A 288,358-nucleotide genomic window follows, 5' to 3' on the forward strand; every position below is an offset into this window, starting at 1 on the left:
GAGTGAATGATGGTCGTAAGATGAAGTAAAGTAACTGAAATACATTGCTAACAGGTGACATCTATTCGTGTTAGGAGACAGCTCCAGTGAGCAAGATGTAAACTCTGTATCAGCTTCCTGTGCTTGAAAGAAAACTGCATTTTAGAGAAGAAGGGGATGAATTTCAAATTTACTTTTCTTCAGTTTTAGTTTCTTTTGACGAATACTTTCTCCTGACAGACAGGCCTTGCAGACTTCAGGAAAAGAAAGCACCTAGTACTGGTCTTGCTTTTAATACCTACTAATATTATGTAAGAACTCTGTATAATTAAGGTTGAAATTTGTTCTTTATTTTTACATTTGGCTTTATTCTGCTAAGAAGAGAGTAACACAAGGAATCCATACTCTCAGCTGAGAACCATCACAACTCATCCATCGTGCTGTGCTGGCCAACACAAAATGAGTTACTCAACATCCTGTTTGCAGCATACAAGCAAGTAGAAGTTAAAAAAAAAACAAAGGTAGTACCTTAACAAATGTTTGTTTGTATAAACATCCAAACCAAACACTGAATTGTCTTTTGCATTTTTCAGACATTGCACTCTCCAGTAACCTCAGGACAGCTGAATGTGTGAACTTATAAGCAAATGTTGGGCAAAGCACATGTTGCAACTCCTACGCAGTACTTCCCTTGCAAAGTTGTTCATAAGCAAATAGTTCACACTTTCAAATCAGAGCAGACAAAAAAAACCCCAGACCCACAATCCAAACAAAAATCCCCCATGCACACCCAGGAACCAACTGGTTTCAAGTACATTACTGCATTCTACACATCAGACTACTCCTAAACAAGATAGCGATTGATCATACTCGTTGGAAAATCATTTCAAGTGATAAATACACAGGTGATCGTTGCAAACTATTAATAGATAATTCAACAAGAAGCTGACTTCTAATTTCCTGAGTTTGTGAATAACTACAGCAAAGAAATCTTTGGTCTGTGATCACAGAAAGATCTTCAGCAAGACGATTCAATATATTGCCTACCATAAGCATTTGAAAAAACCGCAGGGAATGGATCAATGCGTGACTGTAATCAGATTATTTTTGACCTTCTGCCCACTAGATGGTGTCCGGTTACATGAGTTGTAACCACACCTGCATTAATCGAAAAATAACATTCAGAATTGCTGAATGCTCACTCTTACAGCTCTTGCTGATATTTTGGGTAAGCTATTGTCCAGAGAGATTTGGCTTTTCAAGTTTTACTTTTGATCTCTGTATGATCTTTTAAACAGGGAATTATGAAGTCTTCGATGTGGATTCTTGCATAAACAGAAGCAATGAACTACAGAGCACCTAACTGAAACCAAGGAAATGTGAGCCAGGGTTGAAGTAATGCAAAATACCCTTTCTAAAAGTAGGGGGGCAACGGAAAGGAGAAATGCAAAGGGGCATCCAGAGAGCAACCACCACCACCACTGTCCAACCGAGCAAGCAACAAAGATTATAAAAGCTCATCTGGAAAACATGAAACACTTCCTGTGTGCTGTGGAGCTTGGGACGTGGTCTTTTACCTCTCATTTGAGAGCTACTGCAGAGCCATGCTGTTGTGAGGAAAACTGCCAGAAAATGAAGGGGTACAAGAGCAGTGAAGAAACATGGGATCCAGGCATGAATGTGCACTGAAAAAGAGCGTCTTCTCCTTCGCCTTTACTCCTCCTTTTCCCGTGTAATTAAACACAAGGACAAACGGAAAACTCGGTTACTGCAATGCTTCACTGTTCCCAGCTCTGCTAATAAATAAGGCACCAGGGGACGTCAGTCATTCACTAGCCAGAAAACCGGGGCACATTAACTCTTTACTTGCTGAATCAATACACTTTAAAGTCGTCATTTAGCAAGAGTAAAAACCATGTCTGCAAGGAAAAAGAGGAAGGAGCAATGGAAAAGGAGCATTAAAGCTCATTTATGCAGAAATTTGCTGTAAAATGACTAGAAAATGTGACTTGAACTCAGTTTTACTGTTTGCATGGCAAGTCTAAAAGCATGCTTTAATGGTGGGAAAACAAACCCCCCTTCCTTACCAGTGTCACAAGGGGGAAAGGAGTAATTAAAACTGAATTTAAAAAAATAGTCCTTTTGAGACCTTTTGATCAGCTCTAGTGATAGCTAATGAGAGGTATTTAGAGCTACCTACGCTGTTTGTGAAGGAAGTCCAAGTCAGAGACAAAACTCATGACTTCAGGGTTGTTTAGCTGTAATTTATGAGAGTTCTCTCTCTCAGGTTTTTGTCAGTGATGCCTGAACATACAAGCACAAATCAGACTCTTATTCTGCACAAGTATAACAAATCAGCGTGCCCACCACAAGTAGACTTTGCTGATGTCAGTAGTCTTTCTCCTGCAGACCCTGGGCTTGTAACTGCTAGCATACTCTAAACCATTCAACAGCTGCCTGACAGATCAATTCAAAGTAATTTGTAACTCACATTTTCTACCGACTTGCCTTGCTTTTACTTTTTTCCCCTCTAAAACACTAGGATTACAGCCATGTGAGTTGCTGTAAGGGGACTGCACAGCAAAGTGACTGGGCTGTGGGATCCAGACAATTACAAGGAGCCTTAAAAAACCTCCTCTGATGTCTGATCTGTTTTCCATTTCAGGCAGCTGCAGCTGGATGCATCTTGGGGCTGCAGGCAGCACACCGATCCAAAATACAAAGAACAAAAGATTATTCTCTTGCACAACTCTGGAAAGCCTCTCAAACCATGAAAATGGACAAGCACCTAAGGAAACTGTACTTGAAGCCTCTCCCTTTAGAATTAGTGATTTACCTATCCACCTGAAACACCGAATCAGAAATTACTGTAACCTAAGTGATATGAGGCAACTTTGCGTTAAGAAAATGATACCTGAACCGTATACGACACTATGGCTAACTTGAGGATGATGAACTGTGTAGTTAGGTGGCTATTTAACTTAATGACACTAATACAGTAGTTTAAGACACTGCTTGTGTTACGCAACTTGATGATAAACTTTGACAGCAAGGATTAAATTCTGTGACTTGCCTGAAGGCATATTGCACACAGCTGTATTTTGCAGCTGAATGTTTTGATATCCTGTGACTGGACTGATTGTGTTTTAAACAACTCATGAGCTGATGAGACCAATGGCAACTCAGTGGAACAAATACAGAATCTGAAATACAGACAGATACAGAAAATAAGAAATCTCATTTCTGACATAGCCTTCTGCAACACATGACTATTTCCACGTTCTCCAAACCCATTATTATATTTCCGATTGCTATATTAGAATAACTATTTTGTTTGTATTATGCCTTGTTAGTATCTGAAGTGACAGAATCTTTAATTTAAATGTATTTCACAAGGCTCCCTTTCCTGTGACAGCACTAATCCTGACTTCACTTTAATGTAATACAAATTGGTTAGATGAAGGTCCTCTTGCCCTACTGATCTTTTGAGAAAACGCTTGGCCCACCCCGCTGCCATCTGCAGCATGTATACCTTTGCAGGAAAGCCTGAGGGCTGGGCTCCTGAACTTCACACTTTAAGACTACCTGACAGGTAGCAGAGCTGCTGACCTGATTCCTACATTAATAATCTTCCTTTTAACCACCTAAAGTTTCAAAATTTTCACATCCTGCTAGTGAGCTTGAAGCTGCTGATATCACTTGATACCAAATATTTATAAGCAGATAGTAATTGGGCACAGAACATCCCTTGACACTGAACGGTACCAGTAGCCGTCATTGCTCAGTGAATCAGGTGAAAGGAATGAGGAGCAGACCCTGCCCAATGCCTAGGCCCCAGCAGAACTTTAGATGAGACATTTCTTTGCCTGTCTCACAGCACCCTTCCCAGTGAAGGTCCCTCCAAGCGCTGTGCTCTTTCATATCTAAAAGCCTTTCAGCTGCATTTTGACAGTAAGAAGCCTCCTGTGTTCACGCCAGTGTTTCTAAAGTTGCAGTATGGTGGATTAATTTACCTCACACACGGAGAATGAGTACAGCTCTGATTTTCCAGGACTTCCATCAGTCCCAGGGCTTTCAGTGAAGAGGAGTAGTGGTGCAGCCCCTCCACGTTAGCTCTAAGAACTGAAAACAGGACCAACAAATGGATAAATACCTACTTTGTGTGCTGGAATAAGGGCTCATATAAAACAGAAATGCAGACCCATGAAGAAAAACATGCTTTCAGAATGACCAGGAGAAAAACCAACACCAACCTTCCCCCATTCCCCTCCCCAAAGGTAACCTTAGTGTAAGAAACCAAACAGTCTCTATAGACAGTTCTTCTTAAGAACCCCAAGCATTAAAGTCAAAGCCCTGGTCAGGTACCAAGACAATTACATTCATCTACTCCGGACTCATAAGACCACATTTGGAGTCCATCTGGGTCATTTGGGGCCCTCAGGGCAAGAAAGATATTCACAAACTGGAGAAGGTCCACTGAAGACCACTAAGATGGTTAGAGAGCACATGAGGAAAGGGTGAAGCAACTGTTGTCTTCTGCTACCTGGAGAAAGGACCTTGAGCCAAACCCTTTGCACAGATGCACAGGAAAAGGAGAAGAAGCAATGGTCACTAGTTGCATCAAAGGACATTCCCATTGGGCTTGAGGACTTCAATACCAAAGGGGTTTGCTACTGATATATGTTGTCCAGGGAGGCTGTAGCATCTCCATCTTCGGAGATTTCAGGAGTTGACTGGACAAGTTCCTGAGCAATCTGCTCTTACATGGAAGTTGTCCCAGCTTTGAGCAGGGCCTGGGACTTGACAGACTCCAGAGGTTCCTTCCAATCTAAATTTCTGTATGAAATTTCTAATGAGGCAAATAGTTAACATAAATTTGGGAGAAATTAGTATCATGTGTGTTGGTATTTTATTTTTTTGCCTTTTGGAGTCAAGGTTATTGGGGGTCATGTGTGTAAGAGCTGAGCCTTTAGGAGAAAACATTATTCTTGATAAAAATCTGTGAACAAACTCTTATTGTGTGTCCCTTAACTGTTGTACATTTGTTGCTCATTAAAACAACGTCTTAAGGAGTTTTTATATAAAAACATGCTCATCCCCTCTTTGTGATTCTTCATTCAAGTGAAAATCAAGCTGAAAATGAGAAAAATTGAAGTTGCGTAATTGCAGGAACATAAATTTGTCCCAGCGCTGGAGAACTAAAATGAAGCTAAATTTTTATGCTCTACTAGTAATAAAATACCGTATCAGAACAAATGTATAATTTACAGGTTTTCAGATCCTAATGTCATTTCTCACAGGAAGCCAATCTAGCAGACAAAGAAACGATCAGACAAATAGGAGTACTGCCAACTTGTACTTGAAAAGTTTGGATTCCAGGGAACACCCAGTGAGGACTGAGCTTTCACAGGGAGCACACAAATCTGTGGCAGCCCCTCCGCTGAGAGAAACAATTTCCTCCTCTCTGTCTTAATCAATGGCTAATATTAAAAACATCTTTACTGGCAAAGTCCAGACTCTCAAGTTCATAAAATTAATCAGGAAAGTCTACCAGATAGAGGACTGTGTGTAAGTCACCAACCACAAGGGTAAAGCACATGAAGACCGCAGCCATCTGTCATTGCTGAAGGTTGCTCCTGCCAGGACAGAGCACAGACACGTCTATCTGGAGAAGGTACATCATGCCAAGTTCTTTTTTCCCAGGACGAAATGCATTTTACTTAATTGATACAGAGACCATATCAGACTTCATACTCTGCCTTATTAACTGGGTGTAACACAGTGCAGGATTAGCAGACATGCCAGGATTCAGGCTGAAACAACTGTAAAGCAAAACCCATTGGTTCTGCAGGTTAAGGTCAGCTAAAAACGTCAGCGTGGCCTGTCAGCATGACGGCTGAGTTACAAGGCATACAAGCACAGAAACCGATTGCGGTGCACCAGTCTTTCACTGTTTTGAAGAAATCAGTGTCACGGTTGCACTGCCACTTGGGAGCCAAGAGCCTAGAAGGATATTCTGACTGAAAGAGAAAGAAATTAGCTGTGTAGTTTGCTATTTCCCCAGACATGTATGCCTGAAAGGACAACAGGCCGCTAAGATAAATGATTAATTACAGTGCAATCACTTAAAAATGCATGAGATATATCTGCTCAAAGGTTAATAACCAATAAGACAGCCTGTAATATAATGCAAAGGAATAAAATCTCATGCTTACAGATGTCAACAGGGACACTTGGATTCAAGCTGCCGGATAGGTTTAGCAGCTTGTTAGCAGACTAGTGCTTTGTTGTTGTTCTTTATTAAAGAGACCCCTGTGACACACTTGGTGTACAGTTAATGTGCACAGCAAGTCATAGCTAGACAATCTAGTCCTGGAAGAGGTGGTACAGGTGGGGATTAGAAACCGTTTTGGGAGTACTAACTTGGGAGAGCAGCTGTGCCATGAAATGCCAGCAGTGGCTCACCAGGGTATCTGGGGCTGTCTCAGGAATGAGGGAAGTTGTGCTCGGCAGCATGCTCTCCCTCTGGTAGGAAGCTGGATGGCCGGCACTATTACTCTCTTCTGGCTTATCTGCTTAGCTTTCTTATCTGCATAAAGCAGAGAAGAGAGGTGGGAAGAACAAAACCTCATGCTCTTGGGTTTTGTCCTCAAACAGAATTGGATCTGGGATCCCAGTTTATCCCATAGTGCCTGAAAAGAGTGCTTTAGTCGGTGGGATATTCTGGTTCTAGTGGGAAAGGAAGAGACTGGAAGGGTTTCCAAAATCCACTGTAACTCAGCAACTCTGCATCTTAGTCTCCCTTGCCCTATTCCCAGCAGCATACTGCTGAACTAATTGAAGACCACAAAATCACAGTACAACCACCGTCATGCTAATTGCTCCCCCCACCTCCCAAACTTCACACACATTTGCGTCCACCCCCTTAGAATCTTCCTCTTCAGTCCCCTTCCACCACATTTCCCCTTTCTCCATAGCCCTACACTCAGTTTCTGGAAAGATTTCCACCGTCATCCCCAACGCTGCTGTGCAAGTTACTGGGACAGATCCACAGCTGCCACTTGGCAGACCCCACCAACATCTGTACAGCAGGCCATTTTCCTCATGTTGAACGCACCGCACCACGCAGCTCCTCTGTGTGCTTCCTGGGTGTTCTAGGCACCCCATCAGCTGGGAAACACTGCCTGCCCAGGGCGAGCAACACCACCACAAACTGAATGGGCTCTGGTGAATACTTAAGACAAAGAAGCCAAAGGGTCAAATATACCACCCTGGCTATTTGAGGGAATGGCAGTCAGTCCCCATTCATCAACTCCAGAATCCTTCTGGAAAATAAACAGAAGACCGTTAAGATCCTGCAGCCCCATCTGCTTTGCCATAAAGCAGCAGGGAAGCCCACTCACTGTGTTCCACTGGCTGCTAAGCCTTTTGTTAGTCCAGCAAAGCTCGAGTCATCAATACGTACATTAGTAGGATACAACATACTGAGCTTTCACCTATTCCATTGACATGCTGTCTTAAAGTTATTTATAAGATAAAGGAAAGATTTCAAGTGGAATAGAATTTAAACAAAGGAGGTGATTCAATCAATGAACAAACTGCTGCCAGATCCCCAGCTGGGGACTCAGGTTCTGGAGGTAATATTTAGTTCTTACAGACTGGCCAAGCAGGGCACTTCTCACAACTGTATTCTCTATAGCCATACACTTTTCACATCCTGTGTTTTTTGGTTTTTTGTTTTGTTTTTTTTTTTTTTTAAAGAGAGCTCTCCAAGCAATAGGCTATAAAATACTACACAAAAACCAGTTTGCATTTAACCATAGGTTAAACTGATGCATTGCGACACTGCCATTAAGGGGCCATTATCCTCTAGTAATCGTCTGTCATCCTTAATTATATGCCTGCAAGTTAAAAATCTAATATGTTGTGACACAACTGTGCAATTGGAGAACTGCAGAGTAAGCAGTTTGCCAGCTTGGAACAACACTGGACAGGACGCTGGGTTTCAGAAAGCCACACTGGATTTTAACTATGAGAAGGGAAAAATTTACAGGTTAAAAAGTGAGTAAAGTTGGGGTTTTCAAACACTGTTCAAATGGAAAGGTGGCTGAACCACCCTACTAAGTCATCAGGAAGCCAGTAGTACTTTCAGTAGATTCACTGTTTTGCAACTTATTACTTTGTTGATAAACATCACTAATGGTCTTACCATTAAATATTTTTGTCTGCTGGAAGATCTGAATGGAAGCATTTAAAAAAACATTTAACTTACCTCTGGAATAAATCTAAGGAGTAAGGAGTATTTTGTCTTTTGTTTAACCATTGAAGCAATTGTTCTCCTTTCCTGGAAAACCTGAGAATCTGCCATTTTTAATAGCAAAAAAGGTGAACTGTAGTTAGTTGTCCTGGTTTCAGCTGGGATAGAGTTAATTTGCTTGACAGTATGGGGCAATGTTTTGGATTTGTGCTGGAAACAGTGTTAATAATGCAGAGATGTTTTAGTTGTTGGAATTACTGCTTACGCTAGTCAAGGACTTTTCCATCCTCCCATGCTCTGCCGGGTGCACAAGAAGCTGGGAGGGGGCACAGCCAAGACAGCTGATCCAAACTGGCCAAAGGGATATCCCACACCATATGATGTCATGCTCAGCGTATAAAGCTGGGGGAAGAAGAAGGAAGAGGGGGATGTTCTGAGTGATGATGGCGTTTGTCTTCCCAAGTAACCATTACACGTGATGGAGCCCTGCTCTCCTGGAGACGGCTGAGCACCTGCCTGCCCATGGGAAGGAGTGAATGACTCCCCTGGTTTGCTTTGCTTGTGTGCGTGGCTTTTGCTTTACCTATTAAACTGCCTTTATCTCTACCTATGGGTTTTCTCACTTTTACGCTTCTGGTTCTCTCCCACAACCTGCCAGAGGGGAGCGAGTGAGTGGCTGCGTGGTGCTTGGTTGCTGACTGGGGCTAAGCCACAACACACTGAATCTTTTCTTCAACAAGAGACTGACATGATTACCAGTCCTAGCCTATTATAATAATACAAAATTAATGTTAATAATGAAACAAAACATACCTTGTTTTCCTTTACCTTTTTAACCCAAAACACAATGTAAAAATATATCTGAAATTTACTTGCTCCTGAGCAAGACTACAACAGTCAGACGCTACTAGCAACAGTCAGAAAAAGGATAGGGTAGATGAATTAGACCCAGGTCAGCAAAAGAAAAACCCTCTGTTATTTAAAAAAGATGCCATTGGCACTCTAGGCCTTGAAGAACGAAACAGAAAATTCACATTTTTATCATTCAAAATACTTGTGAACATTGAACTGAAAAAATATGATAGGCACTGGGCAGATATGCTAGACTGGCTAATGGCAAATCTCATCAAAGGATGAGATTCCTGCCCAGAATGTGATGAAAATAAGGAACTCAACACCACAGATGATTTCAGAGGCCAAAGATTTAGCAAGGTTCAATGAGAAAGCAAACGTGTACAGGAATAGAGGACCCAGAGCACCCTCCAACCACTAGCAGCTTAGCTGCCTGTTCAAGGCCAGCCAGTTGACAGAAGATATGAAGAGAACTTGAAGGAACTTCAGCAGAGGCTCATCCCCAAACAGCTCTGTTGGGAGGCCTCAGCAAGGGCAACCCTCTTTCCCTTCAAGGCTGCTTTAAAGCCGAGGCTCTCACCCTGGTTGTTGGCTGAGCTGTGCCACAGCTGTGCACCCCATTGATCCAGGTCCTGGCCAACTTCCCAGATTGACTGCAGGCCTGCCTCACTACCATGGACTTGCCTGGCAATCATTGATCCTGGTCACTATGTCCAGACATGATCGTGATCCTGACTTGATCTCCCAACTTGACTTCAGACCTACCCTGTCACTACAAATTTGCTTGGTGGTCTGGCCTCTAGGCTGAACCTAACAACCCTCATCAGCACTGTCTGCCTCGCTTTGGGTACAGTGGGACTGGTCCCTTGCTGGTGAAGCCACTGATTCTGCTGGCTTTTCCCTGAGGGAACATCTTTGTCCTTGCTGCGCTCTGACATAGAGATACAACAGCTGAAGCTAGCAACAAGTATTTGCCAAGAAACAAAACCTGATGTTTGAGCTCATTGTCCTCATTTTTAGGGACTGGAATGCTGAAGTTGTGCTTCGAAGTTGTGCAGACTCCCACATCTACCCTGCTGGCCCAGATCTGCTGAAGCTTCCCCTAACCTAGTGCTAGCTACTGTTAGATATGATACCAGAGTTACTCAGCCTAAAAACTCAGTCTATAGTAATATCATTTCTCTCTTTGCCCTACAGACTACGAAGGAGCTCACACATTAACACTAGAAGTTCTGCTGAGGTGTATTTTCCTTGACATCTTTGTCATTGCTCATTACTTAGCACAGAATTAGCTGACTGGGGTCTAGTAAATTAGTAAATGTCATAATGCACAAAGAGGAATATTGTGTTGGTCAAAATACAAAGCAGGCAATGATCAACTTCAAAGGATCAAAATAAAAAAAAGAAAAAAATCAAAGCATACAGTAAAGAACGAACTAAAGGCCCAATTCCTTCCAATTCCATGTGTAGTCCCCAGCATAGATCAACATCAATCTCCTGTAACTCCACCCACCACCCTTTAGATCCCAGTAGCTCTCTTTGCTGCCTCACTGTCCACCCTTCCAGTTGCTCACTTGGCAGACACACTGTTCTCCAGCTGTCTATCTACACAGTACTACAGAGCCTTTTGCCATCCCCCCTGAGGCACCGTAGCCGTTAAAGGTGAGTTTAAATCTTAGCATCACCACCTTCAACAGGCCACACTTCACTTCGCTTGCAACTTGCCCTGCAGCCACACAGAGAGCCTGTGAGCTGTGGCACCAGGCAGCAAAAAACCCTGTCACCTAGAAACTCAGCACCAGGGCATCTTCAAACAGAGGGATAAGTTCTGTCCCCCATGTAATCTAGTCCTTGCCCTATATTTCCACTAATGTAGAAGTGTGAAGTATGGTATAACTGAATTATAACCTGACAAAGTCAAACAAGAGCTAACAACGAGTAAAAAGTCTGTGTCAAATAGAGGAAGCTGTATATTCTTTAAGTGCTCTCCCATATTTGTTTTGATTAAAAGTATCTTACTGGTTCCAAAATACAAAAGTCCCGACAGCAGATTTTTCCCCTGTAGTGTTGCATCTTAGAAGAGAAGTATCATCACTAGATATGAGAGTTAGTGAAAACCCAGAACGCAACAGGAAGAGATTTGAGACACCACATATCACTTCCTTCTGCAGGCATGACTTTTTTTTTTTTAGAGAAAATAAAAACCAAAACATTTTATTGACTGTACTGTAGATACCTGTACAGAGTGTAAACTTTAATATTTCACCAGATATGTGAACAATTCTGGAGAGTTATCAAGCACCTTCATTTCAACACATTTTTTTGATATTTACAGTAAGACATACCTGATTAAGTGTAAGAATAAAATCAATTGGAAGTTATAAAAAGTTATTTTTAAAAAAATCTTTAAAATGTTTATATGGTTTGTTATCTTATGATAAATATACAGTTAAGGAGGAAGATGTTACAGTTAAGACTCAGAATTGGCTCTGTTTAAAACTGTTACTGTAGTGTCTGAAGAGGGAGTGGAGGAAATGGGGATGTTAGCTTACTGCTCTGATCATGACATTGTGAAATGTGTTCTGGCAGAAGGCTCACTAGCCCTGATTTTAGTGCTGCTGCAGGTTGGCTTGTGGGTAAGCTTCCTTCTCAATACACAGTGTGGAAGCCAAACTTCACTCCCAGATTTATACTGCTAATTTGACATAAGAATATGCATTTTGATTTTGCCTCCCCACTCCAATGTTACTGTATTGATTTTCAGCACACCTTTTTGATGTTACTGAACATTGACACACAAATGGGGCATCAGCATCTTTTTTCTTTTAAGCACCAAGACATAGGTGACCTTCCTGGAAATCAGATTTTTGACTGCCACGGTTTCTCATGGTCTAAGAAAAGGCATGGCATTGTTTTCTAAAGAAGAAAGATGACTAGGATAGAATTCAAAAGACCGGTTTCAGGCTTACAGAATCAGATCCAGAAGTAGTATTTTAAAAGCTCTCAAGAAACAAATGTGACTGTGTGTCTCTCTAAAACCAGACACCTCCAAATGAATCAATATCCATTCTTCAATGAACTATCAGCAATTGATGTCTATACCTAAAGTTTGTTTAGTGGATTTTAGGAAACTACTCAGGAATCCACCTCAGACAGAAGAAAAAGGAATCTCTTAAAATCCAACAGAAACTTCAAATACATCCACTAAGCAGAGCTGATTATCTATAAAGAATCACATGCTGTGGGAAAGGATCACATAAGCCAGGGTGAGAGCTACCCTCACAGCACATGGACAACGTATTTCCATAATACAAGAGTCAAAAGTTGAGATTCAAGTTTTGGAAGTGGAAAGACTGGTAGTGAGAAGGAATGCAGTTAGGCATTAAATCTGTGATATTACTGGGTGTTCCCACCCACATCTATTAATCCTTGGGCCCCCCTGGTTGCTTCTCAGCTAGAGGTATGGTCCAGGCACATATATTCTGGGCTAAGAATGCCACTGTGCAGATAACTGCTGCATGATCTGAGGTACAACCCAGTCTCAGGATTTGAGTCACACCATCCTCTTTACTCTGTTCAGTATTTGTTACTGTAATTTTGCCAAGAGACACTTCCTCCTAGCCCAGCACAGGTGCAACTAAGGCCTCCATATTTACCTTAAAAGCAAAGAGATATTACAAGGAACAAGATGCAGTTGGATCCAACCTGGGCAGCTCTGTCTTGCCTAACTGCTACAAAGCAGTCATTGCCTCTGTGTGTGTGCGCGTGTCTGCATATGCGCGTTGTGACTTGCTGTCAGCAGCATGGAGCACTTATCTTTAGGGCCTGATTGTGTTGATAGGAGTGAACTGTTTACAGCACATTTCCAAAAGGTGTATGCTGCTCTAAAGCTTATTTTAATGCTCAGTTTCTTTCTATACAATCCACTCCAACTGTGTTGTCAGGACAGCGGCAAGAGCGGCCTCCTGGGATGGCAAGGCAGAGGTGAGTACAACCACCATTATTCACTGTACAGTAGTTATGTCCTGGAAAAGAACAGAGATGTAAAATGTTAAAGAAGAACAAAAGCAAAACCACAATAAAATCCAAAACACATACAAATAAAAAAAGTGCAGATTTCATTACTACACTAGAGAAACAAGCTATCAGAGATTGAAACAAAATCATGCTTTGGGGAGATGAGAGTCATCATATCCCTTGTGTCAGCTTCTGATCAAGATATCCGGACAGAGCAGGAGAGGCAACACGAAAACACTGGGCTGTTCCTGAAATACCCTTCATAAATTGGCCAAGTGATCACAGATATTAGACTACAGAGACAGTGAGTGAGGAAATACCGAAAGCGCAACACATGAGGACAAAGTCCAAAACACTACAGGACATCACCCTTGGATACCATCCACTACAATAACATGGAGGAATGACCCATGAAAACAAAAAAAATCAGGTGGGTGGAGAGGAGCACATTAATGTTGAAGGGTAAAATGAAAGAGAATACAGCACCAGAAGCAGTTGATCTGAGGGGAAAGGCATCCATCCAATAAAAACACTTGACATAGACATACGATGAGAAAGAAATGATACCAAGGTTCTGAATGTTCTAAACATAAGCATTTACTCAGAGCACACAATGTTGTTTTGTTTTACACTGCCTACCACAATGGAACTGTGAATTAACTAATAATAACAATGTAACTGAATTCTTAATCAAGACATTTATATGCATTTTTTAAGCTCTGAACCAAGCTTTCAATTAAATTAAATTGTGGGTTTTTTTACTATACATATTGAATAATTTAAAAAGAAACTATCTTACAGGTTTTTTAGGCCTAAAGCAAAACCACTACAACTCCTGTAATTCCTGCCCCACTGTAATAATAAAAAGTGAACTCTTCTCCTTATCTGTGATTTGCTAAGAACAACATAACTGAACAGTGATATTGCTTCCCAAAGAACAATTTGTTATTTCAAGGGTATAACTTCCTCTCTTCTAAGCTTCACAAGGCCCTTTTCAATAATGTATCTGAAAAACTTCATGTTCAACAGAGCAGAAAGACTAGCCCACCCACTCTACCACCTGCTGTTTTCTGAACATTTCCTTTTTAAAAACACTGGATCTCATTAAGGACATCTGGAAGATCATGATATTTCTGCAGTTTAAACTTAAGTAAGACCCTAGCCATGAATATAGCGTTCAATTTAGACAATGACAATATAGCAGCTTTTGCCATGTCAGATGCTCATCTTGCTCACATATTTCTCCTTTCATAAAGGATAGAACAGGCCCCTTCTTCCCTCCCTACTCTGGTTTCATCTGGGAACCACAACAACTGCTTTTATGAAAAAAAAAATTTAGGTGGCTGTTAATTTATCAGTAAATGGAAATCTAAGCAATAACCAGTTCTTCACGAACTACCTAGACCACCTGGCAGCCTGTCAATGGGAGCTGCTAAATTCATTTATATGCTAAGGTGTCGCACAGCTGTAAAAACTTGAGGATCATCTTATTTACCTCCTGGGCACTGAGCAAAGGCTGTAGTGATTCCATAGAGACGAGAGCGCTTCTGAGGCTGGAAGTTATCCTTTTCTATTGAAATTGTGCGATCCACTGCTACAACAGCATCCCTGTCGTATGCAGAAAAGAACATACAGAAGTGAGACAAAAGTGGAAGTACAGGTGAAAACAAAACAAAACAAGGGAAGAAATTTGAAGTGCTTCTTTTTTTACAATTAGCAAGTGATGCCAGACGCAAAATCCTCCAAGACCTCATCTTTCCTGGGCAACCCAAACATGCAATAACCCTCACTCTAGGCAGCTAAAAAGTTTAACAGGGAGCCACCTTACTAATTTTGAAGGTACTTCCATCACAGGACAACATCCCTCTTCAGGAATGCATCTGTTAGTAGTTTTGACACATTCTCCATATTCTGCCCCTTTGACATTTTCTGTGGTATAGCTGACATTGCAGCTGTTATGCGTAATGATTATGGACAATGTTGTATTTTGTGTAAAGTAATGTATGATATCCAGAAAGAACACAGCTAGTCATAAGCAATCATTTCTTCCTAAAAGGGCAGCCAATTGACGGACCTGTAACACATTGTTTCCCGTTTATAGAAGCCTATTCTGGAACAGCATTTCCCAGCTGTTAGGTTCTAGCTTGGAAATCCTTACATACATCAATAGCTCTTCCTGCTTCAATTGATGGAGTCATTTGTGTAAGAGTTCACACATTGAGCCCACACAACCATTTGCCTCAAGCAAAAATAAATATTTAAAAATGCATGGACTGGATTTTTTTCCAGAAAATATAGTAAACTCTAAAGTCTTGATCATACATCAATGTTTTAGATAATTTGCAACAATGAAAGCATCATCAAGACAGCAAAAAATTGGGTTTTTTTCTTATTTGTGGTTGAAAAATTCAGATAATACAGGGCATAGAAGGCCTCAAGTGACTAATTTCCACCCTCTACAGCACAGCAAGTACAGCCATCAGGAAAACATGTTAGCTCCCACTCCTTTCCCAAAAATGTTCAGTGTTAAAATCATTTTCTTAGAGGACAAATCACTGTGCTGAAAACGAAAGCTCAGTTAACTGGCAACATCAACAGGTCAACTCTACAGATCCACTTCGTCCTGCATCAGCTATTGCCAGGAAAGCAAAAAACAGGAATCTGTGAGAGGTCAGGCATGAGAAATGCAGTATATACTTCAGTTCCTACCAGGGAGGAGAACAGATTAAAGCACTCCATAATTTCTTTAGGAGACAACATACCTTCTCCAGTCTGTGTAGTATAAATTCGTCCCGTAGCTTGTAACACTAAAAGGATACTGAATTCCTTCAACAATCTTTCGTCGCCCGAGCTGATTAGGGTTCATGCATTCCAGCCTCTTCGTACCTGGGTGTAATGAAACAATGAAACCTTTGAACCAGAGCAAGAGAGCTCTCATGAGGGACGAAGGACAAGCATAAGCATGTAAGCATGAACAGAGTAAAACTTCCTGGAAGTCTCTGAGTATGCTGTTTAGCCAAAGCTCTCCCCATGTCATATCTCTGCGTGTGCTAAAGATTGGATGGGAAAGTACTTAGGTGCTAATGCTGATCAGCGCACCACCTAACTTAGAGGAACACATATGTCCAGTGCAACCATGGCCATTGCTTACCAGCTGAGACTCCTGGTACAGATACCAGCCTCCTCGGCTGGGCTGCAAGCTGACAGAAGGTCTCCTCCATTCTGGAGGAATACTTCAACCACTAACCAGTTCCACCTCCTCCAGAAGGCGTTTTTGCAAGGTTAGTTTGGTGACCATGCTCCCAAAACGCTTGCTGGGTTGGGCCATGAAGGTAAGACTACAGAAACAACATCTAACTTGTTGATGCAAATAGGGTGTAAAAAGGTCTACCAGTAAAGCTACCACACATAATCAGGAACACTGCTAGTGAATGTAAACACCTGTAGGTTTCTCTTAAGTAGTGGGTTCCAAAATTAGGGGAAAAGGAAAAGAGACAAATGTGAGAACAAGAGAGGAAGAGAGAAAAAGAAAATAAAGAGCACAAGGAGATATATTTGAAAGTTGGAGAAAGTGCCTAACAGTGAAAGAGAGCTCAATCTTTTTAGTTTATCAAAAACTTGAAAGGTGACTTGAAGTGTAAAAGCACCTCCACAGGATGTCTCTGGCAGAGTCTACAGTGAGAAAGACAGCAGGATGAGGAAAAAGAAAACTTCAAATGAGAATTAAATGCACCCTTTTTTTTACTGGTAAGACAATGGCACAAAACTAACAATGGATCGGTGGCAGAACCTTCATCTCTTGATCCTTAAATCTAGTGTGAATTGCTTTTTCAAGGCTTGCTTCAGTCAAATATAAGCCAGGCTTTGCCTAAAGAGAGGTTACAGGGCTTAGAACAATAGTGAAAGGATGAAATTCTGTAGGGCCAGATTAGATGAATCAGTGTTTTTCCTCTGGTCTTAAACTCACAACTTCTTCTACAAAGGCCTAAGCACTACCTAGAAAAATAGCCACATACCAGACACACAGATATAAACCTGTTGCATTCCAAAAAGTTTTCTGATCAGAATTGAAATCTTTCAGCTTGTGCCACAGTCTCATGTGAATGCTACAGTGGTAGTAACAAAAAATGGAGCAAGAGATTATTGAAGCCAAAAAGAAACATATGAAGACTAAGATGCAGCCCGAAGAGCTATAAACATTAGTTGGCTGTGCATCATTTCAGACTTGAACATACTTATTCTACTACTGTTATGAAAACAGATTTTAGCACCTCTTTACCTGCATCTACCCAGCACAGCATTGAGGAATAAGGATCAAATGTCAGCCCATTTGGTAACCCAAGATCATCTTTAACAAGTATTCTTCTGTTTGTCCCATCCATGTATGAAGTTTCAATTTTAGGGGCTTCTCTGTTCCAGTCAGTCCAGTACAAGTTTCTTAAGAGGAAAAAAAAAAAAGGCAAGAATTAAGGCAGTGACTGATCTCAAAAGACTGTTGTAAATAAGGAAGATGCTAAGGACACAAAACTAACACGCACACACCCGAAGTCATTTAAATAAGTAAGAAGGACCACATTGCATTTGGATATAGAAGTAACAAAAGTATAGTAAAGATGTAGCAAATGTTATACTTCCATTAAAAACGAAAAAGAGCAAGCACACACTTGAGAAGAAATGCTTTCCCTGCACTGTTTAGGTTATGTGCAAGATGCCAGGGAAAAAGACCTCTATTTCAACAGTTCTGAGGACCATTCAAAAACTACGTCTACAGTTCTCCTCCCCACCACCCATCATGTCTGCTCAGGCTAAGCAGCAGCAGCATTTGGCATACATTTATGGGACTTGTTCAAAATTACATTTTTCTCTTCAGTGCACCAAGTAAGCAACATATAATGGAGTCATTCAGGTTAGTTTGTAGTCAGGGACAACCCCAAAGAGGGCCATTAATTCACTGGTGCTTTATTATGAGTGGCTACTTGTTAGTGGTGGTTTTTTCCCAGAATGCACTTTCTGTGGCTGAGAATCTACATGGCCCCTCAATGCAAGCACTTTTGTTGTTTATTCCTTAACCCTCACACAAACACACACATGAAATCTACTGGGAGAGAGAAGTCTGTGCTGCTTGACCTGAACCCAGAGCCCTACTCCGTCAGTGGCGTTCTGCACAGAAGAGGTCTTTCCTTCAGTCTGATTACACTTATGCCTCTCCCCGTGTCTCACACCATGAAGTGCGTTTGTTTTTTCCTTATTATGCTGTCAATTGAGGTACATCCACAGATGTTTTCATCCTGCTATTATGTGACTATTATGTAAAAGTTTAACGTAAAATAAAGGAATGAGAGAAGCTAATACCATTACTTTTTAATTTAGTTTTTTAAGCACTCAAATTTTCATGGATCACATGCATTCTTTTCTCACTAGAAACTTCATTTGCAAACATCTGGAATGAGGATATATCTTCCAAAAAATTTTCCCTGAGCATATAGTAGTTTTGTTCATAAATGAATTCTCACCTAAGTGCATTTCAGATGCCTATTGTATCAGTTAAGCAATCATTTAGTAGAGCTTCCCAGCAATTGAGGACTGAAATGAAAGACACTTTGCATCTGTGCTTCTGAGTATTTTGACTGAAATGTCTCTTCTCAGCAACAGCCATGCTACAGAAAGTTGTGCCAGGACCATAGCAGGCAAGTTCAGACGTTAATGAACAGACATGCAGCACTACCTGGGCTCTGTAGTAGTTTTAATTTTCCCTGCACTTCTTCCAATATTCAGGCACAAAAAATGTCAACAAATCAAAGACACATAAAAGTATGTATATACTTCTGGTTTTGCAGGCTGGAACCATAACTTGAAAACATTTACACTTTCCTTCTGACATTCTGCTTGGCTATTTCTGTGACTGCAGCTTACAGGCTCAGTTTTTGAAATATGTCGTTATCTGCATCTTCAAATACAAGCCTAGAAGGACCTTCTCAGGCATCTGAATGACTGAAGTGAAAATGGTAACAAAAGCGACACCATGCTTTCAAAGAAGGAACACTGTACAGGAAGAAAGGCTGTCACGATGGAAATGAAAATATCAAATAGCTTAATCAAGTATTTTAGTCCAGTAATCTTGCAAAGAAATTTTTTTAGGTAAGTGCAATGCTTGTCATCCTGCAAACAATCTACTCAAAGCAAGGTACAAACAAGTATTTGACAAACCTCTCAACAAAGTAGCAAGGTATTACCTAGCGGGCATTTTGGAAGTTTTATTTCCAGTGTACCACTCAGACACAGGACACAACTAGGTTGTTCTGTTTTTGTCTTTTAGTTGTTTTATTAAAAGATAGTCCTGTTATTGTCTACAGACAGCCTAAAAACATGGACACAGAGTATATGCTCATGTTAAATACATAAATAAAAATCAAGCTTTGTAAATATATCTTGAGAACATATCCGTACCCTCTCACAGGATCTGCAACAATTGCTCTGGGGTTCACCAGGCCAGTGTCAAAAAGGATGCGACGCTGGCGCCCATCCAGCCTAGCCACTTCTATTCTATCCAGTTGAGAGTCAGTCCAGAAGATGTTGCGACCTAGATGATCTACAGCTATCCCTTCAGGGCTTCCCAAGTCTGCAAGAGAACAGAGGAAAAATATGCCTAGACATATTTATTCCCAATACAAAATGTCAGCCTCATAAGCATTCTCAACTCTTAACTAAGTTTTCTTTCAGTTTTCTGGCTGTGGCCCAACAAAAACTACTTCATGTCAGTTGGAAGAGGAATAGGCATTTTGGCTTATGAAGTGTAAATACACTGAACTTTCACAAATACATGGAATGATAAATTTAGGAACCAACTCAACACACATCCCAAATCTGCACATAAACTTGCCTTGTGGGTGGACATGGAAAAACAGTTGATAGAGAAATAAACAGTAGAGATTATCAGAATCTTATTCTACCCTCCTTAGCAGGCCAGATGTAGAATGGGTTTTATAATCCTAATATTCCCCCTTTTCTGGTACTGGCTAATGCAGCACCCCTCTGAAAACTGGATTTATGCTAAATTTAGCCAACGCAATACTTAAGGATCAAACTCCAAAGCACTAGAGATAATTATATTAGCTAACTGATAGAATTTAGATCCAGTTCTTTGTTTTTGCAAAGCAGTCCTTCTTGGAACATGTTTTAGTACTGTATGTGCACAGTTTTTCTTGGACAGTTAGTTGTTCCAAAAGCAACAGGAAATAGGAGATAATGACCTTACTGCTTTAGCCTTAGTAATTTCTAACTCTGATGAAGGATGCAGAACAAATATATATCACTCCAAGGTTTAATTCAGCCACTGTGAAAAACAGCTCTATACTTTTCAAGGTTCATACATCCATTGAAAAAGAGCAGGCAGGCTCTGTGGGGTGTAATGAAGCCAAAGATGGGTACAAATCAATTTCAGCCCAATTTCAGTTCCAAAAGAAACAGAAATAATTGCATGTGGTCACTCCCAAAAAGATGTGAAGTGACCCTTCATATCAGCCAGATGTTGAAAAAAAACCACCTTTCAAATGCAGATCCACACATCACGTGAATGTCCAAGAATGACAGAATGTGGCCCATTAAGTCTTCTATTAATTCTCAAGTTTATTCACTGATAGCCATTAAAACAAACAATATGTGACACAAACAGCCTTTCTGGAGAAAAGGCATTTGGTCCAGAGCATTGGCTAGAGCTGCCTAAAATTTGCTACTGTGACTTTGCTGTAACAGTGGCACAACAGCCTAAACAGCCTCTGCTCTTTCACGTGGGTGGATTACACATACTGCAGTTAGCCTGGACACATGGCATTTTGGATGTATGTTTTTTTCTGAAGAGGCAGAAAAGAACAAATAAGATGTATCTCACCACTTCTGACTCAGCTCATACACAGCGGGGGACCAAGAAAGTACATGTGAATCCGTTACCTCTTCACTCCTCCCAGGGGCACTTGGGCATACTTTAACTTAGTCATACTCATGTCACATTACTAATTCTATTTCTCCAAGTGCCTCTGGGGAACTAAACCTGCCATCTGCAAGAAACCACCTCACATATACTTCAGACCCTCAGATGTTCCTACTTTTCTTGCTAATGGCAGAAGCTGCTGAAGGTGGCCTCATTCTGAGGTAATGGTGGCGACAATTCCCAGGGAGTCTCTGGGATCAGAATATCATTGACTAAATGGTGGTGGAGGAGCTCCCAGCCTCTTTTAGGAAAAAGAAGGCAGCAGGCAAAAGATCTGCTGCCACTGATTCCCAGCAGCACCTATTCCCTGACCAGTTTCCTCCCTTCAGCTATATGCCAGGAGACTTAAAGAAGTCTAAAATAAATGTCTTTCCTGTCTGGTTGACAACAAGTCAGAAAAAAACTATCCCCCATGCAGGGGTAAGGGAATATGTAGGCTTCGTGTATCACCAGTCTCTCCAGAGGAAAAAATGCATTCCCGCTATATTGTCATCAGGCCTGATACAGTCATAGGCTCTGTCCTTGGGGAAAGGCTTGTACAGACATGTACAGCTGATATGACTCAAGCACCTACAACAAAGGGGAAAGCTCTCCTTCCCGACCTGCATCCACAGCTGCAGAGCTCAGAAAGCCTCCACAGGCTATACAGCTGCAGGGATAGATGAGAGCTGGATGGGGCTCCACAACAAAACATGTTTCTGCAGAGCAACCCAACTTGGATCACAAGAGCTTTATCAAACAAACAAAAAAGTGCATTCCACAAAAATACATGTGAACTGAAGAAAGCAGCTGCAGCTCACGGAAGGAAATGCAAAACAAGGATTTCTCATTAGTCTTCTGAGAGAGAGGCATTTTCCTATTTCCTGAAATTTTAAAGTTTCAGTTTTGGCCAGCATAGAAGACACCCATTCAAACACTGAATGTTCAACCTTATTTTGTTTTGACTTCTTATTGAAGGGCCAATTAACATAAAGAGAGTGCAACATCGCTCAACATCTCTTCAGGAATGGCATTCACCTCCTATGCAAACAACAGAACAACAGAAATCATGAGATGTCTTCACATGTACAATGTTTTTTGTAGCAGATAAAAACCATGAGGCTTCCATGTGGCATTAAAGCATTTTAAATTACCTAAAATAATAAAATTTAGTAGAAAGCCTTCACAAATATTTTAAAAATATTTTATACACTGCAAGATCTTTAATGTGTGCACACACGCTCTCATTAGACTAATTCATATCCATATAAAATTTTTAGCAATAGTAATTTCCCTCATTTTCTAAAGTGCAAAATCTGAGAAAGCACTTTAATAGTGGAAATCAGAAATCCTTTTCCCACAGAATTTGTAGATGTACAGGCACATACTTGCACTACACGTTAGAGACCCTTTCAGATTAAATGTCAGGATGAAAAGGAAGTCTTACAAATATCTCAGCCATCAAAGTGTACAGAAATACAAAGCTCCATAATTGCTGGAATGGTTAGGGTTGGCCTTAATCTCTCCCTTTTCCCTTCCCAGGACAATGGTAGGATCCAAGCCACTCCCATCTCTCCACTGCCCCTAAGAGCCTGAAGAGGGTCCCAGCAAACTGCCTATTCCGAAACACAAACTCCCAGCAGAAATACTCAACATATCCAAAGAAAACTAAATCAAGTTTACTGTAGAGTTTTGAAACTGGTGGATCATTTTGCTGAAATAATTTCCTAAATTTTTGTGACAATAGCTGCAAAAGATCCAAAGCAAGTCTGTCCTCCTCAAGTAGCTTGACTTCACAGGTGTTCTAGGATCCTGAGGACACTAGTGTTCAAAAAGTGCCTCCAGCTATTTTGGTGGTTGTTTTTTTCATGCCCCACATTGACTCTGTTCTCCAACCCTGTCCTTTCCCTTAACCCTTTCATTTAAAAAAGGTTTTCATATTTAACATGCATGGGCTTACACCTACCCTTGTAATGAAAATGAACATGGACTGCAGTGAACAGCAGTCTTCAGGGAAAGAGCATAAGAACAGGACATAAACGGTAAGAGCACTAACCCCACAACAGCCTCCTTGAGCAAATCCAAGGTCTAAACCCAAGCAAGGTGGATTTACTCACTTTTCTTTTACAACTTGAGTGGGAGACATGAAAAGTCACAGCTGAAACAGTTTCTAACCACCTTTCAGCTGTTTGGCCCCAAGCCCAGGAACAGAGAGCAGGGGTTTTCTTCTTCAATCTCCCTGCTCACCAGTCCCTTCTCAGCAGGGCAGGCAGCTGAGAGGCAGAGAACAGGAGAGAAAAGGACTACACATAACCAAACCTCAGCTAACCAGTGGATTACCTGCCTTGCTTGGCAGAACAAAAATCAAAGAATGACACCCACAGAACCGTGAACCACATGAACATAAATGCAATCCTTAGTCAGCTTTAGTTTTGATTGTGTTCAATACCTGTTCAACAGCAAACTGACAACCCATCACCCCCTTTTCAGATCATAAATACATTGAACAATGATGGGTCTATCCCAGCGCATAACGTAGGTTTTAATGATAACCTTCCTTCTTCGTATATTTACATCTTGTAGCCATTGCATCATCATAAGCATGAATAACACCTATCTACAGTAGTCTGAGCTTAGCCTAGCTATATGTTCCATTCCTCATGACCAGGGACATGGGACCTTTTCAGGAAGGATGCTGGACCACCCTTTCTGATCAGTATGGTTGACAAGATGTGACTATAAAGGAGGTGGGCTACATAAAGGCTGCCAGGCTGGGCACAACATAGCACAGTTGATCCTCAACACAGGAAAGTGAGGTCTTGATTGCACTTTAAAAATCTGGGATGTCATTACCTGAGCCCTGAGAGCACCGGCTGTGCTGTCCCACTACAGTGGCAGCCCTAAGGATGCCATCACAGCTAAAGAGCAGTAAAGGCCTCAAGCCTACCTCAGGATTCCTCCCCAGAAGTGACAAAGCATCCAAAGGAGGTTTTGGGGGTTTTTTTGCTTTGTTAAACCCAGCAAGACTATAAGCACAGCCTAGGACTGTAATTGGGTACAGAAATCCTCTAAACATTTCTGTGAGGAGCTGAGACACTGTCCGAAGCCCAGACTGTGAGGCTCTGAACCATGGACCCATTAGTGAGATAGGCTTTAAAACCACCACAGCAGCTTGATTTCAAATCCCTCAGCCTTCAATTACACAGTGTCATAAGACATTTGATGGTTAGACAGATACACTATCCTGCAACTGCAAGTAAGGCAGAAACATCTCACTGACGTGCTGCTCCCAATTCTGGCTTGAAACTTAGTTTATTTAAAAAGAACCGATTTCTTGCCTATCTTAGCTTGGAAAGGCAGCGAAGGGCTATTGCACAGGGAACAGATCTTTTTTCATTTTACATTATCCAGACTTTTTGGTTATTCTTTATCCAAATAACACGACTTGTAATGTTATAGCTCAGGCAACACCTGGGAAGTATATATCACTACATTCAAGTCTCTAATGCTGTTCCTCGGGAGTAGCAAGAAGTTTGTGCTGTCACCTGTTTTGATGATGGTTGTTGGCTCCCCACCATGCAGGCTAGCCCTGCTGATTGAAGGACCGCTGATGTCTGTCCAATAAACCATCTTGTCCGTGCAATCATAAGCAACTCCAATGATGACTTTGTCCTGTTGGTCAACAAGGAAATTACATCAGCTTACGTTAAACAACAATTATTTGCCGGCAGCCCTAGCTTATGGATCTAAGTCTCAAGCCTGAAAAAACAAAATTCTTGGGAGATGGGGAAGACAGGCAGAGAAAATGATTGGGTGCCAGTCTCTGTAGAATAGTTTAGAAGAATACTTTCAGTTATAAGTCCCCTTTAACTGGCAGACACTATTTACAGTTATCTTATTTAAAAAATGCACTGTAGATATTAGTACTGAACATCTGGTCTTGCTTCTACAACTTCACCTGCATATCCATTTAAAGAAAGTTCATGCTGTTATTTTACTGTGTTATTCCTCACGTGCTTTTTTTCCTCTCATTCTTTCCCTTCAAGGAGGAATAATTAATTCTATCAAATCTGACTTGTATTCTGCAAATTCATCAATCCATGCATGATGGCTGCATTCCAGCAGTGCAACCTACGTAGCATCATATGACTCAAGAAAGTTCTAGAAAAGTAAGATTTTTAAATAAACAATAGCTCAAACAAATAATCCATAAATCATTCTGCTGGAAAGAATATGCTCAGGGACAAGGAACGTATACATGCTATTCTTCAGGCAGAAGAAGATAGAACTAGAGTCTGAGTTTTAATTTAGAGCTGAAACACTTTCCTCCAGGCAAATGAAAGAGACACTCACAGTAAAACAATAATTACACATGGGTTCCCAGGTCTGCCACCTTTACTACTTCTGTAACTTGTAACTTCTTAGAAAGGTGGTCCAAACCCATGCATTAAAACAAGTGCGCTTATTCATCAGCGTATATTAATGCTGTAGGTTACAAAACAATCTGAACACCTCTACACTGCTAAACACTGTCACTTCACAAATACACAACACTGGGACTACATAAACAGAGACAACACTGTTAGCAGAGACTGCAAATTTCATTTTCATTTAAAGTTTTAATGAAGAGTTGCATCTTACCTCTTGGAAGCTCTTTCCTGAAGATACTTCTAATTAATTCATTTAAGCTAGATCAAGTAAATAATTAGACTAGCTGTCAAGGATTCAGCATCATGTCTCTATATCAGCCTAACTACTCCATTTTGCACACAGTATTTTACTTTATTTTACATTATTGCAGCAGCACTTTAGACAAGAGACAAAAGCTAGATTTTGCCCTTACATCACAGCACAATTTGTGGTACTATTTACTGAACTGAATCTGTGTATTTTAGTCAGTATTTGGTCTACTAAATATTCACAGTAATGTAAAAAAAAAAGGCCAGCATGCTACCTGGTATTGCTATCTATTATAAGTACAGTAATACTGGAATGAAAACAGAAATCCAAGGCTTTGGGCAAAACAAATGAATTTGATGAAACTGGAAGTGAGAAGAATTGGCATGTGTCACAGGTGATGGAAAAGATATGTCCTCAGCATCAGAGATTCATTTTCAAGGAAAAAAAAGATTCTCAGAACAGTAGAGAGAAGTGTGGGAAAAAGATTTACCACCCACTGGGCCTGCACATGGAGAAGCAAGCAAAGAAAAAGAAGAAGGAAAAGAAAAGTCTATATATATATCTGTAGCCAAGAAGTGCAGAGAATTGACTGAAAAACAGGAAGAGATTAAGATTTAGGAAAAAACTGAGGGAATAAGAGAGAAGAAAAGGGCCTCTCCACATACTGCTCTTATAGGTCCCCTAGACTTTTACACCAGAGTCAGAAAGCCAATGGAAATGTGAGTGCAGAAGTGTTTCTATGATGAGCTGTTGGAGGCATGTTAGATCACAAATATTAGATTAAGCTATTCTTTAAAGGCAAATTATTATTTTCTATAGCTTGGTTTTAGGCTTTTTGACTAGTCAAAATTTTCAGTGACAAAGTGATGGGATACTGAAATCTTAATTGAGAGTAAAAATTGAGTTTGGAACTTAAATTATCAAATTACATAGACAAACGCTCTCACTTTCATCTTTGTTGCAAGTCTTCTAAAACACATGGACTTAGTATAGTAAGTTACTTACTGGAATATGCAAGAGTGCTTTTGTACCATTTTTCTTCATTTTGTTTCCCTCTAGTGGAACATGCTCAATTTTACCACTTTGGGCAAAAAGCAAGTGTGTTCCTGGTGGCAGAGGTACTGTGTCTGGTCGGACAGAGGGCCCGATAACAACAGGAGGAGCAGCTGTGCTCAGACCTTTTTAAGAGAGAAGGAAACAGATGGGGAAAAAATTAGCCTGTAGAGCATAACAAGGCTCTTGTTATTTGCAGAGACACAATTACAGCCAGACTTCTCTAGAAGGAAACAGCCCTATAAGCAGACACTAATAATGATAATCAGATGCAGAAAGCTTCCAATTTTTTCCCCTTCGCTGACAGAGAAGGAGCAATTGACATAATAGGTCGTTTCATGTTCAGGTCTGTAACTGCTCTTTCCTTCAAATGTTTAGAAAAGCCTATCTTATTTTGCAGCTGAGGTGAGGAAGATGTAAGGAAGGGACATCCTTCATTTCCTGAGGCAACAGTCAGTTACCACATGTTCAGATTTGCCACAGCTCCTAGAAGGCAGAAACTATAGAGGCCCCTCACAGTTTCAATGGAGGGGAGAAGTTAGAAAATTATCTTATTCAGAGGCTCACCACAGTTGTTCAGACCCCCTGGCTGAAGGAAAAGTATATGTTGGAGTTACTGAAGGGCTGCAGCATGAGGCATATCATCACTGGGACGGCAAAGAACTGCATTGCTCGAAGTCAGTGCTGTATCTCAGGGACTAAGCCCTACATTTGGGAGACAGTGCACTTGGATGGGGAGACACCCACAAGAAACAAGTGCTTCAGCCACTTACATGGTGGTCGAACTCCTGGGCCGCTTCTAGTGCCATCAATCTCGTTTCCGTCCCTATCCACACACCAACAATATCCACTGCTAGAATGGCACTGAGTGGGTAGGTAATTCCCATGCTCATCACACTGGGGAATGAAGTGACCAACTCTTATGGCCCTTGGGAAGAAAGTGCCTCCACTTCCAAGAGCTACTTCTCGTTCACGCTGGCATTTGGTCTTTTCAACTTCTGTGAGGAAAAAAAACAAAAATGGACCAGTGAATATTTCTGTTTTAACTAGTAACTATGTTCCATTAACAGTTAATGTATGCTGACCACTTACAACACAAGTATTCTTTCTGCTGGAGGAACACAGCACTGTTACAAACCTTGAAGGCATATGCCTTCAGTGCACCTTCAGGAACAGTCTGCCCTATGTAAACATGAGGCATTTGCCTTAAACTTACGTCATTTTATCTTTCACTGTCTAGTTTAAAACAGAACAAACAGCCCTCCTGCAGCGTCCTGCATTGAAGGGTCATAAAGAGAAGCTGGAAAACATTGTCTTTCTCCTTGAGGCACATTAGCAAGAACATTCTGTCCAACTTGTGAACCCCATGTCTACTTATTTGGCTATTACCCATGGGCTTTAAAATGTGACTAATTATCGAGGCCATACAGTGGATGAAGGTTTTTGTGCAATGCTAAAAGTCGAGTTTCCCTTCAGAGCCATGAGAGAAAACCACAGCATGAGGCAGATACTGAGCTGTCTGCAGAACTTAGGAAGTGAAACAACTCATTGCTTTGACGCTTATTAGGTTTTTGGAGTGCGGTTATAAAGTCTGAGCACTCATTTGATATTTTTGGACCTAAGAAAGAAATTGCAGGGACAGGTTGTCCAGTTCCTGGTAAAGAGCATATGTAAGGCTATACAGAAAACAGGAATACTACTACATACACAGAGAAACATATGATGCACAATGGCTACACCGCATGCATAGGTGTTACCGTAAAGATTACAGAGGAAAGACTAACTTTCCAGATTATCAGGAGATTGAAGGATTTCGTTCTTTTGGTTTCAATTTTGCAAAACAGTCTGGACTAAAATACACATCATCTTATGGTATTATCTGTCATGCAATAGCAAATGGATCAATATATCCTTCCAGATGACAAACAACATAATTAAATTATAAGAATACAAAAAAAGTGATCATCTTCCTTTTCTACACAAAGAAATCTGGCTTAGTTTTACCTTACACTTGAGACCCCTGAAGGGAGCATGCATCGGGAGAGAAAGAGCTATAATTACGGGGAGTATCTTTTTCTGTCAATGATTTCCACAGACAGCTAGAAATACTTACCACAAACTGCCTGCTGAAGAGGCTAGAACATTACACATCCATTTATTCCTTCCTTGACTTTACAGTGCTTGGTGGACAGCATCAGCTACGTATGGCTCAGACTAGACCCAGCCCAGCCCAGCCCAGCCAGAAGCTAATCCCATGGCCCATAGACTACTGTGGTGTAAATCACACAAATACAAAAGAGAAGGGTAGTTTTTATTATTATTTAAACCAGTTATGCAAGCAAAAGCTTTGGACAAGTTTCATGCACCTGGACACAATTAGAGAAACATAAATGTCTGGAGAACAACTCACTCTAAACAACTGAAATATTTGGCATCAGCTTTAATGTGGGTGGTGGAGAGCCTTGAATCAACCTACAAAACCAGACCCTGAAGGAAAGCCTCCATTACCTATCACAAATTTTGTTTGCATGTATTCGATGCACTATGCAGTTAAAAGAAATTATTCCAGTAACCAGCTATTTTTGCCACATTTTTAAAAAAAGCTGTAATTATATGCACTTCTCACAAGAGAAAGCAGGGGGAATACAGAGTATTGGTAAACAGACCCACCCTGCTTTCGTTCATTGCAGAACAAGATCTTCATTGCATTCATGTCATCTTTGAGACATGCTATTAGCTCCGCCTCAGTGGGATATAAAAACGAATGTAGAAGCTGGTCATTTTCCCTTCCCATCTGAAACTCCCAGAATTAGAGAATATCCAAGAACTTACAATTTTATTAATTAATAGACTAGATCAACTTTACAAAAATGAGTTAGCAAATATGAATTATACAAAGCAGTGCGTATATACTCCCAGATGGGACCTAGCTGTTACAGATAAAATATATTAGTATTATTGGTAACTTGATACACCAATGTCTGTTCTAATTTCAAGACAATGTTCTCATTTATATCTGCAGATTTTATACAGGAACACTGATGGAATTTTTGAAGAGTACTTTTATTGAAATGATCAAGACCAATCTCACAAATGGCCTGCTTATGCAATTAGCTCCACTAAAGTCAAGAGGCTAGTCAAACAAATTAGTTTTCAAAATTAGTACTCAGTTTCTAGAAGGCAGAGAATGAAAGTTGTTCTTTCTAAACAATCCCATCAAGAGTGATTTTTCAGTTGCTCAAAAAGATGTAAAATACCCTACTGTCACTCACTTTTAGGAATAACTATGTATTTTACTGCTTCTGCACTCATGAAAGTCTCATATTTGTGATAAACTTTTTAAAAGTATCAAACGCAATAAGTAATCTATGTTAAAGAAACAATCTGAAAAGAAGTAAAACCAGTGTTACCATGTTCATCTGTGCTGACTCAATCATTTTAACATGTGTTTCAACATTAAACACATTCCAACTCACTAACATGAATTTAGCCAATATTAAAATTAAAACTAGTTATGACAGTCCAAACCAGGCACTTGGAATCCATACTGTATTTTTTCTCTCCTTATCTCTGAATCATGAACAGGAAAGTGAGATGAATCCCATCCCAGTGTTATAGCCTGTGCACTGGAGGCACAATAATCTTAGACACAGATGACAGCTGGTTGGGATGAATAGTCTGCCTATACTGCTTATACAACCATACATTTTACTTAGTGTACTTAAGAGAAGATGCTCTGATTTTGCAAGCTTTAAATTGCATTAATTAACTGTCTGAAAAGAGGTTAGCTATGACAGAGTTTGAAAGATGAGATTGACACAGTAAATAAAGCACATTCCCTGCCTTGATGAGCTAACAGCACAAGTTAGATAAAACATATAACAAGAATTGGCCCGTATTTAGGTAGGACAAGGGCTACTTCGTAAGCCAGCTTCCAGACACAAACCTTATGGCTAGTAACTTTCCTTTCCTTCAGTACAGCAGCCTAAATGAGGTTTCTGAGTCCTCTTCCTTTAATATAAATACAGTAGTAGTCCATCCAGTCAAGACTCTTCAAAGATACAGAACAATTAATATTAGGAGAGTTCTCTGATCTCAGTTGGCATGAAGAAACCTTCCATTAACTACAACAGGTAGAGCTGAAAATAAATAACGTTTACCTGGTGTAACAGTGCTGTTACATCTACTACTACACCTGATCGTAGCGAATGGAGAACAAGTCATGCCTACTTCAAGGCTCCCTAACCAGGGGTTACCAGCCTGCATTTTCAGAGGTTCTTACCACTCTTGAAACCCACATTTGAAAGCCAAGCCAGATGATTGTGTCAACGATGAGAAAAATGGTATGCACTAGAGCTAGTTCATACTGCCAGAGATTAAATAAACAGTAAGAGCCAGACCTGGGTAATCTTTAGTGATGCAGGAGAAGGGGGGTGGCAACAGCCTTTTATTAACAGCAGGACCAAGTTTCAATATTTTTTAGTATCTATGTTTAAGAATTACTGATTAGCATTTGTTATAAAATTGAGTAAAAATCCATTCTCACTGCTTTTTGATGCAGTTAATGCTTGGCTGATGAAGGTAACACACTGACCTGATAGCTTTGCCACTCTACTTATGCCCACAGGACAGTACCATTTTTGAAACAAAGCATCATACTGTGGGTTACCTTAATTTGATAAATGATTAAAAACTGTAGAGTCACCTGAGTCAGTGGACAAATTCATGAAGTAGTGGTATTTCTAGTAAGTCCCTGTATTACTTTAGTCTTGATTTTAAATTTTCGTATTAAGAAATTTAATTCCTTCATTAGGATGCCAGAGGAAAATACACAGCCATAGGTTGCATCATTTGTGGAAGAGAAATAGGCCACAAAACATGAGAAGGAAAGGACCTCATCACTAGGTAAACTGAGCTCATTAAGATCAACAAGTAGATTCACACAGTCAAATGGAAAGTTACAGTTCTTGGGATAAAAAAAAAAATAAATAAAAGCTATCAAGTAAGTCACAGCTATCAGCAGATAAGTACAAGCAGATAAGCTGCCAGCACCCAGCTCAGTGCTGTAAGGGTTGTGACACGGTATAAATAAGAACTAGGCATATACACAAGGAACACTGCACAGGTACAGAGAAGCAATGTGGGATCAGAGGGATGTTTCAAGGAATACTGGGTCCACAGTTCAAAAGGATAGTGAAAAGTTGAACCAGTGTAGAGAAAAGAGCTCCTAAGAAAAATGCTGTGGTGCAGAACAGAGATCAAAGGCCTGATAAAGAACTTATGTTCCATGGACCAAAGTACACACAAGTCAGACTAGATACACAGAATGGTGCATCCTGAACTGAAGCTAAATCTATACCCTTCCTCAGAAAAATCAATTTGTATTTAATGTTTTAAACATATTTTTTCCAGTTGTTTCATAAACTACCAGTAGCAATCTGGAATTTAAAAGTCACTGAAATATATAATGGAACTTGAAAAAAATGAAATGGAAATAGCCTTGATATGGCAAGTTGGCCAGATGAAAAACACACATACACATTTCCCACATGAGTGAAGAAACAAACAGAATGGGGAACAGAATGGGTGGGGGGGGGGGAACCTCTAAAGCCATATACAAACATTCAAAGTCTTTTTTGGTCATAAAGGAAAGCTCTTGCAGCAGCACTGCAGAAAATGATTTATGGACTTTTCCGAAAAAAGACAGAGGCTGAGAAAACAGGGTGAGAAACAGAGATGCACGGGACCTCTTCCTTCCATTTGGCAGGGGGGATTACAGTCTAATACACTAAACCAAATTCAATTAGTTCTACAACAGCATTAAAAATTTTTTAAAGATCTGATATAACTACTCAAACAGGTTTTCATTCACAAGCTAAAGACAGAAGTGATTTAAAACTGTGTCCAGAATCAGTATGTAATCAAAGAGTACTTTTCAATTTCCTATGTAGATCACTTTATTCCCCATATGTCACAAGGAGTTATATTGACATTTTTATTTGCTGAGCTCAGACTTTGCCAGAAAAATGAGGAAAAACCCAAACCAAACTAACACACTTCCCATTATCCCTTCATTTTCCTGTGTAATCCTTCACTTAGAGCATTGCCCTGTTAACATGCATTTCTCATGTGAAACAGCTTGTATACTGAGGACCAGCAAAGGGTTCTTAACAGTCAGACCCCTCGTTCCAAGAATCTAGATTTGTTTCTGTTTAGTAAACAGTGTCTAGGGTCTGCAGGGGTAGAAACACTCAGACATCTGGTTTTTTGAAATGGAAAAATGAAGCGTGAGGAAATAATGAAGTACAGGCTTTCTTAATAGCTGTGAGCAGTGGGACATTCCAGCATCATTAACTCTTTCATTAACCTGCTGGTTCACTTCTACAGACATTCTCTTGTGTGTGACTCAAATCCATTTTACTTGCTAGTCTAATTGTTTCAAGAGTTCCAGTTCAGCTGTAAGTTTCATATAATAGTAAAGACACCAAACAAGCAAGCAATTGTACACATGGACTGGGAAAAGAATGGAGTATTCAGATGAATTAAACTTTCCATGCTACTAACAACCAGGAAAGACTTCAGTGACTTGACTGAGGCTAATTAGATCTAAGCCTTAGTGGCTAAAAAGGGGAAGAAATTGTCTTTAATTACAGCTGAATACAATACAGCCTCATCTGGAATCTCCATTCTGAAGCAACTTTACAAATTGGGTGCTAAAGTAAACTAAGCTGATTTTTGCTAGGCTTCAGAAAGTATATTTTGATTCTATCTCCTGACAATGATTAACTGTTGTTATATCTATTTTAAAAGTACTAAAGCTTTAGCAACAGATGACATCCAAAGGGCAGCTATTGTTCTATTAACTCTCTAAGAAGGGAGGAGTAGCTAAGTCTGTTGTAAACACTGCCATTGCTGCAGACTAGCAGAGCAATACAGATACTCTGTACTTCAGTTAGCATTCAGTAAAATTAAGACTACTTATCTACACAGATTTTTTTTCTGCCCAGAGCATTTCATGAGCAGAGACAACTGATACAAGTGTTTCTAAATCATATCTTCCACTGGTACTATAAAAGAGCATAAAAAAACCCTGGCAGAATCCCAACCAACTAAAACAGTAGATACAACAAAACTCTCCAAAATATTTTGTTACTACCATTAAAGCTGTGACATGGAAAGGCCGTCATTCAAGATACAATTGTGTTGAGTGTGACAGTCAAGAAGCATACAGGATAAACAGCAAAAAAATAACACAAAGCTACTACAAAATAGTACACTATGCTTAGCAGTTTCATAGAGCACTGCATGTGAAAAGGTGTTGTTCTCAAAAACAAAAAAAAACCCCACCTAAATGTGCTATCATATATACCCAGAAGAAATTAATTGTGTCCTGGTAATGAAGTTAATTGGTTGAATTCAGGTACTAGTCTACCAAACCACCTGTTTCAGCTACAAAGGGGATGTGCCAGACACCAAAGTAATATTTCCACCTTTACATTTCTGCCTGAAGAACTGGAAGCTTTAAGGTTCAATGTTGCTTCAAGTTATTCACATCAAGTTTCTCCTCTAGGAGGAATAATGCTGGTTTTATCAGCTGGTTGGTTGGCTAAATATTTTGACACAGGTCAGAAATACTATGTAGTTCTTCATTCATCTGGCATTAAAATGAAAATACACATGGGCATTCATGTATGAAAAGTTAGTTAAAAATAATCTTGAAAGACTGACAAAGCGGCAAAAGCAAGAGCTTCAGAATTAAACAGTGCAAAGCCTCCTACAATTTACCTATGATAGAAAAGTCTGCAAGCACTGGGTGATTTGATGAAACACGTGTTACTGAGTGCATGATGAAGAGTCATATAAATATGATCTAAAACCAGAAACAACCTTGTGATTTTTTATGCCTTTCCTATAAAATCCTTTGCCTTTTTGTTTTAAGACATGAGTATCCAGTTATGAAGTCAGAACTTCAGAATTAGGGAAAATAGCAGCAAAAGAAAAATATTAAGTTTTAGCAACACATCAGGTAGTAATATTGTGCCATGCAGACAATCACTCTTAAGCCAGCACATTAAAAAACCCTCTCAATTTTGAATCATCAAATACTTTGGAAATCATTAAGACCACAGTGCAGAAGCTGAATTATAAAGACAGCCTCCCTCCTCCGTCATACTGCTTCTTGCTTTCTTTCCCTTTGGCTCTGTGCTTGTCTTACTCTTGGCTGCACAGTTTGAGTTTCAGTCTGTTGAGAGGGGCAGGTCTTTTGCCCAACAGCAAGAATCTTAGAAGCAGGAGAATTGGGATTGAATATACTCAGAAGTTAGGCATTATTTCCTGGATGCAAGCATTCACCATTCTGAAAACCTTAGTGCTGTCCCTTCTGAATTAAAGTAACCATAACAATGCTACTTTGTGCTTCAGTGTTCCCTCCTTTCCTTTTTTAAGCATACCCTCTAGATCAGGAGTTTTATACTTCAAGGCCCAAACTACAATGCAAGAACAGTGTGGGAGGGTAAAGAACTTTCTGCTAAATAGAGAACAAGCTAGATAAATACAGAAACAACTACTGGTATTTAGAAACTGCAGTTAAGACTAACTGGACTCTTGCTGGCTATACGTGGCACGTAGGCATCTAGATACCACTGAAGACAATAGTGCGGGTACTTTGGTCTCATCCTTCACTTCTCTCCTGTAATTGTTGCATTTCATTTACATCGCCAACAGTTTCAGATGTTTTATGGTAAGTGACTACTGTGTATGCAAAACAAATCAATCTGTGGTCAAACCTTTACATAGGCAACTTCTAAAGATAGTATCAGATTGGGACTGAGAACTGCTGAGGACAGATCAGACAAAACATAAACCAGGACATTGAACAGGATATCATGGAAAAGTGATAATAGTCAAGATACAGATTTTGACACAAGCTGGTGAAGTTCAAACCTCGAAAGGCCTGAGAAAGAATAAAGACCCCAATAAGACAAGATCTAATTTGTTCCAGAGAGGAACCAAATTAACATATATCCTCCAATTTCCAAATTGTATTTCTGGTCCAACTTTCAAGAACTATGAAATTTTACCTCCTAACACACACCGGAAACCATCCCCACGATAACCTGCTTTACACTGGCAGCTGAAGGACCCAGGAGTGTTGTAGCAGAAAGCATCTGGATGACAGTGGCCCTGTTGACATTCATCCACATCTGTAAAAGAGAAGATCTATCTCAGATAACTGTTCCTCCTGATGGACAAATTGGGGTGATGAATTAAAATGCAAACCTACCATATTATTTTCAGGCTCCTATTCTAGAATATCTGATTAGAATTATAGACCTTTGGAAGAATATCTACACAGAAATACAAAGCAGGGAAGAAGAAAAAAAAAGCATGCATGTATTTTAGGTTCTGGCTCTCAGCAAATCCCTGCACTCTGCTATTCTGATGGTAACTAGCATTGTTAATTCACACGGTATTTTAGAAATACACGCCCCTGTTTCTCAAGGAAAAACCACAGCAAGAGAAATAGGATTTGGCCAGCAAGGTTTCCAACATTAGCTAAAGCTGCTCCTCCACTGCACTTTAATTAACATGAAACAGAATATAACTCTCTTACATAGTCTGAGCATCATGTGTCACCAGCTTAGCAATATAAACCTATATAATGCAAACAGTTGCAGCAGGTGATGATCTGGCCTGCTAGCTGCAACCGCTGCAATTTTTGCATTTACCTCATATCTTGGACATTCCGTAGCTCAAATATTGAGGGAAGAATTCAAAAGTGAGGGGAGGAAAGGACAAAAGCTTAATGCAATGCCTGCCTGAGAGACTTAAACTATGAAATCTCCTACTTTAAATCACAAGTAAGGATGGGACATTGCAATGACCAGCTAAGTTGTGCAATAAAGAGTATAAAAACTGCAAAACAAATGGTGTTACCCACCCTCACAGGCACGCCCATCTCCTGAGAAGCCAGGGAGGCATGTGCAGATGTAGGCAGATCCTCCGGTGTACACACACTGAGCGCGCTGAGGAATGTCACAATTGTGTGTGCCTGTCTGGCAATGGTTTACGACGTATTCAACAGCTGCAGGTTAGAGGTACAAGAAAGGAGACGAAAATTTGAATTTTTGTCCACTCATAGTAAGTTTATAGGGAGAGAAGAACAGCTGTGAAAGCATACAGAACAGAAAGGGAACAAGGAAACAATTTTTTGTTTTGGGGGTTGGGATTTTTTTGCCAAGATCTCCCCTTTCACTAGTGTTAGGTCTTCTTATTAATGTTTTATAAGGAACGGATTGTCCTCAGCACCTCATAGATGTTTCTAGTATAGAACAGGGCTGAAAGGCTGCCACAGTGACAGGTCCTAATATCCATTACAGTTTTGTTTATAAAAAGGAGTCCTGGATGAAGAAATGTAAGGCATCTCGCAGAGGTACCTCACATGTTAGCTAAGTGACCAGCTCACTGCACTGGGAATTATTAGATATCCTGCTACACTAACCTCGCACTGACCCAGGGCTGTCATCACTTGGCAACAGATCGGAGCTGTGACTCACTCAATAGGAGACAAACACATTTGTCAACTATTGGAGAGATTTTTGACCAACAGTGGAAGCTGGGAATTGTCCTGCAGCTTTTCATAACTTTGTCATCGTTGACAGCAGGGACTCTGAAGGCATTGCACTGCTTTACACGCAAATTATTTCAGGTAGTCACTGGAGCCCTGTCTAAGCTTACCTGTTATGTCAGTGAAGAGAAAAGGAAATCATGGTATTTAAACTAGGAAGAGGCAAAATACTACAAAAAATTTGGACTCAGAAATACATGAGTTTGCAGTGTGCACATCTAGGAACTGACTTCCAGCTGCTGTAGCAGAGAGTCCACTGAGGCTTTCTTTACACACTTCTTATGAGAAGTTGGCAGGGGACCAAGACGAGACTCTACAATGCTCCTTTCATCACAGTACACAGATGGAAACTACCACAGCATCGGCAGGGAAATAACAAAAATCTGCCATCAGATCCAGATCTGAAAACAGTCGTTTTTCTCCATTTCTCTGGAGGAGATGACATCATTGTGAGAATCATTTATATCTGTTTTGTTTGACAAAGTTTTAGATTAAAAAATAATCTATTCAGAACTGCATTATAAATCCATAAGATTCTCAAAGGGAGTCCCAAGTTCTCCTGTTCCTCAGCCTACAAATAGGAGAACAGGATTTATTTACAACTCTCTTCTAAAGCTATCCGGTGAGTCACACAGCTGCCATGAAAAAGCTGCAGTTCCAGAAAAGCTGAGTCAAAGCTGGTATCCCAGAGCAAGCTGCAAAAGCACAAAGAGGGTAGCCGTTGCCCCTTTTGGGATTCAAGTTGTCTGTGGGTTATAAAACCCTCCCCTGTGGAAAGGGGAACAAAATTACCATGACATTTATTTCCAATCTGTTGGGAAACTAGAGTTCATCTTCCCTTTCCTCAGTCTTACAGATGCAAAGTTTGGTTTTGATTGAAGAAAGGGATCAAAGTTGTTCAAGCTGGGCAAGGAATTACTTAGCACTTGTTAGAAGTGTGACACATCAGCTTCATGGGAAAGTGGTAGAATGAAGCCAGTAAGGTCATGGCTGGAGGGAAGAATGTCTACTACTAAATTTGAAGTTTTAATGGTCCATTAAAAAAGCAGCCATATTTCCTCCAAATCTCAAAGATTTTAACAGTCAAATGATCTGTAGCTATAATTCCTTTTCAGCACGATTATCACTTCAGAATAAACCTGCAATAGGCAAGACTCACTGGTTTAGACCTGTGCATTGCCTGTCCAAGGGATGAATCTGTGACTAAAATCTAATCCATTAAATGTAATTCTGGATTAGATATAAGAAAGAAACAAAACCCAAAACTCCTAAAAGCCAAAGCGCACGACTACAGAAAATGCAGGAAAAGCCCTGCCTCACCCTGAAAGTAAGATGCTGTGAAATACCAACAAATTAATAACTGCACACTTTTATTTTTCTTCTTTTACAAATTTGAATTTTACTTACATGTGAAATCTACAGCTAAATAATGGTACAGGAAGGACAGAAGCATTCAGTAATCGCTTCCACTTTCTATTTGGAAACATTCTGAATGGCAGTTTTTATGAGATGAAAACAAAGTACTTCAGGCACCTACTTTGGTTACCTAATGGATTGTAATCACTAACTGCAGCATGAACTCACGTTAGAAGTCAGCACAGATCCTAGAAGCTCTGTCTTCTGTCTCAGTGAGATGAATCACAGCCTGAAAGCTGGTGGGCAGTGCTTTTAAGAAATACGAAACTCACCAACACAAGTTTGTCCATCTGCTGCGAATTGGTATCCTTCAACACACTCACAGCGGTAGGTTCCTGGCTGGTTATTGCAGTCTGCATTGCTGCCACAGAGAGCTGGTTGCTCTGAACATTCATCAACATCTAGATTACAAGGATTCCAGTTATTACAAAGATGCCTTTAATACAGATGCCAGAAAAACAGAAACTGTGCAACTGTTGAATAATAGCAGGCTTGCATATTTAAACCACATCTTGGCGAGGCCATACCTCTTAAGAGACATTAGTAACCTGAAAGTAGGTTTTTAGGTAACTATGTCCTCAGCTATCCTGCATCAAAAAAACCCAGAAGAGGTTCTATAATGGAGTAATAAAGGGAAAGGACAGGAAATCAGAGAGGAAGGAGGAGCCACTGAGGAAGAAAATGCAGCCTACAAGGTGATTGGAAGCAGTGATGACTACTGGGGGAGCGTGAACTTTAAGAAAGACTTCCCCTCCCGTTATCCATATACATGTCTAATCCACTGCTGCCCAACTCACAGCACCAGAGGACTGGGAGGGACAGTGTGATGATGATGTTCTCATTTGCAATTAAGGGTTGGAGTAGGGGGGAGGGTTGTGGCTTGGGTTTTTTATTAGAAAAAAAAACTCAGTTAACTAATAGGGATGATGCATATTTGATTAATACACACTTTCTCCTCCTGAAAACAAGTATTTTTGCTGTGATTTGATTATAAAACAAAACACATACATTAAGAATACAGAGCTGTACAGAGCTGGGAAATAAGTCTCCTTGAACAGGAAAGATTTTCAAAGCAGATCTTAAAAAAGATTTCGCTGCTCTGTATGCATGCTTATATGCCATTCCTCATCTCCTTCAAGAACTTTTAACCTAGTTGACTCATTTTAACCAGAACTTGCATTACAGTAAATTTCTCACAGCTGAGTTCCCACAGATTTTATGAAAAGATGAACTGGGTAGGAAAGGTGCTTTGCAAGCTAGCAAAACATACCCAAGTTTGTCCCTTCAAGACAGCCAAACTTGCTTGCTTTGATGTTTGAAATACGTCAGCCACCCCAGCATCCCTTTAGCTTATCTTTCCCCAAACCAGCTTCTCAGGACAGTTCATTTTGCTGGAACGGCTAGTCCTGAGAGTCAATACATTCCAAGCAAAACAAATTCTACAATAGAGGTCATTTTGTAATGGAAGTTGTCTGATACCATAACAAACATTTCCATCTCCACGGAAGCCAATCGAACATTCGCAGAAGAAACGGTTTCCAGTTCCTGGACGACATACCGCATTGGTGTCACAGTTATGGGTACCAGTGTAGCAAGGATTCCGATTAATATCAGCAGAACCATCTGACAAGAGAGACCACATATAGCCATGATGACTCTATCCAAGTAATACCACTCAAATAAGGCCCAGAAGGAGGTTGCTTGTAGTGCATATGAAACAAGGAAAGAGAATACTTTTTGCACCAGGAAGAAGGGGACTTGCAGGTGATATGCAGGGCACGAATCTCAGACACAGCAATAGCACCTGTATTTCTTGTTACTGGTGCAAAGGACTGCGAGTTAAAAAATAGAAAAGCCACAAAAACCTCTCTAAAGAGCAAAACTGACAAAGATAATGCATCTTCCAGCCACTGACACTAGACCTATGTGATTTTTAACAGCTTGGTCCGCTCATTTTTAGTTAGTAGAACTTCATCTTTGTAACAAACATAAGCGAGCACAGCCTTTTCTTGTAATCATCTGGGGTGCATTTTTAAATTGCTCTTTTGCCTTTTTTTTTCTGATTTTAGTGCAAACAGACAAACTTGGACAGCTCATCCAAAACAAAAATACACTTCATAGGCTGAATACCTTCCAACCATAAAATGCCATGTTTCAAGATAAATTATAGAAACTAGCTGTTTCAACAGCAAATCTTATTCCCCTCTTTTGCCCTTTGCTCTGACAATACAAAAAAAAACTAATAGAGGAACTATAAATTAGGTAAAGATAAACAATACACTCCATGTATCTGAACAAGGTTGTATGTGGAGAGAGTATTTCAAGGAATTAGACACAAAGTCCACTGAATTTCAAGAGGAGATAATCGCTTTAGTACTCTTCCCCAAGTGAAAATACAAGCTTTCAACAATCCCATTTCTCTTCTTAACTAATGGAACTGGACTTCTACTGACTAATGCAATGAATTAATATAATCATTACTTTAACCCAGCTAAGGCAGGCTAAAAATGTAGAACCCTACTCTTAATTACTCACAAAAGAGAAAAAGAACGATTTCCAATTCATACATACCACTGATTGGGCCGATGGAATTACTCATCGCATATCGCAGAATCTGCTCATCTCGATTATACAGGACAAACACACTGTCCACTGTGAGCTGCTGAGTAGCAGAAGCAGCATGGTGAGAGTCATCATGAATGCATTCATCAAACGAGATGGTCTGTCGCCACTGATAGGCACCTGTGTATGTGGAAGCAACCCCATCCCTTTCTGGTTCTGTCACTGCATATTCCCTGGTGGACGATGAAGTGATCACTGCAACACACAAACAAACATGCTGATTAGAACAGAGAGCAAAAATACTCTGCTAAATAGTATCTGTAGACCTGGGATACAGGCTGAATAGTGTAAATAGATATTTCAAAGGCAAGAAGCTATGAAACTGGATGTATTTCCATGCAAACAATAGGCACTTGACTAGGCTTACTCTGTTCTCAGATATCACAGCCTTGAGGAATGAGTCGTATAGTTTACCTTGACATATTTTAAAAATGTAACTTTACTTCGTGGGTTACCAGGTAAAGGAAGGAAAATTCAACTCAGGAAACTCAGAGGTTTCTTTAGATGAATTTACACAATGCATCTATAAGCTAAGAAGAACAAGAGTCCACCTCGCCAGCACCAAACTACACCCGCTTTTAGTTCATTGTGATCTATTGGCCCTGGATTTTGACAGTGTCCTGAAGAAAATACATGTCTGAGAGCTTTTGTATGCTTCACAAGAATATTCTATATTGCAGAAAAATTGTGAGCAAAACTCTTCAAAGGAGATCTGGGCTTGTGGATCCTCCCACCAACAGAAAGGTGCTCAGAACTCCACACTTCTTCATGTGGACACCAAAACACACTTGTAGCAATCCACTTGCAAGAGTTGGCAAAAGTTGGACTTCTGCTAAATAATGGTCTATCAGATATGCCATAGGACAGCAGAAGAATAACTATTTGAGTACTGGTAAATCAAATCCAGCCTGAAGGATGCCTTCTTGCAGCCCCTGACTTCTCCTCCATGGGGACAGCATTTCTGCCAAGGCAGGTGTTCTACAGAGCACATGCTGCCCAAACAAATCCTCCAAAATTCTGAAGTTGTTCAGCACAAAGCAGAAGCTTCCTGCTGCTTCCAGCTCCTCCTCCTCACAGTCCGTAACAACAGGCAAAGCAGCAAGAGGGATTAATCACTGGCTACCAAAGCCAGACATTAAGGGATATAAGGCAGTGCTACTGCAGCTACACCATTTTCATCTATCTCTAGCAATTGCAGTGCACCCTTGGAACAAAGTGTACTCTCTCCAGTATTCATGTGCACCTGGGTGCACCACAGGCTTCTTCCTCTTTATTGCTTTTTGACAGCTGGGCTGGATAGTCAGCAGCAACACTCCAACCTCACTTTGTTCTTGCTGTGTTGAAACACCCATAATTTTATCCAGGAAGAAGAAAGCAGAAGAAAGGAGATTACCCTGTAAATAGTGAAACGAAGAATGGCTCTTTTACCAAATCTCAGAGTCCGAGATAAGGAAGAGAGAAGAAAGAAGTAGAGAAGTACTGAAGAGACAACGAAGGAAACTGATAAGGGAATTAAGAGGCTTCTGATTTTCTGGCCAGTTGTTCAAACCCAGCTCAAATAATACTGACAAATGCTTGTTACTAACACAAGGCACAGCCATTGCAATGCAGTTTACATGACACATACTGGTAAATAACTAGTTTGCACAGTCTCATCAGACAAGACCAAAGCCCATTTAATGACATTACCACAAAAAGGTGTACACCAGTATAGCCCCTACTGAAGAGCTGTGGACCCTACAAAAAGCTTTGCAACTTTTACGACTGCCATCAGCAGTGTAAAAACAAGGCCAATGGAAAGGGAAATCAAGAGTATTTTGCAAACATCAGTTCAGAGAATCATAGAATCATAGAATGTCCTGAGCTGGAAGGGACCCACAAGGATCATCAAGTCCAACCCCTGTCCCTGCACAGGACAACCCCAAAACTCAAACTCACCTGCTTGTTTTGGTTTTTTTTTTTTCAATAAAAAGATTAGAAATATTTGCATTGTCCCACTTGCAATCCACCTTCTTTTGGGACCTGTTCCTAAGAAGCAAAAAGCAACTTTCTATAAATTGAAGGGTCCTAAGTACAGTCGTTAAGAAGGGAGTAAAATAATGTTTTTCAGATTGTCTTACTCTCTGCTCTGAGAAATATGCACTTTCTTCCCGTTTCATTCCTAGGCAACCTTACCAGAACTAGAAGTGTGATACAGTTCAGTGTATGGTTCTATATGGACTGATGAGCCAGATGGGATCTCAGGTATTCTGCCCTCCATTTCTGTGCTGATGGTAAGGTGACCATGCTCATCAATTCCACTGAATTTCTGCTTTATAACCAGCTTCTCATTGTTGCCAAGGAAAGTTACTTCAGTTTGCCGTGTAAACTCTCCACCTAAAGAAACAGTATTAGTTAAAACCACTTAACAGAGGCTTCTGAATCCTTCTATTCAAAGTATTGCTTCTAGTAGATAAAATATAAATTACTATTTTCTGCAAACTTTGATGCAGCATAATTGCTAAAGTTTTGGGTTTCTACAGAAAGATCATTCAGAGGTATACTGATAACATCCCTGGATACTGCAAGGAAACTATCTTTTCTTAAGTACTGAAGGCGCTAAATTGTAAATAAGCCTGAAGAAGCAGGTTTTTCCTAAATTAAAAAAAAAAGTTACAACAAATAGTACCAGTTAAAATGGCAAAGTCATCATACATTTTAGAGAAAACCTCCATTAGGAATTCAATGAGTTAATAAAACAAACAAACCAAAAAATCCAGTATATCTGTTTTCAAATCAAAACCAAGTGAAATGTATCTCCAGTTGTAAATTCCAGAACAAACTTCAAACACACCAAATCCAAGAAAGCCCCAAAACAAAAAGTTATGTTCAACTAAGTTCATAGTACAGGGCTGTAAAGGATAAATTTTTAAAAAGAAACACATGTTCTCCTAGAACAGATTGGATCTACAGCTTTAATTCCTGTGCACCACCAACCAGATTCGGCCTCAGGCTCTCATGAAAAGCTGTAACTGTGAACTAGGGGTCCCCTCAAATAAGTTACCAGAATAATTTTACACCTCATGCAGGAATTGCTTCTGTTAATAATTTCAGACCTTCATGAGGTCAGATTTTCTTCTTTTTTTTTTCCTCTCCATTGGTACAACCAGGCAACTAACATGTTAGACCTCTTGCAGCTGTAGGGACAGCTTTTTTCAGTAGCTCTGTACACTCTAGCACCAAAAATCACATCCTTTTCAATAATTTCTTTCTTGCACAGGAATGAGCCAAGCCATCCTTCCTTCTAACAAGACTTACATGCTTGTGCATCGACGGTAAATTAAAAAGCCAAATATCTATACATTGTAAGCAGGAAAAATGGAAAAATTGGTGGGAAGTTTGATTACAAAGCAATCCATTTGCAGCTCAGAATAAACATGTTTTCATCCTACATTGCTTCTAAATGTACATTTCTTTTCTCCCAAGGCAGAGGAAAGCATAGCACAGTTTTTGAACATTATTTTAATTTAAAAGTTACCAGTAACACTGAATCCATTTTTATATCCTTGCTGTTCCACAGCAAACATCCATCCTATGATACCTCCAATAGAGGCAAGAGGCAGTAATGAATACCCCAAAGTCTCTGGGATTGTGCTGATAGCAGTGTAGGCACGCCCTTGGTTCATCACAACATAGGAGTGGAGATCAGTGTTCTCAAATATAACTGGAACAGGGTTATTGCCTACAAAGATTCTTCCTTTGACCTTCCCGTTGACTCTCTGAGGAGAACCTGGCAAATCAATATAATGCATCAGAACAAAATAACAGTTCTCAAATACTCTCCAAGGAATGTGTTCAGAGCAGCTCACTATGTTCAAAGATATTAGTGTTGAAATAAATGGCAAACAAATGCTCACAGAATTCAACAGACAGGAAATTGCCTATGAACAGTGTGTTAATTTGCTTAAGTACATATGTTTGTACGTAAGTGCATACATAAGTGCGTGTGTGTTGTCATTACACAGGTGACCAAGTAGCCAAAATCGCCTGAAGAGATGCGCTTTACCCCAATTAACAATTTTGTCTGCAAGGATAACTCCATAAACAGACTAAGCTGTTACAGTCTCATACTAAGTATGACTTAACATGCCACTCATGTTAAGTGGCATACAGAAACTTCTTTTGAAGATCACACTTCATATCAATACCTACTGAATGTAAATTTGTTCATTCCCTATTAGAAGGCTAACACCATTAGGTGGTAGAATAATTGACCTGTTATTCTAACCTATTCTATTTCTTCACTCCAAACTATTGACCATTTTAAGACTGTTTTACAGAAGTAGCTACTTTGGATTGCTGGTTTTCTTCTGTATATAATTTCCTACCTGCAAATTCAGACTCCATTATCATCAGATCTTTCTTTTCTTTCTCTGGAAAACTCAGTTTTATGAACTGAAAGCTAAGTAGTAGCTTTTGCTTTCCTGCCTCATAAAACACGAAGTCCGCAGTCAGCTATTTTAGTTGTTGAAATGCATCTATACTCTTGAGTCAAGTCACTATGAGGATTACAAGTGTATACATAAGAAATTCCTTTATGGATTTTACACAGGAACAAAGTTTAAATGGGCATCTAACAAAAATCTAGTAGATTAGCCCTTTAGTAAAGAAGCTTAAGAGTCAGACATAGAGGAGCCACACTCTTTACTTTGATGATCAAAGTTAATTTGTCCATTCCCTTTGAACTGTCCATTTCTAGAGTGGGGACCAAATCAGGTTATAACACGTTGGAACTTCATGACTAATTCTAGCAATAAACACTGAATGTTACGCTATCTATTAAATTATGTCAGTTATGTGTTTATTTTTCCTAGAAAGTCATGTTAGAATGCATAATGCATACAACTGACCACCGAAAATAATTTGCTTCATTCAAAACACCACGCCATTTCAGAAAGCACAGCTCACTTCTTAAAATACCTTTCAATACATCTCAGTGGTAAGTCTTTCAAGAAGTGTTTAACCACATGTCTTTTTTAGTATTGAAAGCAGGTTGCTTCATTCAAAAATGCTATGTGCAATTGCTGCATATGCACCTAATTTTCAAGAGAGTTACCTTCTGCTACACATTGTCTGCCATTTCCTTTGTAACCAGCAATACAACTGCAACAAAATCCATTGGGATAATCTTTGCAAATAGCATGAACAGAGCACTGGTGGCGGTTGTTAGCACAGGTCTGTTGGACATCTGTGTGGTAGCGAAACACTGTAGAAAATAAGACAAAGACACTTCTTGTAATTACTATAATATTCACGTATCCCTGGTTTAGCTTTAAAACATCTCTAGACTAACTTGATTAGTTTCTTTCATTTTCTTTTTAAGGAAAACAAAAAACTGGAATTCATTTTTGCTGAACTTGCAATATGCAAGTGACAGTCCACTATTTTGCAGGAAACATCAGGGCTTCAGATGTTAGAAAACTGTAGAAATCTGTCAGAAAGCATATCTATATTAATACAGATCAGTTAAACTGTCTTGGTGAAACTCAATACACAATAATTTTACCCTCTCCTTGTTTCCACACTAAAGCAAAAAGGACCCTTTCCAACCTCAGAACAAAACACTTTGGTATGGTACCCAGGACCATGCACCAACCGATGCACCCTGTAATCCTAATTGGTTTATGCTATTATTTCATGGAGATACCAATTCTCACATCTGCTCAAGAAACAATTGACATCTGGGTAGTCAGTCACACTGTTCTGAATTTTCTACAAACACTTGCTCAGAAGTTAGAATTGCTAATCCCACCCTTGTAAAACTTAAGGTCATGAAACCCTAGCCAACATTTTTTACAACAGTTACTATTACCAACCTTGGTTAAATCACCTGTATTCAGTAACACATCTATGAAAGGAAATAAACTAGGTTTCAGCAGAACTGATCATAAAATCCTTACCAGGAAAAGCCACTTAATGCAGCTATTAAACTTAAGATCATACCTTTAACAACAGTCCTGGGCAAAAGAAAGGGGGCAATCAGTTGCCCCTAAGGATGCATCAGCATTCCTATAGGAATTTTCCCTTGGGAAAGATTCAGGTTCCACAGACACAGTGTAAATGTGCTCTCCTGTGAGCCTGAAAGGAGCACTTGTTTTCTAGACTGGCGAGACCTGAACCTGAGGTGACATCCAAGTTAACTACCTCAATGAATAACACGAACTTACTAAATGTGTCCAGATTTTCAGATACAAAGTAGTGAGAAGGAAACAGATTATTTCGTCAGTAGTTCATTTGTTGCACACCTCTGTTTTTTCCAGCCTATCGGTTTTAGAAGTACCCAAGCTGCATGAAAGACCTTACCTACACCAGCTTCATCAAATTCTTCCACATCTATGACTTGGGGTTGCTGTGGGGGGAACTGCTGGACCTGGAACTGGCGGGGTGGAGCTTTTGCTGTTGGGAAATCTTGATGACTGTAAAAAGACTCAGTTGAAGGTGTTTCTGTTACGTCTTGGTATGAAGTCAGAAAGTCTTCTGCAGCTAGCTGAGGAACACTATATGTAACGTGGTGCTGATCCTCTTCTGTGCTGTCTGTACTACTGGTGACATACTGCTGTCTTATTTCAGTGGAGCCATAGTCTGACATGAATGGTTTTGAAGTAATCTCCTGGTCTTGTTCATTGGACTCCAGGATCTTCAAAACGTTGCTGATCTTGGCAGGCACAATACTGTCAGATGAGCTACCAATCTCGAACACCCAGACACCTTGTTTCCCAGCATTGCTGCTTCTATCAAAGAGAAGCATATGCCAAATCAAAATGATCAAGCACAAGTTGTGTGGTATTTGCAGACTACACAAAATGTTATCCCTTACTGAGAAATACGAGGACAAAACTGTCGCATTATCTTACCTACATACTTATCTACAAGTACATTTTATTCAGCTGTAAAACACCCCTGACAGTTTGGGTAGCATTTTTTTCTCCACACCCAGAGCTCTCTTCTTGAGATTTTGTAGCCTTCTTGTCTCCAAAGTGATGGGACCAGAAGGAGATATTTGGGCCATGGAGAACTTGCTAACACTTACTAGAACCTTCTAACTCATTCCATTTCCTTCTTGCTCACTTTTTCTTTCAGAAAAAGACTGCCCAGGATAGACTATAAAGAGTTAAGTCTTAAATGGTCCTATTTTTAGAAGGGCTAAGTATATAGCAGCTCCTACCAGTGACAATGGAACTATGGCCTTTTGACAAATTAGACCAAAGTCCTTGTATTCCTCAAATGGGTGGATATTTATCTGTGAGAGACTTTGCGATTTCCTGTGTAATGGCTAATGGGGTCTTATTACTTATCATTGACTCATGCTACAATTAAGAAAAACAGGGAATTCCTTGATGTTTTCTTGATGAGTTTAAACAAACAAAAAAGCATACTTGTGCAGGTTTCTAATGCTGTCTTCATCATTAGCAATGACATTGTAGGATCCTGGCTTCTCCCAAAAGTAGTAGTTTGTAGAGGCTTGACTAAAGCCAACCATAGCAGGAATCTTTCCATCATTATTCTTGGAGTATGTACTATAGAACTGCAAACTATCTTCTGGATAAAGGAAAATAGCATAGGAACTGGAGTCAGAAGAGGCTAAAACAGCCTGGAATGTGTTTCTCTGTGGAAAAAATTTAACATCCACTTACTCATGGAAAAATAATCAAGATAGACAACAGACTAACATTTTTTTTAAAACACAAGTCAAAATCAGAATTTCCATCAAACATAACATATCGTGTAGTTCCTAGGAAAAATCAGTGTTACTCAAGCTTATATTTTGCTAAGGCAGTTTTAGCTTTAGCATGCATAAGCACTAAAAAGAAAGCATTATCAAAGGTAAGTTCATCTGTTAGTAAATAGCCACACAGGCTGCGTAAAACGTAACAGTTCTAAATTCTGTAACATGCATAGTGTGATATATCTTCTCCTTAAAATAAAAAGACTGATGTGCTAGACTAAATAGAAAAATTCTGTAAACAGAATATTTAAAGAAGAGTTCAAGTTTCATGTTGCTGCAAGTGTCTTTTCCTGTAGGACCACTCCTACATACTGTAGGAACCATCAAGACAGTACCTCAGACATCAGCTATTTGTTGCTATCAGGCTGCAGAATCATTACTGTCAACACAATGGTTGTCTCAAGTTAGGCACAAGAAATTAATCTTTGATAAAATAAAATTTGATAAGTTGTGGCAATGTTCTCATCTTTATACATCGTGACCAGGCTTATCAGCTGGGATAATTATGGTGCATAAAGTTAGGTATCTTTGCAGGACAGCACCTAACATGGTTTAAAAAGGGAAAACAGTTTGCAAGTAATAAAAAAATAACCTCTAACTGCTTCTTCATTCAATACTAGGTACAAAGCATGATCTTTTTGTGAATGCAGTGTCACCTGTCCAAAAGTGATTCACAGTCTGAAGTTCCTATTAGTCCATATACCTACCAGATTTAGATAGTTTGATGTCAAAATTACTTAAGAGCATGTTGAAAAATGCAAGCCAACTGGATCATATTGCAGATGGAGGGTAGGATATCCTACTGTTTCAGTTATTAAAACATCACACTTAACATTCAAAGTAAAAGTTGTCAGGGAATACAAAGAAATCAGCTATGTAGATTCAAGCATTTTCTTTTGAATGAATAAAATACTGCAAAATAAAAATAAAGTAAAAAATCTGGAAACTCCTATCTTGCTACAGCCTTTTCAACAACAAAATACATTCTTAACTGTACAGGATTCATTTAAACACAAGGGAATTCAAGCCTTCAAAACAACAGGTTACAGTATTACACTTCAGCTGAACATTTGTTCAACATGTCTTAAAGCTCTGATTAACATTCACCTTTTCTTCCAAAGCATGATCTTCTCCCGGTGTCTGGTAAGGAGCCACGAGCTTCCAGGTAACAATGACAACACTGCTGGGATCAAAAGTAGTCTCAGGAAAACCTCTTTTGATATAGTCTGATGCAAGTTGCAAGACATCTGAGGATGAATCTTCTCTATAATACACATTTCCACGTCCACCTGTTGTGTCCAGGTCTGCCATAAAAGGAGCAATAGCTCCAAAACTGACTGGGAATTGACCAAGATACTTTTCTTCACTTGAAGGTTCATTCACTGCAATAATCCCATTAGTGGCAACCTAATAAAAAGGTGGAAATTATAAGATAGATTCTGTTCACGTGGCTGACTCCCACACCTATGTGCTCTAGATCAAAATATTTCTATTGCATTTCCAAAAGAAACTGAGTAAATAGTCAGTCTTGTAATTGTAAAGTAACTGATTTTTTTCAAGTTTGTTTTGTATCCCATGTCAGGAGTCCTGGGACTTCAGTTGCCCAAAACCAGAAGTCTACTTCATGGATAGACCAACCTTTTCTCTCTAGATAAGGATTTTGGCTATTTACATTTCAGACACTTGGGACCTCTTCTAACAAAGATATACGTAACCACCACATTTCACAAGTCTCCAAGGCTTTATCAGACCAAGATCCAGCACAACCCCTCTATGAGTCTGTCAAGAATTGTGCATGGACCCTCCCAGATGACCAAAAGCTCTTCTCACTTTTAGCTGTTACTGAAACTGAAGGGCAGGTTTACAACAGCATGACGGGGTATGGTAAGGATGAAGCAAGTATTTGAAAGAGTTACTTTTTCAGTTAACCAGTGAGCTAGATTCTTACCTGGTGTAAAGCAGAGTGGACTACAGAGAAGCTGTATCAAAATCATAACATACCCCTTGGGAATGTGGACTTCTACCATCAAGGCCAAGGAAGATGTTTAATCTGGACAGGCTAGAAAGCTGCCCATTCCTAATAGTCTGCTGTTGATGGGGGGGGGGGGCTAGTTGGCCACAGAAAGGAGAAACTGAACAGCTCTGCCTTGTCCCACACACACGTAAGTCATGACGCAACAGGCTATGGCATTCCCATGAAAAGCTGGTTAGGGAGTCAGGATGCACGTGGGTCAGTTGAGGTTTCCTTGCTACTACAGGTCTACCTCAGAAACTAATAGAACTGATCAAAGAAGTAATGTACACATAGATTCCCACCAAAAAAACTGCTCCATGCTTTAATATTGTAATAGCTTGGGTGAAAGTTTTCTTGGAAGATGTACAGATTTCTCTTTGCCTGGCCAGGACTGCTGTAATCTTCACTTCACTACAACCATCCTCCTAGGAACTCCTCTGGTACTGTGCAAGGTTGACTGCAACAGCTGATGTTTACTCTTAAGATATGATGTGAGCACAGCTCCTATACCAACAGCTATAGAGGCTAGAGGACAGAATTTCTATAGCAGATACAGGCCATCCGGTAAATTCCCTTACAGCTGAGTCCCCTGACACAGTCCTATGGAAAAATTGCTCTATTACTTGGGGGGGAGAAAAAAAAGGTGTTAACATATATAACTGAAACTCTTAGTCTGAAAATGCATTGGGTTCAGTGAGATTTAACTGGTCAGTGAGATGATGACTCACAGACAACCACCTCTGACTAAAAATTAAATACATACATACAGGTAGATGTTAGAGCATGTCCAAGCATGACAGCCAAACTCCCTTGGCAAACCAGGGCTGACTCACACACACAGCAGACACAAGCAAGACTACAGGTGTCAGGCCTTGAGGCAGCGCATAAACTGCTCACACACAGTTTTTTTGTCCCATGCCCTTCTTCCAGATGTGTACAGCACTGTATGAATCAGACACATACAAATGTATTCCCAAGTCTTTGACTATCTGATAACAGGATGCATCGGACTACCTGCAGGCAGCCAGGCTCTTGCCACTCTAGAGCCGGTGCCACACATGCAGGTAACTCAGGAAGGGACAGAGGTCCCAAAACTGGCACTACAAGCCATGAAACTAAAACTACAGTCTCCCACAGATTTATCTTACTCACAGGGATTCTTGTGAGTCCAAGAAGAACAAACTGCTGCTGGATCTTTTCACATGGTCAAGAGGTTCACAACATCACACAACCTTTATGAATGCTTGAAAGACGGTCAGAATGGCCACCAGTTGCCTCTCCCCAGCCATACCTGGGAGCTTACAGATTCAGCAGAACAAGAGAAGGACATGCACGTACTCCTCCAGCCAGCCTATGACCACATTCAGCTCAAGGGATTCCCTGTGGTTTGACTGTTTATTCATTCTCAGTGGATCTCCTTCGTGTATTCGTTAAGTCTTCCCTTCAACACATATAAACTTTATACATCCACAAAATCCCTTAAAATGGAAATCCACAGCTCTGTGACTCATACCATGAGATCTCTCATACTTTTCTTTGCTTTCAGTCTGGCTCCCAGCTTCACCTGATAGCCCTTAGTTTTTGTATTGGGACATACAGTCAAATCCTGCCCAGTCTCTCCCACTATGTTATTTCTTCTCCAGAATGAAGACCCCCAGCCTATTCACACACTCTCTGTATAAGAGCTGTTCCCTTTCTCTGATCAGTCTCATTGTCTCCAAATTTTTCTTTCCCTTTTCTACTATATACATTTGGAAACAAGGAGTCCAGTACTACATATATTCTTTAAGACACAGAGAAACTGTGGGCTGTGTAAGGCTGTCAGGGATGTTGGCTACATATGTCTTGGCAACATCCTTTAAAGTCTGGACCACCATTACTACCACTACCTATAGCGAATCAGAAAAAGTGTAGTACAGGAACTCCTGCTACAAATCACCCCTTCATATACAGTACACACCTATACCTTGAACCCTCCTTTGGCTACCCAGGGAGTCAGAGCATGCTTCCCTGCCACAGGATAGTGGTCAGTCAGCTTGGTATATAACTGGATAATGGTTAGCATGAACCATTAGGTAAACTCAGCAGAGAGTTCACACAGTATACCAGAATTTACTTTAAAAATGGGGTAACCCATGCTGTCTTTTTAGTTCTGTATTCCTAAAATTCATACTTCACCTTAAGATCTGTGGCCACTGTTAAGTCACAAACGATTAGAGGAAAAATTATCACAATATTCAGCTTCTCCTCCCGCTTTCTAACATGACCCATATTCCCATCATGCTTGTACAGATTATATACCACTTATCTATTTTAGATATACTGTTCATGCATAAAGCCAAATTCCTGGTTTTTACATGACCTTAACTTCTTTAGTATTTTTCACTGTAGCAGCTAATGAAATTATACATCTATAGACAATACAGTCAGCATATGTCAAACCATTTTTGAAGGAAATTCTGGTGTACTGTGTGAACTATTTGCAGGCAGACATGCAACAGAGATCTAGTCCAGAAAGGTTCCCAGAAATTCTATAACATCTGTATGCTAGAAAAAATGCCTCCTATCCCTGTAAAGCAAAGCTAAAACTTACCCTAAAAATGAAAAGCCACCAATTATACTATACAACTGGATCACTGCAGGGAAGATGGTGGGCATTAAGACATTTTAACAAGGAGGTGCACTCCACCTTTAAAGTAATACATTTAGAGTAAATTAAAAGGTTTTTTCCTTCCTTCTCCTTGCGTACACTTTTTGTACATAACCACCCCTACTCCCCCTCTAAATCCTCTTGTGAGAGATGACTGGTGTTTGAAGTATTTTAAACAAATTCCATGCTCTTCATCAGATTTGGTGTGTGCAGACATCGCGGCTGCATGGTGCCCCATTTACGGCAGAGATTAAAATAACATTAAGAGAAAATACAAGCAGGACTAGTTAACACTACAGAACAAAGTGGAGATCAGAAGAAATGACCTAACATTTGGCCTTCCCCTTTTCATCTGTCAGGGGGGATGCTTCTGACTATTAGCTTCCTATCTTGCAAAAATTTAATTGCAACAAGTAATTTATTAAGGGGGTGCAAAAATGCCAACCTCATTTTCATCTGTTTGCAGTTAGTAAATGAGACAGTTCAGTTTTAAATTTTAAGGGAATGATTGGTTACAAGTACTCTATCACCCAGACAACATTTGCATGCCATTAAATGAAAATAAATACACAGACTGCTCACTTTGTGAAGAGATTTTTAGTGTTAAAAAAGAACATTCATCATTACTGAGAAAATGTCTTTAGTTTATCAATTTAATAATACATTTATATTGACAAAGACAGTGAAGAGTATGATTTAACTCTACCCTGTTCATTTTAAGGTCGCACAGAGAGGTTAAAGTGTGAGCCCCAAAATACAAAGAAGTAATTCAGGGTAAATACTGGGTTTCATTAAAGTATCATTCCTGTCAAAAGGGAAAGGAGTGGGGAAAAAAAAGGCCTCAGGTGGGCGTTGTCTAAAGACAGACCAGCTGTACTGTACATCTTTCCTTTTAGGGTATAATACTATTTAACTTGATAGGAACTAACACAGATATATTTTTAGCATGTTAAACTTCTGAATTACACACATAGTTAACATACATTCGTAGTTTGAAGCAGAACAAATCACACACACTCTATTATAGGTCCGCCCTGAAAAACCAAATGAGAAGAAGGAAGTATAAAGTAACAAAGTACTTCTGTTGAAAGAAAAAGTGTATCCGTGGGTGTATAACAAAAATTAAAGTTTCAAACAAATGAGGTATTTTCTCTTTTAAGTTACTAGCATTTTGAGGACTTGAATATTTGTGTAAGACAGTTTAGAAAAAAATACTTTATTTGTATAATGTAGTGCCAGTTGACTTAAAGCAGCAAAATTTTCTAATATAAACATGACCAACTATTAATTTAGGAACTTAATATAAGTAATGGTTAAGAAATTGATCCATGCTTGCCTAAAAGGACTCTTGAGTCTTCCCCTAAAGAAGTAATTCCTAATCCTTTAGCTTTTCCACATCAGTGAGCCCTAGTGTAAACTGAAGAAGCCTTATTAAAAGTGTGCTATTAAAACAAATAGATCAGTATGGGTTAGTGATAGGATTTGATGTTATAAACATTGCATAGGAGATCACCATATTGAAGATTACAGTATGCAAAAGTCTGTTTCTACTTATAGTAAATAAAAGTTCTCTCTTCTGTCTATGAAAAGAAAAAAAGTTCTGCTGCCAGGGATTTTAGGACAAGCTGATACTAAACAATTGTTCCTCAGAACTCCTTGCTGTTTTATTCATGTGCAGAGCTAAGTCAAACAACTCAGCTTCTCCACTGTTGGAAAAAATAGAGAACCCACATAAGTTTTCAACTGATTGAAGGCAAAACTTGCAAAAATCAAGCAACTCAAAAATGGAGATAAGGTTATCACATTATCCTGATGAACTGTACAGAAAGATGTATTTCATCACAACTCAAAATCTGATCCAGGAATTCCTGTAAGTATTACGATGTATTTCTGCCTATACCACATGATATCAGCTTGATAATATTTACTATCAACTGGCAATGCTTTGATAAATTCTGCTTACTGAATAACATCATAGAACTTAATAAATACTCACTGCTTATATACAATGATACTGCATATTGTGAAGGTATATTTAAGACTGCTCTATACCTTTCCTCAACAAGTATACTTCTTTCCCTACTCCCACAGTTTGTGCTGTGCTTCTCTTTTGCAATACTTTTGACAGATTAAATGCAAGTTAAAAGCCTCTGCATATTATGTAGACTGATACTGAAATACCGTTCATTATCAGACTTTGCCTACATTAAAATCACCCATCCTTAGTACTGAGTAATCATGCTGCAAGAGCTCTAAAAGGGATCCTGGAATAGACTTTATCCGGATATTCTTAGGGACAAAAACTAACTAGAACCTTTCCTGTTTTACAGCATGGGCAAGTAACAAGACCATTAAACTAAAGAAATCTAGTGTTCTTAACAAATTTACTGCTCTTTGAAAACACTCTCCCCTTTCTGTCACTTATCTGACACGTTACTTGTTATCTTTGCTTCTCAGTGACTGGATACACAGCCCACTATCTTTCAAGAATACATCTGTGCTTTAAAAAAAAGTGTATTTTTTACTTGGGTTGGCTAATCAGTGCCCAAACATAGTATGGAAGACAAGACAATGAACTACGGGTCAAACTAAAGTCTGAACTCCACTTAATATTTGTGAATTACTTCGTCTTTACTGCCAGCCTCAGTTAAAAACACTCATTTTCCATGCAGGCATAACTTGAATCCCTCAAAATTTTGGACTTCAGATGTGATTTCAGGATTTATCTATGTAAGGGCAATGTGGAAACCAACTGAAGTGGCAGCACTAGTATAATTCAGTGTATTGCAAGCACGTTAAATTTTCAGTGATTACCCATAAAACAGACTCAATACATGGGAACTACATCAGATTTTGAATGACTGTGGCCACACAGAGGTCCAGTTTCCCAAGTGTCTCCATGTAGAATAGTCCCCAAAGTTGCATTCTAGATCCATGGTGCTAAAGCACACTGGTTTATCTGGACAGGGAGGTGGGTGTTAACTTGATCAGATTAATGCACTAAACACACTGGGTCTTCCCAATACTACCTTTCTAAATATGCTAGTTAGCATCTTCAGCTGCCAGCCTAGATGAGGCTTCAGGGGAAAAGAGGCGACGATAAAACACACAGTGCTCTTGCAGCATTCTGAAGACATGCTGCCATTTTTAACATTTTTTCCCGGCTATTTTTGAGCCGCTCTGCTCCAGACAATCTGTTTTCAATCCCACCTCCATACACCAAACGTATTCCACTAGCTGTAAACATGCACACACAACTCTGGGATGCTGATTCTGCTATGAGGCACCCACACGTGGCTGAGGTCTGCCTGCAGCCCAAAGCCTGTCATTACTCTGGGTGTGTATTTCCCAAGAGAAACTCTCTACCCAAGAGAAAGAGTTTCTCTTCCCAAGAGAAACCCTCTACCTAAGAGACCCTTGAGCAATGAACATCTGAGAATGCCCAAGACATTAAGGTGCAGGACAGCACTCTCAGTGCCAAGAGGTGCAAGTCTGGCACAAGTCAGGCTGCTGGCTAGATACTCCTAGTTTCAGTTCTGTGACTTTGGCACACTGAAGCACGCAAAAACATAGACCATGACAAGGATGGACATACACCCTATGCAGGAGCAGAGAAAACGCCTGGGGATGGATGGTGTTCACTCTGGATAACCGATTACGTCCTCTTTACCCTCCTGCTGGCTGTTGCATTGCCTCCACAGACTGTGTGCATCGCAAGGAATCAGCAACAAGGAAGCAGCACCAGCGAGAAGGGAATTAACACGGCCTGATACCTGACGGAACACGACTGCCACATTTCAGCTCCTCGGACCGACCTCTGACCACGGCGCTCACACAACGCCGTGAAGCCCAGCAAGGGAAACGCCAGCCGAGGCACCATCCCAAAGCCAGGCAGCGCGGCGGCAAGGGGCGACAGGCCCCGCGGGGAGCCCCCGACAGCCCTTCCGACCCCCGGGGCAGCCGGAGGGGGACCCGGCGCCCCCCCGGCCCCGCACTCACGTAGAGGGATCGGACGGCGGCGCCGTAGAAGCGCAGCGCCGTGCTCAGCTCCAGCGCCGCCGAGCGCGCATCGTCCCCGGGCTCCAGCGCCGCGTCGCCGCGCCCCTCGCCGTGCGGCAGCAGCAGCCGCTCGGCCGGCGGCAGCCCCAGGGCCGGCGGCAGCCCCAGGGCCAGGGCCAGGGCCAGCAGCTGCCAGGGCCGGCAGCTCGGCGCGACGCCCATCCCGACGGCTCCCGGCGCGGCCCCGCCGCCCCGCCGATATAAGCTGAGCCGGGCCGGCGGGCGGGGCTGCGGCGGGCAGTGGCTGGGCGGGGGGCGAGGGGGCGGGATCCCACCATGTCGCCTGTGGGGTGAGGAACTCGGGAAGCTGGACGGGTGCGGGGTGGTACGCGTCCGGCGGATGCTTTCAAAGCTATGCCTCTCCGCTGGGGCTCCCGCCTTGGCTTGGGAAAGGCGGGCTCCGAGTTATTCCAGCAACCGCATTACCTTCCACCAGCGTGCCCAGCGGCTAACGCCCTGGAACAGAGGCCCAAAATCAACGTGAAACACAAATATGAATCCCTGTACATCATTTTGACACCAGGTGCTTACTATCGGGGGGGGGGGGGGGGGAGGGAATCACAGAATGGTAGAGGTTGGAAGAGACCTCTGGAGATCATCGTGTCCAACCCCCCTGCTTGAGCAGGCACACCCAGAGCAGGGGGCACAGGAACATGTCCGGGGGGGTTTGAATGTCTCCAGGGAAGGGACTCCACAACCTCCCTGGGCAGCCTGTGCCCCTGCTCTGGCACCCGCACAGGAAAGCAGTTTTTTCTCATATTGAGGTGGAACTTTCTGTGTTCCACCTTGTGCCCATTGCCCCTGTCCTGTCACTGGGCACTACTGAAAAGAGCCTAGTCCCATCATCCTGACACCCTCCCTTCAGATATTTAGAAGTATTGATGAGATCCCCCCTCAGTCTTCTCTTCTCCAGGCTGAACAAACCCAAGTCTTTCAGCCTTTCCTCATATGGGAGATGCTCCAGTCCCCTGATCATCCTGGTAGCTCTCTGCTGGGCTTGCTCAAGCAGTTCCATGCCCTTCTTAAAGTGTGGGGCCCAAAACTGGACACAGCACTCCAAATGTGGTCTCACTAGGGCAGAGTAGAGGGGGAGGATAACATCCCTCGCCCTGCTGGCCACACTCCTTTTAATGCACCCCAAGATACCCTTGGCCTTCTTGGCCACAAGGGCACAGTGCTGGCTCATGGTCACCTTGTTGTCCACCAGCACTCCCAGGTCCTTCTCAACAGAGCTGCTTTGCAGTAGGTCAGCCCCCAGCCTGTACTGGCGCATGGGGTTGTTCCTCCCCAGGGGCAGGACCTTGCACTTGCTCTTGTTGAATTTCTTATGTTCCCCTCGGCCCAGCTCTCCAGCCTGTCCAGGTCTTGCTGGATGCCAACATAGCCTTCTGGTGTATCAGCCACTCCTCCCAGCTTGGTATCATCACCTTGCTGAGGTTACACTCTGTCCCTCCGTCCAGGTCACTGATGAATATGTTGAACAGGACTGGATGCAGCACAGACCTCTGGGGAACACCGCTAGTGACAGGCCTCCATCCAGACTCTGCTCCATTGTTCATGACCCTCTGAGTTCTGTTGTTGAGCCAGTTCTCTATCCGCTCATCCAACCCACACTTCCTTAGCTTGCCTGTGAGGATGCTATAGGAGATAGTATCAAATGTCTTAAATGAAACACATTCCAGTGATTCTTCTTCATAAATTAATGCCATCCATGTCAGAGCTCCGTTTGATTGTAAAATAAAACTACACAAAAAAAATCCGCAAATGAAAACTCACTGATGATATGAGACACATAGAAAAGAAATATGGGATACTTAAACACATTCTTTCTGTCTATGTCTTCTTTTTTTTATATCCTAGTCCTGCTCCCAAGAAACACACAGAAGTAACTGAAGAATGGATATATTTCTACATTTTTCCTAAAGCTTCCAAGTGAAGACAGCAGTGTTCAAGGATTAAATCTTGTCCAATAAAGTGTATGCTGTGATACTTCCACAGAACATTTATAGCAGAAAATCTCTGGAGGGAAGGCAGCTGAAACATTGCCCACATGCTTTCTACACAGCTCTTTACTTTTCTTCAAACACCTGCTCAATTTTTTGGTACACAACCATAATTTTGCATTTGGCAAATTGCAAGAGCGCAAGACATTCCAGGGTAGAGCTATAACCATGCCTACCCTGAAAGAGAGAAACACATCTGTATATCTAGTCACCGTTACTATCACTAGCATCTATTTACAATCAACTTCTACATTTCAGTGAAAACAGCTCCTGAGATGAGTAGCGCGGTGGTCTGGGAGGAAGACAAGTCTTCTCTCCACACAACTCAGTTCTCTCTCTACTTTCATCGGCAACTTCCTGCTGTATTTTCAGAGCCCGTAAGACTGACTGGTGGATTCAGGGATATGTGGCTAACTACTGCTACTGAAGTAGTCTATTGGCTGGATCACCACCATATCTGAGCACAGGCACGTCCACAAAGATACGTGAGGTTTCTTTCTCCGCATTTGACAAAAGGATACTTAAACTACAAGCAGTTAGGCAAACTGTAACTTCTTTCCAATGTTAAATGTGTATGCTGGAATACTGCCAGACGCCTTCACCACAACATCATCCTCCCATTACCACCTCCCCTCTCCAGCATAAGCCTGTTTCCAAACCTGCAGAACCTAAAGGCAGACATGCATGTGCGACACAGCTCCATAGCAAAGAGAAAGCCTTAGTTAAACCCCATAACACCTCCAGAACCCCATATACACATTCACAACATTAAAAAGTAATTTATGTTAGGCTTGAAGTTTTCCATAGCCACATTTTCCCTCAATACGAAAGTCTACCTCAACAAGAGGAAGATATAAACACAAGAAGAAAACCACCCTGAGAGGGTAACATTTTTCTGTCCGATCCACATGACTCCTTAGTATTATGTCCAGAATTTGGAGGATGAGGACCACTGGGAAGCCAAATGGATTTGAAGGCTGAAGAGTTAATTATCTACATCTGCATGTTTAAAACATGGAGCAATAGCCATGTTATGGTAAATCCTTCCTCCATTAGTCAGTATTTTCTGATTGTTTAGTCTATTGTTACTTTAAGAAGATTGCAGTGTTTCTGTTGTGGCTGAATAAGTTTACCCTGTATGCATCTCCCACTTCGAGGAGTAATCAGAATTGTTAGTTCCAAGACTACAGAAATTCTTTTCAATTCTCTTTTCTAGCTTCTTCAGTAATGACCTGAAAAAGGGATGGAAAAGCATGCTTACATACAATGTAATTAATTGGGAGATATTAATTACTAACACCAACCAGAATGGAGAACACGAACGACTTCAGCGAGACTTAAGAAGGGAAGAAATGTATTCAGATGCAAACTGGAATATCATCAGCTCACAAGCCATCGAGAAAAATCTTCCAGAGCATAGCTAGTAAATGCCAAGAACATCACATTTCAATGGATCAGCAGTTTACAAAGCAACCTCATCCCCAGAGCAGCCACTGAGATCCTGTACAACAAGGGAGTAGGTTTTATTGCGTTACAAGGAGGTGACATTTTCTGAAGGGATATAATGACACTGCTTTTCCAGAGATTGCTTGTGAGATCACAGATCTCAGAAAATTTACCACTGTATGGAATTCAGAGTGAAACAATAAAAAAGATAAGAGGACCGGGGGGGTGACATACAAGGAATTGTTAAAGAACTGAACATGTGTACTTGGCTAAATGATAACGGGGAGGAGATCTGATTAACATCTACCATCAAAGATATGGAGTATCTTCAATTCAAATACCTGAAGAGTGCTACCAAACAGATGGAGAAATTATATGGATGAGGTTGAGGTGTACAGATAACTTAGGAGATCAAAGTAACTAAAAGAAGCCATGAAACTAAGTATCAGAAAATGCTGCGTTACTTTGGGGTCTATTTTCAGAAAAATCATAGATTAGGCAGAGCGGAAGCAGAATGACAAAAAGTTTTGAGTAGTTCAATACTAGTTTGGTCAGATTACCAAACAGACCTTAAGAAATAATTCTATATTTGACCATGGGATGAGAGAGCCCAATAGATTTTGACCCAAGTTTCTAAGTTCACACAGTACTAAAATAGCTCAGAGGTATCCATGCACACGTATCTGAAAACTTCCACTGCCTACATGTGAGGAGATTTGGAAAAGGGGGTGCAGATATTGTGATTCTCCTGACCTTCTCAAGCTCCTCCCCAGTTTCTATAAAGAGAGAAAAGGGAGTTAGTGTCCCTTTTGCTGGCATGACTGGAGGAAGGGAAATAATGCCCTGGGCTCCTCATGATGATCTTCTGCTGTCCAAAGATGACAAAGCATTCTAGTGGATGGATCATCAAAGGACAGAGTAACCACGTGGTAATAAACTGGAGAGAATTGAGCATTTGGGATAATGACAGGAAAGAATAGGACCGAGGTCTGCTGAGAAGGGGCATTTTTCAGAGAGATAAGGTCATGGGAATCAGAGAGTCACAAGCAAAGGAAAGGCTTGCAGGAAGATCATGGAGTGAGTGTCATAAATTTAAATCACTCTGTCTTGGAACTTTATTTTCATTGTTCATTAGAGTGGAACATGATTAGATTCCCTCTGTAACTCTACATGAGCGTCTCTGTCACTATGGAGGTTACGAGACTCAGGAACAACTTCATAAAAAGGCATATTTTGCAGAACTCTACAGAAAGAGACTAATTTTGAAGTGCTGTTAGATGCTCTTGAGAAGAGATGCACAAGAACAACAATATTATATCTCACCCCCTGCATTAGTGCAGGGTACATAAGATTGTGGAATCCCTTCTTTTTCTCTCACGCAGAGATCTTACAGGGCAACAAAAGGACAAGGTCCCTGCGAGGTCACATCCTGTTCTGGAGAACAGCTGGGCAAGAATGGGGATGTGTTAACACTTGGCCAACGACCTGGTCAGTACAGAAGAGAGACACTGCTGCGATATAATGGTACATAGCAGTAACAAATTAGTAACTGCTTGGAGTAGGGCAAGATGCACGGGACAAACAGTATCTTTCAGCCCCTTCTAGGTCTGGTGTTGGGAGAGAATGTTTACATTACCTTCATCTATTTCCTATATATCATTATTAGAAATTATAACTATATTAATAAGGCGTGAAAAAAAATTATCATGAAGTTATGCAGTGAAGTTATGCTTATACAGAAGCATGAACAATTTTCTTCATCCCAGTTCATAATTTCAGAAAAATGAGATGGAAAATGGAACAGGAAAATATCAGCATCATGGAAAACAGCTAGATAAAATAAGCAGCCTTACAATCCTCCCATCTGCCATGTAGCCACATGAAAAATACGACACTTTTTGTCTTTTTTTTTTTTTTTTATATTTTATCAAAATATCCTCATTATATCCTAATGCTTGTTGTCTTTCAAGAATGGAGTCTTTAATCCAGTAAGAATACTAGGACTTCTCTGTAATAAGAGAGAGTTGTATTAGGGCAAGAAGGTATATAATTAGTCTTCTATTTAAATATTCAGCACAACACTAGCTACAACACCTACTCCAAGTCAACTACCAGACCTATTCCAAGTCTTACTGTTTTGTTATTATCTAAAAGTTTTAGCTTTGTGCAACAAAAGACTCCAAACAGACAATAACTGACTTCAGACTTTTTTAAAAACGTGCAGGAGACAGGAAGACAAAATGTATGACCAGTTTCTCACATATGCAAAAAACAATTACAATATGAAGGAACATTGTTCTTTAAACAATGGGATCAGCATGTGGAAAAGCAATTTCAATGGGACAGGAAGACTGATATGGAAAAGGTATCCTTTACCTCCTATCTACTCCAACACTAAAGAAATAACTACTCTGACCCACTGATACTTTACTCTGTCAGATTTCAGAACAGAGATAATACACGCAGGGAAAATACATCTCCTCATAGTCTGGAGGAACAGGAATGGATAAGGGAAGAAATATTTAATAAAGATAACACCTATTCTTATTAACTCTATGGTCTTGAAATTAGATTGTGGTTCATCTTTACACGTAGAGATAGTTGTGAAAGCCCTGCACAGAGGGAGAAAAAAGTTCCCTGTATAAGTCCATGCTTGGCCAGATTGAACACTAGGTATTACTATTTCCTTTAATGAGGCTGCTTGTACATGTTTTCTTTGTTGGACAATGTCTACTAAGGAAGAAAACTCCTTCATCCCAAATAACAAGATGTAAGTGTTTCCTGACATCTCCTGGCCGACTGTTCAAAGTTAGCTACACCAACAGCTTTCTGCCTTCAGGAATCTACTCAGCACACACCAAAGTTTCCTACAAGTTACTGAAATTTATTTGTGAGCTTAAGATAATTTGCTGTGCAGGGTGGATGTAAGTGTGTGCTCAACGACTAAAATGTTTCTTCTCTAAAGCTTGCCTGAGGATGGCTGAATTATAACCTTAGACTTCAAGAACGTTATCAACAGGCAAAATTTTGGAGTGACAATTCTGATGATCATTCCACACAAAATGCTAGTAAAAACTGGTGGGTAACAATTCAGGATTTTCACCAGTTTTTAAATTTCTTTTTCGCTGTTTCTTCATAAGATTTCTAGTAGCTTGAGTTGAAATTGTAGCTATGAGGTGGTATAAATAAAATAATTTATTCTTAGATTAGATGTGCATAAGTTCAAGAACCTACTGTACATTTTTAATCTGAAGACCTATTTTGTGAGCTTGGAGATAAATTATGTTTAAAATTAGTTGGACATAATGCATATTGTTGGCTGTAACACACCATGCATCTATAATGCTGAAAGATTTGTCTCTCCTCTTTTTTTAAAAACTGTGTAAAGACTCTGAACTTTTCCCTGGCCTGAAACAGTCCAGATCCAAAAAACCAGGAGTAATTCCATGAATTACAGCTATTTATTCTTCCTGACCCAAGGACTTATATTGCTGTTCACTTGGAATCTGCAGACTAATATAAACAGTGGCCCACTCATTTCTTCGCAAAGACAGTTCAGTGTTTTAGCCTAGGATGTAACACTGCAGTTTTGTCACAGAGCAACAATAAAACATGAGGACCTGCACTAAAGCAACCCTACACAGAAACAATCATGTTGCCCCTGGGAAAAAGGGCATTATTTGCAAACACTAGGATTGATGCAATAACTTATTCATTGGAGAAATGACAGGGTGGGAGCAAGAAAAGCAGGAACTCTCTCTTTTTTTTTTTTTCTACAAGAGGCTGCTGAGACAAACTCTGTGTGTAATCTACACTCCCAATTAAAAAAGGGACAGGGTATGATGCCTGAGGCCAAGTAGCAAGGGCTGCATTCTGTCCAAACTGCTAACCTTCACATCTCACTGGCTGTGTCCCCACTACATAACATTTAGCCCATCATCTCTGCTGGGTTACTGTAGCCCCAGGACACAATTTCTGACCACCCTCCCCTCAGTTCACAGTGTCTGAAATAAAGTGAACCATAATGCAAGCCGGCAGTGGTTTAGTTACAGCACAAGACTAAGGGTACATGCCACACGCCACGGCCTGTGACACGAGGGAATTGTGCAGGTATCTGCCATCGCAAAGCCGTTGGGCTAGCTTTGGAAGATTAGATAGGGCCAAGAATGAAGTCTGGTCCTGGCTTGTGATTGCCTTTTGAGCATGGTCCTTGGAACAAATTGTCCCCAGACCGCTCCCTTGCTTTGTCTTGGAAAGAGCCGTTTGGAGCAGGCAGGAAATCAGCCAGCACTTAAGCAGTTTGGATATTCAGGGGTCCAGTGCAGGAGAGAGATCCCTGGCCCTCTCTCATTCAGCAATACAGATGTACCTGTGTATCTGCAGTCAGATGCATATTTGTAAGTTTATCAAGGGGGAGAGACAGCAAGACTGTTACAATCAAAAAAGTTACACTTGCAAATGAAAGGTTACCAAAACCCTTTTCAAATAATTATTTGTTCTTGCTCTGCAGTCACTGTTGGACTTCTATCTAAATGATTTTTCTTGTCATGTCTCCTCTCCCTTGAGCTCTCTGAACCCACCATTGACATCCTCCTCTTTTAGCTTTTCCCTGCAAGGGCCTTTAACTCTGTACCAGTTATGTTCCTCCTAGTTTCCTTCCTTGCCTTTTTCCAGAAGAGGATTTTTATTAACCTTTTGGGATCTTAGGGCTGACCCACTTTATGGCTCATTGACCAGTTCTCATTCCTTGAGTTCTTTCTCAGAGAAACTCACGTCTGTTTTCCTTTAATTGCAAATCTTTTATGATTCTCAAACTTCCTGCATGAAAAAATTTGAATGTTTTCCAGCAGCACAGATCCTTCAAAGCACAGCTCTGCCAGCATGGGTTATTCTTATTTACAAGTAAGGCCACTAAACTTAAGGAAATTACTTAAGAAAGAAAAAGTATTATCCAAAATAAGACCATCTAAAGCTCATCCTGAATTCTCTAATTTTTTTTCTGGAAATATAGTAATTCTTGTTTATGCATTACGCATTTAATGCTTTTGTCCCCTAAAACAATGTCCCGATCCAGCAATCCCACCCATCTTTAGAGACATTAAATGCAATATGAACTTGCCATTTAGAGACCCCTATTCAGCACGTGTACACAGTTTACATAGTCTGAAAATATTTAGAGGTATAATTATTGAAAACAAACAATGGGGAAATGTTCATTACATAGGACCTAAGTCTTAACAAAATGATTGATTTTTGTGGATGGACTGATATTTACATTTTTATCATCCGAGGAGGGAATCTAACTTCAGAAGAATGAGCCACAGCGTCTGAACAAACAAGAGCATTGTGTTTTCCTGAGGAAAATGTACTGCCCTCTGCGTCTTCCCTATTAGTAAATACAATTCAGTTATTTAGGGACTCAGCACAGGACTTTGCCTCATCCAAAAAATAATTTTTTTCTGCAGCTTATTCCCTGCAGCAGTGCTAAAGCATAAAGCAGATTTTCATACAGCAATCATGGTATAATAGCCTCAATGGCACTTTCCATTACTACTCTGTCAAATCTCAAGACCTTTCCTGGAGATTTAAGAAACATTTATTATTATTCCACTTCACAAATAGAAAAATCAAGGTGCCACAGAAATGCAGCTTATCCACCTGGAAAATCAGAAGACATGCAGGAAACTCAGTGGAGATTTCCTGACAACCAGAAGTAGCTTTCTGAAGCAGAGCAGATCGTGCTTCTTCCTGAGACAAACGCCAGTTTCAACTAATAACTGCCTCTGTGGTTATCCAGAGTGTGAAGCTGTGCAGTTGTTCTTAATGCTCACAAGCCTCAGGAAAGCTCACCAGCTTCAGATACTCAGGGGGCTACCACGTGGCACAAAATAATTAAAAAAAAATCACAAGGACAAATGAAGAGTCAGGTTTTTAAGGTGAATATGTAACAAAGAATTCTGTTGCTGGCTGCCAAATTCAGCCTTATTGAGGGGGGCATATGACTGACAAGTTACAATTCAGTAAGCAGAGAAGGACACAAAATTTTTGCAACAATTTTCATTCTGTGTGAGGGAGGAACTAAAAGGTTGCTCTTAAATATCTGCAGGCTGTTTCTGATCTCCATAAACTGTGCCATCACTTTGAAAACAGGATGTATGCTTCAGAGTAAAGTAAAACAAACAGACTGATTTACCATAATGACAGCAGCAAATCACCCTTGACAGTGCAGGATTTTTCAAATAACCCTCTATCCAAAGACAACAAAGTACAAAGATAGGAGAATTAGAGAGGAACTTCTGCTTGGAGTGATTCTTGCCTGAATAACACCTTACCTTTAAAATTTCCACAGCATCACATCCATTTTATACAGCAAACTATGACCAAGACTAACTTCATTTTCTTGCTTGCCAATGCTCATTTCCACATGCTCACCAGCATGCCCTGCATGTTTCATGCATCTAAGCATTCTCCAAAACTTGGAAGCATTTCTGCCTGAGCATTTGCAGCCTTGGGGCTTACATTTAGTGTCATATGTATTATACGTACAGAAGAACTTAGAAGTATCTTACCCTTATTATTTCCCTGTCAGTAACTGACAAATTTTTCTAGTTTTTAGGATTTCTGAACATTCCCTACAGTGTACTACAGTTTTCTCAGGGTTTTCAGACTGACTTAAACAGAAGTCTGCCCAGCCTTGCCTAAGGACAAAACTTTTGTCATCTCCAAAGAGCCCAACTTCACCAAACATGCTTTATCCCTCTTTGTACCAAATACAAACATTTGTTGCATGTGTTGCTTCAGCAGAGTAACACCTCGGTTACTGTCCCAGCATCCGAAGCAGCTGCTTTCAGCTGCTCCTGGCTGTGCCGGAGCCAGACCCAGAACGGAGAAGCCTGCTAGACTTCCACTGGCCTCAGTAACCTCGCTCCTTACTTTGAGGATGTTGGGTTTTGGTTTTTTTTTTTTCAATTGAGAAGGAATAAACCAGGGAGGGGAAAAACCAGATTTCAAAAAGAAGCCAGATGAGAGAAGGCTGGTGGGAAAGAGAGAAAAAAACCTTTTAAGTCAGATGATACAAAATTAAGCCCTGACATTGCCAGCAGCTGTGCAGGTGAATTGTCCCTTTCACTTTAAGGGGCTGATCACATAGTAATGGCAACCAGAAGAGAACATCGTGGGCTATCCAATCCTGCAGGCAAAGAAGCAAGAGGTAGACTGCTGCCTAAGCATGTGTACACTCCCAGCCCTACCAAACGAAACCCAGGCTCTGCTGATCCTGCTGATCTTGGCACCCTGCATGAAAAAAATAAAGGATCTTTTCTTTGACTGAAGATCTCCCTTATCTTCAGTAATGCTCAGCTGAGTAAATTCTTTAAATGAGTGCCTGCTGTGTTTGAATAAAGGAGAAATGCTGCCACTCAGTAATAAGGAAGGATGCCTAGAGAACAGAAAGGAAGAGACACACCTGACTCACTAGGCTCTAGGTACTGGTACTGGTTCAAAGAGCAAAAAGTGGGTGAAGTTAGTGCCAACAAGACACAAAGCAGCACACAGGAGGCACCAAGAAGCTTCAACTGTATATTTAGAAGTTATTTCTTGCTGAGATTGACTACTGTTTCCTATGTCTAATAGTTTATTTCTGTCTTCAGACTCTGCTCAGCGAGTGTTAAAGACTTCTTGGCATTGCAGGTTTTCTCTGTAGGATATCTGGCAAACTGCAGATATAACGAAGATGAAGCTAAGGGCTCCAGCAGGTCTTCCCCTGTCAGAGGTCCCATGCCTGTAAAGTCAACCAGCAAAGATCCAAGCATATGGTATTCAACATGCATGGGTTACAACATGTGATACTTTTAATACTGCATACCTTGTGATCACTAAAAGGTGACTTTTCAAAGTTGGCATCAGGATTGCTTGAAAACAGCCAAGAAGCTAAAATATCAAAAGGGAAGCAAAAGCTCACCACAAAGGATGTATTTATGCAGCCAAAGCTTATGCTAAAGGAGGTAAACCCTGTGCAGCCCCACAGGGGTATTTCAGAACAGCAACAGAGCTCAAACTCGAACACCTCATACCAGAGACTGAGTCTGGTGACCGATAAGAACATCTCGCCTGCCAAGGTGTCAAGCCTTGCACATTGAAAGTGAGACAAACAAGTGACTCCTATCACACAGCAATTCGCAGCACTCTGCGGCAGACTCTTTCTCAAAGAAAGCTGTTCCGGCCCTGCTCCCCCACCTCTCCCCGCCACACTGCAGCTAACACACCCTGTCTTTCAGGCTGGAGATGGTGCTCGCTGTCAACCATTATTAATCACGTCGTAGATTTTCGAGGCTGCGGTGGGTGGGAGTTTGCACAGGCCACGCTGGGGGGGACCCGCAGGACCCCACGCTGGCACGCTGGGCTTCTCCCAGTACAACGTTACTCTCCAGTTTTTTTCAACCATGCTCTGGTACAGAAAAGTACCAACAGCACCCTCCGCTGGCCCCTGCCACGAAGACTGGTTGGTGCTGCTGCTGGATCTGTTGTGTTAAATCCATAGAACTACACCTTTTTACTAAACACAGTAATAGGTCATGTTCTCTGTTAAGTGGCCTCCAGCTGCCTCCAGTCACTATACACCTAGGTATCTTAAAAGCAGGGGCAGTGACTTCAAAGCTTGTGCACAGAAAGAGCACTTAATTTTAGTGTTAATAACAAGATTCATGCATTATGTTACCATATATGAAAAGATATATTTCCCAAACAGACTAGCACTTCAGTTATAGTACCCACCTTATTTGGGAGCTTATAATGAAAAGTTAAATTGGCTATCATCATCATAATCTTTTTTCCTCCAAGATTCCTGGCCATTGGATATGTGCAAAATTCAAATGAAAAAAGGACAATGTAGGCCACTGCGCATGAGGAAGACAGGGTGTCTGTGTGCATGAGAGCTCGCAAAAAAGTGTCTTTCATTTGATCCAGAAGTAGTAAACAGTGACTCTCTGTGATTAAGCACATTCAGAACATTTTCATTTGGGTTTTTTTTTTCCTTTGGAGACTGCCTATAAATTATTGATCTAAAAAACTTTATTTTGTGTAGTTACAGAAATTCTTTAGCCATAACAAGGTATCCAATAATAAAAACACATGCAGATATAGAAAAAACAGATCAGGAAGCCTTTGTTGCTCTGTGTATTCTTGGAAGAGCTGTGTAATAGTAAATACCTACCCAAGCCTACATATGTCCCCCAAGTTTGGGAAAAGATTATTGTAAGGATGTGAAAAGATATAACTAGGTTCTTCTTTCACACATCTCCCTCCACAGCCTGGGCATCTTTTAGAAATAAAGGCATTCGTTTTTCCTGGAAGATGCTTCCCAGAAGGGGCCAAACAAAAGTCCATACTGAAAATAATGGTCTACCTAAACCAGTTCATGATCTCATTATGGATTTATTTTTGGGGGGATATTTTATTTCTTTTTAGTATATGTATATTCATGCAAGTTAATAGTTTATTTTTATTTTAGTGGCTGCTCCTGCACAGAGTAGTGGTGATTCCAAGAGCTGGCTGATATGTATATTTGATTACTCTTGTCTACACAGGTACCTATCCCAAAATGTGATAGACCCACTTGTATCTTCTCCTTGTTAATCTCTGTATTTCACAGTGAATGAGAAAAGGCTGAGGATTTTCCAGGGTCTCTGTCAATCACTGTGTTTTTAATAGAAACACAGAAGGAGAGGTAGTTGCTTTGCTTTTTAATGAAAAAGGTATATTTTGGGAAAAAAGAATAAATTTCTTCTAACATTAAATTAACTTCTGACCCACACTGTTAGTCACCTTTGATATACCACTATAAGGATTTTACAAAGAGGATATATTGCACAAATAAGTAGCTTTCACGTCTTCACATTTTCTTAATAAAAATCACTTCCTTGTTACAAAGTCCCACAAACTGAACAAATGAAAATAATTCACATTTAGTGTGTCTCAATGAAAACATTTGGAAGACTGAATTTTTCTTGTGCAAGACATTTTTACAGAGCTCTATGGGGGAAACTGACCCCCCCACACCTCCCAACTGACTTCTGACTACCAGATCACACTGTCTTCTTTATTGCAAACTTTCTCCGACATGACTGTTTTGCTTCCCTTAAAAGTTATTGATAGACATAAACACAATAAATAAGTAGGCCATTAGAACAGATTTGATTAGATCCTAAATAAATTATAACCAAAGCTGTCTGAAGATAAAGACAGAGGCTTGCATATCCTACCTTTGCAGATACAGTCCTGCAAATTGTTTCTTCTTTGTACCTTAACATTTCTTTATACTCTTGCCATGTCTTTGAACATGGGACACCCTTTTAGCAAGATGCAATACATGGCCTAGTAAGACTACCACTGTATACTTGTGGTTCTCTAGAATTTGTATTCCCAAAAAGCCCAATACTTAACATGACATATGTAATGGACACCCGATAAAAACAACCTGAGAAACAATCCGGACAAGCAGTCCCAACATACCACAATCCCAACAAGCATCGTCAATTAGTTAAAATCACTTTTGATTTTAGCTTTGTCATTGATGCCACTGACTGAGGTCTCTTTAATATACCTCTCACATTTAAACTGACTAATTAGGTTACGCATATCTCAAAACATTTCATACTGATTAATCAGACTCAAATTCAGCTGCTTTCTTTCATTAAGGTAGTTTGAAATTCTGTATATTTCTTGTATTCATTAATCAAGTGGCTGTACCACCTTTGCCTAGCTGCAATTCAGATATTCATTATTATTTAAGAAATCTGGGTCAACAAAATGTGAAAAATAAAACAAAAGACAGCAGTTTCTGATGAAACATTCTCTGCAATGGCATAGTTAATATGAAGCAAATGCAGCTGCACGTGGAACACACCTCTTAAAATGTTTTAATAGCAAAAATTATTGAAGTCCTTTTACTGCAATGTTGTCTGTTCTATAAGAGGATTGGAAATCTGCCATTGTATTATACTGGATTTTGCTCCAAAATAAACTACAGCCAGCACAGCTGGATATGACAGAAGTATGTCCAGGGTAAACACCCCCTCCCTCCCCTCCATCCCAGCTGTTAAATCATTGTATCCTTCCTTTCACAGCATGTAGCACTGGACAATTTCTACCCCCTCTTCCCTGCAAAGCTCCTCGGCCCTCCTCATCCTGTAGCTGTCAAGACCTGATATGCCCTTACACAAACCCTTACTTTACCAAACCCCAGTTCACACGTATGTTGCACCCTGCAAACAACTGTATCACTTCCTTGCAACTCCGGTTCCTCCTAAACCACTTGTTGTATTACCACCCTGTCCTCAGAATGAAGTAAGAATCCTGCGGGAAAAACAACTGCTAAAGGTAACACCAAAAAGCACCTGCAAAGATGTTCAAACAAAACTTGCACTGACAACCTTAATTTCACCATTTCCTAATCTTTAAATAGTTACTATCTTATTACTTAATAATCATACAGTATAATTAATTTTGTAGTTATAATTTAAATTATATTTAATTTAATATAATGTGTAATATTAATATGGCTAATCTTACCTATTTATTTTTATAATTAGGATTTATTATCATTGTATTATCAAATATTATTATTAAGGAATTATAATTGTAGCTAAGAAGCTTATTTAATGTAACAAACATACATAGACACAGGTTTATGAGGAGAAATGAGAAAGACAAAATTTTCACTAGCCACATGATGATATCATCAAAAAACTTGCTTGTGAGAATTTTAGAAAAATCCCCCCAAAGGTTGAGATCTGCGTAGTACTTACTTTCTCCAAGCAGTTTTTCTTTAATGTAGTTCCTGTAATAACATCTGCAGCTCTGTTTCTTCAAACTTTTTCCTTTCCTCTTTTTTTCACAATTTTCTATTTTCACACTTTTACAGCTCTCTGCTCTGCTCCACTCACTAGGGTAATTTATTCAGCTGGGCCATTATGAAGCCTAATGCATTTAATGTTCTGTCATGGTATAAACAAATGTAAATACTTTGCATGATTATTAAATTCATGAAATGATCATCTTCTATTTTACAGTGTTAGAAGCAAAAGCCATTCCCTTTACAAACATACAACATATTCTTGGCACTTTTCCACAGATAAAACCAGTATTTTGTTAAGCCAGCTACTGTTAACCTTGTTTTTCACATAAGTATGTTTTAATGACATTAGGGAGGAGGAGATAAAGTTCAATCGATTTCTCCCACTGAGCCACAGCTCAGGAACAAATACGAACCTGCAGAAGCCATCAGGACGAAGAGCAGGACGGTGCTGGTTACTGCTTTGCAACAGGGGCAGATGGGAGAAGCTGCTGGTTGGGACAGGAAACTGCCCGGCTAAACAGAGCTGGCTAAAGGACATGAGCCTGTATAGCAACTGCGCTTCCTTGTCCAGGGGAGTTTTATTCAGAAAACAGGCATCTGCACAGGCGGGCGTTACAGAAAAGCAGATGCCCTCAGAGCACACCGTGCTGGAGGAGAAAGCAACGAGCTGCCATCTCCTCGTGATGTGCCCTTGTCAGGCCGTGGGCAGAGAAGGGTCAACTGCCCCCCTGGCCCCTATATACCTCTGAATGCTGTATATACACGCGTGGCAGCCGTTAACAAGTAATTAAACAAACGACCCTCAACACACGGGCTGGATCCCTCGGACCCTCCGAAGGATTTAAAAAAAAACAAACCAAAAACCAAAAAGACGGGATTTAAGCCCATCATAAGCAGCTGGTAAAACCTCTCTCATTTCTCATTTTCTCCTCACAGAGCCGCGCCCAAGTCTCACCACACGAAGGCGCTACGCCTAGGCCGGCGGGCCCGCCGCCGCCGCAGCACACCCGCCCGCCGCCGGTTCCAGCCGGTCCGGGCCGGAGCTGCGGCCGCGGCGCCGTGCCGCTAGGGGGCGCCGCGGTGCCGAAGGGAGAGCGCCTGGCGGGGCAGCCGCTGCGGGGCGGGGCGGTGCTGACGCGCCCCTCTGCCCGCCTCGTTTGAGGGGAGGGGGTGCTGCGGAGCCGCCTCTCCTCTGGCTCTCGCCCGCCTCAGGGGTGCCGTCGTGTCCCCACTTTTCCCATCGCCCCGGGTCTGAGGGGTGTGGGCGCTGCAGGAGCAGGGCGGTGAGGGGAGGCTATGACAAGCCCTACCTGTCCCTTGGTGTAGGTGGGCAGGTGGCTCGAGGTGGGGAGTCTCTAACTGTGTTTGCCTCCTTTCTGGAGACAGAGGGGCACCTCGGAGAGGGTGAGGGCACAGCTCAGCCCGGGGCTGTAGATGACGCCCTCCTGCCCTGCCAGGTAAGGTACCAGCTCTCCCCCATTCCTCTACTTGAACCTGGAGGAGCTACCAGAGTCCTTCCCTCACAGGTGTAGGCTGACAGCTTGTACAGGTCATACGGCACCAGGAAAGTAACAGCACAAATACACACATAAAAATGTAGGATACAATATACAAGAGATACACACATACAGAGCAAGGAAGGGTGCTGTTGCCTGCATCATGTGTGTTAAATGTTGAATGCAAATTTGCTCTAAAGGTTTGTTTACTCTTTGGTTTTACCCCAGGAGTTATATTTGTCTCACAGGTCTTTGCAGATATCTTAAGCAGAGATTTACTAATGATCAAAGAAACCTCATCCTATGGGAATTCCTCCCTGAGCTGTAGGTTTGACACATAGCTCAGGAATTTGCTGTGCCTCTGTACAGCTACATCACCTCGCAGTCCCAGACTCAATCCTTTGCTTCCAGCCATACCAGCTACCCCTTTCCACCCCGTTTTTATATCCCAGAAAGGCCAGACTGGAGTTCTGTAGGCCCCTCGCCAACAAAAACATCATCACTACTCCAAGGACAGCCTTACAGCTGAAAAGTCTCTGCAGCAACCATTCAGAGGACAGCCTTGCCAAACACAGCTTAGGAAAGTGAGGAAACTTCATGCTGCTCAGACCATCTCTGTGAGCCTGATTCCTAACACCGCACCCTCCTCTGAGCTACTATGGATGTCAGCACTGGCTGGAGTAGATTTATGATACTGGAGTTAAAAACCCTCTCCAGGCATTAACCTGAGAAGGATTCGGCAAGATTCAGGACTTTTTTGCTTCTACAGCTGAATTCTCAGCTGCTTGAACAAGCAGATAATCAGGGCAGAAGCAGATGATTTCTAATATGTGGGGCTTTATTAGCTGTGAGCCAGATGCTTCATATTGTTCAAGTATCAGAAGCCAAGGGAAGAAAAATAATTTGCTCCCTTTACTGGATGTGGCTAAAATCATCCCTGTTTAAATGGGCTTTATTCTTTATTTGTGAAGGTTCTTGTGAAGAGAAGACACATTCTCTATGAGGATGCACCACAGATGGTATGAAACCCCAAGCGCTGGGCCAAGTGATCTTCAGCACTCAAATACACCTCCCTCTGTTGTCAGTCCACATCTGGTGCACCTCCCTTTTCCCGTCAGCTCATACCCAGCTGACTGATATATCTAAGGGAAACCCCACTGAAGGGAAATACCTAACTGCTTTAGTTCTTCTTTTATGGGTTTTTCTAGTGGGGGGTAGGGAGGGGTGCAAAGAAGGGGGTAAATCCTAAGTCAAAGAAAGCAGAGAAGGCTAGCAAAGGAGACAATATATTCTACTTGAGCTAGCATGGATTTAAAGTATCCTTCTGGGTTATGGAGGCATCCAGGAAACTGAAGGCTGCAAAGAGTGATTTAAGCAGTGAAAAACAACAATCCTTTCCAGTGCTTTTTAATCTTAGATCTAGAGATTGCCGAGTCTTGTTTTAAACCCCAAGGAACGTGCAGCATGGACAGAAATTTCAGGGTGTTCAAGACTTTTTTAGCAGTCTGGAATGCAGACAGCATCTCCAAGCTTGAGTCTGCTCCTATTGCGTGTTGTGCAATGGGGAAGTCTGCAGGAGAACATGAAATCTATGTATAACCACCCTGCTAATAGAGACAAAACTCTAAAATGAAACAAAGGCACTGATGTTCTGATGCTACTGTTTCACAGAATCTGTCTCTTTCCTTCTCCTATTCACTGAGTAACATATTTAATTCTTCTAGAAAATTTTCTTCCTGTCAAGTATTGGCTGAAATTATGAAACCACAGTTTTCTTGGTTTAAAGCTACTTGCATTACCCTGATTAGTTTGTGCGGGTGGGTTCCTGCCCTTGACGCATTACTTTATTTGAAGCCAATGGAAGCTTTGGCTGCCTTAAGGATTATGGGTTAAGGCCCTACATTTGTACTCTTGTATGCCACTGTGTGACCTGAATGAGATTAGAATAACAAATACTGATTTATTATGAGGGCTTTATTTAGACATGTTTTGAGTATGAGGTCTGTGTCAGGATTAATAGTGAAATCTAACATGCCCAGGCACAGAGAAAGCCCAACAATGAAAGGACATTTTTTCCCTTGAGAAAACTGGTTCCCAGCCCTCTGTTTGGCTTTTTCCAGAGTTGCTAAACATTGAATGGCACAGAGACGCTGGATCCCAAAGAGGGTGACGTAGTCCATGACTTGGAGACGAGCCCACACCGAATGAAGGACAGAAGTATGCCATCAGCAGTATTTTCTATGGCTAAGTACTCATGCTCTGCAATGCACTAGCATTCAAAAAGCTTCAAATATAAGGTTTTTGGAATCCAAAGACAAGTGAGAAACTGCAGTTTCAGTATTTACTGGTTAATTCATCCATCATGTTGAGCAGGCACTCATTTAGGTGCCTGCCCTGTAGTTAAATCAGATTCCTGAACCTGTTCCAAGGGAATGTCCATTCTTTTCAGTATCCTGACTACCATCTCTCATCAGCAAACCTGACATCTTGTCATGTAATGCACCAAGTCGCAATGGCCTAAGTATTAGATGCAGAAGGTGTATGCTTACGCCGCATAGTTAAACTTTTCTATTCTAATTGCCACATTACTAAAAGCTTCAGAAGAATTTGCCTTTCAAAAAATTGTTTAAATTGAAATGAGTGGACTGCAAGGATGTGAGCTGGTATTTCTGTGGGACACAAAATGAAGAAAGAGGAGGCGTAAGTGTTGTGACAAATTCAAGTTAATTAAGTCATCGTGAATTCCACAGTATCTCTACCTTTTGTCTAATTCAAAGGGTCTTAATACTCCCTCTCTCCACCAGCTAGTTGATGGGTCTTGTTCAACAGCAGATCTCAGTCCCACTTGTTTTTTTAGTAGAAGTAGCAAGAATTATTTCCTTCAAAATGTTGCTGTTGGGTTTTGTAATCATAGGCCTCATGGAGTGCAGAGCAAAAGAAAATGTTGAACCAGAATACCATTTTCTTCTTTGGTTTGGCAAGAGGCCTACCTATCTGGTAACCTTTCCTCGCATGTCTCAGCTGGGGTGGAACTGGACGAACTGGCCTCTCACAATTTTTCAGACAACTTTAGAGTAAAGCAGCTTTTGAAGAAGGACAAGCTTTAAGGTCCAGCTGTGATACTTTGCTCAGTACTTGAGGTTTAAACCATGAAAGCCAGGTATTTGTAAGAAACACAATCCAAGAAAACATGAAACCTCAAAAGAATTAAAAACCTGCCAGTGTAACTGAGGACAAACTCTCTGGGTTACCACCGTATAAAATCAAAGATGAAGATGGTTTGGTATCTAACAAAATCTTTAATTACTTTATTTTCTCCCCTTTCTAGAAGTGCTTCTTTCTACAAAACTCTTTCTAAAAGACTTTTTGAACAACATGCTAGTGAGAGTCATTAGGTGTAGAGTGCTTTAGCACACAGTGGTTCACTAACAGTCTTGCCAGCAAATTCATTAACTGCAAGTGACATCAAAGATGAGAACTCTAGACCTCTGCTCAGGAGCAGGGCAGCAGTTCAATTTGTAGATTCCAGATACTTTATTTTATCTACTTTTGTTCGTTTCAAGTCAAATAGCAGTGAGACAGCCTGGCTAAGAAACTTTTTGAACTCTCGAGCTCCACTCAAGTTTATTCCTTTGGACAATGACCCTGAGAAAGAAACAGTAACACAAATAAGTCTCCTGGAATTGCCCAACATCCCTAGACAGCAGCAGGAGAGTGCTGAAGACCAAGCGGTGGCTGAACTTCTTGAGCATTGGAGAGCTGCACGGGAAGTTTGGCTTTTTAAGAAGTTTCTTGTAATGCTGCAATGCAGAGTTTCCCAGCCAACCATTGCTCACTTACGGGCAAGGACACACATCTGTGACACAGACTGTGTGACCACTGTTCTTTGCTGTCCCTTGGCAACACCTAACCAAGGAAGCAGTAGGTTTCTCTGGCTATTTACAACATGCAGCACCACAAAGTGTGAGTTGGCAATCACATCCACAGGGGCACTGAGGGAAAACAGCAGTTTGTTGAGTGGAAAGGGGTTCTTGCTTCTCTGTACATTTTGTAGTATATTTCAGGCATGTGGCAGTCTTAAAATCCTGGTGGTTTTGCTGATGGCATGCCATGGAAGGCTTTACCCTCATTTAGCAGGTTAATGTCTTATAGCACAAGCTGTGAGGAGTTGTTATAGGTCACTGATAAAAAGCAATAGAGTGCTTATGACCACAGTGGGTTAATGTTAGCCATAAGCATAACCAGAAAGTTTGTGCTGAGAGCAGAGAGGTCGTGTGTAACCCACTGAATTTATTATCACTGTACTCTGTACTCTGGCCTCTAGATAGTGCATGTGTGCACTCGGGTTGTGGAGACCAAGGGATGTATAAGGCGGGCCTATTCGTGGAGCTGGGAAAGGCTAGGTTTTCCTTGTCTGCTAGAAGGGAGTATGTATCAGTCTAGGGGAGATGTTTTCCTGAGCTGAGAGATGGAGCCTTCTGTAGTACGTATTGAAATATGTTTTGTTGTATCTATTCTATTTGTTATACATATTGCCTAAACTCCTGTCCAGGCTCTTTATCTTCCCCATCTTTGCCTAATGGATGGGGTGGCCTGAGTACAGACAGCTTCTCTGATAAGCTTGCTTCAGTAATGGTTCAGTTTTCCATGTTCTACACTGGTATCAAGTCAATTTTACTTTTTTCCAGGAAATACTCAGGGTCTAGGAGTGGGTGCTAATTTAAAACTAAGTCCAAGTTTATTTATGTTGAAGCCATAAAATTAACTTTTTGTGCAAGCTATAACATACCTCTGTATATGTACCTGATTTTTAGTACTTGGACGTTTCTTATCCCCTCTCCTCTTTCCCATCATCCACTGTATGTTCTGTGTTTTTCTATACGTAGTCGAATCGACACAGTCACTCAATGCCGTGTACCTGCCTGCTTCTGTGAGCTGTTTATCCAGGATTTCCAAAGCTGACTGCTCCTGGTAAGGCTCTTAAAATCATATCTAAACACCTTAATAGAAGTGACCTGATTTTTCAGAAACATTGAGAACCCACAGATCCCTTTGCAGTCAGTGGGAGCTGAGTTTGCTTAGCACCTTTAAAATCAAACTGCTTATGTTTCAGTACTTAAACATGGATTTTTGGAACATAGCTTTAAGTGTAAGGAGTCACATGGAGAGGACAAGGGGGAATGGACACAAGTTGTTCTTGGGGAGATTCTGATTGGACACCAGAGGAAAATTTTTCACAGTGAGTACAGTCACCATTGGAATAACCTCCCCAGGGAAGGGGTTGACTCGGCCACGTTGGACACCTTTAAGGGTCATCTGGACAGGGTGCCGGGCCATCTTGTCTAGGCTGTGCTCCTCCTAGAAAGGTTGGACTAGATGGTCCCTGAGGTCCCTTCCAACCTGGGATTCTGTGATTCTGTGTTTGGGGGGAGGTACTTTTAGGGCAGGATGGGCTTCACCTAGAGATCTTTTGAAAGAACTATCTAAACTTATATATATTGCATCTATATTAATAAATACTATTATAATAATTGTCTTTTTCAACAAAATAGTAGTTCTGAACTCCTCTTGGGGTGAGGCATTAATAATGGAAATCATTATTTTAGTTAGTACTCAGTATCAGTATCTGCATGCCCTGAGCACTGTGTTAATTCACTGCATGGACTCCTTCACTAAAGGAATCTTTTTTCACATGTGGGGTCCTCCCTGGGGATTATTCCAGGTAACAATCACTTCTTATAATCGGCTTATTAAAAATTATAGAATATAACATGGCAGTGCTCCAGCCATAACCAAGGTATCTTTTAAAAACCTTGTTATTTGATGGTATATGACGCTATACATGACCTAGAGATATATGAAGCATTTCCACCACGCTATGAGTGTCTAAACCACTCAGTTTCAGTTCTCACTTCTCACCCCCTTGAGTCAAACCCAGCAGCCTGCCATAGCGCCTATTAACTTATAGATTTAATCCCAAGGGCATATCTGCACACTTATGAGAAGGTGTGTCTGGTCAGCTGTTGCCACAGCAATGGCACAAATAGACAACAACCAGGAAGAAAAGAACTTGTAGCTCCATGTATGCTTTGATGAATTTGGGTATTCAAGGTTTTTTTTGTTCCTGTATACACCACGTTTGAAAGCCTTGATGTGCCTTTTCTCCCACCCTAATGAAATGTCTTGTGATAGAAGAAAAAAAAGGTACTGAATATGTTATATTTGCTGTGCAGATTGTGTATTTCCTCATAAACACAAAGGTTTCTGCAATGCAGAGCTGAACTATTACAGCTTATTACAGTGGTTTGAATTTCATGAGTACTTTAAGGTACTTAAAATTATTCCTAATGAAATTCAGCTAAATAAAATACTTGCTAAATGGGTAAGAAGACAAAAATATCCTACAAAGATATGATGTGGCTGCCACTGGGAAAATGTCAGGTACCTGCTTCTTGTAGAAAATAGAACATTACTTAACTAATTTAAAATCCAGATACCTTTCCCTAGGAAAAAAAAATCAGCAGTAAACCATTCAGGGGCTGGTGGATTTCTTTGTTTCTTAAGGATGGTAAAGATCCATGCACAAACATCAGTGAAGGGCAGCTTTCTGAGCTGTTCCCTGCCAATTGCTGACAAAGGCAGTCCTAATGAATCATTCTGAATTGTGATCATGTGCTACCAGCCCACAGTGAGCTGCCAAAGAGGAAGTGCAGCTTGTTTTCTTTCATTTTCTTGATTCCTATGCTGTAGGAAGATGAAAGGAGAAGGAGGAGGAGGCAACAGCGGCAGCCAAACTTAATAAATAATTCTGAGGATTCCTGATATCAAATGGAGGCCCCTGAGTGGGACCCACTGAAAAATGACACCCTTCCGCCGACCCTGACGCCAGCTGTCCCTCCGTATGTGAAGTTGGGCCTGACCATTGTATATACTGTTTTTTATTCACTGCTTTTTGTGTTCATCTACGTCCAGCTCTGGCTGGTCCTTCACTACAGGCACAAGAGATTCAGTTACCAAACTGTCTTTCTGTTTCTGTGCTTGTTTTGGGCCTCTCTTAGGACTGTGCTCTTTTCATTTTACTTCAAAGACTTTGTCACAGCAAATTCTCTCAGCCCCTTCATCTTCTGGCTTCTCTATTGCTTCCCAGTCTGCCTCCAGTTTTTCACCCTGACCCTGATGAATCTTTACTTCACACAGGTAAGCAACAGATATTTGGTTGATTAAATCTGATGGAATGGTAAAGCATTATTTTGTAAGAATCGTGAGAAAAATGTAATTTCCTAAAGTACCTTGCAATGCAAAAAGCAAATTTCAGTTATTTAGTTAGGAATTTTAACTTTTGGTCTATATGCAAGTGATCAGTGTTTCAATGAAACTGGAGCCTGAAGTGATTGTTTCAGGGATGGCAAATAATATACCTACTGTTTATTAAGGGGCTGTCATTTAATTTAGATGTTCAGGGAAAAAATGTATAGGAGAGCTTGAAAGCTGGACATCCAAAATGCTGCTCTATTATTTATTATTGTTGTTGTTGTTACTAGACTTCATAAACCACCTGGCTTAGCAGATCTGATCTCTGTGTGCAGTCAGAACTGTAATTTCTAATTTTGCTGGCAATGCCTCACCCCAGTTTTTCATAAGCCGGCTAACATATTTCTGAGTCCAATTTCTATTCTGTGTCTCACAGTCAAAACTGTTGATGGAGTCCTACTGTGGACCCAAATTGCTATAATGATCTGTATTACAAGTAGCAGTTACTCTGGACCCCAGTAAGTGCAAAGTGCTATACAGAGATACACCCTCTATTTCAAGGATGCTGTGATGTAAAGGTAAATTAGCTGTATAGAGCTAATGGAAATAGTATCTCCATGTCCAAAAGAGGTCTTGATAGTGTATCTGTGCTATGGACAGCTAAGAAGCCAGATGAGTTAGGCTGCACAGTGTTCCAGGTTGTTGCAGTCAGACTTGCTTGGAAGTATTTATGGTGAGCTTGGGTATCTTGGCACTGGGCTGCAGGATGGGATATTGGCATGCTGAGGCAAAGAAAGGTTGCCAGGCTTGCCTAAGATCTCACAAGAAGCTTGCGGGAGGGCAGGGAGTGGATTCTCTATCTCCTCAATCCCACTATGGTGCCTGGGGCAGGAATCCAGGCCTGCACTCAGATGACCTTTGACAAAGTCTGTTTTCCAAGTGCAGGGGTAGCTGGCCAGAGGAGCACCAGCCAGTGCTGGAGCACCCCCGGCAGTGCTCAGGATGCTTTGGGTGTTGCTGTGTGCCCCACTTGGAACCAGCTCGGTGTCTGGGTGCTTCTGTAGTGCCTACAGTGTTTAACAGTACTCTGTAGTGATTACAGGCCTGTCAATTCTGAACAGCCTGGTTGGAGAGATCAGGCTGCTTGTGAGAGCTGCCATCCCAGAGCTGAAAAAGCAGCAACGGTAAGCATGACAGCTGTAAAAAGATCACTTGAGTTGTGGAGGGTATTAAATACTTAGAACCACATACACAGTTTAGTGCTTAGGTTTACTTTTCTGGATTCAGTGTCTGAAACAACTGATAACTCACCTGCTCCACTCCTTGAGTGGGCTTGAGATATATTAAGGGGTTACGGGAACCTTTCATCTACATGCTACTCAAATCCAGCTCAGGCATATGGTGACCTATACTTCATCCCACAGCTATTGTGAGACTCATTTGATAGTGGTGCAGTTCCCCAGGGGCAAGTGTCCATCATCACACAGTCCATCCCCATCACAGTGGCTGGGACCAAGTCATAGCCCTAGGTCAGATTCTTACCTCAGACACACACGTAGCGCTGCTGTGGAAGTCTGGAGGTAGAATGCAGCATCCTCGCTCTTTGCCAAGAGAAGCTGAGGCTAGCATGAGCACTGAGGGGGCACAGCAGCCTGCACTCTGTGCATTAGAGTGCCATCATTCGGGGGCTTAGCGCTGCAGGTAACTGATTCCTTTCATCTAAGGAAGATCTAAAAAGAAAGCATACAGAATACACACATATGCCCTTTTAACTTATTTTTGGCATTGCTGTATGATATCATTCAGGAAGTACAAGTCAGTGGTTGGAAACAGAAAAAATCCTAAGGCTATTGGTTCTGCCTTTGAGACAATTTCTGCTTTGTCACCATGAGTCCTCATGATTTTCCTCTGAGCCCCTCTGTAAAAGAGTGTAATAGTTACCTGTCTTGAAGAGCCATTGTGAGGCTTTTGAAACAGTATTTGTGAGGGACTTGCAGAGCCTGTGATGTGCGTCATAATCTTTAAAGCTCGTGGGCCACTGTAGGCGGGCATATTATTAGTATTGTTGTTTGCTTTAATGCTGGTTGCTCCCAGTGAAATCTCATCTCAAATATCTCCCCAGCCAAAACAAAGCCTTAAGAAATACAAGCACAGCCATTGTTGGAATATAATGTAAGACACAGAATAAGTGCCCCTATTTTTAATTCACTGTTATTAATTCTTTACTTCTAACCATTAAAAGGTGGTTTGGCTTGAAATTCAGCATCTTCTTGAGACTCCGTATTTAATGTGCATCTAGCTTTCCACAGAAGGCAAGCAAGAACTAGTGTGAAAGGGGTGGGGAGAATTTTTTTTTCAGTAATGGCTTATAACTTCACAGACAGAAACAACTTTTATCCTTCTTTCTCTAGAAGGAAGGCAAGAACTGTCTGCAGCTGTGTCTCATTGCATGAAAACCATGCTATTTAACTGGTGCTTAGCTAGAGAGAAAGAAGTGATCTATGTATAGTATAGGGACAGAGGACTGAAACAGACTTCGTGGGTCTCTGGAATTTGCAGGTGTTTGTTATCTGCTGTACAGCACCCAGACATGTGGCACTGCTAGGAAAGCTTGTAGACACAGATGTGAGAAGAAAAAGTGGTTCCAAAAATATTGCAAATCCTCCTGGCCAAGCAAAAAAACTCACTCAGCAAGTACCCGAGGGCATTTTTCAGAATAATAAGCACCTTTGAACTTGACAGAAAGTTAGCCACAACTATTCTCTTTCCAACAGGTATCCCAAAGCAATGGGGATGCAAATTTAGACTCTATTTTGTGTGTACAAGACTAGTAAACCATGATGGTGTCAGCACAGCAGGGGTTGTTCCCAGGCTTGAGCATCACCATCAGCACATACAGCAGAAAGAGCTGTAACACGTTAGGGCAGGTTGCTAAAGTGGGGGACCAGCGGACGAAAGAGAAGTTACAGTCAAACTAGTTTTGACTCAGAACAACTTCTTAATGATCTTTGGATTAAGAGCCAAATTCAGGGTCCTTCGCTATGGTCTTGATGCCATACTAATGTCAGAATAGAAGATAAGGCTGCTGCAGGTAAGGCTTATGTAATACTAGCTCCTCTCAGAAATCACATACTGCAGAAAATACGTATGACTTCTAATGAGAGCACTAAATTTATTAGAATTTATTAATCCTGTGTCTCTATTCATCCTTTTCTAAATAAAAAACAAATGAGATGACCTACCCTTTCAGGATAAGCCTTTGCCTACTTAGAAATCATTAAAATAAATCTCAGGTGAGGATGAGATCCAGTGGCACTTTCAAACGGTAGCCCAACACTGGCACATAAGTGCATTGTACCAAGCCAGAGCAGCTCCCTGATCCTGATCCATCAGATAGGGAGCTAAAGTGTGTGTTTCCACCTACAAAGACCGAAAAGCCCATATATGTTTGCTTCACACCTGCAGCTCCCACGGGTTTATGTTGCTACTTGATAAAGCTAAGACTGTAAATTGGCAAATAACATATTTTCCACTTTAAGTGACTCCAGACAGTGAGGATCCCAGGACTCAGACACAATTTTATTTGTGTCCTGCCTAGCCAAATCTTCCCTGCCCGTGCCAAGGGGAGACTCAAATGAGTCTCCAGGCACTACAGTCAGTGCTGTGGGCAAAAGTTTAAAGAGGTCAGGGAAATAAAATAAGAAGTTGCCTTTTTTGGTGTGTGTGAGGGGTGGGCAGAGGAGGACCTGTTGCACTTTGTCCTGTTTGCTTCAAAATTTACATATCCCTGGAGAACAGGATACAAATGAAGCAGGAGGGAGGCTATGATGGAGGGTTACAGACTCAAAAAACAAGGTCAGGGCCAAAGACTGTGAGTGGATGCTGGAAATCCCAAGCCTCCCCTGTGACCAGGCACAGCAAATCATTTGGTGCATTCTAGGTTTAATCATCAGGTTGGGAACTTCTCTAGTACCTACGGAATGTGGTGCTGAGCTAAATAACTGAGGCTGTATGGGTGGAGAAGGGCTGGTGGGCAGATTTACCTCTCTTTCCTCCTCCCTAACCATCTTCCCTTTTCTCTGGCATCCAGATTGAGAAGCTTACCCTGCCTCCCAGGCAGGGCTGATAAAATCAGGGACTTTCAAATGAAGAGAAATTGTGCAGAGTAAGACAGCTTAGAGTTGAGCTGGCCATGCTGGAAGTGCCTGGCAGGGCGGGGTAAAACCAGCACAAGGCTTTTGGAGATGTTACATGTATCTCAGTGGAACTGGGGTATGTGTTAGCTCTGGGAAGAAAATTAAGAGAAGTTCTCATCCTCTATTTACTGGGGTAGCATTTAAAAAGTAATACCTCCAGTGAGGGAACCGAGAGGGCTTTTTGTTTAGGAGAAATATTTATTTTTTAGTAGAAATGAATAAACCATATTTTACAAAGCTTGTTATTAATTTAAAGCATGCCTTAGATGTACCTAGAACTACACAGGAGTCTAACTATGGATGGTAAAGCATCAGCAAATATGTTTGGCATAAAACATTGTCCTCAGTGTTGGATCTATAGGAGGCAAATTGCAGATTGGCTGGCTGTCAGCCTCTGATGTGAAGAATGAGGTCATTTGACTTAGAAAATAATTTGATAGGAAAGGCACACATGCAAGTTTACTGTGGCTGCCAGCCCCACAATGGTCCCTGTCCATTCAGGACTATTTTTACCAATTTACACAAGGCTGAATATAGCAGTGAGTCATGTTGCTCATGTCTGTAGGCCCTGCAAACTGTGTAGAGTTTAGAGAGTTGAGGGAAAGCTTGCATATTTTGGGGAATCCGATCCCAATGAAAGCATGAGCATGGGAGAAAAAGTGAAAGGGGAAGGTGGGCCTGGGAGTGGAAGATACACAGCAGAGGAAAGGTGTACGTGCTGATGGGGAGGGACTCTGGGCCTGAAAGAAGTTGTGGCATATTTTCAGGTTGCAAAGAGAAGTTTGCATGAGGTGTGACAGAGGAAGAGAGGGGCCGTGATGAAAGGAACTGGGAAGGAAAAGTACACACTATGCTCCTTATAGAGTTTTTGAAATGAGAACTGGTAAATAAAGCTGAACTTCATTCCTGTGCAGAGAGCCAGCTTGAGACACATGCAAGCACTTAACACATACCTGAGGCTTTTTGGTAAGCTGAGCTGCGGCTCCTGTAAAAGTTAATTGATCTACTAGCACTAGAGGTACAGTGTAGGTTTGTGCCAGCCATCATGTCAGTTCAGCTAAATGAGAGCATGGACTGAAAATTGCTCTGGTGAGATTTTCTTTTTCTTTTGCCATGGGAATACGTGACTTGGCTTTGACACCTGTTTCATCGATACTTACAGGGTCAGAGTGGCTTCTGATTTAACTTTCATAACTGTAGCTGGAACCCCCTTAAGCTACCACAGCCTGGCCCTCTCTGCCTTCTCTGCTGCCCAGCAGCTGTGCAGAGCTCTCTGCGGCCAAGCTGCTGATGGACTCCCATGCCATCCCCACTGCTCCTCTGCTAAAGCATGGTAAAATGTCTTTATGGTCAGCTGTTTACATCAGTTCCTGCAACAGAAATTTTCCCTGGCTGTATGAAGGGCTTTTTGGAGTCCTTTTGTACTGCTGCAGTTTTATAAGCCAGACAAATACCTCAGGGGAGTGGAGGAGGGAGTGTGAGAATCTCATTTGACATTTCCACTCCTTCAGCAAAAACAAGAAGTCAAAACAGGATATTTCTCCTTTAAAGAACAAGCAAATATGGGAACACTTTTAAGAAGAAAAAGTAACCCGTTAGACATTAGAAAATTAGCAAGGAATTTCAGTGAGTATTCTGTGTTGCTGTTCATCTTGGGGCTCTCTGAAAGGTCTTTTTTTAAAAGTCTGCCTTCTGCTTGCTGTTTAGTCTATTCTTAGGAATAGCCTGGTTTGCTCTGGTTTGCTGGAAAACTTGGTTAGATGACTCAGATATTGACTGGAAGCTTTCTCAACAACACTGTTGCGGGGAGGGGCCATTGAGCAACACATCTCTTGAGCTAAATGACTGTTAAAAGCAAAAAGCTGCACCCACGCATGTAATGTATATTATCAGCTTCTGACATCCTTACTCCCACTGAACAGCCCTTTATTCTGTGACAATCACATTGCTTCCAGCAAGGCTACTCATGAAATAAGGCCCCATCAGTGTTTAACTAAGGTGGCAGAACTTGGCCACCTGTGTTCCTGTCTAGCAGTGAATTTGTAAGAGTGTCCATGCCTTATACTGTAGCTTTCATTCTATGTAGCATCCATTTTCTATGCAGTGTTCATTTTCTTTCTTAACAGTCATTTTGCTCTGATAAAATTCAGAAGCATTTATCAGCTGGGACAGGTCCACAAAATGTGGAATCACAGTAACAGCTATTTTGGTGGTCTCACATTTGGATATCCTGCTGAATCTGAGGCAGGAACATCATGTTTGGTTTTAGCTAAGTTATCCATTGAGCTTTTGCTGGGTAGGGCAGTCTTGGACTGGTATACGTGACAAGATTGCTCTGTGACAATATAGGGATAAGTGGATCATTTTGGGGGAACCACAGGAGATGGTATTCAGGAACTTGTGAATTTTCTAGGTTTTGTGGATCCAACACAACTCAATGCCCACTGCAAATTGCTTGTCTTGTGGAGCTCTTTGCACAGGCTCTAAACACTTCTGTCCAGTCTACTCCTGAAAGCTGTCAAAATTAACGGTACAATATGTGTGAGTAAGTGCAACTCAGAACAGGTGAGGACCATGGAATGGCCCTAGAGACAAGTTTTACTTGTTTAGTTTCATTGAAGTCAGGAATCTGTTCCCTCCTGCTTGCCTACAGTGTCTTCCAGAATGAGCAGTGTAGGTAACACCTCTTGTACAAAAAGTACATGGGAAGTATTTTGAACCCCAACTCTTCTCTAATAACTGACAGCTTCTCCTTGTGCACCACTGAAATGCAGAACATTCACAAGCCTCTTGTACCTCTCCTTTCAGTAGCAAGTAAATAAAACAACCTAAAACTTTTTCCTGAACTCCTGTAAGAATTCATGCTTCAGGAATTTGGAAAATGAATCACAAAAATCTTCTGTAAGGGATACTGCCAGAGATGTTAACTATTTGAAAACAGTATCAATGGTTGCACAATATTTTTAGGGATTTTTTCCCCCCAACTTTTCAATTTTATTCTCAGCTATTATTTTTCTAGGGCCTTCTGAAAAGCTCAGTGTTCTCTGCTGGTTCAGCTAGTGCTAAGCAGGCTGATGCGTCACAAAAATAATTTCCATGTCAAGGCAGCTGTTTATAGTGAATGGGAATTAAATGACAAGTTGTTCCAGGAGTGCTGGAACAAGTGAAGCCTGATTTTCTCCACATCTGTGTCTCAAGCTTGACTTCGAGCTGTTTCCATAACTGGGGCATTTCTTACGATACTTTGCTCTGCAGACTCTTTCATACTGGGTGGTGTGTAGGATCATTATGCAGGGTTCTCCTCAAGGAGGTCATATATCAGATGCATTTGTAGGGTTCCTTACTTCTGGTGGGTCATTAATTTTAGGATGGTGATAAAGAATCATGTCTTTGATGCTTCAAGTGTTTTTCCATCAGTTCTCTGACCAGAGTATTTTAAGATTAGTGGGGGGACAGATAAACAGGTTGACAGGCAGACACATGCCTACACATTCATAGTGATCATGTAAGTCCTGTTTCCTTGGGAAAGAATGATAATCATAGCAAATATTATGCAAACTCTAGTAAAAGGCATGCAAAACCAAATGAAATGGATAAGGCAGGATAGCTTGAGGAGAAAACAATTAGGAAGCAACCCAGAATAAGTCATACAGCATGTTTTTTGTAATACTAGCAATCAACGTGCTTCAGTGTTGGTTTAAATGAACATCTGTAAACTGAGTGTGTTTGGAAACCATACTAGCTTATGAAAAAGCAGCGATGCTTCCCTGTAATTTTTTTAATCAACAAGATATAAAATATGCTAATATATTTTTGTGTAATTTCTGATGGTGGTTAAACACCCGTGACTGATATTACCTAGCTGCATTGCAGAATATATGTCATTATTTTGTCTTTTCTGTTACAGTCAGCAGAAGCCAAATATCTACCTCAGAGTAAAACAATGATTTTGGTTTTCAATGGCATCCTTTTGGCAATGTACCATGGATGCAAACATATATGTTCAATTTAAGGCCAGGGTACTATGACAGGCTCTTCATGAGAATATAGCATCTGACCCAGTATGGACCTATGTAAGAGACATGTACTGTTAGGTCATGTAAGAGCCTAATAATTACTTGCTTCTATGATTATACTGGCATTGGTCCTCTTGCGAATACTGGTATGAAGGACCTTATTCTTAAAATCTGTGATTATTCACAGAGTAAGAGGAAATAATGGTGTAGACAATTTATATACAAGTACAGCATGATCTCCTGCTGAGTGGTTTTAATACTTTGCTTAGAGCTTGCCTGCCATGGATAAGGAATAAATGCAAATCTGTTATCTAATGAAACCTATCACTACATCTCTTGTGACCTGTGAGACAGGATTTCTGTGGATCACAGTGTCTGTCTTTACTTAAATGTATCCTGTGTTTGATGCAATATTTTTCTGTTTTGCAGGTGATTTTCAAAGCTAAGTCAAAATATTCCCCAGAGCTACTGAAATACAGGTAAGAACTATGCAAACATTCAATGTGGTAAAGAATAGTAGCCATGCTTTTTGAGAAACACTACATCTTTGATAATGTGGTGCTCATATCTCAGCTATTCATATTTATATAGCAGTGTTTTATGATGATGGTTCTGAGGCCAGATTCTTCCTGTGACATTTAGAAGTCTGTGTCATTTCCCAACATAAGCACCATTTTTAGACATTTGTCAAAGGCAAATATTTCAAATGCAAGCAGAAAACCCTCACCCTGGTGATTTGCTTACAGGTTGTTAATAGTTGTATTGCTAGGTGAATTCAGATCCAGTGCTTTGGTAAAAGTATCAGAGTGATGGGTTTATTGTGACAAGAATGAGTGGGACTGGGTGTATGTTAATCCGTGAGGTCAGTGGTAATAAAAGACTCAAAAGTTTTGGGAAGATGAGAGAAGAGTTGCGAAGGGAAAGAGGTAGAGAAAATGGATTCAACTTAATGATGTCTTTGGGAGCTCACAGATAACCTCCCCTTACTCCATAGAGTTAAGGTTATGGTAGCTTTGTGTTTAGGTAGAGAGATTTGTTTGGGATCTTGTTGAGCTGGAGGGATTGTCAGGAATTACTTGAAGGCTCCCCAAAGGGAGTAAAGTCCAGAAAGCTGAGGAAGTGCTCAATAAATTTATGTTTATTGTGACAATTCCTAAAAGCCTCAGTCAGGGGCAGTTGTTTAGACAGAAGAAGAGAGAGAGGTTGTCTCTATCCTAAAGAAAAAATGTACAATCTGAAATCAGGATAGGAAAGCAAAGTAATTTGAAACTGAAATTTGTTATTTGCTGACTATTCAGGATAACACAGTACTGTATCAACAGGTCAAATATTAACATTGCCCTTGCTCTGGAAATTTTGTTATCCAGTTGGGTTTTGATAGAGCTGGAGAGGCAATAATCTGGAGCAAGTACTTCAGAAACTGTGTTTGGTAGAAGGGCAGTACAATGAAAGCAGGCTTGGGGTGGGCTGTACTTGGCCTGGTGAGGGAATGGGACATGCAGGTTGTGATGGCTGACTGAGGGGTGTGGACTTCACGCTGAATCGCAGCTGATGCAGAAATTGTCAGGATGGGAACAGAGAAGCTGCATCTATTTTGGTGGCCTCAGGAATGCTTTCAAGTTAGTGGGTCTGTGTGCATACCTTGGCCATAACCCAAACCACAAGGGGCAAGAGCTGGATGCTCCCTGGTAAACACATGGCATACAAATACATTCATGCCCCTTTGTGCTCTGGCTTCTGTGGGAAGGAAATCCAGGAGTATGGGCTGGCAGACAAGCATAGCATACACTAGCCAGGTCCCCAGCAAGTGTGCTGGCCCCTGATGGTATGCATAGGCAACAAGAACAAAGAGGACAGTTTCGCACAAAGCCTGGGCTGCAGGTCAGTGTGGTATAGGGCAGGTCTGTGAACATGCCTCTGGCTGGCTTTAAAGGTGAGAGGCAGAAGCTCTGAACCTCATCTGTTACTGATGTTTGTGGCAAGGCTTTATTCCTGAAAACTGCTTGAAAATGTCTTTTTTTCAAGCAAAGGGAACTTGTGATATTTAATCAATGCCTATGAAGTGACTACTTTAGCACCCTGCATATGGCTCTTGGAGTGTTTCTATTCCTAAACGTTTATGTATTGTTACTGGAATTACTCATGCAGAGTGGTCACCCTCCCCACAACAGCTCCATGTCCACCCTGACTCTTGCCTACTGCATTTCTAACACAGAACACTCTTGAATCTGGTCTAGCCTTTTCTTTCTTATTCAGATCTGTTGATGAAGGACTTCAGTAGTATTTTGGTTTAATATCTAGATATCTTAGCATGAATGGGGTTAGCCTATGTAAAAGAGCCATATAAATAAAGCTGACCTCGTTTCCTGTCTTATACAGGGCAATTGAAGTGGTGAAATACGTGCACACCCACAGCTGAGGTCCTGAATCTTCATTGTAACAGGCTAGTGGAAGATCATTGAATCACAGAATTTGGTTTGGGTTGGAAGGGATCTTTAAAGATCATCCAGTCCAATCCCTGTCCCATGGGCAGGGTCACCCTTCATTAGATCCAGTTGCTCAAATGCTGATGGAGAGATGGATGACAGAAAGATGGATGGCCTACAGACAGGGGCTGGAGTCTACACTTACTGAATTTTATTTTTCTTCATTGCTGAATGTTCATTTGTTTGATTTTTCCCCTCATTTTCTATATAAGCTTCAGACCTTATTGCCTGGTATTGGCATTTCTGCAATAAGATAATGGCAACATAAACAAGGCAACAGAGAGGTAGGACTGCAGTCCATGTATTGGCACACGTCTCAGAAATCAGAATAATTTCAGATGTGGAAAAAATTGATAAAATCCTATCAGAGATCCAGAATCTTAAGCAACCTTTACTCAGCACAGCTTTCAAGATGTTAGTCACTATGGCAAAACAGCTCAAGGCAAAGCCTGTGCCAGCCCAACTTCATATTTAAACAGTCCTCTGCATGTCTCCCCAGGCTTGGGGATTTCTTACAGTCACTGGGTTTGGATGAGGCTTGCTGTGCCATGTGTGCATGCCTTGTTACACACAAACCTCAGTCACTGTATGGTTTCTGAGGAAACCACATAGAAAATGCAGTAGTTTCAAACAGACTGTCCTGTTCAACAAGACAAAACTCACTACATTCATCTGAAGTTTGATTTTAAGCTCAAAGAAAAACTTAGGGGTGTATCCAGCCAGACACAGAAAGAACAGAACACCCTGGCACATGCCTTCCTTGACCAAGCCAGACTACACACAGCTCATTTTAAGGGACTAGCCTCAAAGTGGAGATTAGGCACAACAGGATTTTGAACAGTCGCTGGTGCAATCTGGTAGCACCTCTCCTGCCCTGCCTTTCTCTTTTCTGAAAAAAACCCCATACACTTATTCATGCCTTGTAGGTGCCCTTGTAGTTGAGCTGGAAGGATACATTCTGCCATTAAGTGTGTTAGGAATGCTTTCTGCAGCTGCGGAGACCCTAAACCTGCCCTGAGAGACACAGCCTGCATCTCCATCAGTGCTTATTCAAAAGTTCAGCCACAATGCTTCTATTGTCAAAAGAGGCAGCCGTTTCTCCAGCCACATCATATTAATAAGGGGGATGGAAGATCATTATGTGAAGAGCTGCACAACTGACTGGCCATGACAGCTCATCCTGGCACGTACGGGAGTGTGTGGGCATGAAAGCGTGACAGTGCTTTTTTTTTTTGCTAAACTCCATCAAGGAGGAGCCTGGCCTTGGAAGCCTCTAAGCCTTGCTGGTTGCAAGCCAGCATCAAGGTCACACAGGCTGCACTGAAGCAGAAGTTCCTTCTGACTAAGCTGAGCAAAAAGAGAACATGTGTATACTGTCCCGCAAGCAGGCAGCGTATAAGAGCATACCTTTCGTCATAAGCCCAAACCCCACAAGAATATTTTACCTGCACTACAATGGGTGAGCAGAGATGAAACTATTAAACAGGCTTTGGGTGGGGAAGGAAAGGAAGACACATGACCATCACTTAAAGACTTTTGAGCTATTAATAAAAGCTATAAATGTACCACCACTACAACCGGGGGCTGCATTCTCCAGAGGAAGCTGTGTGAGAGAGGAGCTTCAGGACTGCAGTGCTTCCAGCATTAGACTGTGAGGTTTTTTAACCTCTAGCTGCTTAACCTAAAAACAAAGCCCTGCCCTGGAAGGTTAAGAATATACACAATCTTCCCCGAGAGGGAAATTCCATGACTGGCAAGGAAAAGACAGCATCCTCGCTCACTGCCAGATATAGCCACAGAGGAGGGCACTGATTCACAAGCAGGGACTTTTAGCCTTTCAGTTCTCCCTATTACACACTTTAAAAGTCTCAAAGGTATACCCCTTCCTTTCTTGCCCTCTGAAAAGCAGCCAGCTGTGCTTCAGCTTTGTAGCTGCATTGATGCTAGCCCAAAAGGATACTAACGTGTGAAAGAAAAAGATCACCACTGGGTGAAGTGTTTTTAAACCATCAGAATTTGATTTGTAAGGGACAGTCTGAATGTTTGTTGTTAGCCAAAATCAAAGTTCCCAGCAGACATGAAAAGCTGTGGCCAAAATCTCTTGTTTAGTGACTGCAAATGATGTCCCTTATCAGTAATTGCCTTGGTCAGCAGTGATAATGAAGCAAGCAAACACCTGAAATGGAAACATGCCTTTTTTTTAAGTGAAAAGCTCCACAGCTGTGTGTAGGAGTAGTGAGGAATTAGAAGCAGCTTTTCTTGAGTATGTGGTATACTTATATTGCAGGTATCAGTGCTGGGTAGGTGGGCAAAAACAGATGGAGAAAACCAGTCCAGCTTCTGGGCTTTTGTCTGTCACATTTCTGTTCCAGCTCTGCTTCTGTGGTTGTGCAAATGAACCTTTTGCCTGGCATAGATGGCAAAATGCCAACCCAGAATCAATATACAAGACGATCAGGGGACTGGAGCATCTCCCATATGAGGAAAGGCTGAGAGACTTGGGTTTGTTCAGCCTGGAGAAGAGAAGACTGAGGGGGGATCTCATCAATACCTATAAATATCTAAAGGGAGGGTGTCAGGATGATGGGACTAGGCTCTTTTCAGTAGTGCCCAGTGACAGGACAGGGGCAATGGGCACAAGGTGGAACACAGAAAGTTCCACCTCAATATGAGAAAAAATTTCTTCCCTGTGCAGGTGCCAGAGCAGGGGCACAGGCTGCCCAGGGAGGTTGTGGAGTCTTTCCCTGGAGACATTCAAACCCCCCCGGACATGTTCCTGTGCCCCCTGCTCTGGGTGTGCCTGCTCAAGCAGGGGGGTTGGACATGATGATCTCCAGAGGTCTCTTCCAACCTCCACCATTCTGTGATTGTGTGGTTTTTTTCCTACTGTTAGGTACTTCCCTAATTTAATATGAAATCTGATGGCAAACATCAGTGGTCTGTGATGCTTCTCATGGCAGTTGTGGGGTAGTAGAACCAGGATCAAAAACAATTCATTCCAGGCAGCTCAACTTTTTGCAATGTTTCTTCTGTCAGTGAGTAGTCAGAGGGTTTGTGCTGTATATGAAGTGCACCCACTAAGAAAGTACATGTGTATTTTAAGTAGTTTTTAAGAACTGTGCTGTTGTATTTCTGCTGCAAACACTCTTTCATGTTTTGCTGCTTGACATTAGTTTCTTCACTTACAGCTTATCATGTAACTGTAAAAATGGGTTTGAAATAAGATAAATTAATCTCTCCAGCAATCTGGAGTACTTTACTTTGGGCTCAGGCAGCTGGTCACTCTGTCAGCTGGGGCAGCCCAACACATGCAGCTTTCATTGCTCAGAGTACTTCCATCTCATGACTGACACTTGCTGAACAATGTCGCTAAACCTGTTTTCTCCTCACTCTCCCAGGTTGCCCCTCTACCTGGCTTCTCTTTTCATAAGTCTCCTCTTCCTCTTGGTGAATTTAACATGTGCAGTATTGGTGAGGACACAGAATTCAGAGAGAAAAGTCATTGTCTCTGTCCGGGTGGCAATTAATGACACGTTGTTTGTGCTGTGTGCTGTTTCACTCTCCATCTGCCTGTATAAGATTTCCAAGATGTCTTTAGCCAACATTTACTTGGAGTCCAAGGTAAGGTACATTTTCTGTTCTTTTCAAGTACCTTCTGAGAGACGAGGGCAGTGCAAGGCAAAGCCACACAGTTCTTTAGATCCCCTGAGACCCGGAGGCCTTAAACTTCACAGCTTGAGCTTGGCTGGCCATCCTGCTTAATATATGAATTAAATACCAAGTGCTAGCAGGGATGCTTTTGGCTAACACCAGTGACCCCAAAATATGTATTTTTGAGGCAGAGTTTACACACCTTGTTGGCTGGAGTTTCTCAAAGCTGTTTTTCAAGTGGATACTACTTTCTCCAGATCCCTGTCTGAAGACCACTTGATTTCAGTACTGCTACGTAGAAGTGGCCTATACTTCGGCATCCTTCAGCTTGTCAAATTACTGATGGATTTATTTCAATGTTAAATGGAGCAGCATGCTGAGGATAAGCCAGATAGATGAATATGAATCTCCCTTTATACATTTGGATACTGTCCTATAGATAATGAGAATGTGATTGAAAATACTTAATGCTTTATAAATTCAGCCAAGGGGGGAGAAGGGTAAAAAAGTCTCTCATACTACTCTACAAAATGTTCTTTAAAGAAATATTGTTAGGTTTACAGCTTTGGACACATTCAGTGGTCAAGGCACTGGGTGCCATCACAGAAGCCTGCAGTGTTTATTATAAAATCAGTGACGGTTGTTTGTACTTATGAATAATGAAACAGGGATTTCAAAGGTCCTTGCATTTGCAGTAGATAGTTAAATCTTAAAATAAATTATTAGTTTAACCAATAGCACATTACCTTTACCACAACAAACCTTTCAAAGATATAAGTTTCAGCTACTATTTAGAAAATCTAACCATAAAATTCCTCTCTCCATTTGCTTAATCAGATGAAAGGAGTACTTTTCCTGTTTAATCAAATCTGGACATACTGCACAACAACTGAAAGTTCAGGGCTGAATAGAAGATTTAAAAACACAGCTTTGTTTTGTTTCTTTCAAGCCTGTCACTTGCTGACCAAAGGGCATGGGCAATGGATTATTTTTACTAGTAAGAAAAGTTTTTCCACTGCTGCAAATCACAGGAACATAAATCCCTGTAACAAACCAGTGCTAACCCAAGGGAGGCTTTGGTAGATTACTTTGTTCCGTTTCCTGCTCCTGCAGGAAACTTGATCTTCTTTACTTCAAGCTATTTCACAAAACCCAAACAAACTCTAACATGATTGCAGACAGGAAAGGACAGAGCACTCAGCTGATGAAAGTTTGAATGTGGAAATGAGAATTAAAGAGCGCTTTGCTCATTTCTGCTGACCTGAAATGGGAGTTCCGCTGGGGACTTCCAGTAGGATTTGACTGCACATACTTAGGGATACAGATTGCTGGAGTTGGCAGTGAAAAAACATCCTGGGTTAATCTGCTACTGTTGTGCTGAAAAAACTAGCTAAAGAAGAAAAATCCATTCTCTGCAGTGATACGATAGAAGTAGCATTAGAGATAATGCATGCTCTGTGGTGCATATAGAGAGGCATTGGTACTGGCAGCCTTTTATTTGCCTCTCCCATCTGCTAGCACCTATCTTTTGACCACATGTGAAAACGCATTCACCCCTATGACCTGGCGTGGGGGTCTGGCCTGGTTCTCTCTGCCAAGGGACAAGGAGGTGCTCAGCCCTGCCCTTAGGTGCCAGCTTCGGCCACTTCTGCACTGGCCAGAAGCACCATGTTGTGGGAGGACATGCTTCAAACTCGGGGCTCCCCCTCTTTTCTGGAGGGACCTGTGACTGAAAAAGGATTCCTCTGGCTTTACGTTTACTGCTGTGCTTCCCTTCCCCACATCAGCAGCAAAACCAGGACACTTTCACCCCCTTTTTTGTATTTGGTGGGATTGAGGTTTGTTAAATCTTTAGCATATTTAACTATTAACTTTTAAAGAATGACAACTATATAGGGAAACCTATAGAGGGAAATAACTGACCCCATTCTGCTCTTCACTTGGGCCATCCTCACTCTGTAAATGCCATTGAGCAGGGATGTGGTATGCGCCCACCAGTAGCTTTTCTCTGCTCTCTAACCCCCAGTTTCCATGACAGCACCACTGACTTGCTAGTACCGAAGAACAGAGAAGTGCCAAGCAAACATTTCCTCTTTGCCCATCTTGCCACAGCTTTCACTACTGCCTACTATGTATCTGGCTTTGATTCCCATCTAGCAGCAGGCTCTTGGCTCACTCCTGACATGGCTGCAGGTTGCTGCATGGTCCGCAGTGGCAGTACCAGTGTGTTTTAAGCAGGAAGTCAGTCAGAGAGGTTGACTGTACTGGGGATTTTGTAATACTCCTGAGCTTGACTGTTCCCTGAATCAATATTATTTTGCTGGGAAAACAGGCAAGCTAGGTATCTGCAAGCTTTTCTGACTACTCCCTGAGCTCCTCTTTACTGACTCCCATCAGGGAACACTCAGCCTGAGGATCTTGGCTGGCAGAGCTGCAGGGACAATGGCCACCACCATGGGTGAGCAGCAGAGGGGCCCTGGTAGTCTTCTGAAGGCCAGGGATTCAGAACATGGTGACTTGGTGACTTTCTCTGATACTTCAGTAGCCATTCTGTTACGTTTGTGCTCTACCTGTCACAGCACTTTGGACCTTGCTCCTTGGCTGCAAACCTGGAAGCAGAGTGTGTAGGTGCAGGGAATAGGGTGCACACCTTCCTGCCTCCTGCACCTGCATAAAAGGTCCTGTGAGGGGATGAGCAATCTTCCCTCTTGGCCTCTCTCTCACACAGATGAGAGGAGCCCATCCTTGTGGTGTGGGTCTCTGCCAGGAGAGGGAGAGGGAAGGGCTCATGAAGCAAAAGACTGCAAGGTATTTTGCTCCCCTAAACGCACACAGAACTTTAAGCCATCTTTCCTCCTTTGGCTGTGCAAAGCACTATTCCAGAGCCAAATGCATGGAATTTACTTTGAGCTTCTGCCTTCAAAGCCAGACCCATTTTTGCACAACGGCCTGCCTCTGTGATCAGACTCATACTGGTCCCTGCGGCCATGGCTCCTGGATTCCTTCCTTTCTTGCTGCTACAATAATTCCTGTGCTGGAGTCTCAGTCCCCCCCAGTGATGCTCCCCACTGACACAGTGGTCAGATGTCTCACTGGATTAATCCTCACACTGCATTAGACTCTTCCTCCTGCTCTGTCCATTTTTCAATTCAGGGTTTAGGAACTGTTCTAATTTCACACTTTGCAGTCTTATTCCTCCCCTCGTGCCCAAGCTCCCCTTTACCGACTGCCCTGCCATGGTCACTCTGCCTGTAGGCCATGCTTCCACCTTGTCTCCTCTGTGTTGACATTAGGCAAGGCAGGATGTTCTGTTCCTGTCTGTGCAGTGTTTAACTGCTGACTGTTGCGATCTGCTCTGTACTGAGGAAATAGGTGCACAGCAAGCAGTTGTAAAAAGATTCAAGATTGCATCATGCTAGCTAGCTAGCATCTGATACAGGATGCTCTATAGCTAAAGAGCAGCTGAAGGATGAATTCTCTTGCTCCATTCTTATATGTTTTCATTGTTCTGAAAATAGCGCTTGTACAATAAGTTGTAGGAATTAGTTGCAGCCTGTCTTGGTAAGGGCTGGAACTGCTACTATTGCCTGGAAATCACTGTACTAATAAAATACAGGAATACAAGTAGTATAGGACATCCCGATCACAGAAGGGAAAAGTCAGTTGCATTAGGCAGAGTAGCATGACAACCCTCAAAGCCCATGCAAAGCAATGTTATTGTCAGCTGCCCTTATGAATAATAAACTGTGTTTAAATCTCTTCCAGGGCTCATCCGTCTGTCAGGTGACAAGTATAGGAGTGACTGTTATACTACTTTATACCTCACGAGCCTGTTACAACTTGTTCATCTTATCGTTTTCCCAAACCAAGAAAGTAAATTCTTTTGATTACGATTGGTACAACGTATCAGATCAGGCAAGTATGAAGGTCTCTGCTAATGAGAAAAACTCATTCTGTATGTAATGCCTGAATTCCTAAATGCCATGAGCAGAGGAATTAATATATTAAAATCCTATTATTTTTTCTTTTATTCAATACACTGTTTTGCTCTAGGAATACAAATTTCTGGTAATTTCAGCATAAGGAGGAAAAAAAATCCCAGTGCTAAAAGAAAGAAGTAACCACTAGACAAATAATAATAATAATAATAATAATAATAATAATAATAATAAAATCCTTTATTTACCTTGACTTTGTTGGTAAAAAAAAATTCCTTTATTAAATAAGGCAGGTGTTTTGTCCATCAGAAAGAATGTACTGTACTTGGAGAAGCAGAAAACCAGTACTTGATTCCACTGAAATGCTTAATTCTGAAGTCATGACCAAATCTCCCATTGCCATCCAGGGCTATGGAGTTATTTACCTGAATTCTGTCATTAGTGTGGTACCTTCTGTAGTCTGAAGATAAGACTATGATTCTTCCCAACCTTTAATTGCAAGTGACAGTTCAGTCTGAAAACTAACAGTGATAAAATCACTAAAGGAAATAGCGGAGGATTCTTTATCGAATATTATGAAATTTGGGCATCCAGCTTCTTTCTTTGCTTTGAAGCATATAGTTAGGTACCAGCGGTTTTCCTGCTCTGTCAAGGCTGGGCAAAATGGCAGGTCTGGACCATGAGCACATTTTGCTTGGCCTCAAAATCCCCGCCCTCTCAGCAAGTGCCTGCAGACCAAAAGCAGTGCTCCCAGCCGTGCAAGGGCCTTGTATTGCCAGGGTGGCTAAGCAAACCTGGAGCCACTGACAATTTTCTGTTGAGCGGTAGATGAAACTGTAAATAAGTAGGCAAACAGTAGGGTAGGATTGCCTAGAGGACCTCATTACAAGTTCGTTGAGTAGGTCCCGTCGAGGGACCACTAATGAACTCTGCTGCGGTGCAGAGAAGAGGAGCGGAGCTAGGTGGTGCCATGCCAAGTAATTAGAAGATTCTCCTGAATCAAACATTTCTCCTCCTGTTGTTGGGGCCTGGAGTGCTGCTGCTGCTGACCCCTCGCTGGGGGCACTTCTTGTGCCGACCTCTACAGTCCGGAGTAACAAGGGCTGGAACTCTATGGCCAGAATATTTGGTCCCGTTTCCCTTGTGGAGGCAGAGGTTGTCCATAGGGAGCTCAGTGGAATGCTGTAGGCCTTAGGCCACTGTTACTAATTTTTGAACATCTGATCTGAATAGTGACATTAGGGTTGCCTGGATTTGGGGGTAAATAATTTGAGCCATATGTAAACGGCTTGGAACTCAGGAGGATGTACTCAATTTGGTATCAGAATCAAGAGTCACTTTTAAAGGGCAGCCCAATGTTTGTGCTGTGGTACTGCCTCGGTCACCTGTCAGAAACAGTACCCTTTTCTCTCCTGTACAAACCACATGAAAGGCTAGGACTTGCCCTCTGCAGCTGTGGTGAATGGTGGAGGGGAAATCTAAAGAGGAGTTCAAAGCTAATGCTAAGTAACAGCATGGTTATTCAAGCTAACAATGTGCACCGATTTGAGGGGATTTTTAATTTTTAAAAGCCAGGTTGCCAGCAATGCCCTTGAAGACCTGGGCATTGATTGTTCCTTCACATGTTACTCCCAACTGGAAAAGGACTGGAAAACTAGTTTCTTGTTACCTTGATTTGATCACTTGATCAAATGGTTGCTTGCCAGGCTCTTAGACTGGGAAGACCCTGGCATTAAACTTTGATTTTACTGAAGGAAAGATAGGAGGAGGAAAAGGAGAGAGGAGGAAAGGTAAAAGGGAAGTCATGTACCCAACAAGGTAGAATATTGATTTTTTTTAATTATTTTTTTTTAGCATACCTTTAATCATTAGCCAGGTTAATCTGGCTTTATTGGATGGAATTTCTGGCCATGTTGTCAAACATTTCAGCCACTTAAATATAGATCTTCATAAGAAGACGTGTTGCCTCCTGCACCTTTTAAATGAAATGCCATCGTTATTTTTAATCATTTTTTGACTTTTCAACAGGCAGATCTGAAATGTCAGCTGGGAGACGCAGGTTACATAGTGTTCGGTGTGATCCTTTTCGTCTGGGAGCTCTTGCCTACTTCCTTGGTTGTGTATTTCTTCCGTGTCCGAAACCCTACAAAAGATCTAGTAAGTGCAATTTGTTAGTATCATTGTTAGTGTAATGTCTAGGCGGGTCTGGAGGGCTCAGCTTCTGAGAGAGGTTTGCTTCTTTATGTTCTGACTTCTTTTTCAACGTGTTCTTAGCAGAACAAAAGCAATGCAAACTTCCCACTTCTTTATACAAAGTCCTCATGAGAGAAACTCATCATATTTACCCAGAAGTAAGACAAGGTGTTTCTCCAGAAGTTTAACTTAAAAATCAGGAACCTTCTTAAATTTAGGGGCATCTTCTCTTTGAGTTAATATGGTACTTCACCAGAGTCAGTGGAAAAGGAGTTTGTTATCCAAAATTGGGATCTTTCACCACATAACAATGAAAATGGTTGTGTGCTAACTGTTCAATAGTGTGTATGAAGTAATAGATTGAATTCTTTCATCCCTGTACCCATTGAATTATTTCCATGTCAAGACCAATGGGCATAATAAGCACTTGCTGACATTTTTGTTTGCTATTTCAGCAGAGCAGAGATTAAGGTGTGAGTTCATAGAGTCATAGAATGCCCTGAGTTGGAAGGGGCCCACAAGGATCAAGTCCAACTCCCGTCCCTGCACAGGACAACCCCAGATTCACACCATGTGTATGAGGGCGTTGTCCAAGTGCTTCTCGAATAGCGTCAGGCTTGGTTCTGTGATGCCTCCCTGGGGAGCCTGTTCCAGTGCTCCACCACCCTTTGGGGGAAGAACCTTTTCCTAATATCCAACCTAACCCTCCCCTGGCACATCTCCCTGCCATTCCCTCGGGGCCTATCGTTGGTCACCAGAGAGAAGAGATCAATGTCTGCCCCTCCTCCTCCCCTTGTGAGGCTGAACAAACCAAGTGACTTTAGCTGTTCCTTGTGTGATTTCTCCTCTAAACCCTTCACCAACTTTGTGGCCCTCTCTGGACACTCTCCAGTAGCTTTATATCCTTAACGCGCCCAAAACTGCCCACGGCACTCAAGGTGAGGCTGCACCAGTGCAGAGCAGAGCGGGACAATCCCCTCTCTCGACCAACAACCTCGAGTTGTCAGGATAATTCCCTGTAAGTATCCTTAATTTCTAGGTAGCTCATGGATGGACAAGCATCTTTTTACAGCTATAGGCAACATCTCCAGGTTAGCATAGGATATGCTGGTTGACAGGCACGTGGGGAATATCAGCCCTGCACGAGGATTACCAGGGTAATGTCTTCTGTTTCTGTAGGCCAAAACAAACCAAAGCTAATATTCCCCAAGAAGGATGTGAGTGGTAAATTCACAAGTAAGAGAAGAAATAGAATAACTTTTTAGAGAAGGTGATGGTTTTTATTCTCGCATGCAGATTTCAGGGACAATGATAAAGCCAAGTTGAACAAGGAAGTAACAAACCCCCACCAGTATAAAGCCCTTCTTATTATTCACCTGTGATACCTGGCATCACACTAAGAAACCCCAGGGACCCCTGCATCCACCACAAAAAAACCCAAAATCTCAGCCCCACTCCTGCTTAGGAGTTAGCCAGGACAACTGCAAAGAGAAGAAATGCTTTAAAGTACAAGTCCGTGGTGCTGCCCTCTCTGACCACAGAGAGACCTCATTTTAACTAAAGTGAGTTTAGTGAGGCTCTGCCTGGTGGTCTGGTTTGGATAGTTTGGGAGAGAATGAAAGTAAGGGATGTGGTCTAACCTCTCCCTTCAAAAAGCTGATCACATAAAGACCTGGAATCCTACTCAAATGAGAGCTCAAATGGAGTCAAACGGGCAGCATTCCATCACAAGTCAAAGAACACTGCAGTAACACATATAACATTATATTTTTGCACTGTGATTTGCAGAAAGCCTTAAATCTCCAACTTCACAGGGTTCAGAAGAGTCAGTCAGTGATATCACTTCTTTTATAGGTACCTTTTTTAGGAGAGACATTATCTGTCATAGCAGGTAGGTCATATACGGTTTTCTTCTACACAAGACAAATATTTATGCTAAACAATATCATGGTAAGAGGAGAACTGGAAAGAGCAACGTTAGAAAGAAACAATGAAGAGACCCTGTAGCAAGGCAAAACTGAACTTCAGTGCAAGTATGCCACAAGAGGGAGACCAAGGGCCGCAGGACTTTAACGTGTTCAGCAGGCTCACTGTTGCAGCAGTTAGGTATCGAATGTCCAGTGGCTGAAAATACTTGGCCAGAGAGCATGGGGTTAGAATTAAAACAAACTCCCTTTTAGTTAAAAAAGGTCTTAACAATAACTCTGATTTAGTAAAAATCCAAAATGTTCTTATTTTTAATAAGGAACAATCCCAATAAATTGTGGTCCTTTGGTTTTACATTTCGTTCAGGACATCAGAATCAAAACGCACGAGTAGAGGCAGCCGGCGGTCAGCACTGTTCAAATGTAAAGCTCCACTCCACAGACGATTATAGCGTGGAATGAGCTGCCTGCCTGCTTTGGTGCTGACACAGGCTGACTGCAGTCCTTTGCCTGGCCATACCTTCAGCCAGACAAGTGCTGGAAATGGAGAAGTGACAGAGCTGGACCTATTTTTAGTTAATCTTTGTCAAAGTTATTTAACATCTAAAAAATAGGTGGAGATTAAACCGCTCTCCTGCTTAAGGACAAGGAGAAGATGCCATCCTGGTTTATCCACTGGTGCAGGGAGCCCTGGGGATGGAAGCAGTGGATCAGTGGAAGAGGCGCAGCTGGGTCCTAGGTGTCCCTCTGCCCTGTTTCTAGAACCAAACTGACCTTTTGAATCTTGTATGTTTTCTGTTTTGATTCATAGGGAAATAGAAGCAAGATGCTGTGTAAATGAAGGAGTTACACATGCAGCCCTCCCCATTTTATCAAAGGACCTCACCTTGTGATTTGACCCTCAGAGCACTGTAGGGTAGATACTGAAATTGCTCAGCGAGGTCCTAAGGGGCTTTTCAGCGGTGGTTTCATTAAGCGGGGTGCCAAGGTTGAGCAAGATCCATTCCTGAGGCAAGGGAGGGAATGCACCAGGAGGGAGGGTTACAAATGCAGGAGGTAAACCCAAATCTCTTTAGGTGTTTTGTATCCTTCAGCTCCTCAGCTGCTTCCCTAGTGATCACTTCAAGTCAGCTGGCTAAAAGCGCGAAGCGTCCGGGACGGACAGGAGTTCAGCAGACAGGGTAAATGCGTACTGGAGGGTGGTTTCAGAAATGGGTTGTATCTGTTAGCTGTAAGGAAGGAAAAGCCCTTAAGATCAGTAGGCTGTCACTACGCTGGTGGTGAAAACCAGAAAATGCAAAAAGATTTCTGTTGTCTACAGCAAACGTAAAATTGCCTGGTTTATTTTGGAAGCCAGGAGGTAACTCTGCAGGGACTTCTTTCAGAAGGCAGGCACCAAGCAGTTCATCTATCTGTTGCAAGTACTGACGGAGGTTTCCCTTCCCTCAGGCCAACGCAGGAATGGTCCCAAGCCATGGCTTCAGTCCCAGATCTTATTTCTTTGACAACCCTCGCAGATACGACAGCGATGACGATCTAGCATGGAATATTGCACCACAGGGGGCACAGGGCAGGTGAGATACGAGAGGGAACTGCTTGCTTCCTGTAACAGAAACTGGAGGAGGAAGAACTCTCACACGCTGCTGGAGACTAACGTAAATTGTCCAGCTCCAATGGTTGCATAAGTTCCAGGGGGGTGAGAGGAAGCGAAGGGGGAAGCTGAAGTGGAAAGGCAGCACCGTAGGGATCCAAGGGCCCCACAGAGACTGCAAGGACACAGGAATGAAAACAGTTACATAATTTAAGAATTGTAACAGCACGCAGCTCTCTGAAAAACTCAGGTCAGGTCTTTGGGTTGCATGTTTCACTCGCTGTTTCTTCCAAAGGTGGCCTAAGAAGTGCCATTTACTAGTTTAAGTGTGTGAGCAAGGCAGCCTGGAAAAACAGCTGTCTCCCTGTCTTCAGGGAGAGCAGGGAAGAGCTCGACAGTGCAGGCAGCGGCTTGCGACGGTGGCAGCAAGAAGCCTCTCAATTTCAGTTGCCCTGTAACACGGCTACATGTCTTGGGGTTTACCTGAAATGAAGGGGGCATTTGCTTTCCCACTGGCTGAAAGCTTACGCGACTCCACCTAACTGCCGAATCCCACGCAACCCAGAACTGGCACGAAAGCGTTTTCTCTGTGTAACCATGAGCTTTAGGTAAGGATTCCCTTCCAGGAAGGAGCAGCTCACAGTGAGAATGACAGCACCCAGTGTGGAGAAGGAAAGGCGCTGCCAGGACACTAGCCTGTCCTGAGAGGAGGCTCAGTCACGTGTTGCTCATTTGCCTTTTCCTGTACCTACAGCGCGCTAGTGGTAGGTTAGTGCGTCACTCATCTTAAAATGAAGGCACCCTCCCTTCCACGGAGAGGCACGGGGGAAGCAGCCACAGCAGTAACACAGGCGCAAACCAGTGGTGGCTCACGCTGCTGGTGGGGGAGAAGCCAGCCCGCCAGAGCAGATAACAAGTACCGGTGCCTCGCGTGCGGCCACGGGAGGTTAGGCAGCGACTGGGCGTGCATCAGCAGCACCGCTCCTAGGGTTTTCGAACACCTTCTGGCTGAGCGAAGCAGGAAGGGGAGAGTCCTTAGTGAACTACAAGAGTCAGGAAACAGTGAGTTGAGAACACTTGGGCCAAAATAATCAACAGATCAGAAAAAATAACAGCAGCCGGAACCCCTGGGTGTGTGTTTATTTTTGCACTTTGGCGTGAGAACTACGTCTATGCGATTGCATTTAGCCACGTTCACTAACCAGGTACCTACAGAACCAACCCACCAGCCACTAACTCTTCTGTTTTCTTTTTAAGTTTCTCTCCAGATTATTACGACTGGGGCCATCAGAACAACAGCTTCATGGCTTACATCGGATCCCTCCAACAAGACCCAGCCCTGGACACAGACCGGCCGAGCCCTATATAACTTCCATCAACTGCAGCGCTCTAGGACATTCCAATATTAAAACAAGTGTTCTCAGAAACAAAGCTTAGCAATTTCTCTTCACCTTTTGGTTTTTAGAAGTGTTCCTATGCACAGATAAATGAAGAACTTGTCTTTGCCACGAGCTTTTCATAGTTCGAGGAGAAGTATAAGCTAACAATTTAAACTTTGAAGACTGTTCTAATTAATACCTTGTTCTAAGCCACGGTATTTTTGGCTTTGAATAGAGTTGTTAGAGGGAATAATTTAATCATTTTATGCTCATTTTAAAAGAGCAAATTTCATGAAGTGAAATGGCATAATTATTTTCTAAGTATTTTTATTTTTACATTGTGTATTAGGTTAGAAATACATGATTATGATGAATATACTGTAAACACATGAATGGGTTGTTCGGATGCATGACAGTAGCGATTCTTACATGCACATAAAAGCCTGTAAGGATAAAATATCAACGTGATTAAATACTGTCTTTTCAAGTTATTGCTATAAGCTTGGCGCACGGTTTACTCTTTGGACCATCACTGCCTGCTCAAGGTGGTGTAGACGGTTGGAGGCTAGAAGTCATCTAGACTCTAGCTGTGATCGCACACTGCCTTCTTCTAAGGACGCAAGAAAACTCTTATCTTCTCAGCAACTACAGGGACAGCCTCACAATGGTAGGGATGGGGATCTGCTCTGGCTGGAGCATTGTGAACTGCAAAACCGGCTGAAAATGTGCAAGTTTGAAAAATTGAAGTTATGTCATCATCTCTGTCAATCAGTTCTAGGTGTATTATGTCAAAGAGTAAGTCAAATACCCAGCTGGGGAGGGGGACACATAACAGTACGTACTTATTTAATAAAAACCTAGGAGGCAGAGCCTGGGAACAGAACAAGAGCCAGGAATACGTAAAGCAGAAAAACCTCAAGCAGACCTAGAGAATAAAGTCTGCATAACTAGCAGAAGGTCAGCAAAGCCCTTTTTCAGCCTTGTATGTTCAGGGATAAATGGTGGTTTGTGGTGGAAATGGGGGATAAATACCAGTCTAATATGTGACATTTACACATAGTAATCCTAAAAATAATTAATACTCCTCTGCAGTGAGCAGGAACCTCAATGCTACTTCAGATCTTTGTGTTGTGCCCAGTATGCTCTACTCTGAGGAACTCAGCATGCCCAGTGTCTTTCTCCTTCCCCACATGAAACAAATACTATACTTCAATGCGCATTTCCCTAAGAGAAAAACATATTTGTTACTGCAATCTTTACTTCTATAAAAGTAGTTCATTTTGAGGTGTGCCACAGCATCACCAAATGGGGGACAGGCTTGATGTTTTCCTCACAGTCAACCTCAGGACGTACAAGTAGAGCGTTCTCATATACACTTCACAGAGGATATACAGGAAAAAAAAAAAAAGAAGGGATGGGGAGTAGCTCTGATCAGGTCTACTTGGAAGCCGAAAGCATAGTAGTGCCACACTCGTGTGCCAAGTCTTCCATGGGGTCTTTGATTGTTTTGGGGCCTTTGTGGTAAAAATCAAGGCACACGCCTTGCCTCTGGCAGAAGCGGAGGCAATTGTTCGCCCACCAGGGCTCCCATTAGTTTCTTCACTGCTTCTGGAACATTCACTGAAGGAAAAAAAAGCCAATTAAACCATCAGCCAGAGATTAAAAAAAGGTGCCACAGGGTTGGGAGAAGAACAGAAATTTTATTAAACCCTTTGGAGTTCTACAATCATGTTTGTACAAAACTGCCTGAAGACCTAGTGCAAGAAAAGTCCGCAGAAATTACATTTTCTTCACCGCAGATACAGCCACACAGCAAAAATCTAATCATGAGAATTCTGCGCTTAAAACAGGCTTAGTCCCTATGCCACAGTACGCATGCAAAAAAGCTGAATTACAAGTGACTATAACCAATAATAATAATGAATTTAATACCCTCGAGCACAGGAGATTTAAACAGCAATGTGAAAGGCAAGATCTTAAATTTAAATTAAATCACTAGTTATCATCACCTGTGTAACTGGTACTTACCCACGTAAACCGAGGATGAAATACATGTCTCAAGCTTTTAGTAAGGTAATTTGTTAAAAATACATACATGGAACAAAGCAGAAAGCTGCAGAAACCCTCTCGGGGGAATAATTTCACATGAAGAGCCCCGCTGGGTAAACCAACCAGAAAAAAATATTTACAAAAATCGGTTTTATAAGCTATTCTGAAAAAGGGACAGAACGGACCAAACTTCATTTCAAAATAAGCCTTTTTGCCTCATAAAACAAATTGGACTTAAACAGCAGCTAACTTTGGCCATGTTCAGACAGCAACTTACTGTAACGGTGCCACATGAATTCCTGATGTGCTGGCACGCCACAACGCGCTGTAACCAGCGACGGCACACACCTCACGTTCATCTTTTGAACGGAACTGAAGTGAGAATGAAAGCCTGCTCATCACCTTAACCTTAAATCCTGTACACACCAGTCGCTTAAGTTATATAATTTCCACCAAGTGTGGCTGAAAGGTAAGTTAAGTGAAAAGTAAAAAAAAAAGAATTTAAATGAAAACCCAAAAATTACATTCACAAAAAGAAGTTGTAGCAGAAAATACTTTAATTCGCATTTTATAGATTCAAACATAGCAAAGGTTCAGAAGTGTTTAGATCTCAGTAAGCAGTTCCAACACTGGTTTTGGTTTTAATAAATATTACATTTTAATAGGCTAGCCATATGGAGGAGTTGTGAAGCGGTGAACGGCTGATTGCTACTTTATAAACATAAGCATCTCGATTATTTACAAGATATTACAGGTCATTTCCCAGACAAGCACAAAGCTAGGTCAGATGAAGGCCACCCAACCATCAACACACAACTCAGGAAAGCGTGGCACAGCGTATTGCGCACAGACAATGACACACAGCCCAGCCCCTCAGCTGAAGTAGGAGAACGATGCTGCTGTTCCAGCTTACGCGAGCCTCTATTTTACTGTTTTACATCTATATTCTCACCTTCCTCGTTCAGGCACCGAAGAGGAAGCTGCTCAGCAACAGCACCCTACATTTTACCTACGTGGGTTGCACCACGCCTTTTTTACCAACTTAAGTCTTCATGACTTGGGAAAAATGAAACATTTTTGTCTCTGTCTTCTCACGACCTCTGGGATTACAATCATTGTGTCAACGGTACAAGGAAATGTACTTTTACTCTGAAATGAACGGCAGACAATGTTGACGAGCTGATCTCCGACACAGAGCTGGAACTTAAAATAGTTCACAGGTCATGGACAGTGTCACTAACCTTATTCTTTAGTATAAAAAGGGATCTGTAGATTTCTAAAATTTAATTTAACGTATAAAGAACTAAGTCATCTGACTCACACGGCAAAACTTCACAGGCAGCATAGTCACAGAATGCACATCAAATACAGTAGAAAAGATGGTGACAGGAAAATTGTTTCAACTGGATTTTGACAGGAAAAATCTGATGTCCTATTTCTACAATGACGGTGGAGTGAAACGCCTTCCATATTTGATCACCAAGCGAGATGTACCTTCAAATGCCCCACAACTTCCCCGTACACAGAATTTGCTGTTCAGTTGCATTCCTGTGTTTTCATGACACGAAGGAAAAGAAGAAAAGCTTCCCGTCTCTTTATGTCCTTACCCAACGGCATTAACCTTGCCTGCCTTGTGCCAGTGAGGGTTGCAAGGAGCAGGTGTCCCGGGTCTGCATGCCTGAACCTCTCACCTGTCCCATGAGCAAGTGCGTGACGCCAGTACGTGATGCTGCTTCAGCATCTGTAGATTTTAGCCAGGCACAGGTGGAAAAAAAGAAAAATAGCAAGTCGCACCCCCAGAAGAAGGTTGGAAGCAGTTCGCTTTCCCCATAAAGCAAGGGGAAAAAGGGAAGAAACAATTCTGAGCTGCAGATCCTTCCTGGGGCAGCACAGAAAATGCAACTTATTCTCAACTAGAAAATCCTGCCTAAAGCTTTAGGCACTATTATGTGTAATAATACAGATAAATCCCAGCTATACAACATTCTTCACGCAAGTGAGCCTACAGGTTCTAGCCCTTGCAGGTCAACCCAAAAGGCAAGGAATTAGTGACCAACTGGAAAACACACACTTTCAATATATACAGTAACTCAGGAGAGTTAGGTACTCGGGGTGTAACTCATACCAAGCACACCTGTTTCACATCTGAGCTAGTTACCTAGACTCCCCCTTCAATTTAAGGGAGAAAAATGAAGTCTAGGGTGCAAATCACTGCATCCTAGAGTATAGTGTACCATACGGAGCTCGGAATAGGCCAGATGAATCCACATGGAAATCACCGGCCCTTCTCCATCAATTAGAAAAAGGAAGCCTGCGGCGACTTGCTCAGATGTGGGTGCCCACAGGCAAGAGAGGCTGCTGGGTAAGAACATAACATCCCCAGACTGGCATCAGCTTTCTCTAACACCACATTAAATTCTCTACTGGCTTAAACAGGAACTTCCGACTGGAAACCAGTTCGTTGCCAATTTGTGCAACTATCACCAAAACTTTGTGGGGGTGGTTTCAGGTTTTTTCTTTTTTTTTTTTTTTCCCCCCCTTTCATTTAGCTTATCCCAGTTTGACTCAAGAGGGTTTACTTTCTTGAGAAACAGTATTTTTCATAATAGCGAGTGTCAGCAGGATAGTCTCTCTCATTTCCAGTCAGGCAGGAGTTTGATGCTAGCCTGGAAACAAAGGACATAGAGCGTATTCCAGCTTTCAGTAAATCTCAGCTGTCAAGGCCCACGCTGTGGGAGCCAATACAGTTACAGTCAATTTATATAAACAGGTCACTAAATATCTGGTAGGGTGAAAAATGTTTAAGAGCACTTTATTTTGCAAAGATGTATTTTTAAAAACAAGAGATGTATCTACACTGTACCAGCACTTCCTACATTCATAGCTCCTGACTTCACTTTGAAACATGCTGGTTTAAAAGAAATTATTACTTCATTTTAAATTTAAACCAATATTTGGTTGCTACTAATCAGTAGTGCTGTTTCTGAATTCTGTTTTGGACAATGGTAAGTTATCATTGACATTTGTGGACGACAATATATGAGTAATTTCTGATTTTATGAAAGTTGTATTTAACATACCCGTTTTTTTTATGCTGAATATCCTTTTAAATAAGATACAGTTAGGGATTGCATAGATACAGTATGCGGTATTAGATGTCGGTGTGATTATGATTTTTAAAAAGCATCTTTTTTAAAAAGTGACTACAAAAACAAGTTCGTTCTTTCTGCACTAACCTTTTAACATAGCACTAAACCATAACCCATATAAAGCAAATCTATTTCCACGGCTCAAAGATCGAAGTGTGCTATTTTAATGTTTTAGATATTAAAAAGATGATTTCTGGAAACTGAACTTGTGATTACAATCCAGAAAATAAAGTGGGGTACATGCAAAGTTGATTGAGGCTTTTCAGCTAGCAGCGCTCCACTAACCGTCTCCCCCAGCCCCAAGCAAATGCAGGTAGCCAAGGGGCTGCAGAAAAGTCACTTCCAACTGTGCTGCCTCAGAGACAAAGCAGTTATTTTACAGAAAAAAGGAAATTCTGAAAAGCAGCACAAAAGGGAAAAAATGCTGATATCAGCATGATGCAAAGGAGCTCGGTACAAAATAAAATTTTCTGCTCAGTAAATTTCCTATTTTTAAGTAAGTTTCATTATTACAGTAAGAAAGAAGTCAGACCTCAACAAAAGCCTTATTTCCTTTTCTGTTTGGGTTTTTTTTGGTTGCTTGTTTGGTTTTGGTTGGTTGGGGTTTTTTGTGGGTTTTGTTTGTTTTTTGTTTTGTTTTTTTTTTTTTTTTTTTTTCCTTTTAGCCAGCCAGAATCAGCATACCCAGTCCTCAGAATACACAGAAGCTCAGTACTGGGGAGAGGTGAACCACCTCTCTCCGGACAGGCCAAGTCAGGACAGAGGTACCTATGTTTTCATATAAAACAACTGTCTCAAAGACAAGGAAATAAAGAAAATTTATGAAGTTTCCGCACAACAGAACTGTGAGCAGAGAACTTAAAAAATAAACAGATCAGCATAATTTACACATTTAAAAACTATATATTTCATTCATAAATATCTTTTTCTAATCAATAACCGTTCCTAGTTTAAACATAAATATTCAAGTTGGTATTTGATTTTACTTTTTATCAGTTCATGTGAGTCCTGTAAGGATCAGTTCCTTCTGCTCAACACAGTCACGTAAATGGTCTTCACTAATGGGTTGTGCAAAGGCCTTCATTACCTGGTTTGTTGTAATAAAACTTTAAAATTCTGCAACTCTCTTATACTTGTGGAAAGCCTGTAAAACAAAACCCCCTATGTGTTAGTAAGTCAGCAGTGAGAGAGAAGTGCAAATCATCATCTTCCATGGGGGCTTTTTCTTTGTTTTTTTTTCCAAACACAATTCTATTCCAAAGAATAACACACTTAAGATACTGCTTTCCCTCAAAAGATCTACTATCTGATTCTCCATTATATTTATACAACAGGGATTAAAGTTTATATACATGTGTAATTTTCTTGACTTCATCGAACATGTAAAAATCTCTAACCAGAGATAATGATGTTTATTACATTCTTTTAAATGTCAACATATTGTTATAATCAAGACCTGAAGAACTAGCGCGATGTACAAAGTTCTACACATCTTTTAAACCTGCTAAAATGTTTTATTTCAAGATTTCCAAAAAACTAATCAAAACTAAAGTTTTTTAAAATAATCACATCATACATGAAAATCCAAAAGCCTCAGGACTATATGACAGCTGGTGTTAAAAAAATCTCCAAGTATTTTTCTCTTTTTTCACTGTTTTTCATATACACACATTTAAAACAAATACAAAATGTAGAACAGCTGTAGTACGTGTTCTAAAAGAAGGAGACATACTCAAAGTCTAATGCTTATGACTGTTTAAGGGACTGAAATCCAGCTTTCACAAGGTGGAATTTATGAGATTTGAGATAAGAGACGAAATAGATCCAAACACAGAATGATGACCAAAGCTAATAATCAACACTCCACATACTCAGTTTGGGGGCATTAAGTTTATCAATATCACTAACAGTCATTCAGCCTTTAAAAAGCTACAGCTACGTGTACAGTACCATCTTCCCACAGACCTTGAGTGTTGACACTGAAGCTTTATGTTTTTTTCTACTATACAAATGATAAAAACTTACCTTCCAAAGGCATTTACAAGAGCAACTATTTCTTGACGCGTGAGTTGAAAACCTTTTGACGGGCTATTCTCAGGAAGGCTCTGTATTTCTTTCTCAGAAAACAAGATCTTCAGAGCAGTTCCTAAGCCTTGAGTCTACAAAAAGAGTCCAATGTTTTAACATCAATAAGATCACTCCTTCGAATGCTCAGAAAACCATAAAAAAAGTTACAAATTTACAAATCCAGACAGACTGTAGTACCAGTTCTGATATACTGACACTCCCTCAACCCAAGTAACTGCACACAAACCAGGACACTAACGCAAATGCATGCCATCAGCTGTGTACCAGGTTCAGTCACTTAGATAAGAGCATTTGTTTCCTCAGGTATACTTGCTCTTCGTCCTCATGTGTTTAATATCTTCCTTTCCCATCTCTTTTCTCCTCAGCCGATGCATATGAAAATACGCCTGTTACAACACTTCCAGCTGCCTCCTGCCCCTTACCTTACAGACGCCCTGCTGCTGCAGGAGCTGTTGGATCAGACCTCCCCTTTTCCTCTCCCCTCCCCCTTCAAAGTCAAGCTAGATTTTATTACGAGGTTATCACAGCACTTCTGCTTTTTCCACCTCCAGTCTCATTGGCAATTGTTGCACTTTCAATTTCAACCCCTATCTGCTATACAAGATAGAACAGCAGAAGCTATTCTTATTTCCCCTTTTAATCAGGCAACAGAACCAACCACTGGATTTTGACAAAAAGTGGTTGAGTCTGGGTGCAAGAGCATTTTATAGGTCATGAAATCTGGCCCTATTTCATTTTGTGAGAGGGAAAAATAATAGATCAGAAGCATTAACTAGGGCAGGGTAGGCGGAACTGTGGAGATTCAGCAGAGACCACCAAATTTTTGATGTTATAGATTTCTTTGAAAACTCAACTCTGATAAGCTTAATGCTATATAGCAGTATAGTACAGTAGGCACCCCAAAGTAACAACTATTCTCAGTCTGTTAGACTCGAGGTTTAAAATCTTCATCTCAGTAAAATAAAAATAAGTATCCAGAAGCTGAAATTGTTTTTTAACTTTCAGATTTACCGTGAACCTATGCATTCGTTTGCTGCCTTCTGCATAAATGGTGAAAATCTGAATTACTTCCTTTTCTTATGCCTCAATTTGTGGAGTTAAATCTCACGCTGGATTTTCTAACAATTAAGCAAGTGCTGTAATTCCAGGAAGGCTTCCCACAGGTGATTCTGCAAGGCTCATCTGATCACTGAATACAGATAAGATATTGACTGCCAGTAAGAATTTACTGTGAAGCATCTGCTTTAAATAAATTTTTTTTTTCAGAGAATACAAACTATACCTTTTAGTAAACTAAACAGCTATTGACTAAATAAATATTTTTAACAATTTTTTAAAAAAATATTGTTTAACAGTAAACTAAACATATGCCCATTTTTAATATATAGATAAGGATATCAAAGACCAACCATGTCCAGAAAGTCTGAATGCTAAGGTAAGAGGCATCCTGCCAAACTGAAATAGATGCTTATCTTCTAACCTCCCCCCTCCCCCCGCACACACACATAAAATAAACTGTACCTGCAGTTTGCCCCACAGCCTGCATTTGTCACACCCAACACAATCCATTATGCGGGATATGTTCTTGAAATGCAATCTGAATTCTTCCTATCAGTTAAAAGCAAAATAAAAAAGGTTAACTTAAAGTACCTACTACCTTTACAAAACCAGAAGGTTAATGAATCTAATACCACTAGAATATCAATTCTCTATTACTAAAACTGAACAAAACCACTACCTTATGTGGTCAGGCCATAACAAAAGTCCACATAAACCCAGAATCTTGTTTCCAAGCTACTGCTAGCAGTTAATTCCTCAAGAAAAAAAACCAAAATACAGGACAGGCAGGGTAACCCTTGGATCCTGTTCAATGAGTTTCTACCAATGTTCTCCAAATTTTCTGAGCTATAATACTGTATCTGTGTCCCTGCCCAATTTTTCTTCCATTATTCAAATCCCTTTTGAACCAACCCACCTTTTGATAAACAGGCAAGCAAGTTAACAGTTCACATAAGACATTTCCTGTCCAGAGCTATGGGTAGATGTCGCTTTGCAGCTTCAGTCAGAGTGGAAGGAAGCACAGCACAGAACTAATTAAGATGATTTCAATTAAATATGTTAAGGTCAGAAAAACACTAGCTGAGCTGATAAATTACTGGCACCTTTCTAACAGCATTCTTTCTCATGCTGATGAAATTCCATACTACTACTGAAATAAGTACTAAAAGTGTTAATAAGTATTAAAACAGGCTTTTATTACTGAGCCACACTCCAACTGAACACCAGCATGTTAACACTGGAAGTTGGTAGGTAGTAACAGCATTCAGATTAGGTTCCCATGTCTAGGAACTACAGTTTTCTGATGTTAATATTGTATTATATTATACTATCTTATACTATATAAGGCACCTGTTTTTTAAGCAAACATCACAGGGTTTTTTTTTCCCAGACACTACCGGTAACTGATTTGCCTCACCACAGTCCTGATGGCAGACCAAGGCACTAAACCACAGATTTCAGTTTGCTTGGCTCAGGACAGCACCTTGTATTCATTTACTATTATTTAGATTAAGAACCCTCAGATACAGTTCTGTAAGTTTTTATCCCTGCCTTTTCTACTCTCAGCAGTACACTTCTGGTAGGTAGAGAGGATTTCTAAAATAACACAACTTAATTCCAAAATGGATATTTTGGATGTCACGCAGAAAATGAGCTTTACCTTTAATGACTTGGCTCCTTTTTTATCTCCAGCAAACATGGACTTTTCATCAAAGTGCATATGGAAGGACCTAATAAAGACAAAAGGCAAAAAACCCAAACGCTGGCATAAACTAGTGTTCCATCAAGCTCGGAGAGCAGCTGATACGATCAGTGTACAATACTTTTCACAGTTCCAAGTCTTTGCAGATTATCTCTTTAAAAATTTACTGAATGGTATCAGTTTTACTATTCACCACTGTAACCTGTTGTTTACAGTTTTACTGAGAATTTTCTTCACTCCATTTCCACCGATCAAGATTTCTTTCTAATATACACTGAAATTGTCTTATTGTTTGTTTGCCTTTCAGTTAATAGTTGTCTAACCTCATCTCAAATACCTAGCAAGATTATGATTAGGGATAGCAATGAAGCCACACAGCACGTTACCCATCAGAAAATGAGCGAGGGGGTGAGCAAAGGAACTGGCCTAGACAACCTTATAGAGTAAACAGAAGGAAGAAGGGCTAAAACCCCAGAAGTTAAGTCTATGATAAAAGCTGGATTACTCACTGGATTGTTAAAAGACTACATGCACATGATTTATTTTGGAATGGAAAATTGTACATCTTACACTGAAGAATCACGAAAAGCAACAAATAGGGAGTAGCCCAGGGTGTTGGGGGTAGGGGGAGCTTGGGGTTTGGGATTTTTGTTTGTAGGTTTTTTCATTTTTAGAGATTGCTATATTCATACCTCAAAAATATTCATCTCTTCCCATCAAATGTACAAATTCCTCTTGTTGCCTCCCGTTACTTAATTTTATATCCTCATTCCACTCTCCTTGTCCTACCCTATCAAGAAGTCATTCATTCTCACTTCCAAATATAACTGAGGATTTCAAACTATTGATTAAAAAATCCTATGCCTTACTTTGTATCCCTGAAGATATCTAGTAAGAGCGCTTTAGATTCAGCATCCTCATGGCCATTTCCAGTGTAAAGGTCAACAACTGAACGCTCGAAGTATGGTGCAACCTTTGACAAAGCACGCAGCTCTATCAAATATAAGAAATACAAGTTTTTGAGCCTCCTTGGTCCTTCTCCTTTTGTTTCAATAGGGTCAAAGCGGTGAGTGAACTCTTTCACATTCGGTCCCCAGCGAGGCTTTCCCCAGGTTTCTACACAGAGGAAAAAAAACATGGACAGGGGGAGTAAAACATACATATTTAGAAAAAGAAAGTAATAAGTAAACATTAAAAATTTTCAGAAAAACAAAAATATGTTACAGATATTCGGTAATTTTACCTAGACTTAAATTACCTTCAAGAAGATAATTTGCACACAGATGCAAGTTGATGCTAGCATGAAGTCCAGAAATGAGTTTATAAAACACTCTCTTCTCAAGGCAAAGACCTGTCCAGGAAAAAAGACAAACAGACCCCAAACTAGATACTGGAAATAATCTATTCAAATTAATATACCTTGATATTTCAGTGATGCAAGTCTGCAACTTTTAATTTTCAAGAGTTACAATTACAGTACTTCAGCGTTGTTAATAAGCCCTTATATCCATCATAGGAAAAGGTTACCTCTTTTTCTTATATTTTTTATATAAAGAAATATTAAGAATGAAGTTTGACATTTCTTACTTGGTATTTTAGTGTTCTAATAAATACAGTCAAGTAAGTATCTGGTCAATTAGTACAGATAAATTGCCAAACAAAAATAAGATGCTAACATTGTTTGAGCAGTAAATTTGAAAGAGTCTTGAATTTTGACAGTCTGGAAAGCATACTGTGACCCAGCCTAATTAGAATTAAAGCTACCACTGAATTAGAGTAGTGACATTACAGGAAAACATCAAAAACCCCAGATAACCTTATGGCATTGGAAAACACCAGAAATACTTCTTCCCAGCTCTACTGTAAATTCACTGAAGATGTAAATGCACAGAGCAAAACCTTGAAAAATATGACTTTGATGGTCACAGAGTCCTACAGCATAAACAGAAACACAATGGCATTGGGTGGCCAAAATATAATTTAAATGCAGAAATCGTTTATAACACAGCTTAGACCCAGAGACAGAGACTACATTTAGGAGTTTGTTCCTTTCTCAAAGATATATGTTTGGGTGACTTTCCTGCCATTCCAATCTCCAGAAAGGCAAGCAGGACAAGCTGATGGGTGAAGCCTACCTGTGAGGCTGAGATACAGCCTGATTGACAGACATCACATTCTAAATTTGTATGCCTTCTTACATTAGCACCAGCTAGAAATGTCCAACTAGACAAGTAAAGGCCACGAAAGGCAGAATGAACTAAGTTTAAAATTAAGTACCTTTAACTCAGTTACTTTTCTGCACACCTCCAAAATGCAGTTTTGATTGCTACCACTGTAATAAATTCCATTTAAACACAAATTAAAAGCAAATTGCTTTGCCTTCTGAACACACGTTATATTTAAATAATGGGAACAGAATCATAAAAAACTTTATTTGAAAACAGCTTTAAAAAACATTAAAAACGCTCAGCAATGTTACTGCAATGTCCCTGCTTAAAAGCCTAGGATGAGCAGAAAATTCAAAGTAACTGGTATGAAGTGAACTCCTCCTTTATAAAAAGATGAAGGCTTTAAGGTTTATACCATCTAAGTGGATGAAAAGATTTCCAAAGAGCCTCAAGAAAAAAAATATTTTTGAATGATACTCAGAAGTTCTGCACAATTTAAAAAGCCTACACTATGAAGAAATATGTGGGGAGATGAAATTCACTAGAAGAAATATTGTAGTATTTTTTTAACACCACATTACCCCATCCAAGAGCCTTTACCTTCCAGCCATGTGTAGAAAGATTCTCCTGTAAATACAAAGTATAGAGTTAAATGAAGAGTATTCCTTTCCAATGTTACAGTATCTTCATATTACTATGCATAACAACATTAACTGCCACCTGGACATAAAGCTAAATAATTTAGTTACTTTAAAGTGAGACTAGGCACTGAAGTGGATGAACTTTGAGGTTAGTTTAAATCTGTTGGGGTCAGAATAGAAGAAATACAAGAATGAGCATGACTAAGCTACTTGTCAAGGCATTCAGAAGTGTATGGAAGCGCAAGCCTGATTATATGCACTAGTGGTGCAAGACGTGATGGAAGAGTGTAATTATACCCGAGAGCCTTTCCCTTGACTAAGTGTCTGAAAGTTTCCTGTAGGGTTATATCTTTTGCCTGAGAGCTTTCAGTTGACTGAAAAGTCTTAAAGCCTGTCTCACTGTAGACAGACAAAATGCTTTTTCTCCCCATCTTCTCAAAAATCAAGAACATTTAAGAAACTACACAAAACTCCTGTCCCTCTTCTTTTAAGGGATCTGACATCAGTATCAATGGGGCTCTGAAGGACACCCAAGAATCCTTTAATTTATGTATCTCCAGTTATCTTGCTAATAACATTACCACAACACATATTCTGTTAAAGGAATAAGAACCAACAACAGAACTGTATTTTGCTGTTATCCACCCCTTCCCCCTACTCCAAATGAAAGAATTATCCCAATAAAAACATTTTCTGTCCAATCACCTATACAAAAACATAACTTTCCTGCCCTCTAATGCAACAGCAATAAAGTGAATAAATCAGATGTCCAAAACTCTTTAATGCTTATTTCATTGCTGCAAGTCAAGCAAAATAAGATGACTTACCATCATCTCCTCCTGGGGGGAAGGGGGGTGGGGGGGAGGGAAGAAATCCATAAGCATTAAAAATATAATTCCATAGCAAAGTAGTAATGAAACACATGCTTTACTACAAACACTGAAAAAGTGCAAGACCTTATTTAGTCTACAGAAAAATAAGCTACTTTTCCACCCTCTCCCTCCTCCTCGAGACCACCTGAGGCTGACGACATTATAATATCAGAAGTCACTAAGAATTTGAAATCTTAGTAGCAGCTGTTTTACAAATTCTTGAAAGCTGTTTTAGCTTCAGAAAGATGGTTAGGAAGGTGTCATCTTCAGTTCACGTTATTCAACGATCTCACCAGTGTTCCCTTCTGAAATTCTGATCCCCAGGTTAAACTCCTCTTACAATTATTTTTATTTACGTATATCAGCAATATATTATGTCAATATTTATAACTACTAAAAGCTATCTTCATTTTCTAATGTGTGGTGATGTTTCCTAACTCAATCTATTGACTGATAGTTAATTTTTAAGGGAAATGAGACACACGGACAGGGGAAAGCTGATTCCTTTGGAACACCAGGTTAGAGTTTTAAATTTAAATTTGAAAACCTAAAACCCAAGTCATTGGCATGCCTTTTTTTTTTTGAACATTCTTGCAGATAAATGAGCCTTGCTAAGTATCCACTCTTTCTTCAAAGAATGCAATAATATGTACATTTGTAATACATTAAACATTATGGATGAAAATGTACAGCTATATTACACTAGGATGACTATGAGCTGAAGTGATTAAATGCTCTAGGGGAAGAAAAAAAAACAATGACCCAAAAAAAACAAAAAAAACCCCCCACCAAACCATAAGGGAATAGTGCAAGAGTGCTGAAGTTTTTGTTGAACTTCAATTCCTCCCCAAACAAACTGGGAAATTATTGTGACACTTAAAGAGTTTTGAGACTCATTTTAGTTTTCACATGAGCTTCCCTGACATCAATAAGCCTATTCATATGCATAAGATTAAGCATGTATGTAATAAAGTATCACAAAACTTAATCTAAATATTGAAAATGGACAGCTACATCTATGGAGGAAATTAAAAAAGCAGAAGTCACACCTACAGACTGAAGCCCACCATTTGTATCACTTGTACTGCAACAGTCACTATGTTAAAAGAACGGCATTAGAAAATAAAATAGGGAAGACCCACCCCTACTAGGCGCCAGTGGATTTAAAGGACGATAGACAGATCGAGGCCTAGAAAATAAGTTAGAAAACACCAAAATCAGTTTTAAGCTAAACCGAAGCGCAACTGTAAGAAATAGGCTTCCTCTCCCTCCCAATTACTTGAAGCAGTTTTCTTCATAGATGCTGTTCCACACTCTCCAAGCAGAAGGCCCTTTGTATCCAGTGTAACGTTCTGGATTCAGCAGCAAATCCACATACTGTGCATCTGGAGATCTCTCATCTAAATAGAAAACCTTTTGTTACATATTCCAACTGATCGGTTAAAAAAGATTTAATTTTTAAAAGTCACCCAGAATTAAATATAAATAAGAGGTCTCCTATAATACTATTCTGTTGTCCAGTTGGATTATAAATGCCTTGTACGTAATACAGTGATATACACACTAAATAGAAAGCTCAAAGGTATATAGTTTATTCCAAAGTCTCTTGTGTGGTCATAATTTCTACAATGTCTGAACACCTTCTACGTGGCTTCTTCAACTCCACCATAAACACTTGTCATGCAGTGTGTTCTCTCACCCTATGCTAAGCTATTAAACAGTGTTTTGTTTTAAATGGGCTTCAAATTCAGGGTTTATTTGTCCAGCAGTATTTGTTGGGGGGGTTGCTTTTTTGAAATAGGTATACTGCTAGAGGGGATTCTTAACAAAGACAAGGTCAAAGAATTGCATCTTGTAGTTGGTACATATTATATATTCATTAGCTAAATCCCTTTTCCCCCCATACCCTTGTATACTGGCAGAAAGTCAGGATCACATTGCGTAATTGAACAAACTTTCAGCATATTGCAGAATGCTTTGTTGGTTATGGCAAGAAACATGTTTTTTAAGCAGCATTTCAATAAGTTATACCCTCATGTCTAAGGTTCACTACAAATTCAGGCAACACATCCAAAGAAAACAGTGAAACAGTACTCTCTCTCCTTGAAAACTGTGTACTAACAGAAACTTCGGTTCCGAGCTACAACCAGTAAAAAGCAGGAAGAATTCCTTCCTCTCTGAAATTCTAGGTCAAGAGCAACTCATGCTTAAAAAAAACCCACATACAATACAAGCCAGCAGTCCAGAGACTTATTCAAAGGAAGAGGCCAAACAGTGCCACTGAGTATTTCCTCAGATGTCAAAAAAAGCCACAGAAACAGAGTGTGAAAACTGCTCTAAAAAGAAGAGATGATTCTGCATGAGCAGCTAAGCATCGCTTCGGCAGTAGTAGCAAAAACAAAGAGACAGACACAAGACGCACAACAACACAGTGAGTGCCAGATGAGACAAAGTCAAATTACAGCTTTATTTATTTCTTTGATGGCATGGCTAACCTAAGCAGCTCCTACACTTCCCGGTCACTTCAGGTCTCCACTTTTTCTTCTCGTTATCCACGCACAACTGAGTCTGTGGGGCAGCGCAACAGAAGGATGGAAAGCTGACCTGGGTTATTAAGTTTTTTTCAGCTAGATCAATTCCCTTATCTAGTTTGCCATTAAGCCCAACAAAAAACTAGTAAAAAGTAAAACTGATTATATGGTTTTGTGCTACAGTTGAGTGAATTAAGAGGAGAGGAAGAGAACAAGAGTTTCTACCTCCTCCCAGTCACTCTCAGTAGTTACTCTCTCTCAACACTCCTTGTTCCAGCTCACAAACTCACCTAATAAGCCAGTTCATCACAAAAATCTGGGAGATGGGAGGGAGATGTCAACTTTCCCACTATTCAAGTAAGCTGAATCAGCTTACCATGCAGAAAGTTGCATGTCAGAGCCAGTGCAAAAAAAAAAAAAAAAAAAAAGAGCGCACTGGGAGAACACAGCTGGGGACAGTACACCCTCCCTCAGCAGGGCATGACGTAAGGAGGGATGGAGGTAGAATCAGGAACTACTTAAGTTAGTATTACTTCTAAAAGAAATGCTCCTAAACTATACCCTACCCAACTGAGTCCTCTTAAAAATCTAAGTAGGCAGCTTGAAGATAGAGACAACAGCAGCTTATTGCATGTAACAGTTCAGGTCTACAGTAGCGCTCACTGACTGTATTACAGAAACAGCTTATGTAGAAAATTTTCACAGATAAGATGCAGCAGAAGTGCTGAAAGAGAACCGTAGCTGGTGAGTCCACTACAGCTGCTACTTTCTCAGGTGACACCAAACATTAGCCTAAAGGTAGATTAAAACGTCTTGCATTACGCTGTAAGTCTTCCTAGCACAGAAAGCTGTCTAAAGTATTTATTAAAAAGGCCTTTAGCAGTCATTCCTGAACTTGGCAATTCTCCTGTTTATCTGAAAAACATTCCTTTGAGCTCTGAACGTTACAAGCAAATAAAGAGACTCACATATGTGGAGAAGAGGGAAGACACAATCTAGTATCCTAATGTTTTAACAATAGGAAAGTCCTTACAAATAAGTTGAATTTAGTGCAGAGATCATTTGGAAACATAGCAAGGCTGGAAGAGGAACAAACTCAGTTTAAGCATAGACAGTAGAATAGCAACAAAAATAATATAGTAGTAAGAAACTGAATCAGCTGCAAGTAATTTGTCTTATATTTGTGCTAGGTTCAACTCTCTTGTGAGAAGCAGCTTTTTAAAAAAATATATGCTAACCCCCTCCCATTTACCTTCATTTTTATCTCCATAAAAGTCTCCTGTTCACTATACTAACAGGAGGTAACAGTGAATGTGCACTGTGGAGACTACCAAATTCTCCTTGTAAAAAAATTGTATTCTTTGCATGTAAGATGATATGAAATGTCACACCTCCATTTAGCACAAAATTAAAACTTTTTAAAAATGGTCATCTGCAGAGAAACTATAATCTTTTCTGTTTTTTAAGAGACAGCAAATAAAACAAACACTCTGAAAAAGCTTAAACATTTTACCATCAAGTTCACAAAAATGATCCTGTGAATCATCGTATCTTGCCCAGTCAATGAAAGCCTCCTTACTTTGGTTACTGAGGGGAAAAAAATACATTTGATTTTAAACTTTTAAATAGACAACATCAATAAGAGCTACCAAAAGAAACACAATCCACATAAAGCAGTTAACCTGGAACTGAATTCTGAATTACTATATCTGAAACTTGACAATATATGGAGTTACCGCCTGTTAGCTGCACAGAGATTCAAGCAGGCATCAACTGCAACACTTAAAAGTCATCTCAATGTTAGACAGCAAGAAAGATTTCACCACCATTATTTGAACAAACTGTGCAGTGGCAATGACTTCTCTTCCTTCAGTAAGAGCTTGGTAAATTAGTTTCACAACATACATTTTTAACACTTTCAAAGTACTACTTTAGCAACTGTCACTTTGTGGGGGGATTCATCATACTTTCATAACCTGTACTTTCAATGATATGTACAATAGTTAGCCTTGCTTTTTAGTGGGAGACTGGACATCTAAATGTCCCTTCCAAGCTAAATTACTCTGTGAATGTGGTTTTTCCTAAGCCTTTCAAATAATAATGGTATTCCACTCACCCTAGCATTTTCAAAGGTGTAGTGTACCAGAAAGACAAGTACTTTGAAGATCCCACACTATGAAACACAAACAGTACCAGCAGCTGAATGCTTTCTTCTACATGTATGTGCAGCACAGAACTACTGATGCCACACAGCTGACAGCAAAACGTAAGCAAAGTTAAGACTGGGAACTCTGCTCCAGGGTGCAGCAAAGCACCTTCAAACAATGAAAACAACCTATTCTGTTTGATCAAATTAGTACTAGCTCAATTCTACAAACAGAGGCAATTCTGTAACAAGATATATTTTTAACCTTCTGCCAAATCACAATAGGAGACTTTATACTTGGCATTAGGCAAGGAACTTCTCCAGAAATTACTAACAGGCAAGATTTGATAAACACAAGAAATACAGCTGATAAAGGAAAATAATCCAATACCATGAGGATTATGTACTGCTAGGTAGAGAACATGGAGGTTTGCCTACAAAGCTCAAACTCTTCCTGCACATGCAGGATCCATTACCAGCCCTGTCTCAACTTTAATTGTCTATCTTACTCTCACAAAAGGCATTCTCTTCAGCATTCTGTATGTGTACTCAATCTCATATTCTTTTGCCCTAGGAGTGGAAAAGAGTTAATAGTTTCTTATTTCCCCTAAAAAACCTTGGATAAGGGCTCTACACAGTTTGCTTTAAAAGACTGCACACCAGGTGCAGTCACTTTTTCATGGCAGTCCCATTTTGTCAGTTGACAGGAAAGAATTTCAACATCTCTATCAGGCAGAACTGCTGAAATCTGTGGCCAAAGACACCACACCTCTCCATCAACAATGAAGAACTGTTTTTTCTATTTCTACTTTTTAAAGGTGGGGAATCCAGTAGAATACAAGTTCTTCTCAGTGCTGTTCCACACACTTTCCTACTCAGGGACAACATCATCCTGCAGAAGTCCTCCCACCCAACCTTGACTATGCCATGCAATAAGCAAGATCAGGGAATTGATCCAAGCTAAAAATAACTTTGCCAACAACAAAAGTAACTCACAAGCTCCCTGATCTGGTTCACTGAATGATCACAAACAGGCACATCAGTGTAACAGAGGGACAGAGCAGGACAGAATCCCTTAATCCAGCACAGTCACCAAGAACAAAGACTGATACTGGTAAAAAGTAGAAAAAAAAGCAGGCTTATTTGCAAGGTTCCTCTGACTCTTGATGCTGTAAGATACCTCTTTCAAATAATATTAAAGTGCACTTAAAAAAAAAAAAAGAAAATCTACTTATCACTTAACACCTTTACCTTCAGATGTTCTCGCATCATTTCATATTTACTTTCTAATGGGCTATGGAAAGAATGAAGAACAAAGAACCAGCACATTGCAAAAACAAGACAGACAAAATGAAATGCTCCTTTGTTGCTATTTTTGTACTATTGTTGTAAATCACAGCATACCTTAAGGTACTGTTAACTGCTCCCAGTTTGTTAGCTTGCTCACAGTCTTCCAATTCTTTGGAATTATTTGCCGCTTTTGAATACTGTAAGAAAGCTCATATTTAATATACAAATGAAATACCTAAAATTCTCTGAGAACAGCTGCTGTGAAAGGTATTTCTAGCTTTAGTAGAGAATTGGCTAGTATCAGTGAAAATCCTCAGATTCTAGAAGCAGTTAAGTAATTCTGGAACATTTCTTATTTCTATTTCTTAATTTCTATTTCTTAATTTAATTTCATCAGGCCAATTTCACTCTGTGGATTTAACTACCACAGAAAATTCAGCTAAATTTGTCAAAAATTTTGTTTTGCCTTTTTTTTTTTAATTAAGTGCAGTTCTGAAGTGTTCCAGATACTTATTTAGATTCTTGTAAAAGGACCATGGATAACAAGCAGTGTCACACCTATAAACATACCTTGTATTTTGCAAGTATAATCATACCCCAAGTTTCATTGGTCATGGAGGGGTTGTTCTACATCAATTTCAGTAGAAAAATGCATCAGAGTTTTGGCCATTTTTCCCTCTTGTTTCATTTAATCCTATTCATTGGCATGCTTTAGATGTGCACAGGTCTGGAAGAGAGGCTTTTCAAGCTGAACTCAAATTTTGATTATTTTGAAGCCAGAATTGAAGTCTTTCAGCTGACCTCTGATTCTACAATATTTTTTTAAAGTAATCCACTAAAACAGACTTACTATTAGAATATTTCTAAGGAAAACATTTGAAGAATTAAAGATTAAATTCCACTGTTCTACAATAATATGGTTCTGTCAGCAGGGAATTTAAGTCTGTCAGCTTAAAGCCCAAAAAACCCCCTTCTAACAGTTTTAGAACATAATAGATAGTATCAGTGCTCTCTTAAAAGATAAACAAACCCAATTTCCTCTTTTTTGGGGTTTTTGGGTTGGGGTTTTTTTATTTTGTGTGTGTTCTCTTTTGCCTTTGGTTTACACAGATTTCTACCTTTTCACAGACCTTAAGAAATACAGAAAATGATTTAATGTTAAGTCAGTGATAGCTTATATAAAGATAAATGGCTGGCTTCCCTTCACTTCAGGGCACATACATATTGACATGAAAGATTACTATCCAACACCAGCTCAAAATAAAAACTTAAGCTAAAGGCTTTGGTCAACCCTTCTGAAAGAGCAAACGTCAATAATAATTTTGAAATTTTGAAAGAAATAAAATAGTTCATTTCTGAGGACAGACTTGTGGTCAAGATGCCAGAGGCAAAGTACCACCACAATACATATCACAATACTTCTCAAAAAATAAAGGATTTAATTAAAACAGTTCAGATGATTAAGCAAGACAATGTGCTTTAAAAATACATTTGCCAGAATCAATACAACAAAAAACAGCAGAACCTACTGAAGACCAAAGTAGTGAAGGAGATTAAAAAATCCAAATAATTTAAACCTTGTTAGAGGCCTTGCCCATAACAAATATTTACTCTAGAAGGAACTTCTCACTCAATTTTCTTGGATTTGCCAGGTGTGGAGCTCATTCTTTAGCATCATATGGATGTTAAATGGAAAAATCGGAACAAGAAATGGACCTGACCTAGAATGAAACAGATCCTGCTGATGAAATAACATACTGAGATGCTGAAGTAAACATTCTGCATGTCTAAAGTTGCAAACCAATCCCTACCCTGAAGTGAAAAAAGCTGCTGCCAAGAATATAAATCCTAAATTTAAGGCTTCAAAGAGAACAAACATTCAAGTCTCAAAACACATTCCCAGGCTTCACTGTTCTCCAGTGTTTAACAGCAACACCTATCAGATCAGCGTTCTGTGACCACTGACTACATCAGGACAAAGTATCCATTCCTGCCAAAGCAGGATCTCCCAAGAGCAGTTTCTGCAAGAAAACAGCAAAGAGATGGGCAGGAAGTAAAACATTAAGTTAAATGTTGTAACCCTGAGATACTGCATCCTGTCCCATGCTTCAAAGATTAATACAGCAGCTCTCATAACAGTTCTTTAATGTCTAGCTCCCCAAAATGTGTTCACCACTGAAATGAAACAGGACTATAGAAAGGGAAACTACTTTGTGCCTCTCCAGCACCATTTCAAAAAGCTTATGTTGGTGCCAAGAATTAAAGAGAGATCCTCTGTTGCTAACTGCAGTTCTGTGGGGAAGCTGTGCAAGTGTAACCCTGGCCTTTGTGGCTAGATGAGGTTTCAAAACAAGAACTGTTCTCTCTATGGTTCAGCAAACAAACAAAATCCCCCATGAAAGCTGAAATGAAGCTAGAAGTTTACACGCTCACCTACATTAGGAGAGAAGGGCAATAGGAAACTGCACAGAAGCCAAGCACTTAGACCACAGAAAACTTCTTTGCAGGAATTTACCTAGAATATATCTACTCAAGAGACTATAGCTTTCATTATTAAAAACACACCTTTGATTGTTTTCACCTTTCCTAGGCAGGCATTCTCAGGATGAAGGAGAGAAACTGGACATGCATGTCCCCACAGGAAAAACACAATTTTGTTTGTTCGTTTGTTTTTTAACCCAATACTTTAAAGACAATCCACAAGATGTAGGACTTTCCCAAATGGACCAAGCACAGGCTAATAGCACAGTACTTGCATAGTCCTTGAAACAAAAAACATTCATACTGAGATGACTTTGATGTTTCCTTAAAAGGGATATTAAATGAGATTGTCAATTTTTAATTGGCTCCAAGAAAGGTCTTTAACTGAATCATAAAAAGTAAGAAAATGGTGCAGGTAAGATTTATGTCAGTCCTGATGACAATTTTCCTGGAGAAATATTTTTTTCTGACAGAGAAGCACCAAATATTAGCATCTTTGTTCTACTATAGTTTAAAGGTGCAAAACTGCCCAACTTTCAATACCATAGATGGTTGCAACAATCTACAAGGCAATACAAAGGAAACAACTGGAGCAAATATACCAGCAAATGACGGCTTCCCAAAGAAGCTACCCCAGTTTCTTTATTGTGGTGAAAGCAAAAGGTGGCTGATTTTTCACTCCTAAGTCCAATTCAATATGCTAATGTGAAGTATCTTAAGAACAGCACACTCTTTGGCTATTAATTAACATCTTACTTATGGCTCTCAAGATTCATTAATCGGGAAGCTCAAATGCCTGCTAGAAGAATCCTTTCTAAAACAGTCTCTAAAGTCTTAAAATGCCTCTTTAGAAGACATTAAGTTTCTCCACAATCAAGCTTGGAATTCCAAGAACAGTCAATGAAAAAGAGAACTGGCAACAGATTATCCAGCTAAAAATCAAGATCTTCTGCCCAGAGATAATGCCAAAGTTTTCCCAGAACAACTACTGCTGCTTGTGCTGAAATGGTGAATGTAAGTCATGACAGTGAAAAGGATGTTTCTCATCTGATCACCAGAAACCTTTAAATGAAGAGATGCACTTCACTTCAGAGTGAGCTTAACAACACATGTATAAACAGGAGGCAAGACTTCCTCCTGAGCTAAAGCTTGAACAGACTTGCCTGCGCTGTTCATGACAGCAGGATACAGAAGTCATCAATTCACAAAGAAGTACTACTCTCAGCCTTCTTTGGTAATCTTTCTTGGCATAAAGTCTAAACCTAATGTCAATGGTCATTCATGATACGGTGAACTACACTCGGGTGACGCAAGCAGCAACTACGGCTGCCCAGTGAGGTGGAAAGTACTGGGGAAGATGGAGATATGATCGTTAAGCAAGAGTATGTATGAGTCTACAACACAGCCAAGGCACTCAACAGGAAGATCTCTCATTTGGGCACCATTATCCCAGCAACAGCTAAAATCCTTATTCTTGGCCACTGTGTTTGGGATTTGTGGGGTGGGGGAGGGCTGTTTGTCATTCCACTCTGACCTCTTTTCTAGGCATATATACCCCTTTTACTTTTTTGGCTTTGCTAAGATCACTTGGTGATCTAGGAAGGATGGCTTGGAGAGAAGCAAGCAAAAGCCAACAGCACAGACTGATTACTTAAGCTTGCACTAACCACTTTAGCCTAAATTGTCTTTAATGACTAAATCATCTCTAGAGTAAAAACCTGCTCAAGATTAGACACGGCAAGACTGCATTTAAACATTCAGGTTCTTTTAATATTAGAGATTGTGGTTATATATGATTCTTAAAAAAGACTGCACTCCTACTCCATCTGTGCATCTCAGCCTATGGCTTTACAGAAGGTGGCCCCTACTCAAAAACTGACAAAGAATTTTGCATCGGCATTCTGTGGCCACGTATTGCTGTCCCTTGTCATTCATGGATTCAGTCCGCACCTCCTCTCAAGCTATACAGACTCAGAATGACACGACAGTACTAGCTATGTCAGAAACACTATGAAAAGTAAAAATATGAAGGAACTGATCGGTTACATTAAAAATTTCATCACTTGCCAAGACTGGAGGTTTGTAATAAAAGTCACACAGCTACTGTAATGTTAAGATTAAAAAAAAAAAAAATCAGAAAGACTTAGAAAATATATTACTACTTACTTTATTAGAGCTCCCAGCCTTAATTCCAACAGGTATTTTGCTCTAAAAGAAGAAAAAAAAAATATCACAGCTTTTACACTCTTTGTAGAAATGATTATGCTTGATTAAAATCTACAAATTAAACAGCATTCCTACAGAGGTCAAGGCAAACTTTCTTTTAAATAATTAACTTGCTCCTTTACCTTCTTAACATGTTATATCCAAAACAGAGCAAGAGCTTAGAAGAGACTTAAAGTTGTTTTATTGGTAAAATGGCTAAGACCTTAAAATATTTTTGTTTTATTTCTGGTTTTGAAATGGAAAATAATTTTATTGTCACTCTTTCATTTAAATTTAAATTCTCATGAATATATACTATTAGTATAGTATTAGTTGCTGCAAATTAGCAAACTTCTTAACCTAATAACCTTTTTCTATTTTATATTATTTGATCCATACCTCGGGACAAGGCTCTACGTGACAATCTTTGATAGAACAATGGCCATCATCAGCCCAAAAGGGGCATGGTCTCTTCAGGTTGACCTAAACACACAAAACCAAAAGTTTACCATCAACACTTACATAAGGCAACTTCAAAAGAAAGTGCTCTCAGTATCAGGAATTCCTTTCAAATTAAAGGAGAGGATGCAAAGAAAAAGGGTTAAATTTAGTACTTTAAGTTTGGGGAGGGGGGAGTTTGTGAGGGTTTGGTCATTTAGTTGGTTTCTTTTAAGTACTCTCCGAGTATATAAGCTGAAGCTTGCTTGCTGCAGTGGAATTGTTAGTGATAATGGTCTCCAGTGGTCACAAACACAGAGTACATTAAAGCACAAATTAAATCTCTCACCACTAATATAACTTCAAAGCAGTAAACAAACTACTAAAAAGGCGGCAAATCAGACATATGCAGCTCTAAAATGGTTGTACTTACTATCATTTGTGCTTGTACTATACTGATCAAGAAGATACATTTGATGGAGGACAGACTAGCGCACAAATTCACTAATTCAGATAAGTGCTTGGACGATTTCAGATTTCAAGGAATAAAAGCAGACAATCATTACCACACATCATAGCTAGTCAAGGAAGAATGAATGTCATAATGGCCTTAAATTAGAGAGCTGATATAGTACAAATATAAATAATGAAGAGAAGCCACTTCAGGATTTGCTGGAAATGTTTCTGTGATGATTAGTGCTCCTATTTCGCATCAAATGGCACAATAAAGGTGGGAGTACCACATATATTAGCATATAATACATGGCAAGAGATTCAAACACTTAACTACACTTCACTTGGATTGTCAATGTGAAAATCAGTGAAGAAAAAAACACAAAACCAGAAACCAAACACAAAAATCCCAGCTTTCCTTTTCATTGGCCTTATACATACTAAAAACACTAGTGATAAAACACACTTTGACCTCATTGCTCCTAAACGGAAGACTACAGACTGAAGGTTTTCCTGCATGATCAACCAGAAACACTGCAGAGCTACACCAACTTTGAAAACTGAGATTACAAATAAAATACAAAGCATTTATCCTCAGTAGCAACTGCTATTTTCTAGATAAAAAGTCAGTTTTTAAAACTTGGAAAGAAAAAAAAAAACAACAACCAAACCAACCAATCAAAAAACCCCAAACAACAACAACAAAACACAAACTAGAAATTACTGTTCTTTTACTTTCTTTTCCTTTAGTGCAGCTTGTACTAGTTTTCTTCAGTTTCTCCAGATTTTACTCCTCCTCCAGTCTATTCTCCTAATTTTGACAGCTAAGAAAAATAAAAATTATGTACCAGAAATAATTGTTCTGTGGCACTACATACCCAAATTAAAGGAAAACAAAAAGAATTCCTCTTCAAATGTTCTGTCAATGCCACAAAAGATCCCCAAAGAGCCAAACTTAATGTTTGACTTGCTCATCTGCACTTTATTTTACTTAATTCCTCTACTACGCCTTTCAACTAGTAAGTTCTTTCTGTATTTTCAAAACACACATACAAAGTTAACTGCTATACATCTGAAGAAAAGGTTTCCATTTTGATGTACCTGACTGGGAATTATATATTCAGCTTTAAAATTTTAACAAGATTCCTCAGTCAATAAAACCTAACAAGCCATCAAGCAGATGGTGTGACTTCTTAGGAGTAATGACAACTATCTTCTAGTTACAGTTCACACCATGCTAGCACAGAAACACTAAACCCAGAAATTTTAGGTTCCTCCCCCCCATTTCCTCTATTCAATTGACAAACACCACCCCTAGGAAAAAAGAAGTTTTATTTTAGAATATTTTGTACTTGTTCACTCATCTTTTTTTAAATACAGCACAAAAGTGTTACATTTTACATGACCTTCACAGTAAGACCTATTATATAAAACATGCTCTTCCCATCAATTCCTATCAGCAAAAAGACCAGCTAACAGTTAGACTACAACTTTTTTCAAAGTAAACTCAAAACAACAAAAAATGCTAACACACTTAGGAAAATACAAGGAACTAGGCAGTCACTGTTCTTACACAGAGAAACACTATAAATAAAAATCTGCAGTTTAGGCAGCAGTATAATTCAGAAAGAACACCTGCAAATCAAGATATACTAGTTGCAGAATGATTCAAGAGCACTAAAAATCAGTGCATGCGCACACCCACTTCTGAGACAAACTGTGGTTGTATAGCACTTGTACTTTAATCAATACCCATCATGCACTGACTACATAGAACTCCCTACTTTCTTCAGGGTCCAAAGTATTAGATTTCCTTATTTTCATTTAGAGTATTATTCAATATTTGTCACAGATTAAAAGCTAGATTCCTTATCATGAGGCTTCCATAGTTTGTGTATTTTGATGTATAAAACTATTGAGAGACAAAATTTTGTATTGCTTTATTTCTTTCATTGAGAAGCATTCCACTAACTATCTAGAAACCACCTAGTACAATTTCGGCAAGACTTTAAAAAGAAAGTTTTCTTCAGCCTTTAAATGAAAGCTAGCTAGTCCATTCAGTATCATACATTGAAGTTTGAGTTCTTTTATGGCTGTTGAACTAGTATCACAATGGGAATACTGTGACTGTAGTTACACAAGTTCATGATCCAAATTCCTATTACAAATTGAACTGCTTCAGAGTAGGAGTGTTTTCACTCCCAGAACAAGTACACTCCCCCTATGCTTATTCAGTATTTAGCTATGCTGTAGTTGACCTAAATGATCATTGCTTACCCTCACAATTTCCACATCCATCTATGTGCTTAATAGCACTTCCGTGACCCTCTGAAGGGACATTAAAAAAACAACAAAACACCAAAAAACCCAACCCAAAAAAACCCCAAACCTGGGGAAAGGGTGAAAACATTGACTGACTTATTCAGTTTGCTTGTTCAACACAAATTCTTCCCCATCACAACTGGAAGTACTAAATAATGCATGGTGATGGGTGGACTGCACACTGGCCCTTACAATTGCCCATCTATTAGTCAGACCAGTATGAAAGCTGAGGTAGGACTGCAACACACCATTGAAGTATGATCTGCAGAACTGCTGTTGAAATGAAGATTAGCTCTACATTTGCAGGATGAAATTACTGTTGTATAAAACCTTGTATACCTGTTGTTCCTCCTCTTCAAATACTTTTTTTTGTATCTTTCTATTGCCTCTGGAGAGTCTAATTACCACTACTATGTGCTGTATTATCACTGAAGTTGCACATATCTTGTTTCTCCTGAAAAGTGAAGTTAGAACTGTATCATGTAGCAAGAGGAGATTCAGGGTGAAGTTACACATTACTGCTTGCTCAGACTACAAAGGGAATATTCTAGCACTTTTTCTCCCCTCCTCCCTCACATTCATAACCCCATCTTGCATGAGTTTAATACTTGCCTGATTCCAGGTCAGCTAGGTAACTTGCTACATCCTGGGGGGAAAAAAACCAACCAGCCAAACAAAACAAACAAACCCCAGACAAAAACCAACAACCAAACCCAAACATCCACACTAAAAATCTACCAGGTTGCAGAGATACATTGGCCTAATGCACACTCAGACCAGCCCAAGACCTAAAAGTAGGGAAGGGGCAGGACGGTGTGCCCTAAAGGAGTGTAATCTCTTTCTTCCAGTAGCAGGCAAACATCTGATTAGCTCAAGCAAAACGCAACCTCATTTTCAAGTTAAGCATATCTGAAAACAGAAGTATCAGGCTTCAAAGTCTTATTTTGCTCATCAGATTCTAATACAGAGGAAAAAAAAATGTTTAAAGTAATAAAAAAGTGATATTATATACTACTTGAGAATGGAATATTTTTACCTATTTTTCAAATGAATAATGGTTCTCTAGATACCAAACACTCAAACCAGAACTAAGACAGCAACTTATTAGAAATCATTGCAGTATTTCCATTTCAAATTACGCACATTTCTTAGAAGACAAGTACTGCACACTGTCAAAAAGTTGCTAATATACAATCCTTTTCTAGATGTAGCAGTACGAAGATACTACCTTTAAAATTAGCACTTATCAGCTGAATGAAGGCAGTCATGATGTACTGTCACTGAGTCCAGGATTAACACAGCAAACATGACACATTACCAACATAACTGTCAGGCACTGAAAACCTGCTCCAACCAAATTAAAGAGCTGTGAGCTTCTAAAAGACAATTTAATATAGACAAGTTGATTTGATATGTAATCTTCCCTTCATTATATGGATTTTATTTAAATTATTCAGGAAAATACCATTTCAATTGTACCTTGTAATATCTGAAGTAATCACGTTCTTGCAGTTTCTGTATTTTGGGGAAGATCTTGAAAGTATTGAAGTCATCGATGCTTTCTATGTCACATAAACAGTCATCCAGGACTCCTGTGAGCTATTAAAAAATACATAAAGTCTATTTTTAATCACGAAATGTAATATTAACGACAGGAAAATCCTCCAAAGAGAAAAAGATGGCAGTCAAAAGAAATACTAGTGAAATGCAGTTCCGTAGCAAATAATTTCTCATCATTAAAATACTCTATAACATACCTTACACACTCAGAATTAGAAAATAACAGACCTTAGTACTTTTTTTTGAGCTTTAGTCCACCTCCAAATGCAATGCTGAATCAATGTTAGCCGGATTAACACTTTCAGCCCTGAAATTTGTTGACAGATTCAGCATATAGAACTTTCTGCTAAATGAGCAGCAAGATTTTTCCAAACTACGAACACATGGTATATCAGCACATCAGAGTTACATACCAAGTATTCTACCAATCGCTCATTAGTTGAATTGCCTAAAAAAACCACCCTGCAATCATGCACTGTCATCTCATTTTTATAATCCTCCTCAAAGCAAAGGAACACTCCAGCTAGCTTCTTTAGAGGCATGGCAGGAAGGGGAATAGGTACTTTTATGCCCAAGAAGTTCGTAACTTCACAGTTAAGTTTTACAAATAAATACTGGGAAAACCAGGTGCAAGCACCTATGGTAAGGCTGTAAATCTATTGAGAAACTGCGTCTGAACTCTCCAGGTCTTGTCCCTCTTCTTGTGCCAGGATGGCAAGCTGGTTCAAAGTGCTGCACTAGCTTAAGACCACCTCTATGAAAAGCAGTGCACACAAGTGCAGAGGTACGACTGCCAGCACAGGAGAGGAAGGCACAATTGTGCGAGTAGCAGAGCGGAAGGGCCCAGCTATCTTAGTAGACTAAGATATGGCAACGCTTTTGCTGAGACCCTGACAGCGCATTACTGAAAGTGTGCGTCTATGAACTTTTATATGATAGATGCCATTAAATCTAAGCTAACTAATCCCAAGCATAGCTTCTTAAACAACTACAAACATGTTTGAAAGGCCTTTCAAACATAAGTTACATATGGTCTAAAGCCTTCAAAGCTTTAGACCAAGCACTGCTCTTTACTACTACTGTTTTTTGGCCAGACAGGAAGTTCATTGACATACATGATGGCCCAGAAAGCATATAAAACAGGAAAGCCCACATATCTTATACTTTGCATGAGCTTAGAAGTACTTCTAACTGTTAAAAGGTTATGTGCAAAAGGAGATGAAAAATATATTGCGGCTTTTTTTTTCCTCCACAGATTTCACATAGATGAGATTATGAAATCATCTAATCTGTTTTATGCATGATAAATCACTCCGCTACTTTACAGGACAGATACCCTTATATAACCAAGTGTAGTGTAAAAGAATCACTAGAAACAAAATTGTAGGATTCTGCTCTTTCATGAGTCGTAAAGGAGACCTGGAAAATTAATTTCCCCCAACCCCCTGTGAGAATAAAAAGGTGAGGGTATGCCAATAAAGCATTTGTAGAAAATTCACCATTTGTAGATTCTACTCTTTCTGAGGCACTAAATAGGCTGTCACAATTCTGCAGAGTAGATATGGCAATGAAGTAAAACTGATTTAAGGGAAGTTACTTTGGGTAAAACCTTCCATGCTGTTATGCTTGCTTTGTTAACGTTACCCAATGTTAAACCTGGGAGCAGCTATGAAAGATCTAATGTGCAATTACAGGTTTTTCACAAAGGCAAGAAAGCTTATCAGTCACACAAAGGCAGAAGTTAATGTTGCAGTCTTTGCAGGTAACGCCATACCACAAAACAAACAACAGTACATTTCATTGTACTATACAAAGGCAAAAAGATAACTCAAACATTTTGCTCAAATACTATTAAACTGTATAAACAGGATAAACCTTATGTGAAGAGCAATAACTTTTTAAGCTGAAAGCAGTAGGAAAGATCCAATAAATTGTCTTTGGACTGAGAAGACAGAGTAGAAAACTATTTTGATGACCACCTCATGAAGCTATCCACTGCTTACAAAAATATTTTACCATCTATGCAAAACTGAAAATGCTTTTCAGGGAAAATTTTCCAAATAAACATGAAATAATTACACTCCGTGTCAAATCCCCATGGAATAATAAAAAGCTGCAGTCTTTTTATTCAACTAAGATAGTAAACTAATGGACGTCACACTTTTGCCAGATGACACTAATAAAATCTCAGTTCTAAGAACATCTTTTGAAACGCAGAACAGTTTACTTAGAACATTATGAAGTTTCAGAACTAGATCCTCCCCAAAAACTAGAACTGGTCTAAGAAATTATTAAGAGAACAATTAATTTAGAGTAACAAGAGCAAGCAAACTAAACTCTCCATTTCTTTCTCACTTTTTCAAAACTGGAACAGTTAGCTCCCTGTATACACAAAATAGCAAAATCAATGTTTCCTTGGAAGGCATGCTCTAAAATCAAACTATGCTATATCTGTACCAAATCACAATTTATAAAATGGGTTTCACAGCACATATGAAACAGTAATACTGCACACCAGTGGAGTCAGTCATGGCACACTAAATACAACAGCAACATGGGCTTCAGGTACCCCAGTTAGAGGGTTTTTATTAGTCCAGGTGTAGTCTTCAGCACTCTCACTTGCATAATGATGGAACACTCTAAGAACATGCAAAAAATTGGTTCGTTTTTGTCAACACCTGGATCTTCCAGTGAATTCTTTTTTCAAGCTAGAGATATCAGAATAAGAACAGTGTATTATAGAGTTAAAATTAAGTATTGCAAGACCTACTTTGCTATTCACACAATTGGTATTCTGCCTTTTTAAACTGGGCTATACTAGTTCACTTAGTCCACAAATATAGAACCAAACTGTGCTGTAATTTATGTATGTTAATTACTCTGAACTCTACAAGCATTAGCCTACTATAATTTGTGTTCTAGAAGTTGTCTGTCATTGAACAGCTGCTATTTCTTCTGTATTTCCAATATGCTTATTGAAGTATTTCCAAGTACTGTCAAACTTAATTTAGTTCTTGTATAGACATCAGAGCTGTCCTAGAGATGTTAAACTTCTAACTTATTTTCTCCAAGATAAATCAACCTTTCAAAAGAAAAGGTCAACATCCAACCTGCATCAATTTCTCCTTATGAAATCTGGAAAAAGAAACATATTCAGCACTTTAACATTAAGAAAAACCTAAATAAATATATATACTAACAAGCAGTCTACTCATACAAACAACCTTATTAGGGTTATCAGGTTGTTGTACTTTGAATGCTTCATCAATTAGAAGACCACCTGGGGCACCTTGTTTTGGTCCTTAATATTTTACTTTGCCATAGCTGCAGAGTAAGAGAAAAGCTATAAGTAACAAGTCTCAAGGAACTAATGGCTAGCTTATCTTTTCCCTGCACAAGTCAAACTCCAGGTATTTAAACTCTGAATACAATATGCTGACAATTTTATGAAATAGCAACAAACAGTCTCTCTGCCAAGCAGCATAAGAAAACCATGCCAGTTTGTTAATGGCTTCTTTAAGAATCCCAATTCAATTAGCATTTAGTCACAGTAAAAGAGCTACTAAAATAAGGGATTTTTAAACCTGAAAAAAACTCAACTTATAACAAAAAAAACCTGCAATAAAAGCATGTTACTCTAGACACTGCCTTGGATGGTCAGTTACAATACAGCACACTATACAAAGCAGAAATTTAGGAAATATAAGAAAAAATCATAATGAGATAAAGAAGACAAGCTTTGCTCCATGTGGATATTGTATTTCCATATAATCTCACTCTAATGTCTTTGGCCCTGCTGAAATTCTTCCCTACTCACCACCAGCTATTACTTCAGTCAGTGTCATACTACTGATGAATAGCAAACTCCCAACTACTGACACCTGTCCTTCTGAAACTGTGAAGGCAGCTTACAGAAAGGAGCATTCTCACCCTTCCCTGTAACGTGGGCAAACAGACACGACTTAAACCCGGGCGCTGATATTACCACTCAAACATACGGTTTCTCATGGATTTCATAAGGACACCGAAGTTTCTGCCGACAGCCAAGGGTACGACCCAACCCAGAGCTCCCCAACACAACACCGCACAGGCGGCGAGCGTCGTTACCTGGATGAAGCAACCCCTCTGGCTGGCTGCACCGTTAGGTAAGAGTTACTACCCGTGATTCCCAGGTCAACCACCTTCTCCCCTCACCGTAGCAGAGAGGCACCCAGCCGCCCGGCCCCGGGCAGGATCCCGGCAAGCACCAACGGCAGGGTATCGAACAGGTAGGACGTAGGCTTCAGACTCCACCGAGGGATCCCCCCCAGGCTTCTCGGCCGGGGAGGCTGCACAAGCCCTGGCCCGAGCTGCCCTCTCCCCCGCGCCTCTCCGAAGCGCCCTCCCCGGCTTCCCCAGCCCGCGTCAGGGAGAACCTCTACTCCCCTTCCCCTCGGGCAGGGGTCGGCAGCCCTGCCCACAGCCGTCGGAGCATCCCCGCCCGGCCACGCTCTCCTCGCCGTCCCTCCCCACGCCCGCCGCCCCCCCGCCATGAGGGCACCCTGCCGCACCGTCCCATCCGCCCCCGGTTCCTACCTGGGCCTCCACTGTCAGGAGGCAGCCGAGCACCGCTAATAGCCGCGCCGCCAGCCGTGCCCTCGCCGCTGTGCTCCGGACGCCGCCGCTCATGCTGCTGCTGCCGCCGCCGCCGCTCCACCCGCCACGGCTGACGGGGGAGGGCGGCCCTCGCCCCGTCGCGCAGCAGCTGCTGCCCGCCTCTACAGGAAGGAGACGGACGAAGCGAGGGTCAGCGGCGGCAGCCGCTCCCGCCTGCGGTGGGAGCGGTCGGGCGGGGGCGCCACACTCACCTCAACCTGTCCGCGCGCTGCCGCCGCCACAGCACAGACGCACGCACACAGTGCCCTCGCGCCGCCGCCGGCCCAACCGCCCGCTCCCCCGGCAGCCGCGCGGCATCACGGGAACTGTAGTCTGCGTGCGCGCGCAAGCTCCGCCGCGGCAGGCGAGGGGCGGGGTAGGGCGCGGCGCCCAATCAGGGAGGACCACGCGCCCTCCAAAACAAGCAGCGGGTGAGGGGCTGCCGTGCGCCTGTGCGCGGCGGGGGGGGGGGCGGCTGCCCCCGCGCGCTGTGGACCTGAAGGGAGGCGCGAGCGGGGCGATGGCGGCGGCTGCCCCCTCCCGCGGGGGACGCTGGAGTCTCCGGTGTTTGCCGGCGCCCGCGTCCAGCCGTCGGCCGGGCGTCTGCAGAGGCAACAGGCACTTCTAGAGGTTTCTCGCCTTCCTGCTGCCGGGGAGGGCCGGCGGTGAATCGTGTTGAGTGTCTGCAAGTGGCTTTTTTCTTTCGGGTTCAGCTGCCCTTTTCTCTCAGCACAGCTTCTTCTGTGGGAAGCTATTTCTGTAAAGATGGGCACCGTAGTTTATTTTTAACAGCAAGGAGTACAGGGAGATAGGAAATACGGCTTTGCCTTGCCTGATTCTCCTACCTGTTCCCTTTGAGAGCAAGGCTGAAAGTTAATGGAAAAGCAATAGCCTCTCCCTCCACTTGCTTTATTATTATTATGGGGTTTATTTTTTGAGTTGTAACATCGACTTTTTACAGTGGAGACACAGGCTACTGTGTAGCAAATGGAAGCCTATGAGGCAGAAAGAAGGTGCTTTCAGTTGTGGCTTCACGTTACAGCTCAGATGATGAAACACTGAGCTGTGTGGAAAGAGGCAGTCCTGTTTCAGATTCCCTATCCCATGCACCTGAGCTAGCAGTTCTAAAGTTGCATGTTAAATCAATTCAGCTACTTGAGTGATTTTTTTTTTTCATTATTATTAATCACCCCCCCCTTAGGGATAATTTTCTGCCAGAGCAGCCAGCTGAACTGACTCACTGCTTCATCACTCAACGTGCTCCAGAAGAAGGGGCAAAGGTACATATCCTGGTATGAAGAAGAGAGGGTAGGACTATCCCTTCCAGTGCTGCTTGCTGTTAGATCAGTTCAGCTACACCTATTTTTATTTTATTATTTATTAAATTTTTACTGCCCCTTTAGGGAGAGTGGTTGGCACTTGAGAGGTTGAAAGTTATGACATCAGTTGAATTTGTCTAGCTGTGCTTTGTCAATAGATGGTGGAACTGGTCTGAGACCATTACTGCTGCTTCTTTTCAGTTCCTTTCAAAACCTTAAAAAAAACCCAAACAAACAAAAAACCCAAATCACAGCAGCTCAGAAACAATCTTTAGCTCCCAACAGTTAAATGTATATATGTAATTCACTTCCAGAATTGCAAAAATTCATATTCCTGTAGGAAAACATGAGTGTTGCATGGATTTAATCTGCAGTGTTGCTGGAATTAGGACTTAATTCTCAATCCATCTGCTGACCTAGGTGGTTCTTATTCCCTTTCAGTTAGAGGAGAATAGTCCTTTACCAGAATATGGAGACAAGCTTTAAGGTAGAAGGAACTATTGCAGAGAGCATAAAAGTTTTTTAGATTGACCATTGTTATTTACTCTAAAAATTAATTTGGATTAGTTTTCCATCATATTTGTCCTTAAGTGCCAGCATGTCACAGATTTCTACATTGCTGAAAATGGCTTGAAAAATGAAAGGCTGATAGCTATGAATTACAGAGACCGCGAAATGGAGTAGGCAGGTTATAGTCTGGTCCCAGAGAGATGATGTAATTGCTCCTTCCTTTCCTCTCTGGAGTACAGGCAGTAGGCCTATCATTTGGGAAGGATTAAACTGACAATCTATTCCTACTTTCAGTACCAGTGGACCAATACATTTGCTAGATATTTGAGAAGAAATGGCAGAACATCTAATGTGTACATTACATGGTTTGCTCTCACCATCAGTGTTCCATACTTCATCACAAGTGGTTTGTACTTCTCGCAAAGGAACTGTTTCTGAGAGGAATAAATTCAGGTGAATTCATGGTATTCATTTGGATTTTATAGCTTTGATTCTGGAGCAAATTTTATGTCATGAGCATTTTAAAAAGCCCCCAAACCTTGGAAGAATCAAGCACTTGTGCTGTCACACACTTGCACTGCATAAAGGACTATGCAAATTAGATGTGAACTCTCATATTTTCTAAGTTGTCAGTTTAGAACATTTTATGTTAGTTACAGAAAGTACTTTATTTCTTCGCTTCTGAAAGAGTCTTATCCTGCTTGGATCAAAAGTCTGTGGCAGTGTAGTTTTTGACTGCCATGTTAGAAGCATAAGGAATTAGCCATAGAAGTGTATAATGAATAATTTTAAGAGGCATAAAAAAAGAAATTAATTCCTTGTATACATTAGTATTATGTGCTATACCAGAGGTGAATTTAGCTTAATATGGTTTTCTAAACTCTAGGGTATTTTGAATCTTATTTTATGTTTTAGTGTTGTTTTCAATGTATGAATGCTACTTTGGTAGTGGTAGAAAAATGTTTTTTTAAAAATGTAAAATTCCCAATATAGGATTTCTTTGTGAAATCAATTTTGGGAAATAGCTGCAGAAGAAACAGGCTTACAATTGCTAATAAAACCTATCAACATGTTACAAAGCTGGGAGTACCTACTAAGCCTGATTCTTTTAAAGAAATTTGCCATGATCTTATAATATTTTAGCGAGGGCTGAGGACCAGCCTTTACTGGGGAAAGGGAAAATCTCAGTTTACAGCTTCCTGGGATCATGAAAAGAGTCCGGAGTATATATTTAATTTTTCAATGTACATGTACATTTTACAACGTACATGCTTGGCATAAGAACAAATATCTTCTGTGACTTCATAATGTACATTGCTGTTAAAAATGGTGACCGTTTTATTTGCAAGCTCTAACATTTTCTATGTGCAAGCAACGACAGCCTTGAACACAGGAACTAAAAACTATTCTGTATTACGAAATAAGAGTTAAATAATGCACAGGAGTTACCTTGTGCCTATCACAATGTTGTTCTCTAGAGTGGACAGAGATCTGAGTGCACCAGAGAGTGTCAGATGGTCTTTTAGTGGATACAACAAATCTGCAATTACCAAACTTCCCTCTGGCCTGCAGAGAGGACACAGTGGGAACTGAAACTGATAAAGTCCTGCTACTTTTCTTGTATTAGCTCCATTGGTACTTTTCAGTTAGCTCTTATTTGCTAGATTTGAGTTTATGCACTCTGGTTGTACATAGAAATCATGATCTGTGGTCATCAACCATGTAAAAATGTATCTTAGAAATTATTATGGACCAAGTTCAGTGAACAAACAGGCAAAACAGGGTGGCTTCAGATTTCATGTTACGAGAAGCTTGGTAAATTCTAGCTGCTTTGCCAAATCTGTGAACTAGATTTCAGTAATCTGAAACGTGGATTTCTGGAAATTTTTTGCCCTTGAAAATTTTGCCTTTATTTATTTTTCCAAAACATTTGAATGAGTCCTTTCTAAACTTAGGAGAGTAAACTAGATAATCGATACCTCATAAGCTTCTGTTTAAGTTTAGCAAACAGCAGCAGTGGGAGCTCAGTGCCTGTTAGGCAATGCAGCATCTTGTAGTAGCCGAGTTATGAAGATTTGATGATACAGCAAAGCAAAGCTGTGGGTGAGAACTTAGAGTAAACCACCTGACCTAAGTACCAAAAGCAGACAACTAGTGAGACACACGAGATCTGCGGTCTGTCAGGCCTGCAACAACTGAGGAATTTGTGTGCCCAAAACCCAGTTTTATCCGTCATTAGGTCTGATACAAGTTATTATGTTTCCTTGCAAGTCATGCTTCACTAACATCCTGTTCTCACGTACTGATATCTGCCTTAAAACCACAATATACGGTCGACTCTGAGGCAACTGTTGCAAATAACTTCTGAAAAGTACCCATGGATGTCAATACGAATGAGAAAAGTCAGGACATTTCTCTTGGCCTGTAAATAGCAAAGCTACAGGTCAGAATTCAGTACAGTGGAAAAAAAGGAAAATTTTGAATATAAGAATTGCATACAACAATATCTCAAAATGGATATGAGGAAAAAGAGGGGAATGAAAGAGAATGCAGTAAAAAAAGAATAGCAAAGTACAAGGAGGGAGTATATTTTTTAAAAAAGTTTTTGAGGCGGTGACAAATTAACTACAAATCTTAGCTATATTCCTCTATTCTCACTCCTGTGTTTCATGCGTGTGTATTATAGTTGAATGTTAATGAACTGCACTGTGTAGCGTATCACAGCATGGTCTGAATCAAGAATATAGAAGTAAAGTAATCTCTGGAGTCTTACTGTCATTCCCATGTACCTATAATTTTTGAAGAAGGAATGCTAACAAAGAACTGAGTCTACTAACTCTGTCAAACTTCTGAATATAGCAGGTGGAGATGAACTTAAGTAGTCTTGTTTAAAAGAAACCCCAAGACTTATGCATTTGCATTTTGTGTGCATGTGCTTATCTGTCAACAAATCCAGTCGTGAGGTAGAGATCTCAACTCAGTTATTATACAGCTATGGAAAAAAGCAGCCAGGCAGGGGAGCCCTGCTAATGCTCCTGCAAGGGGATAAGCTGCAGCCTGAAACCAATCATATTAGGCTCAGTTTCAATATGTCCATCTAAAGAAAGCAAGATTTCACTGTTTCTGTGGCACGTGTTTGACTTGGACACAGCACGGTTCCCAGGGTGGTGGGAACATTCCCATATCATGCAGTCCTCTAAGGCAAACAAATTATCCACAGGCTTAAGTAAGGTGGTGTAGGTGTGTGTAATTTCTTATATTTTCTCCATATAATGTTGTTTCTGTCAAATAAATGTCAAAATTGTGAAATTCTTGTGCAACTGTAAAAGAACAGACCAGTATAATTATTGGCAAAGAGTAGTTTCAACTTTATAGCTGCTGGTTAATTATTCCTACTCCAGAAGTCTCAGAATTTTAAAGGACTGGTCTGGCAACACACTGAAGCAGCTGACAGTTGAAAGCTATCTACAGAATTCCCGTGAAAGAAAATGCAGGGAGTTAGCATTAGTTATTTCCTAACTCTACTGAAATACATTAGAGGTGAAGAGCTTATGTGGAAACAGAAGTATTTTACTCAATATGAACTTCGTTAAGTAAAGATGTTTGAAAGTTGTAAAGCAAATGAATGAGGAAGACTAAACGTGGTTGCCATGTGGTACTGGCAGGCCCACAGATACCGTGACTATTAGCAACCCCGGGGGGGGAAGATGGCTGTTCCACTGTGTTAGTGACATTTGCCATCTGGAGCAGTAGTTCTGTATTTCCATGGGGAAACACTGTAGATGTCAGGAAAATGTGTGTGGTTTTTGGGTTTTTGTGGCTTTTTTTGTGTGGTTTTTGTGTTTGTGGGTTTTGGGTTTTTTTTTTTTTGTGGGGACGTAGCAATAATATTTTGCTGGACAGAAATATATTGTCCATGAGAGGAGAAAGGTTTCATCTGTAGCCTTGTGCTCAGAAGATGGGAAACCCCTTGAGATTGTGGGTTGATTGCTATTTAAAACAAGAAACTAACTGGCTATGTATTACCAGATAGTTCGTACATTTCTAGGAAAAGTCTCTGTCCTCATCAAAGATGGCTGTTTCTTTGATGGGGCCAGGAAAGGGGTGAGAAGAGGCATGTGTAGACTTGATTTGTAAAAACTATTTGAAAACATTAATTCTGTATTTGAGTGGAAATTTACAAAACCTTGAACTCTTCATGTTATCATTAGTTACAGTGAATTTAGCAGCTTGCAGGGTTGCAGCAAGATAAGATATAGTTTGTACTTAAGTATAGAAATTTGATTAGAAAGTTAATCCACTGTTTTAGAGAATGCTGCTGCTTAAAGTTATCTTATTCTGGATTTTGTTTTTATGATACTAAAAACTAATAGTATCATATAAACAAATATATATTTAGTTTTGCCAGAATAATTGCTGACTTTCTGGACTTGTCAGTAAGTAACAAAGATTTCCATATTGCTCATTAAAGTGATACAAGAAGAGGCATGCAACAGCCAGGTTAATCTGTACTGTTGACAGTGCTCTAGTGATAGTTATATGTAATTGCATGCTCCTCCTTCAGTACTAGAAAAAAAATTGTTAAATTATGATGACTAACCTAAGTTTTGAGGCAGTAATGCTATCTAGAATATTGGCCTTTGTTATTAAATTCCATGATTTTAAAGAGTTCTTTATGAATAATTTGTTAAAAAAACCCTGTTTCAAATTGAAAAGCCAATGCAATTTACAGATATGCTTTTAAAAATGCATTATTTTCAACATTAACCAGTTTTGGCTCCTGGCACAAGTGTTGTTCTTCTAAAATGATTTTGTTCTTGTTTGCTAAAATAATTTTTTAATTCTAATGTGGGAAGATTTCAGGTTGTGAGTTACCACAAAAGTAAACGGCACATTAATGGTAAAACCTGGCTTAGCCCCAACAGCAATGCTTTGTATGTTTCTGCAGTTTACAGCCACCTGTGTAGCACTAGTACCCTCTGGGTATTCTGAAAGATGTTAATAGACATGTTTTTATATAGATTATATATTTATTTATCCAAAGTTTTTGTAGTCACTGACTATATCTACTTCTGGGGTTGAAACCAGTAGTCTTCAAACAGCACACAGGGGCAATATGTACATGCAGGTCCTCAGGGCAGATACAGCATTCATTTTATTAAGGCAGGTTTAAAATCCAGAAAAATCTTAGCTCTACTGTGGCATTGTCATTCCTTACAGTTATAGGAGAGGCTCAAATTATTATTCTAGCATTTGTGCAGATCTCAGTTGGTAAGAATATACTTTTTCTGCCCTCTAACTCTCAGCCTGATTATCCATCACCAAAAACATTGTGCCTCTAGGGAAACATACAGAACCAGCTATTTTATTTCTAATTAGACTTGGTGTTACCCTTTTAAATTAAGAAATGTCTCTGTTCTTTGAGAATGAGTTTCAATATTAACGTGGAAGCAGAGTCAACCCATATCATGAACAGCTGGACTCCAATGATATACCTAAAATGGTACTACTTTGGGTTTTATACCTCATGAACTGTAGAAACGTTAGTGGTCTGTTAGCTCTACCTTGGAAACTAAGAAATATAGAGGTATAGGGATGTGTTTGTGTATAACCCAACGGCAAAACCTCCTTTTACCCCAGTGAAATAAGGGTGATGCTCCAAATCTTCTAAACACCAAGTCAGTACTCCCATGGGTAGGGTGATTGAGGTGTACACCGTAAGAGCTCTCCACGCAAAGACTTGGTCTTTTACAAGAATTCTCAAATTCAGCAACAGAATTATTGAAAAACATTAGTATTACTGATGTTAATGAAAAGCCAAATGGCAGGATAAGCCACCATATTCAATCTGAATTCTGAAAATAAGAGCAATTTAGTCTTTATAACTGTGTTGTTTTGGTTTTTAAATTTTTTATTTTTAGATTTGAGATGGAAAATAATCTGTGCAAAAGCACTCAATTTTTGATGCTTTATAGACCAAAGGCTACTTTTAGTTACCCCATTGTAGGCCAGTTGACTGAATTGGAGCTCTCCCAGTGTAACAGAGTAGAACTAGGCTGTAAAGTTACCTCATTAATAAATGAGTAAGGTGGCTAACATGTGAATGTGGTCTTTATAACAGCAAATTCGGTTATGTTGGTTTCTTTTGTTTGTATTGTATGATAAATAGCAACACGTGATATTTCTTATTTAGAAAGTGATTTATGCGCAGACCCCATTTAAGAAATCTGTATTACTTTAAGTATATTGAAACCTTAAGTGAGAGAATTTGCCCGAGGTGCCAGTGGGGACCCAAAGCAATTACATACGCGGATTTGACATCATCACGGTGTTGGAAGCGCCTATAGCATAAGAGGATGTATTTTAAATACTTGTGAAAAACCAGTGCAGTTTATGATTGTTGCTCTGCAGTCCTTGGCTCCTTAAACACCCTCCCCACAGCGTGAGCCACCCGCGGGCGCGACGCGCGTCCCTGGCGGGCGGCGGGGATTTAAGCCCCGAAGGATGTAAGAGCGGGAGGGCGAGCGCCTGGGTTTATATCGCTGAAGTTTAGGTCCAATCTAGTGTTACTAGATGAGCCGTAGCAGGCACCCGCGTCTGCGGCGTTACCAAACACGGAGGGCGTGGGAAGCGGAGCCCCTCCCGCCCGGGCAGCCGTCCCGGGGGGTCGGCGCGGCAGCGCCCTTTCCCGCCGAGGGGTGCGGGATCCCGGCGGACGCCGTTTCCGCCGGGGGTGGGAGCTCCCTCCCCGCGCCCGGCCCTACCTGCGCCGGCAGGAAGGAAAAAGGAAGGAGGGAGGGAGGGAAGGAAAGGGGCGGCGCGGGGCGGCGGTTCCGGGCACGTCGGCGGGCGCCGCTCGTTCCTCTCGCTGGGAGCCCGCCGCCGCCGCCGCCCCCCCCATGGCCGCTCCGCAGGACCCGCTGCCCCCAGGTGAGGACGCCGCCGCGGCGGGAGGGTGGGGTGCCCAGCGGGGCGCCGCCGCCGCCTCCTGCTCTCCCCAGGCCCCCGCGGGGCGGGGTGCGGCCGGCGGAGCCCTGCTGCCCCGCTTCTCTCCCCGGGCCGGGGTGACCCGCGGCCGTGGCTCCTGGGAGCCAGGTGAGGAGCCGAGCCCCGGCCGAGATGAAAAGGCTTTGTCAGTTGCTCCCTTCCCCCTCCGCACGCGCTAATTAAGCACGGTAATAATTTGTCATGTGCTCTGCTCATGTGATTTAGAGCAACTTGTCTTGTCAAGCCTGCTCTAGTGTTTAGCGTGTAAGTTAGCTCGTGCTTTCGAACAGCACACTAAAAACCATTTTCCTGAAATCCCAGACTCCGGGTGGTTAGGAAGCCCATGCTCTTTAACTTGCGCGGCTAATAGTGCAAATGATTTTTGAGTACCTCATCTCACGTGTGCCAGCGTCACAGTTCTTCCTACCTATCTGCTTAGACAGTGACAAAGTTTTGAGTAGTTAACAGTGAACAAAAATGCACAAGTGCTGATGTAAGCCCATCAGGTTTTTCAGAGAACTGAATATTCTGCTATGATTTGCTGTATTTCCTCCTCTTATTCAAATCTGAAATTCACATGCCTCTGGCTGAAGCACTATTGTTGATTTGGGTTTAAACAAAGGGTTCATCTCAATGAACAACATTAGTATTAGGGTATTATATCACTTTGTTTGAGTTGTATTAAGTTGTGCTATTAATTTGTATGCCCTGCTTTGGCGTGAAAGAGGTCTTACTTATGTATGGCTGAACTACATAACTATGGTAGACCTTACATGCTTCACTCGCTACTGGTGGTGTCAAGGCTATGTTGCAGGGAAAAAACTGGGACAGCAGGGAATGCCATCTCTGCTACGTGGTGCTTCGTGAACCCCTTCCTGCTTAAAGGTCAAAATGCTGAGGTCTCCAAAACTCACCTTCAGACTTCCTTCCTATGCGAGGACAAAGAGCAGATGTAGGATTAGAAGTCTGAATATGTATGTGTATATGCTTATATACACCTGTGTATATATAAAATTGGCAAACTGTTCACACTGTTAAGTGCACAGTATTGCATCCCCGTTAGAGTAGTGGTATTGAACAAAGAGAAATGGTGGTGATGGGATGGGTACAAGTCTGCTGCTCCTGTTGCAGACTGGTTATGCTGGACAGGCTCAGGCAGAAGAGCACTGGCAGCCACTGAGCAGTCAGCCTGCAGGTGCTGGGCAGCAGAAAGGAACCTTGGGAGCAACCGTCAAGCCTGACTTATGTCTGTCTGCGTCAATTTACACGTGTCGATTTATGTCCATCTGAGTCAACTAACCTGTGGTTCCTGGCAGAAGTGTGGGGAAGTAAATGTAGGCCAGTGGCTGTATGCTGTCAGTGGGGGGTGTGGTGATAGTAATTTCTTTAGGGATCCCAGATAACGTTGTTATCGAGCTGCCTGTCAAAGTAACTATGAAATTAGAGGGTGCGCTGAATAATCAGTCAGATGATACCTGTGTTTCCTGTTGGCCTTTCAACATACAAAACTGTGGATGTTTTACAACTGAGATAAACAGAGAACTTTTCTCCCTGCTGTTTTGTGCACCTGCATCCAGCTGTATGAGATGAGCTGCAGAATGCTGGGGGAGGTATGTATGGGAAAGAGAGGGGTGACATGACATTTTAATCACTTTATTCACAACTAAATATTAAGTCTGTGGTTTTTAAATTATCTGCCAACTATCAGTGATTGGCAAGACCATGGTGAATCATCTGCAGCCAGTATGTGGGGCATTTATTCTCATGTACAAATATTTGCACACATGCCACTTATACAAAATGCTGGGACTTAGTAGTGTTCTACAACCTAGAAAAACATGGAAATTGTTGTTCTTCATAAAGAACTACAAAAAGAAAAGGGAAGAAATTGAGGTGTAGGGAAAGAAATACAAATATCTTTCATGGTGGATACTAAGCAAGAAAGGTGCAGAGTCACAGATTCACGGTGACTGTGTTTCTGTGTGAGACCTAGAAAGCAGGAGTCAATTAAAGGTACCACCCTGTAACCCATCACCTCTTGCAGGGTCACCCTGGGGTCTGTCAAATCCTTATTTCAAATGCCCATATTCTTGGAGCTTCTCCTACTTTCCCAGTGCTTCCCTCTGGATTGTGGAAAGTAAATAATTACCAATGTCACAATGTACCTTGGCCATACCTTGGAGATGTGACAGAAGATAGGGGATGAAGCCCTTACCGTAGCTACAGTAGCCACCAAGGTTCACCAGGGTATGGACCTTTTGTGGGGTCTTCATCTGCTTTAAGGCTCCTCTTATCTTACAAGGGCAAAAGAAAGATTTTTTTACTTTTTTCTTTTTTTTTTTTTTAATTTCAACTCAGCCAAGGATCCATAAAGAGGACCTGTAAGGCCTCCAGAATAAACTGATCATAAGTTGCATGCTTTCTTTGGCTCCAAGTACGTCCCCCGTTTCAAACTTTCCTTTACAAGGTGGGCTTCCTCCTTTGCCCCAGCTCCCTTTCCTGTTTTTTTTTTTTGCAGCTCTCCACTACAGTTCCCATTGGAGATCCTCCATTTTGGCCCTACTCTCACGCAATGTCTTACACCAGCTTATTGTATATTCTCATACCACAGTCTGACTCCCATCCTCTCTGCATTCAAACTGGGAAGCTTATGGCAGTTTGTGCTGGCCCTTGCCATCAAGGCAGGCCTCCTCCAGAATGTGCAGTTAATACCATGTTTCTGGAGCAGGGATTTCGTATTTACCAAAAAGGACATGTGTGGCAAGAATATGGGGTTTTGGTCTGGGGGTTTTCCTCTTCTGCATATATCTTCCTAAACTTTACACTGCAGTGTGAACATGCTCATCTGAAATTTTAAAGACCTTTGCCTTTGGAAAATGTTCAGTGTGTCTGTGTGCAAAGGCAGTGCTCAAGCCTTGTGGATCTGACCCCTCTGATCATGTGCCACCTGCCTGGATAATGCATGTGGTCTCCTTGTGGGCACTAGCACTGAGAAAGGCTCTTCCTGACATTGCAGAGAGGGGCTGGTCACAGCACCGGACACCCAGGAACTGCTGCTGATGGGATTGCCTCACAGAAGCAGGAGCAGGAACAGCTAGCTCTGTCCTGGAGCCCTGGGACTGCTTCTGTCCCGCTGCTGCCACCTTTTTTTTATTTTCAGGCCTGTTTATTGTACTGTCTTGTGTCGTCTTATGCTTTAGCTTGCCGTTCTGTTGTACTGAGTAGATTTGTAGGAGCAGGCCCCAAAATAAACAATTCTGCTAAATCTGAGTTGGTTAGAACAGTGTCTGTGTAACTTATGTGCTATTTTGGGGCTCAGGGTTTATACAGGGCATTTTGTAATTAATTTCTGGGATAAAGTTGTGTTCTAGAACGCATGGATTTCTGTATCTGGGAGAAGGTAATCACCGAGGACTGATTCCAACCACCTCTTTCTGGTTGCAGTTGAAAACATTCAATGTGTTCTTGTAGTGAATACAAGGACTTTTAGAATGAGAGTGACAAGAATGGAGTGAAAATCCTACTATGTAATTTAGAATGCTTTTCAGTTTTTGAAAATGTGATATTTATCAACAGAAGAGATTCCTTGAGGAAATGGCATGACGATAGTAAATAACAGGAGTGGTGTTGTGAATCCTGACTTCTGTATGAGATTTGTTTCAGAATCTCTGTGTACTTTTGGTCAGTACCCCACTATTATTTGTCAATTTAGCCATTGGTGCAGAGGGATTGACATTTAACAATTTACCTGCAAGTGTTTTATTTTTGTATCTTTTTGATGCTAATATAATTGAAGTTTATGATTCTATTGTATATAAATAATTAATGTTTACCTCAAATATATCTTTTATTAGGTTTTGTACTACAGTCTGCTGTTTATTATAGTGTTAATTTTTGTTGTAGTGGGTGTGTTTACTGTTTGAATTATTGCTCTAAGGAAAAAACAGAGCACTGCCACTCAGACAAAAATACTTAGATTTTAGGACATTTACTGGATTTTATTCTTTGCTGAATTGTTTTGTGGGTTTTTTTACTAAAAATAATTTAAAATTTTCATTTTAGTCTATCTTTTGTTAGCTTAGAGTTGGGTTTCTTGTTGCATGTAGTTTCTCATCTATATGCTAGTAGCTTTGATATTCTAGTTTGTCGTGTTTTCTTGTGGAAATGTAATTTGACATAATGCATGTATTGGCTGTGTACTTGTGCTTTATCTTGGTCAGACAAAGAAGTAAAATATGAATTGCCAGACAAGTGTTTTGAGGATTATGCAGTGATAAAGCTTTCTTATTTCCAGCAAATCATGCAGCAAAAGAGCCAGTGGAGGATACAGATCCAAGCACTCTTTCCTTAACAATGGTATGTGTGTAATACAATTCAAATCATTATAGCTTTCAATCCTTATGTAATGCAGAAGTGAGATAAAACATTTAAGGATGTTAACTCAAACTATGAGTATGTATAGGGATTTGCTTATCTGTATGATTATATAAACACCGTTTAATTTAGTAACAATGTGCAGTTAAAGTGTAAATAAAAATACCAATTGGTTTGTAAGCAGAATTGGATGGTATCAGCTGAGCTGTCTGTGGGATAGCCTCTAGAGACTGACAGCGTAATGTTTATAATTTAAAAAAAATCCCAACAACTAAAACAGATTGGTTCTGTCATTCTTCTGTCTATACGGGTTGGAGGGATAAGAAAACCCACCAGGGTTTAAAATTTCGATTATACTAAGGTGTTATTTCTTCCTGTACTTTTTTTTTCTGGTGAGTTAAAGTCATGGAAAGGTAAGACCAAACAGCAGTGCCTTACAACAGGCGTGGGCGAGACCAAAGAGCGCGCTCTAGTGCTTGCTGGCAGAGCAACACCTTTATGACAAGTTGTGTCTTAGGATATTAAACATGTCAGTCTTACGCTGAGACATATATCAGGTAAAAGTAATATGAGATTCTGTCAAGTATTTTAAGAGTTTTTCATTTTAATGTTGCTATGGATTGTTTACTCTGGGGAAAATTTACAGTGCCGTGTAGCCCAGAGAAGGCTCGTCTAATTTAGTTACATGGACAGATTGAAATGCATTGGTTTGCTTTATGGATGGCAAGTGAGCACGCTATTGCTTTGCCGTGGTGTTTTCTTCCCATTTTGAAGCTTGCAACAGGAAGTCAGCAGGAAACTCGTGAAATTTCACTGGTACTTTAAATGCCGATCCTTCACTGGGATCCATTATTGCAGTCTGTGTACGTGCATTTGTGTAGCAGGTTTTAATAAAGGATACAGATTTTGTGATTGATGTTGTGAACTGGCTAAATTAGATGCTGGTTTTTGCTGAGGGGAAATGTTGCTATGTCTGAGATGAATGAAAGCTTGTTTATCCCCCTTACTCCCTTAAATTAAGATGTCTTTAATCTGTTTGCTTGGTTATGAGCCTTTATAAAAGCCACACCTACTTTTATATAAAGGTAGGCGTCATGGGGAAGGAGGTGGATTTCAGGAAGAATAGTAGGTTATAACATGCCTGGAAATCAGCAGCTATCCCTTTAAACTCAGTAATGATAGTTTTCTATTGCATTTTAATCAGCTTCTTAATTTTAGGGCAGAAGGGAAAAATATTTTTTTCTTTCAGTACAGTAATATTTTAGTAAAAGCTTGTATCTGCTAAAAGAGCTTTTGAAGTCATCTCTATTCCTCCTGGTATGCATTACATTTTCTAGGTTATCTTGCTACTTAAATGCAAAATTTTTTTCCCAACCTCTGCCTTTTCACTAAAAAGTAATGCCTTTAAAAATACTGCAGGAAAGCAGCAATGTCTGTTACTTTTTATGTGCTAATCAGTAGTGTTAATAGCATCTCAATTCTCACATAAGAGAATTGTTACTATGTCTGATTGTAGACAGATCAACTAGTGGAAATTTAAGAGATGCAACTGTAATCATGCAGTTTTATATACTCTTTCTCCAGCAGAATTACACTCAAAATAACAAACATCTGTGTCTCTTGCCTTTTTGTGACAGACTGAAAAATATCCTGTCCAAGACACAGGGGTACCTAAAGGTAAGTGTTGTAAATTCGGTCTAATCAGGTGTCATAGATAAGTGTTGTTACGTGCAATAAAATCATTGGTGTTATCCAACAGATTGAAATATTCTTACTTTTTCCTAGATGTTTATGTTTTAAGTGTAGTGTCATCTTCTGTATTTTTAAGGTCAGTTTGGTGTATATATATAACTTCTGAAATTTCCTTCCGAAGTTTAGTTTTGAACTAAAGTCAGTCTAAAACTGTCATCAGAAGATCTTGGCTTTCAGTCTAGAAGGAAAATACAGTGGTGCAATCAAAAAAAAGTGTTCAGAGAACAGATGCCAGAGATGTGGTAATGTTAGAAAGTGGCTTTGAAGAGATTACCAGCGCCTTTGGGTTATCAGAAATATAATCCAGAAATACTTTCCAGGTCTCTTGCCTCTGATTGCATTCTCAGCCCTATAACCAATTAATTCTCTGTGTCATCTTTTACCTTCAGCAGGTATTAAACCCATCTATTTGGGAACATAATATAGGTCCCCTCTGCACAAGTTCCTTCCTCTTCTCACAGAAAATGGAGTGAGGGAGTTCAGGTTCTTCACTGAAGTAAAATACTTGGATTTAACAGTATGAATATCCCCTTCATGATTTCCTTGACATGGCAGGGGGGGCGTTTCTTTTGTCATCCCAGGCTTCACCATTGGCTTTTGTCCAGGGAATGCACTGGCAGGGGCTCAGTTGAGGAGTGCTCTTCAGGTAGTGTGTTCTTCATCCTGTGTTGCACAGCAAGTCTGCAGAGGGGACAGACGCAGGAAATTATGCAGAAGCTAGTCACAATGGAAACTTTTGCTGATGAGCATGAGCAATATATCACTGTGGTTAAAGAAAGGCTAGAGACTATTTTTGGGGGCTTGAGGGAGTCAGCCAGAGGAAATGAGCATCCTCTCAGAAGTGCTGCTCAGTAGGGAGAAGGAGAACATGAGATGAAAACTAATTTGAAATCATAAACTACTTTCTGTTTATTTGTAGCCATGTGGTTTGTTCTTTCAAAATTGTTTTTTAATACTAAAGCAATTTCTCTGTAACATTATTTTCCATGCCCTGTTTTTTATTTCACCCATAACATCAGGTTCCCCTCAAATTTATATAGATAAATTCCTAAATTTCAAACTTGTCAAAGTTGTTTGAAATCTGAGATTGCATGTTTTAAATGCGTTTAATTTAAAAATGAAAGCTGAGAGGAAGTAGAAATTTCAGCACTTTCTGTAGAAAGGAGATGAATTGGGTTTATTTTTAATTTTAGTTTCTGCTTCCTCTTGCTAAGTGTAAAAAGATATAAGTACTAATATAGCTTGACATTTCCCCTTTGGAGTTGAAAGTGATACAAATACCTCTTAATATTCTGTTTCTTTCTGTGGTTTAATCTTTTTTTCTCAGAATGACTTTTCATAACTATTTCTGTAAAAGTACAGACATAAAAATATGAATCTGTGGGCTAAAAAAAGTTACAGATGTGCAGGTCTGATTCTGTGTAACACAAAATGATATTTGCTTCAGATACAATGCTTGAATAGAGTACATTGGCCAGGGGTGGGGTAGGGGCTGTTTTGTTGCTCTTATAGGTCCAGTAATTAATGGACCATTTGGGGGCCATAACTTACTAAAATTCTTAGCACCCTCTACTGATTATGAATGAAAGGTGAGTTGAGGGAACTCTTCATCTTGCAGGACTAGGCTTAACGTCTACATCATGTTTTGATTATAATTCTACCTCCACTCACATATAGAACAAATTTCACACATAACATTGCCATACAAATGAAGTGGAATTTTGATGCCCATTTTGATGACCTTTTTGGATTATTTTTTTTTTGGGTCTCTGGACCTATACTCATAAAGATGATTGTTATTAAACACTTACCCTGCTGGGAGTGGAATACTATTTGGCATTAAGTTTCAACAGTCTTATAAAACCAGAAAAAGAGGAAAATCATAATTTTGGTTTTGTGGTTTTGTTTTTTTTTCTTGCAAGTGTAAGGATGAATTATTTGATTCTGATCAATTTCTTGAGTGAGATAAGGAAATATGTCTTCTTTCTGTTATCTGATGATTCATAAAGATAATAGCTGATCTTTAATGAGATCTTACCACTAAACACATAGAAAATGGCAATATACCAGCACTACAAACATAGTCATCACCATGGAGAGTTCTTGTATGTAAAACTCTGTAGAATATAACCTCTTTTAAGCTCGTGTTAATGATTGGTCAGTACCTGACCCAGGGGAATTATACAAATGGCTTATTGATGAGGACCTTATTAATCATGCAGAGTGAAATTTGTCTGTTTGCACAAGGTTCACAGAGGGCTTATGTATCCATCCCTTTTACCCCTATTTTGAGGGCTGATGTGAAGCTTGAAAGGTAAATAGTTTATGCTGTACTGGGGAATGTTGTGCTTTTCAGTGGACTTCCAGGGCAGTTGATAAACACCCTTTGAAATGGATTATTTCAGTGCTTCAGAAAACTCCCATGTAGTAGAGGTAAGTAGGATGAGCCTAATTTACAAAGGGACAGAATAAAAAGTAAATATTTGTGTAGTACCTATTTCAACAATGATCATTGTAAGTGTGATGAGAAAAGCAAAGCAAAAAGGGATTATATTGACTTGAGACAGTCAACTTCGTCCTACTTTGATGTATTGGTTTGGTTAATATTCTCTGGTCAGCTTTCTGAAACAACGTGACTCTTGCTTCAAAAATAGTATGGTGTTTGTTTAAAAAACAATTGTTACACTAATATCTGATGTCTGCAAGGATTATTCTTCTTCACACGGTCATGTTCTTCATGATTGTTGAGTCTCTGCCAATTTAATATTTTGGGCTTTTAATCCAGGATTTCCCAGTTACTGATCATGATGTGGAGCTAAATTTTATATGCTAGACACCTGTAATTGATGTTTGACAGTCTTACTATTTAAATTTGTATTTGGGTGGAAGACTAGTGTTTCACAGTCTTTGTCTTAGATGAGGAATACCTAACAGATCAAGTTACATTGGAAATTGCATCTGTCAACATCAAGACCCTTACGTCAGATTCTGGCCTAATCCAACAGGTAAGAAAAAATGATACCTGAATGTGAACTATGTTTCTGCTGTTGATTAAATAAGTATGTTAACAAAGAAATATATTTTCAGACTATATCTGGAGAGCATGGAATTACTCAGTAAAACAGACCAGAAACAGGCTCTCTTTTCAAGAGTTCAAGGAAGTGAGCTTCTGTGGAGAAGAGCAAAAGAAAGGTTATTTAATCATTAGCGTGTACTTTGTAGTTTAATTAGGTTTTGATTAGTGTGTAGATGCTCTGAAGAAGAGCTGACAAAGAGTTAAGGCTTTGTCATGCATGCTCTCCCTCTTTCCTGATGAAAATAGAGCCAGGGCAGAGAATAAGTGAAGTAGTAAGGAATTCTAGGTGTTGGACTCTTTGTGTTTTGCCCTTAGGGAGGCATTTGACTATTCTGGTTTGACTTTGGGACACTGCTGTTCCTGTAGTGGAAACACTCTCTGCAGTTTGTGAAGTCTTACATTGCCATAGGGTGGGCAATGCTGAGTGACCCCCATGCTCTATGGTTACCATCTTTCAAGTGAATGTTATTTGCTGAATTTCAAATTGATTCTCTTTGGGTTGAGCAGAAAACTTGGAGAAGAGAAATGAATGAGCACTTTCCAGTGAGATGAAGAATTAAAAGGAGTTCCTTATGCCAGAGTCCCAGCTGAATTTCACCAGAAACAAACATGGGTTTGTTATGCATTTCACAGATGATGGAGGTAACGGTCTCATTCCCATCATCAAGAAGAGAGCATTTATTGCCAGTTTAGAATCACTATAAAGATATTTCTCTGCATTAGAGTGTTAATGGTTCTACAGAGCTGAAAAACTTCTGCTTATCTTCAGACTGTGCATAGGTTTATGGCTTTGATTAGACCTGTAGAGGTTGATTGGATTTTAGTTGTCGGCAAAAATATTCTTGCTTAATACCTTCATCTAATGGGAAGTAGCACTGCGTTGTCTTATTGCAATTACATTACAAGAAAATTATTTTGAACAAACATGAGGGCATCTGACTTGATAAAAGTGGATAATAACTGATCAGTAAAAATACGAATTTTGAACACAGAGATATGGCACAGGTAAGTATGCCTGGTTTTCTTTGTACTTTTTGCAGTACTAGCCTCTCTTGTTATTTCTTTAATCACAAGACATTAGTGTAATGACATCTCTTAAAGGCAATTAGGTATTAGGTTTCACAATACAGTTTGAACTTTCATGAATTCATGAAGTCTGGAAAATGTTACTGAAGCTCAGGGCAGCAACTTAGCTATTGCAAACTAAGTGAACAGTACCCACTTTCCCTTTATTTCTTCCATTTTGTTTTTATTTGCTTGCTTGTTTCTTTTGAATCAGATCTCTGGGGAGGCTCAGTTGTGATGGGCAGCTCCTCATTCTCCCAATGAATCACCCTTCTGGGGGTTTGCTCCTCAGGGCTCAGTAATAATGTTTTATCTTTTTAAGGAATTTGTGGGAATGGAGACAATGACTATAATCGGGATCTCCAGATTTAATTTTTCTTAAACTTTGGGTGCTCACATGTTGCCATGAAGGCCAAGTTCCTGTTTAAAAAGCTCTGGCCAGAGAAAACTTACTCAGTGCCAGCAGAAAAGTAAACTACTAGAAGATAATGGCAAGGAGTATTCTGTTGCAAATGGCATGTGCAGTGTTAGATCTCTCTTGAACGGGGTGAGTTGACGTTGCATGTGTGATTTTGCAGTTTTCAGGAAATAAAGAAATCCTGAAAACAGTATGCAAACTTTTCCTTTCCTAACAAAGTTTTTAAGTATTTTGGAGGTGGTTTACCTTCTTTAGAATTGGACTGTGAATGTATGCGTGTTCACTATATCAACTGAAACTGCCTATATTCTATTTTTAGTGGATTTCTTAGTAAAGATGTTGTAGCAGGTAGGAATAGAGTATCTTATTACACTGTATTGTTACCCAGTTGACTTGTGTTTGCACGCACAACCTGCAAAATATTAAAGCCACCTGCTGTTATAGTTTTGGAAGAATGACGCACTACAAAAAATCGACAATACTTTATTACAGCTATCTAAGGGGAAAATCCCCTTCTGCTTTCATCTTTAAGTCCTCAACAGAAGAAAGCTATTCCCCCGGCTCTACACCCGCTTAAAGTAAGGGCAGCTGCAGTTTCCCGCAGCTCTAGGATCAAGGTGCTGTCCTTCCAGTTTTTAAATGTCGTAACCTTTCAGTTCTACTATGTCGAAAGCAACGTGTGTTGCAGTCTCAAGCTGCTAAGTAATTTTATTATGTTTAATTAGAAGGCAAAAAGCCACTGAGCAAATATTTACCTCAAACAGGAGGGGCATTAGATCTGAACCAGCTGAAATGTTCAAGTCCACCTGTTGTCTAGAAAAGCTTCCTATATATGTAAAGAAATTTGTAAAAATAGCTCTCCCATGCTTCCTAGACCAATGAAGCAGTCCTTTACTGATTCTCATTACAGGCAAAATTCTCGGTTTTTCATTACAAAGCATTTAAAAAATGTTTTTAATCAAGCCATATGAATTGTTGAATGGCTGTTGAGGGATTAAGAACAAATTACTCAAAAGATGTAACGCTATAACATATCATTAGTAAAGATGACATTGTTCAGTGGATACAACCAACAGGGAAGTTTTGTGAGCCAAAGCATGAAAATGCTGCCTGAAAAGACTGCAGATTGTCAGTGACTCCTCAAAACCAGATATGCTACCTGTCTTTCTTTACAAGCAGCTCAGGATTCTTCTAAGTAATCCCCTGACACTGTGTAAATTAGCCAAATAGCTATTCTGGTTTTCAAATACATTGTTTTGATTTATATTTGTTTTCTGTTTTGTAGCCAGAAGACAAAGACACACAAAACCATAGTGATGAATCACTTTCAGGTAATATGTCAGCTTTACTGTTCTACACATTTTATTCCTAGATTTTCTTTGAAAGCACTGTATTAAAAACTGCTATTTGTCATAACCAAGAACTGCCTAGGTAGTCAATGCTTGTGGAGATCATTTAATTACCAGTGTCATTTATAGCTTCCTCTTTGTTCTAAAGGTGGTGGTGATCAATAATGCAGACCATACAAAACGTAAGTTGGGCCTTCCGAATACATCTAGTACATCTACCTTTGGAAGGAATCTGTAAACAGCTACCTGGAGAGAGCAGAAGCTGGCAGCGGGCTGTGGGGGCTCATTCCATAATTGTATGAGCTCAGCTGAGGGTGGAGTGCCTGTGTGTGATATACAGCCCTGCTAATCTAACAATGAACAACTGAGAATTTCCTATTAGTAAAGAAGCGTGTCCTATTATGCAGTGTTAGGATCATGCAATTAGGTGGGTAGGTCATCATTTGCTCATCGGTATCTAACACAGGGCATCTTAGAAAAGCAGGATTCTTTATAATGCTGTTGTAAGCCTGCACACGGTACAGCACAAGCAGCAGGTTGGTTTAGTTTTGTTTACCTGTAACTGTGCTCTGTGTTGTCTTTACCCCTTCTTCCCTGCTTCCATTGGAGGATAATACTTACTCTGGCATCCTTGCAAAGCAAAATAAAATGAAATTCAGATAGGGTGCTCACCTGCCCTTTGAGCTCAGCCAGAACTTTGATTGGATTACATTAATTTTGTCTTGCTTGTATAACTAAATCTTGGTATGAGTGAAGCAAGCAAGTTTTGCCTCACTTCAGCAAGAGTTTAAGGTACAGAAGAAGAGGAGAATAGTTCACATAACATATTTCTGTAGAGAACAGCTGCAAAGCCTGTGGAAAAGCTGTGAGCAAAGATGCTACTAGAACATATTTCCCCTTAACAGGGAATCTGAGCATTTGTACGAAGTTATGTGTCTGCAGCAGTGTTGTTGCTGCATGTCCTAACTTGTTCAAAAACTTCAGAAGTTGTATTTGGCCTGCTAAAAAAGCAAGACGATGAGCGATGTTACAAAAATAACCATAGCCTGCTCTTCCCTTAAAAACCAAAACCAAAGTGCATGCAGAAGCTACATTCAGCTGAGTTGCTTTATCGGCACTAATATTCAGAATAAAAAAGAACACAATGTGACCATCTTTCTGGAATTTTCACACAATCTGACAATTACTGCAAATTAAAAAAAAAAAAAAAAAAACCAACCAAAAAAACCCTTAACGATGCTGTTGTCTGTACGAGAAGGTGGCACCGAGTACCAGATTTGCCCTTTGCCAGAGAATCAAGTCAGGTCTTAGACCAGAACTGATCTAGCACTTGTAAATTGCATGTCACTGGTTTTTGTTGTTGTTTTTAATCACTTGTTTCATTAATACCAGTTTTCTTATGGTAGTGTCCCTTTTTCAAATAGTTTTATACCAAGTAGGACCAGTTACTTCTCTATTTCAAGCTGTACAACAAGGCTGGAGGGCAGAAGCTTTAGAAAATGCTTCTAGGCTGCATCCTTTATCTCCTACTCTTTGGACATAGCAAATTCTCCCTGCCTTCAAAAAGGAGCAGGAGGAGTTAAGGTCATATCTGCAGCGGAAATGCTCAAATGGTGCCCTACATCACTGCAATATTAAAGGTCTTAGTATTTGACTAGAAGTGTGACTAGAACTGGTTCCTACATGCTTTTACAGGTTATTAATGTCTAATATAGTCTGATAGAATCACATTGTTCACAAGGCTGAGGGGAGATACTGACTGTTGTGTGTGGGAGGCCTAAATGGCAATTTTCGGTATTTGATGCAGATTTTGGAATATATCATGACCTACTTCTAGCAACTTGATATTTTAATTTTTCTCACACATGGAGAAGTACGCACTTTATTTCCTTCCATAATATATATTTAAAATAGGTTTGCATGGTAGAACAGGGACAGCTTTTACTGTAAGAGCCCTTACAAAGCAAAGGAACATTTCTACTTTTTCATTGTGTTAAAGTACTAGATATTAGTTGCGTTTGCAGCTGTCAGCAGGCATTCTCCTGATGCATATATTTCATGTTGCTATGAAGGCAGCAGCTCAGAAGTGCAAAACCTTTTCCTTCATCCTACAACGTATGTGTACAAGATGCACATGATGCGCACATAATCCTGTTCGTGATATAAGCAGGGGTTATGGCAGATTCAAGGAAGCTACGTGGTTCCCAAAAACAAAAAAGGGGAATACCCCAGCTCACACACTGGATTGAATTGCATGCCTTTTCTATAAAAGCATAAATATGGTACTTTAAAATTTACTATCCTTTTGATTATAGCCACCGAGCGTAGCAAAGACAGAAGTCTTAGAAAGTTATTTTCATGAAAACTTCATAAGGAAAGTCATTACATGTCACTATTCTGACTTTTTCAGAAACAATTCACAGGAATATAATACTCTTTAACCCTTTGCTTTTAACTTTTTGTTCCCAGTGAAACCACAGCAATAAATCCTAACTTCTCCCTATGTAATGGTTTTCACTGCAGATCTCAAGAAAACCTGCAAGGAAAATGGCACCTGCTCCTTGTGCTTATTCCGTGCACCAACCATCAGCGACATGCTCAATGATGAGGACTTGTTGTACACAGTGAGGCTAAAGCTGGATCCCTGCCACCCAACAGTGAAAAACTGGAGAAATTTAGCAAGCAAGTGGGGGATGACTTATGATGAATTGTGTTTCCTTGAACAGAAGCCCCAGAGTCCCACCTTGGAGTTTTTGCTACGGAACAGTGACAGGACTGTGGAGCAGCTGATCGATCTCTGTAAATTTTATAAGAGAATTGATGTTGTGAAAGTGCTGCTGAAATGGGTGGAGGAGGAATGGCCCAAGAGAGGGAACAGAACTTACCAGAATGACTTCTAGGTCAAAGAAAGTTGTTAGTCCGTACGTGTTAATCGCTGGGACTAGCTGCTACTAGTACATGGGAAGATTCCCTTGCAAGAGAGAGAGCCCGTACTGACGGTTTGTATACTGTGTAGGCTATACATACTGTATACACATATATATGTTCTGTGCCCTCAGGGTTGCAAAGATAACTGTCCAAAAATGGATGGAATAATGCAGGTTGTGTTCTGGAGTCTACAAATGCCTTCACTTTCTTTGCTGCTGTTTGTAGGCTTCGTAAGCAGAAGAGAAATTAACAAGCCAGACCACTGGTTTTATTGCAGCTTTTGTGAACCATGTCAGTTGTGTGCTGTTGCTATTGGGAAAGGCACAATTAGAAGGCAAGTCTTTTGGCCTTTCTGGTGGCCCTTCCACAATTTTATATGTTCTACCTAGTAGATGATGAGGGGTCATTTTTCCTTCTTTTTTTTTTTTTTTTTTTAATTAAAAAAATAAATTTAAGCTTTATGACAATGTTTTTGGCACAGGAACACCTCAGTGTTCCAAGCAGCAGTTTTGATTTGCATGTTACAATTAATTCAGTGTTTCAATGTCAAGTTCAGGCAAATTAAGCTTTAAATCTCTTCTATAAACAAGAACAGATGTTAAACAAAATAATTATTTGCATACTTCTTACATCATAGGGTATATATTTGCTATAGAAGATATCATGCAATTCAGAGAGACTTCCTAGCCCATAACTACTAGGGACAAAAAAAACCCAAAACACAAAAAAAACCCCAAACCAACAATTAAAGTGCTTTATACTTAAAATTACTTTCCAAAGTTTTGAAGACAATAGGCACTCTGAGTGCACTTATTGTTTACCTCAAATGCATCTTGCTTTTCAGTGTGAGGTGACAGTTAATGCCTCACCCACAGTATATCCTTTGTATTGAGCATAAATTCTTTTTCACAGGCTGTGGTTTTCTTTACAGTTCTACGGATTGACCTGCTTTCTGTCCTACACCAAAGCAGTTGCACACTTGCGTGAAACTAGAACAAGTTTATGTATTGATTAAAGCCACTCTAATGGGAAATTAATAGGTGAATTAATCTACAGTGCAGGTGGATGGTTATTAAAGCACTAATGGTGGTTTAGACTGATGTTTATCAAAGAATTTTCCTACTCTGAATTACACTGTTTACATTTTAAATAGTTTAGAAATTGGTCTTTTTTCCTACTATTCTTCTGTGTTTAACATTTTAAAAAAACCTCCTGAAAATACTTTATACATCTTATTGTATAATTGATCTTATAGCTATAATGCCACACAAAAATGTTGTGACTTAAAAATAGTTCTAGTTATTACCCTTGCTAAAAGCATCTCAGACAATACTAATATGTACGTAGGTGTATATACCAAAGCACTGGTGAACATGTATGTCAAGATGTGGGGCAAAACTATAATGGGGTACAGGTTGATGCACTGTTTACTTTTCTTGAGTAGAAGTGACTAAGATTAGTAGCAAAGCTGAGAGAAGTCTAATGCTGTGTACTGAGTTCCTTACTGTAAGAGAATGAAAAAGGACTTCTAGTAATACTGTACTATATAGATACTGGGGATATGGTTATAGAGGAGCTGCAAGTAAAGACTAACATTTTCATTGTCAGGCACTAGTTCTGGGGTGACATAAATTAGCTTTATTTTAGTGAATTCAGAGAGCTGAAGATCTAGTTTCAAGGTGAAAAGACTGGCCTAAATTTGAAGTTTGAATTTTTTCTTTTTTTAAAAGCTTGTGGAAGACTGGAATTTTTAATAACTTTTCTTTTTTTAACCATTCCTCAAAAAATCTGCTACTCTTTAGAGCAGGAAGTTTTCTAGCCATATTTTAAAGAGGAAATTGTACTGCTGTGTCTTATTGGGGCTGTAGTTCAAACGTTTCATGTTCACCTAGGAACGGTGGTTTCCCCATAGATGTCTATCAACTCGAACTTTTGCAAATAATCTTCTGTCTTTAGTTAGGAGCAGTAGAATCAGCTTTGAGGACTACTGCTGTGGCTGGGCTGCCTGTTATTTTCAATTCCTACAGAGGCTTCCACCACATACCTGCAAATAGCTCCTAATGCAGCTTGTCTAATGTAATTCCCATACCTTGGGCCTATTATATGCATGATTTAGGATCATGAGTCAATGTGTTATGTTGCTCTGAGTGATGAGCGCCGGCATGTATGCCAACAGCTTTCCTCTCCCATAACATATCACAGCTATATGTGTGTAGTATTACAGTATGCTCTGCTTTTGGTAGATCAAGTCCAGCAAGGAGCTGGAGCCCTCACCTAAGACTCACAATGGGAACGTGAAATGATGCAGCAGCATTTCTGAATCAAGACGTTCAACTGAAACCTACCCCTTTTCCTGTTTTCTGGCTAAAACTTGTAAAATTTTGAAGAAACACTTTTGTCTTGGGGAAATGAGTTCTGATCCCTTGAAGCTCTTGAAAAGTCAATGTCATCTGCAAGGATTCATGTCTGATGGAAATAAAGCTGCTTGTGAGAGTTCTTATGTGCATTCTGTATAAATTCAACACTGAAGGTTGAAAACGTTAGCCTTAAACTTTGTCACACACTGGATTACTCATTAGTATACTTGAAATATTTTTTCCTCTTTGTTTGGCACGAATTGAGATGTACACACTTTTTTACTTTTATATCTGTTTACAAGATATTGGGTCTGAGTGTTCAGTTTATTCTTTTATCTTCTGTCATAATGTATACTATTTTTAGAAGAAATATAGATTGTCAATGTTTGACTTCATTGTATTTGTTTTTATTACAGCTAGGAAAGCAGCTGTTTTCCTTCTCACCAGTCACCTTGGAACCACTGAGCTATCAACTAGTTGTGCTGTGTACAAATCATCTTATATACAAGATTCATGGCATCTTAAAGCCCCTATGTTTTCAACAGATACTGCTGTTCAAGAAAGGAAGATGCACTTTTTTATCTTTTCCATAAGAAAATTGATTTAATTTTGATAAGATGGTGAACAAAGATGTTTATCTAGAAACTTGCAGCAGAGTTACTAACTATGGAGAGGTATGAAACCTACACTGGGTGAGCTTTCCCTGAACTAATAACCAATCCGATGATGAAGGTTATCACATGGGCACTGAAAAGGCTCTGCTGGACTATCAGTTTTGTTCCGTTATATCTTTCGCCTATTCCCGTAGGAGACCCGTTTTCCCTTCTGGGATTTCCAGTTCTTTGGCTGCCATCTCTGTGCCTGCAGGATAATCAGTGGCCCTTCCAACCCACTTTAGCTTCTCTGAAGATGTCCAAGCCACTATATTCTTTCATTCCTGCAGCTTTATCTAAGGCATGATGAGCCTAATAACTTGTTCAACAGCAAAGGTAGAGTCCTGTACTCCAGGAGCCCCTAGTTTTGCTGTGAGGTCAACCATGGGACATCCCTAGCAAAATGGTGACAGTATCCAGTTGCCTTGCTTGCTGCATGCACTTCCCTTTGATCTGTGGAGAGGAATGCAAAATGGGTTTTGGGCTTTCTTTTGGAAGTCTACCATAAAGGATAGGGTAGTCAGCATGGCCCCAGGTGCTTGCTTGGAAGTTGTACAGAATCTGTAAACCATACTTCTTCCTCAATCATTACTGAATAATGGAGAGCTGCAGCTCAGTCTGGGCAGTGCTTTGTGCAAGAGACTGCATATTTTTCACTGTCTCAAACTGGCTCCCACAGTTCCAAGTCAAGCTGTTAGCAAGTGGAAAAAAAAAAGTAAATTCTGCCTTATGGTGGTTTAAGTTGACTTTTGCTCAGACATAGTTGGAAATAATTTGTCAGACAGCAGAATTGTTTAAACAAGGTCAAAGAAGGTGCATGACATCTATAATAATTTGAAGAGCAGCCTAATTCTGTAATTTTTGTAGCATATCATGTGCTCGGTCCAGAAAGGAAAAGCAATTATTCACAACTGCTTTCAATATATTTTGTAAGTCTTAAGTTTTGGGTCAGTTTTGGACAGTAGGACAGAGCACCATTAAATGAGGACTTGGGATTGTTGCCTGTTTTGACAGGAAAGTGCTTTTCCTTGCCCCTGAGCTCAGCTAGTCCGGATAGCATGGCTATGGTCAGTTGTTAGCCTTAGCTGGGTAGGGAAGGTATGGATCCACTTACTGATCAGACAGGCTGAATATGAGGAGCACTAAGAATTTATTTGGAAAGGTGGTGCCTGTAGTATTTGTTAGCCCGTACCTTGGCTAAGGACTGGGACTGACTTCATCTTAGAAGGAACTGGTGGCAAAATGGAGTTGACGGACCTGGGAAAGGCTTGCCTGTACTCTCTGTTGGGGCAGGGGCAATTAAACAGCCGGGCAGACTTACTAGTTGGTTTGATCTCTGTATTTTACCTTTGTAAAATGGCAGTTCTTGATTTCAAAGGCAGGTCATTGGGGTAAATGTATATTATTGTGGTAATAAGAGTCGCATAAAAATCTTAAACGTGAGAAAGATAAAACAGCACAAGCCTTGTTAGGATGGGGTCAGTAAGGTTGGCTTTGGCCTTCTTGAACTCCAACATGAGAGAGTATTGGTGTGTTGGGTTTGTTCAGGCAAGTGTGTTAGTAACTGGAAGAATAAATGTGTTCTGTGTATCACTGTACAGCATGAGGTAGATATGCAACTTCACGTATTCACATAAAGGTGCTTTTTATTATTATTATTATGAGTTTGCTTCAAAATTACCCAATATTTAGTTTGGGAATGCTTTTTTTCTCCAAAAATAACCAAAGTTGTATGTTGTTGATGACTTAAAACACATTTATGCAACTAAAAAGTTTCTTAACAGGAAGAGCCAGGGTAAGAATAAGAAATAAAAAAGGGGACCCACACCCTTATACTAGCAATAATATCTTAAGCTGAGGGTTTATTTTCATGTTTATGCTCAATATATGTTGGCTTCCCCCAGTCCTCTCAAGCTTCAGTTCATTCACAATCCCATAAATAGTTTGATTTTTATTTTGGTCCTAATTTACTTTTGTCTCTACTTTCTCTGAAAGCTGAGAAGTTCACCAACTTGAAGGTCTATTAAAAGCCTTTTCCCCTCTAACCATCAGAAAACACCTACCATCTCATGGTAAGAGGTGATACTACAGCCTTCTCATTTCTCCCTTAAAAATGTAGCAATGCTGAGGGCAAGTGAGCCCTTCTGTAACTGCAGAGTCCCAGCAAGGGGGTCCAAAGGCAACTTCAATGAGGATGATGGTGTAGCTGAAGCGTGTAGTCCTAAGGAACTTGAGTTTGGTCACAGTCTCTAGTTCGGAGAACATCACGCAGTTTTTTGTTTTGCACACATACATGGTGTTTCTTGTTTTTTTATCTCCTTGGGTAGGTAGGGACTGAGGCACTATGTGTAGACTGTGGCATGATCATCTTTTGTGGGGGGCGGTCAGGGCAGGCATAGGCACAAGTTAGCTCTGGGAGCTGTTGCAACGCAAATGAAGAAGTGATCCTGACTATTTTCAGAATCCTAGTGTGTTGTGTCACTGGTTTGAAAAAAGAAGGGGTATGTATGTTTTAAAGGTTATATGGCCTAAAATTGGTTTTCAAAAGGACCAGTGACTTCTCTGACTCATTTATCCTTTGGCCTTCGTACCTAATCTGTATCTTGTTTGCTGTTATGCTTCTCTTCAACCTTTTGCTTGAAAAAGCAGGCATTGCAACAAAAACAATCGACTACTTACTAGTTTCTGAAGTAGTAGTAGCAGTTTAAACTCTTGAATGGGTAAGCCTATTAAAAAAAAAGACTTTTTATTTGGCTCTCTGCAATTTGTAAGATTTCAGCTAAGTATTGATGTATCAAGGAAGAGTTACGGAAGACCACTGATTAACCTGTAACTAAATAACAGCTGAACCAGCTGGGCTGTCAACTGAAATTTTAATGTTGGTGTACCAAGAAGTGGTGACTTACGTCCACTTCAAATCTAAAGCCTTTCAAAGAAGCTAGGGGAATAATTTCCATCAGAAAATGCTGTAATACACAAACAGCTCCACTAAAGCTGTGGAAGACACAACAATGTCAGGCTTTTGAGATCCTGTGAAGTCCTTGCACATAAAATTTATGCTGAACAGTACAGTGTGCTAGAGGCTTTACCACTGCAGCCTGTAGTACTGTATTAACTAAGGGAAGAAATTACAGTTATTCTGGTACCACACAACAATATAAAAAAGATTAGCAAAGAGTAACTTCTACTGGGAAGGTTTCTTAATGGGGACTAGAAGCCTACTTTGATTGCCTCACTGCAAAGCTAGATAATGTGTGTAACCATCAGCTTCGGGTGAGGACAAACAAACTTGTCGTAACCCATATTTTCTACCTGTTACTAGCCTGTTAAAGACTCTTGATGAGACCTGCAGAGAGCCATTGAGCTTATTAATATTGAACGGCCATAGTGGTGCGTAACCATATAAGTGGTATGTACGGTGGTGAGAAGTTTCTGGTTCGGGACAGAATTTTTCTTGCAGGATATTCAGACAGTGATTCATTAAAGTACACAACATGCTGCCATGGATCATGTTGTGAAGGCCCAAAAGTGGTGTCATTGACCTAAAAATTCATTGGGCAAATTCACGGTCTGCTTATTCAGTAAGATGGTGCAATTGTAACCTCTGGGTCGGAAAGTCCTAAAGAGCTGATGGTCAGAGCTGAGTGGTGTCGTACTGCGTGCTCGCCTCATTTCTCACTCTGCTCCTCTAGGCAGCTCGTGATGGCAACTATCCATAATGGCTGTGGGTATGTGACCCTTTGACTTGATGTGGTACAGCCGGTTTTGTCTCTACCAGACCATAGATGCCTTGTACCAACCTCAAGAGAGCAGCGGTACCTAGGAAGCTGTTATGGTACCATACGCATCAGAAGGAGGACAAATGTAGCCAGTGGGGCTGCAAGCCCTACCCCTAAAGTCAGCATAGCTTCAGGCTTTGGTACATAGGCTAGGAAAAAAGTAAATAAGCATATCTTAACATTGGCAAACCACTAGTAACCTATTACAGAAAGTGCTGGGTAGGCCTAAAAGGAAAAGCAGCTTCTTAGATAAAGGGAAGAATGGTGGTTTGAATTGTGGAGAGGAGGAGAGTTGAACAAAAAGGGACCTGTGAGAAATTTTGAAGTGTGTTTGTGTCATGTCCCGGGACTTCTCTATTTTAAGTAGCTCACTATTAATTGCTGCAAATTTTATAATTGGAACTGTGTATAAAATATTGGGCCAAATATGACTACATATATTATTAGTTTAACTGGGCGGTGACTTGCTGCCCTGAGAGGTACAGGTTATAAGCTGGGAAGGAAGGGCAGGAAGCCTGCTCAAGAAGTCTCATTTGAGGAAGTAGGATAGCATGGAATCACATGCTTTGTGGCACTCTGCTGAGAAGTGGGAGGAACTGGAGAGCAGGAGCAGGTAGCCGAATGGCAGCAGAGAGCTAAGGCAGCTAGCAGAGCCAGAGCACTGCTGGAGTGACTCACAAAGGGCAGAGCAGCTTGCAACGCTGCTGGCTCTGGTGCAGTTTCGATGCAGGTCTGCCGCACACCAGGGAAGGCACCAGCCTCTGCTTTGGAGAAGTGCAGATGTAAGACGAGGTGTTTCCTGCAGGAAGAAAGGAGCAAACAGATCCTTTACCAAGAAATTACCGGAAGGCTCACAATAGTCTGTGGTTGTGCTTGCCTTTTAATAAAGTGGTGTTTGTTAAACCACCTGACTGAATATGTGAGAAGGGGTTAAAAAAAAAAGCCTGGTCATCAGTTTAATTAAATTTTCCCAGATTTCTGAGTGGGCTTTAACTGTTACCAGCACGGCCTGTGTCACTGTCAGAAGCTTACCCTGAAGCATGCTACAATGATACAGGTGATTGTAACAAACTGTATCAAATCCAGTTTTACTGACATCAGACTCAGTGAGCACAATACTTACCTCAACTAAAAATTCATTTTCACTATTATGCTCAGTCACATAGATCCGAAAGCTCTGTGGAAATGGTACTAGGCACCATCAGTCTGTCCTAATTATTGGGTTGTGGTCTGACACTGCTGCTCAAGTGTTAACTCCATCTCTTCTCCAAAGTGGAAAGGGAAAACAGAATGGAAGGCTAAATCTATAAAAGATCACATTTCAGTTTTTAATGAGATGAATCAAAGGCGTTCTTGGTTCCCAAGAGGGAATATGTAAGATTTGGAGATCACCTAATTAGCACTGAAAATAAGCAGGAAGTTCAAAAAGGCTGTGCTCAGTAGTGCTGGTTGGGTATGGTACCAGCTGACGTGCAGTAGCAGCTCCTGTGCTGCTGGTGTCTTGTCGTTATATTCCTTTCCCAGTTCTTGTAGTTGGGCAGGAAAGACAGGTAAAATTTCTTAAGGGTAATAGGGTCCTCCCTCAAATGCTACTTTTTGGCCAAGAATAGCTGCTAAATTTGCTTCAGCTGAAACTGCCTGCTTCTGTCTTGACATAGCACTTCTGTTTCTCCAGCAAGCAAAATTCTGCTGCGACACAGGGAGTCAGACTGTGCTGACAGGGTTATACACAGCCCCAGCAATGGTTGTGTGCATGTCCAAATGTAGCTTTAAAAGCAAAAGCCGGAATTAGGACTTGGACTGTAGAAATGAGGGAAGATTTTGTTATCTGCCATCATGACTGCCGTTAGTAAATGATGCTAAAAATAGCAGTCACAAGAAATCAAGCAGCAAAATGACGACAGTCTATGAACAAAACAGCTGCAGTGTAGTGCAAGGCTACTGAAGCTGTAACCTGACTCATTGTCAGTGGTGCATTAGGTCTGGGAGCTGAAACAGGGATTTTCCTGCAAATTTCACAAACTGCCTATGACTCAGCCCTCAAAGAGGTGATCAGCACATTAGCCAAACAGCTGTCCTGCTTCAGGAAAGAGCTGGTGCATACTTTAAATCACCAAATTTCCCTTGGATGGTTTCTTCCTGAAAGTGGAAGAGCTCTGAGTCAGAAGCAGTAGTAAAGTAGCGAAACTTTATTTTCTGTGGTTCTTTTAGAAACACTTCCACTTATTGCTCCTCCTTTCAGTACCACTGCTTTCTTATTCCAGCCCTTCAGCATCTTTTCTGTCCCTGCTGTATGAACTGACCTTTCAAACCTGCTTTGAGGCTGCTTTCTAATACCGAGAAGTGAAGGCCGTTCATGTACTTTGTCAGTCTGGTTTTATCAAAATTTTATACTCTTTAAACTAGAATGCCTGGAACAATAACTTCAAAGGAAAACTAAGTGGTAGTTCAGGCTCTAGGAACCTCTATTATCTCTTAAAAAAGTGCAGTGGAATTTTGTATAACAATTGCACAGCAGGCTTTTTGCTGTCACTGACATCAGACAATAGTTTTTGGTCCTCTCTTAAAACCATACATGATTCTAAGGATTTCCCCAAGTGATTTGCTTTGCTGCTCTTAAATATGAACAGCTCATTTCTGCAGTTCTCCTCAAAAGAAATGCTATCTTTCTGTGAATAAATCCTTCAAATCTAATATAGCTAAGCCGAGGTACAGCAGCTATCCTACAACCATTAGCAGAACTCTAGCAAGGAGATATGAATTGGTATGGCTGGTTTTGTGCTGGTAAATTGTAGAATAGAAGACTGGATGTTACCTAGCTAAGATATTGAAATGGTCTTTGTGACAAGAGTGGCTGAATACCATTCTAACTTTGCTATATAGCCATGTGCACCGCTTCCTGCAAGGCAAAGAAGTACCGCATGCCAGTAATTGAACAGGATATGGCGATTTACTTTTGTGGGCCTTTTCTGTTGCAGCCTTTATTTTTGTGCTCATCTTTTCCCTGTGCAGCACGTGAACACAGCAGGAGCTGTAGAACTACCCGGGACTTCATTGCCCTACCTGCCTACTAGACTGAAACAGCCAAAAGCACACTTCGTGACGCCTGTGAGGGAACGGGAGGATAAAAGCACAGCCTTGGGGCTGTGGGTAGAAGATTGGGGATGGGTGAAGGATTTCCAGGTTTCAGAAACTCCACAGTCCTGGAGCAACAAACAGCCCCATCGGCTTTGAACGCTGCATTTGGGTCTGGGTGCGGGAGATGCGTCTTCCTAGGAGGGGACGGGGTTGGGCCGCCGCAAAGGTCCCACAAAGGCAAGGCATAGAGGACGCGAAGCTTTTTCGGGGGAAGCTTGCGGTAGCGCTAAGGAGCCGGATGAACTTCGCGACCAAGTTGTTACCTGAGCGCTTGTCAGCCATAGCCCACGGGCACGCGTGGCTCTAGGGCCGGGGCCAGGCAGCTGCCGGTCACGGGTGGGCGGCTGGCGCAGGCCGAGAGGCGCCCCGCTCCCCCCGGCGCCACCGCCCCCCCCGGCGCCACCGCCCCCGCGCTGCCGGGCGCCCCCTCCCCGCCGTGCCCGGGGCACGGCAGCGCCCGCAGCAGCAGGCCGGGCCGGCGGCGGAACCGGGCCCGGCGGCGGGGAGGCCCGGCCGGAAGCCGTTGGGCGGGGCGGGGGCGGGAGGGAGCGATGGCAGCGCCGGGCCGCCGCAGCCCGCCGGTCCCCGGGCGCCGCTAGTCACGGGGGACGTCCCGCAGGTAACGGAGGGGCTTCCCCGCAGCGGGGAGCCGGGGGTGCAGGTGCCTGCCTGCGGGGGAAGGGGCGGCGGCGGGAGGGGCTTCCCGGAGCGCCTTAAGGCTCAAAGGGCCGAGGTTTCCTGGTGAAACCTGCCCTGCGCCCCTTCCAGTGGCCTTGGGCTGAGACCGGGGGGCGGCCGCCGGCGCCCTGGGCTTTAATTGCTTGCAGGTAGCCGGAGAGTATCTCGCCTGTCCTCTTTGCAGAAGTCTCGTTTGCCTTGGTGCAAAATCTAGCTTTTATTATAAAGTCTGACTTGAGTTAGCCTCGTGAAAGGTATTTTCTGCGTGTCATAGAGGAGCAGGGTAAGGGCTGTTTGCCTTTCTGTTTTCCTGTTTCTGTTGTTGAAGCAGTTTTCAGCTGCTCTGCAAAGTGTGAGATAACAGGAAAGAGTATGTATCCTTCAGATCTGAAAGTAGTCAGGAAACCTTAACCTGCAGCGTTGCAGACTTAAGATTTGGTGTAACGTGTACTGACAGTGGTTTGCCTGATAGAGGGTTACAGGAGAACCTTGCAGTTGCGTGCCCATCTCCTGTTTTGTTCAAACAGAGCCTGAATTGCAGCTTTCCCTCGTTATCGCGATTTTTTCAATTAAAAAAAAACCTAATGAACAAACAAAAACCCTCAACTCATCACTTTGCCGTAGTGCCACCTGGTCTGCCAAGACAGACAGTCATTTCTGTTCCAGGATGCTCTTTCAGCAGGATCTAGGTTGCTGTTGTACACCCAGGGAAGTGACCAGCGGGCTGCTGGGCACTGGGTTGTAGCGGTGGGTTTCTTCCTGTTTTTTGGGTCTGCTATTGGACTTTGTAATGCTAAAGGCAGAACTATTATTTCCTTTGATCTTGATTTCCTCCTTTTAAAAACGAAAATAATGAAATTTGCTTGCCTTTGCACATTCCTGCTGTAAATTGGTGGTGTTATCCCATGAGAAGATCAAAGGGGCAAAATACAGCGTAAGCACACTTTGTTCTCTGAATTGCACTCTAGACCCTGGTCTCAAGTAGGAGAATTAATACAATTCTGGTCCAAATGTCCCACAAGATAAGTCAGGTGTTGCAATGGGCTGCTGTATTGTTGAATCATTGCATAAGATTGATCCCAGCGCCCTGTGGAACAGGTTGCAGACACTGGGGTTTTGGTGCTGGAACCCTCACCTTTGATTTTTTTCCCTGCGTGCCTGTCATCACCACACAGTTTGCGTGCTGCCTTAAGTTATTTCTCCAGAATGTGCAAGAAATAATTAATTAGTAGTTTTAGTTGGGCCCTGAATTTCGGTCACTGCATGAGAAGCTTTGCTAAAGGAGCTACAGTGTACCTGGATATACTTAGAATCGGTGGTTTCATTTCTTATTAATGCTGTGCATTTAATGCAAGTTTTACATACTCCTGTAGTTATTTATGGAGTTCAGGGATTGTATGTGTTGGAGGAAGGAATATAAAATACACTTTGCTTCGCTGCTATGGCTTTGCCTGGTATCTCTTAGCTTTATGTAAGATAAAACTGGAAGAAGCAAGTTCAGCCCCTAGGGCTTGTCTGCCTTGGGAAATCTGGGGATAGCACAGAAAGCATTAAAGGATACAGAAGTGGTTGGTTTGTTGTCTTGGAAAAACTGCTTTTGCACTGTGTATCTTTTCCCTGTCTGTAGGCAGGGATCAGCTGCAGATGGAGAGTTACTAAGGCCCAGCTGAGATACACGGAGTTACCAGTGTTGCCCTGTACAATGATACTTTTCACATGGGATTGTGTCTCAGTATACACAATCTCAGGAAGCTGCTGCTGACATTATGTACCTGTGTGCACTCTCCCTTGTTAGGGTGGCGCCGTGTTTCTTTAAGCAAGCCTTTAATTTTCATATTTCAAAACTCAGCAAATTTATTGGAAAAGAAAGATATTTGCATCGTTTCTTGTACTGTTTAAAGTATTTCTGTGGAGGTTTTCACTTCACGTAGTGTCACTTTGTTTCTTTCTAATTAAAAGTTTTGGTTTTTTGAAGGGATCCCTCCTTTGGTGCTGCCTGACCAGTGAGTCCTTTAAATACGCCCCAGCAGTGGTCACACAGAACTGACAAACTTGAACTGGAGGAGGGAAGATGATGTCCTTGGATGGACCGCAGAAGACAATCAGTAACCCGGTAACTCCCCCATCACGTCAATTACTTTTCCCTTGGGAAATGGGACTTGGCTGTTTTGCATCAATAGTTAGCACTCGTACTGTTTTGCACAGTGAGGGGTGTTACTGAGAATACTTTGCATTGCTCGGGTGTTTGAGGAAGAATGTCACAGGTGACACCAGGAGCCGATGGTGTTTAGAAATTGTGCTGTGAGAAAATGGACACTTAATGCACAGGACTTCCAAAACAGGAAGGAAGTTCTGTTGGCTTTGGAAGGTAATCCCTTTTCACCCACAGCTTATTGGATGTCTGCCATTTTGCAGAATGTGCTGGATTGAAAGTGAAAATATGATAAGCATTGTTCTCTGTAAACATAATTCTCTGTAAACACGGGTGGTTCCTGATAGCCTTCGTGAAATGGTGGTTGTTTTGTGTTTTTTTTTTTTTTATGGTTCTTGTAACTTCAGTCTGAACAATTAAACTTGGAATCTTCTTTGATAGTTGGTATCTTACCTTACAATAAATCCTGTTTTGTAAGGAAGACTTGAGCTAACACAATTCAGCCATTGCAGAGAGTGGATGTGACAGAATGTTGTTTGCCTAGATTAGCGTCTGGAGACTTTCTCTGAAAAGCTCTAGTATTCTCATGGTCTGTGTCAATGGTCTGAGACTGGCATGTGGCTAAAGGAGTGGGCTGCAGCTGTGCTTTTCATTGTATCTTTCAAAAGGTAGCTCCTTTGAGCCTGCAGGAAATAGTATTTTTAACATTCTGTGCTAGAACTCTCGAAAAACATTAAAGTCTGTAGAGTATCTATGTGGAGCGTACAGTAGCGCAGATCTGCACAGGATTTCCTTATCTATTGCAGCTTTGCACTGATACACGCCTGTGCCTTCAGTGACTCTAATTGTTCAGTCCCACTGTTGTTCAGTTTGGGAAGTGGATAGACTTAGGGATGAGCGGGGAATAGCTTCAACCTTCTTCAAAGAACCCAGCTGGGAGAGGAAGGAAAGCTGTGCGGAGATGACCTAGGAGGTAGAAGGACTGAAGTGCAAAAGGAAAAGGAGGATGGAAGTTGGTACATGGGGACTTTGGTTGGAGAAGAAGTGTGAAAAGGAGGATTAGGAGGTGTTCAGGACTCTCTCAGGGAGAGAGTTAGAGTTCAGCAAAACTAGATGGCTGCAAGGGGAGTGATGATTATGATGGGTGACAAGACCAGGCTGGAGAATATAAAGGGGTAAACAAGGGCTTAGGGGTCAAGAGTCTAAAGTGGGAATAAGAGTGAGTATTTGGCATTGGAATATGGAGGCAGATTTGGGAAAAATTGTGCCCATGATCTCAAGTGAACCTCCAGACAAGGCCATGTGCAACCTTCTCTATCTTTGACCTTGCTTTGAGCAAGGCATTGACACCAGAGGTGTCTTCCAACCTCAGTCCTCCTGTAATTCTGTCATCTGTGTGATACCACAAGATGAACTTAGTAGGGATGGAGGAGGACAGGCTGTGAAGATTTCACTCTTTCAGTGAATTGTTCCGTGAGCAGCAAAACCTAAGAGCTTCATTATAGGTTTGAGTCTGAGACTTATTTCTTCACTATTGTACTGTTCTGAATCATCCAGAAATGATGACCTTTACCCATCTGGCAAGAAACATTGTCATGCCCCATCTGGTGGGGCAGCCGCCTGCTACCCAGCAAACTGGATCAAAGCTGTGTCATCACAGTCCTTTCCTCTGTAAGACCATAATCTGTCCTCTTGTTTTATGAAAACTGGCAGATTTTAGGAAGAACTTGGTCTTCAGGACCTCTCAAACTCAGTTGACATTGACCAGTTGGCTTCACAGGTAATTTTTGGAGGTCTGGAAGAGAGCCAGGATGCTGGTAGATCATGTGATGTCATAAGGATTACTTGTAATAAATGAGGAAAAATTAGTAGAAGAACGTCTTGAAAAGGAGGAAATTACAGGCTCATTCTGTGATGGCAAAACCTCATTAAGTCATTAGTACTGCACCCAGGAAATGCTCTGTTATGGCCTTGCAGATTCCATGTCTGAACTTCCGAAGAGTTCCCAGGCCAGCCTACTCTTCTCTTAAATAAATGCATCCTTTTGAATGTGTTTTGGTTTTTTTTTGCTACACCTTCTCTTCCAGGGGTAAATAACTTTGATCCACTAGAGTGGTTAAGTCCCAGCATCCCTGGCCTGTATGTTTCCCTGGTTCATCTTTGGAGGCTGAACCAGTAATTTATTACTCTACTGCATTACTCAGAGCTCAAGAGCAAGTGTGTTAAAACTAAAACAATCAAGATATGTTCTTATTTATTATTATTGTTCTTATTCTTTGAATAAAAATGAGTCTTTTGTGTACAGCTTGTATATTAAGGAACCAAACCACTACTAGTAAGCAGAGGGTTTTCAGCACATATATTTTTTCACTTTTAACACTTAATTTTACATTTTGGTCCTCCTCTACTGTACCTGCTTAAGGCAGTAAAAATACACGAGACTTAAAACAGCTTGACCATTTGTGAGCTTATGCTTGAGAAGCAAGTTCTTTAAGTCTGTTTTGCCTGATGTAGAAGACGACTGCAAATTAGGTTTTGTGCAACGTGTGGGTAGCTGAGAAGGGAAGTGGAGAGAGGGCAGAAAACGTGTATCAACTGGCAGAAATGATCAATACTGTGGATTTAGACAATTTTTGCTGTCATTCTCCCTTCCTTCCACACAAATTCATGAGAATAGGTGTCAGCAAACACATCCTCTTCTTCATGTCGTCTTGTTTTGTGTGATGAGATATATGTATATATTAAAAAAAAAAAAAAATCTTAACTTGTTCCTTTATGGTCCAATATTCCATTCCAGAGTAGTGTTTCCACTCTATTCATTTTTTGTTGTTAAATTACTGGAACTCTTGTTTGCAATTGGTGTTTCATTTCAAAGATGTCCTAAAATCTTATGCACTGTTCCATAGATCAAGGATTTTTTTTGGGAAAACCCCCCAAAAAACAACCTTGACAGAAATTTTTGTCCGTTAACCAGAGCAAATGCAACATTTGCTACCATTTACTTCCTTTTTCAATCCAGAGCATGTGTGATGAGATGCAGACTTATAGCTTTGCTTTCAGATCAGTCTCTTGTGAACTTGCACAGTTTTCTATTAAGGTGCTCCCCTCCCCTCCCTGAAATTCTGGGTGCACCAGCTGACGGTCGGGGTAGGCCTTCTGTCAGCATGGCTGAGCCTTTGCCATAGAGCTGTGCTGGGGTGTTTGGGGCTTTTATTTTAACTGACATGTCCCCTCATGTGGCTTAACAACTCCTATCACGTTGCCATTTCGGTTTGGGATAACGTGCATGTGTTACCTTTGCCTGCTATTGACGTGGAAGAAAAATTAGGCAGGCTTTGAGCCAGACTGCTTACTGTAGATACTGTAAAGACCAAGACCCTTGAACAGGGCTATTTCAGTGCACCTTGCTGTTCTTAGCTCATTAGGATGAGGTATTTTGTTGTGTTTGTCATGCAGTTTTTACTAAGAAGACGCTCTGTGACATAGTCTCTTCTTTCCCCATCATTGTTTTCCAAAGTGGAACAAGAAGAAGCAAAAAGGCAGCTGCTGTAGTCTGGGGTCAGAAGGGTTGTGGAAGGTGCCTGCTGCTACCAGCAAAGGGCTGATAATAGTCAGTCCTTGGCAATGACCTAATTAGAAGTGAATCCTCTTTATATTCTATTAAAAATGAGGCAATGAAATATTACCACTCTTCATTTGACAGCTAGGAATGGAGGCTGGAAGTTTTAATTTTATCTGAGAAGCTTGGTGTTCATAGGTGAAAATCTGCTGGGTTTTCTTTCCCGTTATGGTGGGTATTAGTGCTTTTCTACTGTTTCTTTTAAATGAAATGCTAGTTGTGTTTCTTTTAAAACATATCATGGGGGTTTTTGCCTCCATCACAAAATGTTATTTGAATCTTTCTGTTCTTTTTTTTTTTCCTTCTTCTTCTTCTAGGTCATTCCATATGTTGGGACAATATTTGGTGGCCTTGCTCCTGGGGAGCTGATTGTGATACATGGGACTGTTCCTGATGATGCAGACAGGTAGTGGCTACAGTGTCACTTGTTGCAGTATCATCATATGAACAAGAACATAATGGATAAAATGTTTCCAGGGGTCCTACTTATGATGGCACACAAAGGCTTGATCTAAACCTTTGCAATAGCATCAGAGTGAATACAGGCCTAAGTGGTTAATGAAAGCTTTGTGATGAGAAATGGAGGATGAACTGACATTTTGCTCTCTGTTGATCCTCTCTCCTCCCTTTTTGCTTTGCCTGCTTTGGGAATTTTTTCTGTCATAGTATATGTCTGCTTGTCTGAAGAGGTTATCTGAGGCTAACAAAATTGATAACAAATGTGTTATGTGAAGATATTAACTTAAGCCGGGATAAGGAGGTATAAACTAGTGCATATGCTCAGAATGGGGGTTCTGTTCCCTGACTTTGCCCAAGGTTCGTTTGCTTATTCTACTGAAGATGATGGGAGGGAACATGGTGAATACAGTAAATTAGGAGCTTACATGATATGAATGATGGCCATTAAATAAATACTTAAATATTTTCATTCATTGCAATAAATCATGGGAGAACCTTTTGCAAATGTGTAGGAGTTGGACACATGTATTTTTTTTTTCCTTATCCAACAACACTCAATGCGTCTGCCTGTTCTGAGGCTCCACAATAAAACACAAGTGTATCGAACTTAGAGGTGATTTCCTGACAGATAAAGCTGAATGTGGTTTGTCTTATTCTTTTTGATTAGGTTCCAGGTGGATTTACAGTGTGGCAGTAGCATAAAGCCTCGAGCTGATGTGGCGTTTCATTTCAACCCCCGCTTCAAAAGATCTGGCTGCATTGTTTGCAACACACTGGAGAGGGAAAAATGGGGCTGGGAGGAGATCACTTATGAGATGCCCTTTGAAAAAGGGAAGTTATTTGAGATTGCCATCATGATTTTAAAGGATAAATTTCAGGTGAGTCTGGGTCAGTTCTTTATCCGTAGCCAGTTGTCAGGCCAGTAAAAGAGAGGTATTATGTATATTTAAAATAAAGCGTTTGGTTTCTCTCTTACCTAGGTATAGTCTAACTACATGAATGTTTAGAAGATTTTCTTTTAAGAGGTGCTAAGTAAATCTGACCTTTAATTTTGTATTGTTTCCCTCTAAGTTGGATGAGTAGGCAGGTAACTTCCTGCCATGGCTAATGGCTACTCCACCCTTCCTTCTTAGGTGCTAAGGGATGACTTTAGGATAAACCTGTTTTGTGACTAGTGTAGGACAGTCGTCTTGGAGGACACGTGAGGTATACTTGTCTTGCTCTGTTAGACAGATTCTATTAGATTGGTAATACCACATAGGTAAATGATCAGGTGATAGAAACAAAAGGTGTGAAATGCAAATATTAGTGTAGGCAAATGGATCTCCCTCGTAGTGATGGAAAGAGAGACTGAATCATAGATGAGCTGAACTCAGTTTCTCTGAAATTTCTAGGATGCTCCTGCTTCTCTACCAAACCAGTTTAAAACAGAGATACATGCATACAATTTGATACATGGCTGGTGTAATGTACGTTTAATACAGTTTTCCTGTTTTGTTCCCTGTCTCTTCAGGTGGCTGTAAACAAGAAGCACTTGCTGCTCTACAACCACAGAATTAGCCTTGAAAGAATAGATACTATTGGAATATATGGCAAAGTGCAGATCAAAACTATAGATTTTGTTTCTAAAGTAAGTTATGTAGACAGCTGACTTGTTCGATTCCTTTTCTCTGTCCTGCTAAACTACAGAGTATGATTTATGGTGGAAAGGAAGTAAAGAAAAGTAGGTACACAGTCTAACATCAGTAACAAGGTTTTTTCTGCATTTCAACACGTGAGTCTCATGTGAGGATCTCTGTCTTCCCATTTTAGTCTTGAAGTTAAGGACAAAAGGGTGACAAAGTTTACAGCTTACAAAGTTAACAGGACAGGTGGTATAAGAATTGATTGGATACTGGATCTAGGAATGGATTAGACTTTTCACATATTGCAGGAGCTCCAAAATGAACTCTCAGTATTCGGTGCTTCTGAGTGACAAGTTCAGCCAAGGCTGTAACTTGTTGCTTGGCTTCCAAATGCCAAGTTCAGCCACAGCTGGAACTGCTTGGGCACATAACCCTGTTTTTCCTGCTAAAATGACTGAATTGTTGAGTGAAGTGATAAGTAGGAGTGTATGTTTATTTCCGGGGGGTGAGAAGAGGCGTCCTTTCTCAAACGTTTTGTGGCTCAACTTGCACTTGGACCAAATTGCAGTGAATTTGAAGTGAAGGCAACACTGTGCTTCCTCTCAGCTGCCAGGTCTGCTAGAGAAAGTAAACCAACAGGGAGGAGTAGAACAACGTTCTCCTCTGTGCAGAGAGAGAGATCCTTCTGCTCTGGAAGGGTGAGATACAGCAGAAATAGAAGGTGATAAATTCCAGGGAGATACAGAAGGTGAATGCCTTTTCCCTTTCTTCCTGCCCCTCACTAAGGCAGCCTACCTACTCCTGTGTAGTATTCTGGGTCTCTTCTGCCCCAGCCTCACTACACTGCGGGCAAAGCTTGAGTCTCTTGCTGCCAAATGTCAGGTCTAACTCAGGTCAGCAGACAAATAACTGTGTTGATAGAAGGTGGAGATGTGGGCCTGAACGAAATGGGGTCTAAGCTTTAAAGGTGTGTCTACTCCCTGATCACTTGCAAAGCCTATGTACAGACTCTTAGGCGCCCCATTGCTAGGCCTTGGGCATACTGCCAGAATAATGTTACTTCAAAGCTGTTTGAGTCCTGGTCTTGGAAGACTGACTCTGACAAGAGCATGTGGGCAAGCAGGTGCTGTAGGTTGGTTTCTGTCTCAAGCACAGAACAAAACAGAGTTGCTTTAGTCTGTGGTTGCTGATGCTGTATCCTTGGGGGAAGAAAGGAGAAGGGCTATTGTTTTGTTTTTCCTTCTGGTATACTCTCCTGAGGAGGCAGAGGGAGGCTTGTATTGAAATAAACAAGCTGAAGACACAGTCTGCAGGGCTAGGCTGGAACTGTCTCTGCGTGGCCATGTTGCTCATCTGCCCTTCCCATGGGAAGGGACAGGGATGCAGGGGGCTGCTTAGAATCCCAAGGCCCCCTGCATGGACCTGCCCTGCTGGTATTCCTACCCCAGTGAGGAAAGCTCAGTGGGCACCCTCAGGTGCTAAGGGGTTAACAGTGCTCTGACTGTTAAATAAAGATTCAAACTGTTATGAAGTAGTCTTTAGAAATCTCGATTTGGCTTCAGCAATTGATCTTCAGGACTTTTCCTTGGTTGGTAGGGGTTTGGCTATCTTTCTTCACCATAGCCCTAGATTTCCACCCTTCAAAGCAGCTCAGATCCTTACATGGTTCTAAACCAACTTTATGTTAAAGTTCTATGATGTTAGCAGTGACATCTAAATATCTCTCTCTCTGCAGTCTTTACAAGGCTCTCAGCTATCATCTCTAGGAATAACAAAGATAAACACAGAAAATGTACGTATGTTTGTTAAAGGCTGGATGAATCTCCCTGTTGCCTGATAAGCTAGTTAATGTTGTTTGTTTTCTCTTGTAGGGGGAAATGCCAGATGGTTCACAAATTGTAAGTGTCTCGTGTAGACTCATGGCAAATGTGAAGAGTAAAAAAAACAGAATAAAACCATCTCAGTTATTAATGGAAAAACATGCACAGAACAAGGGAATCAAGAATCTACTGGGAGATGATTATCAGTGAGGTTTTGTAGAGAGCAATCCTCTTTGGGCTTACTTCCCTCCCCGCCTTCCGCCATTAGTGGTGGCAGAAGTAGTGTTAAATAATGTTTATTTGGAACCCAAGGTGGTAGTCTAAAGAAAAACCCAACACATTGATACATTTATCTCGGTGTAACTTTGCTGCTGTAGTATTAGTATCCCAGAATATGTTGGTAGGAATAGATTTAGCTGTAAGTGCAGATTCACAATCGTAGGCCAAATTTCTTCCTGCTGTAGTAAAGCTCAGCTTGTATATTGAAAACGTAAGTCACAGTCAAAATTTTTACTGGTGGTATATTTCCAGGAAGTTCCTTCCGTTGTGAAACTTGATACCGCACTTCGTCCAGGATGCACGGTTGCCATTAAAGGAGAAGTAAACAAAAACTCAAAGAAGTAAGTGTTAACTGATTTTTTTTCCTGCTATTTAACTGGGCTACTCTTCAGAATGAGCAGGCTTTTCCATTGCCTCAGTATATTCTTACTCACTTGCAACTTTGCATCTGGAATCGTGTGAAACTACAGTGCAGTTTTCTCAGGAACCTGCAGGATACCGCTTTAGAGAGGGCTTAAAAGAGCAGCTCCGTTGTGAAAAGTGAACGTAAAACCTGAGTGTCTTACCTGCTAAATCTGCATCATTCATGAGATGGTGGAAACCCTGAACAGACCCACTGTGCCAGGCATGTGAGCACACATGTTGCACAGAGACAGCTTTTATTCTGAAGAGATCCAAGAGTAAGGGAACTGGCAGAAGTAGATGGAAAAAGAGTGAGTTACATGAGCTGCTGGTGTGCTGAGATGCTGCATGTTACGTTTCTATGAGTACTTCTCAGATGGCCTTTTTGGGACTGTATAAGTATGAAGATGCGTAACTGACAACAACTGAGTGGTTTAAGCTGGTAGGAGAGTATGAACTATGATTAGGAACAACGTGTTGCAAAGACAACCTTTTCCCCACGTGTTTTAAAGGCGGGGCGGGGGGAAGGGCAGTGCAACACGGTCAAGATGGAGCTAAGGAAGTGTCTGTGCTTCAGCATGCCCTTTGCTTGAGTGTTTTTGGCTCTGCAGAAATATGCCTAAAAATGAAACAATTTTGATTATGAATCAAGTGATGAGAAGCATGCTTTTTACACTGTGTGTACTACTCCTCCTTCAGAACACATATCTTCCCTGCAGCTGAGCAGCACTCAGAGTTCATATTAATACTGGAACCCAAGGTCTAGCAATCTCATTAACAAAGTTTGAATGGACTTTCAATTGGACAGGATAATTAATACTTAGTAGCATTTGTATTCCTTCTTTTGGCTTGAAAAGCTATTAGCACATTTCAAGTGCTGAATGTACCACTTAAAAGCGTTAAGAGGTTTTTGGGTGTTAAAGTGGTGCAGGTTGTCCGTTCTCTGTGTTTGTGTTTTTAAACATACAGACTTTTATAGTTTGTAAGTTATTTAATGTCTTTCAGTTCACACAGTCGTAGATGTTTCTTTTTCTCAGTGAAGAAGAGAACTTCACAGCTTGGAAGTGTGGCTGTCGCTATATTTTGTATCTGGACTAGGCAATTCTAGGCTTCTCAAAGGAGGGAAATAACCTAACAGCTGGAGCTAATTTGGGGGAAGGAATATTTCTTCCTCAAATGCAGTGAAGTCTTTGCCACAGGTTGAAGCATTCATTTGAATTTGGATGACTCTTCACTCTTCTCCAGAGCTCCCCTTTAGGAACGATGTGTTGTGGACACGTCTGAGATTGCAGAGTATTCATTCAGCTTGGGCAGAGCTACTCTGCCTAAAAATTAATGCTTTGAATGCCTGATGTTCCAGCAGTCTTAAATGTACAGGGAGAGCCATCAAACTTTTCATTAGAGTCTAGCCAGTTTGTTGGCAGAAATAATATAATGTCTTTAGGTAAAAGAAAGCCTCCTGCTCTTCACTGCCCAAGTTAAGAGAAAGGGATGGTGTGGAGCAAGTAGCACCATACGTTTCTGTGAGAACGCTGCTCCCTAGTCCTGCTGGGGAGCAGCACTTGGGCCACTTGACTCAATACCTCATTGCTGAGACATGAACAGAAAGCTGTGAGTGATGAAGCAGATCTAACAGGGTCATGTCCTACATTTGCTGCCTCAAGCAAAGGTTTCTGAGCAAAGGAGACAAATGCACGTTAACTGCCTGCTTGGTTCTTCAGGGGAATCACGGCCCCGGCTCCAGAACAGTTCTGAGTGTTGGCTAAGGGCTCAGTAAATAGCATGGACTACTGCATCGTGTTTATAAACCCTTGGTATAATGAACTTTTAAAAAATATCTTCCAGCTTTGCAATAAATCTGAAACCAAGTGACTCAAAGGACATTGCATTACATCTGAATCCCCGAGTGAAAAATAAAGTTCTTGTAAGAAACTCATACCTTCATGACAGCTGGGGAGAAGAAGAAAAGGAAGTTGCCAACTTCCCTTTCAGTCCAGGGATGTACTTTGAGGTAAGATTAACTGAAACATAGCATCAAACTGGTAATTCTGCCAAGATGATTAGCAGTGGTGGTTAAATGTCATGTCACAAATACAGTTTTAAATAAAACTGCCATTCCTGCATTTCAGTGTTTCTGGAATGTTTAGGATTAAATGGGACCATAGGGAGCAGAGATTTGACTTGGTTGTAATGACAGTTTTATTTTTAAGTAGTTACAAGAATTCGGTCTGTGCTCAGAATGAATTTTCCTTGAACTGACTCAATGATCCTTATGGGTCCCTTCCAACTTGAGTTATTCTACGGTTCTATGAAATTTATTGGAGTTTCACTTTTTAAAATGTTTTGCACAAAACACACTTTGGAACAGGAGCAGGGCTTGCACAAGTCTAGGCTAGATCATGTTGTTTTTCATATCTTACGCGAGTTTAAAACTTAACCTCCTCTTCTTGCTTTTCAGCTGATTATTTTCTGTGAGGCCCACCAGTTCAAAGTTGCTGTCAATGGTGTTCACATTCTGGAGTACAAGCATCGTTTTAAACAACTTGAAAAGATCAACGTAGTGGAAGTCACAGGAGATGTTCAGTTGTTAGAAGTGAAGAGCTGGTAGTTCTTTTCAGTCAGTACTAAAAGAATTAAACCTCTTCTAATGACAGTGCCTCCTTGTCAGGTACAAACAGGTGCTGATTCATGCTGAGCCTGCCTTTATCTATCTAGGCTTCTGTGTCTGCCTCTCTGACTTAGGTGAGTACCAGAACTGCTAACTGCGAGATGAAATTCTCCTCTAGTTTACAGTATCCTGGCAAGCTAAATAGGTGTTTGCTCAGATAAGTCTCCTGTATTACTGAACCTAGCAATATGAAAATGCTGCATCATCCTGTGTCTAACAACTGCACGTGGTATGTTTAAGTTAAACTACTACTTGGCATTCCTTGATAGCATACATTCAGTATTGTGAAGTAGAAATGAGACTTAAATAGGATCTGAAGATACAGTTATCCATTCCAAAAGGGACACTGATAATTTATTTCAAATAGAATTATGAAATATACTCTTCTGCTTCTTAGTTTATATTAGCAACTGTAAACTTTTTACTGAGGCTGGATTAAGCAAGCAGTTGACCCACTGGTTCTAGCAAAAGGCAAGGAGGAATTTCATCTTCTTAGCCTGCTGCTGCAGGCTGTCAGGCTAACCTCTGACACTCATGGTTATAGCACCTCCTGCTTATAAGTGGCTTAAATCAAACACGCAGCAGCATTTCTAGCGTTTAGTTTTCTGAAGTGAAACAAATGAAATTTAGCTGGTTCCAATTGTGTGAACTTTTGAAAGCTTGTTTGTTCTGAAGTGGCTCCTAACTGAGTTGAGATTGCTCAGGGGCTGAAGTAGATGTTCGTGTTTTTCATCTTTTAAAAATGTGTGACCCCAGGTACTCCAGGCAGGGTTTCAGCTGAGCCTTGGATACTCATCAGTGGCATAGAGAATGAATCCTTTTCCAGTCTTGTATTAAAATACTGTCTACCTGAAACAAGCTGTTACTATTCGATCTGTTTTCCATACAAATGTCAGTCTTAATTTTTATACTTTTAAAAATAAGTTGCTACTGGCTGTCAATACGTGCCTGAGGGATGCTCCTATTTATCTTAACAGCTGCTAAAAGAGTGAAGCTATCTCAAAAATCAGATGTAAACTAAAAGACTGTTTAAATGACCAGATTTAATGTATAAAAAACATAAATAAAAACACTTGCAAACTCTGCTTTTCTCCAAGGTAGCCAAGTAGCCATGATCCCTTTTTGGTCTATCTTTTGCTTATTATCTTACCAGTATCGCCAAGGCGGCACAGTGATCCCGCTTGGAGGACCATTTCCACATCAAGGAATAAGCAATTCACAAACCAGTTAACCCCAGTAGGCCTAGGCCTCTGCGGTCTGGTGTGGCCTTCAGGACAGCGTTGTGCTGTACATACCCCTGGCTGCAGGATAAGCTTAGCTGGCTGATTGTAACCGAGGAGCTGGTGGGCAGCTCCCACTCAGTCGTGGCAGTTACACCACTTGTGTGCCCTTGCCTTTTTCTAAGGGTTCAGCAGGAAGTTCTCACGTGAACATCTTTTTTATTTGACGACAGACACGATTAGTCGTTGTTGTCTTAAGTCAGAAAGGGTAACCTTTCTGCAGATGAGATCTGCATGGCAACAGAGGCCCATTCCCAGCACCCCATCAGACGTAAGATTTTCCTCTTCATAGAGTTAGCTCTAACCAGTTGTATTTTAAACCATACTTTACAGAGGATGAGCGCCTTTCTTGCTAGCAGTGTAATGACCAGCATCTCCTGGGGCAAAATAGATGGTGAGTTTTGTTGTAAATTCATTAACATAGCAAGCAATTTATTCTTGAGCTTTAGGTGAATAAGAAGCTAATCAGTAGCAGTCTTTAAAGACTAGAAACCAGCTTTAGCTCCTGTATGAATCCTAGTTTCTTGTAACTTCCTTTCAGTATCTTCAGTGGGTTTATCTTTTACTTAGCTAAAAATGATAAAAACCCAGATTCTCAGGATTGCCATGCATGGGTCTAGTGAGTACCAGGCTTTCATTGTAGCATGACAGCCCCTCCACAGGGGACAGTAACTGCACAACCCAAGCACCATGGAATTCAGTGAGTCTCTCCTGGTGTTGCTCTGCACCCAGCTATCAGAATTTGCTTAGAGCTTGCTCCAATTTCCCATTGTTAAAAGAGCAGCTAAGGAAAAGTCATACACAAAGTCCCCAGACCATCTAGAAATGATAAAGCCAGATTCTTACAACATTTTATTAAAAAGTTAAGATCTTAGCTCTGATAGAAATCAGTATGATGGTTTGCCTTAACACCTGCATGTGTGAAGATAACACGATTCAGACAAAATTTGATAACAAAGGGGATGAACTCAGAAGTAGCTTTGGAGTGGTTCTCCCAAAATGACTTCCAGTTGTTGAATTGTCTTCTGACACTGCTGTTCCACTTCTTCACATTCATCTAGAAAAAGAAATGAAGCAGGAATTAAGTAGAATAGTGATTACAAAGCTACCCTAGGAACGCTTCATCACTCATCAATTCTAGAACTGTCTTAAAACACCAGGTAAGAAATAATTAGTTGAAAATATTTTGGCACTGACTCAGGACTTGGGCAAATCATTTCTGCTGTAACATTGATCTAAAACACGTACCTGGGGAGATGTGCACAGGCTATAACACTGAAGAAACTACCGTAATTTAACTGAACAGTAGGAGTGTGTTGGATATAATCCCTTTCAGTTTGCATCCTGCACAGTTTAAGCTACCATATACCAATTAATAAGATCTATAGCAATCATCCTGTCTGCATCTTTGAAATGAGTGGCCCTTACTCTTTTTCTGGTTATAGGCCAGTTGTCTGCCTTCGCTAATGCCACTTTAGAACTTTACCTTCCATAAGCTCAGCTAAGAATGGAATAGATTCTGGTAGCAGGACCAGGTAGTTCTCCTTCAGTTTCTGTGCAACTTCTACCAAAGCAAGCAGAGCAGCAAATCGGACCTAAAACAAAACAATAATCTTTTTAAGGAAACAAATATTACAGTATAGTTCCCTGTTTTTCTCTCCCTACCTTCTTTCCATATAAGTTTGTAAACTAGCTTTCCCTACTGAATGGATCTAGTTTTAAACTAATTTAAATCTCAGCCTCTGGGTTAAGATAATATCAGAGGAGAAGTAGGTTGCAAGAAGCAGGTATGTTCTGGAAGTTATTTGATATAATGGTCTTTATCTTTCTGTTACAATGCCACGCTGTTCCACTGTATCAGAAGGACTTGGCTCAGTACAACGAAAGACCAAGTACGCCCCTTGAATACATATCACCTGTCAAATAGCAGAGCCTTGACAAAACTATATAATAAACAGGTCTGAAGGTTGATAAATAACTGTCTTCCACTTCCCCCTCTAAATTGCCCCATTCTTCATACACAAACAGGTTAGCTCTATTTCCAACAGCTACTAAATCTTTAAAAAACGCAAACCACGCAGCATGGAAGACAGCCACGTGTGGAATATTGACTGCGTACAGTAAGAGCAGAAGGCCACATTGTATATATCCCTCTAGAACCTGGGAGTAGCCTAGTACAATATCAGTCTTTGAATTTAGGCTAGTGTTTTAGCAATGACTTGGCTGAATCCACTTCTGGTTTTTGGGGCACTGTTCCCATTTTCTAAGGCAACAAAGAAAACCGGTTCAGATTCTGATAGCTCCCAACCTTAGGAGAGGTGTGCCTTGTTTTCAGGAGGATGTGGTAGTTCAGTGGTTTCCAAAGAGAATCATCTGCCATTGCCACTGAAAACTGAGCTATGCAGGGTATCAGGTGTGCTGTCACTCTTTCCTGGAACTTCTCATCTCCTCCAAGCGTGTTTTCTAGCTGTGGAAGTAAAAACCTTGTCAAAACAGATCCAGGCCCAGATAAACCCAGCCAAAAGCACTTCTAGCTTTGGCTTTCAGGTACTCAAGAGTTACATCAAAGAGCATCAGTGGGAGTGCACTGGTCTGCAAGAGCTCAACAGGCATACACCTTATGGGAAGGAGGATATTTAGGAAGAGGATGAAAAAGTTAGTAATTCAGAGCCTTAGGCAAAGCAGTTAATACTGTTTGTAGCACAAAGACAATGAATTAATTCCTCCCTTTTTGTTAAGGGAGAGGATTGAGGCCAGATAGTTAAAAAAGAAAAATATTTGGGGTGGAGGGTGTGGTGTGAGGGTGTGGAGGGAAACAACCATGACATGAGTTTTTGGTGTTTGTCAATACCTGATCAACCAGAGGCATCATCAAGGTTTCTGCTCTTTCCTTACTCAGGAACTTCTGGGTGTCAAACAGGAAGAGCTTGTGCAGACAGTCCATGGTGAACTGCAACAGTAGACAGCTCTTTTCTGTGCTATTCTCAGAGTCAAAGAAAGCTTCATCTACATATCAAAGAGGAAAAAAAAATCAAAAGAATTAAAATACAAAACTTCCCCACAAGACAGAAATATTGTTAGTTTGTGAATATAGCTAAAGAATGTACTACATAGGAATTACATACTTAACATATTGCATCCACTTTATGGTTCTGAGTGATATCTGGATTTTAGCTAATGCCCTAGCAGGTCTGCCACTGCTGTTCAGAGTCAGTTGGGGATAAAAGAGAATAGCCACAGGCTATAGGAAACATGCTTGGCCGTACCTGTGGATATGGAGAATTTTGTTCAGGTCACTACAAATGGGACGGGCAAATAGTTTCCCATACAAAAAAGTAATACCTATTTTTGCCAAGAAAGCAGAGGAGTCTGAGTACACCAGGTAGCATATAAGAGGAGAAGTCAGTGAATTAAAAAAAGAAAAAACCCCAAACAGAAACAAGTCACCCTCTTTCCACACGGTTTCATTCTCATGGAACTCACTGGGACTGACACTGAAAATTTCACGTGGCCTCAACTTTGTACTGGCAGCCCAGAGCCCATGGATGAAAAATGTCCTTTGGTTCCACCAGAATAAGAAAGATGCCTTATTTATGAGAAAAAGAAGAAGAGAGAAATGAGAAGAATGTCCTGTGAAGTAAATCCTATAAGACTAAACTTTTAGCAATTATAATTACTCTCTTTCAGCAATTAGAGTTAGTCTGACAACGCCTCTCTGTAGGTCGTAACTGAACACTTACCGGTTTTAGAAACGTTGACCTGGTTCAGCATCTCAGCAAATGACTTCACTAAATGACCAGCAAACAGGGTGAAGAGACCCTTGAGCTTGTCTGCAATGCAATCTGCTATTCGGTGGAATGTCAGCAGTCTGTCTTTTAGGGTAGACTCTGTTTTGGACCAATCAAAGAGCTGGAAGTGAAAGACAGGTTAGCTCCTTCCTGTGTCCGTGCACTGGAAAATTGAAATATGCTGATGCAGAAAAATTATATTTAAACTTCCTACCTTGAAGAAGAGGGGTCTGAAAGAAGTCTCAGAAAGTTTCATAATCATACTTATTAGACAATCAATAATGTAAGCCTCTGTCTTACCAACTTCCTCCAAATCATCCTAGAAAAATTAGAAAACATAACTCCAAGTCAGAAATGAAGGAATTTGAGCTTTCAAAGCACATCTTAGTTTTGTCTGTTTCAGACTAAATACTTACTGATAATGTTTTTTAACCCAAGAACAATTCCACAACAGAATATTTGATACCCAGAATTTCAGAGCATATATGAAATGGAAACATATGAAATGGAAAACATATTTTTTTAAACAAATAGAATTAGCATGTAGAGGTTGAGCTGCCTCTGCTCATCCCCCTAAACAAGCCACCTGGGCATGCTCTGTTCGGAAGTCCAGGGCTTTCATGAAAAACGCTGTCAGCTCAGACTGATGGGAGATCAGGTGCTCCTTCTCCATACCAACAATGTGCTCCTTCAAAATGTTCATAAGGGGACGCAGGCAGTGCTGCCAAAACAAAAGCAAAGCAATGCAAAGGCAACTGTGATACTGACAGTAACTGGAAAACCTAACAAGGAAATTGGATTTTTGCACTTCACACATTTACTCATCAAAATACTGTTGATAAAATAAAGAAACTTTTTCCTGTACTTTTTGGGGCCTTAAGTTAGTAGGATTCCTGAAAGAGTTTGGTCTCCCCTCTCCAATCCTGGAGACACCAGTTAAGTCTGAAAGGTTTGCACCTAGGAGATGGGAGCAAAGCCTACGTGAAAATGGTGACTCAGGTTCCTAGAAGATAAAGCAAGGCCTTTATGAACGGGATGATCTCTCAAACATTCATCATGCTAGGGACATTAAACTGGTGCATTTCTCCCAGGTCTAACTTTCCTGAATCACCATTGCAGTACAAAAGGAAACAGGTATATAAAGACTGTGCTGGGTTTGGCTGGGTTGGAGTTAGTTTTTATCATAGCAGCTCACATGGTGCTGTGTTTTAGATTTGTGACCAAAACAACACTGGTGACACACTGGTGTTTTAGCTATTGCTGAGCAGTGCTTGTACAGTGTTAAGACTTTGTTTCTCACTCTGCTGCTACAGTGAGTAGGCTGGTGGTGGGCAAGAGGCTGGGAAGGGACACAGCTGGGACCATTGAACCAAATTTCTGCGCTGCTTCTTTTTTTCTTTTCTTTCTTTTTAATCACAATTCAAAAGAATGAAAAAATCCTTACCTTCCGGGTATTTGCCACTTCACTGTAACACTTTGTAACTGCAGGCAAGAGTATTCGGGGAGCAAGCCTTGTAGCTAGGATAGTTTTCAATGATGTTACACGTAAGCTTATCTGAGAAGAAGGACCAAACTCGACCGCAATCTTTTCCAAGTGGACAACCTATCAGGAAATCCAACAAAAGTTAGGCATACTTAAAACAACTCAAGAACCTACTTTACAGTAGTTGTTGCAAGTGTCAGATGGGACTTTTGCTGTTTGCACCACTTGGAGCACCTTACATTAGGATGTCTGCGTAGGGACCCTACTAGAGCTGTTAGATACATGCATTTCATGAAATCATGGATATTACAGAATGATCCTTCAGGATTCATCTATCTTTCCAAAGAGGCAAACTACAACCTACCAGGAGGAGGAGTAGGAGACACTCTTATATTCTGTATCTTAGTTATCTGCATAAGAAGGTGAGGAATAATATGTTACAACCTTCTACAGAGTTGGCACACGCTCCTACTTCAGTTGCAGAGAGAGAAAAGAAGCAATCTCTGTAGCTTCTTCTAGGAACTGGGCAGATCCTGTCCCCCTTTACACATCTGTAGGAGTCAGATGGCTCACCTGCAGCAAGCAATCCAGAAGATAAGGACTAAGGAAGTGTGGTAATGTTTCTGCAACCTTCAGCAGAGCAGTAACGGCACTCAGCAAGTAAATCTCATTGGAGACCAGCTCCTTCTTATTTTTTAAAGTCTTCAACAGTGCCGGCATCAGCCTGTGAATAACCAAGCATGGATACAGAAAGGTGAAACCACTGACAATTTGGAGGTATGTTCCAATCACATTAATCCATCTGTTAAGCCTGCAGGGACAATTTCCCTGTGAATTTTTACATGTGTATTTGAGAAAAATCAGTATTCTGCGCTATGCTGCTGTATTTCATATTTTCAAAGCTAGTGAAGGATATTAGGTTTAGAATCACAGAATTATAGAATAGTTTGGGTTAGAAGGGAGCTTTAAAGATCACTTAGTCCACCCCCCCGCCATAGGCAGGGACATCTTTCACTAAATCAGGTTGCTCAAAGCCCCGCCTTTAGTGTAGAGATTTAATGAGAATAAGAAACTTATATTTGTAATGAGATAAAACAGCCTTAAAAGCAACAAGTTAGATGCTTGAATTCTTCAGCAGGGAAAATAAAATAACATAACATGCAGGGTTTCCAACTGTACTCGTTCTTATGTTTTTAAACACAATCTGTTCTACAGTAAAAATACAGAAAATGGTCTAACTCTTCTGAAGCCATGAAGACCGCCCCTCCAAAGGAACTCTACTGATTATAAAGCTCTTACAATTTCCCCACTAGCTTCTTAGTTCTACGATGAGAAAGCACCTTCAAGCACTTTTACCTTTACCCTTATCTACACAACACATACGGATGGGCCACTTGGCCTTCATCAGCGGCCCTTCAGTAATGCATTTCAGTTTAATTAATTCCTGCTGCAGCTGGTTCTGTCAAAAAGAACCCAACAGTACCTTGGAAGCTGAGGTATTGCTTGGGCTTTCAGTATACAGGTGACCTCAGCTATACAGAGCAAAGCACTTCCCATCACATTCTTTTCCTCCTTCTCTGAAGAAATGAGATCAATGGCAGTTTTCAGAACAGGTACAAATGGCAGTGGATTTTCTGTGCCAAAACCTTTGCAGAGCAGCTTGAGGCTGAACAAAGCAGTCTGCCTGTTGATGGCTTGCTCCTCCTCTTCCTCCTTTCTTTTACACTGCACAATAGCAATGAGCTCAGGAACTAGCTCTAAGAGCTGCAGGATCTAAGGGGACAAGAGAACACACATGTTAGACTTAAAATTAGAAACTCAGAACCTGCAAGGTAACTGCGGGCATGTAGCCCACATCTCACTACAGAGGAGCTGCCTGCCAGACTTGGCACTGGTACTTAATGTCTTTATGTCGAGCAAACCACTTCTACATCAATCTCTTTCCAGGTACTTCTGCTAAAAGAACTGAGTTTAACCACTTCGACTCACCTGGGTCTTCTGCCACCTTGTGCGCTGCTGCACCTTATTGTTCAAAAGGTCCATTGCCTTACGTCTCACAGATGGGAGCTGATTCATCATCAGTCCCCTAATTACAGGGATGAAGGTTTCTGTAGGCAATAAGGCATTGACCTACAAGAAGACACAGACAAAACAATACCATAAACGCTCTTCCATGCACCGTGACACGGTAAACTCCAAATAAGACAGGCAAACTCTCTTCAACTTCCTACATGTGTATCAGGATCAAAGAAGAGAGGACAGGCTAGCAGTGCTGTATCTGAGGCAAGCAAAAAAACAAAGCAGGTTCCAGATACAGTACTTCATGTATGTTCACTGGCTGCTAACCAGCCATGATCCACTAGCTCTGAGATTTCCTCAGCAGTTCCGTTCGTCTACACTAGTGAGCTATCCCTCCTTACCCTGAAATACTTCTGGTAGTGCCTTGTGCACGTACGTCATGGAAACTGGAATATGCTTCCCAGGGAAAAACAGAAAAATCCAAGCTGTGGTAAGACACATGCTCCACATGCAATGAGATAAGCCAGTCCAATTCTACAAATATACTTCTGATCAGAAAAAGATTAGAAAGAAAAGCAAAAGGATAGAAATATACAACAGTTCCATTAGCTTTAGTAAATCATTTTATGAGTTAACAGGGAGAAATGCTGCCAAAAGACGTTGTTCTCCACCAGACAGACAGTGAAATGGCTGCTTCCAGCCAGCAGAATACTCAGTAGAGGTAATAGGCATTCCTGATTTTTTTTTCCTGGTTGTTCGGCCTAAGCTGTTAGGCTGTAGTTCTTAAAATTGTTAGATGAGTTTAAACAATGACAAACCAGGTTGCAGACTTTCCAGTAAAGATTAGTACTAATCCAGCAAGAAATCCTACAAAGGTTATAATCACATTAATAAGCAAAAGCAGATATTTCCCACTGCTAAGATGAGGGCTAACAAGACATACTTTATCCAGCATATCATAGGACTTGTTAAGCAGAACCCTCCAAAATTTGGCTGTTGGCTTGTCCACGTTTCCTTCCACTGAAGACGCCACAGTGTTTATATAGTGGAGAACTTTTTCTAATAGCCTAGATGGAAAGGAAGCATCTTTTAGTAAGTAACAAGGACACGAAAGAAACTGACTTTATTACTAGAAAGCATAAAATTTCACAAAACAGCAACAATAAAAGAAAAAGAAACACCTAATGGAGAGACTAGCAGACCACATGTACAAGCTTTGGCAATAAAGACAATCGTGCACATTAACAAAGTCTACCTGGTACCCCCAAATTAGCATCCACATACAACAGTAGCTCTACTTAAGAACTCTACTTTAAAACAGAAACAATTTGGGACAATATAGATGTTTAAAAATGAGCATTTAAGGAACAGAGGATTTAAAATAAATCCTACACCTTTTTTCACTTAGAACAAACATAATAGTTAAGCCTCCGCAAAAGAAACCCTCCATTCTGCATCACGGGCTGTTATAGCCCAATGACTACAACTGTGATCTGCGATAACTGGTAATTTTGCTTACACCAATATAGGGGCACCTGTGAATAATGATTTTTCTTTCCCTATGAATGAAGCGGTATGTTTTGCTAAAAATCTGGAAGTCTTTTAGAGACTCCATCATCAATAGCATAATAGTTATGGCCAAGTATGTAAATAAGCACTATCAGAAATACAGAAAGAGTGGATATTGGGTAGAGCAATCTTTCAGAAATAAAAAACTCCACATCATACTAGAAACAAGGGCAAACCCAAAACCAAACCCAAATAACTTGCATATAATAAATATTGCATGTTGCCGAGGTCAACATTAAAAGGACACTTAAAAAATATTCCCAGGTTGCAGGAAAAGCTAGAAATAGGAGAAACAGAGCAGATTTCAAGCATACCTCTGTTCAACCTTCTGCAACTTTTCTGTTTCTTCACATTCAACTATCTGGTTTAAAAAGACAGAATGAAAATACTAAGTGTGAAACTTACATCCCCTCATTAAGTTAACATCCCAGTATATGCAAATTTGTTTGTTCTGAGCGAAATGTCCACTAACATGGTAATTATGAGTTCCCCACATCTGCAGGAAAGCCATCATTCTAGAAGAGGATCTGAGAATCTTAGGCAATGTAGTCACAGTAGCAACTACATTTCAGGCTGGTGGATGATGCTCAATTGAAAAGCTGGGAACTACTTCCAGCTAGAGGTGCAGCCTAAAATTTGTACCATTTATTTTGTCTTTTCAGAGTTAATAGTATGAATCCCACACCAAAACTCGGGTTATACAGACTGCGAGCAAAATACCACATTCCATTAAGCCAGTGGGAATCCACTGAGACCAGAATTTCACCTTGTTACCTATTCATCAAGCACACAAACAGCGTCTACCTGGAAAAGCCTTATTAAAAAATAATTAACATTACTAAGAGGTTTCAAAACTACGTCAATAAAGCGTCACCAAGATACACCAGACCATGTATGCTCTCATACCCACTGAATATAAAGCCATACTAAAAAGCAAATTAAACCTCATCTATTACAGTATGTCACAATTACTTAATGTGATCAGTTTAAAGGCAATCTGCCATTACCTTTTTCACAAAACTCTGAGAGGATAAAAGTTGTGACATGAAGGAGACTGACAAGAATTTGAAATGCCGAAGTTGTTTGTCTGAGTGAGACTCCACATTAAAGAGCTGCCCATACTGATTCTTCAGCTTTGTCTTGCATGTTCTTGACTGTTTTGGCCCAGGATCATCTGTTGAAAACATTCACAAAACAAATTTGCAGCCAAGAGAAATAGGTGTTGGATTTCTGATTACAGAAACAAAGTAAAACTACAGTCAGGTGCCTATCAAGGATAGTCATTCTGCAATATCCAAAATCATGTCAAAAAAAGATTCTCTGAAATATCACAGGAGATGCATTTTTCATTTCATGAGCCTCACAAGAAGCAGTGCCATTTCACTGCCATTCGTCTGATCGTTCTTAGGTGAAGAATCTTCTTTTTTCTTGGTGCTAAGGCTATGGTACACTGGCTACAAACATGAGAGACTTTTGAGGCAGGACCACATACACCGTGCACCATGTATTTGGGAAAACTGCTTTCAGTGTCATTACCTGGTCCTTCCTGGCTGAGAAAATATATTCTAACATCATATACGGCAAGTCCTAACTTAAAAAGAAACAACCCTCACCCACCTTTCCCCAATGCTCTTTGAGCTAACAGACTGGAAAAGTATTAAAACATATTGTTCAATTATTGCTCCACTATATTGTAGTAGAAAGAAATGAAACTTTAAAAAACCCTAGAAATGACTGGTAGTTCCTGTGACGTTGTCTGCTAGGAATAATAGCTTTTTATTTCAATTAAATTATTTACTGTACCTTCTAAATGAGGATTAGTGTTTGGTTCTAAGTGCTCAAATTAATCTATAATTGAAAGGATTAAAAAAAAGTAATCACCTATCTTAGCCATTTTATTTAAAAAAAAAAAAAGTTTTTAGAGTAATTCTGTATCCCTTAGTCTTCTGTCTAGAGGAGTAACAGAATCACAGAATGGTTTGGGTTGGAAGGGACCTTTAGAGGCCATTTGTCCAACCCCCCTGCAGTGAGCAGGGACATCTTCAACTCGACCAGGTCGCTCAGGGCCCCATCCAACCTGGCCTTGAATGCTTCCAGGGATGGGGCATCCGCCACCTCTCTGGGCAACCTGGGACAGGTTTTTACTACCCTTATCGTAAAAAATTTCTTCCTTCTATCCAGTCTAAATCTACCCTCTTCTAGTTTAACACCATCGCCCCTTGTCCCTCGTAATAGGAAGGTTAACATGCATTTGCTGGCTGTTTTGTGGTCACCTTCTTTGTTCTCTGGCAGCTCTGTCAAGTACTGGATTATTTTCATAATGCTTTGGAACTGAGATTGTACATTAAATTCGCAACAGATGGAAATCCAAAATTCAGTGTCTGCTTCCAGAACAGCATCCTGTTTATGGTTTAGGAAAAAGAGAAAATTCAAGAATTAAAAAAAAATATTACTAATAACAATAAAAAGACTCAAAAACTCCTCAGTGAGTTTGTGAAAATGCCATGGTGAGCTGGCTACTGCCAGGATTAACACCAAGGGTACTAGCAGCAAGCTCTTGGAGAGAACATAATTCCAGAGGGTATAGAAAGAGATTCAATTGCTACAGCAGAGACTTATCTTCTCACCAATGTTCCTTTAATAATTCTTTTAGTTTTCCCCATAAACTATGCTTTCGCCTAATCCGAGGGCCTGCCTACACAAACACATAATAGGGTTTTCATCTTGGTCTGTACAGGAAGACCAGTGTCATGTTTCACAAACACAGTTAAAGAAAAAACCTCCAACTTTAACAATATTGAAGCACTTAATAACTAGATTATCAGCTCTTCAAGGATTGCTAAACAATGTGATCTGATTTATTTGGGCTCCAGGACAAAACAATATTGTATCTGCAATACAAATCATAGCCAACATCACCCTCAGGTTCTGCTATAGCACAAGCTCAGAGGTCACCACTTGTTTCAGCATAACCTAGGGGCTTATCTTGCTCCTTTGTAAGGCAAGACCAGGAACAGAAAAGGGGAAGACCAGCCTCTTGAGGAAAAAGTTGACCCCACTAGTCTTCTAACCTTGTCTGTGCTTGACGTGACAGTCACTGTTTTGGTCACATACTGCTCAAACAGCAGCACCAGGAGAACCCAGAGAAACTTGTCTCCTCCCACCGTAGTGATCAGCTGGGCCAGGATGGGCAGGCGTCGGTGCTCGGGCACATGGGGCAGGGCATCCACAAACACCCGAATGATCTTTATCACCACCTCTTCCACATTTCCTGAGGACTCTGACAAATCACTGTCTTCAGCCTATGTACATACAGGAACAGCAGTTCAAACAGACTGTCGCAAACGGTACAAGTTCTTTCTTGTAAATTCAGGCAATGAGAGGCAGTACCACATGGCTGACAACAGCATTACCAGAAGCATAATCTCAAGGACATGTAAATGCTCTAAAATAAACAGTTTTCAATTACATAGTTCCTTTTCAATGTTTAAGGAAGATGTCTCAAATAAAATTAAAGAGGAAAAAAAAAAGAATTTAAAAGAAGAAAAAAAAAATAATTTAAAAGGGGGAAAAAGGAACAAGAGGAAAAAGGAACAAGAGGAAAAAGGAACAAGAGGAAAAAGGAACAAGAGGAAAAAGGAACAAGAGGAAAAAGGAACAAGAGGAAAAAGGAACAAGAGGAAAAAGGAACAAGAGGAAAAAGGAACAAGAATAATAAGAAAAAAAAGAATAAAAAGGGAAAAAAATAATTTAAGGCAGGGGGAGAGGAAGGAGAGAGAAAGGAGGGAGAGAGGTAGGGAAAAAATCCCGTTATTTGGCATCAGCTGAAACAAGCAGGATGTTTTAAAAGGAAAGCAATGCCACAACGTTCTGAAAATTTTGCCTGTAAGCCTGACAGTTAGGGTCTTAGATTCAAGGGCCTAGTAAAAATAATACAGGTAGGCTACATAACCTCAGGTAAGTAACACTGGCTCTCCCCACATGTAATAACTGCGTGTGCCATAAATAATTTATCACAGAGACTTGTGATGGCTGCTATGAAATAAAGTAAAAAAAAAAAAAAGAGAAAGAGACAGCAACTTGATTTCCCTAACAGAGGTCTGCAAGAAGATGCAAAATGTGTATACATATCATTAAAAAATAAACTGGGAAATCCCCAGCCCATTGTTAGAAGAATTTTTTTTCTCCAATTCATTTTTGTATAAGAAATTTATATGACATTTTTCATGTTTAAATCTATGAATGACTCTAGAATTAAGATTTATTAGGTGCAAGTGAAATCTGACTGAAGAAAAAAAATGTCCCCTTTGAAAAACAATGTTGTATTTTTGTTTTGGTTGATAACAATTTATGTAAGATGTCCAGACAAAAACAAGAAAACACACACAAACACCAGCTGGAAGGATAAAAACATTTGTCAAATATTTTACCTTTCCACTTCCTTCAGACCATGTCTACTATTGATACAACCATGACATGTTATTGTAGGACTAATAACCTCCTCCTATTTCCAGTGGTTCCTCTACTGAACTTGCCCGCTATTTTTGTGTTTCAGGCCCTCTGTAGGTAAAGTTGTGGTACTGTTTTGACTAAACCACGTATAAAATGCAGGAGCTCATAAGATTAAAAAGAAGTAGTCTGATGAACTCAGAGTTGGTGAGGAGTAGTCTGTTAACACAGTTACTAAATGTAATTTAATATCTATCTAAAAATAATCCTAGAAGAGGATACAACTTATTCTACCACTGATATCCTAAACCATTTACTCTAATTAATTAATTAATAATCTTATTGTTCACTTTTTTCCTACTCCTTTCCATTATGTAGACAAATTTACCTGTATAAGAGCAGGAATAACCATCTGCACTGTCTTATTAATGACTTGGAACGTATAAGTATCATCCAGACGCAAGACATTTGCTCCCATGAATGTAAAAATGGGCATAATGTTGTGGAGAACTTTATCCTGGAAAAGAAAACGGATGAGATTAGTTCATTTTTTTGAATTGTGCTCTTCTGCATATTATGCCTTAAGTCAGTTCTCCTTCCCACAAATGCCACTAGATTCCTATAAAATGAGAATCATTAGTATCCTCCAAAATCTCCACTAAATTAATTTTAAATGGATAGTGACCCTTAAAGCTACTTACTATGTGATTATTAGAGAGTTCTACATATTTTTTAGAAACCAAGATACACTTCTAAGAAACTAAAGAGTGGAAGTTGAGAATTTAGTCTGGTGAAATACACTGTATTCTTCAACTCAGTGCCATGGTAGTATGACAAGCAAAATCAGCTATGAGGAGATCTGCAGAAGCACAAATGTGAGTGTGGCACATATTCTGGTGATTTTCATACCTTCCCCGCTCACCATTTTGATATCTGTAAAACATCGCCAATATTTACAATCATACAATGGAAACCAACCATGCTCATTTTAGTTTTTGGCTTTTTTTGGGTGGTCTACACTGTAACCACAGTAATTAATTTTAAGAGGGCTGGATTAGAGGTGTCACCTTGCTCAAGAGTTAGTTTCCTAGATTTTGCCAGAACTTAGAGCAAGTAGTTACGGGCACATTTTTCATTCAGTTTTAGTGAACTGAAGGAGTGTTTTAGAGCAAAATATGCAAAATATTTCCTTGTATTCTGACGTTCAAAATCTTGAAAGAGCTAATACTGAAGTAGAATAAAAGCTCGGTTCTGTAGCAGATCATGACAGTAAGATGGCGAAAAAGAAAAATAACCCCAACAATAAAAAAGCCAAATCTTCCACAAATTTGTCAAAACCATTCTGGTTTTGCCTTTTGGGAAAAAAGCTATCTTTTTAAATGTGTGGAGAAAGTACTGAGGTAAAGATAAAGATGCAAACTGAGTTTGATACATTTGGGTAGACTTTCCTGCTTTTAGAGTTTCAAAGCAAAATAATCTTACTTCCAAGAGTGAGTGTGCAGTCAAATTTCAATCCACAGAAGCAAAAGCCTGTTTCTCAGTCAATTAAAACCAGACCAACCTGGTTTTACCATCAACTACAACTACATTTCTCAGTGTTATACAAGATGGGAACTTGTAAGAATGCATGTGCCATTGGGCTAGATGTTTTCTCTCTTGTATATAAAAAAACGGGAAAGAATAGACAATGCACGAGAACTTGGACCACAGTGGGAAGGTGAGGCAGGGCTGTTGTCAGAAAGCTTCTTCCATTTTTAATGCGCTTCATTGCAAGTCATAAATGACCAGTGACCAAAGCGTCAGGACAGAGGTTTGTTTTCAAGTAAAATGGAATATAAAGCCCTAGAAGAGCAGGGAACCTGTACATTTTTCCTCTTGCTCCTTTCAGAAAATTTATCCCCATAGAACAGCTCCATATGCTCTTCACTCTTCCCAGTATTTGGAGCCTGAAGAGAAGAGCCAACACATAAATTTCAGGTACTACTTACAGGAAACATGCCAGCAACAGCACCGAGGAGAAGCAGTGCATGGTGGTGTGTCTGGGGCATTTTAGAAATCCTGATGCACTGAACTATCAATTCCACGTTGAATTTCTCTTTGTCAAGGATATCTACAAGTAGAAAATATTCACTGATTAACACTTTAATGGTCAACCATGTAGGAATAAACAGTACAGTCAAGCACCGGTTTCAATTTGCAAACCATACTGAAGGGATCTACAAAAAATTATTAAGGCGGCAAACTTGTATACCCTATAGAGGAATCTATCTCTCCTCAACAATACAGTGTAGACCGAGAGAAGAGAAAAGTTAGAGACCATTGTTTTAATGCTGTCCTGGTGAGAGAAGTACTGAAAAAAAATGAGTCTGGCAATTTTTACCTGCTGGGCTCTTGCTACCATCTGAAGACAATTTCTGGCAGATGCTTAGCAGGCAGCTGAGGATTAGCTGCTTCGTATATTCCATATTTTCTTCTTCTGATGCCATAGGTTCCAGACACCTATACATTCAGGAAAAAAAATAGAGATTGAAAAAACAGACAGAAAAAATAAGTGACCAAACTGCCTATTAAGATACAAATAAGAAACCGCAATCTTCATTCTACAGAAGTTCTAAATTGAGGTTTCTAAAAACCGTTTGCCAAAAAGTGTCCCCGCTGTTTGCTTGCAAATACATCCACTGGTCTAATAAAAGACATTTATCAAAGCACTGTCAAAGAGTGTAAGATTGTTACCCGAAATATGATTGCCTGTCTATGTAAAGGCAAGTCATAAGGAAAAAAGATAAATACCCAATCTATAGGTAAACTTCTCTAAGGGCCTGGACATCAGGCTGGCAGGAAAAGTGATAGTTTTCTTAGGTTGCACTGGGTGAAGGCTGTTCCACAATGTTTTGAGAGAAATATTAAAGTTTAGAGTATTATTATAATAGCTCTACAAAAGACACAAGTCCTGTCAATTTTGCCAGTTTTAGCACACGTATCATCCTTCTCAGCAATCCCAAGCCATCCACCTGAGAAACAAATTATTCACATAAGAAGCTATGCATCGGGTGAAAACCTTAAAAAGCCCATCACATTGTTTAAAGGGCAAAAAAAGTCATAACAGCTTCCCATTCCCCTCATGTGATTTACCTAAAAGAAGTTCAGGTAAAAAGGCAAGCTAAACTACGAAACATGGCAACAAAGCAGAAGGAAAGCAGCTCATATTGTTGGAAGGGACCCAACAAAGATCACCAAGTCCAACTCCTGTCCCCGCACAGGACAACCCGAAATTCACACCATGTCTCTTAAGGGCCTTGTCCAAGCGCTTCTTGAATAGCGTCAGGCTTGGTGCCGTGATGCCTCCTTGGGGAGCCTGTTCCAGGGCTCCACCACGTTCTGGGGGAAGAACCTTTCCCTAATATCCAACCTAACCCTATGCATTTTAATGCTTTACAGTATCGGCTGCAGAAGAAAAAGCTCAAGGACTCATGTGTTATGGAAGCACGATTACCGGCTCAGCAGGTTAAAAAGTGCAGGTACCAATGCCTGCGGGCGTCTAAGTTTCTTCTTGTGTTGCAGCAATTCCAGAATAAGCATAACCCTCTGCCAGCTGAAGTGGCTTGTTTCTGGTGCCAATTCTGCATCTTGAGCCTTTCTAAAAAGATAAGACAAACAATCAGGATAAACATTTCCAAAGAAAACAGTACAGTGTTTCAGGGAACAAACACGCGCTTAAGTAAAAAAAGACAAATTTTCTTTCACATCGTAATATCCTCTACTGCTTCGCCTGGGAGTGGTGGCAATGTGTGGGCTTTTGACAGAAGCAGCAACACTTTTTAAACAATCAATAGAAAATCCAGACCAAACTTGAAAAACCAAAATATTATAGCATCCCTTCTATATATTAAAAAAAAAATAAAAATCTACACAATGAAGCAGACTTTGGGGGGGTGGTGGAATCTATTACCAAATAACTGTGCAAATGCTGATCTGCTTGCCATCCAGGAAACTTGCATCTTCGGAACTAACCACTGACTATGCAGGCAATGGGTGTGTCTATAAACCCCGACAGACACAATTTACAGATGGATCAATCTAATAAGCGATGATTGTTGTAAAAGGTCAAGTGAAGGAAAATTCTAAGTCAAACCCAAAAAACCAACTCAATATCCTGTTTCAACACCAGCTGATAGCCGATGTGTAAAGAAGAGAATAAGTACAGTGGACAAAATGGCTCCTTCCTTATGAGAACAGAGAGAAGAAACAAGGTGAAAAGATCTAAAAATTAAGTTATATTAACGTTTTAACTGAAAGAAAATACCATTTTTCAGTCAACTAACAAGAACATTTTGATGAGCATTTGTAGGCTTCAGCCAGGTGTATGCAATTTCTCCATACATCTTTATTACTAACCAATTTTAATACCTACAAATCTTGTTCAACTGTGTCAAGCCAGATTCTGTAAGAGCAAATGTCAACACTAAAACTATTGGATTTTTTTTTTAAGTTTTGGCTATAGTTCCATCAGTTCTTAGTCTCCTGCCAAAAGTATCTCAGAGTTATTTTACTGTGCAGGGGAAAATAAGAAATAGATGCTTAAGCTTTCAAAAAAACCCCATGCAATGTACTAATACTAACAAGTGATGTTTTCAAACTGTACAGATAATATTTTTCTCTTTCTAGGTTTTACCTCTGTTGCTGCATCTTCTGCCTTCTAGTTTGCTGAACAGTGGCCAGACTTTTGGTTTTCTCAGGAGGCTCCAGTTCTCTGACAATCTGCTCAGCACACACTGAAATCTGAAACAAAGAGCAATAATGCAAGTACGAATTAACACCGTGTCATATCACACATCTATGCCCCCTCCTTGTTTCTAAAAACACATCCCTTTCGTGCACATATGGATATAAAATCCACATATTCAAGTCATATCCCAGAAAATGAAAATCAGGGCAGCAGAAAGAAGTGACTTCTGCTGAATTTGTTCATAGCATAGTAAATGACTCCTGTGTGCCTTTTAAAGAAATACCTTCTAAAAGGAGTCATTTAACAAACTTTTCATGCCATTAACACAATTATATTATGTGACAAATAGTTTCCTATTGTTTTCATGCTATGAACGATATAAACGACTGTTACTTAATGCAGCAACACAGAACCACCTCAACAGGTTTGAACATATTTCTGTGTTGTGGAGTTCGCCACTTACCCCTTTAAACACACTGGTAATAGTCTGGGCACAAAGCGGGTTCTTACAGTTTAACAGTAAGTCAAACAATACTTTTAATAGCTTCTGTTGCACCATCCCATCTGACACAGCTGCAAAGAATGGCTTAGTAATCTACAAGAGGGAAAAAAGAAAAGATGCAGGCAGGTTTACTTGTAAGAGGGTAAACAAAAGTCACAAGCTTTGGAACTTAGGTACATTAGATTCTGTGTGACACACCCAATCACATGTACGTGTTAGTATGAACATATATTGTAAAAATTTGCATATTAACTATGTATTTGTATATATCCAGGAATCCTTAGGTGCAAAGCACATACTTCTGAAATATCCATCAGACATACCGATTCCTGAAATTCTTCACACAACTTGCCTGATGGGGGAACAAACTGGCTGTTGCCAGGCTTTGGTAGGCTAATAGAAGGCCTGAATTTGTAGCCTCCTTCAAATGAGTCTATTTCTCACCTACCGTATTTTCTTGACTATTTTTCCTCAGAAGAAAAACATTAAGTAAAGCTCCTGCCTGCCTGACAAAAACTAAGGACAGTGGAACAGTAGTACCTGCAGACAATGACACAGGCATTCAGCTGTATGCAAATACAATGGTATTTCTATTCTGTACTTGTCAACTGCAAAAATAAAGCAAGCGGCAATTTTTCCTTCTTGTAGGTTTAAAAGAGAAAGTTTTGCAGCCTGTTTAGATGTTTCAAAGACACTATGGAGACCCTGAAAACTTGTATGAAAAGACAGGTCAAAAGCTGTGGGCTCCTTAACACAGAAAGAGCCCTTGTAAATCCGATCCTAAACACTGCTATTTGCTTTAAGCAGAAAAATAAATTAAAGATCCTTCATAAGGCCACACCTGCCCAAGTGCTGTGATCTGAAATGGTGGAATTTCTTCGTAGATTTTCTTAGCAGCATGTAGACTTTTGATAAATAACTCCAAACTCTGCTGATTCTTGCATAAGAGGGTTGCTGAACATTCAGTAAACTTTCCAAGGATGAGATGCAGGAGAACAACTTCATCTTTCAACATTGCCTCAGGTTTCTGAAAGACCTTCTCTAGCAACCGGTCTAGTACAGGCAAAAGGTGAGAAAGAATCATCTGCAGAGGAAATTCATAACAGAAGTTTTTATCCATTCTCATTTTAACAAACTTCCAATAGCACAGCTTCATTTTACTGCAACATCCCCTCTGGGACACACTGCATACAGTATTTTATGGCACAGCCATTCAAGAGGAAACATGTAAGACTTATTGTATGGTTACCAGGAGTACGTGCTCATCTGCTACTTTGCTATTCTCCTTTGCAGAGCAGTATTTAATATTTTTAAAGTACAGAAACAAGGCAATTTTCTTCACCAATTTATGACTGCTGTCACCCAAATGTGAGGCAAGAATGCTCATCCTCTGCAATTCACAATCTTTTCAATACACAAACAACTGAACAGAGCATAAAAATTCATAATTTCATTCTTTTTTTTAACATTGAACTCATGTATTTTCCAGCATGTAGAGAATTCTGAATATATAAGATAAGAGGAGGTTAATACATACAAATAAAATTGTTAGCACTACCTAATACATTACAATTCTGTACAGAAAACTCTATATTCACTGATATTTAATCAAGGTAATACATTTCTTCTGGAAGAATCTTCTTCTGAAACAGTCTTTTTCAGTAACTTCACAGGACTTTAAGAACTCCAGTGCTAAATTCTGCAGCGCTTACATTCCTGGATGGAGCATGCAAATATTTTATTTTTCATTAAATGATACTTTGCAGAACTACGGCATATTATTAGAGGTGCCCACTTAATGCCTAATAGTCTAATACATCATGAACTTATTTAACAGCATTATTACTACATGAAATTTGATTTTAGCATTTCAATCAAGTGCAGAATCCATGAAACAACTAGAAAGGTGGCACTTACCTCACCATGGACTTCATGAAGAATTTTCATTAAGTTTCTTGCAATATATGATGGGAAAATAGGGTTCTGTACACAATCAAGTATGCTTTCCAAAGCTTCCAACAATTTTTTCTTCTGGGATTTCTGTTTTGGTTGTGTCTCAAGCTCCTCAAATAGAATTTCCATGATCTAGTTCATTAAGAAAGTGAAAATTAAGTCTTTCCCAGCAATAAAAATGCCTTAAAACATTTATTCACAGCTTTCATAATAATGCAATCTAGACACAAACGGAATTCCTCATCTCTAAGTAAACCACAGGTTAATACCTCTTATTTGTCCGATATTCTCAATTCCCTGCATGTAATAAATCACTTGAATGTTTTTATAGTCCTTTAAAAAATATACATATAAAAAGATCAGTCTACTGTAGTGCACAAAGAGGATGAACTTTCCTAGTTACCTTGATTTCTTTCAGAAATTATGGGAGCTCACAGCAGAGCCAAAACTTGTATTAATCATAGAATCATAGAATCGTTAAGGTTAGAAAAGACCCTTAAGATCATCAAGTCCAACTGCTAACCTATCACTGCCAAGTCCACCACTAAACCATATCCTCAAGCACCACATCTACACGTCTTTTAAATACCTCCAGGGATGGAGACTCAACCTCCTCCCTGGGCAGCCTGTGCCAATGTCTGACAACCCTTTCGGTGAAGAAGTTTTTCGTAATATCCAACCTAAACTTCCCCTGGCGCAGCTTGAGGCCATTTCCTCTCGTCCTATCGCTTATTACTAGGGAGAAGAGACCAACCCCCGCCTCGCTACAGCCTCCTTTCAGTTAGTTGTAGAGAGCAATAAGGTCTCCCCTCAGCCTCCTCTTCTCCAAGCCAAACAACCCCAGATCCCTCAGCGGCTCCTCAGAAGACTTGTTCTCCAGACCCTTCACCAACTTCATTGCCCTTCTCTGGACACGCTCCAGCACCTCAATGTCCTTCTTGTACTGAGGGGCCCAAAACTGCACACAGTACTCGAGGTGCGGCCTCACCAGTGCCGAGCACAGGGGCACGATCACCTCCCTGCTCCTGCTGGCCACACTAGTCCTGGTACAAATAATAATAATATACTACTTAATAACAAAAATACCTCTGTTATGTATTTAGGATCAGATATGATCTCTTCTGTCTTTTGCTCCAAATGCTGAAGAACAGGATGAAATAGAGAGTCCTTTATCCCTCTCAAGGAATGGAGGCAGCTGAGAGCAGCTCTTCGAACTTCACTCACAGGACTACCCAAGTTAATTAGCAAAGATATCACCACTGCAAAAAGAGTAAGGGAAGGAAGGAGGAAAAAGACAACAGAATAAAGCGAGTGGTCAGATTTTACCGTGTCTCTCCCTGAAGAGGCATCAACATTACTTTGGAATTAACAAGTCATCTCTTTTCACTATAAAACTCTAGACTACACAAAACCAACACTAATCTCACAGATCCATGGCTCTGAGCCTCTTCATCACAGTCCTTACATTTGTGTTTAAGCTCAGAGAGTTCATATACTGCTACTGACTGCCGCATCCTTATACTGCACAGAAGGTAAGGTGCTATAACTGCCTTCTTCAGCATAGAAGCATGTTTCTTCAACACTCTTAAGATTAAAAAAAGTTATTTCACCTGCTTCCAAACTTGGGCTAGTAACTGCAGCAGTGAATCAGCAAGAAAGCTGTCTCAGTCTAGCGCAGCTGAACATAAATAACTACAGATACCCTTTATGGTATAAAACACAGTAAAATTGCATAAAATTAAAAAAATACCATGATTAAGTCTTCAGATGAGAGATAGATACTGTTTTACTTTACCGGGAGATGATGGCAATAGTAGCTGTTTCTTTTTTTGGTACGTCTGTGATTCAAGCAGTGCATAGCCAATATACAGAGCTTGAGTCTGTAGCATTGCACTGACTTCATAGTTCAGATGATTTGAAAGGTTATAACTGTAAGTCCATAGAATTGAAAGGAATTTGAAGAGAACCTCTGAATCTTTTAGATGTACCTTAAATTTAACAAAAACACACACAAAAGAAAAAAAGAGAGAGAAAAGCACTTGTTTAGTAACTTTAATTTATTCGGCAAACTACTACTCACAATATCCAACAAACCACCCAAATCAAAGGAGTACACCAAAGAGAACTGAAGAGTCAGAAACAGTGTCATTTGGGAAGAAAAAGTTATTGAGTAGATGTGTTTGGGTAAGCAGTACTTGCATGGGTATACAAGTCCACTTGCTTAACAGCTGGCTTACTTAGGTTTACAGATAACTTGTAGTCTACAGGTATGTAAATTCAAGAGATTTTTTTTATTATAACAGACTGAAAACACATCCATATGAACATTTGTATCGTATGTCAATTGTGTAAGAAAACTGTTACATGCAAAATAAAGCAAAATAATTAACTTGTATTTCCTGTTTTGTGCAGCAGTAATCTTAATATTCAAAGTGCTCCAATTAATCCCTGATTTTTTCATAGAATCATTAAGGTTGGAAAAGACCTCTGGGATCAAGTCCAGCTGCCAACCCAACACCACGTCTCCTAAACCATGCCCTGAAGTGCCAGGTCTACATGTCTTTTAAATACCTCCAGGGATGGTGACTCCCCCACCTCTCTGGGCAGCCTGTGCCAATGCCTGACCACTCTTTCAGTGAAGAAATTTTTCCTAATATCCAACCTAAACCTCCCCTGATGCAGCTTGGAGCCATTTCATGAGTCATACAAAGTGATTTTTAGATGTCTGTAAATGAGTGTCTCAGAAGAGCTGGGCATTCAATTTCCTAGTACAGCACAGCTTTCTGTGCTGAACATTCACACTAAACTTTATTCTTAGAATTTGTCCTGGATTGGCTGTATAGGCTTTAGAGTAACAGAGCATAGACCAAAATTAGCAAACTCTGATTCATAAATGTATCACGGAGCATCGCAGACACAGGTCAAGAGTGCTTTCTCCCCCATTCCAATAGTAATAGCTGCTCTGAGATGATTTAATTCAGCTTTTCACACATATACATCCAATCACCTTAACTTTGCTTTAGGACACTTCTGTCAAAATTTAATGAGGATAACTTCTGATTTTGAAGCAGCTACCTTGTCACCTAGTAGTATCCCAAATCAATTTAAAGTTCTTGCTTACTACATGGTCTGGCAATAGCTAGCACACTTTCTGTCTGCAAGATGCTCTCTGGAATTTTAAGAGCTCTTCACTCATCAAACAGAAGCCCCCGCTCAACATCCCCCAGGCTGAATACAGCTTGCCAGAAAAACTGATACATCTTCTGACATACTCTTGCCTATTCTCTTTTCCACAAGTCCACCAAGATCTAGTTATACTAACTGTTCTAGAGCAGGCAAAAATATCTTTCTTTTGCCTTTCGAATTAAACACCCTCAAAATCGGCAGTACTCCACAACTGAAAGAAGCTAATTATTACTGCAGCTGTTGCCTTCACTAGGTCCTAGGACATCACTAACCCCCTTCCACAAACCTTCTGTAGTCCCTCCTCCCTCCTTCTTCTCGTCTTCTGTGCAATATTACGCAGCTTGCTCAGTCAAAAATCCCACCAAAATAACATCCTTGCTTCTCTGCTCACAGCCTTGAACTAGCCAGGCACTGAATCAATCTCTCCAACAGCTCAGTGTCAGTACAACTTCCCTAGATCTTGGAGTGACTGATAATTAGACTAAGTTATATACAAGAATTATATGACTTTATATGACAATGACATGGACATTATAGGACAAGAAAAACAGAAACAAGTTTTGTTATGAAATCATTGCTATTCTTTTCATCCTCTGTTTGTTTGTCATGTGCTGTTCTTGATGAAACAGTATCAAACTCCAGTAAGAGCCGCTTTGTGCCAATTACTTGCTTCTCTTTTCCTCAGAATGTACAGTTATTACTCCCTGCCATCTAAAATCCAGACTGCCAAAATCTCTTATTCCCTTCTCAAAAATGTATCACTTCATGCAGGTGAGAAAACACGAGATGATGTTATAAGGAAACATGCAGGGTCTTCTACAAGTTTTCAGTTTTTGTATTTAAAAACTAAAAATTTTACAGAGCAACCGTTTGCTTTACTGCAAGGTAGGACCAAAATTTTTAGCTCAAACTTCAAGCCCTTGACCTTATCCTGCAAATCAGTGTTATGTTTTCATCTTTGCCTCAACTGGTCCGATTAGTGTTTTTTACTTTAGTTTTCTATTATTACATCTAATTAGGGTTAACTAACCAGCTGAGGCTTAGACATTCATCTGCTCACAGTACTAGCGTGCCACAAGCAGTGTTGCATGATCAGTTCTCCATTTTTCTGTTTTCCTTAAAATTACGTAACTGCATAATAGTTGATGACTAATAATTCAGAGCAACAGATGCAAAATAATACCTTGAGTAAGAGATTCATCAGTGCTCTGTACTGAACAGCATTGCTTCCCTCACTGGCTCCACAGACTAGTAGGTCAAACAGCCCCAACAGGAGGTGCAGGTAGTCCTGGCTATCTTGATTCAGAGACTCAGGATTCCACCAAGTTTCCTCTGAAAAATACAGGTTATAAATAAGACACAGTGGATGCGTATGAACACCTTAAGAAACCAAGAGAAAAAAGTTAAAAGAAGACAATACATTTGTCTAACTTCATGTTCAGAAGTAAGTACTCTCTGCAGATCTCAGTAACAACAAATGAAGAAGGTTAGGGAAGCAAGGCTTGCTTGTTTCCAACAACTTCTGAAGACAAAAAAATTTAACCTTCCTTCTTCACTTCACTGATATCAAAGACAGTAAAAACCTTAACACCTACCTGCTGAAAAGGACAGAGGAGGTTTTAGGCCATCAATGAAGTTTTTCAGTAAGAACAGGAACATAGCTGACTCCTCTGCATGAGCAGTCTGATCATTATTGAGCTTTTCTATATATGCAGTTAATAAATCCGTAGGCACCAAAGTTTCCTCTACTGTTTCAACAGACCAATTTAGAGGAGTTTCCTGTGAATGAAAATTCACTTTAATATATACTGTCACAATTTTATCCAACAGAAGGCAGAACCTTAGCACTAAAATTCAACAATATTTGATTTACAACCTCAAAAGAGGTATCCTTATGAAGTGAATTAGATTTCTGATTTTACATTTAAACTTGCATCTCAGTCTTAAAACCTATGCCAGCTCTTACTACCATAGTCAACAACGTACATAAGTGAGGTAGTGGAAGAGCGAAGTGCCAATCTCTAAAATATCTCTTCAAAGACATTAGGAGTTATTTTGCAGACATTCAGTTTCATCCTTTCATCTACCTCTGTTTTAGCAACATAATCCATATCTCTCAGATATCTGTAAGTATAAAAACTCTTTAATAGAATAATCTGAGATCAGGATAACTAACTATCATGTATTACTGTGTGTGTGTGTGACGGGGTACACGCATAGAACACAGCCCTCCCTGCTCACGTGGGTTTCTTACACACAAAAAAGAACCAGCTGTTTCAACAAAATAAATCAAGAAAACCCCAATAGGAAAGATGCATAAAAACAAGGCAAAGAAAGGTAGCAGAAAGATGCAGAAATACTCCTCCTAAACATTGTTCCTGCCCTTCTGATGGCCCCTCTTTTTGCATCCAGATTACCTCCCAACAAGTGTCAATACAACTGCTTATGGAGCTGCACAGTAAAACAAAATCCAGCAAATCCAGGAACAACACTTTCAATATTGTTGCAAGGACTTGCCTGAGGTTGCAATTCATAGAATCACAGAATGGTTTGGGTTGGAAGGGATCTTCAAATATAATCTCGTCCAACAGCTTTCATTAGATGAGGCTGCACAGAGCCCCGTCCAACCTTATGTTGAATATTTCCCAGGATGAGGCATCCACAACTTCTCTGGGCAACCTGTTATAGTGCCTCATCGCTCTCATAGCAAAGAATCTCTTCCATATATCGAAGCTAAATCTACCCTCTTTTAGCTTAAAACCTCTGGCCCCTGTCCTATCACTACAGGCCCTCGTAAAAAGTCTCTCTCCATCTTTCTTATACGCCCCCTGTAAGTATTGAAAGGGCGCAATAAGGTCTCCTCTGAGCCTTCTCTTCTCCAGGGTGAACAACCCCAACTCAGCCTTTCTTTGTAGGAGAGGTGTTCCAGCCCTTTGACCATTTTCGTAGCCCTCCTCCAGAGCTGCTCTTAGCATAAGATCTTTTTCATACTCAACTGCATCTCCTTCTTTCCCCTATTGAACACGCTAGCAAAACCTCTACTCAATGACTAACACCCCTGATATTCCTAAGCCAAACAACGACACGATGTGATGCCACAGGGTAGCTGGCAGAAACACCTCAAAATCTGTGCCAAGCCCACAGCACAGAAACACTGAATCAGCTGGTGGGATGCTAGCCTAAAGTGCCAGAGTTCTCAATTTTTTAAAGCAGACTCACTAGAGTGGTAAAATATAAGAGCAATTCTTAATGGCAGCTTCTAGTACTGCTGCCGAGTATGTGTTTCTGATTTGAAAAGAAATTAAGGTGAGATTTTCAGTCCTCCTCAAAGTTTCTGAACCTCCAATAAAAAAAGATTTCTCCATTACAAAGAAAATGCCCTCTCCAAACTGTTTACGTCTTACCTCTGCAGGGTCACAAGATCTGAGATTTTTAATTTTTTTATCCAAGAAACGGAAGACTCGGATAGCCACTGAAAAGTAACTTTCCTTCAACGGTGTGTTGCAGCAGCATTGAACAAGCACTGAACCAATTATATGAGTAGTTACTTTATGTCTCACACTGTCAGACGCTGTTTCAGCAATGACTATCAGATCATCAACCTGAGAAAAGGCAGTCGAGGAAAAACAACAACAAAAAGTCAATAAGACAGTGGGACTTCACTATAACTTTACGTCATGTTTCATTTGCATGTCCAACTAAATCTTGTTACCTTCTATCATCAGTAACAAATTTTTGTCTGCTGTAATGGTACTCTTCAGAACCTGGGAATGCACAAACATCTGTTCCTATGAACTACCCACAGGTATATTTGTTTATTCTGTAGATCTTTTTCTCATGAAACTAAAAATTCCTGGAATTTAATTACACTAATAATTTGTCAAATAGGTAATAGCTTTGCTTTTTCTTCTTACGCTAAGGTAGAAATCTGTTTTATCTAGATTGCATTGGGGTTTGTGTTTTATATACATACATATATACATACACACACACATATATATTTGCCTAGCAGCTTCATGATGGCATACTAATGCTAAGTGCACGTACAAAGTTCTTCTATATCCCATTTGTTCTATGACAATGACCACCTGGAAAGTAAGGTCTCTTAAGGTTAGGGTAACATGGTACACATACCATTTGCAATAGTAAGGAAGGGTCCCCTGAAGTCATGTTTTTAGAAAACAGCAGAATCATTTTCTTGGTGGCCACACCAATCAACTCTGCAGACTTGCTAGATTTAACTGCCTCTTCAAGAGCTATTCCAAGGAAAAAACAATGATCAGGCCATCTAGGTAGGAAAACCACTTATTAAAAACACTGGTGGCTCAATAATATTTAGAAATGGTCAGAAACATACTCGATAATTTATTCATTGTTTCAAAGAGCTTCTTAAAGAACTCTGTTCACACTGACAGCATGATAGCTTGTCACTGACAGCCAGTCTCCTTCAATAGTGTTTAGGTTCAATAAGCATGACGTCCTAAATTGTCACAATTTTTCTTTTACCAAATTAGTTACAATTAATGCTTTACCTTCTGGCCAACCTTTCAGTAAAGGGTGTAAGGAGCAGAGATCTGATTCGGACAGACAAACAGCCATTTTCCAGTCTGAAGACTTTGAATTTGCGTTAGTGATTACCATGAAAGGTAACAACCGCATTACTGCTTCATCTAGTAGTTCTTTTTTCTCTTTCAAAATCTCCTCTTTGACTAAAATTTTTATTGCTCGCTCTAGAACCTTGTACCTAAAAGAGAACAAGCAATGTTCAAATACTATTGCTCAATCATACCAGCAACATTTCTTTGACTTGTTCTCCATTTTCTGCGGTGATTTTCTGAATCCAAATAGCAGAGAGAACAAATAAGGAACTCATGGGAAATGGTATGCAAATGACCAAACATTTCCCTTGTAACTCAGCATAGATATACCATAACAAAAAGCACGTGAAGTGAAAAACAGGTTTTGAAGTATTCATTAGAGTTACAGTTTTAAATTTAATTTGTACAGAAATAATGTAGACTGAAAAAAGGCATAAACATACCACTTTCCATCCTTTGAAAGATCAGCTCTCTGGAAGATGTTCAAAAGACTTGGTACTACTACTTCTGGATTGACTTGTTTCCTGAAAATCTGAAAAGTAATCAAGAAAGAGAAATGAAAGTATAAGAAGATACTAGATAAGATTATGATATTTTTTGTATTATTTTGTATTATAATGGAAAATGTATCTGCTACACCAAGTGAAAACAGGGATCAAACATCACTAATTGCATTCCTATTGATGATCACATAATAAAAATACTATCAGGGTAAAGAGAAGTTATAAGGCTGCCCATTAGGGATTTCAATAGGGTTGGAAAAGACTTCTAGGATCATCAAGTCCAACTGTTAACACTACCATGTCTCCTAAACCATGCCCTGAAATGCCATGTCTATGCGTCTTTTAAATACCTCCAGGGACGGTGACCCCACCACCTCTCTGGGCAGCCTGTGCCAATGCCTGACCACTCTTTCAGTGAAGAAATTTTTCCTAATATCCAAGCTAAACCTCCCCTGATACAGCTTGAGGCCATTTCCTCTCGTTCTATCGCTAGTGGCCTGGGAGAAGAGACCAACCCCCACCTTATTACACCCTCCTTTCAGGTAGTTGTAGAGAGCGAGAAGGTCTCCCCTCAACCTACTCTTCTCCAGGCTAAACACCTCCAGCTCCCTCAACCTCTTCTCATAAGACGTGCTCTCTAGGCCCTTCACCAGCTTCGTTGCCCTGCTTTGGACACGCTCCAGCTCTTGATATGCCAAAGTACAGAGAATTTATCAAATGCAGAAATGTTTGGTAAAACTGATAAACAATAAGCAAAATACTTTATAATTAAACAAGAATTGGTGTCACTTTACATAGCATCTGTATGACAAAAATATAAGGCACATGAACAAATTACTGAAGTTTAAAGAAGCTCTCGTGGTTTTATTCCTATGTTTTAGTGACGAGAATGAATGAACACACAGGACCAATTATACTACTGCTAATAATATTCTCCACTACTACTAGCAGAAGCAATGAAGAAAGACTGTTACTCTAGCTGGAAACAATCAGTACAATGCATACCAGAGTCCTAGCCAGTAAACCTGAGCTGGTGCTTAGTACGTTGCCACTATCAACTGATCAAATGACTCTCATATGGAAAAACTCAACCGAGCACTTCTCACTAGCGTAATGACTTGTCACTGCACCATTTTCCATCCAAAAGGCAGATGACATGGCTTGCATTTTCACAGAAAAATGTACAGGATTAGCAGGAAGCACACTTCAAGTAATCAACAAAGATTAAAATATGCTTTAGTAGCTACATAAAAAACCATCAATAAATTCAGGTTAACTGCGAACAGTTTGGGAAAGATCAGGAAGCAGAAATTTGGGGGGGATGGAAATTGTGAGGAGGTGAACAATATAAGCCTCCTAAATTTGTGCTGCTTCATCCTGTTAAAGGACAAAAGCCGTGCAGTAAGGACATGAGTAGAAGAAATGCAATTACAAAGAATACATTCTAGACACACATATTCAAGACCAGCTAAAATCTCAGCCAATGTATCAAAAGATACACACTTACCTCCAAAGAACTGAGAGCAGACATTACAACATCTTTGTTGTCATCCTTGAGCCGACCAAAAATTGCTTCTTCTATGAACGACTGATCAAAGCCTTCCTGAAAAAATAAAGGAGAAAAAAAAAATCATTTGTTGGTAGCACAATTTACAGGCTTTTAATGAAATATTTCAATTCTAGTACACAAAAAATGGTAACATCATCTAAATTAAACCTCAAATAACAGGCAGACTAACTTTCCACAACAAAAGGAAAAAACCAGAAGCATCCAATAACTTAGATTTTATTGTAGACTATGAGCAGCTTAATAAGAACTACATCCAGACTCCAGAATAGGGGGAAACGGTGACAGAAGCTGCCTGAAAACACCATGAAAAACAGAGAGGGCGACATATGAATAGTTTAATGTACCACTCATCTTCAACTGATATGTCTGGCAAACAGCTTTTTGAAGACATTATATGTTAAGTTGGTTCTGTAAGTGAGATTCAGGACACAAACCTTTGATGTTTCAATAACATCTTTCAAATGCTGAAGAGCCAGGACCCGCACAGCTGGCTGAGGATGATTCAAACTAAGCAGAAGGGAGGTATCAGAGTCTTCCAGAAACTGAAATACAGATTTCAGAGTGACTTGCTGCATGTTGAAAATATTTTAAGTATATATTATTAGGATTACAGGACAAATCCTTTCAGCAGTTTTTTTATACCAAAAGAAAACCTGTATAATTCAGAATTTCAAAAGCGTCTATTACAGAAGAATTATGTTGTTTAGCTATTTCAAATTTGGTCTTCTTCACTTTGGCAGACAGCTTTTGGAATATAGCCTGAAAAGTACAGTAAGCCACAGACACCTTTTTGTCCCAGAAAAGCACTACACTTATCTAAGCATTCTGAGAAAGCTCTAGTGACAATGTCAGTGTGACAGGGTACAGATAGAAACTGCTAAAAAGGCATCCCTGCCTGTCCAGTGGCGTGCACTTATCTCAGGAACCTTAAGGCTAGCAAAGAGTCATATGCCTTTGTTATGCATGCCTTATTGTTAATCCACTTGTTATTCAGACACAGAATCTGTGCCTTCGTTAAATCAGTACAAAAATACATGAAGCACTTCTCTATGTAGCTTATCATCTTTTCCTAAGTGCCTTCAGTCTTTCAATCATTGCAAACAGTCATGATACTAACCATCTCTTAATAATAAATTCCTCAGACAGATCTGTTGCACTCATGGTTATTCTGTGTTAGGCTGATTTTCAATTGCTCTTCAGAAATGGCACAGGAAGAACTCTGTAGTCACTCTATTCTTCCATGTTACTGACTGTAAACATTCATAATATCAATGCAACTGAAAGGACCAAGCCACCTTCTCTCAACAGTGATAAAGTTGTTTGTCAGCTTTCCCAAAACAGACACCTCTGACACTGACAAAATCTTTAAGTAAGAGTAGGCCTTGCTGGGCACCACGTTGTCATTATCAACCACTGCAGTATACACAGTGGCCATGTTCCTAAGGAAATAAATTACCGATACCAATCAGGGCAGGTAGGAATGTATACATTTTAACCATTAAAAAGAAGCTCATACTCATGACTTCATGATAAACATGAACTTAAAAGATCTGATAGCTTTTGATTTTACCACAGTTCTGATCAAGCTCCTCCTTGAAAAACCACAGTTAAGTAAATTGGGTTTGTTTGTGGTTTTTTTTTTGTGTGTGTGTGTGTTTGGTGGGTTTTTTTGTTTGTTTGTGGTTTTTGGGTTTTTTTTTGAGGGGTGGGGAGTGGGTGGTGTTTGGTGGGAATGGTAGATGTTTCGTTTAGAAAGAAGAAGAGACAACAGAACGTTGCCAAAATATCACCATTCTGACAGTATAGCTGGATAAGAGCTAGGATCACAAACCAAGCTTCTCCTTACCTTGTATTTGCCACAGCTTAATGAAAGAGAAATAAATTGGTGAAAAAGATTTTGGTCAACCTCATCTGTGCAATATTCCAGATGCTTCTCCAACACAGAGTCTAAGGCTTTAGGATACCTGCCAACAGACAAAACCCCCATTTTCCACAGAGCATTACAGAAAAACATGTATTTACCACAGAAATACAGGGAAATATAAGGAAGCTGAAGGTACACACACTCATCTGAACCAGCTATTTTAAGTAGCTTTGCAAAGGCAATCAACCATTATGTCTTAACACAGATGAACGATATGCAGGCTACTAGGATAAATAATGAGCAGAAAAGGTCACGCTACACAGGAAACAGCTGTACAAAGCCTGTAGGTCTGTGTCCACATATTACAGTGCTAATAAAATATATAAGGACAGATGAGTAAAATAAAATTTGGACAAAGATTAGGCGTCAGTTATTTTCACTGTATTTATTTGGGCAAGAATATTGTGCTTGCTACACCCAACAAGCAAAGATCATAGCTGACATCGCCACTCTACAGACTGTGGGTCTGTCATAGGAAAACGGAACTTACTTTCTCTCAAGAAGTCTGATAAGAGGAAGCAGCTTTTGATTGAGTGCAGCCATTTTGGTGGGATTAGATTCAAACTCTGTACCACAGGAGATAAACTCTTCAAGAAACTTGCTAAAATTACAAACAACAGAAAAAACCACCATTTTTTGGATAGTACAGTTTTCATTACTGTTATAAAGCACACTGCTAAAGAGGTTAGGATTAATATGCATTACTTATTGCAAGTACAGATTTGCTCCTGTCCTGAAGTTTCCCTCTGTTCAACAAGTACTCCCACAAGTGCTAAAAGCATGGCTCTTCTCGATTACTGAATGTTTCAGTTTCAAAACCCAGGTTTGGAGTCAACTTCCAAACTCAGAAAAACATGCTCATATAATGCTAATGCCATTGTCAGGAATTAGCTGTTATTAAACCAGAAATTACTACAGTACTGCATAAGAAAAATAATCAAAGTTAACTCACGAAGCCAACAAGTGATCTAAATCATTTTCCAGTGGTATACTCTGAAGAATAGCTTCAAGATGTCTGGTGTAAATCTGATTGTCTGTCTCCTCAGATTCTTCTTGTTCCTCTAAGGACAACGCGTAATCATAAAAGATGAACAACAGTGTGAGAATAACCCCCTCATACTGATTAAAATTAATAGCTTGTATGGGCATCATCATCTGGTGAACCAAGCACACAACTTGAAGACCACAATGTTCGCTGATTACTGGCACTAGCTCTCCATGTGGTGCTAGCAATGCTTTATACCAGTGCCATTAAAATGCCAAAGGCTGTATTGCTACCAATAAATTCAAGTATGTTTTGGAATGCTCCAGACCTGCTACCACAATCTGTGCCAGCAACTCCCTACAGCATTCCCTGGCGTGAATCTGGACCTTTTCAACAAAAGAGCTTTCCCAACCGTGATTTAGCAGTGACAAGTCCACAGTGCAAACAGACTTACTAGTGCAGACACAGGCTACTAATGCACACTGGTCAGCCTTGCTGTCCTGGACCATTCCCAGGCACATTTAATTCACCAGGTAAACACAGATGTCAAACTGCATATGGACTACATACAATCTACCTAAAAATTATTTTGCAGTACAATACTTCTCTAAGAGTCAGAAATTTCACACATCAGAATTAAGTTACTGCTGAAATACTGCAAATCAACATCTAAATCAAAGTGATATAGATACAACAATGCTTAAAATAGCCACCTCTGTAGGACGTGGGAAAAGAGAAAGCAACACACACACCAAAGCTCAATCAGGTCTTCACACATATTGGTGCAGTTTTAACGGCAGAAGCAACAAAAATTACATAGCTTCAACACTGGCTACAGCCATCTGTCCATAAGGGTCAACAAAATTGTAAAAATGTATGCTAACTTACCCGTATCACTTTTCATGACAGCACAAACAAGGTGAGGCAACAGGTAATGCAGAAGAGGAGAGATATCATAGCTTGCTGAAAGGCCTTGCAAAAGCATTACCAGTTCTGGGGTTTTGCACAGATAATTAAATGGCCTGCACAATGGAACAGGGTTGGGGGGGGGTGGGAAAAAAAACAAAAAAGTATGCTTATCTGGGTTACCAACACTTCCAAACCATGCAGGATTCAATTTTCAGCATCAGATAACAGCCTCATTGTAAGCAAATGCTGAAAAGATTCAGAGTGTTCCACCTCCTTATTGCCAGAGGTTGACTGGTGCATTTAATATCCAAGAAGAAAACAAAGCACTGCCAGTCATGTTGAGCACAGCTGCTGCAATGGCACAGTGAACATACCTATGTTTTTGTGAAGTTGGTAGTACTGGAAAAAATACTTGTATGGATTGCATGAAGACATATCCTCACGTTGCAAGGAGCACAGCTACTACCCAGCGGCAGCAAAAGGGTAGAGAAATAATAGCTCAATGACAGAAGATCCTCAAAGAGAGTAAAGTAATTTCCCTTCCTGCTAATAAAAAGTTTCTCTCATCTTGTCTCCTTTTTTACCCACCTAGCTAGATGCTGCCTAATGCATCAAGCATGCCTCTCCTTAGCTCCCCACACCTTAGCTTTTAACGCATTTTTCTTTTCTATGACTGTGTTCAAGTATCTGGAAGGTTATCACTCTACTTACCCCAGCAAAGATTTACTCTACTGGAATACCCACGCTAACCTCTCTGCAAGCAAGCAAACTCCCTATAGCATGCGGGACTTCCATCACTATGTTCAACTGCACGACAACAGCACTAGCTAACTGTATGAGGGCATGGCAGACATCGATGGGAATGAAATACTGCATGTACTTCCAGAAGAATACCTGACTTGCGGGACCAAAGAAGCGGTGGTATCGAAGCACTAACACTTCAGGTGTCAAACTATATGACCTCAAAGCCCTTCCATTGAAGGGACAGAACTTCTTTTTTCCAAGCTATTCAAATAACCTCAAATTTGCACTACCATTATTATGCTGGCTTCTCTTCCACGATTCCCACTTTCAAGAAAACCTTTTATTTGGAGGGTACAGTTTTGGACAGTGATAGCAATCCTTCACCAACGGAAGTGGCAGGAGATTTTGGCTTACTATTTGGCTAACTTTAATATTTGTTAACTATTCGTTTAAATTTATTAATTAATTTATAATGTTATGTTATACATATGTTATATATATGATTATAATGTTACAGTAAACATCAATTTATTTAAAATTAAAATTAATATTTGGCTAAATTTACCAAGTTTGGCGTACTACTGTCAAAGTAAGCCAAAGAAGTTTCTAAGCCCTTTGAAATGTCAACTATCAAAACTTCTGATAGGAAAATATGCCTTTAATGAGGAGGATAAAAAAATTCAAATTATCAAAGTGCAGTCTGACATTTTAAAAAGTGAGGAAACTCAATTCACACAGACTTACTTTTTCCCAAGTTTGTCTCCTTTCTGAGTTTGCAGAAGTAGATTCAAGCACGCCAACCCGTCCCTGACTAGCGAGGGCACTTTAGATAATGTCTTGCTTATCTGTAACATCAAGGAATTCACCAGCGAAGTCTCCACTGGCACTTTTACTGTCATCTGGCAGATTATCATGTATGTTGCAGCTCTGTAATCCTGTATAGAGGATTTCAAGCCCTAGGAAAAGGGATAAAGGTGGATTTTTAACACACTCAAATTAAGAACAGTTCATTAACATAAAAATCATTTTCATCCTGACATCCACGGAATCACACTACCTTCTTCTCTATGGGCTAACTTTTAAGGGATCTATGAATTCAGCCTTCTAGAAGAAAGCTGTCACGCACGGTGCACACATACGAAGACATATTAACTGCTGCTCTGTTCATTAACAGAGCAACAGTATTGGAGGAAAGAGCTTATTACAGCAGGCTGTCCGCCCTGACTTCATTTCCTCATTGTTTAGCACAATAAGTCTTTAAGACAAAAAAAGGTTCATTCAAACTGTGTATCCATTTCTCACAGCTTCCTTCCTCATGCAGAGTAGGAAACAGAGTTCTTAAAGTGCTCATCTGAGGTGTGAAAATACATTATTAACCATGGACCTTCACCTGTTCCATGTTTCAAAGCAGGCTAAGAACAGTACGGTACATTTCACATAGAATGTCCCTCTTAAATGATATCTGCAGGCATGTCTGCAGAACACAGTACACTTCATCACACAGAAAGAAAAACAAAGCTTCATGTACCTTTTGGATGTAAGGGAGCAGAAGAGAGACTATAGTGTCTGTTATCTTCTCTGCGGCTCCAAGAGCTGATACAATGGTTGAGGCATAAAACACAAGAAGAACTCTCAACTGAGCTGAGCTGCCAGGACACTCTGAGAAGACCTGGACCACAGATCAATCAGTTGTTCAGACATCAGGAAAAGTGGAAACACACATACAGCTTCCCCCTCTCCAAACCAGGAAAATCTCAGAACTCCAGCACGTAAGCTCTACCAGCTCCTGCTGGCACAACTTAAGTCATCAGCTCCTCCTAGATAAACCCTCGCCAGAGCTTACTGCTCCCCCTTGCAGACAAGGTGGAAGGAAATGGGTGCTATTCCTCACTGTAGTTAATCATAATAAATCACAAGTGATTTAGTTATCTGTAGTTTTGTGTAATGCTCAAGACTGAGAACTGGACAGCCAAGAAGCTGACTGGTGTATGTTTAACACCCACTACTACATCTGTGAACTAACCCTGTTATCATGTGTCCTTTGCTTAGTTTGACAGTGCATGCATTCTACTTCTCTAAATAATTGGAACTGTGGTACATCTTGCCCTTCTGAGACTATAAAACTAGTTCTCTATTTGACATTAACTGAAAAAAAACCCACATAAATCTGCTCACCTTCTAACATTCTCAATTTTGTCATTAATATTTGAAGACTGTACATTTAAAGCAGCCATGATGACCCCCAAAAGATATACCCAAATTCAAAGCACAGCCACAAACTAATAGCAGGAATGACTTTATAAAACAAATTAAGATAATGAAGTACTTTGAAGCAATACAGTATCTTTTAAGTAATACAGTATTGCCAAATTGTTTTGATATGGCTCATTGGTTCTCAGCCACTTCTTTACAGGAATTTCTGATAGACTGCCATCTATACAAATAATAAGAAAAGAAATTTTCATATTGTTTACTAATAAATGACTCCTTTTTACTATTTGATATGTAATTAAAAATATTAGTAGATAGCATAATACTATACAAAGATGGGGAAAGCCAAGTGACAACAAACAAATAATGTTCTAGAATAAATGAACAACCTTCACAGATTTTGCCACGAGCCTGCAGATGAAATCCATGAAATCCAGGTCTTTGTAGCAGTGTGTGATGACAGTACCCCTTGCCAGTGGGACTCCAGGTTTCTTTACATGGCGAAAAAAAGTAAAATCAGAACACTCAAGGGTAAAGTGAAGCACCCGAAGTAAAAATTAATATCTCTAAATTAATGCTACCAGTTAACACCATTTAAATTGAAATAAGTAATGGAAACCCACACACCTCTCTGGAGTTTTTTCTATCTACATTAAGACAGACGATGAAGAGCGTTACATATAATTGATATTCAAATAAATATATATTTTAATAATTGACGTATCTTCCTAGCAGTAGCAAATACTTGCTCCTTAAAAGCATACTTTTAACTTTGCCAAAACAAAGAGTAATTACCATCAAAGCTTTTTATAACTAACTTTATATTTAAAGATAGCAGAAACAACAGGTGGGCATCCAGGCTCCATCCCTGCAATTAAATCTTTCAGTATGTTTCTACAACTAACCACATGAACAGGTGGACCATATCCATAAACCTAGTAACAGAGTCAAGATATTTATTAATAAAGTCCCTCATGTTTCTCCCAACTTGCACCTGTTCAATACTTTACCCTTATTGGATCCATCCAATGCCATTTATGAGTTGGGCTTTTTATATTTAAAAGTTGAATAACTCTCACAAATAGTTTAGTCTCATGATATGGCAGAACACAACCAATCAAACTATCCTCATTGTAGAGATGGATGTGAAACCTAAGGAAAAAACACATATATACAGCTAAAAATTATCTGGAAGTCCAAAAAAACCCAAAAAGACCCAGCCACATTCATCTCAGAACACCTGCTTTACTCGCTTTTAAGCAAGATGAGAGATAATTTCCATACTGACTCAGACATATGGTCCCCTTACAGTCCAGAATCCCAAGGTGGCCACTAGCCTGTATATGCTAGAGAAAAGGAACAGGGCTAGCAGTTTTTTTCCTCACTCTCAATAATTTTAGGTCCTTACAGGCTTAAGATCACCATAGTTGCTTCTGCATAATTTCAATATTAAACCAGACATTACAATAATCTAGAATGAATTTCAGCATAATAGGTATATGTAAAAAGTTGTGATTCAAAGGTTGTATCAACAAAATCACCCACTTTCATGACATATTACACTTCCTGCATCTGCGTAAGTCAATTTATATCAATAAACACATCACTTCACAAAATACTTGGTTAGTTTTTTCTTCACACCTTCCTACATACGCTTGAAATAAGAATACTTAGCTCGTGATAATACAAGGGCATGCTATTCATGGTTCACAGTTAATACTGAAAATCAGCTATTTTACACAGCCCATGTATATTACATAAATGCCTCTCCAGGTCTTCTGTAAGATGGCTAGAGCTGGGCAAATCTGGTGAAAGCCAGGCAAGAAAATAATTGCTTTTATATAGAATATCATGACAGATCAAAATTTTCACAGGAGCTGATCAAAAGACAAAAATTTAACTGGCAAAGAAAAACATCTGGCTCCGTAAGGACTAAACCCAAATGGATATTTTTAACATTTTAACTGTATTTTCAGAAAACTAAAGTAAAATTATTCAAAATTTTTCATATCATGGAAAAACAATCTGGCATTTCTAGTAGCCTTATCTATTGACATGTAGGATATTCAGTGGATTACCTGTGAATCAGCCATTCAAGGCACTTCTGGGCTGGCTTAAGCATAAAGTAAGGGGACAGGTGAATCAGGAACAATGAAATATTCTTATTCAGCTGCTGATTTACTGCTTTAGACTGAACGCTGCGTTCCAGGCCTTTGGATGCGGAACTAAACAAACTGGACTGGAACACTTCAAATGAAGGATCAATCCCCATCAGCTCTTCTAAGCCAGTGCATCCTGTGGGGAAAAAAAAAATAATGGAAGAATGCTTTAAATGCAACAGTTTTATTCACCAGTCCTACCCACCTACCTCCTCACTGGCGTATCCAACTTCTTTGCTATACTGGTATATGTCACCCTCGCTAAGCAGACCAAACCGAAGAGTAAACACATCTAAGACCAAAACTTTTGATTTAACTGACAAAGAAAAAGAACATTAACAAGTATCAGCAGTGCGCTCTTGCAGCAATGAAGGCCAGGAGCATCCTGGGCTGTGTTAGCGAGAGCTGAAGGAGGTGAACTGTCCCCTCCATTTGTGAGACTGCATCTGGAGCGCTGTCTACAATTCTGAGCTCATCAGTAGAAGAAAAACATTGCCATATGGTTGTGAGTCCAGCGGAGGAACCCTTAGATGGTCAGGGGACTGGAAAATAACATACAAGGAAAAGGAGGAATTGGGTTTGTTCAGCCGGGAGAAGAGAGTCCAAAGGAAATCTTCCTGCTTGCTGCAACTACTTAATGTGATATAGCGTAGGTTATCAAGATTGAGCCAGACTCTTCGCAGAGATGCACAATGGGACAGCAACAGATGCCAGTTGGAGCACAGGAAATTCTAAGTCAATGTACAGATTGATTTTTTTTTAAACCCTGGTGTGGTCCAACACTGGATCTGAGTCCCAATATTGAATCAGAGACCATAAAACCTCCATCCTCAAGCTCAGCTCAACACAGGCCTGAGCAACCTGCACTAACTAGCCCTGTGCTCAGTTGGGATAGTACCAAATGACCTTCAGAGGTCCCCTCTAGCCAAAATTATTCTATGATTTTACACAGGTAAAGCAAGCAAAGGTAATTCTTAGAATAAATTAAAATACAATATTCCATGTACACCACTGGAGAACCACTGGAATTATTTATTTTACACAAGCTTGTAAATATTAACCGCTAAGCACAAAGCAGACAACTTCAGCTGAAATAAAGAAACCAGGCAGCTGGCTGAAATATAGGAAAATTAAATTGTTATATACAGCAGTTCTATAGTAATTATTTAAGAAACTAAAAAAATACATCAAAGACATATATATCTACAATCTTGTTACTTAAAATTGATATATGATATCAACCCTTCTGGTTTTAGAACACAGCTTTCTTCTTGAAGAAGTACCACATTCCTGGGTAAAGTTCTATACAAAAATGGAAAGAGAAAAGCACAAAGGATTTGAAGTGTGCAAACACAGCAATGGCTTCTGCCACTTTACATTATTTGTGGCCATAATGTTACCGAAGAGCAGGGCATGAGCGTGTTTTCATGCAATCACAGAAATCAGGCTGGAAGGGACCTTGCGAGATCTCTAATCCAAGGCCCTGCTCAAAGCAGGGTTAGCCCTGAAATCAGACTGGGTTGCTCAGGGCCCTGTCCAGCTGGGGTTTTCAAAAGGATGGGGAGTACGACAACCTGGACAACCTGTTCAACAGCTTGACTGCCCTCACGGTGAAAAAGCTCTTCCTTATATCCAGTTTGAACCTCTGTTGTTTCAACTTATGGCGTTATCTCCTGTTCTCCAGCCATGCCTTCCTCTGGGCAGCCTAAGCCACCTTCTTGAAGCCTCCGCATAGGTATTGGCAGGTTACTGTCAGACCCCTCAAAGCCGGAGGGGTCTAACAGCAACCCTAAAGCCTTCTCCAGACTGAACGAGACCACACGCGTTCCTCCCACTAGCCTCCCCTCAGAGGACAAATTCTCCAGCCCTTGACCACCTTGGGGCCCCCAACTCTTCCCAATCACCCTACCCTTCATGCGCCCGGAAACGTGCTCCGTGGGGACCCGCTCCATGGTTTTCCCACGGACTGGAGGGATGCCGACGAGCCTGTAGTTTCTTGAATTATCCTTTTGGCCTTTTTTGAACGTGGGTTTGCCTTTCCCATTTATCTTTCTCCAGCTGTTTTCTGAACAGATGGCTTTTAAAATCACTGGTAGCTAAGCAGCCAAACTCACCGATTGCAAAAAACGTGTCCCTGTCAATGCTGGCGGCTTCCTTGCAGCTGAAGAGCAGCGACGCCACTTCACTGCGGTTCAGGAGGCTGGGGTCGTTCTGGGGAAGCGCCAGCCGCTTCAACTGCTCCGCCAGGGACGTCATAGCTGCGTGTCTCCGGGAGAGGAGCCTCCAAAGAAACCTAATGAAAGAAAACCAAAGCACGGGCCGCGGATAAGGCAGATGCACGGAGACACGCCGCCTCCCCCCGGCCCCGGCCTGGCGCAGGCCCCGCCGCCACCCGCCCCCGCGGTGCGCACACGTGGGGACGGGATGGGCCGCGCCCAGCCGAACCGGGGAAGATGAGGGACAGCGGCGGGCGCTGACACGTCCCGCGGCGACACCGGCCCCGGCCCCCGGCACCGACCTGCCCGCGCGCCGCTCCCCGCCGGGCCCCACGTGGGTTGCGCGCGCCGCTAACCCGGAAGCGGCGGCTCCAGCGGAAGGGGAAGCTCCGCCCCCCCCGCAGGGCGGTAGGCGGGAACGCCACGGAGCACGCGCCGCCTGCTGGCGCGGGGGTGCCCGCGCGTGGCTGACCTCCGCGAGGGCGGGGGTCGTTACGGCCGTTACGGGTGCTTTCGCGCATCCGGGCGGGTCCCTCGCAGCTCGGCGCCCCCGCGGAGGCTCGGTGCAGGCGCGGGGCGGGGGCCGTCCCTCCGGTGTCGGGGAAGCCGGCAGTCCCGGCGGCCCGCGGAGGCGCGAAGTCCCGCAGCACCAGCGGGTGGGTGGAGAAGGCTCCGTGAGGCGGCCGCAGCCGGGCGTGCTGCTGGCTCGGTGCTGAGCCCAGCCAGGCGGCAGCCCGGGCTGGGGTGGGACCCGCTAACCGGGTCTGCGTGTCTTAATGTGTAAGGGCGCGCACAACTGGAGCTGCTCTACCTGAGGGTTTTTCCGTATCTGAAGTGAGTGACGCCAGGGGAAGTGCAGGACCCCATGAGCAAAAAGTCTCAAAAGCTACTGTAGCATGTGTGAGCTAGATCCCAGTTGCAGAACCACAGACCTACGTAGGGTGGAAGAGTCCCCTGAAAGTCCTCTGATCTCGCCCCGGAGCAGGGCCATCTTAGAACAAATTGCTCAGTTATGTCAGATAGTGTTTGCAGTGCCTCCAGGGATGGAAATTCCACAGCTCCACTGAGCCTCTCATCCAAGGTTAGGTTACCCTCAGATTAAGAAGGAATTCCTAATATTAAAAACCATCTCTCCTCCATGGGTTTGCATTCAAGGCTGCCGGGGTCTGCACCTGGAAGTCGGTGCACAAAGCCAGAAAGGGAGCGTGGCTTGTGACAAACCAGAAGAAGCCTGGAAAAAAAGCAGAAACAAAACTGATTTCAGTTGATGTCAGTGGATGGGCAAAATGATGCCAAATACAACAATTCCAGCACCAGGTCTGTGAAATTATTTCCATATATTGTTGAGAAGCTGTATAGCTATGGCAGAAATAACTTTGCTTGCATAGTAAAGCTGCCTTATTTGTCAATCATTTAGCATACAGCAGAAATACCAAGAGATGGTAAAAGTCTAGGGTTGCAGAGAATTGTTTAAATGCTTAATTTTATCCATTAGGAGAATCTACTGATTTCAACAAGACTCTTTGCTTGTATTAAGTTAAACCTTTGTAGGAGCGGGAGCAGAGAGAGGGGATGAAGCTGGAAGCCTGACTCTGTGCCTGATTATATTTGCTGGTGCCTTGTCAGAGGTCATGTATTAACTACGTATCATGTTACTTCTAACGTGGTATTATCTGCACATAATGACAGCAATTGCTGACCCATTAAGGGTTCCTACCACTGCAGTTATAACAGTGTGAAGGTGTATGGAGGATATTACTGATTTAATGGGATTGCTATAATTTTTTTCTGATTGTTCTAACACTGACATTTTGATCATCTAGCAAATGAGCCGGCTAGGGGTGGTGCAAACCAAGAGGCCAATTTATTGTACTTTTTCACATTCCCTGTGACTTCTGTGCATCTTTTTCCATTATGAAGCCTTCATGTGACCTTATTTTTAGGATAGTTTAAACCTGCATAAATGTGCATGTTTCTATGTGCAGAAATACCAAGCATTAAAATATGTAGACATTGCAAAGGACAGAAAGCTGTTTCTGAAAAAGAAAACTGGTCATTTTTTAGCAATGTGGCTCATTATTTGAATAATCTAACCAGAAAGATAAATGAGAAGTTGTAAATGTTGCAGTGTGTTCAGGTTTTCCAGTACTCCTATCCCACTCTATTCATTCCTGTGAAGAGCTGCAATACAGAGGTTTTATACCTTTGTGCTTCCTGTTCCATCCTTATTTGGTTTCAGAGTAAAGCTGGGATCCCGTTTGGAGGTTAATTGGAGGAACAGGACACCTTCTGCAGAGGGAAAAATATTTGTTCTTGATTTAATTCTAAAAAATATTTTCTGGGAAAAATATAGAAGCAGAAAGTCCAATAGGAAATATGCTTGGTTGGATTTGTAATGCCCCGGTGGTGAAGCTGAGTACCACAGACATTTCCTCCATGCTGGACTACAAAGAGATGCTTTCCTGAACTTAAATCCAAGCCTGTTTCAACCAGTGCCTTTAGCTTCTCAGTGCCTGCATCATCACATAGCTAGTCTGCGTGGGTGGAGTCCTCATAGCCATGCTACAGCCAAGATCACCTCTGTGTTGCAGTAGTCGCTTTCTAGCTCAAACACAATCTGATACATAAGGCTAGTAGCAAGGCTTACTAAAGCCTTAGGCTGCAAGCTGTGGCCTTTCACCTGGGTACCCTGACTGTATACTAGTGCAAACCAGACAGATAAGGTAGCCACAACCATCCACAGAAGCTGCATCCACTGAAATAAGAAAAGGAACATCCCACCTGGAGACAGAGAAAGGATCCAGTGAGGAACAAGGAACCCCAGACCCAAATATTGCTGTTAGTCTGAACCTTTGTGTGTGGGGAGGGGAACTTACATTGTCAAGATATCATTCCCTGGGATTTCTTTGTTTGGGTTCCTTTTCTGGAGGCACCCAGCTTGAGCTGTTCTATACCGCTGAACCTTTCAATAAATTTGTCTGGTGTACCTTGTATTGGAGACTCTGCTTCAGGGAGACCTAGGGTTGAGCCCGAGGGGAGAGAAATCACCCCAGAATGAGTGAGTGTGTGTGTGAGTGAGGAGTCCCTCGCTCCTGAAAAGCGAGGTGCCCCTGTTGTCAGCTGAGTGGAGCTGCCTACTGCGAAGGGACTCCGGTCCTAGCAGTTAAAGTCTCAGGTGGCGTGTGTGGGACTCTCTGAGTGGAGTGTGAATGCTTGGGCAGGGCTTCTCCTTTGCTATCTGCTGATGACTGCTATTAAACTGCATTTGCCAGAGTAGATTGTCTGTTAAAAGGTCTCAAAGTCTTAGAATATAAATTGTCATATGCTAATTTTTATTTGGAAAAAAGTGATGTTTCAAGTGTTTTCTGTAAGCATTGGTGTGTTTGAAAATATTTGCTTGAGGAATGCAAACACTGTTCAACTTTTAGTGGTCTTTATGTCTGGGTAAATTTTTGCTACTGCTGGAGCAAATATAATTGATGTTTTTGTATAAAGATCTAGTCTTTATATTCCTTTCCCTCCAACTCACCTCACCAGCTGTGCATATACAGAGCCATATCTACCTTGGTAAGTAATGCAACCCAGTAGGAGCACATTTGTAGAATGAAACGGTGCTGAGGAACCCCCATCAGACTGTATGTGTTTCAGAGGTATTATGCAGACTAGATCTTGTTCTGCCCTGTAGACCAAATTCACATTAGGCGCACTCCTGGAATGCAACTTCTGCCTTGGTTTCATGTGTAGCCAACAGATGGGGAGGACTTTCATTTAAAGAGGAAAAGGGAATCACTTCTGATAAAAAAAAAAAGAGTGTTCCATAGCATTCAACTGTAATATATCAAAATTGAGTACTACCTATGTGATTACCTGTGCACATACACAGTTAGAGAGTGTTTGTGTTAAGTGCTCTTAAGTACTCTCAAAAGCTCCTTAATTCATTTGCTAAGATGCTTCTTCTTTTTCCTTCTTGCACCACCTCCTGTAATCTAGTGATCCACCATGATTTTGGATTGTTAAAACAGTTCTGAAGAAGATGGAGGAGAGCCACCTTCTGTGCACTTTGCCATCACTTGCTAATAATCTTGGTATGTTCCCTGACATTTCCTCTTGCAGTTGCTAACAGAATGTGACAGTGCCTGACATCTAAAATATGATCTGATTGCAGTATAATGAAGTAATACTACAACTTTTCTAGGGTATGCAAAGGAGACTGCAACCTCCTTAGAGTGAATTGAGTTCTCTAACTCTTTAAGCAAAAGTAGGTGTTAACAGATATATGTGTTTAATGTGGATATATGTATGCTAAATGACCTGTAAACCAATCCTTGTTCTGGAGCAGTGCATTGAACAGCTTGTAAGCCAAGATAATCTTATTGTCAAGGGATATATTTTGTTTTGCTATTAGTTGCAGGAGGCATGCCAATGTTTTGTAGTTTTGGAGGCTGTGGGCTGCAGTAATGTATTTTTTACTGTTTTCAGTTCTTTCTGCTCTGTGACAATGCAGCAGTCACCCTTCACCTCTGGACATTGTGAAATGACGAGACACTACCCTTCTGCAGTGCACACATTGATAAGGCCTTGAGACCATTATTCCCTTGGCTAAGCTTTGGTTAGAAGCAAAGAGATTGGAGCCATTGTATCATGTGTAAAACAAGAGAGTTAAGATTTGTTTTCCTTATCAGCCCTTCCTGCCATAAGGGCTTGATCTTTTTATGCTTGCATTAGTTCAACTCAGGAGTAATTCTGATGAGGTCAGTGAAGTTGTATGAGTGCACAGCTGATGTAGCTGGAGGCAGAAACAATCGAGCCTAATCTGATGGTGGTTGAGGTTACAGAGAATTGCAGTTCTCATTGCTGGAGTAGGACCGAAGGGGAAGGGAGAATAATTCTTCAGTTGAACTGAAGGGCTGGAAGAAGCTTCCTTGCTAGGCAGCGTATCAAGCACATCACCAACTTACTGACCACTGTGGCAAGCAGTATCATGTTTCCCGGGCTTTTCTTGGAAATTCTGTTGCAGCTTCCCCCAGCCATAAATTCTCATGTGTAGCAGCATTCCAGATCTAATAATAAATAGAAAGCCTCTGGATGGGGTGACAGGAAGCTATTTTGGGGATTTTACTGTATTAAAGGCTTTCTGATATGGTAATATAAACTGAAGGCTTTTGAATCCTTGTTGTAAAGGAAGCTTTTAAATATATATTCTAGATAAGGAGAAATAAACCCCAAATAAACAAACTGGCTTCAGCTAGGCACATGCAGAAAAAGTGTTGGCTTGAAAAGGGTAGGCAGTAGTCATCTTTGTATCTCCATTTGTGTCCACTCAAGGTAGGTCTAGTTTGCCCCAAAAGCATCAGGGAGAGTAAGGATGACAAATGGAGATGGTGAAGAAATGGAAAAAGGCAGTCCTTTCAGTGCTGAGCTACTTGATGAATTGTGGGAGTTTTTTTGTTTGTTGTGTAAAAAGTCAACAAGAAAGTTGGATTTTAATGACTGCACAATTATTGCAATGAAAAATAGGAAAATGTCTTTTATGATTGCTTTGGCTGTGGTAGTCCTTTGTCATTATTTGATACATATTAGGCTGGGAAACATGATACTGTGTGTATATGTTAGCTGTTTATTGTAATGAAAAAATACCTGTGCCAGACAATCTACTGAGAGAGTAGGTGTCATAGACATACTGTGTGGTAGTTCTGAGTCACATTGTTTAATGCATTGGGAGAACTTGGTAATCAGAGTGTAGCAGTGTGGCTATTAGGGACTTGGATGTAATAAACAATAAGGAGAGTGTTGTGTACTAGACGTGTCTTATCTTTCATAACAGAGCTGTAAACAGTAAAAGAGACAATAAACTGAAGGATGGGGAGAAAGAAAAAGTGATCAATAAGGAACATACTGAACACAGCATGCTTTTTTTACTGCAGTATACTGTTTTGTTATCGCCTCCGTCAGTTGCCTGTTATTCCAGCAACTGACAAGCGGTGGAATAGCAGTAGAGCTCATATGGTGCAAGTACCCATTCCTGACCTGCAGCTGTTGGAACCTCTATTTGCTTGTCAGCCAGCCATTTGCTGGTTTGTTTTTTTTTTTAAATGCCGAGATGAATCACAGCTCTTTCCCTGAAGGAGAAATATCTGGATTTAGACCATTCCTATCCAGATGCTCTAAATACAAATTTCAGCCTTTTCCCAGGCTGGCCATTGAAGCCAGTGCTGCTTTCATTTCTTCATTTGCCCCAGTCACTTCCAGTCCATGGGCCTTTTCCATACCTGGTGAATAATGTGGTTTGAACTAGAATGAGCTCACAACTTTATATGATAATGCCTGAAGACAGTATGATCCACATTCAGTAGCAGAGAGGGTAATATGTATCTGCTGGTTCTGCTGTTCAGTTATATTCAGTTACATATTTTTATTTCTCCACTTTCTTAAGTTTAGTTATTTTACATGTTTCTGTGTATGAGCGAGTTATGTGTTCACGTAATGCCTAGCACAGTGGCACTGGAAACAAATGAACATTTTTTAATGTCTATATTATGCATATACATGTGAGAGATATTAATACTATAATATTTTAAAAGTATTAAAAACTCAGAGAGTGCATTTCTGTGATATGGAATTATACAAGGTCTCTGCAATCACAAAAATCCCCCAAGCTTTTGTCTGCATTTCAGTGCCATTTTAAAAAATGTTTGGCTTTTGTATTTGGTTTCATCATGCGTTGGAAACTGTTCATGCTGTTATGTGTCTTGGGAATTCTTGGAGAAAAAACCCTGTTATTAGAAGAAATAGTGTGTTTGATTTAGATGGTGAAGGCATGCAGCTGAGTTTTACTGATAAGCCTAGATCTCCAGATTTGCTGATTTACTAGAGGTGCCATGTTTTCAGAGTTAAAATAGCAGCCTTGCTGTCTCGAGATGATATAAAGACTCTGTGCTGCCATTCATAAAACAGTCTTGACAACTGGATATGTTCTTGATAACAGCTAATAACTTTTAGTGACAAAAGTATATGTTGAGGTTTTCTCCAATGCATTTCTTACTCTTTCTGCATGCATTGTGTATGCCAGTGACTTAAGAGAGTTCTCTGCAGAGAAACTACTTGAGAGAGACTTAGAAGCCCAGTGACATCAGAGGCAATTCCTTGGGCACACTATGAGGAAGGTGCTATTTCTGCAGAACGCTTGAAAGGCACTCAGTATAGTGGGTAGGAAGGCATCCTGGCCTTGAACACGTAGTGAAGGGTAGTGTGTGACACTAAGAATCAGGCGATTGTGCCGCTAGTACTGATACACCTCTTTTAAATACACCTGGTGGCCCGAGACAAAGCATTGCCTGCTGTGCTGCTCTCAAATACTGCACAGGAGAGTTTACACTTCAAAATCTTTACTTGTGGTAAGGTCCCTTTGATTTGCAATACCTGCTGATTCTTAACAGTATGGTGATGTATGTGCCTTTTTTTAGTCTGTAGAGGGGGAAGAAAACACTTTAAACAATTTATGACTCATATAATCTTTCAAATGTGCCTAGTCTGTTTGTGTCACTGTAACACATTTAAAGACTCTTGCGTGTGAACTACAACAGACAGATCTGAGATGCAAAACATGATGTTCTTTCTTGAGCAGAAGCTGTAGTAGTTATGTAACTGTTAGGCTGCACTGGAAACCTGTGGTGCTTTCCTTAACATTTTGTATGAACTGTCTTCCAGTTCAGAACTCATTTATAATTATTTAATTTATAGTGTATTTATAAGTAGTTGTAGAGCAGGGACCTTAAAAGAACATCAAGATCACAAGTCAATTAATGGTGGACTTGCGCTAGGGTTAAGTTTTCCAAGCAATCTTAATTCAGCTGCTCTGTACGTATCACAATGCAGACTTTAATTGCATGGTCATAAACTCCTTTTTCTCCAGAAATCCTGCTTTGTTCAGTGTATTGCATAAGCAGTGCTCTACAGCATTATGATTTCTCTTTTTTATTCAATGAAGGTCTGTTGCACTCAGTTGAAGCATGTTCCCAAATACATAATTTATGACTTTCAGCTCTGGTCATCAGTATTTGTACTTGTTTTCAAGTATTCCAAATCTGTTGGGTATGTGGTTTTCACATACTTCCTTATACTTCATAGCATTAGTATTATTCCTGGTCTACAGAAAGAAAACTGAGGCATATGCTCCAAACTGTCCATAGTTTCATTTCCCCATCCAATGGATAGCTTTAGAATAATGAATGCTGGTACTATCGAACTGGTCTTTTCCCTAAAGTGCTTTACAAAGTACAATTACATGCTGTCTTTTTGCCTGCTGAGTAGGCCTAGTGGTTTGAACATTTAGGCCCAGTAGAATCCTATATTTGTCTGGTATTTCCATTGTGCATTGTTTTAAACATTCTCTCCTGCTATTGAAAGTGCAGTCTATGACCCTCCTGACTTCCACCACTGGTACTTTAATGGTAAAAAATCAGGCCCTACAGATTTGGGGCCTAATCAGCCTGATTTTCCATAGATCATCTGTGTGCCAGGGTTACCTATGAAGGAGATGTAAGGGAGACTGCTGAGCCATAGGGAACAAATAAAAAAGTGTCTTGGTGTTCTAGAAGTGCATATGTAGCTGAATAGTTTCCCCTAGAGAAGTCCGAGATATATTGGAATCCATCTGTTTGAGATGCAAAATAAGCTTTCTGCCGAATGCTCATGGGAAAAGAGGCCAGGGGAAGATGTGTTCAGACTATCTCAACTAAAAAATTAATTCCAGAGTTTGCTATAAATACGTGTGGAACCTTACAGCCTGTAAGCGTAGGTTGACCTTTGTCCTAGTTGCTGACTCCACCTCCAGTAACTATTGTCTGTATGAACTGGAAAAATACCTAGAACAGCATCTGGCTTGAAAAAAAAACCAAAACCAACCCAACCCTCTTGAATTTGGTTCACTTATGAAATTCTGGAAGATTACAGCTATTCCAAATTTAACTGTGGGACACAACAGAGATCTAGGCTGCACATTAACACAACTCCACTGCATTTATCCTATATACAAACTGGTTTCAAAGTGAAGAAACATGCAAATACTCTCCTCCTTTGCTTGTGATAAACTGGACTTACGCAGGGAGAGAGGTGAGCCGATTAAGAAGGAAAGGACTTGTCCACATTCAGAGGGACCAAGAATATACAAGAGCCTTCACCATGGGTAGATTGTTGCTGTAGACCTCAAGAGCAACCAGTCTTGTATTGGAAAGTATGTTGTGCAAAACTGATACCCATTGCTCCTGAGATGAGAATACAGCCAAAGTTAGTGAGAGAGATCATAGTTGGACGAGGAACAATTGCCTTCAGAAGAGGAATTGGAAAATTCAGGCCTTGTTGCTTTCATGTCAGGCATGGCAGGAACATTGCTCATTTTCTCAGTGCTGATTCTTAACACAGCTGAGTGTCAGAGTAAAGCTTTGTTGGACAGGATGTAAGGACACCAGTTCTGGAAAAGGAAAACTTGCACTATACATGTTGCAAAAAGAACATGTTATCCCTGTTTGGCAGTAATTCAGGTTGTGCCTAGTGCTGCCTTATAGAGCAGTGAATTTGCCCCTTTTACTAATCTTTATATCGCTCCTGTGGAATGAATAGTAAGTAGCTAGTATTCATTTTTACAGACTGGCAATTCATTCAGCCAGGTTATCTTCTTGAGTGTGTTACTTTAATTTCATTGAAGTTAGTGAAATTATGTTGGTGTATCTGGAAAGAGAAATGAGGGCACTGAGACTGCAGCTTGTCTAAGGTCATTCAGTCAATCTGTACAAATGCTGGGTTTAGAACACAGCAGTGTCTGATATCCAGTGCCCGTATCCTGTGCCCATAATCTCTACCTCATACCTCAGTGATTTAAAACCTGCCAGGTCTCATCTGTGCCCCTTAGATAATTATTGTCTGGAAACTCTGACTTAGTTGACAATGTACGTTTCTAGATAAATAAAGGCATGTTGTCTGTGCATTCCTTGTCTCACACACATCTCTCTTCTCTTTCCTCAGTGCGAGCAAAACTGTTGCTGAACGTTGTGATTTTTTAGACAAATAGTCTCAGGTAAATCAGTTATCCGACACAGGCTGGCTCATGAAGGGATTTTTTTAACTGGTTGTATTAATGAAATACAAAGTGTATAGTCAGTTGCAGGCTTTCTCACTGCCCTAGTCCTTGCTTAGTATCTTTGTGTGATAAGGCTAAGCCAACTTAAAAAAGGAACACAGACAGGATTTTGAGAACACATGAAGGTTTGTAATAGGCCATGCTATACCCCTAGTCTTGCCCCTTGTGTTCTAGTCACTGAACCATTTTTAAAATCCTGGCTCTGTCTCGCCATTTTTTCCAATCTTATGCCAGCACTATTTGTAGTTTCCCCACCTGTTACTGTGTGTATTATGTTGTAACTGTCTGCATATTGCTCTGCAACTTCAGTGTGCTCACAGACTGACTGCAGTGTTGTATATAAATTACCATATACGTTTCCCAGTTTTTCCTTTGATGTTATGTTTCTAATCTGTATAAAGCATCTGTCGAAGCTTCTGATATTATTCCGTTCATGATCTAATCTGTTTTTGTGGGTTGCATATACCCAGACAAGAACCATTAAACAAAAAACACACCCTCAAGACGCTAGCTCAAGTGATAAGGGAGTTCAGGTATCATGGTTTCTTCTGGAATATTTAGTAGAAATATGTCAGAACGTGAGGTCTGAGGGCCCTTCTCATTCACGAAAGGTATGATCTTGTGTAGTGCTGCCTGGCAGTCGCCATCACTAGAGGGTTTGCCCTCTGCTACGTTACATCTTTCAACACTCATATTGCAGTTTGTACTTGTTATTATGTATCGCACTACTGCCTAGTGATAGCGTGGCATAGACGAGATGTTGAATGTTTCATGTTAATATCTGCCTTGAAGCCTCTCTGAGAACCAGGACTATTTGCTCTGCTGGCTACAAGGCTCCAAGTGTGGCCCTACAAAGAGTAGGGATATCCCCTCCGGAGCGTAAGGGACCCTGAATGCCTGAGCAAGCCTGACATACTAGAATAATGCTAGGCATTTTTGGGTGCAGGCTACACACAGACTTGAGAGACAAACATGGAGGTGAAGGGTGTACAGTACGTAAAACACACTGTAATCATAATTGCTCTGTAGGCCTTTCAGGGCTTTTTCTTTTTAAAGATAGAAAAAGCCTCTGCTCCAGACAATTTGTGTTCTAGGTGGACTCTAAGGACCAAAGGAAGCATTGCTGATGCTATTTTAGAGACAGGAGAGTGCAGCGCAAGCTTGTTTCTCTCTCTCAGTGAGAGTAGTCTAATGGGCCAACACCTAGCTTTTTGGGAAAATTTTATCCGAATGGACTTGTTCAAGGTCACATAGGGCATCTTAAGCTGGTATGGATCACCCCATGTCTCAGCCCCGTGATTTTCCTTCTGCACAAAGGGTTGGCAAAAGTGAGTGATCTCAGTGCAGTCAGCATTTTCTCCATGCTCCTGAAGCCCAAGCTATGCTTTGGTAGTATTCGTCTGTCCTATAAATGCTTCTTGCTACACTTCATCCATGGCTGAATTTCAGGGACAGAGTAAGTTGTCTCTATATATAGCTGATGAAACATGTCAGGATCTTCTGACAATGTCAGTTGTTACTATGAAGCCAGCAATGCATTTTTTCAGCTCTTTCTCCCTTTTTATTTCCAAACCTGTCATTTGAAATAGTATATTTTAAAAAAAGTAATGATAATGTATACTTAGCTTCTGTATAGTTAATATCACCACTCATGAGTAGCATGGGGATTTTTCAGAGTCCAAGTTTGTGCCTCTTGGTGCTAGATGTGGGAGGGCTAATCTACTCGGTGCCCACAGTGCTTTTCTGTAGCTCAGACAAAATCAGAATTTTGGTTCCCAGAATTTTGGTTCCCGGATGTATGCTTCTCCTCTGTGCTGTCTTTCTGCCTTCCTTCTGAATGTGTTCATTTTGGGAATATGAAGCGAGTTTAACGTTTATTCATATTATGTTTACATATTATCTTTAATTCCTTGCTTCCTTGCTTTTTTTTCTGAACTTAGAATTGTGTGTTTCTTACATTGAAGAAGGTGGGTGGTGTTAGAAAAAAAAAAAAAAAGGGTTATTTCTCCCGAACTCTAATAAAAAATAAATATATTTTACCATTTAATAACACACCCCCACCTTTCAGCTTAGCTTTGGGAAATTTATGCATAATTTTTAACTGAATCCTACATTTTGGCCTAATCTAAATTATCAATGTCTTCTTTAAATACTGCAAATTTTTTTGGTTAACCTTGAACCTAGTGGATATTTGCTACAAGCAAAAGTACGTTTTAAGCAACAGTTATGATATGCTTTGAAAAATAAAAGGTTTTTTTGATCTCTCTTTTAAGATTCTTTTAACAGTTTACACAAGAGAACAATCACTTTGAATTTCTTTTCTTTTATCTTTCATTGACTTCTTTCTTAAGAAACCACCCTAATGTTCTTTTTCACAAAGAAACTGGCTGTGCCTATGGAAAGATGGTTGCTGACAGACTCACCGAACTCCCGAGCTCCTATAAGGTTCTTTATCTTCCTGTGGCCGTTCTGAGGCAGTTTTGGCAGATGTGAACTATTGTGTACCTACACAGAAGCGTTACAGCTGAAAACTAATGGTGATCATTTTCACATCAGTTGATTGTTTCACAGGGGGTTATATAAGTAGAGAAATCTGGCTAATTTCTTACTCTAAATGTCACTCAGTTCAATTGGAAGAAGGATCTGGGGAAGCATGGTTGGAGAGTTCATTAAAGTTTTTAATAAAAAGTTGGGCTTTTATTCTCATTTTAAGATTTTGCGAGAGGGAAGAATAAGCAGGTTGAAGGGATTGAAAGTCTGATAAACAGTGAAAATAAGGAGGACTGAGTTCCTGAGAGAATGACATGACAGCTTTTGGGGAGCAAATGGATGTTAAATATAAACCGTGTGAAACAATTTCCATTTCATTAAAAAAATTATAAAGGTTGACACAAGATGTGAAAACTGTGCTTCCTTTAGCTAGAAAAGCCCTTTGATTCTCAAGGAGCTTAATGAAAAGTGTGCCAGGAGGCTTTTGCTTAGGTGGTATTAGATTCAAAGATATTTCGTAAGTGGAAACTGGGATAAGAAACACTAAGTGAGTTTACCCACAGGCCTGCTGCTCCTGTTAGGAAGGTTCTGGCCTCCTGAGCTCCTCCTTGGTGCATAGGAAATGACACCTCGTTGCCACAGTGTTCTCCTGGGGTAAAGGCATTCTCCTGGGTAGGCCCCAACTAGCATTTATGTTAGTGTGAACCGCAACTGCACAGTTTTGCCAAATCAAAGATAAAAATGGTTGACAATTCAGCTCTGCCATCTCTATTTCTGATCTCCCTGCGCCACCTTATTTCTTCTAATCTGTTTGGCAATCATGAGTTTTCTTTTTGCCTTACCACAATGTAAGCAATCTCTGTAATTTCTGTCTCAGATATACCTGCTGGCTCAGGTATCTTGCCACATCAGCTTAAAACTCTGTATCTATATAGCTCACTGTGTTCCTTTATCTTTCTCTACTTGGGACTTTTGTCCTTTCTTTCCTGCTCAGCTTGCTTATTTCTGTTTCCATTTTATTTTCTTTCTCCTTAGGCACACGTAGTTTGTAGCTGTGTGACTCTGCCAGTTTTAGTGGGGATAGCCCTAACCTACCTCTGATGTGGGAATAAGCTGATTGAAGCACACTGTGTTATTCATACTACTCTGCTGGGCACAGCTTTCCTTTCCTCTAGGTGAGCTGGAAGAGGCAGCTCCCTTTCCACTTCAAGTTTGGCGTCAGAGTTCCATTTTGGCTCTCTTTCCACTATGGACCTCCATTCATATGCTTCTTGTTACCATCTGCACAGTTCGTTTATAAAATTAAATTAAAGTAGTAAACAAAATACCAGATACTCCTCCTAAAGCTCCATCTATAAATATCTCCCCTGCCTACTCATGCTGTCTGATTAAGGGGCAGTAAGCAGTTATTTAGAGAACCTAAAACAGGTCAGATTCCATCAAGACAGGCAGGTTTTTTTAAAAAGGGGATACCCCGTTTAGCTTCCTGTTTCATAGGTTAAAAATCCAGCTGTCTCAAAATGCACACTGACAAAGTTGAAGCCCCCTATTTTGACATTTTCAGAATTAAAAAGTTATATTTTTCATACTGAAAGATTTTTTTCATCCAAAATGAACTGACATAACTTACCCAAAGAGGATTTTTAAATACTTGCCCCTTACAGAAAAATGTGGGTTTATTCCTATTTGGAATTAAATTCATTTTTTTTGGCTCCTCAGACTAGTTGAGAGACACTAAGGTTCTAGCTGTTGGTTCCTAGGAACAATGATGATGTTTTTTGTTTATTTGTTTTGTTATGAAAGTACTAAGTTTACCTATGTACCAGGTAAATGTGAAAAAATGCACAGTACCTTTGCAGATATGTTTTGAGCAAAGCCAGTTATTTTATGAAAAAATTTAATAACCTTCATAATTCTAGAAAATCTGGGTAGATTTCCTTTTGATTTCCAGAAATATAGGCTGGAGCCCCTCTGCTGTGAGGCCAGGCTGAGGGAGTTGGGGTTGTTCAGCCTGAAGAAGAGAAGGCTGCATGGAGACCTTATTGTGGCCTTTCAGTGCTTAAAGAGGGACTATAAGAAGGAGGGGGGCAGCCTCTTTAGCAAGGGCTGCTGTGACAGGACAAGGGGTGATGGTTTTAAACTAAAGGAGGGTAGATTTAGGCTGGATATAAGGAAAAGATTTTTTACAGCGAGGGTGGTGAAACACTGTCCCAGGTTGCCCAGAGAGGTGGTGGATGCCCCATCCCTGGAAACATTCAAGGTCAGGTTGGACGGGGCTCTGAGCGACCTGATCAAGTTGAAGATGTCCCTGCTCACTGCAGGGGGGTTGGACTAGATGGCGTCTAAAGGTCCCTTCCAACCCAAACCATTCTATGATTCTATGAAACCACAGATGACTACCTGGCTGTAAAAACAAACCACAGGAATTACACCAACATACACATAATGTGTACGTAAACAAAATATTTTGTTTTGTAGTTGCTATTTGATATTGTCTGAGAGTATCCTAAGGGAACGCTCATCTGCACTTGAACGAAAAGTCTAGGCATAGCATTCATCAACATTTGGTTCATTATGTAGATGGAAATGTAGCAACCTTGAGGATATCTGCGTTGAGCAGGTGAAAAGCATGTGGTTCCGACTTTGCTGCTTATACTTGGAATTTGAGTTTTAGACTGTTTATCTTAGAGTACGTGCATCAATCTTTCAAAGTTCAGCTTGCTTTGACTATGTGAAGCATGTTGCAATCCTCTTTTGAATTCCAATTTGCAACCTTAGTGCGGCATTTATGAAGGTTTTTTGAGCTGATGGGTAGGTATTAGCTGTGCATGGATGCACATTCTTCTAAATTGCATAGACTTACAGGATAGAAGGCGACGTGGCAGAAAGCAGAGCTTTAGTTAGCAATATGAAGCAGAGGACGCATGCTTTCTAGCTTATTAACCTTATTCTGGTTATTCATTCACATTGGCTTAGAGACCTACGGACGCCTTTACTGAACATATTTCTCCCTTCTATCTGACTTTGTCTTTTATGGCTTCCGAAAGCTCAGCTTTGGTGAGCATTTTCTAAGGTTCGAATTGTATCCAGTGTGGACGCTGCTAGAGGGGGTGACCTTGGCTGATGATAGGTGCAGGCATTAATGACAGGCTACATGAAGAACACAGTAAACTTGCCAATTCCCAGAAGAAACATTGTGGCCAGGGCAACTGAAATGATATGACCCTGGGGACGGGGACATGCTTGCCAGGATGCTTGGTCTCAGTGCTATCTTTTTGGATTTTCCCCTGTGGAGAGCACGGGTAAATGGTTCCTGTCACACATGTATAATTATTGGTTCCACAGGCCTTTGTATGTGCTTCTTGGTGCCCGCTTTTGGGATGTACTGAGTGTGTTTCCTGGACAAAAAAGATATATGTTGTTTTTCTAAGTTGTGCTTCCATACTTTCTGGTTTAACTCCAGACCTGATCTCCACTGGAAATTGTTTGATCTCTTGGTTTTCCTTGCCTGCACTGGCTCTTGTGATCCTTAATCTGAAAAGGAAAGTGGGAAGCGACTTAAGCGTCACTGAGCCCCCCGCTGCCGCCCGCCGTGCCCCGCTGCCGCCCGCCGTGCCCCGCTGCCGCCCGCCGTGCCCCGCTCCCGCCCGGCCGTGCCCCCGCTCCCGCCCGCCGTGCCCCGCTCCCGCCCGGCCGTGCCCCCGCTCCCGCCCGGCCGTGCCCCCGCTGCCGCCCGGCCGTGCCCCCGCTGCCGCCCGCCGTGCCCCGCTCCCGCCCGGCCGTGCCCCCGCTGCCGCCCGCCGTGCCCCCGCTCCCGCCCGGCCGTGCCCCCGCTCCCGCCCGCCGTGCCCCGCTGCCGCCCGCCGTGCCCCGCTGCCGCCCGCCGTGCCCCGCTCCCGCCCGGCCGTGCCCCCGCTCCCGCCCGGCCGTGCCCCCGCTGCCGCCCGCCGTGCCCCGCTCCCGCCCGGCCGTGCCCCCGCTCCCGCCCGGCCGTGCCCCCGCTCCCGCCCGCCGTGCCCCCGCTGCCGCCCGCCGTGCCCCGCTGCCGCCCGCCGTGCCCCGCTCCCGCCCGGCCGTGCCCCCGCTCCCGCCCGCCGTGCCCCCGCTCCCGCCCGCCGTACCCCGCTCCCGCCCGCCGTGCCCCCGCTGCCGCCCGCCGTGCCCCGCTCCCGCCCGGCCGTGCCCCCGCTCCCGCCCGGCCGTGCCCCCGCTCCCGCCCGCCGTGCCCCCGCTCCCGCCCGCCGTACCCCGCTCCCGCCCGCCGTGCCCCCGCTCCCGCCCGGCCGTGCCCCCGCTCCCGCCCGCCGTGCCCCGCTGCCGCCCGCCGTGCCCCGCTCCCGCCCGCCGTGCCCCCGCTCCCGCCCGGCCGTGCCCCCGCTCCCGCCCGGCCGTGCCCCGCTCCCGCCCGGCCGTGCCCCCGCTCCCGCCCGGCCGTGCCCCCGCTGCCGCCCGCCGTGCCCCGCTCCCGCCCGGCCGTGCCCCCGCTCCCGCCCGGCCGTGCCCCCGCTCCCGCCCGGCCGTGCCCCGCTCCCGCCCGGCCGTGCCCCCGCTCCCGCCCGGCCGTGCCCCCGCTCCCGCCCGGCCGTGCCCCGCTGCCGCCCGCCGTGCCCCCGCTCCCGCCCGGCCGTGCCCCCGCTGCCGCCCGCCGTGCCCCGCTCCCGCCCGGCCGTGCCCCCGCTGCCGCCCGGCCGTGCCCCCGCTCCCGCCCGGCCGTGCCCCCGCTCCCGCCCGCCGTGCCCCGCTCCCGCCCGCCGTGCCCCCGCTCCCGCCCGGCCGTGCCCCCGCTCCCGCCCGGCCGTGCCCCGCTCCCGCCCGGCCGTGCCCCCGCTCCCGCCCGCCGTGCCCCGCTCCCGCCCGCCGTGCCCCCGCTCCCGCCCGGCCGTGCCCCGCTCCCGCCCGGCCGTGCCCCGCTGCCGCCCGCCGTGCCCCCGCTCCCGCCCGGCCGTGCCCCCGCTGCCGCCCGCCGTGCCCCGCTCCCGCCCGGCCGTGCCCCCGCTGCCGCCCGGCCGTGCCCCCGCTCCCGCCCGGCCGTGCCCCCGCTCCCGCCCGGCCGTGCCCCCGCTCCCGCCCGCCGTGCCCCCGCTCCCGCCCGCCGTGCCCCGCTGCTGCCCGCTCCGCCCCACCCCGCGCGAGGGCTCCGGGCCGCCTGCGGCCGCCGCCGCCCCACGTGACAGCCTGGCGGGGATAATAAGCGGCAGCAATGAGCCGTCCTGGGCTTCTCCGGAGGGTCAGCAGCAGGGACCTGCAGCACCAGCGAGCGAGCGAGCGAGAGGGAAGGAGGGCAGGAGAGAGAGGGAAGGAAGGTCACCACAGGTCAGCACCTACCTGACAGTTTCGGCCTCTGCTCTCAGCAAGACTTGTCATCACTCCCTGTCACCTTGGAAAAAGAAAAAAAGCCACTGCTACCTACAACCCATCAACAAGTAAACTAAGCTTAAAAAAAAAAATAATCTATTTAAACGTAGCAGAAGCCACAGCAGCTGAAGCTGATCCCCGGGTAGCATGAATAGCATGAACCAGATAGAAACAAACATGCAGTACACCTACAACTATGAAGAAGATGAGTACATGACCCAAGAAGAAGAATGGGACAGGGACCTGCTCCTGGACCCAGCATGGGAGAAACAGCAAAGGAAGGTCTGGAAATAAAGTAACGTGTGTCTGTGTATGTGCTTCTGTGTGGAATGATGCCTGCTCTTATTGCCATGCTGCATCTGGAATTGTTGGGGCTGTGCAGAAAGGGGTTCTAATTTTCTGTAAGAGAATGTATTTTACAGTGTGTAAAGCATGTATATAATGTATATTAGCTGTGCCATAGTTTGAGGATAAAGCATTTGCTTTTGGGATTCTTCAGTGAAACCTATGTAAGAAGAAATTAATTTATGAGAGTCAGGAGTTTCTTTTTTTATTGCACTGGAAATACACTGTCAGTACCTCTAGATTTATATAATAGTATTTCAGTAATTTTTAGCTTCACTTCCTGGGTCTTCCTTTTGGAAAGCAGACTCTGAATTGATGTACGTACCTGATTGCTTTTCAAAACTAGTAAATTGCAATTATAAACAGGGAGATGAATGAGGTGGTTCAAAATTGGTGTGCAAAAAAAGTTTGCAATATTTCTGAAGGCAGACTGAGAAATTGCTTTTCAAATTGTCATCTTGTGAGTCAGCTCTTATTACAATTCACTGTTAATTCTGACTGAATGATCTGACAAGGAAAATATTGCCTAGAAACATATCCAGGCTAGATTTGGAAAGCTATATTTCATGGTTAGGTTCCCACATGCCAATTCACAGTCTGGAAAAAACCACGTCTGTAAACTCCTTGGAATATAACATTATAGAGGAAATGCTTCTTGCCTTTTAAGTGTAAGAAAACTATTACGCCAGCAAGTACTGCCCATGCTCTTCTTCTGAACATAGGCAGAGATTATAATCCCATCAGCAGTCTTGTCAATAGTTTGGTACTTTAGTAATATTTGCAATATCTAATTTCACTGGGTTTTAAGCAGCATATGGGAAAGAGAGAGATGAAATATTGTGAAGGATTTGTTACTTCCTAATGTAAAAGGTGATGTTGAAGTCACAGCTGACAGATCTGGGATTAAAAGGTTATCTGCTGGTTACAGAATGAAAAAAAAAAAGCGGGGAGGGGAAGAGACAAGCGCTGCTTTAGGCAATAAGGTTGAATATGCTTTTTGCTATAGGTAAGCAGCTCACTTCAAAAACTTAAGCAGAAGTCGCCTGTTCATATCTGATGACAGTGTCTGGCCCACTCTTACAGTGACAGCTTCTATAAAAACTATACTATAAAAGTAAGAGCTGTTAGAATCGTTGGGGCCAAAGGGTCTGCGTTTCCATTAAAATTGGTAGAGCCAATATTTTATTCTCAGTTTTCATTTGTAGACTTCTTCCTTCTGTGAGTTTTAGCTGTTCTTATCCATTTTTCTACATTCACAGCTGTTCAGATCCTGCTGTATGAGTAGAGTGGGAGAAGTTTTGGCTAGGTAGATGTTCACTTTTCTCGATTTACCCAGATGCTGCCACTCCTAACCAATTATTAAGCTGTACTCATCGACACTGACATTTGTTTTAATTTGACACTCTTTAGATGGTGAACTGTTCTTTTATGTTTCATAATGAGACCTTAGTGCTTAAGTGCTTTAGTGATTTGAAACTGCTCAGCTGTAACAGGCCATGGTTACATCTGATTAGGATTCGATTGTCCAGCATCAGAGAATGCCGTTTTCAAAATGAAATAATGGACAGGTGACTAGATAGTCAGCACTCTAATGCAGTTTCCTCCAATGCAGATGAATGATAAAAAATAAAGAGACTTTTGATTCTGTAGGCCTTCTTATGTTTACAGTAAGTCTCTTGGCTTTTACAGAAGAGTGGGGAGTAGTTAGTATTAAGACCCTGTAACAAATTTGTTTCTGTCCTCCAAACAGATGGTGCTTAAGCAGAAAGTCAGGTTTCCACATCGATAAATTACCGCAGACTCTGCTTTACTTCCATTGAATAGAGAGATAGTGGCTTTGCTACATTATGTTGCCAGCTCCCAAGGCTTAGTTATAATATTAGGCTGATACCACATTTAAATAAAGTTTAGGAGAGGGGATCCTCATTCCTTGTCTTGGAAAGGAGTCTGAATTTATTATTACATGAAAAATAAGTGCTTTCATGATAATGGGCCTGATAAACTTTATAAAATGTTAAGTCTTTTATCTTTTTCTAGTTGGTAGTAAGACAGCTGCAGAAAGTGCTTTCTTTATTTCCTTATTTCTTAGGAGAAGATTGCAGGTACACAGGCACAGATCTTTGTTCTAACTGGTAATATAATATTGAAGAGTGATCTCAGTGGAGCCCTGGCAGTTGGCAGCATATATTTTCTATTAGACAGTCTTGGAACAAACCAAAAATAAATGCCATTGTTTCTATTGTGGGCTGCCCTCTCCAGACTTGCCATTTCAGTGATATGCCTGGTATGAGATCTGTCAACAGATGCTGGTAACACATGATGACGTCCATAGGATTACAATGGATGTGACGCCTAATTATAACCATGGTTCATAGAGTATTATGGTCTGCTGTAATCCAGGCTCCTTGGTGGTTGCAGATGTCAGAAGAAATATGAAGTACACTATAGGAAAGGAAGCTGAGTTGTAGCTTAGTTCTGTCTCTCTGAATGTGAACAACAATTTAAATGCTTTAGTTGGGGTAACGATTAGCCTGTGTCAAATCAAGAAATACAACAATTTGTTCATTTCCTGCATTAGAAAATATTGGTAAAAGCTTACACAGGATCAAATGGTTGGAAATTTCAGACAGCAACTTTAAAGAAAGCCTAAATAACAAGCAAACAAACAAAAAGTATTATTTTGAATGGATTGCTGTCCTCAGCAGGAACTAGTTAGAGAACTACAGCCTTGGGGTGTTTGAACATATAGATGGGAACAATGAGATTGGAAACTTCTGAAATCTGCCCCTTGACCCATTACACTTCCACTGGCTGTGTGCGCTTAAACAGCAGTTGAAAAGTCTATGAAAGTGGCCCCTTGTTTCTTCAGCACTACACAGAAATAGAAAAGTATTGGAAATCAAAAAGTCTGGCCAGAGGAGGTGGGATTCTCTTCTTCACTCTGTTCTGTAACCTTAGGCAAGGTCAGCTCACCTCAGACCTTGGTTTTCCCACTGGTGAAAAGAGGACAGCATTGATACTTGTAACAACTGATAGAAGTGGTTGGTTCTCTGGTGTGTCAGACTAGGGATTAGCTGTCTTTCAGTCCCGCCCTGCTGGACTGGAGTGGTAGTAAAAATCATACTAGCTCATAGGCGAAGACTTAAAACCTGATTTCTCTTCTCTCCATGATAACTTTATTTCTTAAGTTTTCAAAAAGGGTGCAACAAACTCCACAAACCTTTTGGTTTTCACTAGCCTGTATCTTCATATAACTAAAAGGAACCCAGGAAAATGCAGTGTCCCTTAGCTTTGGAAACCAAGCACAGCAATGTTACTCAAAATGCAAACGTATTGTTTGCAATGTGTTTGAATCGCTAACACTACTTCACAAACTGTGTGTTAAACAATGCTCTTTCTTATTTGTAACTTTTGCTATCAATGCTTTATTATAAGAGCATGCTTTTTAAAACTTTGACATGAAATATGGGTTGTTAGTTTTTCAAGGAAGTCGTAAGCCTTCAGGATAAAGATCTGAAGGTTGAGAAACGGACACAGGTGCGGTCTCTTCTTCAGGACAGCTGTATTGTATTGTAAAGCACTAAACTGGCTCCAAACATTTCATATGTGTCTTCTCTGGATGTTCAGACGTGTATCTGACACTGTTGTGCTTACACATCTAAGGAAAGAACTGGAAACATACTCCTTGCGTTACTGATAGTATTGTAGATGAATGATCTTGTTCTAGCTTGCTGTATGGCCCTTATATCACCGCTTTGTTAATGCAGAAGAGTTCTAATGTGGGTGAAAATGCAATTTCTGACCATTTTGATACCTTTTTTTTCACACTGGTATAGAAAAAAACAAGAAGACTCAGAATATTTATTTACCTTGATATTGCACTCTTTGTGAACGCAAATCTTCTTGATAACACTGAATGCTGCGCATGAGTGAGGACTTTGGAAAAGGTTCTCTAGGAAAGAAGCTGTGTCTTTGCAGTCCTCAGCAGTGCACTTCAGATTACATTTTCAGTGTGACCTATAAGGATTTATCTATATTACCTCCTTTGGCTGGTAATACAACTACTGTTGTCTTTGCAAATTAAAAAAAAAAATGCATTTGAAAGCCACATGTATGGCAAATTATTTGGGAGAAGCTACCAGGACTATGAATTTGCGACAACATCCTTCTTTTTCTAGTGTTGCTGTAACTTCATTAGGTTGGGCAGATTTGGGAGGTTCATTGCAGCCTGAAAGAGAAATTGACCTTGTGTTCAGTCTGACTTCAGTGTCTATAAATAGAATTACAGTCAGTGTCCTGGATTCACTCTGAAGTTTGTGTGGTCTTCTATGGGTGGAATCTAACTTGATTTCTTATCAGAAACTTCTTCCTGGAAGAAGTCTACTGGTGAGAAGACAGATGAAACAGTGGAAGGAAACAGCTTCATTCTTCAACCAGAAAGAGAAGGAGAGAAATAACCCAGCCTGAATGAATGAAAAAGAAATATAAGGCAGAAACTGTTGGCAGGAGAAGCTGGATGACATCAGCAAAATTAAGTATTGTAGAACCACTCCTCATGGGTTTACAGGCTCCATATTGAAATCCTTGTCATGGCCAATATACCAATACCTACTGTGTGTACAGGGCATTCCAGCCTAGGTCCTGCTTTTTACTGACATTATCTGGAAATAATCAAAGTTGTGGTTTTGGGTGGGGGTTTTCATGGGGTATAGTGTTTCCGTGTTTTTTGTTTGTTTGTTTGCTTGGTTTTTTTAGGCTGTGCAAAATTCTTTCCTTTAATAATCAGCTTTGGGGTTAAGCTCCCATAGCACACAGAGAAACCATCCGTCTCTTGAAGGTTTTTAATGAGGTGACACTTTTTACCCACGTGGAATACCAGCGGGATTGTTGAGAAGGCATCGAGATTCCCCTCTGCAAGTGAGCAACATGAACAGGGTCTGGATGAGAACCAGCAGTGGATGTAGGAGGTGTGAGGGAGGCAAAAGCTACACTCCTTTCTAAGAGTATCAGCCTTCTCATTACTTATTCCTAGTACTTACCTGGGAACAGTTGGATCTTTCTTATAAAGATGGGGGTCCTGGAGGGGATTTAATTTGTTGCGAGCAAAATCCTCCAGAGTCAAAGGCAGAATGATAGTGGAAAAATCATGTGCTTTACTGAGTCCTGCACTGCAATTCTCTGCCTCCGTTACCTTTTATGCACAGAATTAGGATGACGTAGGTGTCTTGGTAATTCTGTCGGTAGATATGCAGGATTTTCTATTACTACCAATAGTTAGAAAGGCAAACAATTTCACCTTTTCAGGCTTATTTTTTTCCAGTATTCAGCCAGTACTGTGACTGTCTTCTATAGAAGAACAATGTCTTGCCAAGTGATATACGCCACTGTGGATGTGGAACATGCCTTATGGTAACATGAAGTTTCAGCACTTCTAGGCCAAATGCTTCTCCTCCAGGTGCATCAAGAATTTTATTTTCAAGCAGTGGATGCCAAAACCTCTAGTATTAAGCACACGCACATAAAACATCTTTCATTTCCTTTTAAATCCTGGGTGCTCTTTAAGTGACCTTCTCAGTGGTAGATGGCCCCATATAGGGTCTGACTCAGAACTTGGTAGTCAATGGACGAACTTAATTTTTTCTGCCACAGCATGTCTTGATTTTTCAGCAAATACTATAACTGTCCTAAATATTAGGCACTGATGCAACAGAAGGTCATGGAGTTGCAGTTTCTTTGGTCCAGCGAAGAGTTGCCATGAGGGTAGAGGGACTGTGTATAGAAATATGGGATGTGTTTATGGCTTGTTCTGTACAATTGGCCTCTTAGAGATTAGTGCTTGTTAAAATAGTAACATGTTAAATTCCTCTTGCTGATGTTAGTTGGATGGAATGGTGCTTGAGAGGAGCATGCTGAAAGGATAGTGGAACGATCATATTTTGTCAGTGTGCTTCATATTCTGTCTTGGAAGCTGTCAATAAGGTCTGCAGCTAAAGGGGGCCTTGAATACTGTCGTGCTGGTATGTGAAGGAAAATTCAAAGAAAGCTATTCGGAAATTCACTTAACTAGAACTGTTTATAGAGCTAGTTTTGTGAATGGGAAGCTTTTCTTTATCAATACTAAGTGCAAGAAATCAATATATTACTCAATATTATGTTTTCTATTTAAACTCAAATGACCCTCTCAGTGTTGACCCATTCCAGGCTCTGTATGCTTTTGTTAGAGTTGTCAAATGGATAATTCCTATAGTCCTAATTCAGCTGTTAATTGCCACTCACCCCCAAATATCTGCCAGCAACAGAACTGTATGGTTATGAAAAGAAATTACATGAACGATTTTACAATGGGAAGCAAAGGCTGCTTCCTACCTGCACTCACAGACACACACCGCAGCCTCCACTGAAATTCATACAGTAAAATGTCTGCAGATACGCTGATCCAATTAGTAAGACAATAAGGACTGGAAGAAAGTATAGATCTAAGTGGGTTTCCATAAGCTGCAACCAAGGTGCTTAAGAGCTAGAGAAAAGCTCTGTGTTAAGCAGTGGGCTTTGCTGTAATCTCTTGGGGGTGGGAGGTCTGCATCTTGCCGTGGATTTGTGTTTGGGTCATGGGAGAGCTGAAGAGGGAGGCATGGGAGGTGTTTGCTTGGAAGAGCACTGAGGGTCTTCAGTCCTGAGACTGCAGTAAAGAGGGAATCCAAGCTTAAACACTTTGTAGCCCTGTGCAAGCAAAAGCGGGGCTCAAATAGATTCTATAAACTAATGAATCCCAGTAAGAAAATTTCATGATTATGTCACCAATTTCCAAATCAAACTAATACAGCTCTGCAAGCTGGATTTTGACTGCTTTTTGCCACTGGGCTAACACAGTTCAAAATATTCCACCAAATCCCGTCCATCCTTTTACAAGTAAGACAAAAGAGGTTTCATCATTATTATTATGGAAAAGTCGGATACCAAATACCTAACATAAACTTAATCACTTGCATAAATCCTGATCCATTTAATGATGTTTAGGTAGTAATTTCTATATTGCAGTGTACAGTTCTACTGAATTAATTTCAGAGATACTGAGCATTAGGATCTTTACTTGTGAACAGTGAATACTATATAGATATCGGTAGTGTTAGAAGTTGTACTTTAGAGCCTGCATACAGAAGAATGCCTTGGATTTGTATCTGGAGTGCAGGTGGACTTGATGCAGGAAAAAGCATGTCAGTGAAATAGAATTAGAGGGGAATTTGTGCTGCTTAGCTTTGTCCCAAGTCAAAAGACATCCCTCCTGCATGTTATTTTATATCCTTGCAAGCAAATAAATATAAAAGTGCTTACACAGTTGGCAAAGTTCAGTTGTTTTGGATGGCTGTACTGCCAAGCACAATTTATTCTGAGCTCTAATTGTCGGGATAAACAATGTGTAACTGATGTGGTATTCCTTTACTGGGAGCAGTGGAAAGTTGCTGACTCTGAGTGAATATGTCTTTTATGGCTTTGCATTTTTTACTCTCAGCTGATACCAGGAGAATATATTCACACTGAGCACTCCATTTCCTCCAAAGTTAAATTTCGTTCCTAGTAGTTTGGGGTGATTTTCCAGTCTTTAATGTTTGAAGAACATCATTTCATGAAATGTAAGGGTGTGTGACATTTGTTCTTAGAATATCACTGGATTTGTTGGTTTTATATAGGCCTCATGTTGAGAGGCGATGCATAAAGCTGATTGTAACTACACAGGTGCTATACAATGCTCCTCTTCTACTTGATATAGTTAGGTATATATTTAAAGATAGAAGTTACCTCTTTCCACATCATTTAACAAGCAATGTTATGATCACCCTCTGTGACTGTTTCTGTACATATACTGTAGTAGCTCTTCCTGCTGGCAGTACCAGTAACTCTTCAATACAGATCAAGATAGCATGGTCCTAGTAATCCTCAAACTCCTGGTGTGAAAGGATTACAGGGGAGATGTTACTGCTCTGCAGGAAAAAAGCATCTGCAGAGATAGAGGTAGAAGACTTTGAAATGAAATGTTCTCCTTTTAGGAAAGGGTCCCACTTGAAATGGTAGCTTGTAGAAATACACTTCATTCTTTAGAAGGCCTGTCCAGAGGGACGCACAAGCTGACAGTTTCCTGGCTAATGTTTAGTTAGTCTCTATATTTGGACCTTAAATTTCCATATGAGCACACAGGTAAGAAACTTAGTCCTGAAATTATGCCCTAAGTGCAAGAATGGGCAGTGCTGCTCCTATGTCTGGTCCCAGTTTCCCCTGCTTTAGAGTTATAAGAGCATTTCACTTTGTCCATGTCTTTCATCTCCAGAATAGTGGTTGTAATACTCATGTGCTGGCTTTACAGATGAAAGTGCTAAGTGTTTACTATACTTGGTATAAGTAAGATTTCCCGTTTACTTCAAATGCTTCTTCCCAACTGCTCTTAACTGTCAGAATACCTTCAGCTTGAAATCTGATGATTGTTCTTATTTCTTTTCAAAAACTTGTAAGCAAAATCAGTCAACCATCCATTAATTTGATAACCAGCAGAACCTAATTTAGAGCAGATGGCTTCTACTCTGAAATGCCTCTTAGAAAAGCCTTGCTCACCCCCACTACCATAGCAGGAGTCTGCTGAAAGTGACTACCCTAGTCTAAAATTAGCATCTGTGATTATTCCTTAAGTGTCTAAGGAAACGCTCATATTTTTTATAGGTGTCGAACACCCAGGCATTTCCACTGACGTCAGGAGGAACTTCTGTCTATTTTGCACCTCTGAAAATCAGCCTGCTATTTTGGCACTCACAGAAAGGCTTAACCATCTAGCATTAAGCAATTTTTTTTTAACTCCGTTTTATGTTTAATCTTGGCAGTGGTGTAGCTTTTCACTGCTGCAAGACTTAAGACATTGCACTCTTTAACATGAAGAAAACTGGTACCCACCTGCACTAAATACAAATGAAGAAAAATACATAAATGACTCTGTAGGTCTGAGGTATTATTTCACCTAGAGGAGCTTATTTAGCCTATGCAAAACCTCTATAGTCCAAGTCCATCTCCAGCTGTACTCTGGAGTGTAGTTCCACCATGCATTTTGTTTGGCAGAGCAGCTGACCACCTTTAACTCTACTCCTATCCTTAGTCTTCCAGTCCCCTTGATTTGCTGGTACAGTGATCTGCTATATACCAGATCACTGAAGGAATTTGAAGCCACCCTCACTGTTCTTACCACTTCTTAATCCCAGGTCACCTCAGCAATGTAGTTTGCAGTGCAGCCCACAGGCAGCTATATCTGTACATGTACACATTATGTATAATGCACTTATCCATCTGGTATTATTATTAAAAGACAAACAAAACACCATACATGAGGCTGAAGTTTGCTTGCTTTCCTTTTTTCTATGGCCTTCATTTCCATGAAGCACAGGTCCCAGCATGGCTCCTGTTAAGAATAGATATGCTATAAACAAAGAACTGTGCATTTTATTGACAAAGCTGTTTGCTTATCACAAACACTGTAGTGTCTAAACCACAGGTGTTTCTGCTTTCAGCATTTACAGCCATCATTGTTTGTTTGCTATTTACCCATCTGTTCCTAGCTAAGCACTTGAGAGCAGGTTACTTAGTTAAATTTCATATTCATATATAATTAAGCCATCCAAAGACCCCGAGTAATGTTTTGCTTTTTATTCTGTTTTTAAGAAAAGCTCAGTAATTTAGGAACCCGAGCCTCACTGAAAATTACCTAGCAACTCCAGAATTTTTCTGAAAGTCTGCTGGTTTACAGGATATTTTAAATGTTTTGGAAAATGTTACTTTATAGCTAATGCCTCACAAAAAAACCATCAGAGCTTAAAAAAAAAAAAAAGCTCAATATGTTTAAGTGGTATCTTTAACAGCAGAAGTTACCAAATTCTTTAAAAAAAAAAGATTCTTAAAACAAGCAAGGAATCAAAATTGATTTTTTTTAATCTTCAGTTACAATAGTAAAGACATTAACACAGTTCATATACTTTGTGTACTGAGAAATACTGCATTGGGTAACCTGGCATATATGCCACGGGAGCTTTTTGTTGCATGATTGGGAATTAATGCATGAGGTTTTCCTTTCTTTATAAGAATCTCAACTGAAACCTCAGTTTAGATTATAAATGAAACTAGATTTGGTGATCTTCAAATATACTACATAACAGAGTGCAAAGACGGCATTTACTGTGTAAATGTCTTGGGGTCTGACTATTGACGTACTTTTCCCATGATTTATTTGTGTCAGGGACTTAAATATGTGTGTGTTGGTGTGTGTGGAATTAAAAAAACTTGCAAAATCTGTTTTAGCTTTATCAGTCAGAAGACATACTTTTCTGATTATGGAAGTGTGTTAAAGAATGTTGATAAATTGGATAGGAACATACTTTTATCCCACTCTGACTGTATTGACCAATTTATAATTGATTTACTTACTGGGCAATGTAGTATATAATTACTGGATAAAGAAAGCATGGCGAAGAAAATCAACAGAGAAAGCAAGGGAAAGACATTTGGAAATCCAGTCAACCAAATCCTGGATTAGCCTACTTTAATTAATCCTTCTATTTCCAGTTCCTTACATACTATGATGTGTGAATGTTTCTCTCATCTCATCCTATATGGTATTTGGTCATTTAAATATGTATCTGCTGAAACAGAAGTGTTAGCCAGCACTATCTGTGATAGTTCAGGAACTCCTGGGAAAACAGGAGGAGCACTGTAGGGCACAGCTGGTGGAAGAAGGACCTGAGACTGGAAAGGAGAATAGGAGATACGAACTCTTTATAAGAAGGTTTGTTTGGCACTGATAGGGTAGTGGTAATGCATGTTCTTTGTTTAATATACTTGAGAGAAAGCCCCAGGCAGTATAAAGGGCACAGACTTCACCTTTAAAGCACACCTGCAGATTTGTCCCTTGCAGATCCACCACCGTATTCGAGGGCCTTTTTGGATTACCTACACTTTGTTTTAACTCTCCACAGGGAGAGGCAAATATAACAGAGATTACGTTTTTGTTCCATAATAGTAAAGAAGTGGCCACTTGGAAAAGAATATAGAGGGAGAGAAAAAGCAGAAGAATGGCTGGTCTCAAACCTTTTATCATTGCTGAAACAGTTCCCTCCTAACCTTTTGGCATTCTTACTGTGAATCCTTTTCTGAAGATGCCATCTAGTTTGTTGATACTCTTGTGAAGTAGAAATGCTTAGCACGGAAGGTGGTGCTCCAGAATTAACTCCTTCCGATTAACGTAGAAATGAGTGAATTTCTTTTGGCCCTATGACAGTTCAACTTTTCATTGGATATTTTGGTCGCATGACATACTAAATACCTTTTTCTATTCTTGTGTTTTTTAGTTTTTCAGTAGTTAGATCCAAAAAGTGCTCCTTAAATATAGCTCTTTGTCTAAGTAGCACTTACAATGAGACCCCCCAAATATCACTTTGCTCAAAAGTGATCCAGAAAGCACCAGAATGCAAATAGCTCACTGTTCCATTACCTGAGTGTGCCTTCAAAAGTATCAGGAGATGTCTTGATTTTATTCACCCAAGATCTGTGCATAAAAACTTGTAGACAGCAAAAGAGAGAGGGTGCATGAAAGAGATGTTTGGGAGCGTGCATCAGTAATTGGAGTTTCTAACAGAATGTGCATGCTTCACACCCTGCAAGCTCTCTGCTTAGGTCCCTAGTGTCCTACCTGATTGGCTGGGGAGAGGTATCTTTTGGACAGCACTTTAAGATATTAATAAATATTTCTATATAAATGCAAAGATGCAGTCGTTATTGCATGGGTGACAGAATGCATTAAAGCTTTTATAAAAATGTGTACGTTTCTTTGCTGCACTCAACTTTGTGCAGGGCAGCAGCAAATCTATTTTAATACTCTGACAACTGGGCGTGAACTGATTTATTTGTATGTATGTGCTGTAAAGGTTTGTGGTGTAAAGTGATCAGGAATGCTGTGTAAGATTAAGTTGCTATAGCCATACTATTTCAGGTTGCAATGTCATAATTACTTGTTTTTATAGTATAAATTCAAGCTCTGCAAAGTGCAGTGTACTGGAACAGAGAATATTTGGTTAGTATGCTCTAAAGTTAGGTTATCTTATTAGAGGAAAATACTGTTGTACCATGCAAATAGTTGGCAGTCCCTGGAGGTTCAGTCTGGATGCTGAACACTCCCAGTCATGCTGTGTAGGAGTACTGTGTCTCTATCAAAAACACACAGGTCCTTGTGGGCGATGCTTCTCTATTTCTGCAGATTTCAATAGGAGACATTTTGAAGGGCAAAATTTGGCAGTGTTGCATGTAAAAAAAAAAAAAAATTACCATCATCTGTTAATTGTTAAATTCTTAAATGCTAGAAACAATATGGCCTACTGAATGAGATCAACATGTCCATAAACTTCCTTCGAGGGAAATAGAAAATCAACATCTGAAAATAAAAGCAAACAGAAGCCATTGACCAAAAATAGGTTGTTCAAACCTTTGCCTTTGTATGGTTCCATTAGTCCCCTTTTTGCTTGTTTTTGTTTTGTTTTTAAAGCTTTACTCCCACTTAAGAACTGTGTTCTGAATATGCTTGATTCCTAGATAAATTTTTCACCAATATTTGTGTTTTGAGGCTTGTGGAGTAAGAAATCTTTCAATTGCATTTTAAATTTGCAAAGTGTACACGGGACTGTAAAGTACTGCACAACCGCTCAATTTTAAAGGTGAACAGAGGCCTCCTAATTCTGCATTTAGAGCTCTCAGTCCTTGCTGTGTATTTCCATTTAATCTCTACTGTGGGGTAAAGATTTTGGACAGACGTGTAAAGAGGTTTTACTACTTGAAAGAAGTTGTACAAAAAACTGTGGAAGAGCAAGGAGTCAAATGTTGCGTCTTTGTTCACTGTCTTTTCACTCTCATTAGAGAATGAAATTTAACATGGGGAGTATTATAACTTGGAAATTTGTTAGTAATTTGAGAACTTTATGTTTACTTCACAGGTTATACCATTTATTTACCTTTCTGTAGTGCTAATCTTGTACCTTGAGCATTCTAATGCATTGAATAATGGTATGTAATCTAAAAAATTCAGTGGTATTAATGCTGTTATGACGAGGTATTGACATATCTGTTGTTTTACGTAAAAGGCAAAGAGAGCAGAAGGGTAGTGTATAACTGTAAATGATGTCATGCGTATTGTTATTGAAGTAGGAGGGCAGATAAAGAGGTAAGGTCATTGCAAACAGCAAGTAATTGCTCCCCATTAATCCATCTAGCTAGAATGAATTATCCAGGGCTGCTGTAAGACAGCTGGATGTTGCCATTTGGAAAAGGGTTCTCAAAAAGTGTTCCCTGTGCTGTTTGTGACCATCTTTTTTCAAGGATTCACGCATATGATGTGAATAGGCAAACTATACTGCAAAAATAGTCATTCACATATAAGAGAAAGCTGACTTGCAAAACCCTGACCTTTGTCACCACTTAGCAAGGTGGTGACAATATTAATTAAAAGTCTCAGTATTGCAAAGCCTTCCGAGTGGAATATTCTAATAGCTCCTACACCCCAACGCATGATGAAAGATAACCTTGGACTGAAGAAGGACTTTTAATTTATTGGTTGGGAATGCGTGGCTGGGGGGAACCTTTCACTTTTAGGTCAATGTTTTGAACCCAGGCCAGGTGAATAAGTGACAAGGTTGCTAACACATGCAGGCTGGTTGGTAATGTCTATGAGGTGAGCTGTACTCTCAGTTTAGCTCTTGTCAGGACAGGTGTCCCCATCTCTTAAATCACCAGAAATGGCAGCTTCATTGGAGGTGCCCAAAACCGACCTTATTAGTGAGAGTTAGGGACAGTGACTTTTCATCCTAGAGGTGAAAGCTAAAACAATTTCTGTCTGTGAAAATGCTTTCTCAGATTGCATCTGTGGGGTTATTCACAGTCATTGCTATTCTTAACAGGTCCCTGAGCGACTTCTTTCTCTGGCACATTTCATAATTCACTAAGAGTTTAAGGAGGGAAGGATAGCTAGCACGCAACTAGATTTACAGTAGCAGGTAACTGGTTTATGCTAAACAGCTAGCTTTGATTTTTTAAAAATGTAGAATTAACTTTGGATGACTGAGAACAGATGCTGAAGGTGTTGGTAATTATTACGTGTTGTTTTCCATCTGTTCACCGTAGGTTGTGTTTTTGATTAATTTTACTGTTCTTTATTTACATGATAGTTATAGTTTTGTCAACTTTCTAATCGTCTTGCTACTATTTCTTTATTGGGCTTTTTTTCAGTGTAGTGTTGGAGCACCTCAAAAGCAGCAGTGAATTTTCCCCCACAATAGTGCTGTGGGATTTGGAGGGTTTATTATTCTCATCATCCTTGAATACAGAAGTGGGGCACTTAAAAGTACTCAGCTGTGGCTAACATCTGCTCCCATTGTTGTTAAAAGGCTTGTAGTCCCATATGAGGAATCATGGGTCATAAAATGCTCAGCATTTAGGACAGTGAAAACACTTCTAAAATTCCTGTCTTAAATGACTTAAAGTCTGTCGCAAAGTTGGGGAAAAAACACAAGTGACAGAATCTCTTCTCCAGGATCATAAAACAGACTTCAGGAAATGTATGTACCCATAGCACAGATCATTGAATCCACTTTCATTTTAATTTGGTTTATGTTTAACTTTACATTAACACTCTTCTGCCAGTTGACTTTCAATCTTCTTTCCCTCTATCCTGTTACATTTCTTCAGCTCTGTTTCTTTATTTCTCTGTCTTCACTGTTCTACTGTCTTTTTCTCCAATATCCCTGACAAATCTCCTCCGTTGTTATATTTCATTTGGCTAAGGGAAATTAGGAGGTCATATGAAAGTAGGAGAGGGAAATGGGGATGACCACAGAAAGAACACCCTGACAGAAACGAAGTTTATAGCTATCTGTTGTGTGTCAAGTGCTTGGATTCTTAAAAGGGAGTTGTTTTCTGCTGAAGGACTCCTTATTTTGTATTCTTTGGATAATATATATTCCTAAGTATATACCTCAGCCACAGAATCTGGAAGGAAAAAGTCTTCTGGCCTATTCTCCCATTTCAAGGCTGCAGTGATCATGTCCATTAGGATGAACATCGTAGAAAGTATGAGTTGAAGAATCTGGGAAAGCATTTAGTCCATTCCCCTACCTTTGGGCAGAAGCAAATATGCTGATGCTGTTCTTGATATATTTATCCAACTTGTTCCTGATGATGTCCATGAAGGAGGATTTCACATTTACCCAGCCAATCTCTTCCAGTTCTTCACTGCTTCTAGAGTTAAAAATTAATCTAAATCTTCCTTGTTGTTGTTTAAGCTCATATCTATCTTAAGCTCTATCTTCAGTGAACACAGAGAACTGTATTCTCTCCTCTGTTGTGACTTCTTAAATGATTAAGACAAGTATTAATCTCTCCAAACTTCTCATGATTAAACCTACCCAATGGTTCTATATTTTTCACAGATGAAGTTTTCTAGACTTTTATTCTTTTCATGGCTGTTTCATTGGTTCTCTCCAACTGGTTCATATTCTTCTTGAATTTTGTGGCCAAAAGAGGGGACAGTACTACCGCTAATCCCTTTCAGCACAGAGGAGATTAGAAGAAATACTTCAGATACTGACACACTTCTGCTTAAACATTCCAATATTGTAGTTGCCTTTTATAATAGCCTTTTTAAAATCAGGTTAGGTTGTGATCCACTGTTATTCCCAGAGCCTCTCCTTCAGTGCTACTGCCCTGCCAGCAGTTCTCCATCCTGTGTTTTTGCACTTATTTATTACTGGAGGAGAGCAGTACTTCAGACTTCTTGCTAATCTGCATCCAGCTTTCTTCAAGTCGTTTCACTGTTTTGTCAAGACTAGATTGAATTGTAGCTCTGTCATGAAACATGCTTTCAGAACCATCATTCTGCTGTCATATTCAAATGTCATAAGCATACGCTCTATTCTGTCATCTAAATGAGTAAGTAAAGTGTAGTATAGAAAATGGTTCAGGGCAGATTCCTACAGAAGTATACTTCAGTGGAAGAAGCACTTCCACTTAATACTGAGCCATTGCTCACCATTAATAGGAAAAAACTCTCTGACTTGCTAAACACTCTTCTTTTTTGTTTTTCCTCATATGGTTTTGTTTTTAGTTTTCCTCATAGCTCTCTGCTGTTGCACCCAGCTTGGGTACGTGACATATGAGATCTGCTTCTGCAGAGTCTTGCTGGGGGGAACCTTTAAAATACTCTAGCTTAACTAGTGGAACTTGAATGAATGGCTAGAGTTTAGATAGGTACATGCATGTCCTCCCCTCATGATTTTGCCTAAATGCAGGCTTAGAAAGGTAGCACAACATAAATTTTTGCTTGCTTGTCCTTCAAAATTTTGTTTTGTAAATATAAGATTGGATTCTCCAAAAGTTGGTGGTATTTGCCTAGTGAAGTTTCCCACTTCTCCATAAATAAAATATGCCAAACCTTTTATCACCTATAAGACTGTGTTTTCCCCTTTATTATTAAATTTACCACATATAAATTTACCACAGACCACTCTGGTCTGCTTAGTGATAGGAATGTGTCAAAAAATATTCAGAATTAGAAGGACATATCAGAAGTAGACAGTAGGTTTGGGATTTTTTTCCCCCAACAGTTTCTTTGTCTTTCTAATTCCTTCACCTTAACAAATTTGAGTAGGTTGCAGTTATATTGTAAAGATAAGAATGGGTAAAGGTATCTTGTGGTTTTTATAATGCAAGGTAAATCTATGCCCATGCTTTTACTAAAGGTTTTTATTGGATTCTTGCCCCTTTTATTTCTGCATTATTTTTCTGAGCAGAGTTCTCTTCTTTGAGTGATTCCTGAAATTCCAAAAATGAAAAGTAGATTTAGACCAGAAGTGTCCTACAGGTGCTGAACACTCTTTAGTTTCAAATGGGATTTTAAACATCGCATGTGCTCCTACTTCTAAAATATCAGTGTTTCTGATTGAAGATACATGTAAAATAGGCAGAATTATTTTAAACTGATAAAAACACACAAGCGGACAACCCTATGGCATGGCATGTATTTTGAGAAGTCACGCATTTGGATCGTACAGATGCCTGCTGCTGTAAAACTTTCATAAATGTGTGTCATCAACAGTAATGAAAAAGGAAGGAGCTTCCTTCAGGGAATAGAGCTGTTGTAGTATTACACTGATGGTCCATGAAAGTCCTGAGTTGTCTGAAGACTTACCTAAATTTTCATGCTTGAGACTGATGCTTCTCTCACACGTAAAGATGGGCTATGTTCCTGAAAACTCCTCTGTCTTTTCCAGCTATCTTAGCTGATCAAATAAAGATGACATTTGCCTGCTCCTAATAAACCTTGCAATATTTTAACTGTTTTAGCCCCTCCAAAGACCTTGTGAAACCTCTTATCTTCCTTCCTTTCCTTCCTGTTCTTCCCTTAAGAAAAAAGGGCTGAGGTGAGGACAGCGCATGCAGTGACCCATACTGAGTTTCCCATACATCTTGCTGCATCCTGAGTTCTTCTGTTTTAGACCAATGGGACAGCATAACATTTCTCTCTTGTCTCCTCTGAAAGAAAGAACTAATGTCACTCACTTGGTAACAAAAGGCTCAATAATTTTGACATTTTGGGGGTTCAGCCTTGCCAAATTATTCTTGAAGGGATATTTACGTGCTCTGTGGCTTTTTTTTTTTTTTTTTTGTTAATAGTGAGCACTGTAAAACAGACGTGCAATCATTCAGCGCTGGGAAGGGGTTGCATGTTTTAGAGGAAACCCTAGACTCGCATAGGATTAGGCCACCTGCTTTGTAAGGACTGAGGTCTCCCCAGGCTCTTCCACGCAAGCAAAATGCAGAATACTTATGAGACATGCATGTGCAATGTCCTGTGTGACGAGTGCATCTCTTTGACAATGTCTCCTGTGAATGATAAAATTAAGGAACTTGGGTGAAGTTCCCTTAGTTACTAGAACAGATAGGCTGACAGTGCAGAGTATGCTTGCATATCACCTCTGACACCATCTGTTCAGCTGTATGGATGGATGTGCTGGAGCAGGGAGGGCTTTCCCCAGTTCTGGATTTGGGGACCTTGTGATGGAGCTTCTACTAACTTCCTTTGTGAGATGGTTCTATGCTATCCTTTCTGTCGTCCCCAGGAATTTGGCTTTGACATACTGCCTATGATTTGAGGGTTTCCTTTTAATGACCTTTTGGAACACACTGAACATTTCCCCTACCTTAGCCTTCATAACATCCTTCACTATGCTTTCACTGTGCTTCATTTGGGTTGTTGCTGTGCTCTGATGTGTTTAGTGTTAAAATCCCACTTTGCCTACCAAGTGTTTTGGCGTGATCGAGTTGTACTGGTGGATCACCTCTCCTGTTACAGTTACTCTAGTCATTTTACTAACATGTACCAATGCATTTAGTCTTCCACTGCAAGGGGAAAAAAAGCAAGGGGACAGTTAATGACAATTCAAACCAACAAATAAGATGTAAGATTTTATTTATTTTCAATTCATAAAAATACACTAATGCACCTAATACACTAAAAGTACAGCTGATCTAGATGTTCTAGGAACAGCTAAAAGATTCCATGTGTAGTCAAGGGTTCACATCAAGCTAGTTTATAAAGGCTGTGCAATTTTCTGCTGTGTTTCGCCTTTATGACCCTTCTTTTGGCAGCAGAATTAATTAGTTAAGAGAATGAGGGCCAACGCAGACTTTATCCCAAGCCCAGAGAAAAGCCCTGATCCTGCATTCATTAGAACACTGTGGACACTGGAGCTAGGAGATCATGTTGCAGTTTCACAACTAATATTTTAAAACATGGGTAACAGACAGATGGGAGATTCTTCAAGGGGAAACCTCAGTCTGGCCTAGGGGGAATGTTCTGGCAGAGCTCTTTCTGTAACACCCTTGCCATGTGCTCAGAGCCCAATAATGTTCTGTATAACTACAGAGTGAATCACTGCATCTCATTTAGCCTAGAAGTAATGAAGACCCTCAGCTAGCACAAGTAGAGAGGAGAAAAACTTTAGAAGGGCTATAAAGCAGAGTTTTAAGAAACAACTCTATCTGAGATAATTAGGTAACACATATGTACATAAACAAGTGTGCTGAATATTTATATTTGAAGTTAATTTTCTTTAGGTGTGTTCTCCTGCTCTGGGTATTAGAATTTAAGGTCCATTTAAAATGAGTTGTGCTTCTGCTTTACTTAACAGACACAGGAAGTATTAAGTTTCCTATTAATGCAATATTTTTCATAACTTATATGTTAAAATTGGATTTTGTCTATATTTTCTTATGTAAATATTACAGAAAGGCTAGAAACGGAAAACCCAAATGACTCATGGGCCAGTAGCCTTTCTGGCAGGGATACAGACAAGCAGACACATGCCTTTTAAAATCAGTATTAGATTTTAAAACTTGTAAATATTATACCAGACGGAAATTGATTTGAGTTGGAGTGAGTGAAAGGCAGTGTGTTAACCTTTGTTATGAGATATACGTACTAAATAAGATATGAGTCTCCAGTCCTTTATTAGGCTGGATCCACTTCTCAATTTCAATACTGAGTGCAAGAAAATAATTCTTCCTGAATATGTGGAGTGTATCCCCTGTACGTGTCCCCATGCAGGTTATGCTGCTGTTTTGGTGATGTACATTTTCAACTCACTGTCAGTGCTAAACTAGAAATTTACACTGTATCTTCAGCATGTGGAACAAGTTGTCTTGTGACCCACTGATGGGTAACAGTATTGGAGAGGGTGGTAACTGGTGCTTTCTCAATTCTCTTTATCCTTATTATCACATGCACGTATGAAACTTGTTATTATAGCATCTTGTTTTCTGGCTTTGGAGCACTATAAAAAGTTATCATTATGCTTATATAAAAAGACCGTGGGCTTTCCTAGGAGTCTAAGGCAATTCGACCTCCAGAAATATCACTTTTTCCATCAAAGCATGTCCTTCATTGTGCATGTGTAAAAATATTTGCACAGAGTGGGCATACCCTATCATTTTTTTGGCATTGGCTGCAGTTGATTGATAATTGATTAGGGATGTGTCCTTTTTCTGTCCCTTAGTTGCAATTCTACTTGTTAAGGGCTTGTAAAATTAAGTGGCCTGAGTAAAAAACCAGGTAAGGTTTTTTTTTTTCTCAGGCACACACTGATCTGTGAATCCAAATTATGGAGAACATGCTATTGGCAGTTGTCACAATGAGGCTAAGTGGGCATAGAACATACACTGTGCTCCCTTTTCGGGAATTTATTTTCCAAAATAGACCTGTGACAGCGGTAGACAATTAATAGTGCATTAAGAGAACATTTACCTCTGGGACTGAAAACTGTTTGGCTTCCTGCCCTGCGTCCCCTCTTCTGCGGTCTCTCATCTAAGAATGTCAGCAAAGCTTCTTTTCTAGTAACAACTTTGAAAAGGAGAAATTTTTATTTCTTTATTTTTTAAATTTGTAGAGCTACCTATGGTAAATAAATTCTAAAAAAATTTAAAAAGTCCAGCTTTCTAGGCACTTATTTGTATTCCTCCTGGTATTCGGCTTGGTGCCTTCAGTCCTGCCTTGTTCCTCTGGGCAATCTGATACTCTGAAATGTGCTGTACAGCTCAGCATAAAAAGGAATTTGCTTTGTCTAAGTCATTTAATAGCTTTTAAATCCCAGTGCATTACAAATTTGCAGGGTACTATATGCTGGCTGTATCTTGATCTCCAGGACTTAAACATGCTTTGAATTGTTTCTTAATTACTATGAATAGAACTGTTAGTTAAAGCCAACGCAGTGAGAACAAGTGGTATCACAATGAGAATAGAAGGACGAGGGTTAAATAAAATATGGATTGTGGAAACTTAAAATTCGCAAGTTAAGTTTTGCAGTAGTTTTAATACAGTCACTTATGGATTGCATCATTGAAACAGAGTAAACACTTCCTTAAGTAACATTCCTATAACCATGTTTAGTCCTAGGAAATTAAGCCAGTTTGGAAGGCACAAGGCTATGAAGCCACATGCCGTAAGCCTGCTGTAATTACTGCAGCGACACTTTCTGTGAGGCACCATTTCATGACCTGGTGCACTGGTAAAACAGAAAGCTCTGAGAAACTGTAGTTTAGATAAAAGATCTAAATCTCTCATTCTAGATATAGAAGATAAATTATCTAGATACAGATTAAGTACAGAATCCACCCACAGTAGAGTGCTTCAGCAGAACTTATCTCATGAATGGAAGCTTTGTAGGTAATTCCAAGTTTATCTTTCAGACTGCTACAATGTCAATGACAAACCCCAATAATACTGGAAAGAATCTTAAATAACCTACAGATATAAAAAGGCAGCCCATAAAACCAGTGACTGTCTTTGAACTATTTATTGAAACAGCTTGACTCGACAGTAGTAGCATCTTTTCCTTGTTTATATCATAGGCCATATCATTGGCTGCTTAGTGTCTTCATAAAATGAAAAAGATTGAGAAGAAAGTTTGTCTCTCAGCAAATTCAGTGCAACAAAAATGTCAGTTTTCAAGAGGAACTATTTAAATTATTTGAAAACTCTGGGATTTTTGGATAAAGCTTATGTTTTTTGTCTATCAGTGTGGCATCCAGTAAGTTGAATCAGCTGTTGTAGAAGCGTAGAGGACCACAGTGAGATGAGAGGTGGACAAAATTCAGATTTGCTGATTTATTTATTTATGGATATATGAGCTAAGAAGTGCCAGGTTCCATTTCTTCTTAAGGAGCTAAGTGAGAAGTAGCTTTCTTCACAGCAGGAATCAGATTTGTATTGTAAGACTGCTTGACTGGTGGGATTGTTGCCATTAAATGAAAAATACAGAAAATTAATTTACTTGAGCAGTACATGGTCAGAACATTCACCATAAACATCTAAAAGAAGAGATGGAAATGGCTGAAGTTTTTCTCCAAATTCCTCTTTGAGTTCCAAGCATGGTGTGCTTCGAACAGTTCTACAAACTGCAATAGCATCTGCAGATAAGCACATGTCCACCACTGAAGCTTAATTCATTAAAGACTCATTTATTTACTGCTTCAGCTTTCTAACATTTATTGCCAAATTGCCATGCAAGGTTCATGTGCATTTACCCTTGAGTGCTGTTTTTTTTTCTGTGTTACCATAATATTTTTCCATCCAAGGATGCTTGTTTTAGTATTTGCAAATGACTTATGTGGTGCAAGCCTTTTTAGATATATACCAGTAGAACAAGATACTGCTTGAGGCAGACAAATTACTCTTATAAGCTAGATCCTAACCCTATAATGATCCAAACCAAATACCATCCTAAGACTCCATCATGTCAAGCCCTGAGGGTAGAGGTGCCTAGTATCTCTGTGATGCTTGATACACTCTGGTTTCAGGTCTCCCGTGAGCCCAGTAAAACTAGTTACCTCAAAATGAGGAAAGTTTTACCTTCCTGAATGACTGCTTTTCAATTCTTTTATTAAAATAGATGTATTTGCAGAAATGCTTCTGCTGCAGCCATACTTACCTCCATCTGCACACAGAACGACTTTCTTATGCCTCTAACCTGCAACTCATCCCCTGCAGGTCAACAGGACCCCTGCCCAGAACCACTTTCAATACAGCCTCCTCTCTCCTCCCGTCTCTGGGTATCTAGAATTAGGGATTTCAACTGCACAGCTCCCCCATATCCATAGCACTTCTTGCTGCTTCCTTTCAGCTGGAAAGAAGTCGATAAAACTAAAGTTTAGCAAGCTGCTCCTTGTCACTGTGGGAGATCTGAGAAAAAAGCCCAGCAAGCTGCACATAAATTCTTCACATAATTTGAATCAAACCCAACAACAGTCAAAATGTTATTCTTTAACCGAAAATCACATTTTTAAGAATAGGCCATTTTTGAAAATTCAATCCATATCTTCTTCAGGTATGAAACCTGTCTAGAATTTACAAAATTCAGTTCCAGGCAAAGTTTTTGCCTTCATCTACTGGCCTTTCTTATTCTGTTTCTGAGATCAGAAATTAAATAGTCTTAAAAAAAACAGGCAAGAAAAAAGAAGGCCAAAGGAAATTTCATACTGATAATGGGGATTTAGGATATACTTCATTTTTTAAACTATTAACATTAAATGTTTTTAAAACTATGGTAATTTGAAATAGCAAAAGAAGGGGAATTCCAAATATCTGACAATTTTAAGTAGCTGAAGTCTAACCTACCAAAATGTATGGCCTTGTTATATACCTAGAGTTAAATAACTGGTGAAATAACAGACACTGAAAAGCAAGGAGAATTTGTCAGAAGGCTGAGAAGTAATGGATATTTGAAAACAGACTAATTTTAACTACTAAATTTTATTGTAGCCCATGTTTTGATTTCATTCATACAAAAGGCAATGTGTATGTGACCTCTGTAGATCAATATAATTCTGCTTTTCATCCTGGGCAAGTAAATGCAGACTTGGTTATTCTCCATGGAGAGAGAAATGCTTGTGTTGCTTTGTGACCATTTTTGTCTTGCAAACTTAAGTATCTGCATTTGTGTGTTTCATAAAGTTGTGGTAGTTTTCTGAAAAATATAATATAGTTTAAAAATAAAAGCCCCGTATCAGACAGGCCATATCTGCAGGGTCTGAATGCGAGACTTCTGTGCTTGAATCATCGTAAAATTTCAAAATGCATTCTAATTGTCCATGTTTTCAAAAGGCTTTCTGATTCTCACTGTAGTTACAAGTAGGAGCAGATGCAATTTTGCTGGTATCCTTGCTGTATAAAGTCTCTCTTCAGTTTCATCCTGAAGAGCGTTCTCACAACTTTCTGCCTGTGAGAAACGCATGTTACTTGTCCCTGACATAGATAATCTGTATAAGAACTGTTTATTGTGGCATGGATTCAAGTAGTAGAAGTTTTTTTTTCTTCTGTGCTTGATGTTGCCTACATTTTACTGTCACACAGCTTCCTTTACACCATATCAATCTTTCTTTTCGGGAAGAATGTGTAACAGACAACTCCCAGCATAAAATTATGTGCTCATAAAATGTTAAGTATAGTAAAAATTATTAGAAAAATTTTGCCTTTATGTGTAGATCTTTTTTCAGAATGCATTCATGAGCAGATTCTTGCACAATATTCCTTCTAATCAAGCAATTCTTTGCATCTTCAGGAACACTTGGGGTAAGAATTTTGAACTCAGTGACATGTGTAAAGGAGTTGGACGTCCACATTTCGAAAGCAGTAGTGAAAATCTCAGATGTAGTGTTTACTCAGGTGGCTTAATAGTTGTTTCGGAAAATGCCTTGTTGATAAGTATTTCTTTTAATTACTATTACAGACGTTTACAGCCTGGTGCAATTCCCACCTCAGGAAAGCAGGCACACAGATTGAGAACATTGAGGAGGACTTCAGAAATGGCCTTAAACTGATGCTCCTCTTGGAAGTTATCTCAGGTTGGCTAAAATAAAGTTTGCTATGTGTTTACAGCATGCTAACTGAAAGACTCTTAAAAGAACAAAAATTATTAACAATTCAAAACAGTGAACGCAAACTCTAAGTAGGGTGAAAAGTGAGAGATGAAAACACTAAAACAAAAGGGAGGGGAAAAAAAGCTCTGCTTTTTCCTTATCTCCAAAATCTTCTGTTTTGTGGATGTATTCCAGGATATCACAGTGTATCAGGGTATTACTGACATCACAGTGTTGTTGGACAAGCCACAGAAACTGAGGACCTGGTCTTAGCCCCTAACAATTATAAAGCCTTTACACTTAGGTTACAAATCCAATGTATTCCATTTTTAATATAAAAGTTCTGCTTTGCTTTTAATGACTTTATGGGATGGACCAATGCTTTCAGAAGTGAGTGCCTGAAGTAAAACTAGATCAATATTTAGTCACAAGTAAAAGGTCTAATTTTTCAGAAGGGTGGAAAATCCAAGAATTCCTTTTGGCTACTGATGTAAACTCACTATGTCACCCCTTTTATGTGTTATTCAGAGGGTTAGTCCCCAGGTACACTCAGAATGCCCTGAATAGGAAGAGAATAGCTCAAGTTACAATGCACAATAAAGGTGAAAAAGAGCAAGAAGATTTTAAAGTCATCTTTATGGAAAAGACAGCTTACACTTTTGCTGGAGATTTCAGTGGGGAAAGAAGATCTTCAAATGATCACTCTTCATGAAATGCAGAGCCATGGTCAGAAATTACTCTTTGAAATGATTTGAAAAGATAACCTCACTCAAACTCATCAGCTTGTGCTCTGAAATTAGCTGCTCTGCTGTACTGGATGAGGTTGTTAAAAACCATTGCTCTTGGTCAGATGTGGAAGGATGCTGTGGCTAATCTGCTGGATAGAGTCCAGCCTCTTTACAGTCAGGTGGGTGTAAGGGTGATGAGCTCTGAGAACATCCTGGCTTCTTAGTATTCAGCTACTCTAATACAGGCAGTAGCAATGAACCAGAAGTTGGGTAGCAGGAAGCACTCACATATCTTCCAGATGTTTAGGGCAAATACAAAAATTTTAATCTGGTTTTACTGCTATATCAGAAAGATCTAAGAAGTCAGATGTTTCAACATTTTGACTTTTTCTTCAGGGTTTTGTTCAAAGCCATCTGACGTTCTTTCAGAAAAATACCTGTTAAAATAACTGCTAACTGTTAGACAGCATTCAGGACACATTCATGCTTGAGTTCTAATCACTTGGGTGTCTGTAGTCCGGTGCATGTAACAATAATACATCAAATTTGTTATTCTGCAGGGGAAAGACTACCGAAACCAGACAGAGGGAAGATGCGCTTCCATAAAATTGCTAATGTCAACAAAGCCCTGGATTATATCGCCAGCAAAGGAGTGAAACTTGTCTCTATTGGTGCAGAAGGTATGTGACAGAGCTTGACAACGCACCTTACGTAGATCCTAGGCATTCACATTGCAAAGAAGTCTGACAGACCCTTGGCCAAATTGCGTGGGCTGTTCTCTATATATGGGTGCTTCAAGAATCCCTTAATATCAGTTGCTGACCTATATCTGTGAAAGGACAAGAGGTGGAAATTTGTGGGCACCTGGAAAGGAATAGGGGTATAAATGGGCTCTAAGATTAGTTTATCCCCAAGATTAAATTGAATTGTCTGTGTTCCAGTGGGTCTTCAGATAATGATTTCTTCTTTCAGAGCATTATGTTTTTCCTATACATTATTAAAAATAAGAAACTCCTTTAGAAATCAGGTTGGGTTCTAGGGTGTGCTTTATACAGTCTGGGATCTTTTTTGTCTTTAGGAGATATTATTCAGACAAGGCAAAGACAGCCACTACCAGGTGGCTGGGACCTTCTCCCATTTTATTATGAGACTGACTCTGGATGGCAGCTGTGTTTCTAAAATTCAGATGTAGAGTTAAGGGAGTGATCAAAAGAAATTATGGTAGCTGGGGAGAGACTGAACATGTGAAGAAAGTGGGCTGGGATGTTATTTACTAAAGATATTACTTTGTTATTATTCTGTTGTTCAGGTAGTTGAATAAAAACAGGCAGTTGGCTAGCTAAATGCTGATAGCTGTAAACTCTGAGCAAAAGAAGGCAGGCTTTCACTGCAAGTGAACCTATGCCTCCTATGAGATTCAATTAATTGTTTAAAAAGGACAAAGGTCTGCCTAGAACTAGCTGCTCCATGGAGATATTGGCGTAATGCTTTGCATATCTATTACCATACAAAGGAGTGATATGGCTAGCATGATATCTGGCTACTTTTGATTCCATAGCCTCAATGATATGCTGTCCATGCTAGGGGGCAGCCTTTAACATGTCCTTAGGGCAAAACTCTGGCTGTAACCTCAGTATCACGGTGAGAAGCACTAGCTGTATTCTATTCACGTTGCTAGGCCTTTTCAGATTGATTTATGAGCCTTCTCTTCCTGTTTTCTGATTTCTCTGGGCTCATATATGTCCTTAGTCTGGCTTCCAATCCTTGATCTCAGGGAGCTTACTGTAACTGTGCCTGGAGCAGGAAGATTCATTAGGTGGGATAGGGGTATCCGTAGAAGTAACAGAGAGATCTATCAGTATTCATTGATTCCACAAAAAGGTTGGACCTAGCCCGCTCAATTCCTCAAGTATTGTTCACAAAATGTGTTCAGTTTCTAGATCTAGAACTCCATAATCCAAAGAAATGGGTGTTCTCTGGGCAGAGCATTTGTTTGAACTCACCCTTTAATCGTTTGAGACTGAACTGTGTGGACCATATGAGTCCAAATCCATACCATCTATCTTTAGGCACATGACACAGACTTTTTTTGGGGAATGTATCAGCAGGAGAAATGGGCAATTCCCAAAGGCAATTCAGAGCTCAGAAGAGCTCTGCTGTGTTTCAGAGGTGCCTGGCTCCCTCCACCAGTTTGTACTGGCAGTTGAGGCAGCTGGGCCCTTTGCTCAATTAAACAAAGCAGCATGGAAAAACATGCCACTACTCTAAACCTCTGCAGTTAAGGTTATTCTGAGAGTGACATGGCATTGAACAGACAGCAGAGGGTACTGAAGAGACAATTTATGCGTGGAAATGAAAATTAAGAATACAGAAGCCTGATTGATAGCTGGTGCAGAAATACTGAGAGTACAGAGTGTGGAGCAAATGAATGGTAGTTTCTGTCATGTCATGCTGGGACTCTGAGGCTTCCTGACCAAAAACAAGAGTGTAGCAAAAGGAGTATCTTGTGGAACAGAGTGGTTGTTCTCTCTGATCACTGTTTGCACAATATACTAATGTTTTCACACCTAGGCTCTTCAAGCAAGGCTGGAGTATTTAAATTGACATAAATCAGCTCATATCTGCCTCTGAAAGGAGCAGGCCAGACCTTTGCACTCCTATCTCCCTCATTTTGCTCTGCTTATTACTACTAGGGTGGTCAGACTAGGGAGCAGTGCTTGAGCACTTTCTATATCACCTGAAGTCAAAGCACCTGGGATAGGTCTGATCAGCCATTAAAGCCATTTAAGCTAACCCTGCTGTTCTCCTTGGCAGCAACTGGCATGAGCTTAGGTGTTCTGTGATAACAGGTGGCAGTAACCTCTTCCAGCTTCTCAGCCAGTTGCCGCAAGGTGATGTCTGTCCATGCGCTCAATATTTCTTCCTGCATGTAACAGCAGGCCATAGTTAGTAAGCCGGGAGATTAAGGTGATGTTCTTTGCTCTACTGCAGGCTTTTATTGCCTGTTTCTGGAATACGTGATCTGTAAAATGGAGGGATTAGAAGCAAAAATTCATTCATTAGCATTGAAAAAAAAGTTGTAAATTCTTGGATGGAAGCACAGGAGTAAAATCCACTGCTGCTGTCATAGCTTAGATGCAGAGAGGAACCTGTCATTGTAAGACATTGCACTATGTCAATTATGGCCACAAACACACATTAGATTACATCCACGTGGGCAGGGGCAGACAGATTTGTGTGCCTTCCACTCCTACTCTAAACAGGCTGAGCACAAAGCCAACTCTGGCCCAGAAATGCTTAGTGCCCTGTTAAGTTTACCACAACCCCTTCACTAAATTTGTTATCTAAGGCACAGTGCCGTGCTGATGCAGCAATGCAGTATCACATCTGACTGGGTATAGTTTCACAGTGTGGGACCTCTGGCACCAGTACGTGTTTAAATCGTCCCTGTGCCCCCTTGTCCTGCATACTTGCTCCCACACTTCACAGCCCTACCCTATCACTTGGGCTGACAACTGTTTCTGTAGCTATGCTGGAGACTGGATCGGCAATCTGATCTCATTTTAAAACACACTTTACCTCTATTTTTTTTCTTTCATTACATTTTTCAGCAGTGTTGACTGGGCAGTCACTATAGTATGAAGACAGAATGAATGCCAGCCAGGAGGCAGAGCACAGGCTCCTTAAGCTTATGTTGTTGTCAGAGTCCTTAACCCCTAAATTCACTGCCCCTGCGAGCATGGGGCATACGGGCCTGTCTGTACCCATCTGTTTTGGCATTCTCTGAGTTACATGGATGCTTGGAATACTTTTTAATTTCCAAAGCATGAAAGCATTGTATCTAGCTGAGGATCATGTTTTATTATCTGACATGCTGAGTGGTGAAGAGCATGTAGGCCCAAGGGGACCGACTGGCATTTAAAATGGGGCCTCCAAACAAAGATTAAACTGCGATTCCTGTGGGACATCAGTACAAAGTTCAATTTAGTATTTTTAAAGGCCCAGGGATATTCTTTAAAGCCATTGTTACTGTTCTGAGCCTGACTTCCTTGGGCTGTCTGTGGAGTGGAAAGAGAGAGCTGAACACCTTTAATTGTGTTGCTGAGCAGAAGCCCAATCTAGCTACTCTGATTTGTCTTGTGGAAGAGTCTTTCTCCATTGGTGATGAAACGAGACTAGAGACTCACGAAGCTAAAGCAAAAGCTGTGAAAGTAGTTCTTATGAGCCATTCACAGTCCAGCAGTTAGTAGTTTTCCCTTAAGTTTTAAAAAAGTGCAATAATTCCATTTGCAAGGTAACTGCATCCTGAATGAAATGAACCACAAAAGATAAATATTGTGTTAATAGGAAACACTTCTGTATTGCTTTTATGGGGAGTGAGAGACTTACCAAAGACCAAATGATCTCTGAATCTGCTACAAGAAGGTTAGAATAAAAAAAAAAACATTAAGCCAAAGCAGAATAAAAAAAAACAAAACTAAAACCTTCGAGAACTTGCCACGCGGCTTTGCTTAGCTTTTTCCCTAGGCAGTTGTTATTGTTTCCCCTTCCCTTTCCCTTCTTGCCTTTCCTGTCTTCATAGATCAGCAAGACCTTTTTCCTCAGGAAGCTGTAGCTTTGCATATGTGTGGTGCTCCCAGAGCAAACAGGCACTGTGAAGAAAATAATGAAGTGTTCTATTGACCTGCAGAGGAAAACTATAGGAATGAAACAGTATTTTTTGTCACTGATACTTTTCAACATTTAGCAACTTTGTTTTCCTTCTGGTTAGATATTTTTCCTTGGCTTTTATACATGTCTTTTTTTGTGTTTTTTGCTCACAGTAGATAATGAGAAACCAAAGCTGGCAAATTGCTTGAAAATTCTCCTGAGGCACAACATAGAATATTCCCTCTCTCGCTCTTTCATTCTGTCTGTGTGTACTTATGGATATGTAAATCAAAACAACGATGTAGTGATTATGCAAATCCATTAATTGATTGCTTAACAATCAGCAATGCCTCCTGAGTATTTTCATTCATATATTTTACATTTGAAGATATTCTTCATTACTGTATATACATATCAGACATCTGATCAAAATACAATGAAACCCTTGACTGAGGAGGAGGGAGAAGAGTAGTATTTACATGCCCTAATTGCCATTTTGTCTTTTTTTGGCTGAATGAGTTTAGTTTTGAGGTTTGAATAAACTTGAGGTGTTTCGTGGCCAATAAGATAGACGTAACGTATGCAGGGCAGGCGAAGTGAGGTAAGAATTCTGGAAAATTTTCCCAAAGGGGAAAGCAGAAAAATAACCATTCATATATACATTTGGATTATCACACTAGAAAAGTAAGTATCGACTAGCGATGGGTGACATATCTCCTACCACATTTCTTAATTCCATAGGTTCAAATGACACCTTGTGTCACATACTACTGCAATTTAACTTGTATTTCGAGTCCTGGAGCAAGCAGCTGCTTTGTTCCGTAAAAGTTGCCCCTGAATTCAGGCAACTTCTATGTAGCAGAGCGACTGCATTTTCTGCTGGCACCTCTATAGGCATTTGATGTTAAACTGAGGAAATTCCTCCTGCTCCTTCCCCAGAACACCAGTGGGCCCCCAGGCAGCCACAGCTGCTCCACTTTTTGAGGAAGGCTGGAGGTGACTTCCAAGCAGGGGAGCAGCTGGTGCCTTCCCCGCTCCACTGCTCTTTTGGTGCGAGCTGACTGGAAAGGCAGTCTGCAGTTCCCCTCTCTCATTGTCCCACCTCCTCCCCTTCCAGTGCTGGACCCTCCTTATAGTCTCACTATGTTCTTTTGAGAGTCACACCATACTTTTCAGATTGATTTAGCATTATCACCACACTTAAGTTATCTGGCAGTACATTTTTTTGGTGTTGAGAAGTTTAGGTGGTATTACAATGTAGGAGCACTGGATTCTGACTTGGCCTGTGGAAGGGGCTCCCTCACATGTGTGAGAAGGGTTGGAGAAAGCATCTTCCTATTGCCCTGTGTTGTAGGTAGACTGAAGCAGTTTTGAAACAAATTGAAACCCCAGAGGTAAAAAATCCCACTTTATATTAAAGATCTATAAATGTGCATAGTCATCAGAGCTGTAAGACATTACAACCTTGTGGCCATATTTCTGAACTGCTTGGCAGGAAGCTATGTAGCTTAGTCTCAGGAGGTGCTGTGTCTTTTGAGCTGTTCTTCATACCTAGTCCTTGCTGGCGCTATAGGTAAAATTCTTAAAAAGGTCTAAATAGTATAAGAGGATTTCTGTATGCCATTTTATTAAAAAAATAATACTGTTAATGTCCTGTAGTTTCTTAAAATTTGGGGTAAGACCATTTTTTTTTTTCCAGTTCCTTTGTATTTGAAAACAGTAAGGCTGATACTGTTCAACTTTAAATAAGTATTTCCCCTCAGGTACTCTCTAAAAAAGTCAGCCTAAAAAGGAAATATTTGAGACAGTTACAACTACCTAGAGAGAAGCCTTTTAGCACGAAAGGGCTGAAGTGACCTTAACCTTGGTAATCTTCAGTCTTACTGCCAGGGTAGCATAAGCATGAGTTTGTCAAAAAATGAACCTATATGAACTCTGTGCAGATAAAGAGTTATGGTAGAAATATAATGAGTTTATTAAATGTATTATTTATAGAAATATATTATTAAAGTAAGAGGAAATGGAAGCCACAATCTAAATACTACTACTGTCTCTTTTTTCACCTTAGAAATTGTTGATGGCAATGTGAAGATGACGCTGGGTATGATCTGGACTATCATCCTTCGCTTTGCTATTCAGGATATTTCAGTGGAAGGTAATAGTAATGCAACTATGTTAAATAATTAGGAATTTTGTTTAAAGACATTTTTATATGAATTGTGCACAAGTGAAATGAGTGTTTTAAAAATTAATTATTTTTTCACAGAAAATGATACTGCAGGTTCTGTACCTGGTGACAAAATCAATTTCTGGAGCGAAAAAATAATTACTTATCTAATTATCCTGAGAGAGACCTTGAGCCATCTTTCTAAATGCAGAAGTTCTGGGCATGACTCTCAGTTATAGAGATACAAACATGCCTGTGATTCTGAGCTTCATTGGCCTGAAACTATGCTGTACCCTGTACGGTGGTCTTATTTACAACATACCTTTTCAGTCCTGTCCCTTTCTCACATTCTTTGTAAATATTATCTGATTATATCCCTTTTCTTCCTGCCCCCCACCCTCCCCCACCACTGCTTTGGAATTTTTTTTCTTCTTAACTTTCACTTGGTAAATGGCTCCAAAAAGTGTGTTTTAGTTACAGTAGTCTTTAAATCAACTCTATGCTATGAAAAGTCTAGAATTCTAGAAAATAATCTCAATTTTCAACAAAAGTAGAGCTAATTCAAGCTCTGCATGCTGTCCTGCCTGTAATTTGTGGGATATTAAATGTGGACCTAATGGTCTATTTGATCTTTTCTGTCCTTTACTTATACATTCAGATGCCCATATGGTTCAGATAATGAAGGTATTTCTTCAGCACTTATACCTCCCCACAAGCAAAAAAAAAAAAAAGCTTGTAGAGACTACAAGCATGTATCATGTAGGCACCAACACAATCTTTTACATCTAGTTCTACTATATTTGTATTGGGTATTTTTATCCAAATATACATTCTGCTGTCCAACCAATATAACTTCTTAAACTTCTGATATCCCAGAATTATTGTGCAGGCTGAGACTCTAGTCCAAGTTGTTCCAGTTGAGCTGACCTCTGTGTCCTAATGGAGCCCCATTAGTCCATTTGTATGAGTGTCCTTTTAGGATTAAATATTGGCTTGTGCCAACCAGTTTTAGGTATCTGACTGCATTTAAGAAGACAAGAAATTAATTACTTGAGCACTTTTTACATTTTTCCTTATTTTTACTCCCTGGTCTTTTACAGAGACCTCTGCCAAAGAAGGGCTGCTGCTGTGGTGTCAAAGAAAAACTGCTCCTTACAGAAATGTGAACATTCAGAACTTCCATCTTAGGTAAACTTCTATTATTTCAAGGGGTAGAAGCAGTCTAAAATATTTTAGTTCAAATTTTTCGCACAGTTGTGTAGGTACATTTTTGACAGGAGAATTTCACTCTTCACTGTTAACTAGACTTTTTTCAAACACCCACGCTCTTGTCTTTACAGTCTTATTTTGGTTAGCCTTTGGCATTATTTACCATAGCTTCCATAGTTACTATTTAAAAGAAAAAAAAATCCTTACTACACACAGAATGACCATATTACGTTATTAGAGGTCCTGGGTATATAGGAATATCTGAGTACCGCAGCATAGTGACTTGGCAAATGACTGCTTTCAAATAAGAGCCACTGTAGGTATAGACTGTTGGCAAAAATACCAATGTGTTGAGCGTGCACGTATCTTATTATGATGAATCAGTCTTTATTATTTTGTAACATAACTATACATAAGGAGCCAAAAATGCACTCAGTACACAACAGCAGTACTTGAAACATGTTTGTTTTCAGAATCAGGATCATTACCTCAGTTGCAAAATTTAGTGAAGCTCCAGCCTTGTGGTTCTGTGTTTTCATTAAAGGCTAGAAAGGGAGTTCTAGGTCATATGTAGGCTGCCTGCTTTTGGGATTTCACTGGGCTAGTTCCTGTAGCTCTGTCAGTGACCCACCTCATGAAACTACGTGACTTGCCATTTGCACTGGTTAACTATGTGATCTTGCCTTCCCTGAAGCCCTTTATAGTACTCACAACAAGAGCTCTGTATTGCAGTGTTTTGGTGTTTTGAATTCACTCTCAATGTGCAGCACCTAAGGCAAATGTAAAGATAGAGAAGATAGAGTTCACACATGCACCCACAGACAAAAAAATTTTGTTTGATTTACAGTCCCTGTATTGCCTTTAAGAGACCTGATATTTGTTACATGTTATTTTCCTTGAATATATAGCGATATATTTCAGTAGAGCTTTGTATGGATGCAGGGTATACTGTAAGTCACATTATCAGAATCTTAGTGTGTATAAATATACATACGCTGGTCTGATACATGGTATGGGGAAAACATCCTGAATGGGAAGTACCTTGATTAATGTTTGGGTTGATCGGCTCTTACAGAACTACTTTACAATGGTCTGTCCAGACCATTTTAGTCTATACCTTTTGGGAAAAATCTTTTTGTTAGTTTGGTGTTCTTTTTGGTTCAGTTTTACCTTCTGGATTATTTTATGTTATACAATGTATGTATACTCCGCTAATTGTATTACATTTTTATTGGAGATGGTTCTGTTATTTGAAGGATCTACCCAGACATCTCAGTGACAGGGATTCTAACAGTATTAACGTGTTCAATATCACACAATTACTGCACAGGATAAGACCTCAAGCCCACAGTCCCAGTGATTGCCTAGAGTGTTTACATAAGGCATCTTTCAGAATAATTCCTTCTGTCTAAAAGGAACCTCTCATAATCTTTCCAAGTAGATGTTATCTGTAGCTCTGTTCATTGCTTATTCTTGCCTCGCAAGGTAGTGGGCCTGATGTCACGCTGAAGTTTCAGAGCTCAGATCAAAGTCGTCTTATATGTGAAGTGTTTTAAATAAACCAAGCTGATTTATGACTTCATACTTCTATGAGCACAACACCGTTGTGCCATTAAAATTGTCTGAAATAACTGACACGGAAAATGCCAATTGCTTCAGCACATTGAGGTAATTGCAGGTTTGCCCTCCTTTTATTTTTTTGCAAACTGCTCTAAGTGTAATGGGAGATTATGCACTTTCATTGATGAATAGGTACACTGAGCTACCCTGGAACACTGCACAAGTTGAAATAAGGGACTGTTGCACATAATGTACAGTGCCTAGAAAGTATTATGGAGCCCTTAAGTGTGTATGGACTGTAGAGTAAGATATGTACTACAGGAAAAAGGGTACAGTAATAGAAAAACTCAGAGGGATGAGAGTGGACAGAATGCAAGTGTCAGGATTTGACATGAGATTTCCTGCTTGATTTTAAGCCTTGAGCAAGGATCAAAATGTAAAATGCGATGACTTCATTAACTATTTTTTCCATTCTATTTTTTGCTGTAAAGCTGGAAAGATGGCCTTGGATTATGTGCACTTATCCACAGACACCGACCTGATCTTATTGACTACTCCAAGCTAAATAAGGTCATCAGTCTGGGTGGTACAGCATGCTGTCCTGTAGTGATTTGGCTCACTTCTGGTTTGCTTAGCATGTTTTCTAAAACACAAGCTGAGGTGTGCATACTAATTCTGACTGGCTTTCTAAGCTCCCTCCAAAGAAACCAGTAACAAGGAGGAAAGGACCCATGACTGTCCTGTGTCCTTCTCCCCATTACAATGAATTCAGCATTTAATTGCAAGTAATCTGGTCCTCAGCTGCTAGGCAGTTGATGAAGTCTTTTACGCTGCCCAATATGGATGTTAAATCAAATACGTTGGAATTCTCCATTCACCACTGATAGCATTGTACAGTCCATCCTGTTTTGCATCTGGTGTAAATTACTATAGATTGCAGAGCAGTAAACAATGAGATAATGATTAACCCTGAGATTACTTAGAACAAACGCTACCCTTGGTAATCAGGAGTATGTAATAAGTTACTAGTATTACATAGAAAATAATCACCAATTCTTAGATTATGCTTCTACCTATACTTCCAGACAAGTGGAAACAAAACTGATATCCTAAGGTAGTACCTTGCGGGGATTACAAAACTGTTTTATTACAGTGTGCTACTTATGGCAAAATGCACATTTTCTGAAAGATACCAGCCACTTTGGTTTGAGAGGGAGGAATGAGGGGCAAGTAATAATGTATCATTACTGAAGAATAAACCCTAGAAAGTAAGTGGAACGTTGTCGTTTCACATTAGCTGTCAATACATATGTACCAGTTTCTGCTCTCTGGAATGAATGTATCTTGAGGTCTCACGTAAACACCAGCAAAACAGAAAATGTAATAATGGTTTTAATTTGTTGAATGCAATTTTTCATTGATGAGACAGACTGCTAAATCATAGACTATTTTTCCGTTCCTTGCCCTTCCATAACAAATTGATTTTACTACTGGAATGAACTGTTATCAGAAAGCCTTTGATGAGGGAAAAGAAGAATCAATGAAATGAAATTATTTGAAAACTTAGTCTGCTTTATATATATGCTAAATTCATGCTGGGGTCCCCAAGGTGTGCAGTGGTGAAAATTAAATGAACTTATTCCTAAACACATAAGATTTTAATTTAGGCAGTTGTTCAGACAACTGCAGATCTGAACCAAAGGGCAAAATATTAGCCATCAACACCAGCTTGTTCTCTAATTCTATATACAGCCTTTCCTACAGATAAACAGAGACATGGAATGACTAAGCTACCTGTCTCTGTGTACATGTGCTTACGCATGGCACAAACAGAAGTTAGTTTGATTGAGTTTGTGCTTTGAAAGTGGTGCACAGTACTAAAAAAACTTCACAGTATAACCATCCTATATATGAGTGCTGAGAAAAGGGAATAGCATATAAGCAGATCTGCTTCAGCATTACTATTTCCCTCTTAGACGTTTCCAAAATAGGAACAGGTCAGGTTTCAAACTGAGGCTGAGCTGTGGCACGTAAAGCACATGCAGAAAAATCCTAAAATAGATCTTGCTTTTCTGACCTGGCTGTGTTTGATTGACTGCTCATTTTGGTTACATTAACAGCTGTCTTGGTGTCTTGTTTCTTGGTTTCTTATCTCCTGCATGCTGTCCTTTTCTTTCCTTACTAATGTGTTTTGTGTGAACTTGTAGCTGGAAAGATGGCCTTGCTTTCAGCGCCCTTATCCATAGGCACAGGCCTGATCTTCTTGACTATGACAAGTTAGATGAGGTATTTCTTTAGCTGTAGCAGAGATTTTTAGTTAGTGTGGCTTGTAGTTTTGTTTAAAAGGATGGGTGATGGAGATCTTCTCCAGTTATTCAGAAGCTGCTGCAATTTTAAACAAATCCTTTACCTGAGCACTATTTACTCATGGACTTAGTACCAAGCACACAAATGGGAGGTGCTCATCACTCATCCATAAGCAAAGTGTTTTAACCTAGTCAATAGGTCTCGCTTAGATTTAGTGTATTTTTGTCCCATTTAATTTCAGTAAAAGTTTTTGTATGCACATTTAGTAAATGTTGTATTGCACATGGTGTCTTGTGTAATAGCAAAAATAAGCTTGTGTGTTTTAAATATTGTCTATGTTTTAAGTTCCTTTTAATATCAGTGGTGCACAGAACTGCTAAATGATGATAGAGTAAGAACTTATGATTAGAGACCTAACCCAAATTGTTAGGTTTCAAAATGTAAACTCTTCTTCATAACACATTTTATTGAACATGTAGCTTTTAAAGGAAAGGCTATCTAGTATAATATGTTTATAGAAAGATATGTCTCAGGCATTCCTACTTATGACACCTGGCATATGAATGTGCATGAGGAACAGATTTCTGTGAAACTTAAATAATTGCTGTGATTCCATAGTAAGTAATCTTACCAAGTTCACTTCAAAGTAACAAAAGAAGCATGCTTGAGACTAGATCCCTTTATGGGAAATGTTTGTATTCAAATGGAAGCCCTGGGAATTCTCTCCAGAAAACCTGTTAACATTTTTTTCTGTGCCCTCCAGCATCTCTAACTTTGCTCTTCTGTGTCCTATTTTCCCAACTTCTCTCTGCAGACATTGGCATTGTTCAGAGTGGCTATGATCATTTAGCAGTTGGTGAATATGTGAAAATAAGAATAGCATTAATGGCATGAACTGCCATTTCACATAGGGTGTTTTCACTCCCAGCTGATATGGAAGGCTGCCTTAAGAGCAACCCCAATCTGACATGCTCTTCCATTGTCAGCAATAGCTATCGGTAGCGTAAGATATCAAATGCGTGCTGTTTATCTGAACTGTGCTCACCGCTTCCTTTCTCTTTCCTTCAAAAACCAAAATAAAAATCTCAAAACCAGAGGAAGGTCTTGAATTTCCACAGCTCTAAAATTCAATTTATAGAGGCATTACAGATTTCTCTATCCAAGCCAACACTGAGAAGTTTTGTTCCTCCTGGAGAACTAGTCTTCTGCCTGTGCTTGCTTCTTTTCTGCGTGCACCTGACCAGCAGAGAACTCAGGAGAATTCACTGTAATATAATGTGTAGTAGGTATAAACCATGCAGGACTAACTTTGTGATGAATGGTCTAGTATAGCCTACTGGACCAGTGGCCTTGACTGTATGTATTACTGCTCTACTTGATTCAGAATGAGCTCAGACTTATGAGTGTACACTGCATACGTTACCTATGTTCCCCACCAGAACATATTTGCAGCAGAGCCCTAGTGGTACCTAATGACTTTCTTTTGAAAGTATAGCAGTCAATAGACCAAAAGTTCATACACCTATACTCTTCTTTTTAAAGAACAATTGTTGTGACTCCAGTTTACAGTTTGGAAACACAGT

General features: G+C 40.6%; 7 protein-coding genes and 1 long non-coding RNA gene across 15 annotated transcripts in view; 4 read left to right on the forward strand and 4 right to left on the reverse strand.

Moving 5' to 3' along the window:
- Nucleotides 1–307: 307 nt before the first annotated feature.
- Nucleotides 308–58,147, reverse strand: NID1 (nidogen 1). The gene is made up of 20 exons (XM_064445745.1): nucleotides 57,898–58,147; nucleotides 50,342–50,641; nucleotides 48,885–49,114; nucleotides 47,812–48,239; nucleotides 46,565–46,714; nucleotides 44,987–45,238; nucleotides 43,645–43,845; nucleotides 41,419–41,664; nucleotides 40,327–40,470; nucleotides 39,120–39,248; nucleotides 36,745–36,888; nucleotides 35,885–36,007; nucleotides 27,578–27,802; nucleotides 26,757–26,929; nucleotides 24,617–24,743; nucleotides 19,553–19,724; nucleotides 17,385–17,542; nucleotides 15,868–15,991; nucleotides 14,601–14,713; nucleotides 308–13,113 (listed from the first exon to the last, which is right to left on the reverse strand). The coding sequence occupies exons 1-20, from the start codon at nucleotides 58,117–58,119 to the stop codon at nucleotides 12,992–12,994; spliced, it is 3,783 nt and encodes a 1,260-aa protein (XP_064301815.1). The 5' UTR covers nucleotides 58,120–58,147; the 3' UTR covers nucleotides 308–12,991.
- Nucleotides 58,148–79,076: 20,929 nt separating this feature from the next.
- Nucleotides 79,077–107,882, forward strand: GPR137B (G protein-coupled receptor 137B). The gene is made up of 9 exons (XM_064445748.1): nucleotides 79,077–79,239; nucleotides 79,643–79,727; nucleotides 81,507–81,953; nucleotides 90,649–90,698; nucleotides 96,104–96,326; nucleotides 100,122–100,275; nucleotides 102,327–102,451; nucleotides 105,862–105,986; nucleotides 107,261–107,882. Exons 3-9 carry the CDS (start codon nucleotides 81,585–81,587, stop codon nucleotides 107,370–107,372), a joined length of 1,158 nt encoding a protein of 385 aa, XP_064301818.1. The 5' UTR covers nucleotides 79,077–79,239; nucleotides 79,643–79,727; nucleotides 81,507–81,584; the 3' UTR covers nucleotides 107,373–107,882.
- Nucleotides 107,883–109,970: 2,088 nt separating this feature from the next.
- Nucleotides 109,971–141,490, reverse strand: ERO1B (endoplasmic reticulum oxidoreductase 1 beta). 2 transcript variants are annotated; one of them, XM_064445746.1, is made up of 17 exons: nucleotides 141,384–141,490; nucleotides 141,112–141,293; nucleotides 136,456–136,575; nucleotides 132,163–132,246; nucleotides 131,725–131,766; nucleotides 127,192–127,274; nucleotides 125,155–125,228; nucleotides 122,390–122,510; nucleotides 122,253–122,299; nucleotides 121,066–121,077; nucleotides 120,198–120,224; nucleotides 118,688–118,780; nucleotides 118,299–118,545; nucleotides 117,388–117,457; nucleotides 116,190–116,276; nucleotides 114,606–114,739; nucleotides 109,971–113,724 (listed from the first exon to the last, which is right to left on the reverse strand). In XM_064445746.1, exons 2-17 carry the CDS (start codon nucleotides 141,202–141,204, stop codon nucleotides 113,664–113,666), a joined length of 1,395 nt encoding a protein of 464 aa, XP_064301816.1. In that variant the 5' UTR covers nucleotides 141,205–141,293; nucleotides 141,384–141,490; the 3' UTR covers nucleotides 109,971–113,663. The 2 variants fall into 2 exon arrangements, with proteins under 2 accessions (XP_064301816.1, XP_064301817.1); XM_064445747.1 differs by lacking the exon at nucleotides 141,384–141,490 and having other exon boundaries at nucleotides 141,112–141,377.
- A 161-nt stretch (nucleotides 141,491–141,651) lies between these two features.
- Nucleotides 141,652–167,696, forward strand: EDARADD (EDAR associated via death domain). Of its 4 annotated transcripts, none has more exons than XM_064445753.1 (6): nucleotides 141,652–141,801; nucleotides 154,282–154,343; nucleotides 155,999–156,038; nucleotides 159,018–159,118; nucleotides 161,958–162,003; nucleotides 164,545–167,696. In XM_064445753.1, the coding sequence occupies exons 2-6, from the start codon at nucleotides 154,341–154,343 to the stop codon at nucleotides 164,919–164,921; spliced, it is 567 nt and encodes a 188-aa protein (XP_064301823.1). In that variant the 5' UTR covers nucleotides 141,652–141,801; nucleotides 154,282–154,340; the 3' UTR covers nucleotides 164,922–167,696. The 4 variants fall into 4 exon arrangements, with proteins under 4 accessions (XP_064301823.1, XP_064301819.1, XP_064301820.1 ...); XM_064445749.1 differs by lacking the exon at nucleotides 141,652–141,801 and adding an exon at nucleotides 149,541–149,930; XM_064445750.1 differs by lacking the exon at nucleotides 141,652–141,801 and adding an exon at nucleotides 149,542–149,930 and having other exon boundaries at nucleotides 154,285–154,343.
- On the reverse strand, nucleotides 153,805–175,243 carry LOC135312437 (uncharacterized). The gene is made up of 3 exons (XR_010371955.1): nucleotides 175,140–175,243; nucleotides 172,417–172,537; nucleotides 153,805–156,794 (listed from the first exon to the last, which is right to left on the reverse strand). It is a non-coding gene; the product is annotated as an uncharacterized LOC135312437 (long non-coding RNA).
- A 142-nt stretch (nucleotides 175,244–175,385) lies between these two features.
- Nucleotides 175,386–189,678, forward strand: LGALS8 (galectin 8). 2 transcript variants are annotated; one of them, XM_064445755.1, is made up of 10 exons: nucleotides 175,386–175,495; nucleotides 177,530–177,667; nucleotides 181,643–181,731; nucleotides 182,452–182,662; nucleotides 183,298–183,414; nucleotides 185,145–185,201; nucleotides 185,281–185,307; nucleotides 185,761–185,849; nucleotides 187,756–187,921; nucleotides 188,369–189,678. In XM_064445755.1, exons 2-10 carry the CDS (start codon nucleotides 177,626–177,628, stop codon nucleotides 188,516–188,518), a joined length of 948 nt encoding a protein of 315 aa, XP_064301825.1. In that variant the 5' UTR covers nucleotides 175,386–175,495; nucleotides 177,530–177,625; the 3' UTR covers nucleotides 188,519–189,678. The 2 variants fall into 2 exon arrangements, with proteins under 2 accessions (XP_064301825.1, XP_064301826.1); XM_064445756.1 differs by lacking the exon at nucleotides 185,145–185,201.
- A 1,019-nt stretch (nucleotides 189,679–190,697) lies between these two features.
- Nucleotides 190,698–231,714, reverse strand: HEATR1 (HEAT repeat containing 1). Its single transcript, XM_064445754.1, has 45 exons — nucleotides 231,655–231,714; nucleotides 231,251–231,429; nucleotides 229,056–229,272; nucleotides 227,988–228,129; nucleotides 227,367–227,468; nucleotides 226,295–226,435; nucleotides 225,511–225,722; nucleotides 224,002–224,135; nucleotides 223,081–223,189; nucleotides 222,619–222,729; nucleotides 222,051–222,168; nucleotides 220,639–220,746; nucleotides 220,142–220,237; nucleotides 218,575–218,663; nucleotides 218,066–218,277; nucleotides 217,668–217,789; nucleotides 216,938–217,135; nucleotides 215,129–215,312; nucleotides 214,717–214,865; nucleotides 212,143–212,335; nucleotides 211,434–211,606; nucleotides 210,312–210,479; nucleotides 209,236–209,478; nucleotides 208,356–208,487; nucleotides 207,839–207,945; nucleotides 206,660–206,803; nucleotides 205,547–205,665; nucleotides 205,155–205,276; nucleotides 203,555–203,683; nucleotides 201,789–202,019; nucleotides 200,991–201,117; nucleotides 199,725–199,891; nucleotides 199,032–199,078; nucleotides 198,092–198,215; nucleotides 197,119–197,259; nucleotides 196,613–196,902; nucleotides 195,703–195,853; nucleotides 195,091–195,249; nucleotides 194,233–194,367; nucleotides 193,861–193,965; nucleotides 193,599–193,767; nucleotides 192,710–192,864; nucleotides 192,167–192,325; nucleotides 191,345–191,453; nucleotides 190,698–190,915 (listed from the first exon to the last, which is right to left on the reverse strand). The coding sequence occupies exons 2-45, from the start codon at nucleotides 231,390–231,392 to the stop codon at nucleotides 190,827–190,829; spliced, it is 6,474 nt and encodes a 2,157-aa protein (XP_064301824.1). The 5' UTR covers nucleotides 231,393–231,429; nucleotides 231,655–231,714; the 3' UTR covers nucleotides 190,698–190,826.
- A 17,464-nt stretch (nucleotides 231,715–249,178) lies between these two features.
- ACTN2 (actinin alpha 2) overlaps nucleotides 249,179–288,358 on the forward strand; it is a 68,746-nt gene continuing 29,566 nt past the window's right edge. For 2 of the 3 annotated variants that reach the window (XM_064445759.1, XM_064445758.1), the window contains exons 1-6: nucleotides 249,179–249,614; nucleotides 274,025–274,139; nucleotides 275,443–275,562; nucleotides 281,601–281,687; nucleotides 282,800–282,887; nucleotides 284,960–285,038. In XM_064445759.1, coding sequence (XP_064301829.1) covers nucleotides 249,480–249,614; nucleotides 274,025–274,139; nucleotides 275,443–275,562; nucleotides 281,601–281,687; nucleotides 282,800–282,887; nucleotides 284,960–285,038 — 624 coding nt within the window. In that variant the 5' untranslated portion in view covers nucleotides 249,179–249,479. The remainder of the gene's footprint in view (nucleotides 249,615–274,024; nucleotides 274,140–275,442; nucleotides 275,563–281,600; nucleotides 281,688–282,799; nucleotides 282,888–284,959; nucleotides 285,039–288,358) is intronic. The other variant, XM_009511312.2, reaches the window with a different exon arrangement.

Source organism: Phalacrocorax carbo, chromosome 3, assembly GCF_963921805.1.
Source record: "Phalacrocorax carbo chromosome 3, bPhaCar2.1, whole genome shotgun sequence".
NCBI lineage: Eukaryota > Metazoa > Chordata > Aves > Suliformes > Phalacrocoracidae > Phalacrocorax > Phalacrocorax carbo.

What these genes read in the sequence shown, in the direction of transcription:
- NID1 (XM_064445745.1), bottom strand. Translation starts at nt 58,119, where the DNA reads ATGGGCGTCGCGCCGAGCTGCCGGCCCTGGCAGCTGCTGGCCCTGGCC. An exon ending in ATTTGATGAAGCTGGTGTAG is followed by an intron (nt 46,715 to 47,811) that starts GTAAGGTCTTTC and finishes TATTTTCTACAG; the next exon opens with TGTTTCGCTACCACACAGAT. An exon ending in GTTGCAGATCCTGTGAGAGG is followed by an intron (nt 17,543 to 19,552) that starts GTACGGATATGT and finishes TTTCCTCTTAAG; the next exon opens with AAACTTGTACTGGACTGACT.
- HEATR1 (XM_064445754.1), bottom strand. Translation starts at nt 231,392, where the DNA reads ATGACGTCCCTGGCGGAGCAGTTGAAGCGGCTGGCGCTTCCCCAGAAC. An exon ending in TGCTCCCTTACATCCAAAAG is followed by an intron (nt 225,723 to 226,294) that starts GTACATGAAGCT and finishes CCCTTTTCCTAG; the next exon opens with GGCTTGAAATCCTCTATACA. An exon ending in CAAGGCACACCTCTCCTAAG is followed by an intron (nt 191,454 to 192,166) that starts GTTGGGAGCTAT and finishes GTTTTGTTTTAG; the next exon opens with GTCCGATTTGCTGCTCTGCT.
- LGALS8 (XM_064445755.1), top strand. Translation starts at nt 177,626, where the DNA reads ATGATGTCCTTGGATGGACCGCAGAAGACAATCAGTAACCCG. An exon ending in GTTCCTGATGATGCAGACAG is followed by an intron (nt 181,732 to 182,451) that starts GTAGTGGCTACA and finishes CTTTTTGATTAG; the next exon opens with GTTCCAGGTGGATTTACAGT. An exon ending in CAAAGATAAACACAGAAAAT is followed by an intron (nt 185,202 to 185,280) that starts GTACGTATGTTT and finishes TTTCTCTTGTAG; the next exon opens with GGGGAAATGCCAGATGGTTC.
- ERO1B (XM_064445746.1), bottom strand. Translation starts at nt 141,204, where the DNA reads ATGAGCGGCGGCGTCCGGAGCACAGCGGCGAGGGCACGGCTGGCGGCG. An exon ending in GCAGTTAACAGTACCTTAAG is followed by an intron (nt 125,229 to 127,191) that starts GTATGCTGTGAT and finishes TTTTCCCCTCAG; the next exon opens with TAACCAAAGTAAGGAGGCTT. An exon ending in GATATCTTCAGGGATACAAA is followed by an intron (nt 117,458 to 118,298) that starts GTAAGGCATAGG and finishes TGTCTTTATTAG; the next exon opens with GTCCTTCCATATGCACTTTG.
- GPR137B (XM_064445748.1), top strand. Translation starts at nt 81,585, where the DNA reads ATGGAGGCCCCTGAGTGGGACCCACTGAAAAATGACACCCTTCCGCCG. An exon ending in TGAATCTTTACTTCACACAG is followed by an intron (nt 81,954 to 90,648) that starts GTAAGCAACAGA and finishes TCTGTTTTGCAG; the next exon opens with GTGATTTTCAAAGCTAAGTC. An exon ending in CAACGTATCAGATCAGGCAA is followed by an intron (nt 100,276 to 102,326) that starts GTATGAAGGTCT and finishes TTCAACAGGCAG; the next exon opens with ATCTGAAATGTCAGCTGGGA.
- EDARADD (XM_064445749.1), top strand. Translation starts at nt 149,900, where the DNA reads ATGGCCGCTCCGCAGGACCCGCTGCCCCCAG. An exon ending in GCAGGACCCGCTGCCCCCAG is followed by an intron (nt 149,931 to 154,281) that starts GTGAGGACGCCG and finishes TCTTATTTCCAG; the next exon opens with CAAATCATGCAGCAAAAGAG. An exon ending in TAGTGATGAATCACTTTCAG is followed by an intron (nt 162,004 to 164,544) that starts GTAATATGTCAG and finishes TTTTCACTGCAG; the next exon opens with ATCTCAAGAAAACCTGCAAG.